The 270643-nt window shown below is 53.1% G+C and overlaps 21 protein-coding genes across 32 annotated transcripts; 11 read left to right on the top strand and 10 right to left on the bottom strand.

Moving 5' to 3' along the window:
- Positions 1–5911: 5911 nt before the first annotated feature.
- Positions 5912–19924, bottom strand: LOC132497868 (butyrophilin subfamily 1 member A1-like). Its single transcript, XM_060111407.1, has 10 exons — positions 19784–19924; positions 19435–19645; positions 16735–17253; positions 12905–13186; positions 12589–12789; positions 12300–12320; positions 11976–12103; positions 10796–10957; positions 6887–7013; positions 5912–6576 (listed from the first exon to the last, which is right to left on the bottom strand). Exons 1-10 carry the CDS (start codon positions 19922–19924, stop codon positions 5912–5914), a joined length of 2457 nt encoding a protein of 818 aa, XP_059967390.1.
- A 17574-nt stretch (positions 19925–37498) lies between these two features.
- Positions 37499–59955, top strand: NOTCH4 (notch receptor 4). The gene is made up of 30 exons (XM_060109750.1): positions 37499–37574; positions 38376–38457; positions 38644–38936; positions 40524–40871; positions 40971–41093; positions 41204–41440; positions 41565–41720; positions 42178–42372; positions 43835–43948; positions 45027–45140; positions 45227–45349; positions 46373–46532; positions 47187–47332; positions 47743–47895; positions 48118–48235; positions 48466–48553; positions 48913–49066; positions 50751–50935; positions 52676–52928; positions 53178–53290; positions 54245–54768; positions 55344–55727; positions 55837–56012; positions 56557–56776; positions 56956–57037; positions 57132–57270; positions 57785–58080; positions 58321–58468; positions 59000–59097; positions 59265–59955. The coding sequence occupies exons 1-30, from the start codon at positions 37499–37501 to the stop codon at positions 59952–59954; spliced, it is 5988 nt and encodes a 1995-aa protein (XP_059965733.1). The 3' UTR covers position 59955.
- Positions 59956–61934: 1979 nt separating this feature from the next.
- GPSM3 (G protein signaling modulator 3) lies at positions 61935–63793 on the top strand. Its single transcript, XM_060110630.1, has 4 exons — positions 61935–62053; positions 62261–62369; positions 62574–62773; positions 63023–63793. Exons 1-4 carry the CDS (start codon positions 62012–62014, stop codon positions 63158–63160), a joined length of 489 nt encoding a protein of 162 aa, XP_059966613.1. The 5' UTR covers positions 61935–62011; the 3' UTR covers positions 63161–63793.
- Positions 63794–64706: 913 nt separating this feature from the next.
- Positions 64707–68815, top strand: PBX2 (PBX homeobox 2). 2 transcript variants are annotated; one of them, XM_060111306.1, is made up of 9 exons: positions 64707–64945; positions 65933–66006; positions 66245–66492; positions 66592–66782; positions 66966–67101; positions 67221–67377; positions 67762–67850; positions 67973–68059; positions 68182–68815. In XM_060111306.1, exons 1-9 carry the CDS (start codon positions 64725–64727, stop codon positions 68272–68274), a joined length of 1296 nt encoding a protein of 431 aa, XP_059967289.1. In that variant the 5' UTR covers positions 64707–64724; the 3' UTR covers positions 68275–68815. The 2 variants fall into 2 exon arrangements, with proteins under 2 accessions (XP_059967289.1, XP_059967290.1); XM_060111307.1 differs by lacking the exon at positions 67762–67850 and having other exon boundaries at positions 68182–68271.
- Positions 68816–68903: 88 nt separating this feature from the next.
- Positions 68904–73520, top strand: AGER (advanced glycosylation end-product specific receptor). Its single transcript, XM_060111305.1, is given in 11 exon segments — positions 68904–70572; positions 70575–70753; positions 70895–71087; positions 71264–71328; positions 71444–71531; positions 71627–71809; positions 71953–72083; positions 72492–72633; positions 72909–72935; positions 73052–73178; positions 73301–73520. Coding segments are annotated over 11 exon segments (1389 nt in total). The 5' UTR covers positions 68904–70418; the 3' UTR covers positions 73401–73520.
- Positions 73521–73736: 216 nt separating this feature from the next.
- Positions 73737–76119, bottom strand: RNF5 (ring finger protein 5). 4 transcript variants are annotated; one of them, XM_060111309.1, is made up of 6 exons: positions 75938–76111; positions 74976–74994; positions 74767–74879; positions 74603–74632; positions 74409–74526; positions 73737–74302 (listed from the first exon to the last, which is right to left on the bottom strand). In XM_060111309.1, the coding sequence occupies exons 1-6, from the start codon at positions 76075–76077 to the stop codon at positions 74090–74092; spliced, it is 633 nt and encodes a 210-aa protein (XP_059967292.1). In that variant the 5' UTR covers positions 76078–76111; the 3' UTR covers positions 73737–74089. The 4 variants fall into 4 exon arrangements, with proteins under 4 accessions (XP_059967292.1, XP_059967295.1, XP_059967293.1 ...); XM_060111310.1 differs by having other exon boundaries at positions 74120–74302; positions 74603–74657; positions 75938–76110; XM_060111312.1 differs by lacking the exon at positions 74976–74994 and having other exon boundaries at positions 75938–76001.
- A 2516-nt stretch (positions 76120–78635) lies between these two features.
- Positions 78636–85983, top strand: AGPAT1 (1-acylglycerol-3-phosphate O-acyltransferase 1). Its single transcript, XM_060109004.1, has 7 exons — positions 78636–78904; positions 82761–82957; positions 83186–83319; positions 83615–83790; positions 83946–84041; positions 84159–84231; positions 84755–85983. The coding sequence occupies exons 2-7, from the start codon at positions 82770–82772 to the stop codon at positions 84937–84939; spliced, it is 852 nt and encodes a 283-aa protein (XP_059964987.1). The 5' UTR covers positions 78636–78904; positions 82761–82769; the 3' UTR covers positions 84940–85983.
- On the bottom strand, positions 85915–89584 carry EGFL8 (EGF like domain multiple 8). The gene is made up of 9 exons (XM_060109003.1): positions 88668–89584; positions 88020–88148; positions 87684–87806; positions 87464–87576; positions 87268–87363; positions 86991–87161; positions 86821–86900; positions 86590–86743; positions 85915–86290 (listed from the first exon to the last, which is right to left on the bottom strand). Exons 2-9 carry the CDS (start codon positions 88118–88120, stop codon positions 86241–86243), a joined length of 888 nt encoding a protein of 295 aa, XP_059964986.1. The 5' UTR covers positions 88121–88148; positions 88668–89584; the 3' UTR covers positions 85915–86240.
- Positions 89585–89673: 89 nt separating this feature from the next.
- Positions 89674–97739, bottom strand: PPT2 (palmitoyl-protein thioesterase 2). Of its 4 annotated transcripts, XM_060108998.1 has the most exons (10): positions 97525–97739; positions 97116–97253; positions 96414–96629; positions 96015–96168; positions 95454–95549; positions 95256–95363; positions 94374–94457; positions 94170–94254; positions 90653–90707; positions 89674–90472 (listed from the first exon to the last, which is right to left on the bottom strand). In XM_060108998.1, exons 2-10 carry the CDS (start codon positions 97248–97250, stop codon positions 90329–90331), a joined length of 1077 nt encoding a protein of 358 aa, XP_059964981.1. In that variant the 5' UTR covers positions 97251–97253; positions 97525–97739; the 3' UTR covers positions 89674–90328. The 4 variants fall into 4 exon arrangements, with proteins under 4 accessions (XP_059964981.1, XP_059964982.1, XP_059964983.1 ...); XM_060108999.1 differs by lacking the exon at positions 97525–97739 and having other exon boundaries at positions 96942–97204; XM_060109000.1 differs by lacking the exon at positions 97525–97739 and having other exon boundaries at positions 96414–96607; positions 96942–97204.
- Positions 97740–99486: 1747 nt separating this feature from the next.
- On the top strand, positions 99487–101849 carry PRRT1 (proline rich transmembrane protein 1). The gene is made up of 4 exons (XM_060110872.1): positions 99487–99505; positions 100420–100955; positions 101309–101494; positions 101673–101849. Exons 1-4 carry the CDS (start codon positions 99487–99489, stop codon positions 101847–101849), a joined length of 918 nt encoding a protein of 305 aa, XP_059966855.1.
- A 12741-nt stretch (positions 101850–114590) lies between these two features.
- Positions 114591–116009, top strand: FKBPL (FKBP prolyl isomerase like). Of its 2 annotated transcripts, XM_060110588.1 has the most exons (3): positions 114591–114725; positions 114899–115332; positions 115540–116009. In XM_060110588.1, the coding sequence occupies exons 2-3, from the start codon at positions 114973–114975 to the stop codon at positions 116005–116007; spliced, it is 828 nt and encodes a 275-aa protein (XP_059966571.1). In that variant the 5' UTR covers positions 114591–114725; positions 114899–114972; the 3' UTR covers positions 116008–116009. The 2 variants fall into 2 exon arrangements, with proteins under 2 accessions (XP_059966571.1, XP_059966570.1); XM_060110587.1 differs by having other exon boundaries at positions 114899–116009.
- Positions 116010–116574: 565 nt separating this feature from the next.
- On the top strand, positions 116575–126096 carry ATF6B (activating transcription factor 6 beta). The gene is given in 19 exon segments (XM_060109486.1): positions 116575–116668; positions 117042–117121; positions 117261–117339; positions 117587–117678; positions 118201–118336; positions 120989–121074; positions 121211–121346; positions 121437–121568; positions 121730–121863; positions 122521–122706; positions 122799–122890; positions 123343–123522; positions 123681–123788; positions 123974–124055; positions 124259–124329; positions 124550–124661; positions 124803–124887; positions 125405–125611; positions 125614–126096. Coding segments are annotated over 19 exon segments (2100 nt in total). The 5' UTR covers positions 116575–116586; the 3' UTR covers positions 125634–126096.
- A 5962-nt stretch (positions 126097–132058) lies between these two features.
- TNXB (tenascin XB) lies at positions 132059–192372 on the top strand. Its single transcript, XM_060109182.1, has 41 exons — positions 132059–132250; positions 139077–139487; positions 139866–141605; positions 142077–142192; positions 147010–147166; positions 147350–147613; positions 150295–150663; positions 151653–151946; positions 153809–154099; positions 154453–154758; positions 156389–156721; positions 157113–157460; positions 160463–160768; positions 169019–169318; positions 170614–170901; positions 171180–171473; positions 172235–172558; positions 172684–173007; positions 173398–173745; positions 175480–175776; positions 177488–177820; positions 178212–178559; positions 180366–180698; positions 182843–183166; positions 183557–183904; positions 184779–185066; positions 185429–185707; positions 186996–187283; positions 188300–188623; positions 188942–189277; positions 189562–189684; positions 189801–189944; positions 190137–190256; positions 190361–190504; positions 190595–190725; positions 190849–190981; positions 191077–191228; positions 191319–191415; positions 191507–191668; positions 191757–191920; positions 192271–192372. The coding sequence occupies exons 2-41, from the start codon at positions 139085–139087 to the stop codon at positions 192370–192372; spliced, it is 11775 nt and encodes a 3924-aa protein (XP_059965165.1). The 5' UTR covers positions 132059–132250; positions 139077–139084.
- A 217-nt stretch (positions 192373–192589) lies between these two features.
- On the bottom strand, positions 192590–195216 carry LOC132497155 (steroid 21-hydroxylase). Its single transcript, XM_060110132.1, has 10 exons — positions 195009–195216; positions 194833–194922; positions 194562–194716; positions 194381–194476; positions 194173–194274; positions 193984–194070; positions 193616–193816; positions 193132–193310; positions 192947–193050; positions 192590–192855 (listed from the first exon to the last, which is right to left on the bottom strand). Exons 1-10 carry the CDS (start codon positions 195214–195216, stop codon positions 192590–192592), a joined length of 1488 nt encoding a protein of 495 aa, XP_059966115.1.
- Positions 195217–198126: 2910 nt separating this feature from the next.
- LOC132498016 (complement C4-like) lies at positions 198127–213185 on the bottom strand. Of its 2 annotated transcripts, XM_060111599.1 has the most exons (41): positions 213121–213185; positions 212778–212979; positions 212384–212576; positions 212115–212185; positions 211942–212030; positions 211652–211734; positions 211372–211468; positions 211096–211201; positions 210851–210983; positions 209371–209486; positions 209083–209259; positions 208783–208965; positions 208467–208652; positions 208137–208295; positions 207756–207882; positions 207506–207580; positions 207028–207225; positions 206826–206937; positions 206663–206733; positions 206257–206396; positions 205939–206148; positions 205642–205693; positions 205451–205540; positions 205092–205301; positions 204837–204912; positions 204512–204668; positions 204298–204411; positions 204031–204202; positions 203580–203812; positions 203337–203504; positions 202902–202961; positions 201981–202074; positions 201717–201903; positions 201509–201599; positions 201301–201375; positions 199577–199679; positions 199363–199452; positions 199182–199280; positions 198929–199012; positions 198512–198644; positions 198127–198366 (listed from the first exon to the last, which is right to left on the bottom strand). In XM_060111599.1, exons 1-41 carry the CDS (start codon positions 213183–213185, stop codon positions 198225–198227), a joined length of 5223 nt encoding a protein of 1740 aa, XP_059967582.1. In that variant the 3' UTR covers positions 198127–198224. The 2 variants fall into 2 exon arrangements, with proteins under 2 accessions (XP_059967582.1, XP_059967584.1); XM_060111601.1 differs by lacking the exon at positions 201509–201599 and having other exon boundaries at positions 201764–201903.
- A 918-nt stretch (positions 213186–214103) lies between these two features.
- On the bottom strand, positions 214104–220508 carry STK19 (serine/threonine kinase 19). 2 transcript variants are annotated; one of them, XM_060109593.1, is made up of 7 exons: positions 220323–220507; positions 220029–220165; positions 216379–216474; positions 215948–216087; positions 214999–215096; positions 214740–214887; positions 214104–214536 (listed from the first exon to the last, which is right to left on the bottom strand). In XM_060109593.1, the coding sequence occupies exons 1-7, from the start codon at positions 220420–220422 to the stop codon at positions 214491–214493; spliced, it is 765 nt and encodes a 254-aa protein (XP_059965576.1). In that variant the 5' UTR covers positions 220423–220507; the 3' UTR covers positions 214104–214490. The 2 variants fall into 2 exon arrangements, with proteins under 2 accessions (XP_059965576.1, XP_059965577.1); XM_060109594.1 differs by lacking the exon at positions 216379–216474 and having other exon boundaries at positions 220323–220508.
- Positions 220509–220708: 200 nt separating this feature from the next.
- Positions 220709–223046, top strand: DXO (decapping exoribonuclease). Its single transcript, XM_060109194.1, has 7 exons — positions 220709–220931; positions 221140–221541; positions 221705–221940; positions 222029–222248; positions 222372–222507; positions 222656–222750; positions 222836–223046. Exons 2-7 carry the CDS (start codon positions 221186–221188, stop codon positions 222984–222986), a joined length of 1194 nt encoding a protein of 397 aa, XP_059965177.1. The 5' UTR covers positions 220709–220931; positions 221140–221185; the 3' UTR covers positions 222987–223046.
- Positions 223047–223092: 46 nt separating this feature from the next.
- Positions 223093–233014, bottom strand: SKIC2 (SKI2 subunit of superkiller complex). The gene is made up of 28 exons (XM_060109193.1): positions 232950–233014; positions 232769–232872; positions 231816–231925; positions 231599–231716; positions 231393–231507; positions 231214–231288; positions 230864–230917; positions 230571–230761; positions 230274–230402; positions 229910–230055; positions 229437–229583; positions 229221–229305; positions 228934–229040; positions 228452–228598; positions 228281–228377; positions 227883–228095; positions 227690–227800; positions 226372–226602; positions 225880–226017; positions 225592–225729; positions 225347–225451; positions 224866–225013; positions 224644–224770; positions 224326–224536; positions 224065–224175; positions 223770–223988; positions 223440–223580; positions 223093–223344 (listed from the first exon to the last, which is right to left on the bottom strand). The coding sequence occupies exons 1-28, from the start codon at positions 232969–232971 to the stop codon at positions 223144–223146; spliced, it is 3741 nt and encodes a 1246-aa protein (XP_059965176.1). The 5' UTR covers positions 232972–233014; the 3' UTR covers positions 223093–223143.
- Positions 233015–233143: 129 nt separating this feature from the next.
- Positions 233144–239397, top strand: NELFE (negative elongation factor complex member E). 2 transcript variants are annotated; one of them, XM_060109622.1, is made up of 11 exons: positions 233148–233250; positions 233687–233769; positions 235145–235214; positions 235315–235460; positions 235925–235999; positions 236123–236160; positions 236346–236677; positions 236800–236944; positions 237104–237158; positions 237407–237509; positions 239085–239397. In XM_060109622.1, the coding sequence occupies exons 2-11, from the start codon at positions 233695–233697 to the stop codon at positions 239180–239182; spliced, it is 1137 nt and encodes a 378-aa protein (XP_059965605.1). In that variant the 5' UTR covers positions 233148–233250; positions 233687–233694; the 3' UTR covers positions 239183–239397. The 2 variants fall into 2 exon arrangements, with proteins under 2 accessions (XP_059965604.1, XP_059965605.1); XM_060109621.1 differs by lacking the exon at positions 237104–237158 and having other exon boundaries at positions 233144–233250.
- Positions 239398–239453: 56 nt separating this feature from the next.
- CFB (complement factor B) lies at positions 239454–245404 on the bottom strand. Its single transcript, XM_060109179.1, has 18 exons — positions 245341–245404; positions 245011–245244; positions 244389–244574; positions 244079–244252; positions 243757–243858; positions 243509–243645; positions 243066–243204; positions 242595–242726; positions 242213–242314; positions 241985–242122; positions 241375–241472; positions 241120–241237; positions 240745–240898; positions 240563–240639; positions 240260–240372; positions 240027–240159; positions 239897–239946; positions 239454–239600 (listed from the first exon to the last, which is right to left on the bottom strand). Exons 1-18 carry the CDS (start codon positions 245402–245404, stop codon positions 239454–239456), a joined length of 2298 nt encoding a protein of 765 aa, XP_059965162.1.
- Positions 245405–246139: 735 nt separating this feature from the next.
- Positions 246140–256933, bottom strand: C2 (complement C2). Its single transcript, XM_060109181.1, has 18 exons — positions 256885–256933; positions 256514–256723; positions 255070–255255; positions 252754–252927; positions 252575–252673; positions 252262–252395; positions 251016–251154; positions 250260–250400; positions 249346–249435; positions 248226–248366; positions 248007–248101; positions 247799–247910; positions 247516–247681; positions 247329–247405; positions 247096–247187; positions 246770–246896; positions 246547–246596; positions 246140–246390 (listed from the first exon to the last, which is right to left on the bottom strand). The coding sequence occupies exons 1-18, from the start codon at positions 256928–256930 to the stop codon at positions 246214–246216; spliced, it is 2256 nt and encodes a 751-aa protein (XP_059965164.1). The 5' UTR covers positions 256931–256933; the 3' UTR covers positions 246140–246213.
- Between the last annotated feature and the right edge of the window lie 13710 nt (positions 256934–270643).

The following is a 270643-nucleotide window of genomic DNA, read 5'->3' as shown; positions in this document are numbered from 1 at the left end:
CTCCTAGATAAATGGAAATAAAAACAAAAAGAAAAATATGGGACCTAGTGAAACTTAAAAGCTTTTGCACAGCCAAGGAATCTATAAATAAGACGAAAAGACAACCCTCAGAATGGGAGAAAATATTTGCAAACGAATCAATGGACAATTAATCTCCAAAACATATAAACAGCTCATGCAGCTCAATATTAAAAAAACAAGCAATGCAATCAAAAAATGGGCAGAAAACCTAACTAGACATTTCTCCAAAGAAGACATACAGGTGGCCAACAGGCACATGAAAAGCTGCTCAACATCACTAATTATTAGAGAAATGCAAATCAAAACCACAATGAGGTATCACCTCACACCGGTTAGAATGGGCATCATCAGAAAAACCTACAAACAACAAATGCTGGAGAGGGTGTGGAGAAAAGGGAACCCTCTTGCACTGTTGGTGGGAATGTAAGTTGATACAGCCACTATGGAGAACAGTATGGAAGTTCCTTAAAAAACTAAAACTAAAATTACAATATGCCCCAGCAATCCCACTACTGGGCATATCCCCAGAGAAAACCATAATTCAAAAAGACACATGCACTCCAATGTTCATTGCAGCACTATTTACAATAGCCAGGTCATGGAAGCAACCTAAATGCCCATCGACAGTAGAATGGATAAAGAAGATGTGGTACATTTATACAATGGAATATTACTCAGCCATAAAATGGAACGAAATTGGATCATTTGTTGAGACATGGATGGATCTAGAGACTGTCATATGGAGTGAAGTAAGTCAGAAAGAGAAAAATATCATATATTAACGTATATATGTGGAATCTAGAAAAATGGTACAGATGAACCAGTTTGCAAGGCAGAAATAGAGACACAGATGTAGAGCACAAACGTATGGACACCAAGGGGGAAAGCGGTTGGGGGGGATGAATTGGGAGATTGAGATTGACATATATACATCAATATGTATAAAATAGATTAATAAGAACCTGCTGTATTAAAAAAATAAAATAAAATTCAAAAATAAATAAACAAATAAAACGTAATTTGGAAATTATTTGCCAATCAATTTACCTCCTCTTTTAATGAAAAACAAAAGCAATATCTTGGGCCATATGACACCTCAGGTGACTAGAAGTTAAATAGAAATGCGGTTCTGTAGTTCAAGAAAGAGATTGAACAGGAGATGTAGATATGGAGGTCATGAATATGCGGGTGAGAGCTGATTTCTAAGGCATAGATGGGAAATAATATTTAGGAGGAAAAGAGAAGAGAATCTAGGACTGAATCCTAGGAAACAAACATTTTAAAAGCCAGTATAAGGAGCGTCTGCAAGGAAAAAGAAATGATTGAGACAGTTGAGTGGAAGGGTTTGACATTGCAAAAGCCAAAAAGGAGAAAGTGACAAGGAGAACGCTGTGATCAGGAAAGTCCCATTCCTCAGCTAGATGAGTTATTTCATTCGTATTTGTTTGGTTGTATGTTTACATATTTATTTATATGCTACTTTATTCTAAACAACAATTTTGAACAGCTCTTTAAAAATTCTTTCAAAACAACAATACAATACTAAAGAAATGAAATTAAGAAAAATGAAAAACAAGAATTAAAATGTAAAATAAAATCAAGAGAGTCTATATCCAAAATGCACAATTATTAGAAATATATAAGCCACAAATGGACCTGAACTTCTAGCAGTGAATGCAAGGAGGGAAACATGATCAATTATATTCATTCAACAAATACAGCCATGATATAAAAGGCATTGAAACCCTAGGCTTTGGGGATGCATATACCTTATGGGACTTATACTCTAGAAGAGACTTGGGCATCAATCAATTAAGTAGGATTAACTAGAAATTGAAATAACTGCTCCAAAATTAAGGAAAGGGATTCTGTGAGACCGAATAATGAATGCATCCCATTTAGACTGGAGAGAGAGCCTGAGGATTAACTTAATAAGTAGCAATGAACCAGAGAAGGAATTCAGAGGAGACAGTAAGATTAAAAAATAAATTTGTTTCTCCATAGAAATGCCAGTAGTATGTAGCCCCATCTTACACAAAGAGTTTGGTTCTCCGGAAGGTAAAACTTATGCATGGTCAAAACAACCCTTGAAAATCCTTTATATTACTCATCAAGTACAGCTCCATGGCTAGGTTTGGACTACCGTATGCATAAAGTAAACAGGTGAATGTATAATTTCACAATAATGAACATAATATTATAAACAGGGTTGCAGTAAGTGAAAAAATGCATTTTAAACATTGAAATCACACTCAGTGCTTGAACAGGCTCAAATGGTGAGATACCCTGGGGAACAGAGGTCTCATTAGCAAACAAGAGTTAACATCTCCCTTTTCACACTCAAACGAAGGTTGACATGTCCTGAGTCAAGTGAAATAGTTTTCCATTTACATTGCTGCCTTGTTCTGCTTGGTTCTTTTTTCTTTTCTTTTGCAGAAAATTCATAGTTGAACTTCTTTGCATTCCTATGATATTCAGCCATTGCTTCCAAACTCTGAGGCCAGAGAAACCCTAGGGGTTCCTCAGAAAGAGGACATACCAGTTAATAGGTTGAGAAAGGTACCTTTAAAAATCCCTACACTAAGCCCAGCCATAAGTCCAGTCAGGTCATCCTTTATGACATTCCCTGGTGTGGACCAGGGCAAATGCCAAAAGCCAGGTCACAGGAACAATCTCCAGACAGAATGAGAGGAAGTGGACCAGGGACCTACCTTTCTACTAACCTGGCTTGATCAGACCTAAGTGTATAGAGGACCAGATAGGTGTGTGCCCTTCATCACAGCACTCCTCTCAGAGGAGCTTTTGTAAAGTACTGAGTGGCAGTATTCCCAGTCATTCCCAGATGTGGGATTCATATCTCTGGTGGTACCTGAGAGGATGATTTTACCTGACACATGGGTGATAATCTTGATCAACACAGGATTATTACAGCATCCCTCCACCTCCATGGGAAAAGCCATGTGGTATGGAAAATTAGAGGAAGAAAAAGAGAGAAAGAAAAGAGGAAAGAAGGTGGGACTCCATGGAATTGAAAGATAAGCCAGGGAACTCCCCCAGTGCGGAGGAAGAGATATCCAGTCTGAGCCGAACCTGAGAGGGAGAGTTTTTCCCCACAGAGCTTTGTGTGGTGGGAGGACACACAGGGGGTCTCAATAAGGGGAAGCAGAAGTCATTTGGGGATGTGGCCTCATGAGGAAACACCCTGACCTTCCTTCTGGGGACTCCTCTCCCTCTGACTAAAGAACTCCACACTCCATCACATACAGTCTTCACTGAGACCACACAGTGTCAGACAGGTGAGTGTAGATGGTGATAGGCAAGAATCAAATCAAATAGAGAGAATGAGGCAATGGAAATGCCAGCCAAGAACTCTTTGATTAAATGGATGCTGGACAGTACTCAGCTGTGTGGATGAGCAAGCTAATAAAATGGGGAAGGGGGAACTTCCCTAGTGAGGCAGTGGTTAAGAATCCGCCTGCCAATGCAGGGGACACAGGTTCGAGCCCTGGTCCGGGAAGATCCCACATGCCACAGAGCAACTAAGCCCATGCACCAAAACTACTGAGCCTGCGCTCTAGAGCCCGTGAGCCACAACTACTGAGCCTGTGTGCCACAACTACGGAAGCCCACGTGGCCTAGAGCCCATGCTCCACAACAAGAGAAGCCACCGCAATGAGAAGCCTGTGCATCACAACAAAAAGTAGCCCTCATTAGCCTCAACTAGAGAAAGCCCACATGCAGCAACGAAGACCCAACGCTGCCAAAAACAAATAAATAAATGTATTTAAAAAAAAAATTAGCCACGAAAAAACACCCTTTCTGTTTAATTAAATGTTATCCTAAACAACATAATAAAAGGCACAGAAAAGCACTTTGCAACTTTGACAAATATAACTTCAAAAAAACTGACAACAAAATTAAACATCTACATAACATTTACATCAGTCAATTCTGACAAAGCTCTACCATACTGATGACCTTAATCATTCTTTCTGGAAATACTTAGGCAGCTGGTCCCCTTGTTTAAAAAGATTACTCCTCTGTTGTGTGGATAATTCGTATCACATGAACATCTTCTTTTTCTCTCTATTTCAAAGGAAATATGCCCATAGCTCATCCAAAAGTAATATAGTGTCATAAAGGTATAAGATACATGGAAGTGGGGATAAATATAACAGAAAATATATTAACATACAGAATACTTAAAATCCACATGAGGACCCCAAAGAGTCCATTTGTGTGACTTCAGTGCTGGGGAAACCATTCTAATGAATCTGTCAATGCCTCACCTACTCTTTCCCACGAACTGGGGGCAGGGCAGGGCCCTCCTCTAAGCCACACTGCAGTTGAGATGTTTATATCAGAGTCCAGTCAGGAGACAAAAACCACATCAGTCATTTGAAAGGGGAAAATTGAGATGAAGAACTATTAACTACCAAAAGGTAGTTAGCTTATAAAGAAGGGCAAGAAAGCTCTAAGGAATACAGAAATAGCAGATACGGGGAAACACACTACCTCTAGGGCTGAGGCAGACCCTGCGCCTTTGGCCACTCAGCTGCCACACACACCATTTTATACACAATTGAACTTCCACCTAACGGCACCACAGCTCTGCCTTCGTACCCATCAAGACAAAGCTGGCCTTGCAAGGGAAGACGTTCTCACCCTTTCCCCCAAACGAGGAGACAGACAGTCCCAGACATTGGATCCACACTGCTCCTCAAATGCAATCACAATACCTTTGACTCTTCTGTTACCTGAAGACTGTATTACAAACATAACCTCCAACAATTTGAATAAAAGCACAAGGGTAAGAAGAAGAAAGAGGAAGAAAATGGATAATAAATAGAAATCAACGCACACACGCACACATACACATGACAAGAAAGAGAAAATATGCAAAGCTATTAAAGTCCTCTTTCTGTGATTGATCACAGGGTAGATCAATATCCATGACTGCCTTCTTCCACTTCCTACTCTCTATCTTCTCACCCAGAACCACAGGTCAGATTCTCTACTGGGTTGAGTGACCACAACTTCATTCCCAAAGGTCTGGGTCCTTAATAGTCCTGCTTCCTTTCGTTTGCTGTGGTTTTCCATTAACCTTTACCATTGGACTTGGAAGTACTGAGAGGCAATACATTGATAACCGGCTCCATGCTCATGGTCAAAGCTTTCTACAATTCACCCTGCCCGTGAAAATCCTCTTCTTCATTTACATCTTAATTTGGATAGCAATTCTTTTATTTCCATCTGCTGTTGACAGAAATGAAAAACCCAGATCCTTCTCCTTAATTCCTTAAATGAACACAACACAAGTTTTTCACAGGTAGCAGAAATTTACTGAGGGTTGGAAAAATGGGTGTGTTTTATCCATCTCAGAATATGAAACACATAAAATAAAATACTAGACTTCTTAGAAGTCCATCAGCCACCCATTTCCCTGGAAATTTTCGGATGACCACCTCTTCTGGCTTAATAGTACAGATACCCCAAAACAGATCTGGGGACCAACCATCAGCCTCTGGGTTCTTCTGCACAAACTCAAATTGGATAAAGTAAACACCACTTTATTCTGCAGAGTAATTCAATCTATCACATCCAAACAGTATAAAAACCTCATGAAATATTTTTCATTACCGAAAGAAAAACAACTTCCCATAGTAAAATTCAGGCTACCCCAAAACGCGCTCAGAGTCAGCTTTTATAATCTGCTCCCTGAGCACAAGGTAGGAGCTGATGATTCTTATAACCACACACCCAGGAGTCAGCCTCCACAGCAACAGGGCAAGACTCCCAGCCATCCAGGACTCACCACAGCAGCCTCTGTAACATGGAGTCTGCAGCTCCATGAAGACCCACAGCGAGGGGTCCAGGACAGTGACGGGCCCTATGGGGACACAGCCTCCGGTTTGCAGGGGAGTAATGGAGACTCAGCCACTGGCGGAGCATTAGCACCAGAGCCTGAGCTGAACCCCTCCCCTGGGAGGCTCACAGGCTCCTCCAGAAAAAAACTGTTATGGGGCACACGGTGCCCCTCAGACCATCCCTCCTTGGAACAGACGGTCAGGGACACATCTCCTGACTTGATCATGAAGTATGGAAAGATGGTCCCAAAGAAGGAAGCCTGGGGGAAGGAGAAAATGTGGGAGCCATCAGTCATGTTGTAGAAGGAGACATCCCCTTCCTTGTGGTCCAGGAACACCCCTACCCTGTGGAGAACCTGTCGGAGGGATAGCTGAGTCATAGGTGTAGTACGGGCACAATATCCAATTTCAAACCGCCCCACAACCCAGAACCCCTTGTCTGGGGATTCTACATACCATTCGTTCCTGTTCACACCTTCCCTACAGACCCCCAGAGCCCACTCAGAGCTTCGGTCTCCATCCCTGATCTCCACCTCCCAGTAACAGCACCCTGATGTGATGCTCTCAAAGCCCAATACGCTCGAGGTGTCTTCTACGTTCACATTGGTGTCCTTCAAGGCCACAGTCGTGTTTTCATGAGAGAAGACAAGGTTTGAATGGGCAGATCCTGGATCCAGAGTGACAGGCCCTGCAGAGAAAGTTGCCTATCATGCAAGGCCCTCCCCTGCCCCATAATAAGAGCACACAACCACCCCCCAACCTGGACTCTCAGCTGCATGGGGAGCAGGCTAAGCCCCCGTAGATTAGAAACTTGTGACTCAAGTTCACAGCCTTCCAAGCAGGAAAAGGATCCACAAGACTAATTTCAGAGTTACATATGTCACAGGGCCCTGAGGACCAGCCTGGACTTCAAAGACTGAAAAATATCTATTTAGCATCCAATATCAGTCACACCCACCAGCCCCACCTATGTGACTATCAGCACCACAACGCCCCACCACCATTGATGGTGCCAGCATCTGCATCACCACTAAGAACTGAAGGAGAGGCCACAGGGCCAGCAGTAGGAACATCCAGAAAGAACACGAAGTCACTCACAGGCCTGGAACTTCTCCTTCCGCCAATCTACAAGAGAACCACACGTTTCATATCAGGGGTTTGCAGAGATTGTACATATCAGGGTCAGTGCTTAGTCTTCTGAAGCATACTGATGTGAGAGTTATAAAGGAAAATGTTTTGGAAACTTTCAACTGATGCATGTATTTCTTTTCTCTCTCTCTCTCTCTCTCTCTCTCTCTCTCTCTCTCTCTCTCTCTCTCACACAGAGAGAGAGAACCATCATGCTTCAGCCTCCCTTGAAGGCCAAGCCATAGACCTTAATACTGAGGGATTGAGAGGCTTGATATCAATTTGAACGTAAAGGTCAATGCCCAGATTTCACTATAAAATAAAGCTTTCTGAAGTCCCTAGCCACTCATCCATCCTGAAAACTAGGTTTTCTGGAGAAAGAGTTGGGGATATCAAAATTTCCAAGGCTTTCATGTAATTATCAAGAATTAATTGAGGGGCTTCCCTGGTGGCACAGTGGTTAAGGACCCACCTGCCAATGCAGGGGACACAGGTTTGAGCTCTGGTCCAGGAAGATCCCACATGCCGCGGAGCAACTAAGCCCGTGCACCACAACTACTGAGCCTGTGTTCTAGAACCCGCGAGTCACAAATACTGAGCCCGCGAGCCACGACTACTGAGCCCATGTGCCACAACTAACAAAGCCCGTGCACCTAGAGCCTGTGCTCGGCAATAAGAGAAGGCACCGCAATGAGAAGCCCGCACACTGAAAGGAAGAGTAGCACCTGCTCGCTGCAACTAAAGCCTGCACACAGAGACCAAGAACCAACACAGCCAAACATAAATTAATTTTAAAAAAAGAGTTAATTGAGCCACAGTAGAAACTAACATACATTGTAAAACAACTATACCCCAATAAAAATAAAAAATAAAAAACAGAGCTTATGACAAGGAATGTCAAGTTTCCCTCTAGAATGTTGTACTTAATTATTTCCTTTCGTCAGTTATAAAACTACCTTTTCATCCCATCTTTTGATAGGTAGTGAAGATATATGTTTGTTCATGTGTTTATTGATTTGGAATTTCTTCTTTTATGAATTGCATGTTTGTGCCAGTTCCAGTGTGGGGGGGTAATTTTATACTGACTTACACCAGGTCTTTCTCTATTTAGCATTTTAAGCCTTTGTATATCACATCCAGGGCAAGTATTCTTCCTTTTTGCCATTTTTGGCTTTTTGTATTTTGTTGTAGTATTATGGTGTTTTGATGAGGGAAGTATTTTTATTTTTATGAAGTAAAATATGGCATAATTTTTAAAAAAAAGAATTAATTGAGCTGAATGTGCAGGTTATCTCTAAGCCAGCGGTAGAGAGAATACAACTTGGCTTAACTGAACTCAAAGGATGACTATAAACCATTAGTGCAGCGAATTCGGGATACAGCATCAGAGAAATCTTGCCCAGTTAGGAGGCAACGGAAAGGTTCCAAGGAAGGGAGACAGATGTTCAAAGTGAGAAAGTCACACATTCTGTAAGAGGAAAGACACTAATAAATTCTCTTCCCCCTTTTCACAGGGTTAGTGAAGCAAAAACATCCCTATATGTGAGGGAGAACCCAAAATACTGGATCTAGTCATCTGCTTCCCCCTATAGTTGCCCAGAGAGGTTGTAAGCTTCTAGGAGAACCTCAGTGAGAGGCCCCCAAAGATGTCCATGTTCTAAACCCCAAAATGTGTAAATATGTTGTGGTAAAGGGAACTTTATGGATGTATTAAAAACCTTGGGATGGGGTCAAGGGTAGGCGGGAAACAACAGCACCTAACTAGCTAGACAGGACCTGCCACTCCTCAGCTGACCCCAGACCAAGGATCTTAAGGACCAGGTCAGGCTAGTCCCTCCAGGGTGATGGCCTGATATGACTAAGGGAGAGCAGAGGGACCCCTTTCTCCACTGACCCAAGGCCACACAATCTCTTCCAACCTCCATACTCCCTTTTGGGAAGAAGAAAGGAAGCTTGCCGCCAACCAAAGCAGAGCCTATATGAGTCATGGGACCCTGAAATGTCTGCACTGGGAGAGCTGTTGCCTCCAACAGGGTGAAGACTCGGGAACAACATTAGAACATTTGTAGAAGTAAGTAAAGGACATTTCCGTGCACATTTGGGGTGCAAATTTGTGACCACCATCCCCACGTAATACAGGTTCATGCAGAAATTGGCACTTCCGTCTCTGTTGATTTGGTTGATGGAAATAAGATCACAAAAACTGGCCTGACCCATGTGACCCTTTGAGAAAAAAATTGAACTTTAATTTACTTGTTCTTCACCAAGACACTAGTTGACACCCAGCTATAAATTTCTGTATCACAAGTGATAGAGATTAACAAGAAGAAGGGGGAGGAGGAGAAAAGAGAGTTGGCATTTAATTGTGAGACTCCACAATGTATCGAGTGTGATGCTATTCTTCACTTAATTTCCACAGCAAATCATGAAATTACAAATTGTTTTTCCAATTCTATGAATAAAAAGAGATCAAACATTTGTCCACCTCACACTATGAACCTGTCAATATGAAAATGTTGATTCTAGTGTAATGGGATTTGTCCTTACAAAATAGAAGGGTGTACAAGATATACATTAAAACACATGCTCTTTAATCTAGCAGGTAAGGGGGAGATGGTAAAACAGGACTCTCTGATCTTCATGTTTAACATATAAATCCCAGGGAGAATCAGTAAGAATCCCTAAGATGAGATCCTCAGTCCTCATGCTTTCTTCACCCCTTGGTTTACCCCTCTCTGTCTCTCACGATCTATATTCCTGACTATAAACAAAAACATTCCAAGCAGGGAAAGGGCGTGTTACACAGGCTTTGAGGGTATAGATCTTTAACTCACCCCAAAGCTAAAGGGTCCTTGGGACAACCTTACATTGCACTAGGATGCCCCATACCACACTCCTGCCCTGACCACTACGGGAAGATTGAGATGGTCTCATTATCAGAGGCAAACTCAATTAGAGGGTTACCTCAACATGGCTTAAAAATAAATGTGTCTTGACTGAAATTTCTCAAAGCGGTATCAAGGAGTTGATTACCCTTCATGCACCCAAATAACTTGCACACCCTCTGTGTGCTCCCCAACTCAAACCACCATGGTTGTGCCTTGTGGTCTCTCTTCCACCACTACAAGCAACCCCAATCTCTATAAGACAAATCTCAGACACACTACTTCCTCCTCATCTCCTCCTCTCTTCCTCCTTCTGGTCTTGTCTTCCTTGATTTGCTCCACACCCTTTCTCTGGGAAACAACTGTGACTCCTCTATGTTTCTTCACACATTGCCCCTAATACACCTAACCAGGAATGAGCCTATCAGCGAACACAGAGTTCTCCGAAAAGGAGACATAATGGTTGTTACATTTTTGTTCCTATTACACAAACATATACACAGGATTTTTCATATAATTTCAGACCTTTCACAGACCCTCACCCCAGGAGTCCATCAACATCCCAGAAGTTCTGGACCCCAGATCCAGAACACCTGCTCTAGAGCAACTAATTCCTCAGCAACCAAGGAGGCTTGGAGGAAGAAACTGAGTTTGGACAGGGAGTCAGAGCATGAAGAAGCAGAGAGAAGACCAATATCCCAGAGGACCAGGAAGAAGCAGGAAAACCAAAACTAGAGCCAAAAGGGGTAGGAATTTTGGAGCAAGAGGGATCAAGAACCGAGGGGCCCCTTGGGAAGACCTGAGTCCTAAGCAGGCAAGCATGATGTCTGAAATCTTCCAGAGATGAGCGATTCCTGATCCACACAGTCGTTCCCTGCTGCTGTCCCTCCTCACACCTGACCTCTCCAAGGTCACTGCACCAGTGAGCAGTTCCAGTTGGGCCAGGGGTTTGGGGAGGGCGTTGCTAACCCTGACAGTGCCCCGCAGCAGAGGACAGGCCAGAATGGAGGCAGATCTGTGTTCCAAGGAGGAGTCCCTGCGGTCTCTGGATGGAGGCTACAAAAGTGACAAGGAGACCAGGGACATCAACCGCACCCTCATGTGTCCCCTGATGGAGAAGAGGGAAGAGTCCAGGTTGGGGAGGGGACGCTACAGGAACTCAGAACCACTTACCTGCATACAGCTGGGCCTTCTTCCAGGCTGAAAGGGAACACACGCTGGTGAGACCTCAGCCAGAACAAGCCTGCTCACTGTGAATCCACTGGCCCGTGCCTCCCGTCTGCTCTGCAGGTGAGACTAACTACGGTCGTGGAGAGGCTGAGGCGAGGTGACCCCCTGCTATGTGCAGACAGCAGGTGTTGTGGGAATTTCCCTGGACCACAGGTCAGGAGCCCTGCATTACAGGCTGACTTACACCACTGTCCCGCTGCTGCTGTGTGATGTTTGGCAAGTCACTTAGCTGTTCTGTGCCTCAAAAACCTCAAAAATTCTTATTCTACTTACATTGACTTTTGCCGCGAAGGATCAAAATGTTTTCTACTATGTGTGAAAACATTTTAGGGAATACAATATAAATTATTCTATAATTTTAAGAAAGCATCATCATATTCAGCTTTTTCTGGCAAAGATATATTTGGGAAATAACTTGAAATGGGAACTATTTAAGGACAGGAATGTGAGATGAGTTCTGGGGTAAAAGTGGCTAATATTTCTCAGATGAAATATTTCTAGAGATAAACATCACTATTCTGGGGCATTGACAGCCCTTCCCATCATATTCCCATACATGGTCAGCCCAGCTATGCCCCCATAACTTTTTGATCATCACCCAAAGAAACTAGAGGGAACAGACCCTCTTTGGATGCTGTTTTGGGGTGGAGACAGGAGGTCACACTCCTAAACTGAATCACCCCGCTGATTTGGATAGCTCCTTTAATGCAATCTCAGAGCACATGACTTTTGCTTCCAGGTACTGTCTGAAAACCAGGGGCATTCAAGGCTAGAAAACTATCAATATGGTGGGTCAGTCAAGGCTGGAATAAGACCCAGGGTGCATGATGGACCCTGGGGTCACCGTCACACCCAGGTTCCCAAGCACTGGGTGGGAATCAGCGGCCGAGATCTGGGAGAGCCCTTGCAGCTGGGTTCTGCCTCCCAGCAGCCTCCACTTCCGCCCCAGGGAGGGGGTCCACACGGTTGTGTCTGGACAGAAGCAAGGAGAGGGATGCCTTGTCACAGGAGGACAGGAAACCCAAGGACATCAGGAGAGTCACTCACCAGCCAGGTAAGCGGATTTCCTCCAGTCTGAAAGGCAACACACAGGAAGCAGATGAACTAAGAAGCAGAATGTCTCCTCTGACGGGGATGCAGAGAGCTCAGGGGGAAAAGCTGAACTTACCGAGTTCTGTCTGGAGTTCAGCTGAAAAAGAGTGCAGAAGAAGCGTGAGCTCCCACCCCTAAGAAAAAGAGCCCACAAAATACCACCTCTCTGTGTGTAACCTGGAGAAGGTTCCAACCCCAGACCCATCGGGGCCTCCCTGGCTCCAGCCATCCACCCTGGGTCTCCCCAGCCACCTGCCCTGAGCCCGGATTTCCCTGGAGCCCTGGACTCAGGCAGGCCCTGTGGTCGGTCATCCATCTCGGCGCGGCTGCCATGCTCTCCAGCCCTGGCCACTGTCCTGCCTTACCTGTGTCCTTCAGCACCTCTTGCTTTGTCCACCGGTCCTGCTCCTTCACCATGCGCAGATTCTCCTTTTCTCGCATCACCAGCAACTTCCTGGAATGTTCTCTCGTGGTGTAATATCCAGCCCCAAGGAGCAGGGCCATCAGCACAGTCAGGCTCACTGAGAAAGCCAGCTTCCAGGGAGAGGCCTGGGGGAAGAAGGGCTCTGCGGCCCGGCCAGAGGCCCCCTCAGGGCCACCACCCAGGACACCCAAGCCCAGCACACTCAGGAACGCCCAGCCTCTCCCCCAGCCCTGCGGGAAGCAGGGAGCAGCGCTGACCGGGGATGAAAATGGCCATGGCCTTCTCCTGGCCCAGGACAGTGTTGAGGACGGAGCAGGTCACGTTCCCTGCAGAGCTGTCTCTCACCACCAGAGCCACTTCCACGCTGAACAGCCCTTCAGCGTCCTGGGTGTGGGCCTCGGAGAACGCCAGGAACTTCTCTCCGCTGAGGCCTCTCCACTGCACCTGGGGCTTCGGGAACCACCCTGAGGCCGTGCACACCACACGGACGCCATCCTTCTCGGGCCCTGTGATGCGCACCTGAGGGGCAGAGCCCACACCTGCGGGAGGCAAGATGTAGAGCCCAGGGGGGCCGCCTGGGTCCTGGGGACCCCAGCAGTGCCTATGTGTGCACAACTCCAGTGGGAGCCCTTCGCCTTGCATTCTGGGGCTCTGGGGCAGGCTGTTCCCTGCAGGGAGAAAGGCAGCCGCCCTGCCACGGGGAACACAAGGAAGGGGTGTGGGGACCTCCGGGGGCTCAGAGGGCTGAGGATCTTCTCCCCAGTCATGCAGGTGCAAGGGCTGACGCCGAGCGGAAACAGGAGGAATGTGGTCCCAGGTCCCATCCTTATCCTCGACTCTCCTCACCTCACACACTCTCCCAGGGCATTGGCTTCCACACCCACTGCCTCTCTTTGAAAATCACCACCAAAATTAGGTCAGGTGACAACCCTGTCCCCTGAACTCCCCTTCTGTACATCCACATCCAATGGGTTATTTCCACCAGGATTCCTCACATACTCTTCAAACTTAAAATTCCAGAACTGAATACATGATTTTGCCCCATCTGTGATAGATTGATTGTAAAAAGATTCCCAAATCTTCACTCCGTCTTTATATCCAGCTGGCCCTCGGCCACACACTTTTTGAGGCCTTCACACTCTACCTCTGGGCCGGGTCAGGTGACTCAACTAGCCAGTGAGAGACTAGGCCATGTGACTCAAGCAGAGGTTGTAACATCCTCGTGCCATTGGGCTACGCTCTGCCACAGGGAGGACATGTTTGGTCTGGTGCAGCCTTTCCAGCTGAAGCTTTCCTAGATCAACCAATACCCAGTTGAACAAACCCAGCATAGGTCCTCATGGTGACCTCCTCAGCTGACTGTAAGGACAAATAAGAATTAAAATTAAGAGGCATCATTCTCCGCATTGAAAATAAAGGAAGAGATTCCCCTCCCATCCTTTTTCTTAGAACACTTGCTTTAGAAAACCTGTAATTGTAGGTATTTTCTCCCCACTTCCTTTTTTTTTCGATTTTTAATTTTTTGGCTGCATGCCACGCGGCATGTGGGATCCTAGTTCACCAACCCAGGATCAAACCCGCAGCCCCTCCATTTGAAGGGCGGAGTCCTAACCTCTGGACCGCCAGGGAAATCACCCCCTCCACTTTGAAATGTATATAAATCCTTTTTGAAAACTAGATAGGCCTCTTGCCAGCTTTGGGAACCAAGAATGCCTTTCTCTAGGACCTGGGAGCCATCTCTTTGAAATACAAATGTTAAGGGAGATAGCACCCAACTTTCGCCTTCCCTGTGGAAGGGTAGGAGCCAGACATCAGTGGACACTGAACTCCAAGCTGTAAAACCACCTTCTGTCATAAAGCCATAGAATTTGTTTTTCCTCTGGATAAAGCCAATTAGCTAACATAGATAGTCACCTCAATTACCAGGAAAATTGAGGGTGAACTATGTGATAGATGGTGCTATCAAGTCCTCTGACCTGAGGATTAGTTACTGTTTACCTTGAAAACATGTATGTAATGGGTTGTATCTGCTTGACTTTATAAAAGGGGGAGCTTTCTCTCTGTCTTTGTGATCTCTTAGTAGATTGCCTGTGATGTGTATCCCACTCTGGTTTAATGCCCATTCAGTAATAAAACTGTATTCTTTCTCTACTAACTTTGTGAAGACAATTTCTGGTTTGGGATATTTTGTTTTTAATTGTATTTCCCCAACATCACCAAAGATGTATAAAAAATCCCAGGTAAGATTAGTCAAATACAGTCCAGATTCGCTGTACTCCCTTCACGCCTGAATTAAATAAATGGTTATTATTATATGCTACTGTGATTTTTGTGGCTGTTTGTTACACAGCATTATCATGGCAACAGATAACATGTGTAAAACAAAGAATGTTGCCCACCACACAATTCTACAAGGATCAAGTCATTAGCACTGTAGCCAATCACTGACCGTACACCCCAAAAGGAATTCAGGACAAAAAAAATAGGCTAAGGCACTCTGTGCTTTGGAAAAACAGGCCCCTTAGATAGTTAGAGATATCTCAGGGGAAAAAAATTTAATGAACCCAGGTTCTTGCATCTTCCCATACATAGAAAAGCACTAAAATCATTAACTGAGGTGTCTGATCCTCGTGATTAGCAGTAAACTTTCACCGATATGTATGCTTGTCTGCACACGTTTCATAGCCAAAATCCTGTATAAGCTGGCTTCTCCTCCTACCTCTTTGGAGCAGTTTCTCAGAGCTACTGAGAGACTGTTTCCCAGATTATATAGCCCTCAGTAAGACCCTGAATCAAACTCAGCTCACAGCTCTTAGGTTGTGTGTGTTTCTTCAGTCGACATACAAAATTTTCAATATTCCTACCACTAAACAGCAAACAGCCAAGGCAAAACCCTGGGAGCTTCTGCAGTCCCCTTCCCCTCTTCCCCTCCAAACTGTGTCCCCAAATCCACTCACTCAATTGGGTCGGCTTTCTAAACCTCACTCATGTCTGATCCCCCCATCACTCTATGTGATCCCATTGCCTCTATGTGAGGTCATCCTCTTGACCTCATCACTGCATCCATGCCTGCAGCCTGGCTCACCTTTCATCCATCCTCCTCACAGCTGACAAGGGGAACGTTCCAGGCACTGCTCTGTTTAAACTTTCCTCAGCAATCCATCAACACCCCATAGCACAGCATGCAAACTCTTCTATGATCTCGAATTTGCCTTCACCCCACAAACTCCTCTCCTCTTCCCCCCAATTCCCACTACCTATGCCCCTCAGGGACCACACACTCCAGCCCCAAGGACCCTTTGATTAACTGCTAGTAACTGCCATCACCATGCTCTCTGTGGCCCCTGCCTTCTCATGGTCCAGCCCATCAGCATCAAGGGCTTTTTGGAGCCTGGTCTGGTGAATGCAAGTGCCTGCCCCAGTGTGTATTACCTGTGAACTCCACCTGATTGCCCCAGAGAGCATTAACCAACCCCTTCTCTGTGCACCCTCAGCCAGGAACATCTCTTCGTTCCATTATCGTCACCTCTTACCCCCCTCCCATTCACTCATCTTATCAAACACGAGTGCTGGCTTGTGTGCTCAGAACACACCAGCCACACTCCTACTCAGGGTTTCACGCCGGGTGTTTCCTCTGCTGGGAACTCTTGGTCCCACGGATATCCACATGGCTAAATTCCTTCTTCCTTTGAGCTTCTGCTCAAATTGTCAAAAAAGCCCAACCTGAGGCCCCATGCAACACTGAAGCCCTCCTCACCCCTGGTCCCCTTCCACTTCTTTCCTGGCCTCTTATCCTAAATACTTACCACTTCCTAACATCCTCTATAACCTAGTTATCTAGTATTTATGGATTGCCTCTAGAATATAAATGCCACAGAGCAGGGAACATTGTTTGGTTCACTGATGTATCCCAGGTGCCCAAAATAGGATGTGGCACAGAGTAGGCTTTCGATATATTTGTTCTGAATAATGGAATGAGTGGATGAGCCTCCTGTTCATCTGGAAAATGAGGGGCTGATTTACATGGTCCCTGAAGTTCCTCCCAGCTCCAATATTCCAGGTCAAAAACATAACTCAAGTCACCAACCTGCCACCTTCAGCTCCAAACTCGCCTCTTCGTAGAAGTCTCCCTTTCTGAAGAAGCAGGTGTACAGCCCATTGTCTGAAACCTGGACCTTCTGGATGCGTACGGCAGCCTCCCCCCGGGCAAGGAAGTCGCTCACCAGCGAGGTCCGCCCTACGTAACGAGCCATCTGCCCCTCATTCTGCTCGACTCGGTTTTGATAGATGAACACGGCTTCTGAAAACTTGGAGCGGAACCACCTCAGCTCCATGTCTTCTGCACTTGTGGGTGGCAACACACGACAGGGCAGCACGGTGTCTCCGCCCAGCACTGCCACAATGGGATCCGAGGGGCCAGTCACGAAGAACCCCTCTGTGGACACAGACATGGGAGTGAGAAAGGAAGAGAGGCACAGAGTGAGGGCAGGAAACACACACAGTCTGGTGGGAAGGCCCGGGCAGGCTGGGGACAGGTGTTGGATAACATGAGCCATCATGGCCTGAGGGATTGAGCTGTGATAATTCTGAATCTCCACAAGACATTCTGATCACAATTTTATGACCCAGAAGTGATGTCACAGAGAATCCTTCATCCATCTGTACTGCTGTTTTCACACTCTTTCATGGAAAACTCTAAGTCAGTGGTTGGCCACCTTCAGCGTGCAGCAAAATCAGCAAGAGGGCTTGTAAAACACACGGTGCTACCCCCTCACCCCTGCCCTGAGCTTCTGATTCAGTAGGTCTGGGGTGGGCCCAAGGATCTGCATTTCTAAAGAATTTCCCGAGGGCTTCCCTAGTGGTGCAGTGGTTGAGAGTCCGCCTGCCGATGCAGGGAACACGGGTTCGTGCCCCGGTCCGGGAAGATCCCACGTGCTGCGGAGCAGCTGGGCCCTTGAGCCATGGCCGCTGAGCCTGCGCGTCCGTAGCCTGTGCTCCACAACGGGAGAGGCCACAACAGTGAGAGGCCCGTGCACCACAAAAAGAAGAATTCCCCGAGATGCTGATAGTGATGTTCCAGGGACCTTACTTTGAGAACCATAGCTCTATCCTGGCCCCTCTTGGACAGGACTGAACCCTGACCAAAGAGAACACCTGTGGCCTAGGACAGAACTCCTTGATCACTCAGCCACACCCAGAAACATCCCCACTGACACCCCTAACTTAATTATTTGTGCTCATGACTTTCTCCTCAGCTGAACTACAAGTGCACTAAAAACTAGACGCAAATGTTATTTTCATTAAAAACCTGCCTTTACTCTCGTCACCCACAGGAGCCCATATTCACCCCACCGATATCTTCTCAGAACCATTGGCCTTCTGAGGCCTCGTGGATGGGCCACGACATGACCCTCCTGCAGCACAGCCCTGCCGGATCTCCAAAGAACGACTTCTCACTCCTGAGCTGCTCAGACTTGGTCTGACTCACCATCGTCTCTCACCTGGAGGATGACAGTAGACTCCCTCCCTGTGTCTTCCTCTCCCCAGTCCCATGTCTGCAGCTCTTCAACCTGGAAACCAGGTCCTTACTCTGCTCAAACCCTTGCCATGGCTTCTCATCCCCCCAGTGGACCACAGGCCCTGTGGGGATGACCCCCAGGGTCTCTCTGACCCCAACTGCTGCATCTCTCCCTCTCGCTCACACTGTTCCAGCCAACACTCCCTCCACAGTCCCTTGAACATCCCAGGCACACGGGCAGCTTTGCTGTTCTCTCCTGCAGAAACCATCCTTCCAAGGGACCCCTCACAGGCTCACACCCTCCTCCAGGTCTTTGCTCTCATCTCCTTGTCTTCACTGACCACCTCACTGAACATGCTGCTGCCCGCTTCCCACCTCCACACCCCTGACTCCCCCCGACCCCCGCACATGGCTTCACTACCCCCGTCTTCTCAACTCTTTTTTTTTTTTTTTTTGGTTTATTTTTGGCTGTGTCGGGTCTTTGTTGCTGAGCACAGGCTTTCTCTAGTTGCGGCGAGCAGGGGCTACCCTTCATTGATGTGCGCGGGCTTCTCATTGCGGTGGCTTCTCTTGTTGCGGAGCACGGGTTCTAGGCACGGGGGCTTCAGTAGTTGTGACTCGCGGGCTCCAGAGCACAGGCTCAGTAGCTGTGGTGGACAGGCCGAGTTGCTCCGCGGCATGTGGGATCTTTTCGGACCAGGGATTAAACCCGTGTCCCCTGCATTGGCAGGCACGTTCTTAACCACTGCGCCACCATGGAAGTCCTCTTCTCATCTCTTTTAACAAACTGACTAATATAGCTATTTCTTGCATTTATTATTCATGGCCTCCTGCTAGAGTGTAAGCTCTAAAAAGACAGGGATTCTCTCTGTTTTATTCAAGTATAGCACCTAACACGTAGTCGACACCTTATAAATATATATAGAATGAAATGAAGTAATGGATGAATAAGAACTTCAATACCAATAAAGCTGGGAAACAAAAGTTAAGTGGAAAAGTATGGTCATATTTTTGACAGTTGACGTTTTAAAACATCATACGTTCATAACTGAACAACTGTCAAGGTCCCTTAACCTTATTTTATGGTTTAGAGACTCTTGTTAAATATTTAATAACAATTACTGGTTGGGGAAAAGCATCATGATTTTTCTAGAGGAGGGACTCCTCAAATAGCAACTAACTCCTGACGGTTGGTGGAGTTGAACCAGCCCAGCTCCCGGGGATCCACTCACCCACGAGGACACAGGACGAGGGGTGGGGCACACTCACCTGCTGACCCCCCAGTGGGCAGCTGGATGAGGAGGAGCAGGGAGGTGAGGCGGCAGAGCGCACAGCAGCTGGAGAGATCCTCCATGTCCTCAGCTGGGGAGACGGGGCAGGAGGACGGGCCAGCCCGGAGCGCTGGGGCCCCAGAGGGGAGGCAGGGCTCAGGGCCAGCAACAGCGCCCCCAGGAGCAGAGCCACCTGCTGGGTCACTATGCTGGTGAGGGCGTGACCTCCCACAACCCTGACACCGAGAAAGCCCTGGGTCTGGGGCTTCCCACCCCTGGAGCAAGCCTCTGTGGGGCTAGACGACCACTAGGTTTGCTTGGGAAAAACACAGTCCTTCCCTTCCCACCCCAATGGCACCTGCAGTACAACCCACTCTGCCCAGAAAACCAGGTGCTTCCTTTGTCAGCACCAGGGGCCCCGTGGTGGAAACGTCCTCCATCTCCCCATGATTCATGACCACCGGTGAGGCCCCGGGACAGAGACCCATACTCAGGCCCCTCACCACGGAGGACAGGCCAGCTTTCACTTGTTGTCCTTCTGTGGCCCCCAGAGTGACCAGGAATCACTGAGAAGCCTCAGAGACAAACTACGTCCTCCTCAAGGACACTGTGGGTCCATCACAGGTACCCTGTGCTGCCTCTGTTGCTTGTTCAGTTGACCTGAACTTCAATCCCACCCAGCCCTGTCCTGAGAGGGACCAAGACATGGTCCTGCACCCAGGTGCCCAGTCCAGCCCCACTGACAGGTTAATCCTCATCCTCACTATCTTTGAAGAAGATTTCTGCATTGGGGTAGAAGATCCCAGTGGAAACTCAGCAGCCAAGGAGATAAATGAGTCCTGGTCAGAGAAATGACGCAGTGTTCAGGGTGGGGGATGAGGCAGCTTAGGGTCCTGGGAAGGACAGATTCTTGGGGCTGGCTGCTGAGTCCCTGAAAGCTGGGGCACTGTCTGTGTGAAGACCGTATCCAAGTTCCTCAACCTTCTCTGCCTGTTTCCTCATCTACAAAATGTGCATGTTAACAGCATCTAGATGCCAAAGTTTTCATGAGAATCACATGAATTTATATTTCTAGAGTCACTACATGTAATTAGAACGGGGCCTATTACTAGTAAGTGCCAGAGATACAACATTAAAATGAAGGAAGGAAGGTACACCCCTCACCGCAGTTGTCCTGGGTCTTCCTAGAACCACACCGTCATCCAGCGCCACCCACCCCTGCCCCCAGCCCCACCTCCTGCCCATCCTCCTCACAGCCAGCTGCTCCCTGCTTTCTCTTCTTGGCCCACAGGTGTCTTCAAAACCAACCTACCTGCTTGGAAAGGCTGGGGCTTCTGAAGCGTCTCTCAACTCAGCAGTGGGAGAAGGTTCAGGGATCCCAGCAGACCCCAAATCTGCCCTCAAAATTTGCACCTGAAGTCGGTCACTCTGAGCTCCAAACCCTAATTCCAGATCCAAATCTGAGTTCCTCACGTCTGAGGGGCAGGCGGCTCCCAGGAGACTGGAGAAGCAGCAGAGCCCGGCACAGGGGTGTCTGCAGAGACCAGACCATGGGGACCCCGCTGAAACGATCCCAGACAGCTGAGTCTACCTTTCTCTGGTTCCTTCCACTATTTGAAAGTGAAACTTGGAAAAAGCAATCCCAGCAGACTCTGCCCTGTCCTCTGGACAGTCACCCAGTGATCAAGAAGGAAACAGCATGATCAGAGCAACAAAAGAGAGTAGAAACAAGTAAGCTGAAACCACCCTGAGGGGGACAGATAGACTCACAGACTCGATAACCATAATTTGGACAAGTGCTGCACTCCTGGGTGGCTCCTAACCTCGGGAGTGGGTACTATGTGTGTGGCACAGCCAAGAGTACTCGCTGGCCCCCTGCCTGGTCTGTGTGCACCAGGGGCTCGCTGCTGAGATGATCAATGTCAGCTGGTAAACTGCACCGGAACACAGCCCCCAGTGTGGCTGTTTTCTCTCCTTCCCCAACAGATGACCCAGGAGCTCCCCACAACCTGGCAGCCCAGGGGTTAACCCCAGGCCTCAGGAGCTTCCACGGCCAGCTCCAGGACCCTGGCCCTGCCCATGCTGAATGGGCAGGTCTCCAAAGAAAAACCAGGGAGACTGGTTCATCCTCTCCTGCCCCTCCCTTACCTGCAGTTTCCTTACTGAGTAAAGGACACCTGTGTTCACCCAGTTTTCTCTGCCAGAAACTTGAGAGGCATTCTTCATACCCCACTCTCCCACCCAGTCTACTTCCAAAAACTTCAAGATTTTTCACAAACTCACGTCAACGGCCAGCACCAACTTCCAAGCCACCCTCATTTCTCAGCTGGCTCAAGCAGTGGTCTCCTCATGGGTCTCCCCACCCCACCTCCAGCCTCACCTCCTCTAGGTCAGTTGCCTGCCAAGGTCATGATCCTCTCACATCGTCTCTTGTCAACTCTCTGGCTCACCCCTCAAGGGACCTCCCTGCTTAACCTCTCCTCTGTGGCTCCCAGGCCTCCAACATCTTCTCTGACCTCATCCCATGGTTCTCCCAGGTGCTGCCTTACTGGCCTCAAGTGAGATCCTCCAGTTTTCCGAGTCTTCCCAGCCGAGGACCTCCTCACCAGCCACTGAATGCTCCTGCCCTCCCCCTCCTCCCCCAAACTCCTCACTGTCCAGCTCTCACCTAAAATGACCTTGCTCGGGGGACCCTTTGCTGACTTCCTGATCCCCATTGTGGGCCCCATACACATGCTTCTGGGGTTTGGGTGGCACCCTGTCTCCTCCACAGCCCTGACCTGTGCTCAGGTGAGGAATGTCTGGGGCATCCAGGAGAGGAGCCACTGTGTGTCCTGTTCACCTGTCCAGCACGTAGTAAACACTCAATAAACATTACTTGAGCTCATTTTCAGGAGTCTCTTCAGCAGCACATGGGCTACTCAGCCTCGTCCATTTTCAGAAAACATTTTAGTCCACAGAAACACAAAGACTGTTAACCCTGAAAGTCAGCCCCTGGACAGATGCAAGAGCCACACCATCTGCTCCTCTTTTTTCTTATCGACTCCAGAAATAAACGCATCACTGAGTACAGTCCTGGCCAGAAACATCAGCTTCAACCACTTCTGATGCTTCCTCAAGCCTGCCCCGTGTCAGGGGTTCACAGTAAAGTGACTTTCCTCGTGTCTCTCACACCTCACTTCTGCCTGCTGGTTGTCATTATTATCCTCATTCTACAGTCGAGGAAATCAAATCTCAAACTGACAACCACACACCCAGCAAATCTCTCTCAACCTGTGTTCACTCTGGGTCGTTCTGAACGGCCTGTTATATTTGTCTTCATGAAACGAGGACTGACCGACCCGCTGATGCCTGGGATGCGTGGTTTCTGCCCGAAGTCTGGCGTGAGCTATTACCCAGAACTTCTGGATATACCCGAATACAGCCCACTCTGTCATCCCCCAAAATCCCATTTTTGCTAATATCTACTTACACTCGGGAATATTTGGAAAATCCACATTAACACAAAAGTACCTAATTAGATGAGAACAAATATTAGCCTCCGGGTCTGCCTAACCTTCACCCCCCACTACCTCCACCAATCCCTTCCCCACAAGGAGATTTGTCAAGGCCTGAGAAACATTAGAGGAATTTTATGAAAACCAAATTTTACTGAATACCTACTAAGTGCCAGGAACTGAGCCACACAAATCGAATTTATGCCACATCATTTTCACACATGCACACAGACATGAAGTAAGACAAGGGCCCTGTCACTGAGGACACTTAGTCCAGGCCCCTCACAGAGGAGGGGGGGATAGAGATGCAGGGAGGCTGCCCCGCCCACCACCTGCAGCCCTCAAACCCAGCCCAGCCCAGCCCCCAGCTCCACGCACAACTCCACAGGAAGCAGGAGCAAAAAGGGACCTTGGACTCGTAATGCCACAAGATGATCTGGCCAGACAGCTTATCTCACCCTGAATGCCAGCCCTTTGATTCCATACTGGGAGGGGAAGAGCAGTAGGGATGACAAAGTACAGGGAAGATTTTCTGGAAGCACACTGGAAAGACACTGGAACACACTGGCAAGATGGATATCAAGCAACATACTTCACTGCCCTCTCCCAGACATCAGGGTCATGGTCCAGCTGCTTCAACAAGAAAGACTGCTCACTAGCCACAAATGATTTTTCTTTCTCAAAGTATAAATTATCCTAATGCTAATGGGGTTAATATTTTACTTTCTTCTTTAACAGCCATGTAGTACCTCTTATCTTTTATTTGCTTCAAGTGCTTTCAAAAGACTTTCAGATAAACACCTACCTAAGCCATAAAACAATGGTGATGCAAAATGAACTGTGATTCTTAAAATGTTACAGTGCATAAATCACAGCAAGATCTTTTTCAACCCACTGCCTAGAGTAATGAAAATAAAAACAAAAATAAACAAGTGGGACCTAATGAAACTTAAAAGCTTTTGCACAGCAAAGGAAACCATAAACAAGATGAAAAGACAACCCTCAGAATGGGAGAAAATATTTGCAAATGAAGCAACTGACAAGGGATTAATCTCCAAAATATACAAACAGGGCTTCCCTGGTGGCGCAGTGGTTGAGAGGCCGCCTGCCGATGCAGGGGACACGGGTTCGTGCCCTGGTCCGGGAAGATCTAACATGCCGTGGAGCGGCTGGGCCCGTGAGCCATGGCCGCTGAGCCTGCGCGTCCGGAGCCTGTGCTCCACAACGGGAGAGGCCACAGCAGTGAGAGACCCGTGTACCACAAAAACAAACAAACAAACAAACAAAAAACAAAAAAAAAACTACAATGAGGTATCACCTCACACTGCTCAGAATGGCCATCATCAAAAAATCTACAAACAATAAATGCTGGAGAGGGTGTGGAGAAAAGGCAACCCTCTTACACTGTTGCTGGGAATGTAAATTGGTACAGCCACTATGGAGAACAGTATGGAGGTTCCTTAAAAAACTAAAAATAGAATTACTGTATGATCCAGCAATCCCACTCCTAGGCACATATCCGGAGAAAAACATAATCCAAAAGGATACACGTACCCCAATGTTCATTGCAGCACTATTTACAATAGCCAAGACATGGAAGCAACCTAAATGTCCATCAATAGATGAATGGATAAAGAAGATGTGGTACATGTATACAATGGAATATTACTCAGCCATAAAAAGGAATGAAATGGTTTCATTTGCAGAGACGTGGATGCACCTAGAGATTGTCATACAGAGTGACATAAGTCAGAAAGAGAAAAACAAATATCGTGTAATATAGCTTATATGTAGAATCTAGAAAAATGGTAGAGATGAACTTATTTGCAAAGCAGATATAGAGTCACAGATGTAGAGAACAAGTTTATGCTTACCAAGAAGGGAAGTCGGGGTGAGATGAACTGGGAGATAGGGACTGACGTATATACACTACTATGTTCAAAATAGATAACTAATGAGAACCTACTGTATAGCACAGGGAACTCCACTCATTACTCTGTGGTGACCTAAATGGGAAGGAAGTCTAAAAAAGAGTGGATATATGTATACATATGACTGATTCACTTTGCTGTACAGCAAGAAACTAACACAACATTGTAAAGTAAATATACTTCAATAAAAATTAATTTTAAAAATGTCACAGTGGATGGAAAGAATTAATCCCCTTTTTTCTTAGACATGAAATCTGGTAACGCTTATTTTACTTGACACTGTTAAGTTGAAGTGTTCACTGGATTAATTTACACTGTAGGAAAAGTTTAAACAACTCCTTTGATACTTATTTTTTTGAAAACTAGAAACACACACACAGACACACACACACACACAGACACACACACACACACAGGAGGCAATGATTTTATTTCAACGTTAAAGTGTTTCCCTCCTTCTCTAACCACAATGACCCTGGCTAGTGGGCTAAGCTCTGCCCTGGAAGCCTGCTGAGCAGAGCCCCAAGGGCACAGCTGGGGCCATGACCTTCCTCTGAACCTGCACTTCTGCCCCTCTGCTGAGGAAGGACGGCCCCTCCCAGAATAGGCTGTCATCTCCAAAACTGAAATATCCAACCAAAGGTGGCTCACAGACTTCCTTAGGCCCCTTACTCATTCCCAAGAGTGGGTGCTGCCCGGGCCCACCCAGAGGTTGGCTGCAGAGCCCACCTGGACCATAGCACCTACCCCACCACCCTCTGAGTAGACAATCCACTCTGCTTCCGAAGCCTGAGATTCCTGGGGACATGAAGAGGCATCACTCCCGCCCAAGCCCTGAAATGTATAAAGGTAAAGGAGGGAGACTGGGGAGAAAGACATTCTTATGGAAAATGTAATAAATTTTATTACATTAATGAATAAACAAAAGATAATAAGAGGGGCTTCCCTGGTGGCGCAGTGGTTGCGAGTCCGCCTGCCGATGCAGGGGACACGGGTTCGTGCCCCGGTCCAGGAAGATCCCACATGCCACGGAGTGGCTGGGACCGTGAGCCACGGCCGCTGAGCCTGCGCGTCTGGAGCCTGTGCTCCGCAATGGGAGAGGTCACAACAGTGAGAGGCCCGCGTACCGAAAAAAAAAAAAAAAAAAAAAAAACACTCAACTGAGCTCTAAACAGGGGCCACCAGGTAGGGGTGAACCAGCCCCAGGGGTGCTCCAGGGATCTGGGGGCAGGAGGGGAGGCAGAAGAAATATTCGAAGTTCTGTTATAAATGCTTTACTTTTATCTCTTTTCATGTGTTACTTGTGTTTCTTTTTATAATCTGTACAACATTTGTGTGTATTTGATAGCTGCATGTTCAAAATACATTACCAGAAGGAGTGGGTGATCCAAAGAGGCTGGAGACCCAAGCTCCAAACTTCCAGTCCAGAAATCCTCTCTAAAGCAGCAGGTGTCAGAGAGGGAAGCAGCAGGACCATCTGCAGCAGCTGCCTGGGAGGCAGCCCAGAAAGAGGATGCTACCTGGGTGGGAGGAGGAGCCCAGGGGCCAAGAGAAGGGCTGCCCCGCTGGGTCAGCCCAGATTCCACCGGGTTCTGCTGCCCCCTTGTGGCCAGCGGGGTGGACTGGCAGAGCGCTTCCCGGGTGGAGACACTGCGGGAAGGAATGCAGAAGCAGACAAGGAATCTTAGAAAAGTGGACCGGGACACAGGAAACCAGACACAAAAGACTGCACGCTACAGGATCCCTGATATACGAAGTTAAAGCACAGGCAAATGCGTCTGTGGTGGCAGAAGTCAGATGGGTTCCCTGCCTCGCTAAAGGGTAGTTAGGACAGGAAGGGACACCAGGGAGTGTCCTGGGGTGGGGGGATTTAATTCAAATATTTACTGACTTACTGAAGAGTTAGCTCTTATTCATTTTATCTATTATTTTTATCTTATTTATTTATTTTTAATAAAATAGTGTTCGTTTTAAGAACAAAGCTGAGTTCTCACAGGGCAGTGCTGGGAAAATGTCAGCATTTCCGTCCAACCCAGTCCCCACTCACTCGTCTATCCCACGATGCTCCCCAATCGCATTGCTCCCTGAAGACTGAGAAGGTGAGGATCTCCCCCTTCATGGACCCCTCCCCACTAACACACACACACACACACACACACATCCTGACTTTGCAAAAGGCCCAGCCTTGGCTCTGCCATTTCCCCCAAATCAAAAGCTTTCCTCCTCCACCTGCCCCCGCCCCTTTCACCTCTCCTGGCATCCATACTCAAAGGTTATAGGACACACTCCCTACACTCACTGGTTCAGTGGGCATTTATTGACAGCATCTCGGGAAGAAAAAGAAAGTCTCTTGCTTCAGGCAGCCTCACAGCCTGGCCACCTGACAGGACAGAAGAAGTGGAGAAAATCACAAAACAAGAGACCCCTCAGGTACACCAAAGATAAAACACAGCTAAGGGAGGCCCTGGGCAGAGTTGCCAGAGAAGTGCCCTCAGTTTCAGCTTTGGCTCCCCTGGGGAAATTCTGAATTCCTGGAACGAAGCTGAAAATGGTTGGTCGGAGGCTGACCTCTCTGAGGAGACGTCTTCCTTGCTGAGAAGGCATTGACTCAGAGAGCTGGAACCAGGGTTTCAAAGGTAGAGGGAGGAGTTGAAGGCTGAATCCCAGGAGGCTGGAAGATGAGGATGAAGCTGAAGACTCTACCCTCCAGCTTGGGCTGAGGAAGAGCACAGTCCTGAGCGAGGGGGCAGGGCCTCCCCACCCCACCCTCACCCAGCGCCCCCAGCCCATGAGAAACTCAGCTCTCGTCCAGCCCCTGTGAGGACAGGGAGGAGAAGAGAAGGATGAGGGATGGAGGGTCCCAGCGGGAAGCAGAATTCCACTGAGAGGGTTCCAGGACAGAGCTGTGAAGAGGGGGCTATTTATATGGGTGAGGACTGGGTGAAGGGAACAGCAGGGGATTCTGAGGCACTGGGGAGCCTTTACCCCATACACAAACACACACACACACACACACACACACACACGCACCAGACTTGAGGGGACAAGGCGAGGACCCCAACACTGACAGGGAAGGAATGTGAGAGAAGCATCCCATCCTCTCTCCTTCCACAGCAGGTCTCCCCCTCGTGCCTCCCACTAGCCAAACCCAATGAGACGCCGCCAGCAAGTCCCCCCTCCCTCATCCCCCTCCCAGTGATCAATCCAAGGAGGTCAGTCTCCCAGGTTACAAAGCAGGGCAGGGAAAAGTGAGAAAGGATTGGGGGGGTGGGGGTGCAGACGGAGAGTAACACAACAAAGGGCAAAGGGGCCTGGGGGAGGGGGTAACATGAGAATTCCCACCCTGATGTCTCTACCACAAGCACCTTCCCAGGTGACCCACCTATTGCTTCTGCCAGAAGACAACCCTCCCCCCGCAAAGATATGGACATACTCCTTTCCCCAAACAGCTGACTCCAGTGAACTCCCAAGCTCTTCCCCATTTCTCTCTGCAGGTGTCCCTCTGTCACCTGCCCCACCTGCCTGCTCAGGGAAGCCCAGTGCCTCAGCCCCCTGCTATCAGGTATCAGATAGGAGACCCAAAGGGGTACTAGAAAATTCTAGTTCACATCCAGAGGTTCAAGTTGTCCACTGCCCCTGGTCACCATTTCCCACTCTATCCCTGCCCTCCTTGGAAGGGATACCTTCTCCTTGGCTAAAAATGCAGGAGAGCAGGCTGCCTCGCCCCAAGGTGACCCGGCCTTCCCCGGCCTTGGTCTTTCCCGTTTGCTTTCTTCACTGCAGGGTGAGGGTCCCGTGTCTCCCTGGAGCTGCACCCAGCACAGGTATGCAGCTCCTCTCCCAGGGGTCAGGCTCCGCCACTGCTTCTGAAGAGCCACACTTCCACCTCCTGGCAGGAAGGGGTCAGCCTGCTCCTCCCTTCCCACAACCAAGACTTGGACAAACGGGGCTTCCCTGGTGGTGCAGTGGTTGAGAGTCCGCCTGCTGATGCAGAGGACACGGGCTCGTGCCCCGGTCCGGGAGGATCCCAAATGCTGCGGAGCGGCTGGGCCCGTGAGCCATGGCCGCTGAGCCTGTGCGTCCGGACCCTGTGCTCCGCAACGGGAGAGGCCACAATAGTGAGAGGCCCGCGTACCGCAAAAAAAAAAAAGAGGCCTTTCCCCCAGGGAGTGGGTGCCAGGTCACATTCACCAAAGGATAGGGTGGGAGTGAGGGTGAGAAGTTTTCTAGAACCTTCCTAGGGGTTCCCCAATCTTCCAAGTCACAGAAGGGGAGGGTCCTCGGGCTTCAAATGCATCCAAGGAGCTCCTGCACCCAGAGGAGCAAGATTCAGAAAACCTCTGCCCACGTCCAGCCTAGAGCACTCCTTTGGGGAGAAGGGGTCTCTCCACTACTCCCACCTCCTCTGTGGAGGGCTCAATGCCCCAGAGATAGGTGGTCTCCATAGGTGAGACTTAGTCATCCAAAACGGAGAAATGGAAAAAAGAGGTGGGGGCCAGAGCCAAGGGGAGACCAGCAAGGAAACATCTGTCTGTGGGAAAGACTTATAAAAAAATAATAAATTAAAGAAGTCAAATTAAAAGATGGGTGGAGTGAACCTAGAGTTGTTTTTAAAAAATCTAAGGTCCCCAGACGTATGAACCCCCATCCCACTCCCCTTGAAACCAGAACACAAGATGTAGAGGGTACTAATAATGGGATCCAGTAGACAAGCACAAGAATGCAGAGAGGAGCAGCCCTGGGCATGGAATCAGGAGACTCAGGTTCAAACCCTGGCCTTCAGCTCATTGCTCTAGGACCCGGTGTGAGAGCCATCACCCTGAGGTGTCTCATTAGCACTCTATAAACCTTCATGGGGATGAAGGCGCTCTTCTTTTTCCCAGCATGTTTGGCCGTGGGGATCCCCAACCCACCACAGCTCTGTGCACACACAGCCTCCTTCTCTGAAGAGAGCACAAGCCAGTCAGCCCCACTGGTCCCACCATCCACACTGACAAAGGTGAGAGCAGAGGGTTCGGGGCCATGACCTTAGTCTCTCTCCCGGGATCTGTGGACCCCAGACCTGCGCTTCCTTCACCAGCTTGTCCTTCAAGACCACCTCTGTCAGCTTCCTCAGGCCTGACTTTTGGACCCTCCAGCTCTGCATCAGCAACCAAATCACCTGGAGAGTTTTTGAAAAAACGGGTTGCTGGACTCCAACCCCAGAGGTTCTGATTCAGCAGGTCTGGGGCAGAGCCCAAGAATGTGCATTTCTAACAAGTTTCAAGGTGATGCTGATACTGCTGGGCTGAGGACCACACTTTGGGGACCACTGCTGAAGCTTCCACCCACAGAGATTCAGACTTAACTGGTCTGGGTGTGCCCCGGGCACAAAGATGAGGGCTTTCTACACCTCATGGCCTGAAGTTTTTGTCCTCAGAGAGATGGAGAGCCTTTTGAAGTTTTTAAATCAGATTTATATCATTGTATTGGATTGCTTTATTTTACCTTTGTTATAAAATGTTTTAAACATGTAAAAAGTAGACAGAATAGTATAAAGATGACAGTGTAATAAATAGCCACTTACCCATCTCCCAGCTTCAACCATATTTACTCTCACCCACTTCTCCCTCCTACTGGATTTTTTTTAATAATGTATTTCTTTTTTTTAATTTATTTATTTTATTTATTTATGACTGCGTTGGGTCTTTGTTGCAGCACGCGGGATCTTCGTTGAGGCATGCAGGATCATTTGTTGCACCACGCAGGCTCTTCCTTGTGGTGCGCAGGCTTCTCTCTAGCTGTGGTGAGCGGGGTTTTCTCTTCTCTAGTTGTGGTGCGCAGGCTCCAGAGCATGTGGAATCTGTAGTTTGCGGCCCATGGGCTCTCTAGTTGAGGCGCACAAGCTCAGTAGTTCTGGCACGCGGACTTAGCTGCCCGGCAGCATGTGGAAAACTAGTTCCCCGACCAGGGATCGAGCCCGCATCCCCTGCATTGGAAGGCAGATTCTTTACCATTGGACCACCAGGGAAGTCCTGCTATAAACATTCTTATACAGGTTTTTGTGTGAGTGTAAGTAAGTCTCCATTTCTCTGGAATAAATGCCCAGGAGTGCAATTTCTGGGTCGTAATTACATGTTTAATTTTATTTAAAAAAAAAACCTGCCAAACTATTTTCACAATTTTTAGTGTAAGTAAAATATTGCATAGAACATACATACTCATACTAAAAATTATTTATTGTTTATCTGAAATTCAAATTTTACTCAGCATCCTGTATTGTTATTTGCTAAGTCTGATATTCCTGCTCCCAGGTGATGCCAATGCTGCTAGTTTGAAAACTACCTTTTCGGTATCTGGGTTCTTTCTAATCTGGTTCCTTTTTATAATTATGAAAATTTTTCTAACATAAAAATAGATTAAAACAATATAATCAACTCTTCATACCCAGATTCTAGAATTTTCAACTTTGTCACTTTTGCTTTATCCATCCCTCTTTTTTCCCTGAAGTATTTTAAAGCAAATCCTGGTCATTTTGTCATTTTACCCCCACAAACTTCAGTATACTATTCTAAAAAATAGTAAATTTTCTGACATAATCACAATGTCCAGATCACAGCATTAACAGTAACTCCTGTGTCATCTTATTCCCAGTTCATTGAAGAAACTGCCTTTTCCCCATTGTATGTTCTTGCCTCCTTTGTCATAGGTTAATTTTTTTTTACATCTTTATTGGAGTATAATTGCTTTACAATGGTGTGTTAATTTCTGCTTTATAACAAAGTGAATCAGTTATACATATACATATGTTCCCATATCTCTTCCCTCATGCATCTCCCTCCATCCCACCCTCCCTATTCCACCCCTCTGTCATAGGTTAATTGATCACATAAGCATAGGTTTATTTCTGGTGTCTCTATGCTGTTCCATTGATCTATGTGTCTGTTTTTGTGCCAGTACCATTATGTTTTGTTTGGTTTGGTTTTTTTTTTTTTGCGGTACGCGGGCCTCTCTTTGTTGTGGCCTCTCCCGTTGCGGAGCACAGGCTCCGGACGCGCAGGCTCAGCGGCCATGGCTCACAGGCCCAGCCGCTCCACGGCATGTGGGATCTTCCCAGACCAGGGCACGAACCCGTGTCCCCTGCATCAGCAGGCGGACTCTCAACCACTGCACCACCAGGGAAGCCCCATTATGTTTTGATTACTGTAACTTTGTCTTATAGTCTGAAATCAAGGATTATGATACCTCCAGCTTGTTCTTCCTTCTCAAGATTGTTTTGAATATTCAGGATCTTTTGTGTCTCTCTACAACTTTTAGAATTATTTTTTCTAGTTCTGTGAAAAATGCCATTGGTATTCTGATAGAGATTGCAATCTGTAGGTTGCCTTGGGAGTATGGTCATTTTAACAACATTAATTCTTCCAATCCATGAGAACAGTATATCTTTCCATTTATTTGTGTCATCTTCAATTTCTTGTCATCAGTGTCTTATAGTTTTCTGTGTACAGGTCTTTTACCCCCTTAGGTAGGTTTATTCCCTGTTGGTGAGCTGGAATTTTACCTGGGACTTTCAGCTCTCCATCACAATGTCACTGGAAAGCAAATGGAAGCAGTAATAATGTGTTTCACACTCTCCCAGCAAATGTGTGTTAGAAGAGGCCTAGCAGGGAGCCTGAACTCCCAACCCTATCCAACACTAACAAGATGTCAACAGAAGCCAAGTGAGGAAACTGGGCTTCTACCTCCACCTGACAACAATGAGGCGGCACCCTCTTTCCCCCACTGGCACAGCATCAGAGGATATCTGTTAAAATAGATTTAGATAAAATCCAGAGTCTCCTCACGTAATACCCAAAATGTCTAGGATACAATAGAAAAGCACTTATACCAAGAACCAGGAAAATCTCAAACTGAATAAGAAAAGACACTCAGCAGACACCAACACTCAAGATGACCTAAATGTTGGAATATATGACACATATTTACAACAGACAAGTATTTTAAAGTAAGTATTAAGAATGCTGCAACAAGCAAGGACAACCTCTCTCTTTTTTAAAAATATTTATTTACTTATTTATATATTTACTTGGCTACATTGGGTCTTAGTTGCGGCATGCAGCATCTTCGTTGTGGCATGCGGGATCTTTAGTTGTGGCATGTGGAATCTTTTTAGTTGCAGCATGCAGGATCTTTAGTTGAGGCATGCAAACTCTTAGTTGCAGCATGTAGGATCTAGTTCCCTGACCAGGGATCGAAACCGGCCCCCTGTATTGGGAGCGTGGAGTCTTAGCCACTGGACCACCAGGGAAGTCCCTAGGAAAAATTTTCTTGAAACAGATGAAAAAATTAATAGTCTTGGCAAAGAAATAGAAGTTATAAAGAAGAACCAAACAGAAACTTTAGAACTTAAAAATACAATAATCAAAATTTAAAACTCAATGGATTGACTTAACAGGAAAGTGGAGAAGACAGAGGAAAGATTCAGTGAGGTATGAGGTAGATGAACAGAAATTACTCAATCTTGGCAACTGAGAGAAAATAGACTAAAAAATGAGCAGAGGTTCAGAGATTTATGGGACTGTAACCCATTTTTAAATTGTCACTATTGAGTTATAAGAGTTCTTTTTTTAATTTAATTTTTATTTATTTATTTTTGGCTGCATTGGGTTTTCGTTGCTGCATGCGGGCTTTCTATAGTTGCGGAGAGTGGGACCTACTCTTCGCTGAGGTGCACGGGCCTCTCATTGCTGTGGTTTCTCTTGTTGCAGAGCATGGACTCTAGGTGCGTGGGCTTCAGTAGTTGTGGCACACAGTCTCAGTAGTTGTGGTTCACGGGCTGGAGAGCATAGGCTCAGCAGTTGTGGTGCACAGGCTTAGTTGCTCCGCGGTATGTGGGATCTTCCCGGACCAGGGCTCGAACCTGTGTCCCCTGCATTGGCAGGCAGACTCCTAACCACTGTGCCACCAGGGAAGTCCCAAGTTATGACTCCTTTATATATTCTGGATACTAGTCCTTTATCTGATATATGATTTTCAAATATTTGCTCTCATTTTGTTGCTTGTCTTTTCACCTTCTTGAGGTGCCATTTGGAGAGCAAATGTTTTTAACTTTGATGAAGTCCAATTTATTTTGTTGCTTGTGCATTTGGTGTTATGTGTAAGAAGTCATTGTCTGACCCAAGATCTTCGGCAGAGATAAGGCACAAAGTGGGTTCTGCACCTTCCTGACATTGTCCTTAAACTCAGTTTCTGCCCACCACTCTCTGGATTCCCCTGCTACCTAACCACTCCTTCTCTGTCTCCGTTACCATTTCCTCTTCTTTCTCTCAAGTCCCAGCCTAGTGCCCCAGCCTACTTTTCCACAAAAAGTGTGAGGTCAGGAAGATGGCAACCCTGATTCTCAGGGTTGGTGAGAGTAAGGGCATGTGCAGACACTACGACCAAGAATATAAAGTCCTGCACTGCTTTCTGGAGAATGACACTTAGGTACCAAAAGCTTTAAAGTCTATCCTCACTTGGAGCCTCCTTCTGCAGGGAAGAGAATCAGTCTGGAATTTACTAACATTGTTTTGCTTTCACTGAAGTTTTTTGATGCCTACTCTCTATTTACAATCAGACAGAAAAAGATTCCCTTTAAAATCTAAGTTTAAAAATGGGTGGAATTCCCTGGTGGTCCAGTTGTTAGGACTCGGCGCTTTCACTGCCGAGGGCCCGGGTTCGATCCCTGGTCAGGGAATTAAGATCCCAGAAGCTGCGCAGCAAAGCCAAAAAAAAAAAAAAAAAAAACAGGGAGTAGACTGTTTAAATATATAAAACAAATTATAGTACTTGTGGTGTGCAGGTATGGTGTGGGTGGTCACAAATGACTGTAGTTTTAGAAAGATGTAACTAGTGCTAGACACTGTGTATTTAACTACAGTGAATGTTTAAAATATGTCATATTGAAAAATGGAGGAGACTTACAAGTAGATATATGTCCTAATTCTTCTCAAAGCCAAAAAATTTTTAAGTCTATCCTTTGACCCTTTGGCTCAGTATTCTCTTCTAGGAATTTAGCCTAAGGAAATAACTAGACAACCACTCAAGTATGTAAGTTCAAGAATATTTATTGCAGCATAGTTTCTCATATTTTTAAAGATTGAGAGCCACCTAAGTGCCGCCCTACGATAGGAAACTGGTTTCAGTGAACTAGAGTTCACCAAACAGTGGAATACTAGGCAACCATTAAGAATGAAGCTAGCTCCGACTTCCCTGGTGGTGCAGTGGTTAAGAGTTTGCCTGCCAATGCAGGGGACACTGGTTCGAGCCCTGCTCCGGGAAGATCTCACATGCCGTAGAGCAACTAAGCCCGTGGGTCACAATTACTGAGCCTGTGCTCTAGAGCCCACGAGCCACAACTACTGAAGCCCGCACACCTAGAGCCCATGCTCCGCAACAAGAGAAGCCACCACAATGAGAAGCCCACGCACCACAACAAAGAGTAACCCCCGCTTAGCCCATACGTAGCAACAAAGACCCAATGCAGCCAAAAATAAAATAATTAATTAATTTTTTAAAAAAAAAGAATGATATTGGCTCACGTGTCTCCTGGTGTGTTGTACAGAGGACACAACATCACTTCTGTGGTATTCCTGGTCAGAAATGCATAAACTGAAGAAATAGCAGACATACCTAAATTTAGGAACAGTCTGCAAAGTAACTGAACTGTATCCTTCAAAACTATCAGTATAATGAAAGACAAAATCTAAGGAACTGTATCCTTTTATCTTGTTAAAATAAAGGAGACTGAAAAGACATGACAAATAAATGCAATGCATAATCCTAGATTAGATTCAGGACCAAGAAAAAAAGCTTTATAAAGGACATTATGAGGCAATTGGCAAATTTTGAGCATGGACTGTAGATTAGCTAATAGTATTGTATCACTCTAAGTTTCCTGATTTTGATAGCTGTACTGTGGTTATGTAAAAGAAGGTTCTTGGGGCTTCCCTGGTGCTGCAGAGGTTAAGAATTCACCTGCCAACGCAGGGGACACGAGTTTGAGCCCTGGTCCAGGAAGATCCCACTTGCCGCGGAGCAACTAAGCCCGTGCGCCACAACTACTGAGCCTGCGCTCTAGAGCTCATGCTCTGCAACAAGAGAAGTCACCACAATGAGAAGCCCGCGCACTGCAAGGAAGAGAAAGACCCGCTTGCCGCAACTAGAGGAAGCTCGTGTGCAGCAACGAAGACCCAACGCAGGCAAAAAAATTAATTAATTAATTAATTAATAAACCTTTAGAAAAAATAAAAATAACATCTCTAAAAAAAAAAAAGAAGGTTCCTGTTCTTAAGAAATTCACACCGATGTATTTATGAGGAAAGGGATATATTGTGTGCAACTTACTCTCAAATGGTTCAGAAAAAAATACTAATGTGTATTTAGAAAAATAATGATAAAGCAAATGTGGTCAAATGATATCAATTGGTGAATCTGAGTGAAGAATATCCTGGAATAATTTTTAGTATTCTTGCCTCTTTTCTGTGAGTTTTAAATTATTTCAAAATAAAAAGTTAGTAATTTAAAAAAATTGTGCTGGCAAAGTATACTTATTGGCGTGGAAAGGTACTCAGGGTGCACCAGGCTGGGCCGTGAGTGCCTCAATGCTGGGGCTGTGCACAGCTGCTGATGACACCTCTAACCACCCTGGACTCTCAGTTCTCTGAGCTGCTAGAGGAACTGGGTATGTGGCTGACCCCAAAGCTGTCCTGGGTTGACTCAAGAAGGTTGAATGAGTCAGGGCCCTGCATTCTCTTTTGTGATTTTATTTACTCCAATTTTTAATTCAATGACTGGCATTCCTTGCATCCCAGGGACCTCTGCGGTGGAGGGAGGGGGACATGGGAGGAGAGGAACCCACACAAATGCAGTGTTTGCTATGGATAATCCAGACTGCAAAATTTAGTGGAGACAATGCTCGTTTATCACTGATGACGATCTTACACGTTCCCCTCCAAAAGAAGGCCTAGATTTCCCCCCAAACCAGCCCAGCATCTTCCCCATTTCCCAGAAGGAGAAAACTAACAGCCCAGCAAGGGCCAAGGGTAGACCCAGAAGTCCCCTGTGTTCCTTCTGCCAAGATGAGTGGGTGGAAGCGTGCAGATTCTCTGAGAAGCATCTGTACTGACCTCGCCAAACAAGCATCCTCTCCATGCAAGAGGAATAGGAGATCTCTCATCACCCCACACCTCTGTTTCTAGGTCCTGACCCCACCCCGCCCCCAGGGCATAGGGCAGCCACCTTGAGGTTCCCACCTCTAGAAAGGAGAGACCACAACAACAGGACTGGGACTGCTCCCAGGGGCCCCGTTCCCCCTTCTATCACTTGCACTCCAGCCACACTGTCCTTCTTCCTCGCCACCTCCCCAGGGGTTGTCAGGGACAGAAGGCCCCTCCCTCATCCCCCTCAATGTTCTTCCACTCCGCCCCCCCCCATCACTAGGGTGTCCAGGACATTGTGTGACTCAGGAAACAGCTCAGACGTGAGGTTCGCAGCAGGCCGAAGAGGAGGAAGAAGGGGCCGTGGGAGCAGAGTGGGTGGTTATTGCCTCAGTGAGGGCTCTGAGGGTCCCACTGGAAGGGGCGGGGGGGATCTGGGCTTGGGCAGGGGCTCTGGAATGCAGCCCCCTTCACTGCTGCTGCCGCTGCTGCTGCTGCTGCTGCTGCTGTGTCGGTCAGTCGTCCGGACCAGAGGTGAGGCGTGGGGTGGGAGAAGTGAGGGGACCCACCTTCCTTAGGAGGATGTCCAGTGGGCTGGGGACAGAGGGTCAAGCCCCATGCTTTGAGGCGACACTGGATGGAGAAGATTCTCAGCCCCCAAATGGGACTGCCGGCAGGGAGAGACAACTCTGCCCCTGCAGCTACACAGACCCAGGCTATGGGCCCCGTGCCAGGGGTGGTGACGGTAGGGGGGGATGGGCGAGAAGGTGCTCACCCCCAGGGAGAACCAAGTTGGCCCCGGAACTGGGGGACAGCGTGCTCTTACAGTCACGTTTAGGAGGAAGAGAGGGAAAAGAGGGACCACCTGCTAGGGGAAGAGATGACAGGGAACAGGAGATGGAGACGCGGGAAGGTCAAGGGCCCACCAAGTCCCTTTCTAGGTCCAGCTGTCCCCACCCCCCCGATGGCTCAATGCTGGGCCCTTCCGGGAGGAAATCCCTTCAATGCTTCAGCCATTCACCTCCCAGGAGTCCCCTCAGCTCCCCCCTCCTTATCCCTGTTGTCTTGCTTCCGAGGGATGGAGCCTGAAGCTGGACTTGGGAGGCCAGAGAATAAACAGGAAAGGAGGGGTGGGGATTAGTAACTGAGAGGCCTGGGATCTAGGGGGCTGGGGAGTGAGCACCACGTGGGGACTAGGAACAGGAGTATCAAGGCAATGGTGGTTCAGAGCACCTGTGTGGGGCTGCTGCAGGCAGGTCCCTCCGGAGCATCCAGGGGAGGAAAAGTGGAGCGTAATGCTCCCTGCTCCCATCTCATCCTCATCTCCATCTCTAGGGCTGCAGTGCGGGAGTTTCCCAGAACCCTGTGCCAACGGAGGCACCTGCCTGAGCCTATCTCAGGGGCAAGGCACCTGCCAGTGAGTGTACCTTGTGGGAGTGGCAGACTGGGAAGGGGAGTAGGGGAGGGGACGGGGAGAAATGGGAAGAAAGGAGAAACGGAGGAGGTGAAGCAGATGAAGGGAAACAAATGAAGGCAAAGGAGGGACGGAGGAGAGAAAGCAGAGGGCCAGGAAGTAAGCTCTCCTGTCTCCTCCCCTGCCCAGGTGTGCCCCTGGCTTCCTGGGTGAGACATGCCAGTTTCCGGACCCCTGCCAGGATGCCCAGCTCTGCCAGAATGGAGGCAGCTGTCAAGCCCTGCTTCCCACCCTTCCCAGCTCCCCCAGCCCTCCCTCTCCCTTGGCCCCCAGCTTCTTCTGCACCTGCCCCTCTGGCTTCACTGGTGAGAGGTGCCAGGCCCAGCTCAGGGACCCCTGTTCTTCCTTCTGTTCCAAAATGGGCCGCTGCCACATCCAGGCCTCGGGCCGCCCCCAGTGCTCCTGCATGCCGGGATGGACAGGTGAGCCCTGTTGGGGGCGGCGAGGAAGGGAGACAGGCAGGAGCAACGGGCTGGGCTGTGGGGTAGGAATGATGGAACTAGAGCCCGAGAGACTGCGAGCCCTTTGAGGAGAGAGGCCGAGGGAATCAACAAGCCAATTCTTGGTGAACCATTTACCCAAGATTGACATTCACCGACAGGATAGTACTGATTGCTAAGATGTTGAGGTATTTCCAAGCCAGCTGGTAAATAGCTACTGCCACAGCCCCCTTCGCACACCACCCTGACCGCTTTCCCAGCCCCTCAACCTCCCCTCGGTCCACTAGATAGAGGGTTAATGCCTAGCACAACAGGGGACTTCCAAGACTCTGCATTCTGAGCACCTGAATGGCTTCTATTCTGAGTGGTGGAAACCCACACTGTCACCTGGGAAGACTGCAGTTTGTGGGCAGTGTGACGGGGAGCGGGTGCAGCCCTGGAGCGACAGAGCAGGACACGTGACGGGCAGGGTGTGCTACCATGAGGAAGTGGTCGGGGTGCCTGGACAGAGCTGCGAGGCCCTGGAGAGAAAGGTTCCATAACACCTCACCAGGATGGGGAGGGCTGGACCAGGCAGCAAAAGCCATGAGGTCAGAAAGTGCTTGGGATGTGGGTGCATCCAGGAGGGGATGCACTAGAGACAAAGATTCTCAAACTTGGGGAGGCACAGCAGTCACCTGGGAAGCCTTAAAAATACCAATGCCCTGTCCCACAGAGCGTGCCCTAGTGCATCTGGGGTGGGCCCAGGACATGGAGATTTTTTAACTGGTGAAATTCTGAGGAAACTGGGCCTGAGACTGGGTGTGAGAGACCAGCGTATGTGACAACAAGAAGGATGGTCAGTGGCAACTTGCCATGCCTTGTGCTTCAGAGCAGGGGCTCTGGGCGGCCCCCTCCTCGGGTCCATTGCCAGCTCTGCCACCGACTAGACATGTGACCTTGCATAAGATATTTAAGCTGTCTGGGTGCTCGGTTGTCAGCCGATGTCCGCACTTCATAAGGTTGTTGTGGGGAAGAAAGGGGGCGATGCTCAGGGAGTGCTTACTTAGCTCAGTACCAGCACCACTGCCGCCACGCCACCATTCCCACTGGTGCACACGGCTGTGAAGTGAGTCTCTTTACCGTTATCCGGACCATTACACCCACTGAAGATCAGGAAATCAGGATAAGAGAGGCAAGACGACTGCCCGAGGGCACACAGCTGGCCGGGGCAAGGCAAGGGGTTAAGTCTCCTGTTTGCAGAGGCTGCATGCTTTCTCATTCACCACCAAGGTCACCACTAAAGGAACCCTAGGTCCCAGATTTTCCCAAGCAGGGCTGATTCACAGTACTCCCACCAACAGCTACATGTTCAGCTTTCAGCTTGAAAAACGTGGTCACTCCAGATACAACCCTCCCAGAGAATGATAAAAGTGAGGGTGACGGAATAGGGCAGAGAGGGTATGGGAGGGAAGGGAAGAAAATATGGAAGTTCGACACGGAGATAATCCAGAGTGAGAGCTGGGTCATCTCAGAGGAGCTGGAATTTGTGCAGTGCTAGGAAAATGCACCCCCTGTCCTCTGCCTCAGGTGAGCACTGCCAGCTCCGGGACTTCTGCTCAGCCAACCCCTGCGTCAACGGAGGGGTGTGTCTGGCCACATACCCCCAGATCCAGTGCCGCTGCCCACCTGGCTTTGAGGGCCATACCTGCGAACGCGATGTCAACGAGTGTTTCCTGGACCCAGGACCCTGTCCCAAGGGCACCTCCTGCCATAACACCCTGGGGTCCTTCCAGTGCCTCTGCCCCGCTGGGTGGGGGGGTCCACGCTGTGAGCTCTGGCCAGGACCCTGCCCCCCCAGGGGCTGTCCCAATGGGGGCACCTGTCAAGTGGTTCCAGGGAGAGACTCCACCTTCCACCTCTGCCTGTGTCCCCCAGGTATGTCCTCACAGGGGTCTTCCTGCAGCCCCTCTCTCTGGGCACGGAGGTTGTCTCCCATGGGTCCCCTTCCCTCAGCTGATTGCATGACCCTGTCAGGTTTCACAGGCCCAAGCTGTGAAGTGAATCCAGATGACTGTGTCGGGCACCAGTGTGAGAACGGGGGCACCTGTCAGGATGGGCTGGGCACCTACACCTGCCTCTGCCCAGAGGCCTGGGCAGGTGAGTCGTTGCAGCCAAGTTGATGGCGCCAGTGGCCCAGATGGTCAGCCCCTGTTCTCCACCCCTCACAGGGCCCCCAGCTCCAGCACCTGTCCCCTTCCCCTTGGCAGGCTGGGATTGCTCTGAAGATGTGGACGAATGTGAGGTTCAGGGTCCCCCTCGCTGCAGAAACGGGGGTACCTGCCAGAACTCAGCTGGCAGCTTCCATTGTGTGTGTGCGAGCGGCTGGGGGGGCACGAGCTGCGAGGAGAACCTGGATGACTGTGTTGCCGCTACCTGTGCCCCAGGATCCACCTGCATCGACCGTGTGGGCTCCTTCTCCTGCCTCTGCCCACCTGGCCGCACAGGTGTGACACGGGGTACAGGGAGGCGGGAGGTGGGAGGTGGAGATGGTACGTGACAGAAGTACCAGGAGGGCAGCTGGGAGCTTCAAGCGGCCTCTGAGAGCCTCGCCTCCACCCTGCCCTCCAGGCCTCCTGTGCCACATGGAGGACATGTGTCTGAGCCAGCCGTGCCACCGGGAAGCCCAGTGCAACACCAACCCCCTGAGGGGCTCCACATTCTGCGTGTGTCAGCCTGGCTACACAGGGCCCACTTGCCACCAGGACCTGGACGAGTGTCAGATGGGTGAGGCACCTCCACATGAGACCCTCTCTGAGCCCCCAGACAGCCTCTACACTGAAGAGGGAAACAGGCAAATTGTTTTCCAAATTAAAAATATAAACATCTTGGGGATTCCCTGGCGGTCCAGTGGTTAAGACTCCGCACTTTCACTGCCAAGGGCCTGGGTTCGATCCCTGGTTGGGAAACAGATCCCGCAAGCCACACGGTGGCCACGTAAATAAATAATCATCTTTTTTTCCTGAATTTGTCCATTTTTGGCATCTCTGCCTTACACGGTCTTCTCACCAATCCTCAGCCCTCGAGGCCCCATTTAGTCCTCCTCCATTTTAAAGCCACAATCCCTTTCCCCACTTTGATCTCTTCAGCCACAAACAGGGTCCCCACGCCTCCCCTGCCACTCTGGCCTCCTCACCCTTCCACCACTGACCCCTGTGGACTCCCAGATCTTCTGTCCTCCTAGCCCAGCAAGGCCCCAGTCCCTGTGAACACGGCGGCTCCTGCCTCAACACGCCCGGCTCCTTTGACTGCCTCTGTCCCCCTGGCTACACGGGATCCCGCTGCGAGGCCGATCACAATGAGTGCCTGTCACAGCCCTGCCACCCTGGCAGCACCTGCCTGGACTTGCTCGCCACCTTCCAGTGCCTCTGCCCACCAGGTACCAGCTGAGTGGGCCCACAGGTAGAGGAGACGGGAGACTAATCCCGAATCCATTGGACGTGACCCCTCTAGAGCACAGATAGCCTCAGGCCGGTTGGGGTCAGATAGCAAAGAACGCTTCTCCTCCTCTCCTCACCGCCCAGATGAAAACTCTGGGAAACCGACGGCCCCTGGGAGAAGGACTGCCACAGACGGTAGTGAGGCTGTGCACTGCTCAACTCTGCATTCATTTCATAGACACCGCAGGGTACACAAACGGGTCCGCTGTACACAGAGGCCCATCAAGGGAGAGCAGATCAGCAGTTAATAAGCTTTTCATGCTGCAGCCTCTGCTTATGCCAACCCACAATGTTCCTCCTAATTACAGAATCTCTCCCCTGTAGAGACTGAGAGTAAACCTTTAAAATCCCAAAGGGTCTGTGTGCTTGAATTTGGTACAACGGGAAAGGAATGCTGCAAGGCTGCACCTACCTACAAGTTAGTGTTAAGGGGGGTAAACATCTCCCCAGGGAGACAGTGATAGAGCCAATATCAGGGAGCTGAATAAAACCAGAAAAATAACAGCTTACTTTGTGCCTGAGCGTCTTACATGCATTGTCTAACCTTTACAATAACCCTATGAAGTCAGCATAACTATGCCCATTTTATAAATGAAGACACTGAGGCACAGAGAGGTTAAGTGACTTGTTGAAGGTTGCCCAGCTAGTAAGTGGCAGAGCCAGGATTCAACCCCAAAGCTTTGATAGTTTTACCCACTATACTACACAGCCTTCCTAAGCTGAGAAGCATCCAAAGAAAAATGCTGAGAAAACTATCCACTAATCCAAGGGACAAGGGTGTAGATCTCAAGGAGCTTCAGAGGCAGGTTCCCCAGGCAAGAAGAGGGAGGCAGCCGAGGTCCAGAGTCTGATCCAGCTTCAGTTCAGGGTGAGACAGTGGAGACCAGGAGGAGGTCAAAGAAGCAGGACAAGTATGCGAGTGACACAGGTCCCCAGACACCCTACAAATCCCCACCTTGGGGATCCCTGGTCTCCCTGGCACAGAGGTCTGCCCAGGTAGAACAAGAGGAGTGAATCACCTCCAAGCAGATGTGCATTTGTCACATTGGTACCTCGAGGACCTCCAGGCTGATCAGCCCTCCCGGGTGAGCCCTGCCTTCTGTGCACAGAGGAATGGCCCCAAAAGGCACTTCCCCGGAGCCCTCCCACATGTCCTGGCAGGTGCCCTGCTCCCTGAGCTTTCACACCTGAGGGGGGCGAAGCCAAACACAGCAGAGCAGCAGAGCCTCAGGTTCATCTCTCCAACCCACACGCAGACGGCCCCCTGGGAGGGGCTGCCTGCTGGGACACAGGGCAGGTCAGGGACAGGGCTGGTTCTAGAACCCTGGCCTCCTGGACAGAAGGGGTGAGCAGCTAAGGCAAGGCTGGCCTGGCTGAGCCTCGCCCTTGACCCCTCCTCAGGCTTAGAAGGGCAGCTCTGTGAAGTAGAGACAGACGAGTGCGCCTCTGCCCCTTGCCTGAACCAGGCTGATTGCCACGACCTGCTCAATGGCTTCCAGTGCATCTGCCGGCCCGGTGAGTGCAGATTCCACTCCATGGTTCCAGCCAGGCAATCGCCCGTGGCCTCTTGAAGCTGTCTCGGGCCAGACCGAGGAGTGCCCCATTTCTCCAACTCCTTCTCTGTTCTCCAAACTCTCTTCTGTTACGTCCTCCAAATCTTCCCCTGCTTACTCGCCCACCCTCATCTCTGTCCTGCCAAGTCACCCAAATATCCCTCCTCTCCAGCCCTCCTGCAGAGTCCCCTGTATTCTCCCCCTGCATGCCGGGGATCCCCGGCTGCTCTTGGCACTGTTCACCATGGATGCAGGGAAAGTCGCCCCAGGCCTTCCTTCTCCAGCTTCACGGGACATCCCTCTATTCCCTGTTATGATAATAACTGATGTTTATTGAATATTTACTCTAAGCCAGGCACCTGGCTATGTACTTTTCAGGCATTATCTCATTTAATTCTCTCAGTGGTACCATGAGTAGTTTATATTATCATTTCCCTTTTACAGGGGAATAAAATGGAGCCTAGAGAGGTTGGGTAGCTTGCCCAAAGTCACACGGCTGGCAGGTGGCTGTTTCACCTTCATGCATCACCCTCCTGTCATCTCCACCTGTCCCAGGTGTCTTCTCTGGAAATCCTCCAGGTTCACCTTTCCTAACAAGGGAAAGGGCCAGGACCTGTATTTATTCTTTTGATAAAATGTATTTTCAGCATTAGTACACATATCCAGTTATGCCTTATTTATATAAAGACTAAAGTTACCAGGTTATGCTCTATTTTGTCCTGAAATCCAAATCACTATTGGAGAAGCTCCCATATTGGTGCCTTCATTATATAATGACACATTTAGACAAAACCCCAAACCAAACCATTTGAAACAAGATTCTCTCCCTTGCAATTTGTAGCAATGTTATTTCTGTATTTGTAAAGAGAAGGCTAAATACCAGTGTTAACTCTTAATTTCTTGTTTGAATCCATGAAATCATGCCTGTAAAGCTCAAACATTTGTAACAAACTCCCTCATAAATCTAGAGAAAGTCAAGAAAAGAAAAAAAAAAAAAAAGACCTTGGTCATCTCTCCACTCTCACTCCCAACCCCACCAGGATTCACGGGCCCCCAGTGTGAGGAGGACATCAACGAGTGCAGAAGCTCTCCCTGTGCCAATGGTGGGCAGTGCCTGGACCAGCCTGGATCATTCCATTGCAAGTGTCTCCCAGGTAAACTGGGGCTCAAACACTGGAGACGAGAGTGAGGGCAAGGGCAGACTTCCGTGCAGGTCCCTGACCCTCCTGCTGTGCCATAGGCTTTGAAGGCCCACGCTGTCAGGCGGAGGTGGACGAGTGTCTGAGCGGCCCATGCCCCACTGGAGCCAGCTGCCTTGACCTCCCAGGAGCTTTCCTTTGCCTCTGCCCATCTGGCTTCACAGGTCAGCAGGGGAGGCATTGGAAAGAACTGGAGGGGTATTTGAGTCCATTTGGGGGTACAGTAGAGGTCACTGATGGGCATTTGAGGATTGGGATGTGAGAACAGAATGAGAATGGAATTCCTTAAATTTATGCAGTGCAAAACCTGCACAACCGTACAGGAGCTGAGGGTGAGTGTTATTGTAGGACCCACATCAGGCCCAACATGAGTGGTATGACTGGGGAACAGGAGCAGAGGGTGAGGTTCAAAGGCAAGCCATTCGTTTGCTTATTTAGCAAACATTTATTAAGTGTCTACTATGCCAGACACAGACACAAAGTTGAGTAAGAGTTGCTATCCTCAAGTGGATTTAAATCTACTGTAGAGGGCTTCCCTGGTGGCGCAGTGGTTGAGAGTCCGCCTGCCGATGCAGGGGACACGGGTTCGTGCCCCGGTCCGGGAGGATCCCACATGCCGCGGAGCGGCTGGGCCCGTGAGCCGTGGCCGCTGAGCCTGCGCATCCAGAGCCTGTGCTCCGCAACGGGAGAGGAAAAATCTACTGTAGAGAGACCAACAAGTTGATTATGGCCCAGAGATGTGCTCTGAGAGAGGAATGCACAGGATCCTGTAGGAACACAAAGGACTGGCCAACCCAGACTAGAGATGAGAAAGGATGGCTGAACAGAGTCTTAAAGACTGAGTAGGAGTTTGTCAAGACAGAATGCTAGGCAGCGTGTTTTAACTGCAGATAACTGCATGTGCAAAGGCACGGAGGGAAGAAAAGCACACCCCGCTTAAGGGAGTATAGGACATCCAGAGCTTAGGCTACAATGGGGCAAAGGTCAGAAACATAGCAATTGTAGGAAGGCCATGACATGCAGGACCCCATGTGTCATTCTGAAGAAGTTGGTATCCTGAGGCATAAGGGAGCCACTGAAGGACAGGTTCATGGGGAGGGAGCAAGTCATGCATAAGAAGCGGCCTTTGGCCCCATCAAGGACAGGGAGGGACTCTGTTTTCTCTCTGACCAACCTCCCCACCCCAGGTCATCTCTGTGAAATTCCCCTGTGTGCCCCCAACCTGTGCCAGCCCAAGCAAAGATGCCAGGATCCGGAGGAAGAGGCCCACTGCCTCTGCCCCAGTGGAAGCCCTGGCTGTGCCCCAGCTGAAGACAACTGCACCTGCCACCATGGGCACTGCCAGAGGTAACATCTTCCAGGCCCTCTCCATTTATAGTCTCCTCTGGGTCCTCCTCAGCTAGGGCAGGAGAAAAGAGCCAGTGAAGGGTGAGTCTGTAGGAAATGACCAATGAGGAATAGGAAGAAGATGGCAAAGTTCTGAGATCACAGCCAATGGGAGGGTTTGGTGAGTGTTATCCAATGAAGGGAGCGTTCATAAATAAAGAGGGAAAACAGAGGACTAGGGAGGTCAAAGCAGAAAGAAGAGTATTAAATCCCAGGACCAATTCATCTCATCATTCATTAGACAAATATTTATTGAGCATCTACTATGTGTGGATACATTTCCAGGCATTGGGGGAGCAACACAGAACAAAAGAGACAAGGTATCTACTCTCATGGAGCTTTGGTTCTAATGAGGAAAGATAGACAATAAACAAGTTATAGAAGGGATGGATGGATAGATAGATAGATAGATAGATAGATAGATAGATAGATAGATAGATAGACAGATAGATCTAGTTGGAGAAAATGAGTGGGGCAGGTAGGGCAGAAGGGGGACAATGCTGAGAGCAAAGATGCTGAGAAAGGGGCCAGAGTCTCAGGGCCAAAAAAGAAGTCATAGGGGTCTGACCAATGGGGAGGGGAGAAGAGAAAACCCCCCTTTCTTTTTATGACCAGATCCTCGTGTGTGTGTGATGTGGGTTGGACAGGACCAGAGTGTGACACAGAGCTGGGGGGTTGCATCTCCACACCCTGTGCCCACGGAGGGACCTGCCACCCCCAGCCCTTTGGCTTCAACTGCACCTGCCCCACAGGTTACACAGGTGAGGTGCTCCCTAAACCGTATATACCCTGGGCTGACCACCATCTAGATCAAGGGCAAGGCCAGTGGAGACATGTGTCCAAAGGGGTCTGGGTCTCAGTCACCACCAAGAAGAACTGGGCACAGGCTGGGACTTCCCTGGTGGCCCAGTGGTTAAGACTCCACACTTCCACTGCAGGGGGTGCAGGTTCCATCCCTGGTCAGGGAACTCAGATCCCACATGCCCCATGGTGCGGAAAAAAAAAAAAAAAAAAGACTGGGCACGGGCTACAGAGGGCACGGGTGACGTAAGAGGTGGTGAGAAAAGAAAAGAGGTTGGGGGATGGGGGTGAGGAAGGGGAGGAAAGGGAAGAGGAGGAAAAGAAGAGAAAAGGAGGTTTCCCTTTCTCAGAACCCACCCGCTTCCCTCAGGGCCCACTTGCAGCGAGGAGGTGACAGCTTGTCACTCAGGGCCCTGTCTCAACGGTGGTTCCTGTAGCCCCAGCCCTGGGGGCTACTCCTGCACCTGCCCTCTGAGCCACACCGGGCTCCGCTGCCAGACCAGCATTGACCACTGTGCCTCTGGTGAGTGCCCACCATGTCCTGGGGCTGGGCCACAGGAGGATGGAGAAACTGGTCAGGGTATGTTTGTACCACATTTAAAAAAAAATTAACTGGACGCAGTGAGCCATTGTTTGGGTGGGGAAGTTGCAGGGGGCGGGGGGGATGCCCCATGTGTGGGGTGACCGAGGCCACAGGCCAGGTTACAGGCAAGGAACCCAACCCCTCACAGCCTCCTCTCTCCAGCACCGTGCCTCAATGGGGGCACCTGTGTGAACAGGCCCAGCACCTTCTCCTGCCTCTGCACCACGGGCTTCCAGGGCCCACGCTGCGAGGGAAGGATCCGTCCCAGCTGTGCCGACAGGTGAGCAGGGCACAAAGACCCCTGGAGGGAGGGAGGGAGCCCTCCCCACCCTTCCTCTCCATCTCCTCGGGGGCGCCATGCTGCCTCTCATCCCACATCCCACATCCTTTCACTCTGCCTTCCCTCCTACTTTCCCATCTCCCCAGTGGCTGCCTGCCACCACATCACACACTCCCTCCCCTTGTGGCCCTGGCCTTCCTCCTACTGTGCCCTCTCTCTTTCTTATCCAGCCCCTGTAGGAACAGGGCAACCTGCCAAGATGGCCCTCAGGGTCCCCGCTGCCTCTGTCCCCCTGGCTACACAGGAGGCAGCTGCCAGGTGAGGGGCACTGAGCCAGGTGTGCTGAGGAGGGAGGGGCAGGAGAGCTCTAGTGAGAGGGCCTCGGTATTAAAAGGTGGCAGCAAGGAAGCTTAGGAGAGGTATCCACGTGAAAGGAGGCTTGGAAGTCTAGGAGTTGAGGTCTAGCTTGAGATTTGTATGGTTCACTGAAAGGATTTCTGATCCCAGCAACTGTTCTGGGATGTGGGTATGCAAGGAATCCAGGGAGGGTGACCTAGTCCCAGACCATTCAGGAGAGAGTTTTCAGGGTAAGGGATCTTGAGACACTGGCAGGGGACCATCTCTAGGCCTGGGAACCTGATGCTGTTTCCTGCCTCACGCTCCCTCCTAACCCTCAGACGCTGATGGACTCATGCGCTCAGAAGCCCTGTCCACACAATTCCCACTGCCTCCAGACTGGGCGCTCTTTCCAGTGTCTGTGCCTCCAGGGATGGACTGGACCTCTCTGCAACCTACCTCTGTCCTCCTGCCAGAAGGCTGCTCTGAGCCAAGGTACTGACCCAAGGACTATGGAGCAGATGAAGAGCAAAAGAGTGTCCTCCTCTACCCCACCCCTAAGGACATCCACACACAACATTTGGACAAACAGTGGACCAAGAGTCAAAGCAACACAGACAACCAGTTATTGATGCTGCAGCTCAACACCCAGGACAGCCTAACACAACTCAACTCCTAGCACCACGTTCAACACAACACAAGCACCACCACCCAGCCCAGTCCACCAGACTCCAGTTTAACACAACCACCAGGGACACAACCCAGTGATCCAGTGTGGAACAACTCAGCACTGTCTTTACCACCATAACTCAACTAGAGTGAACCACGCTTAACCAACTACACTCAACACACTTCGCCATGCCCCACTCACTTGGATGTTATACCAACCCCTGGGTAAAAGAATACCCTCCTTGTTCAAATAAGTTTTGTTATGAGAAGAACTTAGGAAAGAGACCATTGTGAGGTTAGGGGATGGCTGATGGGAATCACTGTGAGAGAACATCAGAGGATGCAAAACCCAGGGGATGGACTTAGACCATTAGTTAAGCCACTTCAGGTGTCCCCACCTGAAGTTTCTCTTGAGTTCTTTCTTGCTTGAGACATTTAAAGCCAAGAATATAGTTGCTTATAATGCCCTGATAAGCCAAAGAAGAGGTATTTCTCTCCATTCTGACAAAACAGGCAGGAGGAGGAACTTGATTTTTTTTTTTTTTTAGTTGAGGTATAGTTGATTGACAATGTTGTGTTAGTTTCAGGTGTACAGCAAAGTGAATCAGTTACACATATACATATATCCACTCTTTTTTAGATTCTTTTCCCATATAGGCCATTACAGAGTATTGAGTAGAGCTCCCTGTGCTATACAATAGGTCCTTATTAGTTATCGATTTTTAAAAATTAATTTATTTATTTATTATTTATTTTTGGTTGCATTGAGTCTTTGTTGCTGCGCGCAGGCTTTCTCTAGTTGCGGCGAGCAGGGGCTGCTCTTCGTTGCGATGAGCGGGCTTCTCATTGCGGTGGCTTCTCTTGTTGTGGAGCACGGGCTCTAGGCGTGTGGGCTTCAGTAGTTGTGGCACATGGGCTTCAGTAGTTGTGGCTCGTGGGCTCTAGAGCGCAGGCTCCGCAATTGCGGCCCACAGGCTTAGTTGCTCCATGGCATGTGGGATCTTCCCAGATCAGGGCTCAAACCCATGTCTCCTGCACTGGCAGGCAGATTCTTAACCACTGAGCCACCAGGGAAGCCCTAGTTATCTATTTTATATAGAGTAGTGTGTATATGTCAGTCCCAGTCTCCCAGTTTATCCCTCCCCCACTTACCCCCTCGTAACCATAAGTTTGTCTTCTACATCTGTAAATCTATTTCCGTTTTGTAGATAAGTTCATTTGCACCCTTTTCTTTACATTCCACATATAAGCAATATCATACGATATTTGTCTTTCTCTGTCTGACTTACTTCACTCAGTATGACAATCTGTAGGTCCATCCATGTCGGGAATTTGATGTTTTAATCTCTTCAGGGTCAAGAGTTACTGACTCCTCAGGCTCCGAGTGGCCTCCACCCACCCCAGGAATGTTAGTGGCCCCTCCATGGACCTCTCTGCTCATTGTCTGGAGCCCCTGAGCATCCTTCCACCCCACCTAGCTTTATCAATCCCTGTGTGTCTCTCTTCCCAGGCACAGAAATCTCTTCCCTGTGCCAGAATGGAGGCATCTGCGTCGACAGCGGCCCCTCCCATTTCTGCCACTGTCCCCCTGGATTCCAAGGCAGTATATGCCAGGAGAGGGTGAACCCCTGTGAGTCCAGGCCCTGCCAGCACGGGGCCACCTGCACGGCCCAACCTAATGGTTATCTCTGCCAGGTGAGAGGGTCTAGAGGATGTGGGGAAAGACAAGGTTGGGCTGGATGTGGGAAACAGCAGTCATGGGGCAGAAAGGGGAGGGGGAGAGGGCATTTCCTTTTCATTTACCCCACACATCCAACCAACCACCAAGTCAAGTTATTTTACCTCCTAAATATTTCTCAACTCTGTCCTTGCCCCTTCACCCTCATCCCACGGCCTTAGTCCAGGGCTTCGTTGCATTCTGCCCAGACACCTGCATCAGCCTCCTAACTATCACCCCTGCCTCCACGCTTGTCCTCCTAAAGCTTCAGCCTCTACTCCACCACTAGGGTGCTCTGTTGAAAATATTAAGCTGGCCTGTCCCTCTCCTGCTTAAAACCCTTCAGTGGCTGCCCACCTCTTTCTCAATGAAGTCCCAAGCCCGGCGCGACCCAGCCCTGCCTGCCTCTCAGGCCTCATCTCTCCCCGCCAACCCCTAACCCTGCTCCAGCAACACAAAACTGCAGCTGACTTCCCTACACCCCAGACTGGCTCTCTGGGGGCTTTCCTCACCCCTCTTCCACTGGATGGTGCCCAGGAGGCGTCTGCCTCAGGGGAATGTCCCTAACTTCTCTCCAGACTGGGTCAGGGCCTTACCTTGGTGGTTCAGGTCACTGAGCAGGACAGGAAGGCAAAGCTGGGATTCAAGTCCAAGCAGCCTGATCCCTGTACTCACAAACACGAGTTTGGATAGAAGGCGTGATCCTTTAACCACCCTCTTTAACTTTTAAATTTTATTTTTTAACTTTTTGTTATGAGCGTTTTCAAACATACACAAAAGCAGCGTACTGATTAGTAGTGAACCCCCGTGTACCCATTACTCAGCTCTATTTCCTCTTTCATGAAACTCCTTCCTCCAGAAGTTTCCAAACATGCCCCTCGTCTGCTTCTTCCAGCCCTCTGGCCATTCCTCGGATGCTTTGTGAATCCCTTTTCCTCCATTTTTCTGAAGACTTCCTGGTACTCCATTCTTGCCCACTCTCCTTCCTCCTGCGAGAACTTGGCACATGATACAGACCTCATCAATGACTCTTCTCTCACTAGCAAAATGATATGAAATAATTAGAAAATGGTTAAGGTCATCAGTTATGGAGCCATAGACTTGCATCGAATCCCGGCTCTGCCACCTACCAGCTGTGTGGCTTGGGCAAGTCACTCATCTTTCAAGGAATCAGTTTCCTTTTCTGCAAAGTGAGACTCAAATGAGATGATCCATATAGAGGGTTGTTAGGAGGGTTTTATGAGGTTATGTATATAAATCATGCAATCAATGCCAGCTGTCTCTCCTCTGGTTGACTGAGAATTTCATGAAAGCAGGGATGAGTTCTAATTTTCTCTGTATTCCTAGAGCCTGAAAAGGTGCCTGGCACAAAGCAGGTGTTCAATAAATGATTATAAATTAATTAAGCGTGAGAGAACCCAGTGGGTGTGTGGCTGGGGGAAGAAGGATTTTTCAAAAACAGAGCTATATCTAGTGGCAATGAATCAAAGAGATTGTTTGGGACTGGGAAGTGGTTAAGTTGCATATTATCAAATAATTGTGTATCATGTGGAGTTGAGGTAAAAGGGTTAAGCTACACGTGGCTGTGATGGATGGTGAGCTGAGTGATGCTTTGAGTTGGAAGGTGGGGTGCTGGCAGACTACCTGGAGCTGGGTCCCCTAGAGTGCCAGGATGGGCTCATTTACTGGTTCCCTGTCTGACCCTCTTTGCCTACAAGTGTACACCAGGCTACAGTGGACAGAACTGCTCAAAGGAAACTGATGCTTGTCAATCCCAGCCCTGTCACAACCATGGAACGTGCATCCCCAAACCTGGAGGCTTCCACTGTGCCTGCCCTCCAGGCTTTGTGGGGCTGCGCTGTGAGGGGGATGTGGATGAGTGTCTGGACCAGCCCTGTCACCCCACAGGCACTGCAGCCTGCCACTCTCTGGCCAATGCCTTCTACTGCCAGTGTCTGCCTGGACACACAGGTAAGGTCTGAGAGAGGGAGTATGGGCATTTCTGGGCACAGCTGAATTGACCATGGAAACCCAGACAATCCCCACCCATGAGGCAGCCTAGTCATCTGGTCCATCCCCCTGCCTCTACGCCCCACGCCAGAGAACATGCCCACCACCCCTTTGCCTGTGCGGCTAGTGCTGGGCCATCTCCCAGAAATGAGCTAGGAAGGAGGCAGCGACTGAAACAGAGTGTTATGTTTAACCCCACCCCTGCCACAGGCCAGTGGTGTGAAGTGGAGCTAGACCCGTGCCAGAGCCAGCCCTGCTCCCACGGAGGGTCTTGTGAGGCCACAGCAGGACCACCCCCAGGATTCACCTGCCACTGCCCCCAGGTGAGTGACCACAAAGCTGCTTTCTCTGTTGCCCCCAACGCTGACGTAAGGTGAGAATGCCTGAGCCGGGAACCTGGGGGAGCACTGGAGTGGGAATTATTGGAGAAAGCCATCTCATGTCCACAGTGGTAAGTGGCTCTCAGCAGCAGTCGTGGGGAAAGGCAGGATCAGGTGGGAGCATGAATGGAACTTTCAGAAATCATGGGCATTGCCTAAGGGAAGGTCCCCAAGGCCAGCTGGGTGAGCTTGGATAAGTTCTTTTAACTCCATGTGTGTATTTGTTTATAGACCTCAGATGCATAAAAGTGGGTTAATCTTAAGCCTTGGTTCATGATACACTAACGTACAAACTAACATTAGTTTATGTACTGCCTTCTTTTAATTATCCTTACAAGTTAACACCCATGAACCTAAAACAAGAATTACAATATTAATAATAACTTTCATGTACTTATGTCCTCCTGTATCCTGTTCCCCTTCCAGAAGAAGAGAAAGTACATAATCCTATCTCCAAGGATCAAGATAATATAGTATTAGTTCAATTACTATTACTCTATTAACAGTTTCATCTTCCAGGACTCACATCATGATGACAGTTCACACATGTTTTGTTTTGTTTTGTTTTAAATTGGTGTATAGCTGATTTACAATGCTGTGTTCAGGTATACAGCAAAGTGATTCAGTTATACATGTACATATATTCATTCTTTCACCCACGTTCTTGCGAACAGCTGTGGTTCATCCATTCTCCCCACTATGCAATACGTCACTGTGTGAAAAGGGGGGGACATGGTTTCAACTACTGTAAAATGATGAATTTGATGTTCTCTGAGGTCCCTTCCAGATATGAGAATCTAGGACCCTCTGAGTTATCTTAATGCAGGGGTTATCTTAAGGGAAGGTGGGGAGAATAATACAAGGTCCTTCCCACAATCTCTCTCCTCCTCTCCGCAGGGTTTTGAAGGCCCCACCTGCAGCCACAGAGCCCCCTCCTGCGGTCTCCATCACTGCCACCACGGTGGCCTATGTCTGCCCTCCCGCAAGCCTGGATTCCCACCCCACTGTGCCTGCCTCAATGGCTATGGGGGCCCTGACTGCCTGACCCCACCCGTTCCTCCAGGCTGTGGCCCTCCTTCTCCATGCCTACACAATGGCAGCTGCTCAGAGACCCCTGGGCTGGGGGGCCCAGGCTTTCGATGCTCCTGCCCTCCCAGCTCTCCAGGGCCCCGGTGCCAGAGGCCTGGAGCAAAGGGATGCGAGGGCAGAAGTGGAGATGGGGCCTGCGACGCTGGCTGCAGCGGCCCAGGAGGAAATTGGGATGGTGGGGACTGCTCCCTGGGGGTCCCAGACCCCTGGAAGGGCTGCCCCTCCCAGTCTCGGTGCTGGCTTCTCTTCCGGGATGGGCAGTGCCATCCGCAGTGTGACTCTGAAGAGTGTTTGTTTGATGGCTATGACTGTGAGACTCCTCCAGCCTGCACGTGAGTCTGAAACCCTGGCGGTCTGGGCGGGGGCAGGGTGAGGGCAGAAGGAAGGACACAGATGTCTCTCGAGTTACAGCATGACCACAGCCTCAAGCTTCAGGGAGTTTCCACCCTAATAACCATTGCTAATTAGGGGTATAAGACGCTAGACTCTAACCCAGAGGAATGGGGCAGCATGAATATTTAATGTGGGGACCAAGAAAGAGGGCACTGCCTCTTTCAGAGCTACCCTCTGAGAGCTGTGCGATCTCTGGCCTCAAGCTTCTCTCTCTAAGCCCTGTTGCCATGGAGTATCTCCCCTAGCAACCAGCATCCCTGAGGAAAAAGGGCTTCCCTTCAGGGAGACAGGAGTTTGGGAGGGTGGAGAGTGGGGACAGTGTTAGGAAACAAAGGTGTCAGTAGACGTTAGGGTGTCTGGACTACCTACCGCCCAGGGTCTAAGCCCATTACTCCAGAGCTGCCCCCACTTAGCAACCAGAGCCCCAGAGGCTGTGGAATATCAGAAATTCTCTCTGGGATGAGGAAGTCAGGTTTCTTTTGGGGTCCTGAGTCCCCGTCTCCTCAACCCACAGTCCAGCCTATGACCAGTACTGCCGTGATCACTTCCACAATGGACACTGTGAGAAGGGCTGCAACACTGCAGAATGTGGCTGGGATGGGGGCGACTGCAGGCCTGAAGATGGGGATTCGGAGTGGGGGCCCTCCCTGGCCCTGTTGGTGGTGCTGAGCCCCTCAACCCTGGACCAGCAGCTGCTTGCCCTGGCCCGGGTGCTGTCCCTGACTCTGAGGGTAGGGCTCTGGGTAAGGAAGGATAGTGATGGCAGGAACATGGTGTACCCCTATCCTGGAGCCCAGGCCGAAGAGGAGCTAGGAGGAGCCCCAGATCCCTCTCACCATGAGAGAGCAGCCCCTCAAACACAGCCTACAGGCAAGGAGACGGACTCCCTCAGCACTGGGTAAGAAGGCTGGGAGGCGGGGGAGAGGGGGCAGACATTAGTTTTTTAACCAGCAGAGGGAAGGGAACCAGGGACCAACTGAGGGGTCTCTGAGGTGCCTTCCCCGCAGGTTTGTGGTGGTGATGGATGTGGACTTGTCCCGCTGTGGCCCCGACCATCCTGCATCCCGCTGTCCCTGGGACCCTGGGCTCCTGCTCCGCTTTCTTGCTGCGATGGCCGCAGTGGGGGCCCTGGAGCCCCTACTGCCAGGACCCCTGCTGGCTGCCCACCCTCGTGCAGGCACCGGTAGGTGGCCCCGTCATTTCCCCTGACTTTGCTCCCAGGCCAGCTTTCATGCCAGCAACCAGCAATGAAGTCAAATGAAACAGAAGCGCTGGAACCCCAAATGTTCTTTGTGGAGACTTACCTTTGTTAACGTTCATCTCCAGCTAGATCTCCTCATGGCCCATTTGCTCTGCAATCTCCTTTACTTCCCTCAGTACTTTATTCTAACCTCTATCACAGACCACTCACAAACCTTGGGTTCTGGTCTATTCTACTAAGCCGAGAGTATCCAACCATCCCCGTATCAAACAATTCATAGCACATGAAAGAATAATAGCTCTTATATACCACTTACTATGTGCCAGGCCTTGCTCTAAGCATTTTACCGTATTAACTTATTTAATCCTCCCAACGACCCCTATGAGGCAAAGTACTGTTATTATTCCCATTTTACAGTTGAGGAAACTGAGGCAAAAAGAGGTTACTGCACTTGTCCAAAGGTCTCACCAGAGTACCCAGCCTCACCAGGAATGGCCTCTTTTTCTGACTGTGTCTCTTCCACCAGAGCCCCCCGCCAACCAGCTTCCCTGGCCTGTACTGTGCTCGCCCGTGGCCGGGGTGCTTCTCCTGGCCCTCGGGGCTCTTCTCGTCCTCCAGCTCATCCGCCGGAAGCGCCGAGAGCATGGGGCCCTCTGGCTGCCCCCTGGGTTCACTCGAAGGTCTCAGACTCAGCCAGTTCCCCGCCGACGCCGGCCCCCCCTGGGCGAGGACAGCATCGGCCTCAAGTGAGAGTGAGAAAGAACTGGGGCTCAGGGAGGGGACTCTTTCCTGTGGAGATATTTATGACCAGAAGCAATAAGAGATGCTATGCAGAAGTTGAAGACATGGGAAGGGGAGAGGGGTGGGAAGACTGCTGGAAATCTTAGGGACCTTGAAGGTCTTCTACCCACCCACCCCCTTCCAGGGCACTGAAACCAGAGGCAGAAGTTGATGAGGATGGAGTTGTGATGTGCTCAGGCCCCAAGGAAGGAGAAGAGGCAGACCAGGTGAAAGCACTGGGGCAGGAATGGTCCTAAAGTGATGGAGGGGTTGAAGGGACAAGTCAACCATCCTTCACTGATCCTTCTTCTGATCCCCAAGGCTGAAGAAATGGCCTCACCCTCCAAGTGCCAGCTCTGGCCTCTGAGTAGTGACTGCCAGGAACTCCCCCAGGCAGCCATGCTGACTCCTCCCCAGGATTCTGAGATGGATGTCCCTGAGGTGGACACCCGTGGACCTGGTACGTGAGCCAACCCAGACCAAGAAAATGAAAACTCCCTTTGACCCTTTTAGAATCAGAAAGTCCTTTGATATCAGAACTGGAGAAACTAATATTAGAGTGAGTGCTTCAAACAGCCATTCTCAAAGTGTGGTCCCAGGACAGAAGAATCAGCATCACCAGGGAAATTGTTAGAAATATAAATTCTCAGGTTCCACTCCAGAGCTACTGATTCAGAAATTCAAAATATTGGGGAATCTGTGTTTTAACAAGCCCTGCAGGTGAGTCTGATCCAGGACTCAAGTGTGAGAATCACTGCCCTAGAACGTTAGAGTATTAAGGCCTGATGCTTCCTTTTACAGACGAGGAAACCAAAGCCCAGAGAAAAATAAAGTAGAAAGTCACTTGACTAAAGCCACACAAAATCAAGAACCCAAGCTGGGCTTCCTGACACCTCAAGCTGTGATTCTCCCTGAGCCTCCATGTTCTCCCCTTTCCCCAGTTGTCTCCCATTCTTCATGTCTCTCACCCACAGATGGGGTGACACCCCTGATGTCAGCAGTCTGCTGTGGGGGAGTGGAGTCCAGGACCTATCAGGAGACATGGCTGGGAAGCCCTGAGCCCTGGGAACCTCTGCTGGGTGGAGGGGCCTGTCCCCAGGTTCACACCGTCGGCACTGGGGAGACCCCCCTGCACCTGGCTGCTCGATTCTCCCGGCCAACCGCTGCCCGCCGCCTCCTTGAGGCAGGAGCCAACCCCAACCAGCCAGACCGGGCAGGGCGCACCCCCCTTCACACCGCTGTGGCTGCTGATGCTCGGGAGGTTTGCCAGGTCAGTGCACACTGGGGTTGCTAAAGGAAACGAGGCAAACTTACAAGTGAGGCTGGGCAATAGCATCCTCTGGGTTTGGCAGAGAGGAAGGTGATGTGAGACTGGGGACTGAAAGAGAAACAAGAACAGATGATGAATATGGATTCGGAGGTGGTTAACAGTGTGAGGGACCTTAGCTAGAAGTCCAGATATACCAGGGGTCACTGGCCCTCTCTGCCGCCCCACCCCACCCCGCCCCAGCTCTTACTCCGCAGCAGACAGACTGCAGTAGATGCGCGGACAGAGGATGGGACCACAGCCCTGATGCTGGCCGCCAGGCTAGCTGTTGAGGACCTGGTTGAAGAACTGATTGCAGCCCAAGCAGATGTGGGGGCCAGAGATAAATGGGGTATGGATCTGGGGAAGTTGATGTTGCGCTATCCAAGAAGTTGAGCGAATGGGGTGTGAGATAAGATGCAAAAAAGGGGGGTCAGCAGAGGGACCAACTGGAAGCTGGGGCATTCCCTCCCACCCTGCTGTCAAGGCGGTAAATCTGCAGTGCGGTAGCAGTAGGCAGCAAGTGAGTCTTCCCTCATCATCCTCAAACACACACACACACACACACACACACACACACTACCCTAGTCCACTGGGAACTAGGATGGGGGAAGAGTGTGAGAAGGGAGGGGGTCTCGTGGGAGGGACGTGGTCTGCCGGTCCCACCGACCCCAGAACAATGCCCCATTGTCCCTCCCGCGCGCCGGTGACGTCACTGGGGCAACGCTTCCTGCAAGCCGGCGGTCACCCGGGCAACGCTTCCGCCTTTGAGGGACCCGGCGGGCTGAAGAGCCCTTCCCCCAAGTCCAGAATCCGTGGGAAACAGGAACCCAGGCGTCGGGCCCCCAGCCTCGGGGTAACAACCTCTCACGTGGTGCCCTAGGAAAAACCGCGCTGCACTGGGCCGCCGCCGTGAACAACGCCCGGGCCGCCCGCTCCCTTCTCCAGGCCGGAGCCGATAAAGACGCACTGGACGGCAGGGTTAGACCGGGTAGCGGGCCCCCCACAATTAAGCTGACGCGGGAGAGGTGCAAAGCGCCGGAACTCCGAAAAACCTGAAGGGGGAGGGACCACCGGTCAAGTAGGAGGGCCAGTCCTGTGGGCGTGGCCTTCCCTGACCGCCCCCGCGTCTGTTTCCTCCCGGGCAGGAGCAGACGCCGCTGTTCCTGGCGGCCCGAGAAGGAGCCATGGAGGTAGCCCAGCTGCTGCTGGGGCTGGGAGCCGCCCGAGGGCTGCGGGACCAAGCCGGGCTAGCGCCCGGGGACATCGCCCGCCAGCGCAACCACTGGGATCTGCTGACGCTGCTGGAAGGGGCGGGACCACCGGAGGCTCGTCACAAAGCCACGCCGGGCCGCGGCGCCGGCGCCTTGCAGCGCGCGCGGACTGCATCAGGAAGCGTGCCCCCGCGTGGGGGCGGGGCTCAGCCGCGCTGCCGGACGCTGTCAGCCGGAGCCTATCCTCAAGCCCGGACTTTGTCCGTAGACTTGGCCGCCCATGGGGGCGGGGCCTATTCGCACTGCCGAAGCCTATCGAAAGGAGCAGGAGAAGGCCCGCCCCTCCGCGGCCGTAGGTTTTCTGCAGGCATGCGCGGGCCTCCGTCCAACCCTGCAATAGTGCGAGGAAGATCCGGGGTCGCGGCTGGGAGCGGGGGTGTGGCCTCAGCTGTAGACTGGCCCTGCGATTGGGTGGCTCTAGGAGCCTGCGGCCCCGCCTCCAACACTCCAATCCCGCCTCCTTGCCTTACTCCGTCCCCTGAGCGGGGATCCCCTCAAGTTGCATGGGGTCCCCCAGCCCACCAAGTAATACCCTTAAATGCGGGAGGCGAGGGTCAGAAATAAAAGGCTGCATGTCAGGGAGGGATTCTAAAAGTGAGTACTCATTAAATGACAAACAGTATGGAAGGCCTCCAGATTTTAAGATCCTTGAGCCTCAAAAGTGAGGGGTCATGAGTGTAGTGTCTCTCCCAAGATGGTGTATGCCATATCGTCTTCCACGTGGAGAAACTGCAGCCCTGGAAAGAGGGTTCGGGGTGCTGGGATGAAGCAGGCCCAGCCTCTCTCACAGAAAATAAGGATGAGGTGTTACAGGAGGATGGGGTAGGATGGGAGAAGTACCCCTGAACCAAGAACTGCAGACAGAATGTAAGATGCTCTTTCCTGTATATTGTTCCCAAAGGGAGCCTCTATCGCCTGTAACCCCCAGTACCCACAAACGGCTGACAGATATTTATTGAGCACCTCCTGTGTGCCAGGCACTGTGTAGGCACAGAAGGCAGGGCCAAGGGTCACTCCAGCTGATGACTCCTTGCATTCTCCCCACCTCACCCCACCCCCAAACAAACCACTGCAGGGATGAAGTGCCACTCTTCTAGCCACCACTATATCTAAGAACTCCAAATCTGTCACCCCATAATAAGGCTGATTTGAAGTGTTACCATCTTTTGGAGGGGTTGGGGAATGGAAAAAACACGAGGTTGACTGCAGAGTGTTTTCAGAATTTTGTGCCCTAGGTTCAACATTTGGATGGAAGCTTTGAGTATACTTTTAAGAGCAGGAATAAGTAGATTTGGGGTCCTATGTTAACTTAGGGTATCATCTAAGGGCAAGAGTCTCTAGTAGCCCAATGAGAAACCACACACACACTAAACCATGCATACCCTTTGTCCCTCTTCCAAGGGCATTTTTTTTTATAGCCACTTGGGAGATTCCTGAGGCCTCATGTAGAGGGAGGTGGAGAGAGCACCTCAAACTTTAACCACCATTCAGCAATATGGTTATACCTCTTTCATGGCGATAGACCTGAGACACGGAGACATGAAGCATATTGAAAACTATTAATAATTACCATTTATGAGCATTCACTATGGGCCAAATGCTTTATCATATTTGATCCTCATATCAACGCTATTTTTTTAAAAAAACCTCCATTTTACTCTTTCAGAAACTGAGGCATAGAGATTGTATTTGCCCAAGATTGCAAAGCATTAAGTGGCAGAACCTGACCTCTTCATCATATTTCATGCTCAAAGTCACTCAGCTAACATGACAGGCTGCCATTTAGAGGTCCCAAATGTCTCTGTCCTGTTCCCACCTTGGTGCCAGCCAGCCTGACCGGCATTGATCAAAGACCAAGCCAGGTTTTGGTCCTCTCCCTTTTCCATTTCATGACGAGAGGAAATCTTCCCCTGCGTCTCTTACATTTGGTGCATATTTTGTGCCCTAAATAGACTCTAAGCACGTATAGGGCAATGATAACTATTCAGCACGTATTTGTTAGACACAGCACTACGGGTATATGTACGTTTGAGGGCCTGACATCCTTGGATCTGAGTTCTCTGCTTCCCACTGGAAACATGCCCCTCCCCGACCCAATAAGTCTGAGGGAAGCTGGGAAGCAGGGGGCAGGTCCTTCTTAGGGAAGGTACCTGGGGTAAGGAGTTGGGGGGTGGGGGGATTCTGAGGAGTGAAACCACTTCCTCTGTAGCTAGTTCCTGTGTTGACAGAACTGAAGGGGAGGAGGGGGGTGGAGGGAACAGAGCAGGAGGTTAGGGGGCTCCTGAGGCTCTGGAGATGAGAAAGCCAAAAGTCCTTCCCCCTCTGAACCCCCATCCCTACTGCAGCTGGAGGAGTTTTTCCAGTCTCTGTGCTCCCCTGGAGCGAGAGAGGTCAAGCAAGCCGTTGGGTGGGAAAAGAGAACTGGAGGAAGTTGACAGGGATGGGCGGGGCCCGGGGGGGGGGTGCTGACCAGGAACCCAGCTTCCTGCTCAGTACCCAGGCATCCAGCCCCCGGCTCACCCCCACCCCTTTCAGCCCCTACTCCCCTCAGGAACTCAGGGTTCCGGCCCTCCTCCCAAATCCCAGCTACCCCTCCCCCATCGGTTTCTCCCCTCCAGGGGATGGAGGCTGAGAGACCCCAGGAAGAAGAGGATGGTGAGCAGGTGAGCTCGGCACTGGGCTGGGGAGGCTGGCATTGGGAGAGAGGGAGGTGAGAGGACCTGAGGCAGAGACTGAGTAATGGTGGACTCAAGGGACTTGGACAGGCTTGGGCACAGAGGCAGGAACAGAGATGCAGAGAGAGGAAATGGGCTGCTGGCCTAGCCCTCTGCCCACCCCACCCCCACTTGACTGGAACGGATGTCTCTCAGGATCAGGGCCCCCATCAGGATGAGCATGGCTGGCCCCCTGTGAACACCAGCAATCGGCCTTGGCGATCTGCTCCTCCGTCCCCTCCTCCTCCAGGGTCCCGCCACACAGGTACCCCCACCCACCCAAGGAGCCCCCTGACCCTGGTGCCCACATCCTTCCTGATCCCATGACCAAGGCCCAATCCATCATGGGCTCTCTCCCCACCTCCTCCGGACTCCCCATCACACCCCCTTACCCACACACACACACCCACACACCACTGCTGTCTGCCAAATTCTCTGGGTCTCTGAGCCCTCCCCCTCCTCTCCCCAGCCCTGGGGCCCCGCTCGGCCTCCCTGCTCTCCCTGCAGACTGAGCTCCTTCTGGACCTGGTGGCTGAGGCCCAGTCCCGCCGCCTAGAAGAGCAGAGGGCCACCTTCCATCCCCCCCAGAACCGTCCAAGCCTAGGCCAAGCCCCGCCCCGGCCTCTTGAGGACAGAGAACAGCTCTACAGCACCATCCTCAGTCACCAGGTGAGACACCCATCCCCTTCCCACCAGGAGGCAAGACCCAGGCTTCCTGATCTCTTGGCCCCTGTTCTCTTTGGGGGTCCTACCCCTCCTTCTCCTCAGGCACCTGCCCCCCCCCCCGCCCCACCAGGTCCTACTCCCCCTACCCCCATCACAGGTGTCCTATATGCCCCTCACACCAGCCCTGGCTCCTTTCAAGCCCTGCTCCTCTTAGAACCTCACCAACAACCTCCCCTCCCTCCCCTCCTCCAGAGCCAGCGGATGGAAGCCCAGCGGTCAGAGCCTCCCTTACCCCCAGGGGGACAGGAGCTCCTGGAGTTGCTGCTGAGAGTTCAGGGTGGGGGTCGAATGGAGGAGCAAAGGTCCCAGCCCCCCCCACACACCTGCTGAGACTTGAGCCCCACCAGCCCCTCTGCACTCCTGGGGCTCAGAGGCTGGGCAGCCCACTGCATGCCCTCAACCCTGCCAGGCAGGGGCACCAGAGACTGGAAGACCCAGCAGAAATCTCAATATTCATCGCCCTCATCCACCTTTCCTGGGAACTGGAGCGGGTGAAATCCTCAAACCCTGGGAATAGTCAAGGTAGGATGGACATTTAACTCCCTCCGTGACCGAGTATGTAGGAGCTTGAGGCCATGAGAGGATCCCAGCCACAGTGGGACACCTCACCCTCTCCTCTGATCTCAGGGAGTGGCTGGGAGTCTTGGTCCTGAACTGTGGGGACACCCCCAGTAGTCAAGCCACCAGGCAGGCTCAATGGGCTCATTTCCCAGAGGAAAGGCAAATCTCCCAAGGTTTTCACCTGAGAGACAGTTCCACCCTCCTTCTCAGTAAGAAGAAAGGAAGAGAGGGCACAGCAAAGACATAAAGACTGTTCTCCCACCATCACCGGCACACCCAGCCCCTGGACTGAGGGGCCTACAGGCTGTGAATGGACATTTAGCCCTGCCCACCCTCCCTTCCCACTGCTGTTCTGAGCTGTCTGATGTTTGGTTATATGAATAAATGTAATTCCCCTCTGGACTGAAGACTGGTGTTTCGGGTGGCGGGGTGGAGGGTTAGGAGGGTGAGGCCGGAGGCCACCACTCTCCCCAGTCTGGCCAGAGGCCAGCTTCCCTCCCTGGCTGGTTAATTGCTGGCTCATTAAGCAGCGGCTGGAGACCTCCCTAATTATCCCCCCAGCACCCCCTCTCCTGGTTTTAATTAAGTAGAACAGGGAGGGGAGTCATTAGGATAAGAAATATGAACTAAGCTGTGAACCCAGGCATTCCAGCGGCCAGAGTCCTCATCAGCTAGATCCCGGATTCAGAACCCAGAGGCAAGGCCCCCCAGCCTCCAACACACCCCCGCTTCGAGGCCACAGAAGTCCAGCCCCTGGGACCTTCCCTTATTTTCCCCATGGGCTAGTCTCCTCCCCTCGTCCCCTCTCCCCTCCTCCCGTCGTCTCCGTTCCTCCGTTTCTGTGTGTCTCTCTCCGCCCCCAGCTCCTCCCTGCTCCTCCTCCCTTCTCCCCTCCTCTTCCTCCCCAGCTCCCCTCCCCCAGCCTCCCTCCCTCGCTCCCCCCCTCTTCTCTCCTCTCTTCTCCCTCCTCCCTCTCTCTCACACACACCCCCGCTTGGGCCTCCTCTCTCTCTCTCTCTCTCTCTCTCTCTCTCTCTCTCTCTCTCTCTCTCTCTCTCTCTCCCTCCCTCCCTCGCGCTCTCTCTCTCTCTCTCTCTCCCTCTCCGGCTCCATTTTCTCCGCCGCCGGGGGCCGGGGTCTCCCGTGGGGGGCCCAGACGGTACCCCAGGTCTCCCTTCAGGGCCGGGGTGAACCCCCGGGAGAGCCGGGAGTGGGGGAGACGGGCGGGGGTTGGGGCGGAGGGAGCAGCGGCCCCAGCGAGTTTGGGGGGGGAGTAACCAGGCGCGGGGGGGAGGGGCGGAGCAGGGAGGGGGCCTCAGGGCCCCCCCCAACTATGGACGAGCGGCTGCTGGGGCCGCCCCCTCCAGGCGGGGGCCGGGGGGGCCTTGGATTGGTGGGTGGGGAGCCTGGGGGCCCTGGCGAACCTCCCGGTGGTGGAGACCCCGGTGGGAGTAGCGGGGGGGTCCCGGGAGGCCGAGGGAAGCAAGACATCGGGGACATTCTGCAGCAGATAATGACCATCACCGACCAGAGCCTGGACGAGGCCCAGGCCAAGTGAGTGCCCCCAACCCGGTCCCCACACAGACCCAGCAGAAGCCCCATTCACAAGCTCTGAATCTTCTGGGAGCCCCCCAACTCCAGGACCCTCCCCAGGATACTACAGCTCTTCTCTCCTCCCCTTACTCCCAGGAGCCCCAAGATAAGTGATCCCTCTCAAACCTTCTTTCACCCCCAGTCCCTGAAACCTTCAAAAAGGGGAACACTAGGTGGTCTCACTCCCCCCCCACCCCGGTCTCTCACTGACACCCCCACACACACACACACACACACTCTCCCCTGAAACATCTTTCCACCTCCAGAGCCCTCTTCTGGCTCCCAGACTAAGAAACAGCTATGCTGTCTTCTCCCCTAACTCTCCAGCCCACCGTCATCCTAGGGGCCTCCACACCACACCCCTTCCCAGGGCTGCGACCCTTTCTCTCCATGCATGGCCCAGCCTCCAAGGGTCCTCACTCACCCTTTGACCCTGCTCAGCTGACACTAGGAGCATCAGAGCCTCCCAGCCTGCTCAGTCCCAGGACCCTTCACACACCTCTATACTGAACCCCCACTTCAGCTCAGCACCCCTAGCCCCCTCTATCACCTCAGACTCTGACTCTTCTCCCTAGCCTCCTTCTGTCTTCCGCTGAAATTTACCTAGTCACTCTCATTTCTGCAGCCATTCCCCAAATCCCCTCTGTACCCTTCTAGACCATCTCCCACAACCTCCACCCAGCCATGGTGCCTTTAGCCTGCTGCACCCGTCCAGCCAAAGCCAAGCAGCTTCCCCACGTCTCCACACTCTGGGAGCTGAGCTCTTCCCAAGAACCCCCCAACTCCATTCGGCCTCCAATCCTGCTTTCTCCCGCCACAGATTTACCCACCACCTCCCTTATTCCCAGGCTCCCCTCTCTTACCCTCATGGGTGTGTTGTTTTGTGGTTGTCTTTCCCACTCCCCCATTTCTGTAGCCTCTCAACTTTTCTCTCCCATTCCTCCCAAGGAAACACGCCCTAAACTGCCACCGAATGAAGCCTGCTCTCTTTAGCGTCCTGTGTGAAATCAAGGAGAAAACTGGTACGTGGGTCCCCCCTTCTGGTTCCTCAACTCTGGGGACAGAACCCTGTTCACTATAGAACTGGAGCTACAAGTTTGACAACTTGGGGCCCTGAGGAAAGTGTGAGTCAGAAAGATTGCTAAGGGGGGCCTGGGAGGGAACCCAGGCCTGGAGACTTGGGTCTCCAGGAGGCACCAGGAGGGCTGAGAGCTGGGTGTGGGGTCCCTGAGTCCCTAAGTCCACTCGCCTGCACGCTAGGCCTCAGCATTCGAAGCTCCCAAGAGGAGGAGCCTGTGGACCCACAGCTGATGCGCTTGGACAACATGCTTCTGGCAGAGGGTGTGGCTGGGCCTGAGAAAGGGGGTGGCTCAGCGGCAGCAGCTGCGGCCGCCGCAGCCTCTGGAGGCGGCGTGTCCCCTGACAACTCCATCGAACACTCGGACTATCGCAGCAAACTTGCCCAGATCCGCCACATTTACCACTCAGAGCTGGAGAAGTATGAGCAGGTGAGGAGAGGAAGCTGGAGTGGGTGGAGGGAGAGGCCCTTAGGGGGAATCCCAGGGCCGAGGGGCTCCTCCTCACCAGGCCACGGGCCTCCACTGCAGGCGTGTAACGAGTTCACAACCCACGTCATGAACCTGCTGAGGGAACAGAGCCGCACGCGGCCGGTGGCGCCCAAGGAGATGGAGCGTATGGTGAGCATCATCCACCGGAAGTTCAGCGCCATCCAGATGCAGCTCAAGCAGAGCACCTGCGAGGCCGTCATGATCCTGCGTTCCCGCTTCCTGGATGCCAGGTGGGGCCCAGGGCCTCAGGCCAGCCCCCAGCCCCTTCACGTTCTTCTCCAAGCCTCTGGGCCACCAGGTTGCACAGCACAGCACTATATACTCCGTGACAGTGGTGCTCTCTGGAGTTCATCAACGTGGTGGCCCTGCCAGGACACCAGCATCCTCCTCACCACCCCTTCTCTCCTCTGTAGACGAAAACGCCGTAACTTCAGCAAACAGGCCACTGAGGTCCTGAATGAGTATTTCTACTCCCACCTGAGTAACCCATACCCTAGTGAGGAGGCTAAGGAGGAGCTCGCCAAGAAGTGCGGGATCACTGTCTCTCAGGTCCTGGGGAGGCGTGGGGAGGGGCTTTGGGGGCACAGCGCTCTCCAATCCTGTTGACTAAGGTGCTTACAGAGGGACAGGATCCCACCTGACCCTCCTTTCTGCCCCACACCCCACAGGTCTCCAACTGGTTTGGCAACAAGCGGATTCGCTATAAGAAAAATATTGGAAAGTTCCAAGAGGAGGCAAACATCTATGCCGTCAAGACCGCTGTGTCAGTCACCCAAGGAGGAGGCCACAGCCGCACCAGCTCCCCGACGCCCCCTTCCTCTGCAGGTGGATCCCGCTGCCACCCTGGCTGGCTGTTCTGCACGCTTCCTGCTTTTGTTCCAACTTCCTATCTAGGCAGGATCATAGCAGAGAGGGGGCCTTCTGGGGTGAGAGGGACCAAGCTGAGATGGGGTGGGGATATCGGGGACAGAGGCCACTCTAGTGAAGCTACTTCTGCCTTTCTTCCAGCAAGTGGCCAGGGGAGGCTCAGGAACGGCCTGCTCCTTCCGAGTGTTGCAGTGTTGTGTGGTGGAGAATTTGCGTATGGTGGCCCACCCCCAGAGAGCTAGTTCAGGGGGCTTTTTGAAAACTGAGAGCTGTGATGAGTCTCCCGTCTGCCATCACAGGCTCTGTTCCACTCCTCCCTAATTCCCCCTCTGCTCCCCCAAGGCTCTGGCGGCTCTTTCAGTCTCTCAGGATCCGGTGACATGTTTCTGGGGATGCCCGGGCTCAACGGAGATTCCTACTCTGCCTCCCAGGTCAGGTGGTCCATCTCGCCTTGAGTAGGGCTTTCCCAAACTCAGTTTCCCTACTTGAGGATATGAGACTTTTTGTCTTTTGAGGCTTCTCACTGTGTCCTGTCCTCCTTTGTTGCCTGCAGGTGGAATCACTCCGACACTCGATGGGTCCAGGGGGCTACGGGGATAACCTCGGGGGAGGCCAGATGTATAGCCCTCGGGAAATGAGGGTGAGTACCTGAAGCCCCTCTCTCCACCTCTCACCAGGATGGGAGGGCCTTTTCCCTGGCAGCACTGTCCCCTGTGCTGGGTTTCCTAAAGCCTTACCCCAACTGTCTGCCTCTTTTTCCAGGCAAACGGTGGCTGGCAGGAGGCTGTGACCCCGTCCTCAGTGACATCCCCAACAGAGGGACCAGGGAGCGTTCATTCTGACACTTCCAACTGATCTCGCCCCTCAGGGCCACAGGGGTAGGGGCTCACAGGGCACCTCTTGAAGAGGACGCAGGCATCCAGAGGACAAAACCCAGACAAAGGAGAAGCACAAGATAGAGAAGGGCAAACGGGGGTCATCCCCTCCCTGGCCAGACTCTCTCAGTGCTGGGGGTGCTGACTACTTGGCAGGGAAGATGGGGCCCCTTAAGGGGAGAGTGGGGTCTGTCTCCCCCTTTTTTCCCTTTTTCCTTCTTTTTTTCTCCCCCTTTTGCTCTCACATAGAAACACACGCACCCAGAATCCTATTTTTCAGATTTTTCCTCTCCTCCTCTCTCATACACACACGTACAGCTATTCTGTTTCTCTCTCTCTCTCTCTCTCTGGGCTCCCGCACTCTCCTTCCCTCACCCCACTTATCTGCTCTGGGATCTGTGGAGATGCCAGCCCTGCCCAGCCAGAGATGCCAAAAATGGGGACATGACTTCTGGACAGAGGACATGGGCCACACCCCCTGTGCCTCCCCACCCCCTGCCCCTCCAGACGGCTTTATTACCTCATACGCAGCTCATCTTAAACCAATAGAATCGCTCGGTGGACGGGAGTGTCTGACTCAGATATCTACCTCGGAGGGAGTTTCTGCTACTTTAGGGAATTGTTGACTGGGCTTTGGGGTTGAACTTTTTTTTTAAGGAAAGAAAAAACCCTGGGATCCATCTGTATTTTTTTTAATTTTTATTTCGGGGATTTTTGGTGGTGGTGGTGGTTCTTAATTTTTAATTTAGTTTGGGGAAGTAGATGTTTTGATAAATATGTTGATTTTTTTTTTTTCATTTCTTGCTTTCCCACATTAGGGGTGATAGCCAAAGGGGTCATGATAAGAGAAAGGGGAACAAATAGAACTGGTGAAGAGGCCTGCCTGCCTCCACTCCTGTTCATCAGGAAGTACATTTAGCAGAGCACCAAGCCTGCCCCCCTGAAATCACTTAGGTGTCCTCCTTTGCTTCCAAGGTCACTGAGGTGTTCTTTGCTCGTGCAGGCAGCTTTCTGCTGCGTTTGGTGTGGAAGCAGTCAGGGCTTGCTCTGCCAGCCTGTTCCCCACCACCCTTGGGCAGGGCCAGACTCGGTAATTTTGAGCAAATGTCACCTTCCCCTGTGAGTGACACATCTAAAATCTTTCTTCTAAACCACTATTTGCAGATTGGAGGGGGAAGAATGGGGAGGGGGGTTATTGCCAAATATGTTAAATATGGGTTGGGGTGTTTGTGTATGTATCTCCCTCAGTTCCCCCAGAAACGAGGTATCTTTTTTTTTTTTTGTTCTCAGTCCAAAATCGAGAGGGTGGGGAGAGAGAGGAGGGAGGCTGCAAAAAGCCAGGTATGAGGGAAGGTAAAATCACCACTGTCCCACCCTCGGCCCTGAACCCTACTATCTGAACCCCTCAAATATCCTCAGGATTTCACAAGACTGTCAGTAGGGAACCCCTCCCGTCAAAGATCCAGGCAGGACTGGGGGGGGCAGGTTGGGAGTGTGATGGGTGGGGGCGGGAGGCATGGGCCGGGGGCAGTTCTCTCCTCACTTGTAAACTTGTAGTTTCACAGAAAAAAACAAAAAACAAAAAACGCAGTTTTAAATAAAGAAATTTCTTTTTTCCCTGGGTTTAGTTGAGAATTCTTTTCAAAAACATGAGAACTTTTTTTCTCTCATAAAGCCCCAAACGGGTTCCCCCCACCCACCGCCGAGTTCCCCGGCCTTGCCCTCACCACCCAGGCCCCAGGTTTCACCCCTGCCTCCTCTCCATGGGAAACAGCCAGACCTGAACCCTGTTGCCTGGCAACCTCGCTTAGTCGTCCAGTAGCCCTGGGTGGTCTGGTGCCATAGGTTGGGGGTCCTGAGGGGATGAGAGACCCTAGGAGATGCACTCCCCACCCCCATGGATGTGGCTGTACCCAGAGGCTGGCAGTGCCCAGGGGTGGGGTGACAGCTGTTGCTCCCAGTACCTGAAGGACTCTTGTCCGAGAGAGGCATGAATTCCTAGCATTCCCTGTGACGGGACAAGACGGGGGAGATGGGGGCAGGGGAGAGGGTACAAGCCCCACCTAGGGTGGTGGCCACAGCAGCAAGGGGCAGACAGAGCCAGGAGCCTGGGAAGGAAGCAGGATGGCAGCAGGGGCAGCAGCTGGAGCCTGGGTGCTGGTCCTCAGTCTGTGGGGTGAGCCCTGCCCCCCCCACACCAATCCTCCCCGCAGAAAGCACTCTGCCCTGTCCCCGAAACTCCCCCCAACTTTCCAGGAGCCTGGGTACTCCTTTTCAATCCCCTCATCCGCCCTGCTCTAGGTTTCTTAGCTCCCATCTCCCTTCCTGCCCCTCCATTGTGCTGTCCCCCAGGGGCAGCAGTAGGGGATCAAAACATCACAGCCAGGATCGGGAAGCCACTGGTGCTGAACTGTAAGGGGGCCCCCAAGAAACCACCCCAGCAGCTGGAATGGAAACTGGTAAGTGGGGCTCCTGTCTCCCCACTTCCGGAGAGACCAATGACGCTTCGCATCCCCTCCTCCTCACCTCCCTTCCTCCCTACCTCATCAGCCCTTTCCCAAACGGCTTGCACTGTTGAGGCCCCTCTCCTCTGTCCCCAGAACACAGGCCGGACAGAAGCTTGGAAGGTCCTATCTCCCGAGGGAGGCCCCTGGGATAGCGTGGCTCGTGTCCTCCCCAACGGCTCCCTCCTCCTGCCGGCTGTTGGGATCCAGGATGAGGGGACTTTCCGGTGCCGGGCAATGAGCCGTAATGGAAAGGAGACCAAGTCCAACTACCGAGTCCGAGTCTATCGTAAGGGTTCCAGGGCCTTGTTCACAGCCCACCTCTCATCTAAGGAAAAGCCTTCTACCCCAGCCCTTGACTCCTGGGCCCTGGCATGTGAGAACTTGACTTCAGCTGCCCCCGTTCCCACAGCCGGGGTGTATCTTCAAAGCTGCAGCCTCTGATTGGAATTTTCCCTCCTTCAGAGATTCCTGGGAAGCCAGAAATTGTTGATCCTGCCTCTGAACTCATGGCTGGTGTCCCCGATAAGGTAGAAGAAAAGGCGACATGTGGAAAGGGGTCCTGAGAATGGGAGGGGAGCGTAGCTGTGTGTATGTGTATGGATTCTCTTATTTTCAAAGATGATGAGGTCACTTTTTCCCTAGGTGGGAACATGTGTGTCCAAGGGGGGCTACCCTGCAGGGACTCTTAGCTGGCACTTGGATGGGAAAACCCTGATACCTGATGGCAAAGGTGAGTCCCAGCGTCTTCCCTCCTAGCTGCCTTCTTTCTGATCGCTCTCCCATACCCACCCTGGAATGTCTTGCTTTGTCCTCCCCCCACCATAGGAGTGTCTGTGAAGGAAGAGACCAAGAGACACCCTGAGACAGGGCTTTTCACACTCCGTTCGGAGCTGATGGTGACCCCAGCCCGGGGAGGAGCTCCCCACCCCACCTTCTCCTGTAGCTTCAGCCCTGGTCTTCCCCGGCGCCGAGCCCTGCACACGGCCCCCATCCAGCTCAGGGTCTGGGGTGAGTGCAGAACTGGGGAGGGCCCCAACTTGGGTGAGCACCTGTCGGAAGGTATGACCCTCAGGAAGGAGAGGGTTAAGCCCGTGGCCACTGGGACCATAGACAGGTGTAACTCTCAACCTCATGCCCCTCCCCACCCCCAGAGCCCGTGCCACTGGAGGAAGTCCTGCTGGTGGTGGAGCCAGAAGGTGGAGCAGTAGCTCCTGGTGGTACCGTGACCTTGACCTGTGAAGCCCCTGCCCAGCCCCCTCCTCAAATCCACTGGATCAAGGATGTGAGTGACCTGGAGAGGGGGCTGGCAGGTAGCGAGATACGTCATTGGCAACTAGGAGGGCAGGGGGTTCGTGGAGAGTGAGGCAGGCGAGGCGGTACAAGGGTATCTGATGATGTGGAGGCAAAGACAGCAGCATGGGATGTGTTGGCAGGGGTTTAGTCGTCTCCTGTTGGGGCTTCCCTGGTGGCGCAGTGGTTGAGAGTCCGCCTGCCGATGCAGGGGACACGGGTTCGTGCCCCGGTCCGGGAGGATCCCACATGCCGCGGAGAGGCTGGGCCCGTGAGCCACGGCCGTTGAGCCTGCGCGTCCGGAGCCTGTGCTCCGCAACGGGAGAGGCCACAGTGGTGAGAGGCCCGCGTACGGCAAAAAAAAAAAAAAAATAGTCTCCTGTCCCCTTTTCCCCACCAGGGCATGCCCCTGCCCCTTCCCCCCAGCTCCGTGCTGCTCCTCCCTGACGTAGGGCCTGAGGACCAGGGAACCTACAGTTGTGTGGCCACCCATCCCAGCCATGGGCCCCAGGAGAGCCATGCTGTCAGCGTCAGCATCATCGGTGAGGAGACCTCTCTCCAAATCCCAGGGACCCTGGGGGCGGCTGAGGGACAGTGCAGGCTCCAATTCCCTACCCTATGCTAACACTGTCCCCGAGAGCCACCCCACGCTTCCCTCAGTGCAGCCACACCCAGGCCTTCTCTGCCCCACACAACCCAAGAGAGCAGCCCAGCCTGTCCCCTCTCCCCTCTAAACTGAAGAAAGGGAAAGGCTCCGCCGGGGCTCCCACTAGCCTTCTCCCAAACTGAAGCCTTCCCTTCTGACTTTGTTTTCCAGAAACAGGCGAGGAGGGGCCAACTGCAGGTGAGGGGTTGGATAAACTCAGAGAGAAGCAGGCAGACCTCAGCATGACTGAGGGGATGGTCAACAAGAAAGGAACTGTGAGGGCTGTGCCCTCAATTCTCCCTGTCTCCCTACAGGCTCTGTGGAAGGGCCAGAGCTGGGAACTCTAGCCCTGGTCCTGGGGATCCTGGGAGGCCTGGGGACAGCCGTCCTGCTCATTGGGGTCATCATGTGGCAAAGGCGGCAACGCAGAGGAGAGGAGAGGTGAGTGGAGGAAGCCAGACACCTCAGACTAAGGGCTTCCAGGCAGCAAAGAGGGGTGTGGGGGGAGAAATGACGGAGTGCTGGGAACCATGTGCAGAATTCTCCCCAATCCTCCTCCCCAGGAAGGCCTCAGAAAACCAGGAGGAGGAAGAGGAGGAGCGCACAGAGCTGAATCAGCCCGAAGGGCCCGAGGCGGCAGAAAGCAGTGCTGGACGGCCTTGAGAAGCCCACAGCCGGACCCCATCCGTCAGCTCCCTTTTTTTCCCCCACCCTCTTTTCTGGCCCCAGACCAGTTCTCCACTGTATAATCTCTACCCCACCTCCCCAAACTTTCTTCCACAACCAGAGCCTCTCACAAACAGTGATGAGTAAACACCTGACACAGTTGCTCTTGTGTATGTGTGATGCCCTCAGCCCCTGCACCCTTGAGAGCCCTGAAGGAGAGGGTCTCACCCCCATGCTTCGCCACACCACACCGACATCTACTGAAGTTGGAGAGAAATGCTCCTGTCTTGGAAGGAAGGAGGGATGGACAAAGGTGGGCAGAGTTCCCATGAATACATCTCACCTTGTTTATTGAATTTGTAATAAAGGAGGTAGTGAGGGGAAGGAAGCACTTAAGAGTCAGGACACACATTAGACAGCGGGGAGAGAAAAATTAAATTAAATCAACAAGGGGAATATGGGGGAGAGTCAGAGGGGCCTTGCCCACCTTTCAACATCAAATCAAGAAATGTGGGGGAAAGCAAAGGATCAGGAGAGAGGGGAGACAGACCTTGTCTTCAGTCCGTCCTCCTCTCCCAGAGTTACGATGCCACTGAGCGAGCAGTTCAGAGCAAAGGTTCTCCCGTTCCACGCACAGGTGTCACTCCTCCTCCCCACACCCTCCTGGAAAGTGGCCAGGGTTGCCCTTAGCCAACAAAAATGGAGGGCTTACAGGGGAGGGTCCGGGAGTAAGGAAGGGTCAGCAGGGACCCCCAATACTGATTTTCCTCTGGCTGGAGGTGGGCAGGAAGGAGACACAGCTCAAATACTGAGCAGCCAGAAAAAGAAGAAGACGGCGAGAAACAGGAAGAGGGAGTCCTGCCAGCTAGAGGCCGGGTGACCCTGTCCCAGATCCACACCTGTGGAAGAGAAGAAAGCTGTGGAAGAAGTATCCACTCGTAGGCTGGAAGCGGGGCTGAGGGGATTCAGAGGGCTCGCTGGTAGTAGCTGAGGGAAGGCTCTTACCTGTACCCCGACGGAATGGCTCGTGGGTATTGAAGACGGTGGTGAAAAAGCCAAAGGGAAAAGCGCCAACACCAAATGAGAAGTGAAAGCCCCCAGTATCGCCAAATGGCTGGAATCCCTAGGGAGACGAAGAAAGTCAGTGGGGAACGGGGCAAGTCTTTGGCAAGGAAGGAGTACAATCAGACAAGACTCACCCCTCTGCTCTCTGGAGCGGGTCGCTGGCCCTGGGGGCGGGGTGGGGTTTTCAATCTGAGGAAGAGGAGAGGGACTATCGGCAGGAAATAGCCGCTCATCTTCCAGACCCCACTCCCCAAGCAGAACCTTCCACCTTCCCTCAGCATCACCTCCCCTCTCTCACCTGGGATCCCGGGGCTTCTGGCTCCCTCGCCCGTAAAGGGGGACAACCTTTTCTCTGCTGATCCCAGCTTTACACACTGGGCACTCTTGGCGCTCTGGCCGTGCCTCCAGCCACTGGGGGAAAAAAATGTAGTGGTTTCCAGTACACAGAAGGGTCTTCCAGCTCCTCAGACCTCCCCATCTCCCTCTTCATCTCCTCTGCGTACGCACCTGATGGAGACAGGGCCAACTGGAAGGGGAACGAGAAAGGTCAAACCAGTTACACAAAAGAGAGACACAGACCCAACCTCAGAGTCCCATCTTTCCCCCTCTTACCAGGTGTTACCTGCTGTTTCTTTTCATATTTTCCACAACCCCTACCATACTAGCCAACTTGGCCTTGCTGCTTCTCTGATCTTCCAACACCTAAAGCTACATCCATCCTCACATGCTCAACCCTCTCCTCTCTCCTCTCCCCCAGCAAACACACACACACAAATCCTCACCCCTCCCTTCTCTGCCTTTCAACTTAATTTCCAGTTCTGTTCAACCACCCATTTCCAGGTCTCCTCTTTCAGCCCCAGCACTATCCTTGCCCCATCACTCCCAGACCAAACCCCCTTTACCAGCACCTTCTCCCGCTACTCCTTTTCCTCTTTCCTATGCCCAACAAAGTCCCTATTTCCACAACTCCTTAACCTTTGGGGGCTGCCCCTCCACAGTGCCCTTGTCCCCAAGTTTCTCATACCACCCCTTGCCATATCTCACCTGCATGTGATCCCACCTTCCCTAGATCTCCCCCTACTCAACTGATGCGTGCCTCCCCTAACCTTTGAGTCTAATCCGATCCCACCTGTACAGCTAAGACCCCTCCCTTCCCTGGGGTAAGGTGGCTCGCGTCTCGCCTGCACAGATGTGCAGTGCCCACCCCCTGCCCCCCACTTCCTCTTTACGCACCTCTTAACACAACTAGGTTGGCTCCTAGTTGCTGACTTTCCTTTCCACAGTTCTCCTCTGTACAGACGTGACCCTCTCGCCCACACATACCCCAAAACACGTAAGAACCCCCCTCACGCCTCACCTATGAGAATGTGCCCTCTGATTATTTGTATGACTGTATGGTCCCCCCGCCCCCAGCCTCCCCAGTATAAATCAGAGCCCCACTCCTTTTCGCACCCCTCTCAGATTCTCACCAGTACAGGTGGCCACACACACTGACCACAGCTTCCCGAGCAGTCTCCAGACATATATTACATTCGAAGGTCGCGCCCGCCCCGCCCCGCTCGCGATTTGGCCCTTCGGGGCCCCCGTCCTCCTCCTCCGCTGCTGCCATGGCCGGTACTTTGCCCCCCGCGTGCCCCTTAATCCCCCGAAACACACATACAGACGCCGCAACAAACGAGAAACCGCCTCCTGCCCACGATCTTTTGGCAGGCTTCAAGGTTTTCTAATCACTATTGGTCTCAGTGCCTGCCAATCATACAGAATCGAAAGAAAGGACTGGCCCAAAGGGCGGGGGAGGAAAGAGGTTTACGCGGTCCCGCCCTTGCATAATGACTATTGGCTAATACAGTCATAGTCAGTTTGCAGTGCCATGGGATTGGTAGATATTCCATACGTCCTGTCGCCCCGGCCAGGGAGGGCTTTATTCGTCTGAGTAGTTGCCAGTCATAACCAAAGGCCAGAAGCAATTGGCTCAAGACTATTTAGACCTCGCCCACTACAAGCCCCAGCCTTTCCTTTACTTCCTCTTTCAGAGAACGTCCGGATTCCTTTGGACTTTGGAGCGTATAGCTCCTAAGCAACTAATTGGCTAGAACTCGACGGAAAATGGAGGCCAGGTGAAGCGCGCGTGCGCAGTAGGCGGAGGGCAGGGGTGGGCCAATCCTATGAGAGTTGCGCTTTCTCTGGTCCCACCCCTTCACCGCTATATTGTCGCCATGGTGACTGCTCTACAATTGGCGGGATTTGGTGTTCAAAAGCCTTGTCTCGGCCTCATCCGGGTCCTCCGACTGCGGTGTCTCTCGACTGATTGGGCCGTTTTTTTCGCCCCTGATTGGCCGAGGTCGGAAAAGACGGCGAAGAGCTCGGAAAAGAGGACAAATGCTAGGGTCGCAGGGTTCAAAATGGCTCCGGCCTCCTTCGGTGACGTAAAGAGCAGAACTTGGGTCCGCTCCTCCCTCTTAGTGAAGAAGGGAGCAGAACTGGGATTAGCCCGACGTTTGGATGGTGCGAACATCGATCTGCGGCGCTGGTGTTAACCCATCTCCCTCGGCTGGACGACTCAGCCCGCCCCTCTTTGGGTGATTTACAAAGCAGAAATGAAGTAAAGGCCCATCCCCTTTTTAATGTGACACAGAGTAGAAGAGAGTTGCCCTAGACACCGTTTTAAAGCTTAAGAGCAGAAAAGGTCTAGCTCCACCCCTTTGTGAGTGGGTGAAGAGGCAAGACCCACCCCCTTCTAGGCGACCCGCGGCGGAAAGGGGTTAGGCCCGCCCCTTCCTTCTTGTACTGTGCCCCGCAGAACGGGGGTCTTCCTCCTGGGCTGGACCCCTGGGACTTGGGCAAGCTGCTTCAGAGTTTGGGCCTTTCGTACGAGTTTGGGCCTTTTCTACAGTCAGTGGCCCTCACTGTGGCTCAAGGAGCAGAACTAGGTAACAGTCCTCCCATTACCAGTGTTCTTTACATCTTGTTCCTCAGGGCGTGTAAACTCTTTCTGGACAAAGGTGTCCAGTGGGGCTGGTGGCCAGACACAAGCTGAGGGTTCTTCAACAACATCCCGATAAAAGGTCCCACGTGACTCAGGGAGGAACGGTGAGAAGTTAGGAGCTGCCTACGGCAGGGGAGGTTAGTGTTCGGGAAGCGTATAGAGGTTTAGGGGGAAACCCTATTGAGAGGCAGAAGTGGAGACCAAGAAGGGAGGAGTGATGGAATGATCCTGATAAGGGGATGATGGGAGTATGGGGGAGAGGGCAGCAGGGGCTGGAGGGAGAGCTAGGTACATACTACAGAATTAAGGAGGCATGCTTATCCCAGAGGAATCAGCATTCTTCCTCACTTATTTTTTTCAAGAAAGCAACCCTAATGCCCAGTTTCCACTGGAAGAAGAGTACATTTTTTCTATGTTGAGGAGAGGGGTAGTCTCAGCTTGGGTGAGTAAGGAGACTGATAAGAAGGAAGAAACTAGAAAAGAAAAGGTACTGAGGTTAAAGTACATCACAGAAGGAAACGGGCAGGGAGAGGGCCTGAGAGTGTCCCGTCTCTCCAAAGACCAGGAAGGGGTGGGGGGTGGGAGGAGGTCAGTGGAGGAGGGAGCTGGACTGCTGGGAGATAGTGGCAGGGACAAAGGGCAGAAACCAGACAAGAGGGCTGGAGGGTGAGGTGGGGTGAGATGGAGTCCTGGCGAGAAGAAGAAGAGAGGTGAAGAACTCAGAGCTTGGCATATAGTAGGTGCTTGATACATATTTGGACTTGAATGGGGGAACAGGAAGAGGGAGATGGAAAAGGGTTGGAGTTGGAGGGAATAAGCAGCAGATGTGGGAGTTAAGAAGAAAAGAAACAAGTTGACAATAAGAGGAGAGCTGATGGAGAATGAGAAGGAACGGGCCAAGGAAGGAATACAGCACCAAGGGACACGCAAGCCATGTGTGCTGAAAGGAAGTTGGAGAAAAGAAGATGCAGCTGGAGCCAGAAAAGGCCAGAGACACCGAGACGGAGTCCAGCTGAGCTCTCGTGGGGTGGAGCTAGCAAGAGGAGACTGAAAGATGTGGGGAGGAGATGCCTGGGTCCCCGGGAGGCGATTGGCAAAACAGGGCGCCCATCACCGCCCCCTACTTCCTGGCCAGCCCCGGAAACCAGCGGGCGTGGGGAGGGGTGGCGGGGGATAGCGGCAGCAGCAGCCCCAGCCCTCAGAGAGACAGCAGAAAGAGAGGGAGGGAGGGAGGGAGCTGGGGGGACAACCCCCCACCATTCCTACCGCTATGGGCCCAGCCTCCCACTCTCACCTCCCCTCCATCGGCCGGGGCTAGGACACCCCCAAATCCTGTCGCCCCCTTGGCACCGACACCCCGACTGAGGCAGAGACACAGCCACCCGCCACCACCGCTGCCGCAGCCTGGCTGGGGAGGGGGCCAGCCCCCCAGGCCCCCCACCCCACTGAGGTGGGGGCAGGAAAGGGATGGGAGGAGGAGGGAGGAGGGGGCTAAAAGGGATGTGGAGGAGGGGAGGGGGAAAGATTGGGTCTGGGAGGGTGGGCTGTGGAGAGGCTTGGTGGGAAAAGGATACGGGCCGACTTGGGAGAGGGTTGCTGGGGAAGGGAGAGGGGGCCTGAGAGGGAGGAAGGATGGAAGAGACGTGAGGGAGGAGAGATGGAGAGAGACCCTGTGAACTTGAGATGGGGGTGTGGACAGGGAATCTTGGAGAGGAAAGCCCCAACACCTTCCCCAGTTCCTTTTCTTGCCCTTTGGCCCCACGTGACCCTTGGGGGGGTAGTGGCAGGCAGAAGGCAGTTTAGTGCCCTCCTTTCCCCAGCAGAGTTTGCTTCCTAGGGATGCCCTGAGACACCTGTTTCTCTCAAGGCACAGGACCTCTTGTTTCTCAGTGGCCTTCCATGCTGTGTTCGACCCTTACTGACATACAGATGCCTTGTGGGGGGCCATGTTTTCTACATTGAGTGGGTGTGCCTTTGATGTGTTTAATGGCTCGTGTGCGGCCAGTTTGTCCTGTGCTCTCCATGGGTTGTGGAGAAATGATGTGTTATCTTCCATCAGAATTGCCTGTTCTCATATCTTATGTCCGTGTCTCATGTCCAGTCTTGATGTGTTCACATGTGTGTGTTCTCATCTGTTGCATCTGTTACGTGGTTTCATGTTTCTTGCACATCTTATGTTTACTTTGCATGTTTACTTTAGCATGTAGAGGTCATACCTTATTTTGTTTGGGCTCACAGGTTACGTGCATAGTCCCACCATATGCAGTCATCTTCGTGTGTGGGATCTCGTGGCTTAGCGACTAGCGCACACTCATGTTGTGATCGGATTGGCCTGTTTATTGCATGTGTTTTCCCAATCCCAGTTCACACCGCACACATGTGTGCCCCTTCGCATGATGTGCTGATGTGACACGTCCACAGCTTGTGTGCTTCTGGTTACATATACTGTTTATTTTATAATTTTATTGCCAATATATTTTGTGAGCTGTATGCTCATTAACTCACTTGGCACTCCATTATGGTTATAAATCCTCGGACATCCCTGCTCTGGAGAGAGTCACTTAATGTCACAGATTAGAGAAAAAGGTAACTGGGCCTCCATGTCCCTAAAGAACCATCCCCATATGCCTTACCTTGCTGACCCCGCTGGCCTGTGTCTCTTCATACACGTTACACCCGGTGCCTGTGAACAGTCTGTGTCCATGGAGCTCAATGCATAGCACGGTGTCAGCTCTGCCATGTACATTATCTGTCCCCCGCTCTTTGCACTGTTGGCATGTATTTGATGACAGCGGCATCCTTCCCCTGTGGCATGTTAATCCCCTTTCTGTATGTTTCTCGTGTGTGCAAGATTGTATGTGCCATCTTGTCTAGATTGATGTCACTCTGCCTTCACCGTGACCCTGTATTGTGTATGTATATCCAGAGTAGGTTACTGTTAGGCCTGGTGTGTTCATTGCTTTCTTGGTGGCTTTTGTTTTCACAGTTAATAGTCCTCGAGAGGGTAGCTATCTGATTGGTGTTCAGAACTGTTGTCTTGTTAATTATGGCTATGTGGGTATGTACACAGCCTTATAATCTGTTCAGCAAATGTTTATTGAGCATCTTCTCTGCTTCCTTCTGTCCTGGGCATTGGGAATAAGACAATCTCTGTCCTCAAGCTGCTTACACGTTAGGGAGGGGAACAAAGATAACCTCAAGTGGTTACACCCTGTCTAGTGTCAAGATGGGTGGTTCTCAAACTTATGTGCACATCAGACTCACCTGGATGGCTTGTTTAAAATAGTATACAGGTTCATGGGCCCAACGGCCTAAAGTTCTGATTCAATAATCTGGGGTGAGGTCCAAGAATTTATTTTTCTGCACTTGGAGAATCAGTGATCAAGGTAAAAGTGTAATGAAAACACAGGCCTGGAGGGGTTCCAGAAGACCTCCAAAAAGTGACACTGAGCTGTATAAGGCAAGTGAAGAACATTGCAGCCAAAGAGAACAGCATGTTCATGGCACAGAAGCGTGAAAGATAATGGTGTGTCTGAGGAACTGAAGTAAATCAGTTTGACTAGAGCGAAAAGGCGTTTGCAGGGATGTGGCCAAAGGCGTAGGCAGAAGTTAACTGGTCAAGAAGGGCCTTTGGGCAAGAGGGATGCTCAAGTTTGTGTCACAGAAACATCTGTGGTTGCCATGTGGAAGATGGATTGAAGGGGAAGAGTTAGGAGCCTGTTGCAGATAGTCCAGGGGAGACGCGCTTGTTCCACCTCGCGGGGGCAGTAGGATGAAGCAACTCAAAAAGCCTATTGTCCTAGAGCTGGCAGAGTCCCATTTCCTCTACCACCTGTTACATTCACCCTTGGCAATGGACTTACCTTGGACCACAGCCCTTCTGTCATTGGAAGGGCGTGCCTTTGGCCTTGATACAAGTGACAGATATTTGCCTGAAAACCATTTGTGTGAACTGTGACCGGGCCCCAAACCGTGGGGCAGAGTGGAGGAAGGAGGAAGAGCCTGAAGAGCAGATTCCGCATGCCTGTGCCTCTTCCTCCTGAGCTCTTTCCTCTCCCAGGGCAGGTGGTGTAATGACCCTTTTACTCTCTGCCCTCCTTTTTTCGCTTGGTGACGCCTTACACACTGCATGTCTGACCACATTGCCTGCAGTGTTGCTGGGAGGGAGGGAAGTGGGTGGTGGGATTTGTTTGCCTGTTTGTGGAGGCAGGATTAATAGATAGAGGTATGTGCATGGGTTTATCTGGGAACAGGGAGCCTGCCTGGGTGGAGAGGGGTTTTACTGGGTATGAATTTACCATCCTTTATCGGTCATGGGTGTGATTGTAAATTTGCGTATGTGTGTGAACAGGTCAGTCTTTGTATGACTGTGTGTGTCTGAGTTTGCGTTAGTGACACAGCCTTTATTCTTGCCAGTCAGCCCCTGGAGAATGTCTGTGTTTTGTCATTTCCACTGTATCTGCTGCGTGCTGTGTGTGCACTTGTGTGTATATGTACAGGCAGCAGCATAACCAAGTGGTTAGGAGCACAAGCTGCTTAGCTTTAAGCTAGGAAGTGCCTCTTAGGAGTCATATCACCTCAAGTAAGTTTTGTTAACCTTTCTGGGTCTGTCTCCTTTAAAACGTAAATCGTGTGTTTCGTATTTAAGGACTTAACGTAGTATATAGACCAGCCCTGTTCAACAGAACTGTAATGCAAGCCACATATGTAATTTTTAACTTTCTGGTAGCTACATAAAAAAGGTAAAAGTAGCAGGGTGAAATTAATTTTAGTGTATTGAACCCAGTATGTCCAAAAGGTTATAATTTCACAATGTAATCAATATAAAAGATTATTAATGGGATACTTTACATTCTGTTTTTCATTCAAAGTCTTTGAAATCTGATGTGTATTTTATATCTCTGAGCACCCCTCAATGCAGACTAGGCCACATTTCAAGTGCTCAGTTGCCATATGTGGCTGGTGGCTACCATATTGGACAGCAGAGGGATAGACCATTATAAGATCCTTACCAGCTACAAGCGTTAGCTATTATTAATGTCCTGTTGTTGTCATGTGTCTGTGAGTTGTGGATGTCCGTACCTTGTGTCTCATGTCTGAATGTTATCTGGATCCTTTAGGGAGAGGGGTGGGAGAGCAGTCCTGAGCTCCCGTCCCCACCGCCCCCATCCGAGAGAGGCTTTCTGGACAGGTTTTAATGGGAGCCCTGGCCCCCAGAGCCCCCCCAAACCCTCCCTTCTGCACCTTGCCCTCCCCGCCCCCAGTCCAGGAACCAGGCCCACTGTCCTTCGCCCCGTCCCCTGCAGGTGACCAGGATGGAGCTGTGGCCAGGGGTATGGACTCTACTGCTGCTGCTCTCCCTCCTGCTGCCCACTCTGTGGTTCTGCAGCCCCAGTGCCAAGTACTTCTTCAAGATGGCCTTCTACAATGGCTGGATCCTCTTCCTGGCTGTGCTCGCCATCCCTGTGTGTGCCGTGCGAGGACGCAACGTCGAGAACATGAAGTGAGGGGCAAGGGGTTTTGGGTGATGAGGGAACCTTAGGGTCAGAAGCAGGCAGTGGCTGGGGAGGGCACTGAGTGTGTAGGAGACACTGAGCGAGCCCAGGGACAAGGAAGCGGAGAAGACTGCAAAGATGCCCAGGAAGACAGGGGCCGGGGGAGGGGGGCTGAGGCCTGTAGGTGGACATCAGCAGGTCCCACAGGAACCCCTTGCCATGTGGAACCTCCACAGGATCTTGCGTCTGATGCTGCTCCACATCAAATACCTGTACGGGATCCGAGTGGAGGTACGAGGGGCGCACCACTTCCCTCCTTCACAGCCCTACGTTGTCGTCTCCAACCACCAGAGCTCCCTCGACCTGCTTGGTGAGCAGCCTCCCCTAGCCACGCCCATCCTCCTGCAGTCCCCCCCTGGGATCTCCTCCCCCTAGAGGTCCTCAACCCTCCCTCATCTGGGGCGTTGCCCCCTTGCTCCCTCTGCAGGCCTCTTTGCCTGGGGTAGAGCTGCCCTCATAAGCAAGATCATATACCCTTAGTCACCTTTTCTTACTTTCTGGGGCTCCCCTACCCCTCGCCCCCAGGTCTGCCTCTTCCTTTAGCTCTAGTCCCTGGGTGATGACCTGGGTGAGGTATCCTCACCCCACCCCCACCTCTGCCCTAGGGATGATGGAGGTGCTGCCAGGCCGCTGTGTGCCCATTGCCAAGCGCGAGCTGCTGTGGGCCGGCTCTGCCGGGCTGGCCTGCTGGCTGGCGGGCGTCATCTTCATTGACCGGAAGCGCACTGGGGATGCCATCAGCGTCATGTCTGAGGTCGCCCAGACCCTGCTCACACAGGATGTGAGTCACCGGGGGGGAACGGGGGTTATGGAGTAGAACAGTTGTAAACAAACTGACGTGCAGGGCCACCAGGCCTCACAAGTCCCATTGGAGCGTCACAGCCATTTTCTGATCCCGCTGTATGTGCGTCTTCCTTGACTCTCTTTCCTTCCCAGGTGCGGGTCTGGGTTTTTCCCGAGGGCACGAGAAACCACAATGGCTCCATGCTGCCCTTCAAACGTGGCGCCTTCCACCTCGCAGTGCAGGCCCAGGTGATTACTCCTTCCCGTCTACTGCTGACCCTCAAGCCCCACCCCCCACCCCTTCCTCTCCTGGCAGAGGCTGGTCCCCGGGGCCTCAGAAGGCTGATCGCTTTTCCTCTCCCTCAGGTTCCCATCGTTCCCATAGTCATGTCCTCCTATCAAGACTTCTACTGCAAGAAGGAGCGCCGCTTCACTTCAGGTGAGGGCTCCGTGCAGATCTGGGGTTGGGGGGCGGCCAGAAGGGCTGTGGGAGAGGCTAGCGGGACATCCCCGTGGGGCAGGAGCTTCAGTCAGCGTCAGCACTGAGATGTCCACAGGATCATCTAATGGGACCCCACATCAGCCAATAAGTATTTATTATTTATTAAGCACCCCCTATACCCTGCTAGATGGGTAACACTTGGTCCCTCCAAGAGAGGCCATTACTGTCTAGCCGGAAAGATAAAGCCTGTGTGTGCAGTTAGAGCATTCGGCGGTGAACAGTAAACCCAGACAGTGGGGCTGGCAGGGTGCTGAGGTGTCTGGACTGGGGCTGGGGAAGGCTTTGTGTGGGAGGGCCTCAGAGAACAGGTGGCAGCTGGTAAGCTTGAGGGGGAGCTGTCCACGGCAGAGAACTGAAAGGTTGAGGAGGGGAGTAAGTATCCGGAGAGCTCGGAAACCAGGCTCCACCTGTGGGCAGAGTCCCGGTACCCAGGCCGTGATGGTGCTCACCCCCCTCCCAGGGCGATGTCAGGTACGGGTGCTGCCCCCAGTGCCCACAGAAGGGCTGACACCAGATGACGTCCCAGCTCTGGCCGACACAGTCCGACACTCCATGCTCACCGTTTTCCGGGAAATCTCCACTGATGGCAGGGGTGGTGGTGACTATCTGAAGAAGCCTGGAGGGGTGGGCGAGGCCCAGCTCTGAGCTCCCTTCCCACCTACCCGCCACCGTCTCCACACCTACCAGCCCAGTGGGCCTGAAGCTGGGCCAAGCCCTCTTCCTCATTTCCCCTCTCCCCACTTGTTCTCTTCTTTGGAATCTTCAACTTCTGAAGTGAATGTGGTTACAGCACCGCTCCCCGCCCCCTTCCCAGCACCGCTCCCCAACGGTCTCTTGCCTAGGTGCGGGCTCCACTCTGAACCCCACCTTCTGTGCCATCCTGTCTGTGGGACAGTTGCCTCCCCCTCATCTTCAGCGGTTCAGCCTACACAAGGGTAGGAACACTCCATTCTGTCCCCAGTGGACCCTCTTCCTTTGTGGTCTTCTCTACCTCTCCACCCCACATTGGCCAGTGGATTCATCCATTCTGTGGAACAATTTCTCACTCCCATGTCCACGGATTCAGTGGACTCATCCATTTGTGAGGACGACTCCTCACGCTGTGGCTGGAAGCTGATGCCTGGAACACTTCTCCCAGGCTCATCCTGGAAACATTCCTCAGCACCTTCTCCCTCCTTCCCGTGGAGCCTCCTGTCAGTGGGGGCTGGACTCTGTCACTCAGAGGTCTCATCCCTGCCCTTGTCCAAGTGCCCAGGGTTGAGCACACTCTTGGATGCCACATTTCTGCTTCCCCTCATCCCCTGGGTATAGTTGTTCAGTGGTCCTGGCCCCACCAAGCCCCCTACAGCCCTGCTGTACCATTCTAACCAGACACAAGGGGAAGAGGCAGACATCAGGTGCTGCACTCACTTCACCCTGGGGAGTTGGGGAAAGGAACTGAACCCTGGCTGGAGGGGATGGGAGGGCTTTTAATTTATTTCTCTTTCTTTTGAGGCTTCCCCTCTCTGAGCCAGTTTTCATTTCCTCCCTGTGGCATTAGCCACTCCCTGCCTCCCACCCCAGACCTGTGCTCACAACCACGGAGGTGGGCTGGGAGCAAAAGGAGAGGGTGGGACCCAGTTTTGCGTGGTTGATTTTTATTAATTATCTGGATAACAGCAAGAAACCGAGAATAAAGATTGAGAGAGATCTGGGCACTTTTCTGGCTGCGTTTGTTAAGGAGTTAAAAAAGCAGTTCTCATCCAGGCCGCTGCCCCAGCCGGAAGACCCAGGGGCAGGCAAGACAACCCGCCTTCCTCCTTTCTTCAGCTTTCCAAAGTTTCCATTGTGCATTGCTCCTTAGTGGCAGAGAGCCTTATCTGCAGCTCCCCAGCCGGCCAATCCCAGAGGATTAGTGGGTCCAGTTTCTGTATAAATTAGTGGGGCAGGGGCTCTGCAGAGGCTCCTTAGCTCCGCCGATTGAGGCCTGGGCCCAGGCTGTTGTCCTCACAGGAGCCTGGTTAATGACAAGGAGACAGGCAGACACATTGACTGTGGACTTCTCGGATGCCTGGAGCGGGCCCTGGACACTGAAGGACTGACAGTCCCACTCACCAGTGAGTGGAACCACCAAGTTGGAGACAGACCGGGAGAAGGGGTGGTAAAGTGTGCAAATCTGGGGAAGGTATGGGGTGAGTGAGTGGAGGAGAAGAGATTTTGGACAAGAGAAAACTGAGTTGGGAAAAGGTGTCTGCAAGAGCTGAGGGCAGCTGTTGGGAGATGGGGGTCCCCACAGCGAGGGGCATGGGTACTCACAGGCACCCAGCCTCTCCTCCAGCAGCAGAACCTGGTCACTGAGAGACTCAATCCTGTCGCCTCGGCCCCACAGCTCTGCCACCTGTTCGGGCTGCAGCTCTTCTGGGGGCATGGGCAGCACTGCTCGGACCCAGGCCCCAGCCTGACTGGCCCACTACAAAGGAAGAGACACCTCAGGGTGTTGGGGGTGGGGTCTGCCACCCAGACTGGGCCCCAGGCATCTCCACTCACCTGCTCCAGCCGCTCCAGGCGCCCTCGCAGCTCGCGAATCTCCCGCCTCAGGGCACGCTCACCGTGTCCAGCCTCCCGAACTGGGACAAAGGACCAAGCCGAGCGTGACCACTGCCCGGGCCCCGCCTCTGGTCCGGCCCTCCGCATGCCCCACGCACCCACCCACTCACCGGCCACGCTGAGGATGCTGGCACTGGTTGGGGGCTCTGGGGCCCCTTCTGCGCAAGTGCGCCCGTCCGGGCCCAGCACCAGGCCCTGTGGGCAGCCACAGGTGAAGCTGCCGGCTGTGTTGAGGCATCCGTGCGAACAGAGAGTGACGCCAGCCCTGCATTCATCCACGTCTAGTTACCGGAAAGAGGAGGGGGCTGAGGGGGGCGGGGCGGAGGGGGGTGCCACAGCGGGTAGGGAGGTCCTGGCGCCACCCCGAGGGAGGGCGAGGCAACTCACCCACGTGACAGTGCTTCCCACCCCAGCCCGGGGCGCACTCGCACTGGTCTGGCCGAACGCAGACGCCTCCGTTCTGGCAGGGCTTGGCGCAGATGGCTGCGGGCGCAGGAAGCGGGGTTCAGAACCGAGCGGAAGGCCTGGCTCTCCAGCCCGGCGGGGCGCACCTCCCCCGAGGCCTGGGAAGACCCAGCCTCACCTTCATCACAGGTGAGCGCCCCGGGATGCCGCTTTTTCCAGCCCTGGCAGCACACGGCGTGGGTCTGCTGCACCTCCCTCCTCACCTCCCGCCAAGCCACATGGTACGTGGTCCTGGAACACAGCGCCGGGCTCTGGACATTGGCATATGGGTCCTGGTCCCGGTTTGGGGGGTTCGTTCCTCTTGGGAGACCCCAGAGCCCAGGCTCCCCACCCCTCACCTGTAGGTGCTGCAGACACGCCTTCCAGAGCACAGAGTCAAGTAGGGCTTATATACGGGTTGGCTGTAGGACTCGTTGTAACGGAGTGGGACCACCAGCGTCTGCTTGGAGCAGACCCCCTGACTGCACCCATGAGGGGGAAAGTGAGAGGCATTGAGTGGGCCAGGCCCTGGGGAGCCAGGAGCCCCACTTCCCTTCACGCTCCACTGAGGCCCCACCCTCCCTAAAAATGACAGCCTCCCCCCCATTCTAAACTTTGTTTTGCCACCTGTGAAGCCCCAGCCCCAGCAGGTTTCATGAAGACCTCACCCCTGGCCCTGCCCCCTCTGTTATCACCTCTCTTTGAGGGATCCACCCTTGGCCCCCTCGCCTGTCATCAGTAGCAGGAGGAATGAGAGTCCGCCTAAGACAGTGCACAGCTCAGCCCTGGACCCCATGTTTCTCCTTGACTTCAGACTCTGCCAGCTGCAGGCAAGAAGAGGTTAGTGGAGGCCCTTCCCCTCTCCTGTTAACTTCTCCAGTTCCAACCCTTCCAAGAGCAGTCTGCTGGTGCCCTTTAAGTGGGGCAGGACATTCATTTGCACGCTTGCACTAGCCACCAGGATTGTCTACACCTGCAGGTACATTTAACTAACACCCCCCTTCCTTTAGCACATCATGGTCCATGCAGCACCCTACGAGCTCACAGCCCGACACACTCCCTCCACCTCCCCTCATGACCCTCCTGGCTCTGACGTGCCCTCTTCCATCCTAATCCTCCTACCTTCAAAATATCAGATGTGCACCATTACGCCCCTTTACACTTTGTACACACCCACACACCTGGAAACCCCACCTTCAACACATTCCTGCTACCCTCACGCACCCACACCACCACATACACCCTGGACCCACTCCCCTCACTCAGACAACACACCCAACTCACACTCAACTCTAAGACTCTGAGTGACCCCCAGTCTTTCCCCATTGACGTTCTCTCCCCACCTGTCTTTCCCCCTCTCCTGGAGACTTCAGGCCACCAGCCTCAGAAGCAGCAGCTCAGACTGGGGGGCGGGCTGCGCGGGCTGCGCGGGCTGCAAAGGAGAGGAGGGGCGGGCCAGACAGAGCCCTCCCATTCCTGCCCCCTCCCACAAGCCTCCTCCACAGCTGGAGCTTGGTCAGTTCAGTGGGGTCCAGATCCCACTACCTTCACCCCCGCAGCCAAGCAAAGGGCCCCTTAGAAGTCTCTTCTCAACCCTAGGAGGCCCCCTATTTTTGGAACTCCCCCAAATCAGCAGAGACTCCTAGCTTTAAACACCAGCAGCACCCCTGGCCCTTGCCCTCCACCCTTCAACCCAACACAGACTGGGGAAGAACTGAGGGGCAGGAAAAGGCAGAGCTGGCAGAGAACAAAATGGGGTCAAGTCATGGGAGAAAAGGCAAGATCAGATGAGGAAAGAAAGAAGGGTGTGGTGGGGACTGCCCAGGGCAGTAAAGGGAAAATTGCCCCCATTTCTTGATGACATTTGTTAGGGCCTGGTGGGGGGTATGCAAAGTTGAGTCAGCCACCGCCCCCCATGCCAGAGCAGACAGGGCCTTATTGTCTCCACCAAGATTCCTTCTTTCAAGGAAGAGGAGGCCCATTGTCCAGCCCCTCACCCAGCTCTGGCCTACAAAGGTCAAAAAGGGGCACAGCAAATGCCTACCCTGACCCTTAGCCCCCTCGTCTAGCCTGGGGGTGGCTGGCGCGTTCCACCCATGAGGCTGGGGCCCAAACCACTAGAGCCCTGGCCTCAGCCCCCAATCACAGGCTGGGACAGGAAGAGAATTGTCCTCAGCAGGAAAGAACCCGCAGAGAATCAGGAACCCACACAGAATGGGCATTGAGAGAGCGGAAACACCAAGGGGGTCCCACCCCAGACCAGGCATCCGGGCACCCGGGCCTCAGGCTGTCCATCCCCACCCTCCTTGGGGAGCCAGGTCTCCCTCACCTGGAAATAAGTCAAGCCAAACTGAGTAAATGGATCTTTATTTCCATAAATACAGGGGTAACACCCATTCAAGGGTAGCTAAAAGAGGGGCTGGAGCCTCAAAGAAACTGAGCTCCCCAAGGGCACCCCAATACTGAACATAGGGACTGGGGGATCCCCACACCTGAGATGGGCCTCATGGGCCACAGATATTCCCCAACACTGACACTTCAAGAACGGAAATGTCCCCATAGGGGAGCCTCAGAACCCCACTCTATGGGTGGTCCTTCCTGGGGTTTGGGAGGGCTCACAACAGGGGAGTTCAGACGAACAGGGAACATGGGGAAAACAGAAGCTAAAAATGTCCTGAGTGGCCTGGAAGGAGACCCCTGTGGTGGGCAGGGGCTGGGTTCTGCGTCTCCAGCCAGAGTCGAGGAGCAGCCACGAGTAAACCTGGCTTCTCACTTCCCAAGCTTGGCCTTAAGAGGATGGGGGAGCTCGCAGCGAGCCCCAAACGAGAGGACACGAGATGGCGGAAACCAGGATTTGCCTTTCACAGAGGAGCGGAGGGAGGGGCCCTGGGAGCCCTGGTTGGTGGGGGCAGTGGGGGAGCGATGAGGTGGTCACGGGCACACCAGGGCCTGACAGCCAAGGCTACCACCTGGTCTCTGGGCTGGGGAGTTCCTGAGGGATCCCTCAGGAGAGCCAAGGTTCAATGCAGGTCTCATAAAGGGTACGGTTGGAGTGCCAGGCCGTGTGGGAGATCCCAGCCATTGGACACCTCACTATGGCCCCCCGCGCCAGGAGAGTCTTCAACCCAAAAGAATCCCGCAGATAAACCTTCAAGGTGGGCAAAGGGGCATGGTAGAAAGACATAGGGAGGACAAAGTAAGTTCCTGCTGGTGTCCCAGACCCCCTCCCCACAGGGTGAACCTTTCAACTCCCGTGTCAGTGGCAGAGAGAGCCACGGACAGCTGGGACAGTGCGCGCAGAGAGGGCAAGTAATTCCAACGAACTCACCAGTTGCTCCTCCATCTCCAAGACCGTCTCATTTGCATCATAGAATCCAAAGAAGCTACAAAAAGATTGGGGGGTAAGGGGGAGGTTATCAGGAGAGCTGGAGAAAATCAAGGTGGGCTAGGGTCCTTCAGGAACTCATGGCCTGTTGAGGACACGAGCAGCAGGGAGGACACTCAAAATACCAATATTTAACTGGGTATCATGTACCTCATGAGGTGATGCACTGAGGGTACAGCATCACTTCTGCAGAATTCCCATCAAAAATGCATAATCTGAATCTAATCATGAGGAAATAGCCAACAAAGCCAAACTGAGGGACATTCTGTAAAACAGCTGGCTCATACGCTTCAAAAATATCAACGTCGTGTACAAAGACCAAGGAAGTATTCCAGATTAAAAGAGACTAAAGAGGGCTCCCCTGGTGGCGCAGCGGTTGAGAGTCCGCCTGCCGATGCAGGGGACACGGGTTCGTGCCCGGTCTGGCAAGATCCCACACGCCGCAGAGCGGCTGGGCCCGTGAGCCACGGCCGCTGAGCCTGCGCGTCTGGAGCCTGTGCTCCGCAACGGGAGAGGCCACAACAGTGAGAGCCCCGCGTACCGCAAAAAAAAAAAGAGAGACTAAAGAGACATGACAACTAAATGCAACACGGGATCCTGGGTTGGATCTTGCACTGGATTTTTTTCTATAAGGACAACTGGGAAAATTTGAATGAGGTCTACAGAGTACTGTATCAATGTTAATTTCCTGATTTTGATCACTGTATTGTGGATATGTAAAAGAATGTCCTGTACATAGAAAATAGACACTGACATACTGAAGTTTTCAAGGGTGAAGAGATATCATGCAACCTGCTCTCAAATGGTTCACACACATACTCTGTACATATATATGTGTGTGTGTGTGTATATATATATATGGAGAGAGAGAGAGACGGGGGGGGGAGAGGATGCTAAGGTAAGCTCGGTAAGATGTTAACATTTGGGAAATCTAGGTGAAGAGTATACAAGATTGCTTTGTACTACTTTGGTAATTTCTTGAGTATGAAATTATTTCAAAATAAAAAGTTCTTGGGCTTCCCTGGTGGCGCAGTGGTTGAGAGTCTGCCTGCCGATGCAGGGGACACGGGTTCGTGCCCCGGTCCAGGAAGATCCCACGTGCCACGGAGCGGCTGGGCCCGTGAGCCATGGCCGCTGAGCCTGCGTGTCCGGAGCCTGTGCTCCGCAATGGGAGAGGCCGCAGCAGTGAGAGGCCCGCGTACCGCAAAAACAAAACCAAAAAAAGCTCTTAAATTTTTTAAAATTAAGAATATTTAACTGGCATGGGCACTGAGTGGACACAGGCCATAAATAACTGAACAAATGTCAATATGGGCTATGGGAGCAAAGAGGAGAGGCTACTACCCTAGTTTTAGAGCATCAACAAAGGCTTCCCAGCGATTACCCTGGACTAAGGAAAGCTGTCCCAGGCAAATGGAACAGCAAGAGCAGCACAGAGGTAAGGCACAGCTGGGTGCGGGGGGGTGCTGAGTTGGAGGCCTGGAGGCCTTGTTGAAGGGCTGGATTTCACAGGGTAGGAAAGCAGTAGGGGTACAAAGACCTGGATTTAAACTTCAGCTCTGCCACACACTCCCCACTGTGTGTGGTTGATGATGTTGCTTATCTTCTTTGCCCTGTATAAGAATACCTCCTTTGTAGAGAGGAAGCAAAACATTGTGGTTAAGTCAGACAGCCTGACTTCACCACTTACTAACTCTATGAATGTAGGCAGGTTATTTAATCTCTTTGTACTTAAGTTTCCTTATATGTCAAAAGAGGATAATAGTAATTACCCTATAGGGTTGTTGTGAGAATTAAATGAGCTTTATTTGAAAAGTACTTAGAATAATGCTTTGGGACATCAAAGGTGCTATATAACCTTGAGCCATTATTATCTTCATAGGATTGTTTGACATGAGATAAAAATAAATCCAACCTCTAACTATTATAAGGCATGTTACTCATTCACTTAAAACCTTCCAATGTGTTCCCCTCTCTCTCAGAATTTTCAAAAATCAAGGGCCATGGTTGCCAGGGGCCAGGGAGCGGCAGGGATGAGGGAGTTACCATTCTGTAAAGGGTTTGGGGTTTCAGTTTGGGAAGGAAAAAAAGGTTCTGGAGATAAATAGTGGTGATGGTTACACAAGAATGTGAATGGACTTGATGCCACCGAACTATACACTCAAAAATGGTAAGGGCTTTCCTGGTGGTGCAGTGGTTGAGAGTCCGCCTGCCGATGCAGGGGACACGGGTTCGTGCCCCGGTCTGGGAAGATCCCACATGCCGCAGAGCGGCTGGGCCCGTGAGCCATGGCCGCTGAGCCTGCGCGTCCGGAGCCTGTGCTCCGCAACGGGAGAGGCCACAGCAGTGAGAGGCCCGCGTACCGCAAAAAAAAAAAAAAAAGTAAAATTTTATATTGTGTCTATTTCAGGAAAAAAAGCGTGGTGCTTACTTTGCCCCACAAAGGCTCTCCGTAACTGGCCCCCTGCTACCTCTTTCACCTCCTCTCCCACCCTCTCCATAGCTCCCTGCACTCTAGCTACATGGGCTTCCTTATTCCTCAGACCTGCCCCAGGGCCTTTGCAGGTGCTACTCCTCTCCGCTGGGTTGTTCTTCCCCCAGTTTGATGCACAACTCTTTCCCTCACTTCCTTCAGTCTCTGCTCAAATGGCAACTCTTCCAGAAGGACTTCTCTGGCCACCAGCTAATATAGGCCCTGGCCATCCTGTAATCCCTTCCCCTGCCTTATTTTATCACCACCTGGCATACAGATCGACATTTATTATCTGTCTCCCCCACAAGAATGTAAGCTATATAACACCACGGACTTCTCTTTCATTTACTACTGCATCCCCAGGACCCAGAACAGTGCCTAGGCACACAGAGTATTTGTTGAGTGACTAAAGTAGATCAGGTGACATTTCAGACCACTTATGATGATCAAAGGCAGGCACATAGTGCCATGAAGCCATGGATTTTCCTGAGGAATAGGATAGAGGGGACGAGGCTGGAGGCTATTACAGAAGTCCAGGCAAGTAAAAGAGGTGGTAGGAAATGTGATGACATGGCACATGGAACTATACAGGCGTACCGATGTCATATTCCTGGTTTTGATATTGTGCTATAGGATACAACCATTGAGGGGAACTGGGTGAAGGATACACAGGACCTCTCTAAACTATCTTGGCAGCTTCCTACAAATCTGTAAATATTTCAAAGTTAAAAGTTTTTACAAAGGGGGGTTGGTAGGGAGGGAGAGCAAGCAGACTCTACCTAGTAGAGTCAGCAGGGCTTAGTGACTGGCTACATATAAGAGGCTAGGAGATGACTCCCAGGTTTTGGTCTTGGGTGACAAGATGAGTGGAGGGTAGGGGTATTAACTGAACAGTGGAAGGAGCAGGCCAGTTTTAGAAATGAGATAAAGATTGGTGGGGGCTGGGGTGTCCTTAGCCAATCTTCAGGCCACACAGTCCCTTATTACCTGGACTGCCAGGGGGTAATGACACCATCATCAGGGCCCCCAATCAGCACCAGGCGGCCCACACGAAGAAAGTTCTTCCGCCAAGCTGCAGGGTGGGAAGAAGAGAGCCTGAGTCAGTCACAGGGGTCAGGCCAGGTTGGAGAGGGGAACACGGTGGGTCAGAGAAGCAGAAAATGGGACCAGGGTAGGAGCCTGGGGTCTTACCAGTGGCATTGGGATGGTCTCTTTCCCCATTGATCAGGGCCAGGAAGCTGCTGGCATTGAGGTACAAGTCATCATGGTGGGGGTCTGGGTACAAACAGCAGTTAGAAAGGTTGTCAGAGAAGCAGGGAGAAGAGGCAAGACCAGAGGCTGGAAGACCAATCAGGAGGCTAAAGTAATAGACAAGGTGAATAGTAATATAATAGTAGCCATGATAATTGTAAACATAATAGCAAACACCTTCTTCTAACACTATGAGCCAGATACTGTTCAAAGTACCTTACATTCATTAATTTATTTAATCCTCATAACCACCCTATAAGGTATGTACTATATCATTATACAGATGAGGAAAACTGAGTCACAGGAAGGTTGAGTAACTTGCCCAAAGTCATGCCGCAGGGCCAGGCTTCAAACCCAAGCAGTCTGGACCCAGCAGCATCCATGGTCTTAAAAACTATACCAGGCGTTTGCAAACTATGACTCATTAGCCAAATCCAGTTCACTGCTTGTTTCTGTAAATAAATTTTATTGCCAACACAGACACACTCATTCATTTACATACGATATATGGCTGCTTTCACATGACTGTGGCAGAACTGAGTGGTTGTGACAGAGACTGTACGGCCTGCAAAACTCAAAATATTTACTATCTGGCCCTTTAAGGATACAGTCGGCCAACCCCTTCAGCAGGCTATACTCTCTAAGGCAAATAAGGTGATCCACATAAAGCATTTTGAACAGTGCCTGTTCACATAGTAAGTGCTCAATAACTGTTAAGTTATCATTATCATTGCTGTTGGTTATGGTAGAGGTGGGAGCAGCAGGCCCTATCCTCCAGGATGCCCTTTCCATGGAGGCCCCAGTTTGGCATGTCCTACTCACCATGCCAGTAGTTGCAGATGGAGAATTCCTGGCCCCAGGGGCTATAGCAGATGCGGTAGAGGTTAGACCTCATGGAGGTGGGGAACAGCCACTTCAAATAGTCCGTGTCTGGCAAGAGAACAGCAGTGCCAGGTGGCTCCAAGCTTGTGCCCTCAAGACTCAGGGTCCCCCCCTATGGAGCCCACAGTGCCCACTCACCTCCATACTGTCCCATCTGTGGAGAGGAGAGAGAGATGAAAGAATCCACATTGTGTTCATCCATCACAGACAGCAGTGCCCGGCATACCAGGCCCCCTGCAGGCAGAACACCACATTGGGCAGGGACTTAGGGACAGCCGGGCCAACACTGCCCCCCGTCCGCACCCCCCCACACACAGTGTACCTAAAGGAAACTGAAGCCCAGAGAAGGCACACACCCTGTGTCAAAACATCCATGTCATGTAAGTGACAGAGCCAGAATTCGATACTGGGTGTCCCGACTAACTGTGGGGTGCTTTTTACTGTCCCACTACCTTTTCTGTCCAAGAACCATGGGTAATGGGCAAAGAAAGGGGCAGCAGTGCAGGGAGCCTCCCTCCCACTCAGGACACACACAGAGATAAGACCCAGGTACTGAGGAAAGTCAGAAAAGGAGGGCTCAAGTATCAGGGCTCTGGCTGAAGCAATGTGGCTCAAAAAATGGAACACTAGGCAGTGTCCCTCAGATAAGGATCAAGCCTCAGATAGGGCTTAGGAGCTGGGGTGGGGGAAGTTGCCTACCCTGCGAGTAGCAGATGAGGTGCACCCCTTGAGGGGCCTTTGCCATGATGGGGGCCACAGCCTCTCGGAACCCTTGCACCTGTTCCCACAGGGGCCGCAAACTCTCTCTCCCATCGAAGAGATCGAGCACTGTCACCACAGTCCCAGGGTGTGTCTGTGGGAAGGGGGCAATGCCCCAACCGGGGATGGACGATGAAGCCCCTCCACACCGCCCCCTGGCTAGCGCCCACATGCCTATTGTGCCCTGCTAGAACCAAGGATCTCTCGTCCCCAGACTTTCCCCACACCAGCACCAGCTCCCCGAGGAAGTTGGCAGGCCCAGCATTCAGTTCCCCATTCTCCTTCCCCGGCCTCTGCAGACGCCACCAACGCCCCACAACCGGCGGTCCCCCGCCAGACCTCGTTGATGTATTCCAGCAGGTGGCGGAAGCTGTACGAGCTGTCAAAGAGCCCATGCACCACGATGACCGGCTTGTAGGAAGCCCGATGGGGCGCGGGGGTTGCGGGAAGCAGCAGCAGCAGCAGTAATGGCAACAGGAGCAGGAACCCCGCCGGGGGGAGCCGCAGCCCCAGGAGCCCCAGCATGCTCCCGCCTGAGAAGGGGGCGATGAGGACCTGTGAGAGAGATGACAACACCCCCTGCCTTCCGAACACATCGCCGGCAATCAAGCCTCCCATGCCCGTTCCCACACCAGGTCCTTGTCACAAAATATTTTACTTTTACTCTAGTCCTCTCCCCACAAACACACCCCCCAACCACATTGTAGACGCACTGACGCTCACCCAAGCCCCGCCCCCAACTCAGCGGAGACTCTGTCCCCAGGCCAGCATCTTCCTAATGCATCATCCCAGCCATGCAAGACAGGGGTTTTGCAAGAAAGACCCCTGAGCAGCAGCGCAGGACCCCGGGAGAGTGCAAAGTCCCACCTGGCCTGGGTCCGTGAGCCTCGCTCTGCTCGCTGTTTACTTCCCTGCAGCTTGGAACCCACGTGGGGGAGGGGAAGGGTGTAAGGAGAACGCGCGCAGGGGAATGACGGATGGAAGAGGGGAGGCTGCTCAGGGTCGCACTCAGCCGTCACGTCCGGGGCTTTCCCTACCAACCGTGCCAGTGTCCCCCGCAACGCAGGCCCGAGACTGGAGGGGTAATGGAACAATCCATTGCGCCCAAAGAGCGGGGGAGGAAATAGGTGGAGCGATCCACTTAGACCGGCGGGGAGAGGCAGAAGCAGCAAACATGTCCTGGGAATTGAGAGAATGCCTCTTCAGTCCCTGCGGCAGCAGCGACCCAAGGGTCCCATTTTCCGGCCTTGATTCGCCCTACTTCCCTATTCAGGCGTTCGGCTCCGCAACGGAACACGGAGTTCTCTTTCCCCAGGGAGGCGATGGGAGAACAGACTGGGGAAAGGCAGTCCTTCGCATTTCGTCGTCCGTCTGATGAGGGCTGAAGGTAGCCCAGGCGGACCCTACTCCCAACCCATTCCCTCCCGCCCGCGCCGGATCTGCGTCTTACAACTCTTCATCCTGAAGTGCTTGTAGTGCCCTTGTTTCCAGAGACACGGAGAGCCCTCGAGGCCCCTCGAGGTAAAAGTGCAGCTTGGCCCAGTTTCTTCTGCCCTACTTTACTCCGGGGCCCATCTGTGACACACCCCCGCCCCCCAGGGGCGGAGGGCCCCTAGGGCAGCGCTGACTCAGGCTCTTTTGCTTTCGGATGAGTCTTTCCACCAGAGTGACTCCACAACCCCGTCCTGAACTTGGAGCTCCTTGTGGGCGGCTCCTTACTCAGACCTTCCCACCCGGTCTGGACTTCTGAACTCCATGGGTCCCGCACCTCTCTACCTGTGACCCCTACTGATACCCAGGTGCCTGGGTTAGGGCTTTTACTTAGCATTTAAAGACGTTTCCCTTGATTTAAAAAAAAAAAAATCACAGCTTCTCTGAATTCCTCTCTCTGTTCACAAGGTCTTTGCCAGTCTAAGTCTCTCCCAATAAAACCAACTTGCGCCCCGAGCTGTGTAGAGGATGGGGTGGCGGTAGGGGGTTAGGGGCTCACGCGAACGCGAACGCCTTAGAAGCCAAGTGAGCGGTATGGGGCTGTGATCTAAATCTCTGGGGCCTGGGAATCGCCCTGGCAAGCGCCTCTCTTACAGCTCTGTAGTTTCTGCCTGGAGTCGGAGGGGAAGGACAGAGCTCCGGAGAGCGACTGCCTCAGACGGGGGCCGAGAAGTACTAGTCTAAAGGGGGAGGGTGGGATGGGTAATAATGACTCCCAGTTACGTTTTTGCAAAAAGCCCAACTCTGGTCAATCTTGGCTGACTGCTGATCTTCACCCCCCATCCCCACGTACAAGCTCCCAAGATACAATAAGCAAAATAAAAAGACTGCAGTTACCGCTGTGCCCCCAGGTCGACTCAGGCAATGGCGCTGCGTCTTGGCGGGGGTGGTGGGTGGGTGAGATTTCAGGAATGGATCTGAGCACTGAGGGCCCTGGAAACTCTAAGAAGCCCAATAAGTAAAGGGGGGAAGGAGGACCAAGCACGTATTCCCAAACCGAGCTGCCAGCAATGAGTAGTTGATCCATCCCCTCCTCCCAGCGGGCTTCAGCTCCTTCATCCTGGAGAGGAAATGTATCTGTATATCCCCCAAGCTTCCTCTTCGCCCTACACTGCACCCCCCAGCCCCCAACACACCACAGGCCTCCTACCTCTGAACTGCTATAGACCAGAGCCTCTCACTTTACCTCCCGATTCATCCCAGGCCAGGGTGGCAGGTCAAGGTCATAACCCTGAGAACTTTTCAGGCCATGGCCGGCCTCAACTCTGCACACAGTTTTTTCTCTCTATTTTGTTTTGTTTTGTTGTTTGTTTGTTTTTGGTTCTGTTTTTACGGTTCTCTCTCATACAGTCATCTCTCCTACAGAGGGGAAAACGAAGAGCAAAGGATTTGGGAGAAGATCCTGAGATCTTACAGGGGCTCTGAGGGAAGCTGAGGAGGGGAGGCCTGACTGGGGTGAAAAAGATCCAGAGGGAACTGGGGTATTCAATCTGCTCACTGCCTCCCACAATATAATCACTACGGCCAGTCTTGGAGGGGAAGACTCTAGAGAGTTCTTTCTCCCTCCTTCCTTCCCTTAGTACCACCCGCCTTGCCTGGTCTTGCTTGCCTCCCAGTTTCCATGACAACTCCAAAGGAGCCCAAACTGGGGGCTTGAATGCCGGGGTGAGAGGAGGCGAGACGTAGTCCAAAAGCGGAGACCGAGTGGGGATGCGTCTGGAGGATTCCCCCTCCCTCGCCTCGGTCCCTTTAAGCTCCCCCCCTCCCTGCTTTCCCTCCGCCCCCCGCCGCCACAGTCTTCATCTCTCCATCTCTGCGCTGCTGCCGGCTGCGCAATCTGCGCACCCAGACTCCGGTGCTAGCCAGGGACCCTGACTCCAGACTCCGGTTGCACGGATCCTGTCCCAGCGAGACAGCAGGCATGTCATCCGAAAAGTCAGGTAGAAAACAACAACAAAACCTCCAGCCCTCTCCAGTGTCTCCTGACTCTTCCCCCCCACCCCCTCCCTTACCCCTCCCTAGCGGTTGGTTCTGTTTCATTCCCCTTGTATCCAGCTCTCCACACACCGACCCCCAAACCCCCTCCTCTTTTTATATCCCTCCCTTCTCTTCCTTTCCTCCTGCCAGTCTCAGCCTCAGTCCCTTGTCAACAACATGGGTTAGGGGGGCAGGTTGAGAGGGTGAGGGAAGTACAAGAGTGACTTAGCATCAGCCAGGTACTGCATGGATAGCATCATTGCAAGTGACAGATGGACAGATGACACTGGCTCGCATGGAGACATCCAATGGGGAAATATGGAGAGATGATCAGATGGGGGTTGCCAGGGGAGTAAAATCCAGAGGACCCTTCTTTAATCTGTCCTAAAAGTGGTACTGAGACTCCCAAAGAGACTAGGGCACCCCCTCCCCACTGAAGGAATGGCAGAGAGGAACATGTTATCCTACATGTGTTTATACAACTGTTGAACTGAGCACATGTTAACAGAGTGTTGCATGTCTACACACGTGCACACACAGGAGTAGCTCGCATAGGCTAGCCCAAAGGCAGCCATAAGCCAAGGAGCATATGAGTTTGGATCTGCAGGTTAAAGCTGTGTGCCCATTGCTGAAGAAGGGAGAGGAGCGGAAGAGAGTTATGACCTCAAAACTAGATTGAAAAGCGGGGCCGGGGTGGGGGGAGCTGATGGCCTAGATACAACCTCTCTGCTGCCCCAAGAATGAGAGATGGCTTCTCACCCATCTCCTCTCTGTCTCTCCCGTTACCTTCCTCCATCCCTGACCCTCTGTGTCTCCCCCTGCCCCTCCTTATCTCATCTGTCTTATCTCTCCCCACACCTCTGCTCACCGCCCCCAGGCCTCCCCGACTCAGTCCCTCACACCTCTCCACCACCCTACAATGCCCCCCAGCCCCCGGCCGAACCTCCCGCCCCGCCCCCACAGACAGCCCCTTCCTCGCACCATCACCACCACCACCACTACCACCAGTCTGGCACTGCCACCCTCCCGCGCTTAGGGGCTGGGGGCCTGGCTTCCGGGGCCGCCGCTCAGCGCGGTCCCTCATCCTCCGCCACCTTGCCGAGGCCTCCGCATCACGTCCCGCCCGGCCCGGCCGCTGGGGTACCCCCACCCGGCTGCGCTACCTTGCCCCGCATGCCACCCGACCCTTACCTGCAGGAGACTCGCTTCGAGGGCCCACTACCCCCGCCGCCGCCCGCCGCCGCCGCCCCGCCCCCGCCGCCGCCCGCTCACACTGCCCAGGCCCCGGGCTTCGTGGTGCCCACGCACACTGGAGCGGTAGGCACGCTGCCACTGGGGGGCTACGTAGCCCCCGGTTACCCCTTACAGCTGCAGCCTTGCACTGCCTACGTGCCAGTCTACCCGGTGGGCGCGGTGAGTACGGGGCGGACAGGGGCCTGGGGGGAGGGGGGGATGGAACAGGACCTGGAATTGGGGATACACTGGGGGCTGGTGGGATAGAGAAACAGGGCCAGGGGACCAGGCGGCGTTCTGGGGCCAAGGGAGAGGAGAGACTAAGGAAAAGCCTGGGGATGGGGCGGGGCGGGGAGGGAGTGGTCTGGTGGTCAGCTGCAGTCAAAGATCAAGGCCTGGCAGGGGAAACAGCCTAAAAGTCCAGAGGAGGTTTGAAAGAAGGAAACAACCCTCTTTCTCTGCCAGACGTGGAAAGCTGGTGGGCTCAAGGAGGGTAAGAGTGCCGTCCTCTCCCCACAACCTTCCTTCCACAGCCCTATGCCGGCGGGACCCCGGGGGGAACGGGAGTAACCTCCACGCTTCCCCCGCCGCCCCAAGGCCCAGGGCTGGCCCTGCTGGAGCCGAGGCGCCCGCCCCATGACTACATGCCCATCGCGGTGCTGACCACCATCTGCTGCTTCTGGCCTACGGGCATCATTGCCATCTTCAAGGCAGTGCAGGTGCGTGGAGGCGGGGGAGGGGGGAGGGAATGGAGGCGGAGTATGGAGAGTAGGGCTCGCGAGGTCTTCCTTAGTCCCAGGGAGTGCTGGACGTTTTGGGGAGCACCTTAGAGGGAGGCTGAGGCGTGCGGCCGAGGTAGCAGCTCTCTGACCTGCTCTCCCCCACCCTCCCCCGCAGGTGCGCACGGCCTTGGCCCGCGGAGACATGGTGTCAGCCGAGATCGCTTCACGCGAGGCCCGGAACTTCTCCTTCATCTCCCTGGCCGTGGGCATAGCAGCCATGGTGCTCTGTACCATCCTCACCGTAGTCATCATCATTGCTGCACAGCACCACGAGAACTATTGGGATCCGTAAGGACGCCTACGGCCCGGCCCCACTCTGCGCCCCTCGACCTCCCAAGCGCGTTTTGCCGTCAAGCCGCGGATCCAGCGGGCCCCCTGCACACCCGCTTCTGGGGCCACCGGACTTGGTTACATCCTAAACTAGGCCTCTACGGAAACTCTCGCCTTGCGGCCACGCTCCGAATCCAGTTCCTCAGGAACCCCGCCAAAACCCACACTAACAGGGACGCCGCTTCCTGGGATTCCGGCCAGATGCCGGGCCCCTCAGTCGCTCCAGGCCCCCACCCCCTCTAAATACAGCGCCCCTGGCCGAGCTCCCTCGGTCACTGCTCCCCAGCCTGGAAACTTGTCCCTAAAGCCCCGCCTCCTGTATAGGCTCCGCCCCGGCTCTGATAAAGCCCCGCCTCCAGGTCGGCAGGCTCCGCCTTCTTTTCTTCCCCGCGGGGTGATTCAGTCCGGTGATTGGGTTTGTGGCGCCAGGCCTCGCCCCCTTACTGACAGACTCCTCCCCTTTGCCCGGCGCGAGAGCCGAGCCCCAGGGTAGCCACGCCCCCACGCTCACTCCCATTTTTGCGAGTACAGTTCCGTTTCTCCTCCACTTCATCCCCGCCTCCTTTCTTGCTAATCCCGGAACCTCTGTCTACTTTTGATTTTTTTGGAATGAGATTTGGGAGGTTACCGGTTTCAGAACCTTCACCCTGGGATGAAGATTACGTCCCCGTTCTCTGTAAATACTCCCTTCCTCCTATCCCAACTCCTGGGCGGTCGGGCAGAAGGGAACCTAGGGTACAAACCTTCCGGTGTCCGGAGGGAGCCGGTCCCTCCCTGTCCCCTCGGTAGTCCTCACCTTGTTCTGATCTGTGTGTGAGTGTGTGTGTGAATTTCTGAAAGACAATATTAAATAGATTAAGTGGATTTATCACATGCAACTCCGAAGACTGCAGCCTTGCAAAGACCCTGCTTTTTTGGTTTCCCCTTTCACCTCCCCTCATCTCCCCTTCTGGGGGCGTGGGGAAAGTGGGAGAAGAAAACTGACAGACAAAAGTGAGAGGAGACAGATTCCCAGGACACCAGAGAGACAAACACAAATATGGGGTAAGGGGCCTCCCTGGGAATCCTACTGGGGAAGACCTTGAGATCCATCCTTGGTAGGGATTTCTTTACCCAGCATACCTTTTCCACTCCCTACCAGACTGGGCTTAAGACTTTGGAGAGGAGGGAAGATTTACAAGCAGACCCAGGGATCTATCCCCAGAACTCCAGGAAGTCAGGAGGAAAGAAGGCAGACCATTCTGAAGAAGTTGGCCAGGGATAGGGTGGCATGGGGCAGGGAAAAGATGCCAGCTGCCCACAGCTGTTCCTGCTTGCAGGCTGAAGGGTGGCAGACAACTTGGATTAGCCCTACTTGGTGTGTTGTACCAGTGTAGGGAAGGCAAAGGGAGCAAAGAGCTGTGGGAGTCGGGCTGCTATAACAAAAATACCATCACTGGATGGCTTATAAAGAACAGAAGTTTACTGCAAGTCTGAGATCAGGGTGCCAGCACAATCAGGCGCAGGCCCTCTTCCAGGTTGTAGACCTCTCACTGTATCCTCACTTGGCCGAAAGGGCTAGGGAGCTCTGTGGGGTCTCTTTTATAAGAGCACTAATCCCACTCATGAGGGCTCTACTCTCATGACCTAAGTACCTCCCAAAGGCCTCACCTCCTAATACCATTGTATTGCACATTAGAATTTCAATATATGTACTGGGGGAGAGGGGAGGGCACACAAACATTCTGACCAAAGCTGAGTGCCAGGGAGGAAGTCCATAGCCTCTCAAGTCTTCCTGGAGCTAGTTGCTCTCTCCTATCCTGAGGTCAACCAGGAGACCTCTTGGGGAGGGGGAGGAGGCACAAGCGGTGGACTTGGCATCTTCAGTTGTACACCTGCAGGACAGGGTCCTATCCTGCATTCCATGCAGGATACTGCTGAGACATCGTCCGAGACAGCAGGTGTGAACACTGAAGCTCATGAAGTTTATAATCAAGAAGGAAAGCCATGCACTGTGATAGGAGACATGGGATGAGGATGGGATGGAGTATGGAAATCATGGGTTCTCCTTTGGATGTTTCAGGTTTCATGTGCCTTCCTTACCCAATTTCGTGAAAAAAGAACTGACATCTGCAGCTTGCACTTCCTCACTACCTACTCACTTTTCCCCTGTTGAATAGGGTGTATTGTTGTCAGAAATATCTTTCTTTCATACCCACTGCTTCTTAACCCTTTGAAATACGCTTCCATTCCCAACTCTACTGAAATTGTTCTTTCAAACGGTACACAATGACCAAAAGTTACCAGGAGCCAAAACCAATGGCATTTTCACAGTACACTGCCTCTCTGAACCCTCCCATGTTTGTCCCTTGACTCTGGATTCCCCACTTTCCCAGGTTCAGGGACATGTTATCTCCTCCCCCTCTACCTATACGCACACCTCAAGTCATCCCTCCTCCTCTCTCCTGGCCTGTTTTTTCACCTCCTGTGCCCTAAGTATCTATATCTGTATTTCTTTTTGCTTCTCTGAGAATTTCCCTTGAAAAAATCTCATCCACTCCAAACTCAGACGTCATTTGTAACCAGATGCTTCTTTGCTACAGACTGAATGTTTGTGTTTTCCCAAAATTCATCTGTTGAAGCCTAATCCCCAATGTGATGATGGGGCATTTGGGAGATGATTAGGTCTTGAAGGTAGGCCCTCATGGATGGTATTAGCACCCTTATAAAAGAGACTCCAGAGAGCTCTCTTGCTCCTTCCACCACGTGAGGACATAGCTAGAAGAAGGTTGTCTATGAACCAGAAGGAGCTCTCACCAGACACTGAATCTGCCAGCACCTTAATCTTGGAATTCCCAGCCTCCAGGACTGTGAGAAATCGATTTCTGTTGTTTATAAGACAGCCAGTTTATGGTATTCTGTTACAGCAGCCCAAGTTGACTAAGACATTCTCCAACCTATGTATTTATAGGCAGACATTCTTCTGGTGCCTGTGGAACACGGATGGTTGGACAATGCTGCTGGTTCTCTAAACTCAGCAGGTTCCAAACCAAACAGATGAAATGCCACTGAAAACCTGCTTCCCTACCTTTGTAGACAGCACCATTTCCTGGGCACCCTTATCTGAAAACGTGACGCCCCTTCCACCTCCTTCCTGCCTTTACTTTTGCTGAGCGGTCAAGCCCAGTCAATTCTGCCATCACAATGTCTTTTGAATCTGTAACTTTTTCCCAACTCTTGCTGGAAAAATGACCTCATCTAGGATTATTGCAACAGCTCCCCTAACAGGTCGCCCTCTTTCCTACCTCTCCCGACCCCAAGTCTCCCTTGACACTGCTGTCAGGTTGTCCTCCCTAAACACACTTCCCACAACCCCTTAACACACCTCTCAAAAGCCCTTCAAGACTCCCTATTGTTTACTCACCTGTTTACAAAATTTTAATCTGGCCTTCAACCTCTTCCATAATTTGAAATCATCCAGCTTTCTCTGGAACCAAACTGTATTATTCACCATTCCCACTTCAGGTCTTTATCCAGCTGTTCTTCAAATCTAAGACCTCTTACTCCAATCTCTGCCTGTTACAAACCAAATTGTTTGCTGCTTGTCATGTGTTTCAGACCACATCTAAGCTTTTGCTCATGATATTCTCCTTCCCTTCACATCTGCTTCTTCACTTGGCTAAAATGTACCTATCCTTCAAGGCTCAGATCAATTGACCCCTTCACTCCAGCAAGAAGGAATCTCTCTCTATTATGGGTTGGACTAAAGCAGTGGGTTTCTAAACATAGCTCCAGGCATTCCTTGGAGCCATGATTTTTACCTCTGGCTGTACATTATAGTCATCTGGGGAGCATTTTAAAAATCCCAAACCCCAGGTCGCATCCTAAACCAATTAAATCACAATCTCTTGGGACTCAGGCGTCAATATTTTTAAAGACATCCCCAGGTGATTCCAAAGGTCAGGATCCCAGCCAAGGTTGGGAATCACAAGCTTAGAGGCACTTTGGGGACCACCGCAGAGAGGAGAGGCCGAAAGGTGGGGCTTCAACCAGAGCAAATTTCTTTAGGAGAAAGTATCTGGGTCTAAAACATATCCATTGTTCACTTTATCTGGATTTTTTCCCATCTCTTCCCACTGAGATCTTGATGTCCTCACCTTACCTTGTCAGCTACTTGAAGGCAGGAGCCAAATCTGGCTTATCTCTGGTGTTCAGACCCTCACAGATAAAACCTCTTCTACCAATCTTTGAACTCAATTGAATGGAAAGGAATTAAGCAGAGAAAGAAGTGAATGAAAATGACTTCTCCAAGATCTCATCACCTCACTCAGATCCTCCCTCGGGAGGCGTATCCCAATTCATTTCTCCTCCTACCTTACCTCAACTCCCTCCAAGAGCAAGGATGCCCGTGGCTCTTGTCCTCCTATCAACAGAGATTCTACCCTCCAGGAGGAGAGTCTTTGGACCCTCTAACAGCTGTTGGGAGCTCTGATTTCCCCATGATTCGATTCTGGATCATCACTCTCCTGTTGAATCCTCATTGAAGATTCAGTATCTAGCTTACTGCCATTCTCTCTGCCATCTACTCTCTACCATCTACCTCTGCCATTTCATTATTTTTGGTGGTTTCAATATCCATGTAGATAACCATACAGCACCCTCGTCAGTTCCTTCTCTTCCTCGCCTCCAATGATGTTTCCCCCCTCCCCAGCCACTGTCTCCCTGTGTCACATCTTTGACTTGGTTACCACAAATAATTGCCTCCCTTCCAAAATTTCTTCAGTCTTTTCATGTCACCCCTCCTCCTTCACTCAGTACCCCTGTTCCAAAAATTCTTCAACCCCACCTGGACCTCCCATTCATTGACTCTCTCACTCTTCTTTGGGGCTAGATACCCTCATTTTTTACTTACCTCAATACCTACTGCAGATCCCAAGGTTCAACACTGTAATTGCCTCTCAGGCCTTGCACTGTATTCTTGGTCCCTCTCCCTTCAACACATTTTATCCCTGGTTAAATCCAACTCTGCCTGTACCACACCTGAACCCAAGAGCTGAATGTATCTGGGGAAAAAACACACAGTCATACTGACTGGTCTCGCTTCCTTTCAGCCTGCAGTGTGGCCTGCAAGCCTGCATTTTCCCACATTCCCCAAATCTGAGACCACAATTTCATAAGATGACAACCTTTCTTCTTATCTCAGTTAGAAAATAGAAACTCTCAGAAAAGAACTTCCTCATGGTCCCACCCCCAAATCTACCAGGCCACCTGCATCTCTATTGAATTCAATGCCTTCCCCTTGTTACTGCAGAGAAGCTGACCTGTTCACTGTCCCCACCCCATCTGTGTGCTGGGATCCTATCCCTTCTCACCTGCACAGAGATGGGACTCTTGAAATTATCCCCTATCTCTCCCACATAATCAGATTTCCCCTCATTACTGAAACATTCCCATCACCATATAAACATGCTGCAATAATACAGCTCATCTTTGAGAAGAAGGGAAAAAAACTCTTTAAAAAAAAAATATATATATATATATGTATTTGGCTGTGACGGGTCTTAGTTGCCACGTGCGAGATCTTCTTTGAGGCATGCAGGACCTAGTTCCCTGACCAGGGACTGAACCCAGGGCCCCTGCATTGGGAGCGCGGAGTCTTAGCCACTGGACCACCAGGGAAGTCCCAAAAACTCTTTTGCTACTCACCTATGTAGCAAAAGCACAATGTTCACAATAGTGGTTACCTCATGACAGGAGGAGAATTCTTTTGTTTTTCAATTTTTTAATTGAAATATAGTTGATTTTGTGTTAATTTCTGCTGTACAGCAAAATGATTCAGTTATACATATATATATATACATTCTTTTAAAAATATTCTTATCCATTATGGTTTATCATAGAATATTGAATATAGTTCCCTGTGCTATACAGTAGGATCTTGTTGTTTATCCATTCTATATATAATAGTTTGCATCTGCTAACCCCAAATTCTAATCCATCCCTCTCCCACCCGCCCCTCCCCCAGGAGAATTCTGAGTGGAGAGGGATACACAGGGAGCGCGTCAACAATAGCAGAAGGATTTTATTTCTTAAGCTGCCAGATATTCATTTAATTACTTTGGAATATATACGTGCCGGGGTTGAGAAACTCTGGTCTAGAACCATTAGCAACATTTGACACAGTTGATCACTCCCTCCTCCTTGAAATGCTTTCTTCACTTCTAACTCTTTCTGGATCCAGCTTAAGAAAGTATTCCCTAGTTCCTTATTTGCTGCTACTTCTCAGTTTTCATTGACTCTTTCAGGCTCCTAAATATTAGAGGGCCTCAGGACTCTGCCCTTGGCCCTCTCCTCTACCCTAATCCAAGCTCCTGTGCTACCATTGTCCCTTGGCTAGCCCCTTAATTGGATTTTCTGATTAATTGGGTTTTTGCCTTATACAGTCCTTCCTTCATGAAGAAACCAGAGTAATCTCTTAACTTACCAGATGGTATCACTCACCTTGCTCAAACCCTCTGATGGCTCCCGATCACACTTAGAACAAAACCCTCACCTTGGCTCGTGAGGCCTCCCTGCCCTTGCTTCTCCCCACCTCTCTGACTTCATCCCCTCCTACTCTTTCCCTTGCTTACTCTGATTCACCCACTCTGGCCCCCTTGCTGTTCTTCTAGCTGCTATTATTTAGCATAAAAATCTGATTCCTTCCTGCCTCAGGGCCTCTGCACTTGTGTTTTTCTCACCCTGGACACTCTTCCTTCAGATATCTGCATACCTGCTCCCTTACATCATTTATGTCTTTGCACAAATATCACCTCCACAAGGAGACTTTCCCTTGTCATATGATTAAAAACAGCACCATGCCCACCTGGGGGTGTTTTCTGTCCATTCCCTTACCCTGCTTCATTGTGTTCATAGCACTTGTTACTTTACTTTTTCCTTTCTGGTGTACTTATTTATCTAATACCACCTTGTACAAAATTGACATTATATATATATATATATATATTTTTTTTTTTTTGCGGTACGCGGGCCTTTCACTGTTGTGGCCTCTCCCATTGCGGAGCACAGGCTCCGGACGCGCAGGCTCAGCAACCATGGCTCACGGGCCCAGCTGCTCCACGGCATGTGGGATCTTCCTGGACCGAGGCACGAACCCGTGTCCCCTGCATCGGCAGGCAGACTCTCAAGCACTGCGCCACCAGGGAAGCCCGACATTATATTTTATTGGTTGGTTTTTATTACCTGTTATCTGCACTAGAATATAAGCTGCAGGAGATCCAGGGCTTTTTTCCACTGCCTTATTCCCAGAAACTAGCACAGTGCTTGGCACAGAGGAGGCCCTCAGTAAAGATTTGCTGAATGACTGAATAAGTAGCTCATGGAGTTGTGTGAAGAGAAATGAGGTAATATACATAAGACACTTAAAGAAATGTCTGGTATTGTGGTCATAATGCGTGGTCAGGGGTTGGTAAAGATCAGCTCTTATAATTAAACATTTCACTGTGGAAAAGGCTGCCTTTCACTACCTCATCCTGCGTGAAAACCCTGCCTATAAGGGAAGCACAAGCAAAATGGTTTGCGAACAGAGAGGGGAGAGGAACTATTTTGACAGAAATCCCAGCAGAACTAAAAACCACAGAAACCACCAAAGCTAAACAGAAGGGGAAATTTATTTAGCCTTTGGAAAGCTAGAATTTTTATCTCTTATGCTGATGATAAATGGCAGAAAATAAGTGCAGCATATGGTTCCATGTGGTGAGTATGGAATTCAGGGGAATGTGAGGGTGTAAAAACTTCCAACCAGCTTGATGCCTGGTGACAGGGCAGCAGGAATGGGTATAGGAGAAGCTGAAATTGACAAGCCAGAGATGAATAACATGGGTGTAAAGTGGCTTTCCTTTCCTTATATCTCCTGCTTTGTGCTGCTTCCTCCACCTGCAATAAATCCCTTCAGTCTCTACATGTCAAAATTATGGCCATCCTCCAAGGCTCAACCCTTTGGAGTCCTTTTCAGATCACCTCCAGTTGGAAATAGCTTCCCTTCCACTTATCACTTTTGCCCTTGCATCTGGAGTTTCGTTAACTATAACTCTTTCCTTTGTTAGCCTACTGATGGGGAGTTCTGTATTTATTTCCATGTCTCACTGACTAATCCTGAGTACTCAGTAAGGGTTACTGAATAGATAAGAAAAGAATTATTACCCCCAAATTGGGTTCACCTCTTGGTGTGTTGAGCCAAAAGACACAACCAAGCCAAGGATTGGTAGAAGGAAGGATTTATTACTTACAGCAAGTAAGGAGAACACCAGGGATCTTTCCCAAAGCAGTGTCTTCTCAAACAGCAAAACTGTGGAAGTTTTCAGCTAAGGGTGCATACTCATGAAGGGGCTTGGGCATAGTATGCATATTCTTGAAGGGGCTTGAGCAGAAGAGCACAGAACTGGGGCAAAGACTGACAGAGTCCAAGCTTTAGTTTGAAGTCATTAGGGTCAGAAACATCAGCATCCTTCAGGTTCTAGTTGATCCGGTGGTTGAGGGCTTATGAGGGGTGTTAAATTCTGCAAAACGGCTCAAGAAAGTGCTTCTGGATAATTCTTATCATTGAAACAGAACTGGGAGTCTTTACAACTGATTTATTAGCTTTGCTATTGTTACTTCTTTTTTTCATTCATTCATTCATTCATTCATTCATTCATTTATGGCTGCGTTGGGTCTTTGTTGCTGCGCTCAGGCTTTCTGTAGTTGCGGCGAACAGGGGCTACTCTTCATTGCGGTGCATGGGCTTCTCCTTGTGGTGACTTCTCTTGTTGCAGAGCACGGGCTCTAGGCACGCGGGCTTCAGTAGTTGTGGCTCGCAGGCTCCAGAGCGCAGGCTCAGTAGTTGTGGTGCACGGACCTCGTTGCTCCGCGGCATGTGGGATCTTCCCGGACCAGGGCTGGAACCCGGGTCCCCTGCATTGCAGGTGGATTCTTAACCACTGTGCCACTAGGGAAGTCCAAGTACTGTTACTTCTTAAGATCACTAATACTGAGACCTGTTCAAGGGCAAGCATTGTGGCAAGGCTTAGATCACAAAACGGCTTAGGCCTAAAATGGCTTCTCTTACATTAAAAAGCTATTATCGGGGACTTCCCTGGTGGTGCAGTGGTTGAGAGTCTGCCTGCCAATGCAGGGGACACGGGTTTGATCCCTGGTCCGGGAGGATCCCACATGCGGTGGAGCAGCTGGGCCCGTGTGCCACAACTACTGAGCCTGCGCTCTAGAGCCTGCAAGCCACAACTGCTGAGCCCATGCGCCACAGCTGCTGAAGCCCGCGTGCCTAGAGCCTGTGCTCCGCAGCAGGAGAAGTCACCACAATGGGAAAATCTCGCGCACCACTATGAAGAGTGGCCCCCGCTCGCCACAACTGGAGGAAGCCCTTGCGCAGCAACGAAGATGAGATGCAGCCAGAAATAAATAAATTTTTTTAAAAAGCTATTATCTGGTTATTTTCTTCTGGGGATCCCCTCCCACTCTATCTGCTTACAGAATGTTACTTCACCCATTTAGAGGGCAAGTGTCATATGCTGTGTGTGTGCTGAGACAACATGGAACAACCACCAGCTCACAAATTACCTTGCACCAGCTCCTGAACCTCTCCTTGGGCTCTGCCATCAGATTAGATCTTCCTTCCTTCCTTCCCTTCTTCCTTTCTTTCTTTCGGCTGCACCGGCATGCATGTGGGATCTTAGTTCCCTGAACAGGGATCGAACCTGTGCCCCCTGCATTGGGAGCATGGAGTCTTAACCCCTGGACTGCCAGGGAAGTCCCCAGATTAGATCTTTTTTTTTCCCCCCCAGATTAGATCTTTAATGAAGGCAAAACAATGCCTTTATGGGGTAGGGCAAGGAGAGCAGCAGAATGTGGCCAGATCCTCTGAGATCCCATGTTCTCTAGACAGGCCTGGGGATATAATCCTCCAGGCTTATTTCCCTTCTCTTTTTTTTTTTTTTTTTTTTTTTTGATTCCTTGGTGACTATCTCCAGAGAACTGAGCTGTAGAATACTAGGACTCAGGGGCAGGGAACTGGGAGAGAGCAAGCAGTGTGAGCCAGTCAACATTCATGCAGTTAACACCTTGGGAGTACAGCCTATGCTATTTCCCATTCCTGAATTTTCACACCTTGGCCCCTTCCTAGACCTGTGTTTCTCAAGCTGAGACCCGGGGGAATCTACAGATCCATGAATGTCATCTCTGGGGACTTATCAGTCCTCTTATAAAACTTAACTTTTGTGTTTTCGTTTTAATGGGTCATCTTTTTATTGTTTGTTTGTTTTGTTTTATTTATTTATGTATTTATTTATTTGGCCGTGCCGGGTCTTAGTTGTGGCACTCAGGATCTTTGTTGCAACGTGTGGGATCTTTTAGTTGCGGCATGTGGAGTCTTTAGTTGCGGCATGTGGAGTCTTTAGTTGCGGCATGTGGGATCTACTTCCCTGACCAAAGATCAAACCCGGGCCCCCTGCATTGGGAGCGTGGAGTCTTAGTAGCCACTGGACCACAAGGGAAGTCCCTGGGTCATCTTTTTAAAAATAAAAATATTTCCATTCTAGATGATTTGGATTACGGTCTTCCCCCCGCCCTTTCCCCCCACACCTAATGGCATGCTTAGCACCACACAGTGATGTGGGATCTTAGTTCCTCAGCTAGGGATCAAACCCGCACCCCCTGCATTGAAAGCATGGGGTCTTAATCACCAGGGAAGTCCCTGGATTACTGTTTTTAGGGGGTTGGTGCCTATGTTTTTATATATAGTCACAAATGGTGACAAGGGGTTACCTAAGGAGACAAAGTTGACCATTTAATTCAGCGTTTCTCAGTATGGGGTTTATTGGTGTGTTCTCAGAGGTTCAGTTCTAACTCATTCTTTAGATGGCAGCAAAAATGTCTCATCCTCAAAGGATATTCCCTCATCCTTCATTCACTCTCATAGCATCTCACGCTTCTTCATACCACTGCAATTACTTATTCTCCATGGCCAAACTATCAGTTCCATGAGAGCAGGGACTGTCTCTGTCTCATTCATCTATGTATCCCCAGTTCCTAACATCCTGCCTGGAACATAGCAGGTGCTCAATAAATATTTGTTGAATGAATGAATGAAGAAGGAGATAAAACACAAAAGAAATAGAGGCAAGGTCCTTGCCTCTTCAGTTCAGTTGGAACTGAAACATACACACACAAAAGAGTAAGAGACATTACAAAGCAATACATTGTAGCACAGTACAGTTTCTTTTAATTGAGAGAAGCTAATCTTTGAAGGGTCATTGGAGTGGACCTCTCAGTTAAGGCACACATAATACAAATTAGCAATCTTTGTCCAGGGATTAGGATGTAATCAAATCTTTTGCGACTCATTCTAGACTATCTGCCTTTCCCAGAAATCCCTGAAATGCAACAGGGAAAAGGGAGGGAGAAAAGGTGGATTAATTTTCAATAGGAATATAAGGGTTCCAAGAATCAGTATTTAGCCTTAGTTGCAGTGGACTAAGGTTACTAGAGTACAGAACCTAGAAATAAACCTTGAGTAAAAAAAGTCTAAGTTAGTGATCTGAGACGCAACACAAAACGGAGAGGACTGTTTTGACACAAGTCTGTGGCTAATGATGAAATTACCTCCCCTCCTGGCTGTCCTGGCATGGTCCTTGTAGTCTGGGGCACAATGGCCGGGTGTTAGAGAGCAAACTGAAGAGGGAGCCAAAGTGAGGACGGAGAGTGGGATTCTCCTTCCCTGAAGAGCTGTGGTAGCCCAGCCTGTGCAGGGAGCTGGATGAGCAAGCCTGAATCACAACGGGGACCTACATCTTTTATTAGGAAGAGGAAGACAAGTTTTCCACGGGTACACCCAGTGGAGCAGGTTATACCAGTTATATGTACAAAATATATGACAAACTAAAGGGGCACAGACCAAAGGGTGAAGAGAATGGGATGAGGTTATTCTAGAATCATACTATGCAAACTGTGGTCCATGGACCAGCAGCAGCAGCAGCCAAGAGCTTGTTAGAAATGCAGAATTGCAGGGCCCACCTTAGACCCCCTAATTCAGAACCTGCAATTTAACAAGTTCCCCAGATAGTGTGTAGGCACATCAACGTTTGAAAAGCACTGTCTAAGATTTCTTGAGGAAGAAGAGCTCGAAAGGCATTAATGAATATGAGGTGAAAGGTAAGGCAAGACTCAGGTGGTCCCCTAAGGGAATAGGGCCGGTTGAGGAGAAAGGTTTTATTTTGAAGCACCCTGGATTGAATGGGTGAAGAAGCAGGCGGGTTGACTCTGGCTGGGAGCCCCAAATGTAGGAATAAGGAGAATAGCACAGGTGGGCCTGAGGTCGCCAGATATAAGGACTGGTCGCTGCCGTGTGACACCAGCTCCACCATTCCCCGCTATATTCTCATTCGCCCCAATCTCCCATTCCAAGCCTTCTCTAGATTTTCACTCTCAGTAGCCTGGCCAGCCGTACCTCGCCTAGTTAGGTTTGATTTGGCCTAGCTCGGTTGCTAAGGCCTGGAGCTTCCCGGTTACGGGGGTGTGGCGGGAGAGCGTGTGGGGGAAATGACGTCACGCACAAAAGGCGGGCTAACCAGACTTCTCCCTCCTCCCGATTGGCTGCCAGGATTTTAACTAGATTCGCTGTCTCGCGGGCTCCAGGATTAGCCGTCAGTGTCTCTGTCCAGCTGTCCCCTGCCCACCCCCTCCCGACCGTCCTCTCCGCCTGGGGCAAGACTCCGAGGACAGTACCTCAGTAGCACTTAGCTTCGGAAAGAGAGGTGATTCGAAGGGTCCGGCTATTGCCGCCAGGCGAGGCTCTTCGACCGCCCAGGTACTTTTTGACTCGATCGGTGTCCGTAGTTGGGACGGCTACCCAAGCCGCAGGGAATTGTGGAACTTATAGTTCTGGGTTAGTTCGGGGTTGGAACGGAGGCTCGAGCCGGGAAAGGAATCTAAATAACATTCCTGCCAATGACATTATTTTTATTTATTTTTTTTAATCAGGTGCGGACCTGAACCTGGTCCATCCCTTTCTGACCAAAACTGTTTACCCACATTGGAAAGGACCAGGCGCCTAAATGGAGACGCCACCAGTCAATCCAGTGGGAGAGGACACCTCTCAACCGCAGCAACAATGGGAAAAGAACCTTGATTTAACTACTCAGATTAGGCAGCAGCCCCGTGACCCTCCTACTGAAATCCTTGAGCTCAGAGTGAGCCCAGATCCAGACAGCCAAATTCTAGAGGATCCTCAAGAAACTGAAAAACTGGCCACTGGACTTGAAGGAGACTCTGATAAGTCTCATGGATCAGCCAGTGAGGTGCCAGAGCCCCTTCAAACCTCTGATCTCTGGTACTGTCCGGATGGGAGCTTTGTCAAGAAGATCATAATCCGTGGCCATGGCTTGGACAAACCCAAGCTGGGCTCCCGCTGCCGGGTACAGGCTTTTGGATTTACTTTGGGGTCAGGGCTGCCAGAGGGCTGGACAGAGCTAACTATGGGGTTAGGCCCATGGAGGGAAGAAACCTGGGGGGAGCTCATAGAGAAATGCTTGGAGTCCATGTGTCAAGGCGAGCAGGCAGAGCTTCAGCTCCCTGGGTGCTCTGGACCTCCTGTCAGGCTCACACTGGCCTCCTTCACACAGGGCCGGGACTCCTGGGAACTGGAGGCCACTGAGAAGGAGGCCCTGGCCAGGGAAGAACGTGCAAGAGGCACAGAATTATTCCGAGCTGGGAATCCTGAATCGGCTGCCCGATGCTATGGACGGGCTCTTCGGCTGTTGCTGACTTTACCCCCACCTGGCTCTCCGGAACAAACTGTCCTTCATGCCAACCTGGCTGCCTGTCAGTTGCTGCTAGGGCAGCCCCATTTGGCAGCCCAGAGCTGTGACCGGGTTCTGGAACGGGAGCCTGGCCATTTAAAGGCCTTGTACCGAAGGGGGGTTGCCCAGGCTGCTCTTGGGAACCTGGAAAAAGCAACTGCTGACCTCAAGAAGGTGCTGGCGGTAGACCCAAAAAACCGGGCAGCCCAGGAGGAGCTGGGAAAGGTGATCATTCAGGGAAAGAAACAGGATGCAGGGCTGGCTCAGGGACTGCGCAAGATGTTTAGCTGATTAAAAGTTAAACCTTAAAAGAAACAGGAACCTGTGAAGTGTGGTCTATGCTGTGAGATTTGGGGGGTGGGGGGGGCCCAGAGGGAGGGTTTCACCCATATCCCACTCCCAGCTTTTGCCTTCCTAGGGGAGGTAGCAGTGGTCTCAGTGTCCTCCTTTACCCTTTTACCATTAAAAAGCCATATGGTCACGTGTGCTATGTTTTGGGGGGCTTATCCATCTCCGAAGATGAATAGAAGCCGTCTACACTTCTAAATTTAGGACACGCTGCGGGAGACAGCGTGACTTCCAAACCTGGGAGCTACATTTCTTAGGCGCTTTCTAGCTGGGTCCTGTTTGGCGCATGCGCAAATTTCACTGCCCGATGCTACGGAGGTGCTAGCCTCCTGCCGCACTCCCATTGGCCCGGCCTGTACAGCCTCCTCTTCTATTGACTCATGTGCTCAGTGCCCAGGTCTCTTACTGGTCGGTAGAGCTTCCGGGCCGCCCCCTTTTTTTTTAAGAGCCAACTTATTAGTTGATGATGGGGAGAGGCGGGCCTTGGGAGCCGTCTCATGGTTGGGGGGGCGGGGGGGAAAGATGGCGGAGCTGATGCTCCTCAGCGAGATTGCGGACCCGACGCGCTTTTTCACCGACAATTTGCTGAGCCCGGAGGACTGGGGTGCGCGGAGTGAGGCCTCGGGGAGGGGAGAGGGCTGTGGCGTACTGTGACCCTGAGGCACGCAGGAGGTAGCGGAGGCCCAAAGAGGAAGGCTGGGCAAATACGAAACGCACCATCTGAAGGAGGGCGGAACGGGAGCCTAGTTGTGCTTTTGGGGGATGCGGGAGTTGGGGAAGACCTCCGCTTCTGCGGAAATATGGAGTTGTTCCGGGGTCGGGGAGGGAGGGGCTGAAGTTCTTTGGCTATATCACTTTTCAAGTGGGCGGGCGGTGGGTCTGGCCGAGCCGAGCCAATGAGGGATGGGTCGAGGGCTTTGTGTGGATCCGAAGGCTGCGCTACCGGAAGACCCCCCGACCCTCCGCACCTCTTGCAGACAGCACCTTATACGCCGGCCTGGATGAAGTGGCCGAGGAGCAGACGCAGCTCTTCCTTTGCCCGGAGCAGGATGTCCCGGTATCGCTCCCCAGCCTGGTCTTTTACGCTTGGTGGGTGAGGGTGGTCGCAGAACCAGGACTCAAACCCAGGCCTGAGGTCATCTGGAGCCACCCCTTCATCCCCACACTCCTGCCATCTAATATCCTCCCTTATTCAGTTTGGCAGCAGTTCCCTGGACTTGGGGATGGATGTCAGCCCTCCTGAACCCCCCTGGGACTCTCTGCCTATCTTCCCAGGTAAGCTACCCTGTGTGATTCCCTCATCCAGAAACCCTGATCTTCCGTTGTTTCCCAGAAACTGCAATTCCTCTTATCCTCACGCTTCCTCCACCTGATTGCCTGTGTACTCGTCTCCCTCTTTGATTCTTTATATGTGTTCGTTCCCCCTTGCCCCAGTGAGGGGTCCTTACCCCATAATCTTGGGCACTTTTTGGACTCTTGTCAGCTCTGCTTCCAGGTTATTTTCTAACCCCTTTCTCTCCAGATCTTCAGGTGAAGTCTGAGCCATCCTCCCCCTCCTCTTCCTCCTCCCTCAGCTCTGAATCGTCGCGCCTTTCTACAGAGCCCTCCAGCCAGGTGAGAGTCATCTCCCTCCTACTGTCTGTGGCAGGGACTCAGCTCCCTTGACTTCACCTATAGATGCTGAGGGAATGATTTGTGTGCTGTGAGTCATGGGGTGTTGGTGAGGGGCTTCTTTTCTGCCTTTGCCATTTCTTTTATATCCTCATTTTTCACATTTCCATTCTTCGGTTGTCTAGAATTGAAGGTGGAGTTTTTTAATATACAGAGAAATGTGGCAGCCATGGGAGGCCTGGGAAGAAGAGAGTTGTTAACTGCTGAGAATTCTGGAACTGTTCTTGCCCAAGTTGTCCACTCTAAGGCAATATTTGAAATCATGAGACTTCATCACCCCTCCCAGGAATAAAATAGAAAGAGAGAACAAGGGGCCAGACACAGCCTAGGGAGATGCTGAGTATGAACGTCAAGTAATTGGTGGTTTGTAAGCTCGAAAGCTTTTGTTCTTGCTCTTACTCTCAACACGTCCTTTTTTTCTTTCCTTGTTTCTGTCCCCCCTGCTTTACCCCCACTCTTACCCAGGCCTCTGGTGTAGGGGAGGTGCTGGTTGTGAAGTCAGAGTCCTTGACACCCTCACTCTGCCTCCTGGGAGATGATCCAACATCCCCATTTGAAACCATCCAGATCAATGTGGGCCCCACCTCTGATGATGCCTCAGGTAATAACAGCCTGCACCATCCTCAGGCTTTACCAAGGTAGAGTGTATGTATGCGTGTACACACGTGCATGCGCATGTGTGTATGGGAAGCGGGAGTGCAGTCAGCAGGACGGGGAGGAAAAGGTGGGGAGGAGAAAAGGCAGGTAACCAGGAGAGAGGCCAGGAGCAGGAGGGAGGATTTCAGGAAATCACAGCCAGGGAAGCACGGAAGAAATGGGGATGATTTTTCTTTCTTTTCTTGTTCCTAGTCACCTGTTGTGTGATTTAACTTCCTATTGCTTTGCATAAACTTGCAGACAGTTTAGGGCATTTTTATCTATGTGACTTTCCCCCTGAAGGTTTTATTATAAAAATTTTCAAGCATACAGAAAAGTTGGAATACCATATACCCAACTCCTGGATTCTACAAATAACATTGTTTGTGCTGTTTTGAAAAGCGTTATTGAGTTTAGTTACTCGTATATGTTTATTGAGCAGCTACTCCATGCCAGATACTGGACACGGTACTGGAGTTGCAAAGGTGAAGAACACGTTACCACCACACTGACTTGAGGCCCCTGTAGTGTGGTGGGGGGAAGAAAGCCAAGCAAAGTGTGCTAATTCTAGGGTAGAGACTGTTACAGGTGCCCTGAAAGCTCACAAGAGGGGGCCTCTCACCCGATTGGGGCTGGCTCAAGGGTGCACTCTTGGCGGAGGGGTTTCCTGAGCCGAGTTTCAAAGGACACATAGGAATTAGCCAGAAGAAGAACACGGGGACTGGTTGTGTTTGTAAGGAACCTGCATCTCTTTAGAGAGGACGTGAGGAGGGGGAGTACAGACGGGCCAGGAGATGCAGAGGCTGTAGGGCCAGGTAGGAACCCTGCTAAGGGACTCTTAGATTTTTTCCTGTGGGCAGTTGGGAGCCTTTGAAGAGTCAAGCAGAAGGGCAATATGATTAGGAAGAGGACTCTGGTGGCAGAGTAGAGAGTGGGTTGCAGAGACACTGAACTGGAGGCAGAAGGAGGACCAAGAAAGAGGTTCATGCAGTTACTCAAGTAAGATACTCAGCTGCTGAGAAGAAGGCAGATTTGAGGAAGCATGAATTAGAATGCATGAGTGCAGTGACCCCCCTGGGCGTTGAAGAGAGACAGGGGTGAAAGAGTGTGCCTGGGTTTCTGGCTAGGGCAGCCACCCGGTGGGTGAGGGTACCGATCACTGGACAGAGCCTGCAGGAGCAGGAACCCGCTGGTCAGGGAGCACGTGGTGAATTCAGTGTGGGACGCGTTGAGTGTTGATTTCAAAGCGACTTCAGGGTTTCCTAGCACCGCCTCCTTTTGGTTGAACTTTAACCAGAAGCTAGATGGCAAGAGAGCCCCAGGGTGCACTCCATTCATGTTTTCCCGCGGGCCTTAGAGTAGGGCAGGGAAAGATGGAGAGTGGGTTTGCAGGGACAAACAGCTCATATCCAGCATACGATTAAATGTTACAAAGAGGACAAAGAAAATAGGGATTGAAAAGTCTATAACAGCAAAAAGATTATTGATGATTTTGCAAAGGATAGTGTTTTTGGAGTCAGAGTCTCCCCTGGTATTTAGGTATTTTTTTGAGGCCCTGTACTTTACCCATCACTTTGATAGACATGAAGCATAAGACATAGTCCTTGCTTTTGGAGAGTTTCATGAGGGTTATAACACATGGTTAATAGCTCAAACAGTGGTCACCTCTGAGGAGGGGATCTGGGTGTCTGGTTGACAAGGAAGGGAATGAAATTCCCTTTTCACTGAATTCCCCTTCCTTCCTTTGGGATTCTGTATCATATGACTGTATTACCTATCAAAATATATAAGTAGATATGACATTTTGAAATAGCAGTAGTGGCAATCATATAATTAAGTATCCAAATGCGTGCTGTGGACCAGAGGTAGTAGCGGACCATTGACCTTGGGGCTAAATCTGGCCCTCAGATGGGTTCACCTCCATGGGGCAATCAACAAGTCTTACAGATAGGTTTTTTTCTTTTTTTTTATAGATAGGTTTAACAGAAGCCATGAAGGCTCAGAGGTGACTGAGCTTTGAAGGCTGACAGTAGGAAGAGAATCTGTATGAAGGGACAAGCAGTGAGCCCTGTTTAAGGCCAGTTGAATTTGGGTGAACGGCGAGGCATGAGAATGGAAGTGACCAACAGGCAGCTTGGGAGTGAGGATCAGGGTGCAGGGGGGCAGTCAAGGGTAGAGATGCAGACTGGGCAGTTGTCAGTGTGGCGACGCGTGATCGCGTTGAGCCAGGATGAGGTGGAAATCCAGCCAGACAGGAATCTGGGCCCATACGAATGCTGCCGAATCCCCCTGCTTGGGTCTCCTCCATGTGATGTGTGAGGAAGAAAGAGGGAGAGCAGAAGCACAAGGACAGCCTTGGGGGAAACTGAGCAGTGGGGGAAACAACTGATAGGGGCCACGGAAGGAGAAAGGGAGTCCTGGGTAAAGAGGTAGGAGGAGAGGCAACAGATTACCAGCTCCATGGTGCCCCTCGTCTGGATTGCCCTCCTGGGCCAGAAGAGTTTTCCTTGCAGGTACAAGGAGAAATGACCATGTGTCCCATTTCCCCATCTTAGCCCTCTTCTCCTTCAGTGTTTGTCTGATATCCAGCTTTTTGTCTCATCCCACTGTCCCGCAGATGTCCAGATTAAGATAGAGCCTGTCTCTCCATCTTCCTCCATCAACTCAGAGGCTTCCCTGCTCTCTGCGGAGTCCCCCAGCCAGGTGAGCGTCCACTTCCTTCCTCCAGCACGCCGGTGCGTTCCTTCTGACTCTCAGAGGTGTGAGAGCTTTCTCTTCTTCAGCTCCGTCTCCTCAGCACTCCTCCTGACTCACATATCTTCTGGAATGCCCCACGTAGGCTTTTATAGGAGAGGAGGTACTGGAAGTGAAGACAGAGTCCCCATCCCCTCAAGGGTGTCTCTTGCGGGATGTCTCAGGCCCCCCACTTGGAGCTGTCCAGATCAGCATGGGCCTGTCCTCTGATGGCTCCTCAGGTAACGAGGCCTCCTGACACCTGGAGTCCCTCGCAAGAGGCCTATAGTCCTGACATTTCTTCTTCCTTCCTTCCTTTCACCTTCCTTCAGGCAAACCCCTGCCTGCCCGGAAGCCACCACTGCAGCCCAAACCTGTGGTGATAACCACTGTCCCGATGCCACCGAGAGCTGTGCCTCCCAGCACCACTGTCCTTTTGCAGCCCCTTGTCCAGCCACCCCCAGGTACTAAAGAAGGAGAGAAGGAGGTGGCCTGGATTGACCTTCTCGGGAGGCTCACAGCCATTGAGCCTCCCGACGCTTGGGTGCTCAGGTGTGGGTGTGGACACAAGGAACCCACCTGGCTTCCAGCTCTCTGACCTCCTTCTCCTGTCCACTTGCCCCAGTGTCCCCAGTTGTCCTCATCCAAGGTGCTATTCGAGTCCAGCCTGAGGGACTGACCCCCCCTGCTCCACGGCCTGAGAGGAAGAGCATTGTTCCAGCTCCTATGCCTGGGAACTCCTGCCCTCCTGAGGTGGATGTAAGCATTTACTGGGGAGGAGAGGGGTAGGGCTAGTGATGGGAAGAGAGCTGTCGTGGGAGAGAACCGTGGAGCGAGAAGGGAGCCAAAAGTGAGGAAGCAGGCCTGTAAGACGGTTCTGAAGGTTAAAGTGGACCTCTTGTGTATATGAGTATCTACTCCGTGTAGTTTTAGGATCCTTGGGTTTGCTATCCCTGCAGATGGAGAAGTGGGCGTGGTCTTAGTAAATCAAAGGCGGGGGAGTCATACTGTGTTATAGAAGAGGGAGGCTGCTTCCTAGGGGAAAACCAGGTAAACTGTTCTCTAATTTTAGCAAGCTTCAACTTCGGGTCCTAAAAAGGAGAATTGAGAAGAAGGAAGACCACCCATCAAGGAAAGGAACTGAGGTTCCACCAAGAACCAGGATGGGGGAAGTTCCTCCTATAGTCTAACTTCTCTCAGCTCTGAGGAACAGGATTAGGGAGTGGTTGAGAGAAGGGCCCCTTCCCTGGAACGTTTTGGCAGAGAGGAAGAACCTCTCTCTGGCTCTGTAGGTAGAGGTTAGGAAGGCAGGAGAGTGGCCCGTGTGAGCTTTGGGTGATCGGTCCCTGGAGTTGGAGGGTGTGATGCCCCTCTCCCGCCCCTCTTGCCCTCTCTCTCTGACCCTTTTGTGCCTAGGCAAAGCTGCTGAAGCGGCAGCAGCGAATGATCAAGAACCGGGAGTCGGCCTGCCAGTCCCGGAGGAAGAAGAAAGAGTATCTGCAGGGGCTGGAAGCTCGGCTGCAGGCGGTGCTGGCCGACAACCAGCAGCTCCGGCGGGAGAATGCTGCCCTCCGCCGGCGGCTGGAGGCCCTGCTGGCCGAGGTAAGACCAAGGTGTCCTTGGGAGACCCGTGGGAGTACTGGCTCCTTGGGATGACTCCCCCTCTCTGGCTTCTCTCTTTCTCTGCATCTTAGAACAGCGAGCTCAAGTTAGGGTCTGGAAACAGGAAGGTGGTCTGCATCATGGTCTTCCTTCTCTTCGTTGCCTTCAACTTTGGGCCTGTCAGGTGAGACCCTCGTTGCCTCCCCAGAGCCTTCTGGGTGGAGCCCACACCTCGGCTGCCTGATTGCCTGCTCTGGCACAGTCACGTTCATTACTTGCACACAGACAGCTCTGGCGTCCTTGGCACTGATGGTGGGTGTATCCAGTCAGTCCCTTCTTGTTCCCTCATTGCTCTCATAAGTGTTATGTCCTGGAGGAGATGGTGGTGAGAACATTGATAAAAATAGTGACGATTAAGTGCTTAGTGAGCTCCGGGCCCTCGGATAAGCACTCTCCTTTTCTCATGTTTTCTGGCTCGATGAGTAGGGACTGTTCTCATTCCGTCCTCCAGATGAAGAGATTCAGTCTTGTAGAACAGATCGGAACCAGGTGGGCTATCTGTAGAGCCCTCCCTCTTAACTAGCCCCTCAGTAAAGCTGGAATTCTTCCTTGTGCTCTGTCCTTTCCTATCCACAGCATCAGTGAGCCTCCTCCAGCTCCCATCTCTCCTCGGATGAGCAGAGAGCAGCCTCGACCCCAGAGACACTTGCTGGAGTTCTCGGCGCTAGAGCCAGTTCATGGAGTCGAGCACCCCCAGCATCCCTCCCAGAGTCCCAAGGAGACCCAGCCCAGCTCCTTGGGCCAGCCACGTTTCAGGTGAGGAGAGGGCCCTCTCTCTTCTGAGTGTGTCTTCTCCCCCAGAGTTACGTTTCCTTTTGAGGGGAGCTGGAGTTGCCCTCTCGCCAGCATGACCTCCGTTGATGGGAGAGCACTGGGCAGCCTCAGGTCAATGCCTCGTCCCTCCCTCACTCCAGGAACCTGACAGCCTTCCCTGGGGGCACCAAGGAGCTGCTGCTGAGAGACCTGGACCAGCTCTTCCTCTCCTCCGATTGCCGGCACTTCAACCGAACCGAGTCCCTGAGGTGTGGGGCATTCACAACTGGGGCATCTTCCCTCTTGTCCCGAGGCCCCTCCGCAGACGGCCTGGCTCTCCTTGTGTGCTGAAGCACCAGCTCTCCGTGCCCTCCCTCTTCCCTCCTATGTGTGGGCGAGGAGAGTGGGAGTCTTGGCCTGGCACAGAGGTTTTACCCGTTCTCTGCTTCCCCAGGCTTGCTGATGAGCTGAGTGGCTGGGTCCAGCGCCACCAGAGAGGCCGGCGGAAGATGCCCCAGAGGCCCCAGGAGAGACAGGTAGGAGGGGGTGGGGCTGGTTCAAGGAAGGCCACTGGAAAACAAGGGTTGAATGTCCTTGGGATTTTAAGTGGGCATCTTGTTATGGGGCTTTGGGGGCAGTAGGAGGGTGGGTGTGTGGTGGCGTCAGCTCCCAGGGGCTGTCTGTTTCTTTTCCCTTTTCCCTCCACCCTCTTCAAATCCTCAGATACTTCTCCTTCCAGAAGTCTCAGCTATGGAAGAAGTTGCCTCCAGTTAAGGCAGTCCCCACCCAACCCCCTGGGCCCCCAGAAAGGTGAGTCTTGCGGGGGGCACTTATTTATTAAGTGAGGTTCCACTCTAAAGAGCTATACCCTCAGGAGCTGTCCTGTGCTCATCATCATTGCCACCAATGGCATGATGCTTCCCTTATCCCCTGGGGGTCTCCTGTCTTTCTCTCATCCTTTCCCCCTTTCGCACTGGGAACTGGGCACTGGGCTTAGTTCCTCGCCAATCCCGTTTCCCTGCCCGCCTAGGGATGCTGTGGGCCAGCTGCAGCTATATCGCCAACCAGACCGTTCGCAGCCAGAGTTCCTGGATGCAATTGACCGACGGGAAGACACATTTTATGTTGTCTCCTTCCGAAGGGTGAGTTTCTCCTCCTGGCCCCATCCCCATCACCCTGGGTTCCCCAGCAGTCTGCCTGCAGGTTGAGGCTGTAGAGTAGGGCCGGGGAGCCTGTCAACATCTTTTCCTCCACCCTCCCAGCCTGGCCCCTCTTTCTCCCAGGACCACTTGCTGCTCCCAGCCATCAGCCACAACAAGACCTCTCGGCCCAAGATGTCCCTGGTGATGCCCGCCATGGCCCCCAATGGTAATTCTTTCTCTGCCCAGTGTGGGGAGGGGTCCTGAAATTGAGGAATAAGGAAGTTCCAGTGGGGAGACCCAGCATGAGGAGTTGAGGGGGGAGGTGGGGACAGGAGCGGTAATTCTAGAGAGATGCTAGATGCATGGGTGAGAAGCCAGAAATGACTGGAGAGAAAAACAAAATGCAGGAGACTGCTGGGAGGATGATGAGGGTGCAGGTCCTCCCTAGGTGAAGCTGCTTAGGGTGTGCGGGGCAGAGGGATGTGGGCTGGGAATCTGCCAGACTCTTCTTTCTTTTCTCTTGCTGTCCTCTCCTCTGTGACCTCACACTCATCAATGTCATTTTTTCCCCTACTTCCTTCCTTCTCCCTGCGCCAACTCCCTCCCCCACCTCTCACTTAACCCCCACTGGGGCTCCGCCTCCTCATCACTGCCCTTCCCTCCCTGTCCACCTCTACCGCTGTGATCCCTCCTCTCCGTCTGCCTCCCCCTTCTCCTCTTCCCTAACTCCCCCCTTCTCACAGAGACCCTGTCAGGCCGGGGGCCCCCGGGGGACTATGAGGAGATGATGCAGATCGAGTGTGAGGTCATGGACACCAGGGTGATCCACATCAAGACCTCCACGGTGCCCCCCTCGCTCCGAAAACAGCCGTCCTCAAGCCCGGGCAATGCCACAGGTGGCCCCTTGCCAGCTTCTGCAGCCAGCCAGGCCCACCAGGCCGCCCGTCAGCCCTCTACCTCAATCATCCCTGACCTCTACGACTCACACTGACTTAGAACTGGGGGGCAGGGGGTGGGGGCGACCAAGTGGGACTGTTTCGAATTTTCCTGATCCCTGGGCCGGGGGCAATTGGTAAAGGAAAGACAGGGTATGGGGGTTAAGCACTTATTTGGAGGTGGGGGGAAGTTTTCCTCTCTTCTCACCCCTTTTTGGAATATAGGGCTCCTCTCATTTCTGTGGAACCCCGTGTCCCTGCTTCTTTCTTTGAGGGTGTTGAATGAGCTTAAGTTTTGGGGTAGGTGGGCTCCTGTACACTCTTTATTCTTTTGTTTCTTTTGTGGGGGTGGAGGTGGGAATTTAGTCCCCAGGCGGGACTAGGGAAGTTTTTACATTTTGGAGCTAGTTCCTGAGAGTCAAGGAGGAGAGGTGGAGGGAGGTCAGGTGTATGTATGTGCATATCTTCTTTTTTATTATTAAATAAACAACTTGAAGGGAGTTGAAGGAATGGTGCCTAACTGTCTCGTGACGGGGCATTTGGGGGAAAGTGACTTGCATAGGGCCAGTGTTCAGAGAATCAAGTACTGAAGACATGGCTGGCTCTGGGGTGGGGTGGGGTGGGTGTGCGAACGCAGAGCTCACGTCATCCCCTCATCCCCACCCCTGCAACGCGGGTATGTCTGCTGTCTAGCGGGGGAGGGGGGAGTGGGGGAGGGCTGTCCCATGGCGTGACAGGCTGGAGGATGCAGATCCCGGAATGTGAGTAAACAGGAAGGACAGGGGGCCCCACGCCCTTCAGGGTCAGCGTCCTCCCTGGGTCCTCTGCATTCTTGCAGGTTCTCCCCGACCTTGCTTTCCAGGATGAGCAGCTTGAACTAACAGTGGAGCTGGGGCCAGGGACTGTGAGCCCAGACAGGAGGAGCCACAGTGGAGAAGGGGGCAGTGTTTGGAGGGAGGGGGCACTTCGAGGAGCATCTCCTTAGCCCTAAACTGGAGGAAACTGAAACTTGAGAGTCCAGTTGAAAGAAAAGGAGGAGCACGGGGCCAGCAGGAAAGGCTGTGTTTTCTAATTAGGAGGAAGGGGAGCAGGGCGATGGGTGAGGGGCCGAGTCTCACTCAGCCTGGGGGGGGGGATCCCCATCAGCAGCTCCTGTCCAGCAGCACCACGGGCCTGGCCCTGCAGGAGTGTCCTGGGTCAGTGGGAGGGTGTGGGCTAGGCCTGGGCTCAATGCCCAGGTGGCTGGACAGGGGCTGCCCGGGCCACAAGCCGAGGGCTGAAAGCGGGAAGAACCTCACGTGTTCAGCCAGGCTCCCCCGCTTCCCCATTAATGTGTTTGGGGTGAAAACAGACCAAGTAACTATGGCAATCTGGAACCTAGGGCCCCCAGGAACTAGGCCTCTCCTCCCTCCAGAGGGCAGCCCTGGCTCCTCCGCCTCCTTCCTGTCCCAAGGTCCCTCGAGCCGTTTGCAGCCTTATCCAGGCAGTGAGTGAAGGAGAACAGGGATTTTGGAGGCAGAGCACCTGAGTTGGAGTCCCTGCTTTGCCTTTTGTTAGTGGGTGTCCCTGGTAGGTAACAAACCGCTGAGCCTTAGTTTCCTCATCTGTAAAATGGGGTACTCCTCCCTACTTCTCAGAGTTGATATGGGGAGGAAAGATGATGTGCAGGCTGCCTGGTCCTTAGTGGACACACCTTTCTTCCCCTGCTCCTTTCTCCCTCCATTTACATTGTCCTTTTCTCCTCAGTTCCGCTTTTCTCCCATCTGGGTCCATCACTGTTTCACTGTCCCCTCGCTTTTTCTCTTTCCTGACCCCAGCTCAGGAAAGTGCTTGAAGTGCTGGCATCTGAGACTGGGGGCTCTGGGGTGGGGCATACAGCTCCTCTGGCTTAGTGGCAAGGGACAGCTGGCACTGTGGTGTGAACCGGGAGTCAGACTCTCTTGGCCAAGGGCATGGGTGGTGGGAAGGACCAGGAGAGGTGTGGAGAGTGGGTGCGCTGTGGAGGGGGAAGGCAGGTCAGTCTGCCGCCCTCCAGGCCCACGTGGGTCTCCAGCTGCAGCCCCATCGAAGGCCACCGCAGCATGCTGGCCATTGTCACTCCTGCACCTCCTGTTGGCCCCCTTCTGGCTCAGACCCTCTTTATCTTTCAGTTCTGCTGCTTTCCTTCCTCAGAGTCATCAACCCGACCCACTGTCTCTCCCTCTTCTTTTTCTCTAGACTTCTTTCCGGCCTTTCTTTGCCTTCTACCCACCACGAGTCACCACCTTCTCTTTCAGACCCTTTATTCTTTGTTCACCTGTTTGTTTCTCCCGGTTTTTGTATTTTTCCCTTCCTCCTCCTCCGCTTCACTGTCTGCTCCCTTTCTTTTTTCTGGGTCTTCTCATCTCCTCCTGCTGTGAACCCTGTGTGCACCACCTCGTTTCCATGGCCCTTTCCACTCTTTTGTCCACATTCCCTGTCCCCTTCCATGACTTCCTCTCCTCCCCCCGCCTCAGCCCTCTCCTCCTCCTCCTGCCCCCCCCTTCTCCCGTCACCTCCCCACTCCGGTCCTCTGTCCTCTTCCCAGCTGTGGGGCCAGCACTGGAGAGCCTCACACGTTTGCCTCATCGTTCTGCTATGGCTTCTGGATATAGCACATCTGGATTCCGGGGCCCAGATGTGTGGTTGCTACAGCGACCTCCGTCCCTCTGGTAAATATGGGCGCCCACCCGCCCCAGAGCAGAGAACAAAATAATTGTGTGACTTTCTTTTGTCATGAGATAGAAATGTCCTCCCCCCTCCCTTTTCTCTACACCCATGTCTCCAGGCAAAGGAAGTTTTAAGGGTCCAAACCCTTCCTCCTCTGGCTCTCTTGCCCCCTTTTCAGCCCCAACCTCTTAGTTCTCTCCCATCTTTCATCTCAGGCTCAATCTTTTCTCTCCACATTCCCCTTCCTCACCACCTCCCTCCCCCTGGATCTCAATAATGGAGCGTTGCCCGCCCCTGACTTATACTTGGCAATTTCTTCTGAATCTACATAACAACTGGATGCAGAAGGAAGTTTCAAAAATCCACATCACCCACCCTTTCTTCTCAAACAAGTCCACCGGAAGCCCCTTCATTTATTTCTTCCCTAAGTCTTCAGTCTCTCTGGGGCTGTTCTCGTGGGAGGGGAGGAATACGGGCTTTGAAATCAGAAAACCTGGGCTGAGGCCCACCTTCACCACCACTAGTGAAGTCCCCAGGACAAGTCCCTTAATGTCTAAGAGACTCTGTTTCCTCAGCACAAAGTGGGATTAATAAAGTGCTGCGGTGTAGGAAGGGCTTTGTAAACGGAAGCGCAGTACAACTGTTTTCTATCTTCCCCTGTCTGGGACCGCTTCCTTGGATCGCAGCCCCTGGCCTCTCTTTGCTCCCTCTCCCTATCCTTCAGGCCCTTGCCCTCAGTTGCCCTTACTCTTCTGTGTCTTCCTTGGCTCCTCCTTGGCTTTCCCTTTCCTTCCTTGCTGTACCTTTTATCCCTTATCCTCCTGAGGGTAGGACAGGAACTTGGAGCTTCATTCAAGGATGGAGGCCCAGAGCTGAAGACACCTGGACTGAGGATTCAGAGAATAGCCAGAGCATGCAGACAGCTCTTGATAAGACCCCAGCCTTTCTTTCTGCCCATCGCCTGGGACACCTCAGTGAAGGCAAGCCGGCTCTGACCACTGGACTTCCCTGCCTTTGCCCTGGGGCTCCCTGCCAGACACTCTTGCCACACCCTCCTCTCCCAGTCATTTCACAGCTCAGTATTGACAGGCATTTATTTCTTTGTTTTAGTTATAAAATTTTTGGCTGTGTTGGGCCTTCGTTGCTGCGCGTGGGCTTTCTCTAGTTGTGGAGAGCGGGGGCTACTCTTTGTTGCGGTGGGTGAGCTTCTCACTGCGGTGGCTTCTCTTGTGGTGGAGCATGGGCTCTAGGCATGCGGGCTTCAGTAGTTGTGGCGCACGGGCTTAGTCGCTCCGCAGCATGTGGGATCTTCCCGGACTAGGGCTCGAACCTGTGTCCCCTGCAATGGCAGGCAGATTCTTAACCACTGTACTGCCAGGGAAGCCCTTGACAGGCGTTTATGAAGCACCTGCTCTGTGCGAGGCCCAGTGCTTTTCTGATAAAATGCAAACATATATAAGACATAAGCTCCTCCAAGAGCCTGAAATCCAGGGTGTGGATGACATTTTAGATAATGATTATCTCAGAACCTGGAATTATGTCTGTCAGGCCTCCCGTGGCTTCTTCTAATGCCCTGTGAGCTTGTGAATGTCTGGAATCCCACAGCCTTCTCTGACTCTGGCATCCCGTCTCTCCCCAGAAGTGGACTTCCTAAACACCCCAGAGCCATCGTTTCAGCTCTTGCTTCTTTCTCTCCAGGGTCTTCTGGCCACTGTCTGGGCCAAGTATACCTATGGTGACCATACTTCCTAAATAATAAAACCAAGGGACTTCTCTGGCGGTCCAGTGGTTAAGACTCCATGCTCCCACTGCAGGGGGCGTGGGTTCGATCCCTGGTTGGGGAACTAGAATCCCACATGCCGTGTGGTGTGGCCAAAAATAAATAAATAAAAATTTAAATAAAAATAAACAAAAAATAAATAAAACAAAGACAGGGTATAGGACCAAAAAGAAAAAAAAAAAGGATATGACCATTAGAATTACTAGAATCTGAGGGTATCAGAGAATATCTGTTCTCTGCAGTCTGCTGTCTCCACATAATGCTGTTTCAGACCCTCCTTCATCCTTTCATCTCCTTTCCCCCAACCCCTGCCTGGAGATCTGAGGGAAGCTGTTACCTATTCCAGGCTCTGTGGGCTTCGGGCCAAGGCAGAGGAAGGAAGCTGAGCCCAGCTGTATCCAAGAAGATGACTTCATCCTCCCCATCAAAGCCAGTAAAAAAAAAAAAAAAAAACAGCCACACACACACACAGACACACGGACACATGGGGACACCCACGCGAGGGAACATGCAAGCCTTCGCCCTCAGCCACTGGGAGTTCACGGGGCATAGGGCACAGCCAGGTGCTGGACCAGCGTGCCCTGACCCAGGATCACCACACCCACGACCCTGGGGACCTGACCAGGGTACGGACACGTGTGCCCCAACACAAGTGGCAGAATCGGGCACACACAGCCTCCCGCACGTCCCTTTCACCCATGACCTGTGACTTGACCAAGCTACTCCTCAATGGTGAGGATTGCAGCTGGGTGGCAAGAACTTTATCCTCAGTGTGAAGCCTGGGATGGGGTCTCCCTCAGCCTGGATATTTCTCATCCGGCCAAAGTCTCCTTTGCAGCCCCTTGTCAGGGTGGCAAAGCACATGGGGAAATGAGACCAGAGAAGCAGCCCAGCACCCTGCCCTCTGGTCAGTCTTCCTGTCTCTGCCTGATATGAAAGAGACCTCTTTCTGCAGCCCATGCCTCTGTCCCTACCCCTGCTCCCCTGCGGCACCCAGACACTAGCCCTCTTCTCCTTTCCAGAATGTCACCTCACCATCTGTGCCCCCACCCCCATACCTGCGCCTGCCTTTCGCTCTTTCTCCATCCCTAAACCTCCTAACTTTCAGGCTTCCCTTCCCTGTCTCCCCTGAACCCCACCTTCTTTCCCAAGTCTCCTATGTCCTGGTTTTCAGCCAAGCCCTTGTCCAGCCAGTGCCCAAGCCTCATCCCTCATTTCTCTAGGAATTTGCTGAGGTGAGAGAATGAAAAGGGGTCATTGATCCCGAGCTGAGAACCAGAGATTGACTGAACAGTACAGGTGGGGAGAGGCAGCACGGGGACAAGGCAAGAAAGGGGGAGAGTGCAGGTGGCAGCAATGGGGCCGGGCAGGGGCAGAGGCGGGGACAAGGAGAAGGCCCCTGTTGGAGAGAGATGTAGCCTTGGGAGGGAGGCTTCCTCCTGCCACCCATCCCCTATGCTCCCTGCCCTGCCGGGAGATAATTGGTTGGGGGATGAAGGAGTGGGTGCTGGGCAACAGACAGATGGGGCAAGATCCAAGCTGGAGCAATGTGGCAGCTGGGAAGAGGTGGGGAGGTGCAGGGGAGGGAGGAGGGAGAGGGCCTGGACATGGGAAAGGTGTTGCTAGAGAGGAGAGAACAGGGGCAACAGGTGGAGAAATGGTGGAGGAAAAGGAGAAATGGCATGAGGATGGGGCTGTCAAGTTGGACAGAAATTAGGGTGAGGAAGAAGGGTAAAAATGGGATAAGGAAAGGATGTGGGAGGTTGGACGAGGGCTGGAGGGGGTGAGATGAGGGTACTGTGGGACCAGTGATCCCAGATGGAGGGGGTCGGGGGGGTCGGGATGCAGGCGGGAGGAGAGGAGGGGTGGTGTGTGATGACGTTGGGAGGGCCTGGCAGGCCCGGGAGGGTGGGAGGACCTGCCCTATCTCCGCTCCCCTCCCTGACCTCATGCTGATCCTCCCCTTCTCCTCCCCCTGCTCGCTGCAGACTCCCTCCTTCTCACTGTCGCAGCCCAGATCCACGGTCGGGTGGCGGCTCAGTGAGCCCCTGCTGCAGGGAAGAAGCAAAGGGACATCCAGGAGCCCAGGGCTGCCAAGGGGCTCCCACCCACCCTGCCCCGAGAACCCCCTTCCCAAGGTTGGGGACAGAGCAGGTGCAGAGACACCGCAGCCGCTTGTTACTCAGGTAAGGAACAGCACTGGGAGAAGGAAGGAAGAGCCGGGAGAGGCGGGGACTTATATCCCCACACCCCAGGTGAAGGTTGGCAGGAGAGCCTCCCAGGAGAGCCTCCCAGAGCGGGGACTTTCCGCTGGGGCAGAAGGAATAGGACCATGCGCTGGGGACTGGACTCCCTGTGGAGGGTGTGTCTGGGAGGACAAGTCAGTGTGGGTGTTGGTGAGGGGTGGGCGTGGATGCTGGGGTTTGGACAGGACCAGGCGTGGCACCAAGGTGGAGGTGGTTATCGGTGAGCCGGGGCTCTGGGCCCTGGAGTTGCTGGGGCTGGAGAAGCCAGGGCCCACGCGGAGCTGGTGGCCAGCTGAACCTCAGGAGGAAAGTGCTGCTGGAACCCCAAGTGCCCTGGCTGGAGCCGCTGAGCCAGAGCTCCAGGAAGGTGCCCGAGGGAGCTTCTTTGAGCACCCAGATGGGGACTCCCCAGGTGGCAGCACGTGGATTGCAAGGCCCGGGAGGGAGTTCTGGGGGTCTGGAGCCTTTAGGAAGTGCTGAAATGAAGCAGAGTCAGGACTCTCAGGTCTGGGAAGGGCACGGAGTCTGCAGAGAGAATCCTAAAACTTGTTCTTGGCAGAGAGTTTTGCACCCATGACTCACGGTTCAGCGGGGCTGTGATGACTGAGAGATGCCTCCAGGGGCACAGGGGCTCTGTCTTCGCTCCATCCCCCTTCCAGGCTCTCCTGCTTCTGTTTGTCTGAACCTCCCCCCTACACGTGACACACCCTGGGTGGGACAGGCGGGACCCTTATCTCGCCTGGAAAGAATTTAATGGCTTGGAAACAACTGGAAATGGAACTGAGAGGAACTACTGGGAAGCAACTCGGAAACACGGAAACACCGCAGCTGCTGTCTGTCCGCTTCCAATCCCCGCCCACTTCCCAGACCCTCGGCCCCTCCCCTCTTTCCCTGGCCCTGCCTCCAAACCCCTGGGGACCCAGCACCTCAATTCCTCAACCTTCCTTTCCCTTCAGCCCTGGTCTCTCAGTGCAGGACCAGAACCCACCTTCTATCTCTCACTGCCCCCAAAACTCTTTCCCACTGCGGGTCCAGAAGTCCTTTCTTTTAATTTTCCCATTTCTCTAGCCCATTACTCCCCAGAATAAGGGGCATCTGGATCCTCCAACTCCCTCCTCTCCCGGTATCTCCTTGCCACCTGGTTCCAACCCAGTATCTGGAGCCCGCCCTCATCTCCCTCCTTCATCTCGCAGTCCTGGAATCCTTCTACCTTCACTCCTCTTGTGCCATGAGGAGCAGAGAAAAGCATGGCGATGGGGCCAAAATCCCCCACTTTTGGAACATCCCTCACGGAAGCCAGCCCCTCTCCCCACTTCTTGGGACCTACAGTCCCTGATGAGCGAAGTGTCAAAGTTGGCCACAACATGAATAGCCTGCACGCTGAGTCATAGCTTGGGAAGATGCCCCCCATCCCTGCCAGCCCTCCAGCTCTGGGGAGGATGCCGAGAAGATGAGGCCACGTGCTCCCTCCTTCCCCACAGCACACAGGCACCCCAGATGCAGCGGTAGGGGAGGGTGATGAGGGGGAAACACAAGGGACACCCAAGTTTTCTGCTTTCCTAGTGCTGAGAGAAGAGCAGGATTCCTCCAAGACTCGGGAACGGGGAACTGGGGGCGGGTGGAGACCCGGCCAGAGAGGGGTACTGGGAAGGAGGCTCTGGGGGTGTGGCCTGTGGGGGCCACTCCTCTCCTCTCAGACCAGCTTCACTTCTTTCCTGCTGCTTTCCTTCCTGCTGCAGAGACCCTCCCCCTACCCCCCACCATGTGGGGAGAGATGCAGGATTTGATTGTCGGGGTAGGGAGACTGGACAGCTCCCAAGGGCCTCCAGGGGTGTGGGGCACCCCGTATCCTCTGCTCCCCACTGGAGAAGGGCCTCCTGTGTGGTTCCCCTCACTCCAACTAAGTTCTTTGACTCACATAGCTGCCCTCTGAGCCAATGAGAAATCAGCTTTTTTTAGGCATCACCCAATGACTAGGTGTGGAGGAAATGTGAAGAGAAGATTATGTGTGTGTGCCCATGCACATGCTCAAATGTGTGTGCCTGCAAAGACGCAAGCTTCTTTGGATAAATATGAGTATACGTATACAAGAAGTGTGTTCATATTTGTATTTGTGGAGGACCGCACATGAGTACATTTGTCTGTGTACGTGTATTTGTGTGCGCACGCACCCGGTGATGTGCATGGCCTTAGACACAGGGCAACAGGATTTGAAGGTAGGTCCGGGCCCACCTCCTGCCCAAGGCTACACTCCAAGCTGGGAGAAGGGCTGAGGGGCCGAGGGAAGGGCGGCTCTCTGCCTGCCAGGTCTCTCTGCCCAGGCTTTGTCGGGCAGGGTGCCTCTCCGTGTGGAAACGCTCTGTCCCTTAGTCCAGCTCCCTTCCATCTCTCGTGGGGTGGTGGCGGGGTATGATGGCTGGTAGCCCCGAAAACTCCTTTTTCTCAGACTCAGAGGAGAATTTTAAGTGTAGGAAGCCAGGAAATATGTGCGTGTTGCAAGGAGGTGCCGGTCACAGTCCCTTCCCTCCTCACCAGTCAGCATTCCCACCACTCACCCTGCCCTCCTTCCCACTCCAGCCTCTCTGGTCTGGAAGAACTGGGCACCTGCTAACACCTCTCCTTAACCCTTCGCCTGAACCTGCCCCCTGCACACTCCTCTGTTACCATAGCCCCCTCTCCTGGTTCACCCCGAGTGCCCCACTACCTTTCCTCTCTAACCCTTGTCTCCTTGTCCCCCAATTCTTGCCTCAGTGGATTCCACAAACAAACACAACTTGGTAACCAGCACTGAGGTCAAGAAACAGGATGTTCTTAGCACCGCACAATTTCCCCACCATGCCCCCTCTGGTCACTACCAAGAGCGCCACACTTCTGACTTGTAACACTACCAGTCGACGATGAACGTTGTCTAGACTCAAACCTCACATAAACAGAATGTTTCAGCACATTCTCTTTTGTGTCCGACTTCTCTGCTCCACCCCATGTTAGTGAGACCCATCCACGTTATTGCATATAGTTGTGGTTTGTTCTCGTTGCTTTATTTTATTCCACTGTGTGAACAAACCACACTTTATATAATCCATTCTACCGATGTGAGACATTTGGGTAGTTCCCAGTTTAAGGCTATTATGAGTAGTACTGCTGTGGTGGGTATATTCCTCGGAATGGAAGTGCCAGGTCATAGGGTTGGCATATAGCTCTAGTAGAGTTGGTAGACTGTGCCAAATGGTTTTCCAAAGTGCTTGTACCATGCAGCCCTGCCAGGATCCACGCCTGGCCTGCTCCCTGGTCAGCATCTGCCCCAGCTGCTCTTTCTAACCAACTTTCAGCCCCAGACACTGTCCGTGGTCCTAGCCCTGACCTTGGTCCTGTCCTTGGTTCCAGCCCTGATGCTAGTCCTGGGCTTAAGTTGAGCTATGTAAATTGACTAAATATTTATATAGTCAATAAATATTTATCGAGCACTTACTATGTGCCAGATGCAATGATATAGCAGCCAAGAAAAGAAGCAGTTGCTATGCCTGTCCCTATGGGCCTTACAGTCTAGCAGGCAAGATTGAGTGTGGGCCAGAAAGTAATAAAATAATCCCGCAAATAAATATGTGATTATAAATTGTCATAAATACTACAAATGGGAGTTACACAATGCTGTGATGTCACGTGATAGGGGGAACCTGACCTGGGCAGGAAAGGTTTCCTGAGGAAGTGATGTGGCGTTGAGACCTGAAGGATGAGGAAGCCAAGAAAAAAGGGAAGAGCATTCCACGTACAGGAAACCATAGATACAAAGGTCTGGGACGGGCTTCCCTGGTGGCGCAGTGGTTGAGAGTCCGCCTGCCGATGCAGGGGACACGGGCTCATGCCCCGGTCCGGGAGGATCCCACATGCCACAGAGCGGCTGGGCCCGTGAGCCATGGCCGCTGGGCCTGCGCGTCCGGAGCCTGTGCTCCACAATGGGAGAGGCCACAACAGTGAGAGGCCCGCGTACCGCAAAAAAAAAAAATACTAAAGAAAATTCAGTCACTCTAGCCACATTTCAAGTGTTCGAGAGTCAGTGATCTCTCCTGTCTACCTTATTGACAGCACAGATACAGAATGCTCTAAAATGGAGGATGTGGTCAACGGTATCCAGTGATTTTGAGAGAGATCAAGTAAGGTGAAGACAAACGTCTTTTAGATTTTGTGACACTGAGATCATTGGGAGACCTTTGGGACGGCTATTTGGTAACCTTTGGGTTGAAAGGAGATCGGGAAGTCAGGTGGGAACAAATTGAGGCATGGATGGGATATGGGGAAATAGAAATAGCAAGTACAGATAAATCTTTTGACAACTATGGCCAAGAAGTAGAGAAGAAAAATATGTGGTGGTTGGAGGGAGTGTGAAATTGGGGGAAAAAAATTTTAAGTATATTTTTGTATATTTTGTGTATTAAGTTTTTTTTTTTTTTTTCTTTGGTGAACGGGCCTCTCACTGTTGTGGCCTCTCCCATTGTGGAGCACAGGCTCCGGACGCTCAGGCTTAGCGGCCATGGCTCACGGGCCCAGCCGCTCTGCGGCATGTGGGATCCTCCCACACCAGGGCACGAACCCGTGTCCCCTGCATCGGCAGGCGGACTCTCAACCACTGCGCCACCAGGGAAGCCCCATAAGTATATTTTTGTGCATATAGTAAAATGCACATATCTTAAGTGTATAGCTCAATTAATTTTTGATTATGTATACGTATGTTTAACCACCACCCAGTTCCAGGTACAAAATATTTCTAGTAATTTTTATCCTATCTTGTATTAGCTCTGCCTGTTTTTGAACCTCATATAAATAGCATCATTCACAGCGTTCTTTTTTTGTGTATGGTTTCTTTTGCTTAGCGTTATGTGTGCGAAATTTGTCCATGTTGTTGCATGTAACAAGGGTGTTTTTTCATTTTGTTTGTTTGTTTATTTGTTTTGTTTTGGTTTTGGCCTTACCGTGCACCTTGCAGATCTTCCTCGACCAGGGACTGAACCTGGGGCCCAGCAGTGAAAGCGCTGAGTCCTAACCATTGTACCACCAGGGAAGTCCCAACAGGGTGTTTTTGTATAGTATTCCATTTTATGACTATGCCCCAATTTATTTATCCATTCTACTATTAATGGACATTTGAGGTGCTTCCAGTTTGGGCTAATACGAAAAAAATCCCATGAACATTCTTGTACATGTCTTTTGGAGGATGTACGCAGTCGTTTCTGTTGGATATTTACCAAGAAGTGGAATTGCTAAGTTATAGGCTGTATGCCTCAGTAGAAACTGCTTACCGGTTTTCCAAAGTGGTTGCACTAATTTCTTTCTCTTTTTTAAAAAAAATAATATTTATTTTTGGCTGTGTTGGGTCTTCATTGCTGTGCGCAGGCTTTCTCTAGTTGTGGCGAGTGGGGGCTACTCTTCGTTGTGATGCGTGGACTTCTCATTGTGGTGGCTTCTCGTTGCAGAGCATGGGCTCTAGGTGCACGGGCTTCAATAGTTGTGGTGTGTGGGCTCAGTAGTTGTGGCTCACGGTCTCTAGAGCGCAGGCTCAGTAGTTGTGGCGCACAGGCTTCGTTGCTCCGTGGCATGTGGGATCTTCCCGGACCAGGGCTCAGACTCATGTTCCCTGCATTGGCAGGCAGATTCTTAACCACTACACCACCAGGGAAGTCCCTATATATTCATTTTAAATTAATTTCTGTAAGTGGACATAAGGTAGAGATAGATTTTTTTCCCATGTGGATCTTCATTTGACCCAGGACCATTTATCACAAAGACAATTCATTCTCCTCTTAATTGCAGTGGTACCTTTTTCATTAATCAGGTGACCACATATGTGTAGGTCTGTTTCTGGATCCTATCCTGTTCTCTCTATCCTTGCACCTTTGTAATGTTTTGATATTTGATATTTGGTAATGTAAGTCCTGAGGAAGAGGGTTTTTTTGTTTTTTGTTTTAAACAGGAGCTTTTTGAGCTCATATGGGAAGCTGATGGGAAGGATCTAGTTGAGAGTAAGGGGCTGAATAAAAGAGACAGGATAATCTACACCTTAAGGTTTCTGAAAGACAATAGGAGCTGGGATCCAGGTGCCTGTGGAAGGATTAGTCTTTTATATTCATCCACTGATTTTTTTTTCAACAAAAATGTGTTGAATAGCCCCCGTGTGCCAGGCACAAGCATACAGCAGTGCCAGGACAGATGAGGTCCCTGTTCTTATGGAGTTCCCATCCTAGCAGTGGGAGAAAGATAACAAACAAGTAGCCACACAAACAGCTGATTCAGGCAGCAGTAAATGCCATGAAGAGCATAAGCAGGACCCTGTGCTGGAGAGTGATGAAAGACTGCTCCAACTGGGCATCAAGGAAGACCTCTGGGGGTCAATGACATGTGAGTTGAGATTTGAACAAGAAGGAGACAGCCTCCGAGAGCTCAGTGAAGAACATCCCAGACAGAGGAAACATATAGTGCAAAGGCCCTTTAGTCTAATGTAATCTTGTAGTGTCTGTGGAACAAACATAAAAGACCAGTGTGGGTGGAGGGGGTGGAGCAGGGTGACCAAATGATATCAGAAAGCAAGGTAGAGACAGATCTGCCCAAGGAGGGCATCCGTTAGGGTTGGGCTGAACGTGGATTTTCCAACATGTGAGTTGGGTAGATTAGTTGTGGGTGGTGGGACTATGGGTGTGTGTGTTGGGGAAGGAGGGCCTTCATCTTGTCTCCTTCTCTGCGAAGCTGCTCTCATATGTGCCCTCTCTCCCTGCAGCCTCCTGAATGATGCCAGCCCAAGGTTCCCTAACCTCCAGCCTGGCCCTCCTGGTGCTGCTGGGCACAGTCACAGCAGGCCCTTTCTCTCCACGGTCCAATGTGACACTCCCAGCCCCACGGCCTCCTCCCCAGCCAGGAGGCCGCACAGAACAGCCGGGAGGGGGAGGCCCTTCTTCTCAGCTTTATGAGCACACCGTGGAAGGAGGGGAGAAGCAGGTGGTGTTCACCCACCGCATTAACCTGCCCACTTCAGGTAGCTGTGGCTGTCCCCCAGGCACTGAGCCCCCCGTCCCTGCTTCAGAGGTACAGGCCCTGAGGGTCCGGCTAGAGATCCTGGAGGAGCTGGTGAAGGGGCTCAAGGAACAGTGCACTGGGGGATGTTGTCCTGCTGCTGCCCAGGCTGGCACAGGTGAGCGGATGATCCCAAGAAGGGGCACAGAAAAAGAGGAAGGTGGAGAAGTGGGTTAAGGTTGGGTGGGCATCACTAGTCCATAAAGGACCTCGGTATGAGTTAGAAAAAGGCATGCCTGCCTCCCCCTTGGGAGCGGTGAGTGCAGCCCAGGGCACAACTCTGAGAGAGGAGCCACGTGACTAGATGTCAGCCCTCTCCTCCCCAGCATATGTTAGGGCACTGGGAGGCCACATATACTGACAAGTTGCAGCTGGAAACTAAGATGGCCTTAGGAAATGAGGCTGGCTCTGCTGGAGAAGCTGACTCAGAGGAGCACTGTACAGGGTCAGCCGCTCCCGCAGAGAGACTGAGGCCCACCTCTTGCTCTTACTCCAGGCCAGACGGACGTGCGGAGCCTCTGCAGTCTCCATGGCGTGTTTGACCTGAGCCGCTGTGCCTGCTCCTGCGAGCCAGGCTGGGGTGGGCCCACCTGCTCAGACCCCGCAGATACCGCGGCGCCCCCCTCCTCTCCCCCCTCAGCTTCCCGGTCCTGCCCAGATGACTGCAATGATCAGGGTCGCTGCGTCCGGGGTCGCTGCGTGTGCTTCCCTGGCTACACCGGCCCCAGCTGTAGCTGGCCCTCCTGCCCGGGGGACTGCCACGGCCGCGGGCGCTGCGTGCAGGGCGTGTGCGTGTGCCGCGCGGGCTTCTCCGGGGCCGACTGCAGCCTGCGCTCCTGCCCTCGGGGCTGCAGCCAGAGGGGACGCTGCGAGAACGGGCGCTGCGTGTGCAACCCAGGCTACACTGGCGAGGACTGTGGGGTGAGGAGCTGCCCCCGAGGTTGCAGCCAGAAGGGGCGCTGCGAGGACGGGCGCTGCGTCTGTGACCCTGGCTACGCTGGCGAGGACTGCGGCTCTCGGAGCTGCCCGTGGGACTGTGGCGAGGGCGGGCGCTGTGTGGACGGCCGCTGCGTGTGCTGGCCCGGGTACGCGGGCGAGGACTGCAGCACGCGGACCTGCCCCCGCGACTGTCGGGGCCGGGGGCGCTGCGAGGAAGGCGAATGCATCTGCGACCCAGGCTACAGCGGGGACGATTGCGGAGTGCGCAGCTGCCCGGGCGACTGCAACCAAAGGGGCCGCTGCGAGGACGGCCGCTGCGTGTGCTGGCCTGGGTACTCGGGGCCCGACTGCGGCGCCCGCGCTTGCCCGCGCGATTGTCGGGGCCGCGGGCGCTGCGAGAACGGCGTGTGCGTGTGCAACGCGGGCTACAGCGGCGAGGACTGCGGCGTGCGCAGCTGTCCCGGGGACTGTCGCGGCCGGGGCCGTTGCGAGAGCGGCCGCTGCGTGTGTTGGCCCGGGTACACAGGCCGGGACTGCGGCACGCGCGCCTGCCCTGGCGACTGTCGCGGGCGCTGCGTGGACGGCCGCTGCGTGTGTAACCCGGGCTTCACAGGCGAGGACTGCGGGAGCCGACGGTGTCCCGGGGACTGCCGCGGTCGCGGCCGCTGCGAGGGTGGCGTGTGCTTGTGCGACGTGGGCTACGAGGGCGAAGACTGCGGCAGGCGCAGCTGCCCCAGGGGTTGCCAAGGTCGCGGCCAGTGTCTGGAGGGGCGATGCGTGTGCGACGACGGCTACGAGGGTGAAGACTGCGGCGTGAGACGGTGCACGCGCGACTGCAGCCAGCGCGGCGTGTGCCAGGATGGTGTGTGCGCCTGTTGGGAGGGCTACACGGGCGAGGACTGCAGCCTCCGTACCTGCCCCTCCAACTGTCACCGGCGCGGCCGCTGTGATGACGGGCGCTGCGTGTGCGACTCCGGCTACACCGGCCCCTACTGCGCCACCCGAACCTGCCCGGCGGACTGCCGGGGCCGTGGACGTTGTGTGCAGGGCGTGTGCGTGTGCCACGCGGGCTACAGCGGCGAGGACTGCGGGCAGGAAGAGCCTCCCTCCAGCGCCTGCCCCGGGGGCTGCGGGCCTCGGGAACTGTGCCGCGCAGGCCAGTGTGTATGCGTCGAGGGCTTCCGAGGCCCCGACTGCGCCATCCAGACGTGCCCCGGGGACTGCCGCGGTCGGGGAGAGTGTCGTGAGGGCAGCTGCGTCTGCCAAGATGGCTATGCAGGGGAGGACTGCGGGGAAGGTGAGCGGGCAGCCTTTCCCAGTGTGCTGGGTCAGGGACTGGAAAACTGGAGCCAGTGGGAAAGCCTGAGTCTGAGGCCTAGGAGCCCAGGGAATTGGAGGAAGAGTGAAGGGGGGGGTGTCATATATTGGGGTGGGGGCGGGGCAGTCAGAGGAGCCAGGGAGCCAGTGTCCACCAGGGGCTGCAGAACCGTGGGGGCACGCCTGCAGGCGGGACCTGCCTTGAGATCTCTGATGAGCAGATTGGGGGCCCCTTTAGTTGTTTTTAGGGAGATTTCGTGTTCCTGGAGATGGGGGGCAGTAAAGGAGACCCAAGGTCTGTTCAGGCCGCTGCCGGCTTTGCCCCATCCCCAGAGAGGAGTCAGAGCTTGGGTGGATCTCTCAGAGCGGCCCTGAGTAGGAGGGGCCTGTGATGGTGGAGGTCGGGGTGCCTTGGGCTAAGCAGCTTCTCATATCCTATTCTCCTGGGCAGAGGTGCCAGCCGTTGAGGGCCTGAGGATGCACCTCCTGGAGGAGACGATGGTTCGGACAGAGTGGACCCGGGCTCCTGGCAATGTGGATGCCTACGAAATTCAGTTCATCCCCACGGTGAGAGCCAAGCTCCAAGAGGGGGCTGAGTGGGCAGGACTGCGGAGAGGGGGGTCCCTCCTGCTCACCTCAAGCAGGAGTCCCAGGTAACCAGTGGTTGCGTCCAGCTGGCTGATTCCCGAAGCTGTTCTAGAGGCCTGTTCATTCTGTCCCACACCCGGTGCAGAAGCCTTTGCAGCATTGGCCCACTGCTGCTGGAACACCTCTGGTGACCTCGAGCTCAGACTTCCTGAGGCTGCCGACTCCGTTTTTGTTCATCACTGTAGTCAGTTCTTTTTGTTATTGCTGGATCCAAATCTGCCCCATTCTAACATCCATCCATTGGCCCTAGCTGGGCCTTCGCCAGCCGTCAGAACGTGTTTTTTGCTTTCCCTGTGTCTTACACCATAGGCTTTCAAGTATTTGGAGACATCAGCCATTATGTCACCCTTCATTCCCTCCAGGCCAAATCCACTGGTTTCTTCTCCCCTTTTCCTTAATGCTTTGTTCTCTGAGTCCTTCACTTTTTGGTTTTCCTCCTCTAATGCCTCCTGCTTTTTGCATGTGCCCCCCACCCCATCAAAATGGGGGAGCAAAGAGGAGCCCAGTGGTTCCCCTGGCTAACTCTGGCTACCCTGGCACTTATCTCAGAGTTGACATATATGAACTTGTGGTCAGTTCATAACTGACAAACTGTCAGTTATTTTGATCACATTTGATTTTTTAAAGTAACTTTTTTTTTTTTTTTTAAATTTTTTTTTTTTATTTTTTATTTTTTTTCCGGTATGCGGGCCTCTCACTGTTGTGGCCTCTCCCGTTGCGGAGCACAGGCTCCGGATGCGCAGGCCCAGCGGCCATGGCTCACGGGCCCAGCCGCTCCGCGGCATATGGGATCCTCCCAGACCGGGGCACGAACCCGTATCCCCTGCATCGGCAGGCGGACTCTTAACCACTGCGCCACCAGGGAGGCCCTAAAGTAACTTTTAATGATAAAAGTCATATAGGCTCAGTGTAGAAACTTTAGAAAATATAAACAAGGAAAAAAGAAAGAAGGAAGAAAAAAAGGAAGGAATAAAGAAGACATTCAACTACATACTCTCTTTTTAAGCCTAAATATAAGCCTTTGCATTTTGCTCTCTTCAGTGTTATCATTTTTGCTTTGGTCCAACCTGTCCAGGCTGTTGCAATAGTTTGAGTCCGTGAGCTGGTTCCCCTACCTCCGTGTCATCGGTGCATTGCAAAGCCTCCTTTCTCTGTCTCCTTCCAACTCACTCTTAAAATATTGGGGGGCACCCTAAGGACAAAGACTGTGGCCTCTCATTAGAGATTTCCCTTTATGCAGATTGGACTTTTATGTTGTGTTTGGTCTCCTAGTTTCAAATCATCTGACATTTCTACTGTCCAAATGTTTTCCTGCATCATCCCACAAATGCCATTGGTGGGTAGGCCATGTCATTCTCATCTCTACCCAGTCAGGACTCTGGAAAAATAAATAAGTCCCAGGGCCTAAACCTAGGAAGCCTCTAGGACAGAAGGGACAGCTCAGAGGTGCTGGCTGTCACCCCCACCCCAACTGGCCTAGTCATTCTAAATCTTCTTATTATCCCCTCAAGCCCAGACCCCTGCCATGTTCTGTCTCTCCTTACCCGCTGGTAGGAGCAGAGGCAGAAATCCCTACTTTGCTGCACAACCAAGAGAGCTGGGATTTTTCTTCTGTTTAAAAAAAAATTTTTTTTTCAGTTATAAAAATAATGTAATCACAAGACAAGAATTTGGCAACTAGAGAAAAAAACAATCGTTGGCTGTTTCACACTAAAACAAGCACTGTTAACATTGTAAAGTGTTTCTCCCACTCTCTTCTGTGTGTATATTATTTGCATAGTTTTAATCTTGAGAGGGTAGGACTTTTAAACAGAGCTTTCCTAAGGAGCTTCAGGGAAAGAAGAAGTAAAATAAACACTTGAGATAGAAGGAGCTTACAGGGTAGCATCATCTCCCACTCTTAGTAAATATGAACTTGTCCTTGGTGTTCTCAGGGGGTGCAGCCTCCCTGCTGCAGCCCTAGGCTTTCTCCCTCTCCATGGGGCCAGGCTGGTGTTGAGCCGGCCTGGGTCCAGCTTGGCCATGCTCTTAGCTCATCTGCTTTGCTCTGGGTATGGACCTCTGTCACATTCTGGGTTCTCTCTGAGCCTGGGTGTGGAAAATGCTCCTGTAAGATTGGTCCCCAGACTCCTCCCTTGGACTCCACATCAGCCTGTGCTACTGACCCTCTGACTATGCTTTCTGTGCTTTTTGTGGCTGGCCTCTAGTATTGTGCCTCTTGCCTTGGCCAGCACTCTCTATCCATTTCTGTTGGCACAGAGTACATTCAGTAGCTGGCTGTCCTCTGGCCACTGCCATCTTCCTAGAAGCCTCTCTCTACCTTTTCCCCTCCCCTTTTCTAGAACCACTTCTCTCTCAAAGCCCAAACTCTACTATCCCTGGCAAAGGGACACACCTAGTTATTGGAATGATTTTCAGAACACAGAAGAGGAACATTCCTCCTTTCCCTGCATACGTGGCGTTGTTCCTCTGACTCAGTGGTTCTCAAAATGTGTTCCCTGGACCTACAGCATTAACATCACCTGGAGCACTAGACATGCTAACTGTCAGACTCCACCCCCAGATCTACTGAGTCAGAAGCTCTAGGGGGCAGAGCCCAGTAACCTGTGTTGTAACAAGCCCTCCAGGTGATTCTGATGCACCCCAAGCCCAAGGACCACTAACTTAAGAAATGTTGCTATTTTGCAAAAGGCAAGGTCTTTTATGAATGTGAGAGAAAGCATGAAGAAACTGAGGGAGGTGAACCCCCGAACAGAAAGACGTTCAAGTATTCCCTGAATGGGTGTATTCTGCAGCCTGGACACTGGGGCTATGCCACGTTTTCATTGGGACACAGGCCCTTGCAGCCTGAGAAAAGTTTGTTTGGTCTGGTCTGAAAAGCAGGGTGAGGATGAGGTAAGCTCCAGGGACCAGCCAAAGTGGAGTCGCCCACCTGGGGCCATGAGGTTGATATCGAGAATAGAGTTAGAATCTTGCCAAGGACATCAGTGAAGCAGCCAAAACTCTCACCAAGGGGCAGAACCAGCTGCTAGCATCTGGCTAGAGAGCCTGCCTCAGACCAGACAGATGATGCTGAGAGATGTGGGTTAGACTGACAGTGGGACTTTTCAGGGGACTGTTCCCAAATGGACCTCAGGAAGGACTACAAAGCGTTTAAAAGGTTCATGTAGATGGTCTGAAGGGAGAAGGAGAACTCGGGGGTGGGCTTCTCTCGCTGAAAGGACCAGACATCATTGGGGAACACTCAAAGCATGCGTGTGTGTGTGTGTATTCGTGTGTGTGTGTGTGTGTGTTGGGGGAATAAGGGGACAGAGAATAAGTTCTGGGAAGGAGGAGGGGCACACAGGTCTTGAGTTGAGACCAGTCTGAGGCCTCCCAGGATGGGGTATCCTAGGGCAGAGTGAATAGGAGAGGGATGGGGATCCTGTGTGCCCAGGAAAACTTTTCAGCTGAGAAAACTCTGACAAAGCTTTACTTCATCCTCAACCCAGAAGTCTCTACGTGGACTCTCATCTGGTTTTATACTTTGGTATTTACTATGCTGATTTCCCCACAATTCTCTTGGTTTAGGAGAGTACCTTTTGAAATTTCCAATCCTACTTGGCTGAATGGAGGTGTCCCCATAACTGCCAACATAGCTAAACAGAACAGAACGTCTTTATTAGCTGTCCTAGATAGACAGCCCAGCGAAATGCTGGGCTGTTAGATTGCTCACAAATGTGCATTCCTCCTGTTTCCCCAGTGGCTGGCACTCCAGGAGACCCTGCCTGGAGCAGGGGCTGGCAGATTTTCTATGGGGTCACCACAAATAATCATAATACTTTACATGTATACTTGAAGGAGGATGGTTTTCTTACAGGCATGTGCTACACATAGAGATTTGGGTTAGGGATCTAATAAAACTTAAGACGTGGCCACACATTTAGCTGCTAGGGCATGAGCTATCTGAGGACAGGGATCATATCTTTTATTTTTATGTCTCCAGTGCCCAAATGATGCCAGGCACAAAATCAGGGAACATATTTGTGGAACTTTGAGCAGGTGGGCCTTGTTTTTGAGGGGCCTACAACCCTGCTGAGGATACAAGAAAAGTACCTGAAAGGAAATATCATGACGTGGGTCACAGGGGCAGGTGTCTGTGGGGAGGCTCAGGCTGGGGCAGCTGCTTAAAGGAGGAAGTGAGACTTGAAGTGACATCCCTCATCTACTTCATCTGTTATGACAGGAATGGGCTTAGGAGAAGCCTCCTCGTGCCCAGGGAGTCAGGGTTGCGGGGGGGAAGCCAGAAGAAGAGTCCTGGCATGTGTCAGAATTCTGGCAGACAGCTGATGAACAGGCTAAAAAGGTAGTGGCCAGGAGAGGGGACTCTGAGGTCACCCTGCCTGGGTTTAAATCCCTGACACTTTCTTGGTGTTGGTGACTTGGGCAAGCCACTTAATCCTTGTGTACCTCAGTTTCCTCATCTGTCCATTGGGAATAATACGACCTACCTCATCAGATTCTTAAGCAGATTAAGTGAGTTCACATATATACATTGCCTTGAACAGTACGTGGCATGGAGTAGGTGTTCTAGATGTGTTTGCTGATACCACCCACGCTCCCCAGCTGTATAAGGCCAAGTTCTACACAGTCCCATGTTGACCCTGCCTGGAACTGGAGAAAGAAGGGATAAGGGGGCTTGAGCGGCAGGGGTGAGAGTGGCAGCCCTGATCCACCTGCTGCTTTCTCTCCTGCAGACAGAGGGGCCGAGCCCCCCATTCACAGCACGGGTGCCCAGCTCCGCCTCAGCCTATGACCAGAGAGGACTGGCCCCCGGTCAGGAGTACGAGGTCACTGTCCGTGCCCTTCGAGGGACTAGCTGGGGCCCTCCTGCCTCCAAGACCATCACCACCAGTGAGAGCTGGGGCTGTGGGGTGGGGTCCTGGGTGGAGATCTGGATTTGAGGGGGATGGCTGGGAATATGCCCTCCAAGAGGGCAGAGGGGAGGGATTGGCTGGGGGCAAGGCTCGCAGAAGGAAAGCTGGTGACTGCAGATCCAGACTCCCACCTGATCCCTGCTCTCTCTGACCGGGCTAGTGATCGATGGCCCCCAGGACCTCCGAGTCGTGGCTGTGACACCAACCACGCTGGAGCTCAACTGGCTGCGCCCCCAGGCCGAGGTGGACCAGTTCGTGGTGTCCTACGTCAGTGCCGGCAACCAGAGGGTGCGGCTGGAAGTGCCCTCTGAGGCAGACGGGACGCTGCTGACCGGCCTGATGCCAGGCGTGGAATACGTGGTGACCGTCACTGCAGAGCGGGGCCGGGCAGTAAGCTACCCGGCTTCTGTCAGGGCCAACACAGGTATGGCTGGCCAAGGGTTAGGGAAGTTTCTGAGCATAGGAGCCACTTCCTAGGGAGTCCACATGTCCGGCTCACAGGCTGCTCTGAACGCACTTGACAGGGTGTGTGGCAGTCCCAAAGCACCTGCTGGGGGGCCTTGCTGTGCACCAAGGGCTCTGCGGAGATGGAGTCTCAGGTGCTTGGAGTACTGTAGGAAGGCTGTGGGCTGGAGTTTGGGAGGAGGTGCCTCATGGAGAGAAGCAGTAAATAGGAGATGCTGTCCGACCCACCCAGATGGGGGAGGTTCTGATCCAAACTTGGACACAGGGACAGCCCTTGAGCTCAGTCAGTGGCCAGATCTTGGAGAGATTGGAATTAGGCAGATTAGAGGTCAGCACTCCTGTTGACTTTAGGATTGGGGATTGGGGGACTTAGGTCTCAGCAGTAATTTTCCACTAACCCTCACGGTCTCTTAACAGATGCCTGGATCTTTCTTTTCTTTTCCTGTGACAGAGGGACGCCCACCTCGCTGTAGCTCGCAGTCTCTCCTCCCACGCCCCTTTCTCTCCTTCAGACACAGGGCCCCACCCGCTGGTTTCTTCTCTCTAGGGCACCAACAGTGGCGGGCTTGGAGGGCAAGGGGTGAGGGAATCCTGGGACACTAACTCCTTTCTCTCGATTCTCTTTCCAGGTGGGGCTGGGGCACAGGAAGAGGCCTCTGGCTCCGGTGGGAGGGACGGTGGGAGGAACTGCCACGGGGAGGATTGGTGGGGGGCTGCCACTGACCGGCCCTCCCCCTCCCCCTTTTTCCGCCCCGGCAGCACCAGGCCACTACAGTCACCCGGAGGCGCACGCCCCAGCCCCGTCCCCCAAGCCCCGGCCCCGGCCGGTCCCGGCCCCGCGGCCCCCGCGCCCACCAGTCCCCCCTCGGCCCTCACGGCCGGCGGAGGAGGGGGAGGCGGAGTCTCGGCCCGGGCCGAGCCTACCCCAGCCCCCTCGGCGGGCGTGGGGCAACCTGACGGCCGAGCTGGGCCGCTTCCGCGGCACCGCGCAGGACCTGGAGCACCACCTGCGGGCTCACGGCTACCCACTGCGGGCCAACCAGACCTACACGTCGGTGGCGCGCCACATCCACGAATACTTGCAGCGGCGTCGCCTGGCGGCGGCCGTCCCCACCAGCTCCCCCGCACCCCCGGCCCGTCGCCCCCACTCCACCTCCAGCCCCGACTCGGGCACCTGGAAGCGGGACTCCAACCAGGGCACCTACGGCCTCTCGCCCGAAGGAGTCGACCGGGTGGCTGCGCCCCGCCACCCCAAGCCCGAGGTGCTGGGCAGTTCCGCCGACGGTGCACTCCTCGTGTCCCTCGACGGGCTCCGCGGCCACTTCGAGCGCGTGGTGCTGCGCTGGCGGCCCCAGCCGCCCGCAGAGGGCCCCGGCGGGGAGCTGACCGTGCCGGGCACCACGCGCACCGTCAGCCTGCCAGATCTCAAACCCGGCACCACCTACCACGTGGAGGTCCACGGGGTGCGGGCAGGGCAGACCTCCAAGTCCTACGCCTTCATCACAACCACAGGTAGTGTGGGTGGGGCCGCGGGACCACCCGTCTCCTGCCCAGTCTCCCCTGCCCCTGGAGTCGGCATCCATGAGTTCCCGCTGCCTCACTGCTCGGGCTGCCACCCCACCGCACACTCTGTCTTCAAGCCCTACCTGGTCCAGTCTCCGAGAGAACCCCCCAACAAAGCGCACCTTCTCGTGTCCCTAGACGCCACCTCCACCCTCAGGGTCCCGGTGGATACCCAAGGTCAAGGAGACCTGTTCTTTGGGACTGTCTGATTTTCACTTGGCTTCCTAGGACACTTCTGCCAGGAATCCTGTTCTAGGCAACAGAAGGGGCATTTGGTGGGAGGGGCAGTGTCTGGAGCAGTCTGGGTCGGGTAGGGAGAGAAACCAGTGGTTCCCCACTCTGACCCACTGTGGTGAGAGTGGCTGAAGACTGTGGTCATGGTTACTGTTTTCCACAATCTGGCCCCAACCTCAAAGGGACACATCGGAACCGCTTGGAGGTGGCCTTGAAGCCATCGGGCAGCATGTGTGTGTGAGGGGTGAAACCACTGCTTCTTGAGCTGCCTTTCCCGACCTCCTGGCTCACTTCACACTTGTCTCCCACAGGAACGATGTCCCGGCTCGGGGAAGGGGCGCTCTGTGGCTGTCATGGGGAGGGTTCTGGACCTCTTCTTCCACCATAGGGCCCAGATGCCACCTGAGCTGGATGTCCACCCCCATCCCCTCTTCCCTCTCTTCTCACTACCCACCCTCTCTGTACCCTCCTCCCCTAATGCCACCGTCTCCTCCTTTCTTCCAGGCTTGTCACTGCAGCACTATTGGAAGTCACCACCACCACCCAGTGGGGAAGGGGTTCCTGTGGGGAGGGACATGGTGGTCTGTCGGGGCTGGAGGTCACAGGAGCCTTGTGGGACGAGGGATGGCAGACTTTATTTCTTTTATTTATTACCTGCGGGCCTGTCTGTGCAGGACTGTGGTGCACCTTTGGGATGATGGGGTGACCCAGGGGGTGATCCAGGAGCAGAAAAGGGAGGGTCTGTAGGCTCTTAGAGGCTAAAGGACAGACCCTGGGGGCCAGGGTTTCCTTTCTGACTCTCATACTCCACTCTCCTGTTTTTCTCCTCCTGCTTCGTCCCAGGGTCCTCCCCCTCAGACCTCCTGGGGACCACTGATGAGCCTCCTCCCTCAGGCCCTTCAACGACTCAAGGGGCTCAGGCCCCTGTCCTGCAGCAGCGACCCCAGAAGCTGGCAGAGTTGAGGATGCTGGGCAGAGACAAGACAGGGCACCTCCGCGTGGCCTGGACCGCCCAGCCTGACACCTTTGCCCACTTCCAGCTGCGCCTGCGGGTGCCCGAAGGGCCTGGGGCACATGAGGAGCTACTGCCAGGGGATGTCCGTCAGGCTCTGGTGCCCTCACCCCCTCCTGGATCCCCCTATGAGCTGTCACTTCGTGGGGTCCCCCCCAGGGGCGAACCCTCTGCCCCTCTCATCTACCAAGGCATTATGGGTACATCCTGGATTCTCCTCAAGACCAATGTCCTGAGGTTGGGGGAGGGGCTGGGCCGTTAGGATTTCAGAGGTGGGGTGGAGATTGAAGGGTAGGGCTGGTGTTTGGGTCAGCGTGGTAGGAGAAACAAGGAGAGAAAAGGAGTTGAGGGTTCAGAGGCAAGAGGGATGGAGGGGGTCTTAGCACAATGGTAGGGTGGGCCGGAGAGAGGAGTACTCCAGGCAAAGTAGATGAGAGGACAAAAGTCAAAGGATGGGACAAGGACTCAAGGAGAGAGGCCGTTGGCCCCCTGGCTCTCCGCTTACAGCTTTCTTTGTGCAGAATCGCCCTGCCCCACTTCCTGGTTACTCCTCTGCCGCAGCCCGCCCACTACGTCTCTCAGGGTGGGTGTGGGAAGGCCTCTGGCCCTGAGGATCCTGACCCTCAGCCCTCTCCTCCCTTTCCCTTCTCCCAAGCCCCTGCCATCCGCTCACTGGACAGGCTAGGACAGCGGTGCTGCCCCTCACCCTGCGAGCCCAGCCTGCAGTGGACAGCACCCCATGGTCCCCTTAGCCAGCTCTCCCTGCAACTCCAGATCAAGCTCACCACTGGGGAGAGGGCGGTAAGGGAGAGAGGAGTTCAGGTGCACCGAGGCGTCTTCAGACTGCTCTGAAACAGCAATGGCAAGGTTCTGAACTCTCAGGGGAAACCACAGGGGACCTGAAACTCCCCCAGAGACTCCCCCAGGTGTGAAGAGGGACTGGGACCTTTGTGAGTGGGGAGGAAGTTATCGCAAGGGAAGAGCCAAAGCTCTCACTCCAGAGCAGAGATTGGGGAGAAATGCCCACCTTCTTAGAAAGGCTGGTCCCAGAGAACAGAGGGCGGGGAATGGAGGCTTCCAGGGAGGGAGCTGTCCAGGATGGAGTGAGCCAGTGGGCAGAGGAGAGGGAAGGAGACTGGGGACAAGGCAGTGCTTGAGCCCACGTGCTTTGCTTTGCCCCACACCCCAGACAGGGATGGGGAGAAGCCTGGGCAGCCCTTGGCCCCACCACGCCTGGGCAAGCTGACAGTGACGGACATGACTTCCAACTCCCTGCTTCTGCACTGGACGGTCCCTGAGGGCGAGTTTGACTCCTTCGTGATCCAATACAAAGACAGAGACAGGCCCCAGGTGGTGCCTGTAGAGGGACCCCAGCGCTCAGCCCTCATCTCCAACCTGGATGTCGGCCGCAAGTACAAATTCGTCCTGTACGGGCTCGTGGGCAAGAAGAGGCATGGCCCCCTGGTGGCTGAAGCCAAGATCTGTAAGTGAGAGGGGTCACACACACCCCTGCCTCTGCCCTCTGCACAGTCCTGAAGGGGGTCTGCCCAGTGCTTCGGCAAGTCCAGGAAGGCTCCCTGGAGAAGGTGGTGCCGGAGATGAATCCCGAGGGGAAAATTGTGGTGGTCAGGCAGGGAGGTTGAGGAGGGTAGAGCAAACAGAGGGAGAGCGCAGCAGGAGAGAGTGTGGCCCTGTAAGAGAATCAAAGCCTCTTTCCTCTGGGCGAGGGGCAGGGCACCTGGGAGCTGAGGGCACTGATCTCACTGATCTCATGTGTCCGACTGAGTCACTTAGAACTCATCTGAGGACCTTAGGGGGCTGCCAAAGGGCTTTACGTGAGAGAGTGACCTAATTCAATATTTATCTTACAAATAACACTGAGGCTGCTGCAGAGGATAGCTGGAGAAGGCAGTCCTATTCCCCGAGGCAAGGGGCAACGGATGTGAGGAGCAGTACAGCGGGGGACACTTGGTTAAACATCTTTCGAGCATTCGTTAAGTGTCAAATGTGTTCAAGATGTTCTAAGTGTATCATCGCACTTAATCCTCGTAAGCAGCCCTGTGAGGCATGCTCATTTCACAGATGAGGAGAACCGAGGCACAGAGAGGGCAAGGTCACTCAAGCAGAAAGTGATGGGGCCATAGGGTCATCCTGCTGCCCTCATGGGCCTGGAGAGCAGAGGAAAGGCCTGAAGAGGGGGTGTGGGTGTCCCAACAGGCAGAAGCCAGGGTGGGGGGCAGGGAGAAGAGACATGGCCACTGGAACCCTGGAGATGGCTAACACTCAGGGCAAGAGCAGAGGAAGGGGTGCCTGCAGGGTGAATTGGGGAGAGGGATGCCAAAATGAAGGGCGCGGTCAGACATGTCAGATTCCGTAAGAGTGATTCAAGGCTACAGCGTGTCCACAGAACTTAGCAATGGCGAGGTCACCACTCACCCTGGTGAGAGCGGCTGGTGGAGGGTGGAGCTGGGTTGGGAGGGTGATGTAGGTGAGGACATGACTACAAGCAGTGTAGACATCTCCTTCTGGAATTTGGGCTGGGACTAGAGAGCAAAGAGGGAGGGTGGAGGCTGGAGGGCGTTGCAGCTGAGTGGAGGAGCTTGTGTAAATGCTCATGGCATAGCCGAGGGAGTGAGGGTAGGAAAGGAGGAAGTGGGGCCCAGAGCGCAGGTGTGGGGGGCTCTCCCACGTAAAAACGCACCAAGGACCAAGCTTCCCTCTCTTGGAGAAGAAACCAGCTAGTTCTTAGGCCTGGAAACAGTAGAGGCTGTCCTGGAAGACTTCCCTGGCCATGGAGATGTGGAAGGGGCTGGCTGGGCTCCCTTCTCTCTGAAGCCCTTTCCAGGCTGCAGAATGAGTCAGGGCCACACTAGTCCATACGGTGCTTTTGTGCCCCATCAAAGAAAGCACCCCTTCTTCCAGTTGGGCATAGCCTTTTGCCAGGGTACACAGCTTGGCAAGCAGAGTGCTGGCTGGATTTCAGCCCCTCAGTGCTCCCTCCACCATGCACTTTTTTTTTTTTTTTTTTTTCCGGTACACGGGCCTCTCACTGTTGTGGCCTCTCCCGTTGCGGAGCACAGGCTCCGGACGCGCAAGCTCAGCAGCCATGGCTCACGGGCCCAGCTGCTCCGCAGCATGTGGGATCTTCCCGGACCAGGGCACGAACCCGTATGCCCTGCATCGGCAGGCGGACTCTCAACCACTGCGCCACCAGGGAAGCCCCACCATGCACATTTTGTGTAGTGAACAGCCTGCACAACCTCACACGGCATCCCCAGGTGGGAGATGGGTTCCTTCTTATCCTTTGACCTGTGTCCCTCCCTTCTCTCTACCTGCTCTTTCTAGTGCCTCAGACGGATTCCAGCTCAGTGACTCCACCCCGCCTGGGAAAGCTGTGGGTGACAGATCCCACCCCAGATTCGCTGCACCTCTCCTGGACTGTCCCTGAGGGCCAGTTTGACTCCTTCGTGGTCCAATACAGGGACAGGGATGGACGGCCCCAGGTGGTGCCCGTGGAAGCTCCCGAGCGCTCGGTCATTGTCTCCCCGCTGGACCCTGACCACAAGTACAGATTCACTCTGTTTGGGATTGCCGACAAGAAGCGGCACGGCCCCCTCACGGCCGATGGCACCACTGGTGAGTAGCGGCCACCTAAGCCCCCATGTGACCCCTCCCAGTCTTCCGCATGCTTGCCCCCAGCCAGGAGCAAGCTGGGGCCTCCCAGCGAGATGGCTGACTCCGAATCCTGGCCCTGCTTTTGGGCTCAGGGCCAGCCAGCCTCCCCTGCACTGCTGGGACCCTTTCATCCTGTTCAGCTGCTCCCCAAGGCCCAGAAGGTGTGTCATACCCTGGTTGTGCCAGATTTCTCAGAGTTCATCACTCGTGCTAATTGCATAGAGACTCCCACAGGTGTGACAACCTGTCCAAACCCCAGGCCCCAATCCTGGGGTTCTGCCAATTCAGCCCTGCCTGGATCCTCTTATTTACAGCCCCAGAGAAGAGAGAGGAGCCCCGCCACCCAGAGTCCCCTGAGCAGCCCCTGCTGGGGGAGCTGACAGTGACTGGCACCACCCCAGACTCCCTGCGCCTGTCCTGGACGGTGGCCCAGGGCTCTTTTGACTCCTTCATGGTCCAGTACAAGGATGCGCAGGGGCGGGCCCAGGCAGTGCCCATCAGGGGGCATGAGAATGAGGTCACCATCCCCGGCCTGGAGTCCGACCGGAAGTATAAGATGAACCTCTACGGGCTTCATGGCAGGCAGCGCGTGGGGCCTGTGTCCGTGGTGGCCACCACAGGTGAGTCAAGGCTGTACGGGGCTCCCTCCCTGGCCAACCCCCAGCCCTGTGAGCAGGACCTGACCCGGGATCCTTCACACTTCCCTCCACCTTCTCTTTCTTGGCTCCAGTTCTGCCAAACCTCCACAGTCTACTTCCCGACATCCCAGGACTTTGCATCCAGCTGCCAGCCCCTGACCAAACTTTCTTGGCCCTGCTTCTACATCTCCAAGATCAGACCCCACTTCCCACATTCTGAGCACTGGGAATCACTCCTTCGTCCCGGGCTTTCCTCCCCGTGGATGTCCTCAGCCACTGTGTTCTTTCCCTGCGGTCTTTGCTGGCCGCCTTCCCCTGGCTCAGGCTGTGGTCATTTCTGAGCTTCTGTTGCCTGCAGCCCACACCCTCCTGCCATAGCTGCTCTGTTCAGAGCTGGCAAATCCAAGGGACATGAGCTCCACGTTTCCCCAGCCTCCTCCCAGCCCCCTGACTCCCTGACTCCCAGCCAGCTTGGAGCAGGGCAAAGGGCTCACTTTCAGCCCCCCTGCCCTGCATTCCTCCATGGGCCCAGCCTCCCCCATCCAGCACCATTTCCATGGCTGTGTAGCATCGCGGTTGGGAGCATGGGCTCTAGAGCCAACTGCCTGGATTTTAATCCTAGCTCTGGGATCTTGTGCAAGTTACTGAACCTCTCTGGGCCTCAGCTTTCTCATCTGTCAAGTGGGGATGACAATGGTAACAGCTTCACAGAGTTGTTAGAATTAAATGAGTTAATATACATATGGCACCTAGAACAGTGCCTGGCCCATCAAAACTGCTACTGAAGAGTGAGCTGCTCTTTCTCCCGGACCCTCTTGCTTCCCAGTACTCTCTTTCTCTCCTCACCTCCCCGCCCTCCCCACCCTTGCCCGGGTTATCATTCTTGTCTGCTGCCTTCTCAGTCTCCTGTCTCCTTAGCGGTCCCCCTTGGACCGTGGAGTGGGTCACAGAAGGGCTGGCTTCCCTGTGCCAGTCTCCCCGCCCCATGGAGCCTCAGCAAAGACCTAGCTGCTGCAGACGGTGGGCAGATGCCTCGGGGCTGTGACTCTAGCCCAGGCCGGGCAAGAGCACAGCCCTCCACAGCCCCCAGCGCCATCCGCAACATCTCCCCCGGCCATGCCCCCACTCCCAGCTCTTGTCTGAAGTGGAGGGAGGGGCAGGGTTGCCCTGGGAAGCCTTAGCGGAGCACATCCCATTTCCTGTCCTGGTCAGTGGGGTGGGGGAAGCTGGAAAGCCCTGGGGAGGGGCAGGAGCCGAAAGGGAGGAGCACAGTGGGAAGAAGCCTCACTGCCCCCTCGCTCTCCTGTGGTCAGCTCTGTCCATGAACACAGCAGAGAAGCATCCCTCAGAGTTCCCTCTCTTCCCATCTCGTCTCCTTTCTCAGACGTGAGAAGCGGCCCCCTGTCCCCACAGTGCAGTCGTCCAGCACTGACAAGGCTTAGGGGGCTGTCTCAGCCCTGTCTCCTTTGATGTGTTACTGAATGGCTAATACAAAGGCTACAGGAACCCCTAAGCTGACAGCTTGAAGAGTATATTTGCCAAATGTACTTTATTGTCACGATTAACATCACCACAAAGCACATCACCTGTAAAGTCTAATCTCTTCTCTCAGCCCCGCAGGAAGGCATGGACGAGACCCCCAGCCCCACAGAGCCCAGCACAGAGGCACCAGAGCCCCCTGAGGAGCCCCTCCTGGGGGAGCTGACAGTGACAGGATCCTCCCCGGACTCGCTGAGCCTCTTCTGGACCGTCCCCCAGGGCCACTTCGACTCTTTCACCGTCCAGTACAGAGACAGGGATGGGCAGCCCAAGGTGATGCGGGTGCCAGGGCACCAGGACGGGGTCACCATCTCGGGCCTGGAGCCAGACCACAAGTACAAGATGAACCTGTACGGCTTCCATGACAGCCGGCGCGTGGGCCCCGTCTCTGTCATCGGGGTGACAAGTGAGTGGATGGTGGAAGCCCCAGGGTGGGACCTCGTGGGAGGATCACCCTCTCTCAGGTGATGGGTGAGTGGGGTGCAGGAGGCCCCGCTACTCGAGGCTGAGCCATGGTGCCCTTTGTGCCTCCTCCAGGCTCCCTGAGGACCAGTGTGTCCCCCTGGGCAGAGAAGGGCCTCTGTGAGCCATGCTGGTGGCTGCCCTGGTCCCCCACAGCTGACCCCGGAGGCTCCAGGCATGTTTATGAGATGTCAGCTGAGCAGGACCACCCAGCCCCAAGGACGGGCTCCTCTGAACTGACTTCAGGGCCCGGAGCTGGGGCCAAGGCTTGGGAGGAGACCCAAGGACATCTACCTGGGACCCTACCTCACCCTCTCTGTGTCTCTCCTTCTCAGCTGCAGAGGAAGACACCCCCAGCCCCACAAAGATGGAGGAGACCCCCAGCCCCACAGAACCCAACACAGAGGCCTCAGAGGCCCCCGAGGAGCCCCTCCTGGGGGAGCTGACGGTGACAGGATCCTCCCCGGACTCGCTGAGCCTCTCCTGGACCGTCCCCCAGGGCCACTTCGACTCCTTCACCATCCAGTACAAGGGCAGGGACGGGCCCCAGGTGGTGCGTGTCGGTGGCGAGGAGAGTGAGGTGACCGCTGGGGGCCTGGAGCCCGGGCGCAAGTACAAGATGCACCTGTACGGCCTGCACGGGGGGCGGCGTGTGGGCCCCGTGTCCACCGTGGGCGTGACAGGTGAGTGAGGGCGGGGGCCTTGTTTGTTTTCCTCCCACCAGTGGCCCCCAGTCTCCCTGTGGCATTGCCCTCCCTTGCCTTCCCCACCTGCCTGGGGAAGACCTAGAAAGAACAGTTTACGGGAGACTGGGCTACAACCAGCTGCACGACTTTGATCAGGTCTTAAACTTTCTGTGCCTGTTTCCTCAGCTGTAAAATGGGGATAGTAACACCTACCTCACAGAACTGTTGTGAGATTAAATGAGTTAACAGACCTAAGAATGGGTCTGGCACCAAGTAAACATGCTGGCACTGTTTGCTGCTATGGTTACTACATTTGTCCTTACCCTGGGGTCTGCTCTGTCCCCTTTGGCTGGTTCAGCTTAGATATTCAGAACGTGCATGAGACATTGCCCTCTTCACCAGTGCAGCTGGAAACTTTCTTTACTGCTCATCCAGTGAGTGGTTATAGCAAGGAAGAATGTCCCTTCCACCCGGGTACAGGGCCACTCAGCCACCACAGAGGACCAGCCTGGGCACCTACTCTCCAGAGCCCCAGCATGAGGGGCCAGATCAGAGACAGGTCTCTGGGACCCTCCTGCTAATCTGCCCAGCTTGGCCCCAGCAAGGGGCATCTCTTTTCCCCTTTGTTCACTGAAACAAAGACACAGCTTTTTCAAAAGCAACTTTTAATATAAAGAGAAAGATATTCAAAAGCAGAGAAACAGGTTTCCTGAGCATGATTTCTGTACTTCTCAAAGGGACTTCGTTGGCTTAGTTTCCAGAAGCTTCCACTCCCGATTTCTTGTCTTTCTTTAGTCAGCACAGAGAGTAGGGAGAGGGGAAATCCTCCCTGAGTTACTGTCCTGCAGGCCTGAAGTACCAGGATGGAGGCTCGTGCCAGGCCCAGAAAATGTGGCCGAGGTTTCTCCTGGAGTCACCCTCAGTCCGTCCATCTGTCCGGGGCAGCCATGCTGGTCCCTGGGTAAGGATGGACAGTGCTGGGCACTGACTGAGGCGGTGCGGTAGAGGAAAACTGAATCTGGGAATCGGAGAAACTGAGTTCCATTCCTGGCTTCTCCGTTCTTAGCTGTGCGATGGCACCCATCATCCGAGCGGGAAGGTGACAGGCAGCTGGAGCCCGCTGAGCTGACCCAGGGCCGGTCCCTGGCACAGCGCGTGGTGAACCGTTGCTAGGAGAAGAACTGACATGCGGCTTTAGAAACATGGCTAACTTGGAAAAGGATTATGCCAAATGCAGCATAGGGCCTGTGGTACTCATGGGTAGTTATCATTCCACCTTTCCCAGTTAAGCCAAACCACCAATGATAAGGCTTGATGGTGAGGGACAGTTTCTTTCTCTCATGGAAAGAAGTACAGAGACGCAGGAAACGGATGCTAAAGGAACCAGCAGAGCTAGAAGGCAAATGAAATGAAACACAACGTGTGGCCTGGCACCTGTACCTGGGAGAAGCTCAGTACGTGATGGTTGTTCTGGCCCGCCTTCAGCTGCCTGCATCCCTGCCCTCCCCACTCAGACTTATTTCTATCCTCCTGAGGCCTCATCTCCAGCCTGGCCACACCACACGGCGGGTAGGATCTTAGTTCCCCAACCAGGGATTGAACCCGTGCCCCCTACAGTGGAAGCGTGGAGCCCTAACCACTGGACCACCAGGGAAGTCCCATGCCAGCCTGTTTTTAAAGCAGGTTTTATCAGTACAGAGCCTAGTCTTGTCCTCCCACAGGAGCCAGAGAAACAAGCTCTTGGGAACCCCACTCACCCAGCTACTCCTCGGCCAGTTGCCTCTTGGGACCACCTTCCAGGCTGGTCACTAATAAGCAGGGCTTCCCAGACTCAGGTCATTCTGGGGCAATGGGGACCAGCAGGTCCTGAGCTTGGCCTTTTCCAGACGTGCAGACCATTCATTCATTTAACAAACATTTTTGGAGCACCCACTGGGTGCCAGTGCTGGGGACACAGCAGCGAACAAGACAAAGCTCCTGCTGAGAGCTCACATTCTGTCAGAGGGAGACAGGCACCAAATTGCACAAATATGTCAGTGGGACCGTATGTGACAGTGACAAGAGCTGGGGAGAAAAGCAAAGCCCAGTAGGTGAGATGGTGAGTGGGCAGGAAGCAGGCAGGAAAGGGCCTCCCTGAGAAAAGGACATGCAGGAGGGAGAGGACAAGCCACACAGGCCTCTGGGGAAGAGCATCCGGAGCAGAGGGAAGGTGCCTGAATGTCTATGGACCAGTGAGGAATGTTTTGGAATGGGGAGGGTGATGTGAGAGAGAAACAGCTGGGGCCTCGGAGGTCATTGTAAGGAGCTGGATTTTTCTCTGAGTGAGATGGAAGCCATTGCGGGAACAGACTCTGACTAATGTGTTAACAGTGGGGAACAGAGCAAAGGGGATGAGGGTGGAGGAGGGAGGGGATTTAGGAGACTGTGCTATAGTCCAGTAAGAGCACGTGTGCTTAGGGGTGGTGGCGGTGGAGTTGGGGAGGGGGAAGGGGGTCAGCTTCTGAAGGTAGTGTGGACAGGATTTCCTCGCAGGCCGGCCGAGGGGTGGAAGAGAGGACTCAGGGATGACTCAGAGAACGAAGCTGTGGTTTTGCTGAGGTGGGAAAGCTGGGGAGGAAGCAGGTGTGGCAGCAGGCCCTGAGCTCGGTTTTGGACTTGTTGAGTTTGCGACATCAATTAGGCACCCAGGGAAGATGCTGAGCAGACACAAGTCTGGGGGTCAGCAGGGAGGTCCGGATGGGAGGTCTTTGGAGCCAGAGATGCACAGATGGAACTTCGGCCACTTTCCCAGGGTCTCAGTGGTGGCTGACACCCCTCCCCGCAAGCACAGCCCCGGATTCTGGCAGGGATTTAGTGAAGGGTTGTTGGCCAGACAGATGTCACCAATCAGTGTAGTCTTACCTCAGAACCACCCAGTGGGCACCACAAAAACAACGCACATAATTACTACAAGGGGAAGAGGGGCTTTTCCTAACAGCCTCCCACCATTTCTATCTCAGCTCCACAACCAGAAGAGACTCCTCCAGCCACCGAGCGCCCCCTGGAGCCACGCCTCGGGGAGCTGACAGTGACAGATGTGACCCCCAGCTCCGTGGGCCTTGCATGGACAGTCCCTGAGGGCCAGTTTGACTCCTTCGTGGTCCAGTACAAGGACGGGGACGGGCAGCCCCAGGCGGTACCTGTGGCTGCAGACCAGCGAGAGGCCACTGTCCCCGGCCTGGAGCCTGCACGCAAATACAAGATGAACTTCTACGGGCTACATGGTGGGCAGCGCGTGGGCCCCCTTTCTGTGGTAGCCATTACCGGTGAGTGAGCGTGGGTAAAGGTAGTTCCCATCCCTGGGTACCCGGGGCCACCCCCTCCCCTAGCCTCTCTCTCAGGTCCTGCCTCAGTGGCCCCCGCAGGTCCTCCCCAGTCTGTTACCTGAGCCCTTGGCTCCTCTCCTGAGCTGGAACCTTCCCTACCCTCCAGTCTCCACCTCCACTCTGTCTCCTCCCCCAGGCAGGATTGTCTTCCTCCCATCTGACCTCCCATCTGAGTCTAGCCAAACGCTGTCTCTCTGACTGTCCACAGCTGTTTCCTTCCCTCTCTTTACAACCCTGCTGTGACTTGGACCCAGCTACCACCTCCCCCTGCTGCCCTTTTTCATTGGGGTTAAAGAACACACATCCCTTGAATCTCTTCTCAGGGGACCTCAGCCCCCTGGCCTGAACTGTGTTCCCTTCTGGCCAAGCCAGAATCTTGCTCCCTCAGGGAAGTGGCCCTTGCTCGTGGCTCCCAGCCTCTCCCACCCCTCATGCTTCCTGGGCACAGGTTGCCACCAGTTTCATGCTATGGTGTCTGGTGAGACCAGTGAACCCCTTTCAGAGCAATGTCTTAAAATCCATAAAGTAAAACGCATAGGATTACAAAGGTAACCAATTCTATTGATTAACCAGTTATCAAAAATATTTTAAAACTCGAATTTATGATTCCGTAATACAGAAACTTCATAATTAGTTCATTAAATAGCAAGACTAAGTGGCATGTTTAATAACCTACCTACATTTAGAAGCAGTGATGAGTGTAAAGAGGTTTTTTTTTTAATTTTTGAATTTTATTTTATTTATCTTTTTATACAGCAGGTTCTTATTAGTTATCCATTTTATACACATTAGTGTATACATGTCAATCTCAGTCTCCCAATTCATCACACCACTACCCCCACCCCCACCCCCCCCATGGCTTTCCCCCCTTGGTGTGCATACGTTTGTTCTCTACATCTGTGTCTCTATTTCTGCCCTGCAAACCGGTTCATCTGCACCATTTTTTTAGGTTCCACATATATGCGTTAATATACAATATTTGTTTTTCTCTTTCTGACTTACTTCACTCTGTATGACAGACTCTAGGTCCATCCACGTCTCCACAAATCACCCAATTTCGTTCTTTCTTATGGCTGAGTAATATTCCATTGTATACATGTACCACATCTTCTTTATCCATTCGTCTGTTGATGGGCCTTTAGGTTGCTTCCATGACCTGGTTATTGTAAATAGTGCTGCAATGAATATTGGGGTGCATGTGTCTTTCTGAATTATGGTTTTCTCTGGGTATATGACCAGTAGTGGGATTTCTGGGTCATATGGTAATTCTATTTTTAGTTTTTTAAGGAACCTCCATACTGTTCTCCATAGTGGCTGTATCAATTTACATTCCCACCAACAGTGCAAGAGGGTTCCCTTTTCTCCACACCCTTTCCAGCATTTGTTGTTTATAGATTTTCTGATGATGCCCATTCTAACTGGTGTGAGGTGATACCTCATTGTGGTTTTGATTGGCATTTCTCTAATAATTAGTGATGTTGAGCAGCCTTTCATGTGCTTCTTGGCTATCTGTATGTCTTCTTTGGAGAAATGTCTATTTAGGTCTTCTGCCCATTTTTGGACTGGGTTGTTTGTTTTTTTAATATTGAGCTGCATGAGCTGTTTATATATTTTGGAGATTAATCCTTTGTCCATTAATTCATTTGCAAATATTTTCTCCCATTCTGAGGGTTGTCTTTTCATCTTGTTTGTAGTTTTCTTTTCTTTTCAAAAGCTTTGAAGTTTCATTAGGTCCCATTTGTTTATTTTTGTTTTTATTTCCATTACTCTAGGAGGTGGATCAAAAAAGATCTTGCTGTGATTTATGTCAAAGAGTGTTTTCCTCTAAGAGTTTGATAGTGTCCAGTCTTACATTTAGGTCTCTAATCCATTTTGAGTTTATTTTTGTGTATGGTGTTAGGAAGTGTTCTAGTTTCATTCTTTTACATGTAGCTGTCCAGTTTTCCCAGCACCACTTATTGAAGAGACTGTCTTTTCTCCATTTTATATCCTTGCCTCCTTTGTCATAGATTAGTTGACCATACGTGTGTGAGTTTACCTCTGGGCTTTCTATCCTGTTCCATTGATCTATGTTTCTGTTTTTGTGCCAGTACCATACTGTGTTGATTACTGTAGCTTTGTAGTATAGTCTGAAGTCAGGGAGTCTGATTCCTCCAGTTATGTTTTTTTCCCTCAAGACTGCTTTGGCTATTCGGGGTCTTTTGTGTCTCCATACAAATTTTAAGATTTTTTGTTCTAGTTCTGTAAAAAATGCCATTGGTAATTTGATAGGGATTGCACTGAATCTGTAGATTGCTTTGGTAGTATAGTCATTTTCACAATATTTATTCTTCCAGTCCAATAACATGGTATATCTCTCCATCTGTTTGTATCATCTTTAATTTCTTTCATCAGTTTCTTATAGTTTTCTGCATACAGTTCTTTTGTCTCCCTAGGTAGGTTTATTCCTAGGTGTTTTATTCTTTTTGTTGCAGTGGTAAATGGGAGTGTTTCCTTAATTTCTCTTTCAGATTTTTCATCATTAGTGCGTAGGAATGCAAGAGATTTCTGTGCATTAATTTTGTATCCTGCATCTTTACCAAATTCATTGATTAGCTCTAGTAGTTTTCTGGTGGCATCTTTAGGATTCTCTATGTATAGTATCATGTCATCTGCAAACAGTGACAGTTTTACTTCTTCTTTTCCAATGTGTATTCCTTTTATTTCTTTTTCTTCTCTGATTGCCATGGCTAGGACTTGGAAAACTATGTTGAATAATAGTGGTGATAGTGGACATCCTTGTCTTGTTCCTGATCTTAGAGGAAATGCTTTCAGTTTTTCACCATTGAGAATGATGTTTGCTGTGGGTTTGTCATATATGGCTTTTATTATGTTGAGGTAGGTTCCCTCTATGCCCACTTTCTGGAGAGTTTTTATCATAAATGGGTGTTGAATTTTGTCAAAAGCTTTTTCTTCATCTATTGAGATAACCATATGGTTTTTATTCTTCAGTTTGTTAATACGGTGTGTCACATTGATTGATTTGTGTATATTGAAGAATCCTTGCAGTCCTGGGATAAATCCCACTTGATCATGGTATATGATCCTTTTAATGTGTTGTTGGATTCTGTTTGCTAGTATTTTGTTGAGGATTTTTTGCATCTATATTCATCAGTGATATTGGTCTGTAATTTTCTTTTTGTAGCATCTTTGTCTGGTTTTGGTATCAGGGTGATGGTGGCCTCATAAAATGAGTTTGGGAGTGTTCCTTCCTCTGCAATTTTTTGGAAGAGTTTGAGAAGGATGGGTGTTAGCTCTTCTCTAAATGTTTGATGGAATTCACATGTGAAGCCATCTGGTCCTGGACTTTTGTTTGTTGGAAGATTTTTATTCACAGTTTCAGTTTCATTACTTATGATTGGTCAGTTCATATTTTCTGTTTCTTCCTGGTTCAGTCTTGGAAGGTTATACCTTTCTAAGAATTTGTCCATTTCTTCCAGGTTGTCCATTTTATTGGCATAGAGTTGCTTGTCGTAGTCTCTTAGGATGCTTTGTATTTCTGTGGTGTCTATTGTAACTTCTCCTTTTTCATTTCTAATTTTATTTATTTGAGTCCTCTCCCTCTTTTTCTTTTTCTTTTTTTTTTTTTTTTTTTTTTTTTGCGGTACGCGGGCCTCTCACTGTTGTGGCCTCTCCCCGTTGCGGAGCACAGGCTCCGGACGCGCAGGCTCAATGGCCATGGCTCACGGGCCCAGCCGCTCCGCGGCATGTGGGATTCTCCCAGACCGGGGCATGAACCCGTGTCCCCTGCATCGGCAGGCGGACTCTCAACCACTGCGCCACCAGGGAAGCCCCTTTTTCTTTTTAATATTTAATTTTATTTATTTTTGGCTGAGTTGGGTTTTTGTTGCTGCGCGCGGGCTTTCTGCAGTTGCCACAAGCGGGGGCTACTCTTGTTGCAGTGCGTGGGCTTCTCACTGTGGTGGATTCTCTTGTTGAGGAGCATGGGCTCTAGGCATGCGGGCTTCAGTAGTTGTGGCACGCGGGCTCTAGAGTGCAGGCTCAGTAGTTGTGGTGCATGGGCTTAGTTGCTCCATGGCATGTGGGATCTTCCTGGACCAGGGATCAAACCCGTGTCCCCTGCATTGGCAGGCAGATTCTCAACCACTGTGCCACCAGGGAAGTCCCACCAGTCTATTCTGTATGTCCCTGATTCTGTTTCTGTTTCATAGATAAGTTCATTTGTGTCATATTTTATTTTTTTAACATCTTTATTGGAGTATAATTGCTTTACAATGGTATGTTAGTTTCTGCTTTATAACAAACTGAATCAGTTATACATATACATATGTTCCCATATCTCTTTCCTCCTGCATCTCCCCGCACCAAGCCCTCCCTATCCCACCCCTCTAGGTGGTCACAAACCACCGAGCTGATCTCCCTGTGCTATGCGGCTGCTTCCCACTAGCTATCTATTTTACGTTTGGTAGTGTATATATGTCCATGCCACTCTCTCACTTTGTCACAGCTTACCCTTCCCCCTCCCCATATCCTCAAGTCCATTCTCTAGTAGGTTCCCTCTTTTTCTTGATGAGTCTGGCTAATGGTTTATCAATTTTGTTTATCTTCTCAAAGAACCAGCTTTTAGTTTTATTGATCTTTGCTATTGTTTTCTTTGTTTCTATTTCATTTATTTCTGCTCTGATCTTTATGATTTCTTTCCTTCTACTAACTTTGGGTTTTGTTTGTTCTTTCTCTAGTTCCTTCAGGTGTAAGGTTAGATTTTTTATTTGAGATTTTTCTTGTTTCTTGAGGTAGGCTTTTATTGATATAAACTTCCCTCTTGGAACTGCTTTTGCTGCATCCCATGCGTTTTGGATAGTCATGTTTTCGTTGTAATTTGTCTCTAGGTATTTTTTGATTTCTTCTTTGATTTCTTCAGTGGTCTCTTGGTTATTTAGTAACATATTGTTTAGCCTCCATGTGTTTGTGTTTTTTACATTTTTTTTCCCTGTAATTGATTTCTAATCTCATAGTGTTGTGGTCAGAAAAAATGCTTGATATGATTTCAATTTTCTTAAATTTACTGAGGCTTGATTTGTGACCCAAGATGTGATCTATCCTGGAGAAGTTTCCGTGTGCACTTGAGAAGGAAGTGTAATCTGCTGTTTTTGGATGGAATGTCCTATAAATATCAATTAAATCTATCTGGTCTATTGTGCCATTTAAAGCTTGTGTTTCCTTATTAATTTTCTGTTTGGATGATCTGTCCATTGGTGTACGTGAGGTGTTAAAGTCCCCCACTATTATTGTGTTACTGTCGATTTCCTCTTTTAGAGCTGTTAGCAGTTGCCTTATGTATTGAGGTGCTCCTATGTTGGGTGCATATATATTTATAATTGTTATATCTTCTTCTTGGATTGATCCCTTGATCATTATGTAGTGTCCTTCCTTGTCTCATGTAACATTCTTTATTTTAAAGTCTATTTTATCTGATATGAGTATTGCTACTCCAGCTTTCTTTTGATTTCCATTTGCATGGAATATCTTTTTCCATCCCCTCACTTTCAGTCTGAATGTGTCCCTAGGTCTGAAGTGGGTCTCTTGTAGACAGCATATATATGGGTCTTGTTTTTGTATCCATTCAGCAAGCCTGTGTCTTTTGGTTGGAGCATTTAATCCATTCACATGTAAGGTAATTATCGATATGTATGTTCCTATGACCATTTTCTTAATTGTTTTGGGTTTGTTTTTGTAGGTCCTTTTCGTCTCTTGTGTTTCCCATTAGAGAAGTTCCTTTAGCATTTGTTGTAGAGCTGGTTTGGTGGTGCTGAATTCTCTTAGCTTTTGTGTGTCTGTAAAGCTTTTGATTTCTCCATCGAATCTGAATGAGATCCTTGCCAGGTAGAGTAATCTTTGTTGTAGGTTCTTCCATTTCATCACTTTAAATATGTCATACCATCCCCTTCTGGCTTGTAGAGTTTCTGCTGAGAAATAGCTGTTAGCCTTATGGGAGTTCCCTTGTATGTTATTTGTCATTTTTCCCTTTCTGCTTTCAATAATTTTTCTTTGTCTTTTTTTTTAATATGTAAGAGCATTTATGTTTAAACTTCTTTGGTGTTCTTTTTTTTATTAATTAATTAATTTATTTTTGCTGTGTTGGGTCTTCATTTCTGTGCGAGGGCTTTCTCTAGTTGTGGCAAGCGGGGGCCGCTCTTCATTGCAGTGCGCGGGCCTCTCACTATCGCGGCCTCTCTTGTTGCGGAGCACAGGCTCCAGATGCACAGGCTCAGTAGTTGTGGCTCACGGGCCTAGTTGCTCCACAGCATATGGGATCCTCCCAGACCAGGGCTCGAACCCATGTCCCCTGCATTAGCAGGCAGATTCTCAACCACTGTGCCACCAGGGAAGCCCTTTCTTTGTCTTTAATTTTTGCCAATTTGATTACTATGTGTCTTGGAATGTTTCTCCTTGGGTTTATCCTGTATGGGACTCTCTGCACTTCTTGGACTTGGGTGGCTCTTTCCTTTCCCATGTTAGGGAAGTTTTCAACTATAATCTCTTCAAATATTTTCTCAGGTTCTTTCTTTCTTCTCCTTCTGGGACTCCTATGATGCAAATGTTGTTGAGTTTAATGTTGTCCCAGAGGTCCCTTAAGCTGTCTTCATTTCTTTTCATTCTTTTTTCTTTATTCTGTTCTGCAGCAGTAAATTCCACCATTTTGTCTTCCAGGTCACTTATCCGTTCTTCTGCCTCAGTTATTCTGCTATTGATTCCTTCTAGCATACCTTTCATTTCAGTTATTGTATTGTTCATCTCTGTTTGTTCTTTAATTCTTCTAGGTCTTTTCTAAACATTTCTTGCATCTTCTTGATTTTTGCCTCCATTCTTTTCCTGAGGTCCTGGATCATCTTCACTATCATTATTCTGAATTCTTTTTCTGGAAGGTTGCCTATCTCCTCTTCATTTAGTTGTTTTTCTGGGGTTTTATCTTGTCCCTTCATCTGGTACATAGCCCTCTGCCTTTTCATCTCGTCTATCTTTCTGTGAATGTGGTTTTTGTTCCACAGGCTGCAGGATTGTAGTTCTTCTTGCTTCTGCTGTCTGCCCTCTGGCAGACGAGGCTAAGAGGCTTGTGCAAGTTTCCTGATGGGAGGGAGTGGTGGTGGGTAGAGCTGGGTGTTGCTCTGGTGGGCAGAGCTCAGTAAAACTTTAATCCACTTGTCTGCTGATGGGTGGGGCTGGGTTCCTTCCCTGTTGGTTGTTTGGCCTGAGGCAGCCCAGCACTGGAGCCTACCTGGCTCTTTGGTGGGTCTAATGGAGAACTCTGGGAGGGCTCATGCCAAGGAGTCCTTCCCAGAACTTCTGCTGCCAGTGTTCTCGTCCTCATGGTGAGCCACAGCCACCCCCCGCCTCTGCAGGAGACCCTCCAACACTAGCAGGTAGCTCTGCTTCAGTCTCCTAGGGGGTCACTGCTCCTTCCCCTGGGTCCCAATGCGCACACTACTTTGTGCGTGCCCTCCAAGAGTGGGGTCTCTATTTCCCCCAGTCCTGCAATCAAATCCCACTAGCCTTCAAAGTCTGATTCTCTGGGAATTCCTTCTCCCATTGCCCGACCCCCATTTTGGGATGCCTGACGTTGGGCTCAGAACCTTCACTCCAGTGGGTGGACTTCTGTGGTATAAGTGTTCTCCAGTTTGTGAGTCACCCACCCAGCAGTTATGGGATTTGATTTTATTGTAATTGCGCCCCTCCTACCATCTCAATGTGGCTTCTTCTTTGTCTTTGGATGTGGGGTATCTTTTTTGGTGAGTTCCAGTGTCTTCCTATCGATGATTGTTCAGCAGTTAGTTGTGATTCCGGTGCTCTTGCACGAGGGAGTGAGCGCACATCCTTCTGCTCCGCCATCTTGAACCAATCTCTGTAAAGAGTATTGTGAAGTTTCTGCAGTAATTCTAAGGTGATGTGACAATCTCTGTGATTCCTATTGGTGACAGGGTTACAAGCACTGCTAGTACCACCGTGGTTGGTTTCCTATATTCATCATTGAAAGAAATGCTACATTTCACTTAGAGATCAGTGCAAAAGAGATGTAACTGTTTCCCATCTCAGTTCAAAGCTCTCTAAGGCCCTCGGAGCCCAGGAGCCCTGTGAGGGGGGATTTCTCCCGCCAGAGGTCTCAGCCATGTTGTTTGTCCTCCTGGATCCTAGCTCCCCTCTCTCCAGCCCCAGGCACAGAGCCCCCCCTTGAGCCACGTCTGGGGGAGCTGACAGTGACGGACGTGACCCCGGACTCCGTGGGCCTCTCCTGGACAGTCCCCGAGGGTGAATTCGACTCCTTCGTCGTCCAATACAAGGACAGGGACAGGCAGCCCCAGGCGGTGCCTGTGGCTGCAGACCAGCGTGAGGTCACCATCCCCGGCCTGGAGCCCAATAGGAAATACAAGTTCCTGCTCTTTGGGATCCAGGACAGGAAACGCCACAGCCCAGTCTCTGTGGAGGCAAAGACAGGTGAGAAGGACCCCCACGAAGCTGAGCCTGAGGCCCCCGCCCTGCTGCCCTTCCTCGCGCTGCCCTATCACCTCGCCCTTCCGCCAGGTCTCCGCTTCACCCACCTCTTCTGTTTTATTTGAAAAGCCACACTGCCTGCCCCGATCCCAGGCAGATGAGAACCAGGAAAATGGGGCCAGTTCCTGGATCAGTTTCCTCTGCTGACTTTTCCCCTCTTCTCATAATTCCTACTTCTGTTGAATGGGGGAGCCTCCTTCAGACCCCTTCCTGGAAGGTGGAACAGGAGAAACAGCAGGGCTAGATACGGGGGAGGGAGCCAGGATCTGTTCCACCTCCCTTGGCCTGTGAGTCCTCAGCCCTGTGTAGCCATCACCTCCTGAGGAGTCTTCCCTCTGACTCTCACACAGTTTCCCACCTACTGGCCCAGACACACTGGGGCCCATATCTGCCTCCCCAGAGGGACCCCTTTCCTCCTCTGCCCTCTTCCTAAAGCTTCAGAAACTGGGGACCAGAGGAGCCCAAGACTGGCTGCCCAGTCAGATCCAGTCAGGCCCAGCCCAGCTGTGCCCCTTTTCTGGGTTTTGGCCCAGACGCTCCCCTGCCCCTGGGGGCTCCCTGTTGCCAGAAAACTCTCACAATAACAATGCCGTCAGCATCCTTGCTGTCCAAGAAGGCAGAAGGTCAGCTCCTTCTCAGGCCTCGGGATGGCTTCTTGGGCAGATACCAGATCCTTCTCCCGTCTGAGCCCCGCTTCTTCTCCCCATACCCCCCTCACACATAGGCAGCCCCCACTCCTCCACTGGGTCCTATGAGGGTCACCTCCATTATAATATCCAACCTCCCCACCAGCTGTCTGCCCCCATCAGGGATCCTGTGCCCCCTCTGACATCCCCAGGACCCTTGGATTTCCCCAGGGACCAGCCAGATCACAAAGAGTGGGTTCCTTGGTCAAAGAACATAAGCAGACCGAGTCTGTGATAAGCTGCACCCTGCTAAGGAGATAGTCTCTACTAGGTGGTTAGAGCCTGGACAGCAAGAGAAATAAGATAAATAGGTAGCTAGGGAATCTCTTCTCCCAGAGATGTCTCAGGACAGAAGACCCCTCCCTGCGCTGGATAAGTGGACAGAGGCATGGCCAGTTGGGGATGCTGGCAGGCATGGGAGGGTGATGGAAATATTTGGGGGAAGCACTGATCATTTGGGCAGCTCTGGGTTTTTCCATTCTCCAGTGGGAGGTGGTCAAGGAGTCGTTTTGGAAAAAAAAAATAAACACAAGAACCTTTCCTCTCTGTCAGTTGCTCGAGGTGACACCAGCCCAGGAACCCCACCCCGCCTTGGGGAGCTGTGGGTGACAGACCCCACCCCAGACTCACTGCGCCTCTCCTGGACAGTCCCCGAGGGCCACTTTGACTCCTTTGTGGTCCAGTTCAAGGACAGGGACGGGCCCCGGGTGGTGCCTGCAGAGGGCCACGAACGCTCAGTCACCATCGGCCCTTTGGACGCCAGCCGCAAGTACAGATTCCTCCTCTACGGCCTCCTGGACAAGAGGCGCCATGGCCCCCTCACCGCCGAGGGCACCACAGGTGAGGGCAGCCCCTGCAGGGGGGCATCTCTGATCTGGAGGCCCCCCCAGGGAAGGTCCTTGTGGTCAGTTATGGTGGCTGCCATCACGGTTGTAGTTTGGCTCCAGCTGTTCTGGCTGGGATCCAGCGCCCCCTCTCCTTGCACAATCCGAAAGATCCAGCCCTGCAGGACGCAGCCACGGCACAGCCCTGTCTTTAGATCTCTCAGTCCTTCCCTTCAGCGTCACCCAGCCTTCAAGAAACAACGCAACCATTTCCTCTCTGTGTTTCCATCTCAGAGGCCCGGAGAGCTGTGGACGAGGCTGGAACAAAACCACGTCTGGGGGAGGAGCTGCAGGTGACCAGCGTGACATCAGACTCCGTGGGCCTCTCGTGGACGGTCCCTGAGGGCCAGTTTGACTCCTTTGTGGTCCAGTACAAGGACAGAGATGGGCAACCCCAGGTGGTGCCCGTGGAGGGCAGCCTCAGGGAGGTCAGTGTCTCAGGCCTGGACCCTGCCCGCAGGTACAAGCTGCTGCTCTACGGGCTATACGAGGGCAAGCGTGTGGGTCCCATCTCCACCATCACCATGACCGGTGAGTGCAGCTGGGGGGAACACACTGTCCCTCCTGCCCGCCTGGCTCTCCTGGTCTGGTGGAGCCACATGAATTCAGAACTTCCTACACTCCTTCTTTTGGGGGAAGGGATCAGCTTCATAGAGGCATAATTTACATACAATAAAATTCACCCATTTTGGGCTTCCCTGGTGGTGTAGTGGTTGAGAGTCCACCTGCCAATGCTGGGGACACGGGTTCGTGCCCCGGTCCGGGAAGATCCCACATGCCGCGGTGTGGCTGGGCCTGTGAGCCATGGCCGCTGAGCCTGCGCATCCAGAGCCTGTGCTCCGCAACGGGAGAAGCCACAACAGTGAGAGGCCTGCGTACCGCAAAAAAAAAAAAAAAAAATTCACCCATTTTAAGCTCATAATTCAATGAGTTTGGGCAGATGTATAAGCCATGAAACCATTACCACAACAAACTTATAAAACATTGACTCCAGAAGTTTCCCTATGCTCATTTGCAGTCAGTTTCCCCACCCCCAGCTTCTGACAATCACTAATTGCTTTCTTTCATTATAGTTTTTCCTTTTTAAGCTTTTCATTTAACAGAATCATACAATACACAGTTTTTGTGTTTTTCTTGCACTTAACATAATGCTTTTGTAATTCATCACTGTGTATCAGTAGTTGGTCCTTTTTATTACTGACCTCTTGTCTTCACCTCCCCCCCTCCTTCCATCCTCTTGGAGAGTCTTGGTGCAGTGACAAACCAGTCACCCATCTCTACCTGTCTCTCTGAACCAGCTCCCAGGGAAGAAGTTGAAGCTGAGACTGAGGGCACCAGCCCTCCAGCATCTGAGCCCCGTCTGGGGGAGGTGACTGTGGAAGAGGGCACACCACACACCCTGCATCTCTCCTGGACCGTGACTGAGGGAGAATTTGACTCCTTCGAGGTCCAGTATACAGACGAGGATGGGCAACTCCAAGTAGTCCATTTAGGGGGCAACCAGAATGACATCACCCTCTCTGGCCTGGAATCTGACCACAGATACCTGGTGAGCCTGTACGGTCTCCACAATGGGCAGCGTGTGGGTCCTGCGCACATCGAGGCCCTGACAGGTGAGCAAAAGAACCCTGCCCACTCGGCTTCCTTCCAGGTGGCTGTGAGGGCCCAGAGGAAGGCAGAGTCCCTGTGGACACCATGCCCCTCTCTCAGGTCCTTCTCTCTCCGTGTCTGTGTTCAGCCCCAAATGAGGAAGAGAATGAACCTTCAGAATCTCCCTCTACCACCCCTGAGCCTCACGTCACACCTCGCCTGGGGGAGCTGGCAGTGACAGACGCCACCCCCGAATCCCTGAGCCTCTCCTGGACCATCCCTGAGGGCCAGTTTGACCACTTCCTGATCCAGTACAAGAACGGGGACGGGCAGCCCAAGGCTGTGAGGGTGCCGGGGTATGAGGACGGGGTCACCATCTCGGGCCTGGAGCCAGACCACAAGTACAAGATGAACCTGTACGGCTTCCATGACAGCCGGCGCGTGGGCCCCGTCTCTGTCATCGGGGTGACAAGTGAGTGGATGGTGGAAGCCCCAGGGTGGGACCTCGTGGGAGGATCACCCTCTCTCAGGTGATGGGTGAGTGGGGTGCAGGAGGCCCCTCTACTCGAGGCTGAGCCATGGTGCCCTTTGTGCCTCCTCCAGGCTCCCTGAGGACCAGTGTGTCCCCCTGGGCAGAGAAGGGCCTCTGTGAGCCATGCTGGTGGCTGCCCTGGTCCCCCACAGCTGACGCCGGAGGCTCCAGGCATGTTTATGAGATGTCAGCTGAGCAGGACCACCCAGCCCCAAGGACAGGCTTCTCTGAACTGACTTCAGGGCCCGGAGCTGGGGCCAAGGCTTGGGAGGAGACCCGAGGACATCACCTAGGACCCTGCCTCACCCTCTCTGTGTCTCTCCTTCTCAGCTGCAGAGGAAGACACCCCCAGCCCCACAGAGATGGAGGAGACCCCCAGCCCCACAGAACCCAACACAGAGGCCTCGGAGGCCCCCGAGGAGCCCCTCCTGGGGGAGCTGACGGTGACAGGATCCTCCCCGGACTCGCTGAGCCTCTCCTGGACCATCCCCCAGGGCCACTTTGACTCCTTCACCGTCCAGTACAAGGGCAGGGACGGGCCCCAGGTGGTGCGTGTCGGGGGCGAGGAGAGTGAGGTGACTGCTGGGGGCCTGGAGCCCGGGCGCAAGTACAAGATGCACCTGTACGGCCTGCACGGGGGGCGGCGTGTGGGCCCCGTGTCCACCGTAGGCATGACTGGTGAGTGAGGGCCCCCTGGATGAGGTCTCAGAAAAGGTCTGAGAGTAGAGCCTCTTGAGTGTCTTCCACTGAAGACCCAGGACCCTAAAACTCCTGAACCTCTAACCCATCCATTGTCCATTTAACACCTCAGGACAGGTGTGATCTGGGGGCAGGAAGAACGAGTTCCAGGGAAGTGCTTTGCCCATTTGAGGGAGGCCATTGGGGACTGCGGCCTCCAAGTCAGTCATACACTGACCTCTTTGTGGCTCTCTGCTTTGCCTGGGAACTCTGAAAAGAGCTCTTTTTGGGTGTTGAGACAAATGCCATGAAATGCTAATTCTCAACAAGTATTTATTACATAAAATTTCAAACATATACCCAAAGAGAAAGAATAGCGTAATGAGCTCCCATGTGTCAATCACCCTGCTTCAACCAAAAATCAACACCTGGCCAGTCTAGCTCATCCAGACCCCACTCACTTCCCACCCTCCCCGACTAGAATGTTTTCTTTATTAACAGCTTTATTGAGGTATAATTTACATACCATAAAATTCACCTGTTTTAAGTATACAACTTACCAATTTTAGTGTATTTACAGAGTTGTACAACCAGCATCACTTAATAATTTTAGAACTTTTCCATCACCTCAAGAAGAAACCTGGTGTCCAGACCCATTCCCATGCCCAGTTACGGTCCCCACTAATCTACTTTTTGTCTCTGTAGATTTGCCTTTTCTGGACACATCATATAACTAGAATCATACAATACGTGTTCTTTTGTGTCTGGCTTCTTTTACCAAGCACGTTTTTGAGGTTGATCCATGTTGTAGCATGTAGCAGTACTTCATTCCTTTATAGCCAAATAATATTCCATTGTATGGATATACTGCTGCAATATTTTTAAACTTACTCCATACACTCTTTACTTCATCATTACTTTTTTTTTTTTTTTTGGCTGAGTTGGGTCTTCGCTGCTGCACGTGGGCTTTCTCTAGTTGCAGTGAGCGGGCTTCGTTGTGCTGCACGGGCTTCTCATTGCAGTGGCTTCTCTTGTTGCAGAGCAGGGACTCTAGGCGCGTGGGCTTCAGTAGTTGTGGCACGCGGGCTCAGTAGTTGTGGCACAGGGGCTTAGTTGCTCCGCGGCATATGGGATCTTCCCGGACCAGGGATCGAACCCGTGTCCCCTGCATTGGCAGGTGGATTCTTAACCACTGCGCCACCAGGGAAGTTCCCATTATTACATATGTAAGTGTACTGCTCTTTTCAAAAAGACTATTTAGAAATAACCATGATACAATGATTGTACCTTTAAAAATCAGATATCCAGATAGTGCTACAGTTTCCTGATTGTGTCATAATTGTTGTTTTGCAATTTGTTGTTGGAATCAGGTCCAAGTAAGAAAGATAGGATGAAATTGGGAGAATTGGGATTTTAAATGGGGTGGTCAGGGAAGACCCTAAAGGGATGGTGACATTTAAATGAAAGGAAGTGTGAACATGAGCCATGCAGACATCTGGGGAAAGAACATTCAGGAAGAGGGAACAGTCAGTGCAAAGACCTTGAGGCAAGAAGCTGCCTGGCACATTTGATGGACCATAAGGAGGCCACAAAGAGATTTTGATGCTCATAAGCAGAAATGCATCTTAAGTTAGGCCCACAGAGCTGGCCCACCTTCTGGCCTGAATCCAGGAGAGCAGGGCCTCAACAGCTCCTTCCAGCAACAGGAACGATTCTGTTTGCATCTCTTCCCAGCCCCTAAAGAGGAGCCCCCTGCCAACCCCCCTTTGAAGCCACAGCTGGGAGAACTGACTGTGACGGACGCCACCCCCGACTCCCTGAACCTCTTCTGGAACGTCCCCGAGGGCCAGTTTGACCACTTCCTGATCCAGTACAAGAACGGAGACGGGCAGCCCAAGGCGGTGAGGGTGCCAGGGCACCAGGACGGGGTCACCATCTCGGGCCTGGAGCCAGACCACAAGTACAAGATGAACCTGTACGGCTTCCACAGCGGCCGGCGCGTGGGCCCTGTCTCCACTGTCGGTTTAACCGGTGAGTGTACAATAGGACCCTGGCCCTGCCCTGAGCTGGACTCAGTTTCCCTTTTATTGCCAGTACTCAGGTGTTTTTCTCCCACTGTTTTTGAGACTGAGCCTCCCAGGCCTCTGGGAGCGGTTCTGTGCCTGTCTGCACTCCAAACCTTCGGTGTCACCTTAGCTGTCTGACCCTTTACACGTGGGCTTTTTGAGTCCTTGAAGAGGCAGGGTGCCAGAGAAATAGCACAGACTCAGGCAGACCTGGGGCTGGCCCTAGCCTCAGCCCATTAGAGCTGTGTGACCTCGAGGGAGTCACTCAACCTCTCTGTGCCTCCCTTTCCTTATCCATACAGAAGGAATAACCACACCTGTCTGGCAGGGTGGGCATGAATGTGGCTTGTCTCACACACAATGTTTGGTAATTACAGGCTCCCCCTTCTGAGGAAGAAGGTTAGTTCTTGAAAACCCTTGGGGTGAATTCTTATAATTATCATTGATTTCAGTGGGTACAATTGTATTTGTTCCCCAGCCCCCAAACTGATACCTATGTATGCTGTATCAACATGGAATCCTGCTAACATGGATACTATGACTTCAATAGTTAATATTAGTCATATGTGCAACTTAACAAGGCATTTTCCCTTCATTGATTACTCCCTAACATGGCTGTTGGTTGCTTTTGTTAAGCTCTTTTGTAGCTGTTACCCCCTACATACTTAAAACCTGGTTCCTAAACACAATGGAGTTATGAAACACGATGATTTTGTAATTCAACTATTAAGGCAGAATAAAACCCTATGCAGAACAGAAAAGACAAAAAAAATCTGCGGGCGTGATGGGTCATCCCTGCAGTAAGATGGCAGGAGAATTAATACAAGGTCCAAAAGCAACCCAACTACAAAGATGATCTCATGTGGTCTCATCTCTTTGCCCTCAACTGTGAAATCTAAATTAGTTTCTCAAATGCTCAGAAAAGCCTTCTAAACCAGAGGAGGTATTAAAGGAAAATAGGAACCTGAGCACGTGTACCTCCTGGTGCGACGTGTTGGTTAGGTGTGGTGCTATTACAAAGCATTAGTCCTGTCCCACTAAATGGATTTACTCAGCAGCTCCTACAGGTTCCATGCTGCACACGTTGAACTCATGGGGGTCCCACCCCACCATCTTGACGTCTCCACAAGTGTGTGCTCTGTCCCCTAGAAACGGAACATTCAAACCAGGGAAATGATGTCTTTTTTTTTTTAATAAATAAATGTATGTATTTATTTATTTGGCTGCGTTGGGTCTTCGTTGCTGTGCGCAGGCTTTCTCTAGTGGCGGCGAGCGGGGGCTACTCTTTGTTGTGGTGTGCGGGCTTCTCATTGCGGTGGCTTCTCTTGTTGAGGAGCACGGGCTCTAGGCACGCAGGCTTCAGTAGTTGTGGCACGCAGGCTCAGTAGTTGTGGCTCGTGGTCTGTAGAGCACAGACTCAGTAGTTGTGGCACAGGGGCTTAGTTGCTCCGTGGCATATGGGATCTTCCCGGACCAGGGCTCAAACCCGTGTCCCCTGCACTGGCAGGCGGATTCTTAACCACTGCACCACCAGGGAAGTCCTGGAAATGATGTCTTAATCCTGGAGCACTGGCTTCCAGGCTGCAGGGTCCCTGGTGTGTCTGGGAGAAATCCATCCCCTGTTAGGAGGGAACCCACAAAGCATGTCCACCCATTCTCTTTGTCTCTTGATCCAGCCTCAGAAAAAGACCAAGAAATGACCCCAGCCCCAACAGACCTGCCCACCACAGCCCCCGAGCCTCCCGTCAAGCCACACCTGGGGGAGCTGGCAGTGACAGACGCCACCCCCGAATCCCTGAGCCTCTCCTGGACCATCCCCAAGGGCCAGTTTGACCACTTCCTGATCCAGTACAAGAACGGGGACGGGCAGCCCAAGGCTGTGAGGGTGCCGGGGCACCAGGACGGGGTCACCATCTCGGGCCTGGAGCCAGACCACAAGTACAAGATGAACCTGTACGGCTTCCGTGACAGCCGGCGCGTGGGCCCCGTCTCTGTCATCGGGGTGACAAGTGAGTGGATGGTGGAAGCCCCAGGGTGGGACCTCGTGGGAGGATCACCCTCTCTCAGGTGATGGGTGAGTGGGGTGCAGGAGGCCCCTCTACTCGAGGCTGAGCCATGGTGCCCTTTGTGCCTCCTCCAGGCTCCCTGAGGACCAGTGTGTCCCCCTGGGCAGAGAAGGGCCTCTGTGAGCCATGCTGGTGGCTGCCCTGGTCCCCCACAGCTGACCCCGGAGGCTCCAGGCATGTTTATGAGATGTCAGCTGAGCAGGACCACCCAGCCCCAAGGACGGGCTCCTCTGAACTGACTTCAGGGCCCGGAGCTGGGGCCAAGGCTTGGGAGGAGACCCAAGGACATCTACCTGGGACCCTACCTCACCCTCTCTGTGTCTCTCCTTCTCAGCTGCAGAGGAAGACACCCCCAGCCCCACAAAGATGGAGGAGACCCCCAGCCCCACAGAACCCAGCACAGAGGCCTCGGAGGCCCCCGAGGAGCCCCTCCTGGGGGAGCTGACGGTGACAGGATCCTCCCCGGACTCGCTGAGCCTCTCCTGGACCGTCCCCCAGGGCCACTTTGACTCCTTCACCGTCCAGTACAAGGGCAGGGACGGGCCCCAGGTGGTGCGTGTCGGGGGTAAGGAGAGTGAGGTGACCGCTGGGGGCCTGGAGCCCGGGCGCAAGTACAAGATGCACCTGTACGGCCTGCACAGGGGGCGGCGTGTGGGCCCCGTGTCTACCATAGGCGTGACCGGTGAGTGAGGGCGGGGATCAGGCGGTCTCGGGGGAGAGCTACCTTTTCCTCATGGGTGAGCTGGTTGACTGTTCTGCTCTTTTACCAGCCTTTGGTCCCCTCTTATGCCCTCCCTCCATGGCCCGGGCCCATGACCCATGTGTAGTGCCCTGGCCTTTGCCAACCTACAGCGTCATTGTTCACAGTAACGTGGCCTCCTCTGATGATCAGTCACTGGCTCCCTCCAAGGGTGAAATGTGTCAGGCACAGGCCAAGCGTGACGTTACTAGAGTTTTCTTTTCTTTCCATCTTAATCACAAATCACAGCATTCTTTGTTATAACCGAAAAAAAGGAAGAAAAAACAACCCAACATCGAACCACACTGAGATGATTAAGTAATTAGACAACATCTCTAAAATGACCTATTATGGCATCATTGAAATGTTTCAACATAAGACAATTACTTTTTATTATTACAATAAAGGAAGAGTTTAAAATTTTTGTAAGGAGACTAATCACAACCACTTGAAAATAACTTGCATGGTAAGACAACTGGAAGGAAACGCCCGTGGGATGCATGGTTTGTGAGACAGGATAGAATGTTCCAGTACTTTTTTTTTCTGTTTTATTCCATTATGTGTCGTTTTCTTAAATGACAAGCGTTTCTTTTATAATCAGGAAAAAAAATTTTCAAAATGTCTTCTCCTCTCTTGTATTCCTTCTGTCTTTCCCCCTCATCATTCTTGCAACTTATTTCTGATTATGAAAAAGTTACAATTTCTAGTCTCTAAGAAATTAGGAGAAAAAAATCACAAGATGAATTAAATTCCAAAATTGCAGTCAGGCTGGCTTCTCTAGGTCGCTGTCAGCCAGATTCTTATGCCTTGTGACAGTATTTCATCAGAGTTCCTCTGCATGTTGGAAGAACACAGCCCCTCTGTGAGTCAGTCTTTTGCGGGGGGGAGTCGCTGCCTCTGTGAGGGTCACTCTCCTCTCCTGAAGATACTCCAGACAGAGGAACCCGCTATCATGCAAATCACAAGCACATGCGAAGTACAGAGGGACCCATGTCCCCATCCACATCCTCCACCAGCTTACTAATTTTTATAACTCAGGATTTCTTTTTAAGTCTGTATTTTTCTGTGAAAAGAATATAGCAACATGATGGAAAGTTTGGAAGGTAGGGAAAAAAATCTCTTATTGGACCACCTTCTGACCCAAGAACCACCATTCATAACAAAGTACGTAACACATCCTCTCTCTCTCTGCATTTTCCATGCAGCACATGTTTTAAGGTTGCAGAGTATTCATATAATTCTTGGCTCTTACTTTTTTTGTACGCAAGTTACACTGGGAGCATTTATCCTGTGGCTACACAACCTGCATTAATCATCATTTTAATGGTTCTTGGATGCTTCATGGTGAAAGTGCCATAATAAAATTAATCTTCTTCTGTGGTTCCTTTGGAGCCCTGACACATTTTGCTGTCATGAATAATCCCAAAGTGAACTCCTGTGATACAACTTTTCCTGCTTTTTAATAATTTTCTTAGGATAGCTGCCCAGAAATGAGATTATTGGGTCGAAGGAAATGAGCAGTATTTTGGCTCCTGACATGTAGGTCTGAATTGCCTTCTGAAGGTTCATGGTGCCTGCCAGCCAGTATGTGATGGGGTCAAGCCCGTCTCAGTATCTCTAGCATGGAGTCACCAAATGGCGCACCCAGAGGCTGAGCAAGACTCCAGTCCTGCAGCCTGAGGAGTATCCTGCTGGGTGCAAGCAGGGCAAGTCACCATCTAAGCCTCTACCCCCAATCTCTCTTCTCAGCCCTCCAGGAGGTTGTGGAGGAGACCCCCAGCCCCACAGAACCCAGCACAGAGGCCCCGGAGCCCCCCACAGAGCCTCTCCTGGGGGAACTGACGGTGACAGGATCCTCCCCAGACTCGCTGAGCCTCTCCTGGACTGTCCCCCAGGACCACTTCAACTCCTTCACCGTCCAGTACAAGGATAAGGATGGGCGGCCCCAGGTGGTGCGTGTCAGGGGTGAAGAGAGTGAGGTGACCATTGGGGGCCTGGAGCCCGGGAGCAAGTACAAGATGCACCTGTATGGACTGCACGGGGGACAGCGTGTGGGTCCCGTGTCCACCGTGGGCGTGACTGGTAAGTGAATTTGGGGAAGTGGGATGCAGGGTGGGGAAGACAGGTCCTGGAAGAGTCTCCCTTTATTACCATCTTTGTGAAAACATAAATATTCTAGACAGCACATCTTCTTTAGGACATCAGATGGCCTGGGGATCTTGTTAAAGGGCAGATTCAGATTCAGATTTGGGCTGGGGCCAGAGATTCTGCATTTCTAAAATCTTCCATGAGGGACTTCCCTGGTGGTCCAGTGGTTAAGAATGTGCCTTCCAACGCAGGGCACGCAGGTTCAATCCCTGGTCAGGGAACTAAGATCCCACATGCCACAGGGCAACTAAGCCCGCGCGCTGCAACTACCGAGCACACGAGCCACAGCTAGAGAGCCCGAGTGCCACAACTACTGAGGCCGTGCACCACAACTAGAGAGAGAAGCCCGTGTGCCACAATGAAAGATGCCACATGCCGCCACAAGATCCCACGTGCCAGAGCTAAGACCCGATGCAGCCAAAAAAAAAGCAAATAAAATCCTCCATGATGCTGATGCTGCTGGTCCAAGGACCACACTTTGCTAAAGCTTCTCACAACAAAGGAATTGGACACTTTCTTAGAATCTATTGAACAGAATCATACTTGCATCCCTGAGTCCTCTCAGAGGCTCAGCCTCTGTGTAGTTGACTGGAGGCTGTGGAGGAAGACAGAGCATGCTCAGAATGCAGTGTCTTGACTGAAACGCCCCCTAGCCTCATCGTTTGGGTATTAACAGACTTATGACGCCTATGGTTCAACAAAGATGTGGGTGGCCTGAGCCAAGTCCTGAGGAAGTTCACTGAGAGAAACCTTGGATACGGCAGAGAAACCAGTTCTTATCCTTTAGGGCTCACAGACAGGCTGTGAACCAGCAAATGGAGCAAAGGGGGATGTGTATATGACAGGAAGCCCCGCGGCCAGACCAAGACTGGGCAGCGATGCCTACGCCCACCTGCCTGCCCACGGGTTCCCACGGGACAGCTGAGACCTGAGGTCGGGCAGGCGTTGCTTGGTGACACCTAGAGATAAGATGAAGGGTGCATCAGGTCAACATCACAGCTGGTACAAAGCCTGGAAACTAGGAACGTCACGGCACATGAGAGGACTTTGTATGAAATCCTCTGAGTGGGGGAGATAGTCTTGAGGTCGGGGTGGAGAGGTAGGAAGAGATAGGGGTGGAGAGCTCAGGAAGCCAGGGATTTCTCCAGGGGATAAAGAGGGTTGCTGCACAGTTTTAAGCTGAGACTGACACCATCAGATGTGCCTCTAAAGGCTCATTCTGGCTTCCTGTGAAGAACAGATGGACAAGGGAGGCAGAGAGACCCATGGGGAGGTGATAACCCAGGTGACAGGTAAGGGCGGCCCAGTCAGGGATGGTGGGGCTGCAGGTGTGGGGAGTGAGGAGACACAGGAGGAACTTGGGAGAGAGAATTGGACGCTCGGAGTCTGATGGCAGCTGGGGACAGGAACAGATCCAGGAAGACTCCAGGTTTCTTTTTTTTTTATTATTAATTTATTTATTTATGGCTGTGTTGGGTCTTCGCTTCTGTGCGAGGGCTTTCTCTAGTTGTGGCAAGCAGGGGCCACTCTTCATCGCGGTGCGCGGGCCTCTCACTATCGCGGCCTCTCTTGTTGCGGAGCACAGGCTCCAGATGCGCAGGCTCAGTAATTGTGGCTCACGGGCCCAGTTGCTCCACAGCATGTGGGATCTTCCCAGACCAGGGCTCGAACCCGTGTCCCCTGCATTGGCAGGCAGATTCTCAACCACTGCGCCACCAGGGAAGCCCAAGACTCCAGGTTTCTGATTGGAGAAGTGGGGCAGGGGTTCTAAGCTGATTGGGAGGCAAGACATTAGCCAAAGGGAGTATATGCCAACGAGACCCCAGTGGAGGGAGGCCCAGAGCACAGTGGCCATGTGAGCCTGTGTCCTAGGAGGGGTGCTGGTAGGTAGGGGACGAGGGCAGGGCGGATGAGGGTGAGGTGACAGGAAGGCCGACATTATAGGGACCAGAAAGAATAAGAGTTAGAGCTACTGTGGACACATCCTGTTCCTTATTATTTTATTTTTGTAATACACCACTTTATATGCTGAGCTGAGGACTGAGGAGACCACACCTGTCCTGTATGTCTCTGTCCAGATCCAGACTACAAAGCCATGACCACCCAAGCCCCATCCACTGCGGCCCCCGAGCCTCCTGTCAAGCCGCACCTGGGGGAGCTGGCAGTGACAGACGCCACCCCCGAATCCCTGAGCCTCTCCTGGACCATCCCTGAGGGCCAGTTTGACCACTTCCTGATCCAGTACAAGAACGGGGACGGGCAGCCCAAGGCTGTGAGGGTGCCGGGGCACCAGGACGGGGTCACCATCTCGGGCCTGGAGCCAGACCACAAGTACAAGATGAACCTGTACGGCTTCCGTGACAGCCGGCGCGTGGGCCCCGTCTCTGTCATCGGGGTGACAAGTGAGTGGATGGTGGAAGCCCCAGGGTGGGACCTCGTGGGAGGATCACCCTCTCTCAGGTGATGGGTGAGTGGGGTGCAGGAGGCCCCTCTACTCGAGGCTGAGCCATGGTGCCCTTTGTGCCTCCTCCAGGCTCCCTGAGGACCAGTGTGTCCCCCTGGGCAGAGAAGGGCCTCTGTGAGCCATGCTGGTGGCTGCCCTGGTCCCCCACAGCTGACGCCGGAGGCTCCAGGCATGTTTATGAGATGTCAGCTGAGCAGGACCACCCAGCCCCAAGGACAGGCTTCTCTGAACTGACTTCAGGGCCCGGAGCTGGGGCCAAGGCTTGGGAGGAGACCCGAGGACATTACCTAGGACCCTGCCTCACCCTCTCTGTGTCTCTCCTTCTCAGCTGCAGAGGAAGACACCCCCAGCCCCACAGAGATGGAGGAGACCCCCAGCCCCACAGAACCCAACACAGAGGCCTCGGAGGCCCCTGAGGAGCCCCTCCTGGGGGAGCTGACGGTGACAGGATCCTCCCCGGACTCGCTGAGCCTCTCCTGGACCGTCCCCCAGGGCCACTTTGATTCCTTCACCGTCCAGTACAAGGGCAGGGACGGGCCCCAGGTGGTGCGTGTCGGGGGTGAGGAAAGTGAGGTGACCGCTGGGGGCCTGGAGCCCGGGCGCAAGTACAAGATGCACCTGTACGGCCTGCACGGGGCGCGGCGTGTGGGTCCCGTGTCCACCGTGGGCGTGACCGGTGAGTGAGGGGGCAGGCACTGACTCCCAGGTTTCCCTCTGTTGCTCTCTTGTTTCCCCCTTTGGATCTCAGCACTCCTCACAAATGGGCCTCTGGGTCCCTTTCTTTTCTCACGTGGTGCTGACAATCCCGCCTCATCCTTGAATTGAGCGAGGGCTGGTGGACAGTGTGTTCAGGGTCAGCTGGGCACGTAGCCTGTGCCTCGTACGTTTCAGCTTTCTTCCTGTCTTCTTTTTTTTTTTTTTTTTTTTTTTTTTTTTTCTGCGGTATGCGGGCCTCTCACTGTTGTGGCCTCCCCCGTTGCGGAGCACAGGCTCCGGACGCGCAGGCTCCGGACGCGCGGGCTCAGCGGCCATGGCTCACGGGCCCAGCCGCTCCTCGGCATATGGGATCCTCCCAGACCGGGGCACGAACCCGTATCCCCTGCATCGGCAGGCGGACTCTCAACCACTTGCGCCACCAGGGAGGCCCTCTTCCTGTCTTCTTGATCTGGCAGCTCAAACTTGCTCAGTTGTTCATGTGTGGCTTCCTCAGTCTCCCTAACCAAGCATTTTAGTGGCTCGGAACGTGGCTACAGAATCAGGTTCTCTAGGTTTGAATCCTGCTCTGAAGGCGCTGTGTGATTTTCTAATGTTTCTTAACCTCTCTGTGCCGCAGATGCCCATCAAATGAGGGTGATAAGGATAAAAGCATCTACTTCATCTGTTGTGTGAGGATTAAGTGTACTGTTTGTGAACTGCTTACAGCAATGCCTGGGACATGTTAAGCAGTTAGAAGAGTTTGCTACCGATGTTCATTTCATAGCCGGGGGACAGCCTTCCCTCTCTGGCCCAGGGTCCTGCCATTGACCACAGCCTCCTCTGCTCTGTTCCAGCCTCCCTGAATACAGAGCCCCCCGGGGCACCCCGCCTGGGGGAGCTGGTTGTGGCAGCCGTGACCTCAGACACAGTGCACCTCTCCTGGACACTGGACCAGGGCCCCTTCAGCTCCTTCCTGGTCCGATACAAGGATGCACAGGGGCAGCCCCAGGCAGTGCCCGTGGGTGGACACCTCCGAGAGGTCTCGGTTTCGGGTCTGGCCCCGGGCCACAAGTACAAGTTCCTACTCTTCGGACTCCAGGATGAGAAACAACACGGTCCAGTCTCTGCAGACGCAAAGACCCGTGAGTGAGGGCTGGAGGCCGCCTTTAACCCTGGAGGCCCCTGACCATCCCCCACTCCCTTGTGGAATTTCACGTTTCTGTGCTCCACACTCCAGATCCATTTATTTACTGGGTCCAGCGAAATCCAGGTCCTGAGTACCCCCGTTACCCCTCATTCCCACCCTACTCCTCTTACATCCTGAGGGACACTTGCTTTCTTGCCTGGCTCCTCTTTTATCCCTACTCCTCTGCCTTCCCTCTTCCTGACATGTGACCCGGTCACCCCCTCCCACACCCAGAACCAGCGCCCAGAGCCCTAGCGCCCCGAGGAGGCTCTGTCGGCTTCATTTCTGTCACGTTCCACGCACCTCTCTCTTTTCCAGTCCCGGACACTAAACCTTCTCTCCGCCTGGGGGAGCTGACAGTGACGGACGTGACCCCGGACTCCGTGGGCCTCTCCTGGACAGTCCCCGAGGGCGAATTTGACTCCTTCGTGGTTCAGTACAAGGACAGGGACGGGAAGCCCCACGTGGTGCCTGTGGCCTCAGACCAGCGCTTGATCACCATCCCCGGCCTGGAGCCCAATAGCAAATACAAGTTTCTGCTCTATGGGCTGGCAGGCAGGAAACGACTGGGCCCCATCTCTGCTGAAGGCAGCACGGGTGAGCCCTGGCCCTGCCTCCATCCCACTCCCCACCCACCCCACCCCCCACCCCCCGCCTTTTTCCTGAGCTTCCTTTCATCTGAGCCCCCAGAGTTGGCCCCGGGGCCTTCCCACAAAGTTTATTCTCCACTCTTCAGCCTTGGCATGACAAGCCTAACGCCAAAAGCAAAGATTTATTGAGTCCCTACTGAATGTCAGGCACTGTTCCAAGCATTTATTTCCTTCATTCACTGATTGGCAGTATAATAAAAATAACTCAGACTTTGGAGCCAAGCAGACCTGTGTTCAAATTCTGATTGCCAGCTGTGTGGCCTTCAACAGGCCACTTCTTTTCTTTGAACCTCAGTGTCCACACCTGCATGACGGTTATGACTAAAATCTACTGGGGCTCAATAAATGTTCACATCCTCCTCCCTTCATTCCAGCCCTATGGCAAGAAGTGGAAAATATGGGAGGGTTTGGCTGCAAAAAGACTATGGAAAAATCTGGTGTCTTGTGCCCAATACTCAGCCCCCGAGGAAGGGATGGAGGTGGGTCACTGACCCTAACCCCACCTCCAGAACCATGAGTCACCCTGGCCAGACAAGGATGGGGCGCACGGCCAGTTGGGGCCTGGGGCTCTCAGACTCTGTAATTCTCTTCCCCAGACCTTCATTGTGGGGACTGGGTACAGGCTGTGCCCACACCCAGCTGGACACGTCTCTTTTGTGTTCTGCTCTACCCTTTGTCTGCTCAGCTCTGCCCCTGGCTTCTCCCCCTGCCTGACCCAGCTACCCTGGTCTAGTGGTGTTAGTGCAGGGCTGGGGAAGCAGGTGGAAAGGCGGGCCCAGGCTGATGGTGAGTGAGGGCGAGTTTATGGCTGGGCAATGGGAGCCCGTGAGCTTGGCTGGCTGTCCCGCCCAGCTCTGACTATTTGGGGGCATCTCCCTGACAACCCAGACACCCTCTGGGAGCCTTTCCCAGCTCTGGCCACACTCCTGCTCTGGGGGGCTGGGGGTCAGAGGGAAACTGAGGCCCTTCCTGCAATCCCAGCCGCAACTCTCTCACGAGGTGCTCTTTTATGCATTTACTGCACGCTGATCTCAGAGTGGGGGAGTGGGGGCAGAAAGGAGTTTGGACAGCAGCCTCCCGAGGAAAAAACTGGGCTCCTTCGTTCAAGGCAGGGCTGGAGCAGCCTGCCTGTCTCCCCAGGTGGCTGACCCTCCCTCCTCCCAGAAGTTGCCAGGGCTGAGGTGAAGGCAGCTCTTAACTAAGGTTTTCTCCCTGCGCCCCCGCTCTCCCGACAGCTCCCCTGAAGAAGGAGCGGCAGCGCCCACCCCGCCTGGGGGAGCTGACAGTGACAGATGAGACCTCACATTCTCTGCGCCTCTTGTGGACAGTGGCCCAGGGCCCCTTTGACTCCTTTGTGGTCCAGTACAGGGACACAGATGGGCAGCCCTCAGTGGTGCCTGTGGCCGCAGACCAGAGGGAGGTCACCATAGAGGGCCTGGAGCCTGGCAGGAAATACAAGTTTCTGCTCTATGGGCTCCTCAGAGGACAGCACCTGGGCCCCGTCTCTGTCCTGGGAATGACAGGTGAGCAGGAGGCTGTCCTGCTTGGTCCTAGCCAACCGGCCTGAGTGGGTGTCCTCACACCTCTGTGCTGAAGGCCTGGCACGAGTGGGCGAGGTAGAGCGGCAAGGGGGCCCTGCACAGGGCTCAGGGGAGGGAGATCCTCGGAACCAGCGTGATCGAGGGGTCGGTCCGAAGCAGGAGCCAGGACAGGTGGCAAGGCAAAGCCCTGGCAGCGGTCCCCGATCTGCGACCCCCGCCCAGCCCCAGTGCTGCCGGCTGCTCCCCATTACTCTACCGGGGCAGCTCTTACCTCCTGGCACTCTGGCCTTGCCCAGATGAGGGCAAACCCCCTCCCGTGGATGAGTCAGGAGCATTTTCTCAAATGGAAAATTACTGGAAAACAAAGCAGGCCAAGGGCATAGAAACCACCAGGAGTGGCTGCACTGATGGAGTTCCCCTTCCAGATTTCCTAACACCCACCTCAAATCAGCCTGGTGGTGGCGGGGCCGACCTGGCTGGCAGGATGCGCCCTTCGAGTTCACCAGCCAGTTCCATCCTCAGCTCTTCTCAGCAGGGAGGACCACGTGCCCTGAGCTCAGGGAGGGACTGAGTTAGTCCTGCCTCAAGCCATGGCACCAGGCGCCCTGGCAGGTTGGGGAGGGAACAGGGCCCGTGCAGACCTCTAGAGTGGGGCACGCTGAGACATAGGGGTGAAGAAGGAGAAAGCAAGCACCAGATTCCGACAGCAAAGGAGCCCCACAGAGAGGTCATGGGGCCACTGGGCTGGCACTCAGAGAGGCCGAGAGGTGGCAGGAGTCAGTGCCCAAGCAGGGATGTGGCAGATTCAGGAGAAGGAAGATGTTAGGAGAGCCTCAGTCCCTGTCTTCTCTCCACGCTGCCGTGGCCGGGACCATGAGGTCCCCTGCCTCGGCCAGCCCCAATCCCCTCTCTGGAGGGTGAGATGAAGTGGGAGGGCCCCGCCCCCCCGCCCCCCCCCCCAACCCCGCTCAGCTTCTCTCTGGGCTTCTCCCACACAGCCCCGGAAGAGGACATGCCAGCACCCTGGCACCTGGCCACGGAGGCCCCCGAGCCCCCTGAAGGGCCCCGCCTAGGGGCACTGGCAGTGAAGGACGTGTCCCCGGACTCCCTGCGCCTCTCATGGAGCGTGGCCCAAGGCCCCTTTGACTCCTTCGTGGTCCAGTATCAGAGCACAGGTGGGGAGCCCCAGGCCTTGCTCGTGGGTGGCGACCAGAACAAGGTCCTCGTGTCAGGCCTGGAGCCCAGCACCTCCTACAAGTTCTTCCTCTACGGCTTGCGTGAAGGGAAGCGCCTGGGGCCCGTCTCAGCCGAGGGCACCACAGGTACCGTCAGGGTAGGGCCTGGCCTTGCCTGCCTCTAGTCTGGGACTGAAGAGGCGAAAGGGGGTGCCCAGAAGCGGTGACCATAGGGAAAGAACACCACGAGGGCGCCATGGAGGGAGGAAGGGGCGCGTACACAGCCTTCGGCTCGACACATACATGTTGTCATCATGTCCGACCCGTGGGTGCCAGCCCCTCGTTAGCTCCATTTTGCAGATGAGGAAATGAGGGCCAGGGTGGGGTGGTGGAAGGGATCTAGCCCCAGGTCGCCTAGCTGGTGTGCTTCAGTCTCCAAAGCCTTCCTTCCCACCCACTCTGCAGGGCCAGCTCCTGCTGGGCAGACCCCCGGAGAGCCAGGGCCCCGCCTGTCCCACCTGTCGGTGACCGATGTGACCACCAATTCGCTGCGGCTCAACTGGGAGGCCCCACCCAAGGCCTTTGACTCCTTCCTGCTCCGCTTTGGGGTCCCGTCACTGAGCACTCTGGAGCTGCATCCACGTGCCCCGCTGCAGCGGGAGCTGACGGTGCCAGGAACACGGCGCTCGGCCGTGCTCTGGGACCTGAGTCCAGGGACCCTGTACACCCTTACGTTGTATGGGCTGCGTGGGCCTCACAAGGCCGATGGCGTCCAGAGCACAGCCCGGACCCTCAGCCCAGGTAAGGCCCCATGCTGGGCACATACACATGCTGCCCCAAAGTGGGGGGTCTCTGTACTCCCTAGGGTGGCACCTAGTGCCTCAGCCAGAGGGGAAGTTGGTGAGTGGTGGCGAGCTTGGAGTCTGCGGGGCGGCTTCCATCTCTAGGCCTAGAGGAAAGGCGGGGTGGTGAGCACGTCCGGAGGCCGAGGGGCCCAGGGAGAAGAAGGAGGGTGGGAAGCCCGGGGCAGGAGCCTCCCTGCCCTCTGCCCTCACCATGATTCCTTGGCACCTCTGTCCCGTCAGCTCTGGAGCGCCCCCGTGACCTCCAGTTCAGCGAGATCGGGGAGACGTCAGCCAAGGTCAGCTGGACGCCCCCACCGTCCCGAGTGGACAGCTTCAAAGTTTCCTACCAGCTGGCAGATGGAGGTGATACCCTCTTGCCCGTGTGTCCCTTGCCCCATTCCTCCTGCGCCCTGCACTCTGCCCACCCTGCAGCTCCTCCTTGCTTCCCTGGCCGCCTCCCCAGCCCAGTGTGTTTTCAGGGGAGCCACAGAGTCTTCAGGTGGATGGCCGAGCCCGGACCCAGAAACTCGAGGGGCTCGCCCCAGGCGCTCACTACGACGTGACCGTGGTCTCCGTCCGTGGCTTTGAGGAGAGTGAGCCTCTCACAGGCTTCCTTACCACAGGTGAGACAGTCTGGGACCCGGGCAGGAAGTAGGGGGAGAAAATGCGGGCACGGGTGGGAGTTGAGAGTGAACGGGGAAAGGGAAAGGGGGTGTAGGAGGCGCCAGTGGCAGATGAGAGGTCCAGCAGAGCCTGGGAAGGCGAGGAGGGGGAGAGCAGCAGGGAACAGCTCTGGGCCCCCTCCCTTCTCCCAGTTCCTGACGGCCCCACCCAGCTGCGTGCGCTGAACTTGACGGAAGGATCCGCCCTGCTGCTTTGGCAGCCCCCCCAGGCCCCGGTGGATACCTATGACCTCAAGGTCACAGCCCCAGGAGGTGAGCGGGGCTGAGGCCTCTGGAGGGGACTGGTCAGGGTGGGAGAGCAGAGGGCAGGCTGGGCTCCGGCAGGGCAGCTGCTGATGCCCCACTCCCTCTCCCAGCCCCCTCGCTACAGGGCTCAGCCCCTGGCAGCGCCGTGGACTACCCCCTGCAAGGCCTCGTGCTCCACACCAACTACACGGCGACCCTGCATGGTCTTCGGGGCCCCAACCTCACCTCCCCAGCCAGCATCACCTTCACCACAGGTACGGTCTGTGAAGTGCACTGGGGGGCGGGGAAGGAGCAAGAAAGCCAGGATGGGCCTCATCTCCATCTTCTCTTCCTCCCCCTCCCAGGGTTGGAGGCCCCCCAGGACTTGGAGGCCAAGGAGGTGACCCCCCGCACAGCCCTGCTCACTTGGACCGCGCCCCAAGTCCCCCCAACTGGCTACCTGCTCAGCTTCAACACCCCTGGTGGACAGACCCAGGTGCCCTCACCCCTGCCACTCCGGCCAGCTCCCTCCCTGGGCTCCCGTCCGGGAAGTGCTGCGTCTGCCTCCCGGGTGGGGCCCGCCTCTCTCTCCCCTGACCTGCCCTTGTCTGCTCCACAGGAGATCCTGCTCCCAGGAGGGATCACCTCTCACCAGCTTCACGGCCTCTTTCCCTCCACCCCCTATAGCGTGTGGCTCCGGGCCATGTGGGACCACAGCTTCACTCCACCCGTGTCCACTTCCTTCACCACTGGTACTCAGGCGCTGGGACCTGAGGTTGGGGGCTGAGTGTGTAGTGGGCGTCTAGAATCTGGAAGAAGGACTGGACCCTCACTCTCCTCTCCCCAGGTGGACTTCGGGTCCCCTTCCCCCGGGACTGTGGGGAGGAGACGCAGAACGGGGTCAGCACCTCAAGGACCACCACCATCTTCCTCAACGGCAACCGCGAGCGGCCCCTGAACGTCTTTTGTGACATGGAGACTGATGGGGGTGGCTGGCTGGTGGGTGGCAGTCAGAAGCCCAGGGGTCTGCACAGGGCAGGGTTGCTGTGCCCGGGGCCATAGGCTGATGGTGCCCCCACCTGCTTCCAGGTGTTCCAGCGCCGCATGGATGGAAAAACTGACTTCTGGAGGGACTGGGAGGACTATGCCCATGGTTTTGGGAACATCTCCAAGGAGTTCTGGCTGGGTTAGTGCCTCACAGGGATTGCGGGACCAGGGGAGGGATGGGGGCCCTGTGGACACAAGGACCCCGATGAGCACACATTCCCCACCCCCAGGCAACGAGGCCCTGCACAGCCTGACCAAAGCCGGCGACTACTCCTTGCGTGTGGACCTGCGGGATGGGGACGAGGCCGTGTTTGCCCAGTACGACTCCTTCCAAGTAGACTCGGCCGATGAGTACTACCGTCTCCACCTGGAAGGCTACCATGGCACTGCAGGTGAGGGCTGGGCCGGGGGGCGGGGGGCAGGGACGGGGTGGGAATGGGGAGGGAGAGGCCCTCACGGCTCCTTCCACGCCCTGCCCAGGGGACTCCATGAGCTACCACAGCGGCAGTGTCTTCTCTGCCCGTGACCGAGACCCCAACAACTTGCTCATCTCCTGCGCCGTCTCTTACCGAGGGGCCTGGTGGTATAAGAACTGCCACTATGCCAACCTCAACGGGCTCTACGGGAGCACAGTGGACCACCAGGTGAGAGGCCCAGGAGACAGCGCGGAGCTGGGGCTCAGGCTGCCTGGGTGTTTGTGACGCACAGTGTGACAAGACAAGTTACTGAGCCACTCAGCGCCCCAGGGCCCTTGTCTGTGAAATGGAACAGTAAATACCAATCTCTGCAAGTCTTCTCGAGGAGAAGATGATTTATTGGATGTAAAGGGACAGCTCAGGATTCAGCCTCAGTCCTTTGTAGTTGAGGATTAAGAAGGATAAAGGGAGGGAGGATCCTTGATCGATCTGCGGGAACCGTCTCGCCGGAGGGGAGCGGAGGTCGGAGCAGATGGGATGTCAGGCTCTGACTCTCTCTCTCAACAACCCCTTCCCAGGGAGTGAGCTGGTACTACTGGAAGGGCTTTGACTTCTCCGTGCCCTTCACGGAGATGAAGCTGAGACCAAGAAGCTACCGGCCCCCGGGCAGGGGAGGCTGAGCCGCTGCTCACCCCTCCAGCGCCCCACTATGACTGCCGAGCACTGAGGGGTTGCGCTCAGAGAAGGGCCGGGGGCCACCTTCACCTTCCAGCCACCGGAGGAAGCCTTCTCCACCCGCGATCTCACAGCACCATGTTTACAGGGGGGAGGGAAGGGGTTTGTACGGGAGCAATAAAAGGAGAAACCGAGGCCAGCGAGTCCTGGCCCCGTCACTGGTCACTGGCGCTCGCCCACGCCCCGGCCTCCGCCGCCCCGGGGCTGCAGCCGCACCTGGAAAGGCTGAATCTTGAGGTTGACGCCGCAGTAGGGATGGGGCTGCAGCGAGGGCAGGGCGCCCGCGGGCGACAGCAGCGTGAAGGCCTGCAGCAGTTGCCCCAGCACCACGAAGAGCTCGAGGCGCGCCAGCGGCTCGCCCAGGCACACGCGCGCCCCGCAGCCAAAGGCCAGCGCGCTGGGGTTCGCGCCCGGGTCCAGGAAGCGGTCTGCGGGCGGAAGGACGGAGCCGGGTTTCAGCGGCCGCCGGCGCTCGGCCTCCGTCGCCCCCGCGCCGCGGGCACCCGCCCCGCCACGCACCGGGCCAGAACTCGTGCGGCCGCTCCCACACCGTCTCGTCCAGGTGGGCACCTTGGAGGTTGGGGATGACAACCATGCCCTCAGGGATGTCGTAGCCGAAGATGCTGAGGAGTAGGGTTAAGTTAGAGGCCCGCCAGGACCCCGCGGGGGCCTTTGCCACTCGGCCCTCCCCACTCGGGAGTCACCTGCTAGCCCGCGTGGCGCGGTGCGGCAGGGCCAGGGGCACGACGGGCCGCAGGCGCAGCACCTCCGCGATGGTGGCGTTGAGCAAGGGCAGCCGAGCGCGGTCCTTGTATGGGACTCGGGAGCCCGAGGCTCCGGGACCCAGCTCGCGATCCAACTCCTCCTGCAGTCGCCGCTGAATCTGGGAAAGGGGGGCAAGCCCGAGGTCCGGGGCCCGAGCCCTGCCGCTGGCCGACCCACGGCTGCCCAGCCTCCCACCACTCCCTGGAGCAGCTCACCGGAGACTCTGGGCCAAGTAGGAGAACCCCCCTCCCAGCCCGCCCCGGACTCACTCCCCCCAACCCCCTCCCAGCACAGCCCGCCCCGGACTCACTCCCCTCCCCCCGCCCCCTCCCAACACAGCCCGCGGCGGGTTCAGCGAGCTGGGTTCCCGCTGCCCTGGCCAGGCTGCCAGAAAGGAGCCTTTCGCCTGCCTCCAGGGCATACCTCAGGGTGGTGAAGCAGGAACGCCACAGCCCAGGAAAGGGTGTTTGCCGTGGTCTCAGTGCCACCGATGAAAAGGTCCACCATGGACATATGCACGTGCCCTTCAAGGAGCTGCCCGGGGCCCTCTTCCACTCCTTGCTTCCCCACCCCCTGGAGCATGTAGTCCATCATGTCCCTCCACTGGCCGGCCACCATGCTCTCCTGGAGAGGGGAGGAGGAGCCAGCCTGAGTGCCTGGCTTGGGGAGGGGCTTCAGCGGCGGGCAGAGAGGTCCGGGACTGGTGGGGTGCCAAAGAAGCTGCCTAGCTCTGGGGCGGTAGCATCGCTGCTGTGAGCTGCGGAGGAGCCCGGTACACGCACGGTTCCCACCTTGTGCTGCCTCAGCTGCTTCTCTACAATGTGGTCCCTGTTCTCCACGGCCTGCTTCAGCCTCCAGAGCCCGGGGTTGGGGAAGAACTGGGGCAGACAGCAAGAGAGTGTAGCTGCTGGGAAGGGAGCCTCTTCCCCACCTCCGCCCTGTCTCCCAGCACCAGGTGTGTCGGGGCTCCACCTCCTCACCCTGAGAAAGGGAACCATGTCCAAAATTTGGATGGACCAGTGGTCCCAGGTTTTCATCAAGTCCTGGACACAGTCGTGAAAGGCATGTACTAAGGTGTCCTCCTGCCGGAAAAGGAGGGAATCCTTTCGGTTCAGGACCAGGAGAGGGTCAGGGAGGGGCTGGCGGGGGGGGCGGCCCAAGCCTATGTGAGGGCAAGAGAGCCTTGACCTTGTCTCCAAAGGTGAGGTAACAGATGATGCTGCAGGTGAGGAGAGAGAATTCCTTCTGGATGGTCACGGGGGCACCAGCCTGGGCTTTCATGCGCTGAGGAGAAGCAGCATGAACTAAATAGGGGGGCTGCCGGGAGGGGTGAAGCTGACCTGGGCCAACTGTGGGAGCCGAGCCTCACCTCACAGAACTCCTGGGTCAGCTGCTCCACCCGGGGCTCCATGGAGCTGCGGACGCCCAGCAGCAGGGCTGAGCGCGTGAGTTTCTTGTGGGCCTTCCAGAGCAGGGAGTAGTCCCCTAGTGAGATGTCCTGGCAGTGCTGAGACACCAGCTGGTCTGTGAGTAGGGGTTGGGGGCAGGGGGTCGAACTGACCAAGGAAGCCACGGGCCTGACCTTCCCTGCCTCCCATAGCCCCTGCTTCTTCCATCAAGAAATGCCCCCCACCCCTTACAGGATGGTATCTGGGGTCTGCCGGCAAAGTCCACCCACTTCCTGATCAGGGCCTCCTCAATGGTCCTCTTGGAGTTCAGCACCACCACATCTGGGGGAGAGGAAAAGCAGGGTGTCGGCAGGGAGAGGACCCCACCTCCACACCGCTGTGGGGCGAGGGAGGGAGCAGACGCTCACCTTGCAGCCCAAGGCGGAGCCTGTAGATGGGCCCGAGTTTCTGAGTCAGGCCAAGCAGATAGATGGGGAGGTTGGGCTGCAGCAGGTGCAGGAAGCCGGGGACGAGAGGTGGGAGGTGGAGGCTCCTGAGCTTCCACTGGCCCCACAGCAAGCGAGTGCCCACTAGCAAGGGCAGCAGCAGCAGCAGTAGCAGCCCTACGAGTACCATGGCTGGAGACGCAGGCAGGGGCCCAAGCCTGGCCACTTGGAGCTCTTGAGACCTCCAGCCATCTGGCTCCTTGGGCTGTTCTGAGGCCTCCCTTGACTCCTTCCCTCAGGTCCTTGCCCACTGTCCCGCCCACAAAATAGTATATTCCTGGAATGGCACCAGCCCTCTTGGCCTTCGAAAATCCACATATCAAAGAGCAGGCCCTTTTCCGTTCATCTATCAAGAAGAAAGGAAGGGAAACACAGCCCTGACCTTCTTCAGCAGCCAGAATCAGCTTTCTGCCTCCACATCAACCATGCAAGAAAGAAAACATGTCCACTCTTGGGACTGAGCCCTCTCCCGATCCCCACCGCACCCCCCAACCCTGCCACCTGGGACCAGCTTACTGCCACGGACTTTGTCTCAGAGAGAAAAATGACAACCCCTGCCTAAGACTTTGTCTCAGAGAGAAAAATGACAACCCCTGCCTAATACGCCCTCCCAGATTGCCTGAAGAACAAAAGGAGATGAAAGTGATCTGTGTGTTTTTCTTTTCACTTACAGATAGGGGAACCAGATGTCCTGGTTTGCCTGCGTTATCCCAGTTTATACCTGTAGTCCCAGTGTAATCACTAACAGCGCCTCATTTCACTCTCAAAAGTTGAAGATGAAGAAGTAAATGGTCCCTTAATTTGGAGCTCTTACCATGTACCTAATGCTCTTTGGTTGCAAGCAAAAGAGACCCACTTGAGCTGGCTTGAGCCAAAATTAAGAATTGTTATACAAATACGGGGTATCTCACGGGACCCAAGAGCAGGAAAGTAGAAGGGACCTCGCTGGCCTTGGAAGGCCAGGGATAGGGAACAAAGAAGCCCTAGAGACGGGGCTGCTTCCTCGCTCTTCCTCCGTCCTCTTAGTCTGCTGACTCCTCCCACTCTGCAGTCAAGCTGATTGTGCTCCCAGGTGCAGGCAGAACAGGACTGCCTTCCCGGTTAGAGTCTACAGATTACAGGTTTAGCACCAGGGCAAGTGGGGTTTCCCGGCATGAATGAACATGCTCCCCATAGATTCCAAAGTCCGCAGGAAGGAACTTGGTAGCCACAGCTGGGATCAGGGGTCCAGCCCTATTCTGGGAGCCGTTGCCACAAGGGGTGGGGTCCTAGTGGACCAAGTAGGGCTATCAGGGGCCACTTTTATGGGTGAGGAGGCAGTTGAGGGGCTTAGGAGAGGTCATGCTAAAGAGGGGGGGCAGGGCTCCGTGAGAGGTTGGGGCACCTAGGGGATGGGGTGAGGGCTGGCAGATGACCTGCGGTCCACGCATCCCCCAATTCCCCATCCCTGGCTCTGTGAACCGACCTCAGAGCTTCAACCAGAGCAAGGCTGTGCTACCAGAGAGCCTGAGTCGAGATTCCAGCTGTGCTACCCACTAGCTTGAAGAGTTAACTTCTGGGGGTCCTGATGGAAGAGGCTCAGGCTCAGCCTGGATCCATGCCCAGGACTGGGAAGGAGAAAACATGGGACTTCTGGGATTGGGCGGCAACAGCTGGCACCTTCCTCATAGTTGACAACTATAGCTGACTCTTTGGCTCTCATAGGTGGGTTTATGCCACCACCATGCTGACCAGCTTTTGGGAGAGATCTGATGGGCAATGACCAGGCCATGTAGACAATAGCCCTCGGAAGCCTCGGAAATACTGGGGAAGGTCAGAACTTCTCAAAGTTGCATGGAATAGGAGGGGATCCATTCAAAAGGAGAGTGACCTGGGATGCTGGCATGCCTGTGAATGTCCCTTCATAAACTGACACCATTTACCTTGCCAGCCCCATCTTTTCCACACCACCTCCAAATCCAAATTCCAGACATGATGAATGACACGCAGTGCCCCTGAATGTGCTCTGTCCTGCCCCCAGCCTCTGGGTCTTTTATATGCTTTCTTCTACCTCAAATACCCTCATCTAACCCCTACTGTCTTTGCTTGACTCCTCAGCCTTCAGAATCCCACTTAGATGTCACCTCCTCCAGGAAGCCTCCCCTGCCCACTTCTCACATTCCCCCAGACTGGGTCAGATGTCCAACCTGCGTGCCCCATAGGACCATGTAGCTCCCCGACATCACACCTTTCACAGAGGATGGGGGCCTGGCACAGGGCATGGCACGGAGTGAGAGTTCCTGTTGAATTTTGTTGAATGATTTCTGTTGAATGATTGAATGGCAGGCTGCTGAGCTGTCTCAGTTTTCATCAAAACTGACTTCAGCAAATTTCTCTAGATGAATTTCTAGGTCAGCCCTGCAGACCCAAGGGGTGCTGCCAAAGGGGGAGAGCTAGGCAGGCGGGTGGGGAGGGTTGACCCCAGCAGAACAGCAGCTGGCCTTTTGATGAAGACATCATCAGATGTGAGCATTGCACAATTCTGGGAAAGTTACCTAATACCACTGATAAAGGGATCAAGTGTCAAACGGGCTTTCAACAGAGCAGGTCTCAGCTAAAAGCAAGACCCCAGAACTGCCAACTGCATGAGGACAGAGTGGGAGACATGTAGCTGGGTAAGCTGCTCACGAAGCAGAAGAGCTGAGGTGCTGGCTGAGCACCAGCCCTGCCTGAGGCCACAGTGATGGGCTGCATGGGCGCGGGGAGTGCCCTGCAGGCACAGTGAAAGGGAGGCTCTGGTGTGGACACTGGATCCTCGGAGTGCAGGGTGATCTGCCTGGGGTGCTCACTATGAGGGACTGAGCTCCCAGGGGGTCATCTGGAGTGGGGGGATTCAGGCAGAGCTGGACACTGCAAGGGTCACCCGGGCTCTGAGAGCCTAAGATATGCAAACCCTGGCCTGGGCCCCGCAGACCCTGGAAGGGGCAGTGGGGACGCTGGTCTCAGTCCTGGAGCTACACACTGACACTTTGCTGCCAAAGGCCTTTATTGAGTCCCTGGGGCTGCCTGGGGCTGCGTGTGGGGACCCGGGCACGGCAGTGATCCAGGCGTGATCTTTCCCTGGCTCTGGCTCCTCCGGGGAAGATGGGAGAGCAGCCCTTACACCTGGCAGCCCTGCGTGCCGTACTCCTGGAAGAAGCTTCTGAGCTGGGCGCAGGCTGCCCGCTGGCGGGTGCTCTGGCACAGGCGCTCCGAGGGCATCTCCTCGATCCAGCTGTTCGAGTCCAGCAGGTACTGGGGGCTGCAGGGGCGAAGGGGCAGGCAGCAGGGGTCAGGAGGATGGTCAGGCGGAAGAGCCCGAGGCACCTGGCTTCTGAGGGGACACAGGATCAGTTCCCTCGTGAGGCGTGAGGAGAGCAAGAGACCGAGGGGCCCAGAGAACTCACTCTCCCTTGAGGTCATGCGTGGTCCCGTCCAGACCCATGATCAGATATTTTTTCCCAGGTTCCAAGTGAAGGCGGCAAGAGGCTCGAACCAGGAAGTTTCTGGTCTGACCGGCAGTGGCCTTGGCATCCTTGGCTGAGGGGAGAGCGTCCACAAGAGTTGTCAGAGGGGAAGAGAAGGGGTTGGACAGCGCTGGGGCCAGGGGCTTTGTGCCGAGCCTCTCATTTGACCCTCACCCCTCCCGATGGGGAGGTGCGGCTGCTTTCCTGTTTATGGACGAGCCCAGAACTTCTAAGAGGCTGAGGGGATTTGAGCTCAGAATGGCTGAATTCTCACTATTCCAGGCACGAAGGCCCCACGAAGGGATACAGCTCTTCTGTATCCCTCCAGCCCCGCCCACTTATCTGTCTCCTTCTCACTGAAGTGCAGGACTTGGGTGATACTCGTCTCAAAGAGGCGGAAAGCAGCTCTGCTGTCTTCTCGGAGAACCTTAACCTGGAAGCCTGTGGGGGTTTAGGAGAAGGGAGGGAAGTTAGTCAGCCCGAGGCTGAGAGGGCTGTAAGTCAGTGCAGAGCCACAAGGCTGCCCATGGGCCTGAGAGGAGCAGGCACAACCACAGAGACCCTGAGGATGGGTCGGGGTCAGGGCCGGGGCCCAGGCGGGAAGACTGACCGTAATCCACTCGGGGAAAGTAGCAGGCGAACTTCATCCTGTAACCTTCCATATCCTGCCGCCCCTGCTCCAGGGCCCGGCGCTGTCGAGGGCACTTCCCTGAAGTCAGGGGCCCAGATGAGCGAGTGCAGGCCCCAGCCATACCGTCTTCCCACCCCTGCCCCTGGGCCCTGGGTCTCACCCTCAGCACACTGGCAGACGTCACCAGAGCACAAAGTGGACAAGAGTTTGCTCTTAGTTGGTGCCCCGTAAAACACAGAACATTTGTGCTCTGGAGAAAAAGCAGACCGGGGCGTTAGGGCGCAGGCCTCCCCTCTCTGCTCTCCAGTCCCATGGAGCCGCAGGACTTCCCTGCCACCTATCCCAAACCTCCCGAGTGTCCCCGGTGTGCTCACCCGGGTTGTAGTAGTCATACAGGACGGCGCTGGCTGGCTGCACCAGCCCCACGGCCACGTCCTGCACAGCTCCGAAGCCCACGCACTCCTGGGACATGGGGACCTGGCGTGGGCGGGGGGAGGGCGGAGAGGTCAGGCACCCACCTCTGGGCCCTGCGGGCTGCTCTGATGCATTTCCTTGGCCTGTTCAGTTCCGGTTGATCTTATCGTCAGTGTCCTTCACAGTTTGTTACCTTCCAGCCTCCGGATTTCTAAAAACTGCTCCCCAAGGTCTCTGGTGACTTCACTGCCCACATGGTGACCTCATCCCAGTCTCCAGAGCCCTGGGCCCCTCTGCAGAGTCTCATATCGTGGACACATTCTCCATGAGACGCTCCCTAAGCTCGGGCTTAGCTTCTGGACCAGCCCTGATTCTGACCTGGTCACTTCTGACATCCCTCTCCCTCCCTCCCAGAAGCGCAGTCCCCAGCCCTGGCCCTCCCCCTCCTCTGCGCTCCCCTCTGGAGGTCGCACCGCTCCCTGGCTCTCCCCAAACCCTTCAGACTGGCGATTCCCGAACCAAACTTTCAGCCTTACTCTTGCATTGGGATTATTGCAGGATGTATTAAATTCGCCACATTCCCTCTGCCTGCTCACCCTCTTGACAGCCTCCCTTCACTGATACAACTGAGGTCTGCCTTATCTGCCATAACCTGACAGCAGGTGCTCCCACTCGGCCCGTCCTCCACGGCCCAGCCGTTCATGTCCAGGCCCAGCCCCCTCTCTTCATGCCCACACTGGTCCAGTCCAGCCTGGTATCCCGCGGGTTTCCCTCCTAAGCTGCATGGTCACCTCCCGGACTTGAAACCCTCCCGGTTCCTCATTTTCCATTGTGTTCAACCAGACTCTTCTGCCTGGCTTCTCAAGCTAATAGGGTCTGTCCCCTCTGCACACACAGGGCAGGGAGGGTCTCCCCTGACCCACAAACACTTGGCTAATGGTATCACAGCATTAACCCGCCTTTTTCACATTTTCTCCAAGACGTTACAGTAAATGTTTAAAAAAACTTTTGATGGGGGCTTCCCTGGTGGCGCAGTGGTTGAGAGTCCGCCTGCCAATGCAGGGGACACGGGTTCGTGCCCCGGTCCGGGAAGATCCCACATGCCGCGGAGCGGCTGGGCCCGTGAGCCACGGCCGTTGAGCCTGCGCGTCCGGAGCCTGTGCTCCGCAACGGGAGAGGCCACAGCAGTGAGAGGCCCGCATATAGCAAAAAAAAAAAAAAAAAAAAAAAACTTTTGAGGGCCGTCAGAGGGTTGATAACTTTGTGTTAGCCAAATAAGGCTGTGGAAAAACAAAAACAACTCGTCTAGGACCAGCATCATTTTAAAAAACAGAATACACTTTAATATCAAAAACAAAACAAACACAAAAACCGGGAAGGGAGACAACAACAAAAAAACAAAAGCAGCCCCTCGAGTTGAGTAAGTTCAGCTTCACAAAAGGCTCACCCCAAGCACTGGCACTGGCCCCCAAGCCACAAGGGGCTCAGCCCCTGCCCGCCGACAGGCAGCAGGGAGCCTCCCCGGCCTCTGCTCCGGCCACTCCTGTCCTGTCTCCCTGCTCACATCACAAGTTCTCTCTAAGCGCACTAGACGCTGATACAGCTGCCTCCTGGGAAACCTCTTAACACGAGCTCAGAAAACCCGGTGCCGTATGTGCCCCCCTCTGTCCCCCTCCTTGCTCACCGAGTCGAAGTACAGCAGGACGTGGGGCCCCTCGGTCTCAAAGTGACTCACGTAACGGTCAGAGAGGGAGGTCAACTGTGGGGAAGGAGAGCTGGTCACAGGGAGGTAGCCCTGGGCCCCCCTGCACTGACGGGCTCAGCAGCTGGGGTGCTGAGGGGACGGCGCAGGGCTCCCGAGGGCACAGGCGCCTCTGGGTGTCTGGCCACACCTTCTCCAGGTCCGCCCGCAGGGCATGGAATCCACTCAGGAGGGTGATGTCTGCGATGGCCATGCCTGACAGCCCCACCTTGCCATTCTGCCTGTGGAGACACATGCCCTGTCGTCTGGGTCGCCCTGTGTCAGGCTGTAGACACCCAGCCCCAGCCTTGGGCCAGCCCACAGCACCCCACTCACCCAGTGCAGCCCCCAGAGCTCACCAGATGCACACGGTGTACTGCACCCTGGATTCCTGCTCTTCAGCCACCTTGGGGGCCTCCCTCCTGCGGCGGCTCCTCCGTCCGTCAAACAGCTGCAGGGGTGTCACGGGCTGGGAATGGGCCCCCGGGTCATCCCTGGCCGGAAGGTCCTCATACTCATAGTCCTCGTAGTCCTCATTGGCTTCCACTGCGCGGGGACAGCACCGTGGCTCAGGCCTGGCACCAGCCCCTCAGGGACCCACGGCCTCTGACCCCAACACTCACTTGTGTACTGGACGTGGCCCACGACCGTCACTTCAATCTGAAGATCCTGGCAGGTCGTGTTCCTCACGTCCATGACATTGTAGGCATGAAGGACCTGGCTCAGCAAGGGGTGGGGGGAGGACACGGGACAGTTGGGGCCACAGGCCTCTCTCCAGAGCCACACCGAAGGGCACCTCCCTGGGCCAAGGGATTTGAGGCCTCCAGCCCCTTCTCGTCCCCATCGCGGACCAGTCCAGAAATACGAGCGGGCCCAGGTGTCGGGTTAGACGGTGAGACAGAGTGGGGAGCGGGGACCTGGCCTGGGGGTGAGCACTGTACGTGGTGCACAGAGGACGCTGGAATGGAAAGTTCAGGAAAGGCTTCCGACAGGCTTGAAGGAGGAGAATGAGTTTGTCACGTGGGACAAGAAGCAGGGGAAGCACATTCAAGGGCAGGAGACCTGTGTAGACGGGTGGATCTGGCTGGCTGGGGAGGTGGGCAGGGCTGGGGTGAAAGCAGAGGAGGAGGTCCTGGGGTCATAAGGAGGGGCTCGGGATGGGGAGGGCACTAAGATGGCCCCCAGAGTGGCAGCTGGGCTCCTGCAGGGAAGGGACTCCATCAGCCAGATAAGGGGACCCAGGAAGAAGAAGGAGTTTGGGGCACAACCATGTCTGAGGTGCTGTGGGACACAGGGGCCCAGAGCTCAGGGGAGAGGCTCGGGCTGAGGCATCAGGTGTTCAAGCATCAGCACTGAGGGGCTGAAGGGGACGACACGCACCCAGAGAGGGTGGAGACCAGAGTGAGGGGGACGCGCCCAGGACGGAGCACAGGGAACGCCAACCCAGGTGTCTCTTCCTCCTTCCCCAGCCGTGAGGTCTGCCGGTAGGTCTCCCACTGAACAGCCCGGCTTCACCCTGCCGGGCCCGGGCGGCCAGCTCTCACCTTCAAGGTTCCTTTGCTGTTTCCTCCCACCTTCACATTAATCTTGCTGCCCAAGGAAAACTTTTGGAAACAGAAAAGGGAAAGAGATGTCAGAATGGCACCCTGTCGTTCCGACTTATCTCCTCCCTAAAAACAACCCCAACTCCTCTCCCCAGCTCGCTTTTCCACAACGTTTCACCTTCACCTGCATTATCTCACTGCCATCTCCTAAAAACCCCTGTTGGGTAGACTCTGCATGTTTCATTTTCAGATCAGAAAAATGAAGCGCAGCGGCTAGGTGACTTTCTACAGGTAGCAGAGCCAGTAAGTCTTCCCACAAAGATATCAGAAAGAGGTGCCGTGGGGATTCTGCAGGGCTGGGGGACAGCGGGTGGCTTCTGGTCTGGCCGAGGTAGGCGCAGGTGTCCTGGCAACCCAGGTGAGGGAATGGTTCACCTGCAGCTCCTCCTCCAGCCCCTGAACTTGGTGGTTGGTCAGCTGCAGCACGTGGGACTTGAGTCCACTGCGGCCCATGGAGCTGAGGGTCACGTTGAGCCCCTTCTCCTCAGTGGTGTGGGACGCGATCCAGTACGCAGACAGGGCATCCAGGGCCATCACCGTGTCCTGGGGACGATGGGCCAGGACTCAGGCACTTGGTCTCAGGACCACCCACCCCCAGAGCCCCAGGGCAGCCCCTACCTGGGTGCTGCGGAATCCACCTTGGAAGCTGCCCTGGCGGGTGAGCCAGGATGCAGCCTGGTCGACCAGCTCGCCCTTGCCCTCTCGAAGCAGCAGGTGCAGCAAGCCGTAGGCTGTGGTTTCAATCCACAGGGCCGGGGCCTGGGGCACGGGGTCTGCCGGGCTGTGAGGAGCCAGGGTGGGCGACAGGACGTTGCCCTGAGAACTGGTGACTGAGCCCCAGTACAGGTTATCTGCGAGTGAAAGGAGACCCGCAGTGAACAGGGGGAGGATCTTAGCTGCCTGGCCCTTTGGCACTCCCCCCATCAGGCTCGCCTGATTCTACCCCAACCATCCCTGCTTATGCTCTGATTCCCTCCGGGTGTCTTCACTCATTCAGTTTCTCCCTTTGGACACACTCAGGGGTCTCAAGGTTCTCCGAGCCCCAGGCTCACCGCCAAGGCCCCCTCACCGCCAGTCTCCTGGGCCATGGCCATGAGGTTGTTGTGGGCAACATCCTGCAGGTCCTCAGGGGCCTCAGTCAGCGACAGGGCGTAGGCTGTGATGGCGGCTGCGTGGGACCCCAGGAGCCCAGAACCTACTTTTTCCCCCAAGAAGGTGTTTGCGCTTGAGATGGAGTTTTCCTAGAAGAAAGTGGGGAGGAAGGTCTGCGGGCCGGACACCTGGATTCCTGAGGAGAAGGGGGATCGGCAAAGGGCACACACGTTGGGTGCCTTACCACTCTCTTCAGCTGCTCTGAATTCCCGTCCGGGAAGACGGCCAGCCCATGATGAAGGGCGATGACCACAAAAGCTGTGAGTGCTACAGTCTCATCATTTCCCACTAAGCCCCCCTGGGTGAAGGCGGGAGAAAAGGAGACGTCAACCAGGAGGGGGAGGGGCAGGGAGCGCCTTCCCTCCTGTGCTCCGTGGCCCGGCCCCCCAGCCCTGTACCTGCATGCCCCTGTGAATAACTGGATGGGGGTCGTGGAATGACCCATCAGCCAGCTGCTGCAATAGCAGCCACTTGGCCGTCTCCTGCAGCTTTTCAGGCGAGCCGCCCACCTGTTCCTGGGCCAAACTCAGGGTCTTCAGCACAAAGGCCGTGAGCCTATAGAGGGGAGGAAGGGAGGCCTAGGAGTAGGGACTGGTCCCTGTAGGGGACGTGGCCCCGCTCCCCCAGGCACCTGGTTATTGACTTACCCCCCCATCGCACCGACCTCTGCCCCCACCAGCCCTAGCCCCTCTCCGAAACCCAGAACCTCTCTCCCAAGCTCACCAGGTGCTGCTGTCCCGCTCTAACCAAGCCCCATAGGAACCATCTGGTTTTCGAAACTCCTGGATCCGCGTGTAGCCTTGGAGAGGAGAGGCAGACGCTGAGGTGACACTGACTCTCCCGCTACTTGTGCTGAGGCCACGCCCCCCGTTTCCACTGGGTACCCCCTCCCGTCCCCACTCTAGCCACCTAGGCTGCCCATCTTCCAGTAACTGCCCTCTCCTGGCCCCCACTCCTGCTTGCCGCTGCACCCAGAACCTTTCTGGATCAGATCCACAGCGTGGTCCTTCATCTCAGGGGGCAGCATGCTCCACTGCTCTGTCTTGTCCAGGTAGCGGGAAGCAGCCAGCGTTGGAGCCAAGAGGACCATGGTTTGTTCCCCGCAGCCCTGGGGAAGCCTCAGGAGGGAGGCCATGCCTCCCGGTGACAAGGCCCCCTCAGAGCCCAAAGTGTCCAATGGATCTGAGGCTATAAGGGAGGGAGAGGGTTAAGGATCAGAGAGCAGGTCTGGGGGCCCAGGGTCAGAGGGTCATGGAGTCATGCAATCAAACAGGGGTCTGCAGGTTTCACATGAATCCAAGGGTGGCCACTGGGAAGGGACTGGAGGACACTCCCACCTGTGACTCTAACAAAGCTCCTGAAATCTCCATCAGGGATAATATTGGGATCAGAGATGCCAGGAATTTCCAAGGTCCGGCCTCGGGGGTCTGGGGAGATGAGAGAAGTTGGCAGTCTGTCCTGCTGTCCATATCCCCTGCCCCCTACAACCCCCTTAGGACACTGATGGCTGGGCGTGGGTGTCACTCACTCAGGGGGTTGAGTTCATAGACAAACTCCTCCCTGTGAATGGCCCCTTCATTCTGTCTCGGAGGAAACATAGCTGTGAGAGATCACACAGGCTACAGCCTGCCCCTCCCAGCGCAGACTCCTCAGGACTTAGAGTTTGAACTTCAGGGACAGAGTTGGATCACAATTGTAGAAGGTGCAAACAGACCAAAGCACTGAGTTTGGGTGTTGAGGCTCTGGCCTGGCCAGCAGGGAGGGTGCCAGAATGGGGGGTAAATCTGGGAGCCCAGGGACCTAGATTCAGGGGTGTACCATTCACCTCAATTTGTAGAACCTTAGATACTGCGTCCCCCACAGGGAAATCCAAGGATCCTCGAGCCACCACTTTCAGGGACACAGCAGCGGCCGCTATGGGCACCACAGAGAAGCCAATGGGCCGGGCAGAGCCCGCAGGGACCAGCACCTGCTGGGCGAGCCCTCCGCCCCCAGCCAGGCACAGCCCCTCCACTGGGGACACGTGGACGCTCACCTGGGGGCAGGAAAACAGGAAGGGCCAGCCCAGTTAGGCTCCCCACCCTTCACCTGCCCCAGGCCCACCTCCACCAACACCGTGTGCTCAGCCCCCGAGGGGCCTCACGGTCATATCTGTATCCAGGTAGTTGTAGAGGACAGGCCGCAGCTCGAGCTGCTCAAAGCGGCGGACGGAGATGGGCAGGCGGAGGTGCATGTGGAATTCACGGAACACTCGGAGCCGGGCCGGGGTGGCCACACACAAGCCTGATGGAGAGAGGGGGCACATATGAGAGGCCTGGGGGCATCCCAGCCGCGGGGTCCCAGGAGTGAGGGCCAGGAGCTGCCCCAGCTCCCCCCGCCCCCGTCACCCCACCCCCGCCCGCCCCTGCTCTCTGGCCTCGCAGCCCCGGCGCATGGGGTGCAGACTTCTCCAGGTCTCTGCTCCTACTAAGAGCAAAGGACTAAGCAGGGAGCCCGGGTCAAGGGGGCATGGAAGAGGGAGGCCATAGGCCCAGGCAGGGTGACCGCACCTGTGCTTTTGGACAGGCTCACGCCATGGATTTCCCACGTGGTCAGAGAGTCCGGGAGCAGCTGTCTCAATCTGCGTGGTGGGAAAGGTGAGAAGCCCGGTCACACGCTGAGCTGCCCCAGACACAGCCCAGAGACAAGGCCGGGCCCACCACACGCCCTCACTGGGAGAAGTGGTCCACTGCTTCCACTTTCCAAAGCCAGTTCTCAGGGAAGAAGCTGCGCACAGGGATGTCATCCTCGTCGATCAGGTCCTCCTCCTGCAGGAGCTCCTTGGCTAGGGACCACAGTGGAGGGCAATGAGGAGGGGGCCCTTCTGCCCCTCCAGGTGCCCCTGCCAGTCTCCCGGCCCCACTCAGCCCCTCACCTCGAGCAAGGCCCACCTGGCCCCTCACCCGGGCCTTCTTGCGCAGGCCCTCAGCAAACTGGCAGCAGGACAGGAAGGGCTCCCGGCAGGCCAGCTGCTGCACACGGGCCGCCCGCTGCTGACAGGTGCGTGCCATGGGCAGCCGCGTCAGCCCGTCCTGGCAGCAGCGCTTGGCTATGGGGGAAGCGTACTGGCCCACTGCAGGGCCAGATGAGGGTGGGCACAAGGAAACAAAAACGAGACACACCTCTTTGCCCAGCCTGACCTCTACATACACAAGGACTCACTCTGAGAGACTGGGAACTCAAGAGAGGCCAAAGGAGAGAGCCTCCGGCCCACCCACCTTCGACCCCAGAGCTTGGACCTCTGGCCCCGACACCATATCTTGGCTCTCTCAGGAGCACAGGAGCCAAAAGGCAGACCCGCACCTGACCCTTGGGCCCAAGTGTGGAGAGCTTCACAGGCACCCACAACTCACACTTCTCATGAACCGCCTTTTGGAAGCTCACGTTTCTCTTTTTCCGGACCTTTGTCTCCTTGGGGCATCTTAGACCTGGTAGAGAGCAGGACTGCAGCCAGCTGTGGGGTGCAGGGCCTCCCACCTCCCCTCCTTGCTCCCCTCGCCCGGCCCAGCCCTGCCCACCCCTCCTCTTCCTGTCTTACCCCCTCAGGCCCCTCCTTCTTCTTCATCTTCCCACCACCCGCTCCCCTTCCTCCTCTGTTCTCACCCTTTCTGCCTGGGGTCAGTTGGTCTCCATCTGAAAAGGCCAGACCAGCTGCCTCGAACGCCTGAAGGGCACTGTCCCCACCCCCAGGACCACAGCCAAGGTCATAGCTGTTCATAGCTTCGAAGACCTGGCGAGGAAAGGCAGAGATGTTGCAGAGACAAGAGTGGCTGTAGGCACGATTGGCCACTCAGCTGCAGGTGAGAGGGCAGGGTACGGACAAGTACGAGAGACACAGAGGCCACGGGGGCCAAGGCTTCAGGGAGGACTGGGATGAGTCCGTGAGTGAGATCGACCTGCTGGCCCAGGGCCCAGGGCTCAGGGCAGCAGGAGGGTGAGCCATGGTGGGGGGGAGGGAGGATTAGGGAGAGGGGCTTGACAAACCTTGACCATGTCGAGGGGTTTGTGGGACTTGCCGCCCACAGCATACAGAGCCGTGTCCACAGCTCCCAGGGCCACCAGGGCTGGAGAATCTGTTCGCAGGTTGAGCTTTACAGTGTCCCCAGGACGATACTCCTTGCTACCATCCACGTTCAGCTCCAGCTGGCAGAGGCAGGAGGTGGGGGGCAATCAGAGTGGGGAGAACTTCCTTCGGTCTTGTGCAACTTCAGTGTACCCCAAACTAAATCCATGCCCTGTTTGCAATCACCCTGTCTTCCTCCTCTCTTAACCCCCCTAGCATATACACACATCATCTCTCCCGATGCCAGTTACCTTGCCCTCACAGCCCCCAGCCTGGACGTCCACTCGCAGGGAGTTGGCCACCGGGACGCCCCCATGATAGTAGAAGGCCACAAGGTAGAAGGAGGGCGCCAGGTGATGGTCCACAAACACGGAGACAGAGGTCAGGTCCCTCCTGGGCTCTCGATGTACAGACACGATCTGGCCCCGGGACACGATCTGGGGCGAGAGCAGTGTCTTCTTCACTGCACGTCCTCAGCCCTGAAACCGCTACCCCACCCCAAGGGTTCTTTCCTGCCTGAGACCCTCCTGCACCCCTGTCCTCCTCTGCAACCCAGCTCATGCACACCATGTAGTAGAAGTGAGAGAAGCTCTCACTGATGCCCACGGCTCGCAGGTTTAGGTTAAGAGTGTCCCTGACTTTAGGGGGTCGAGGATCCAGCCTCTCAATGGACAGAAACCCGGATCTTCTGGACAGGGGGGCTTTCACGGTGAGCCTGCTTATGGCAGAGTAGGGGGAGCCTGCAGACACCTGGAGAGAGGGGCAGGGGTGGCAGGGTCAGTGGCAAGGACCCAGGCACCCAGCTTCTCCCCCCAGCCCGGGAACCCCCTCTCCTAGCCCACCCTCTCCCTTGAGGGGGAATTCTACCGAGAGCTGCACTTCTGAGGTGGCCTGAGGGACAATAATGGGAACAACGACTTGGCCGCTTTCGTCTGTGTTCTGTTGAAAGTCCTGGTTTTTAGAAGTAGATCCAGAAGACAACTTGGCAGAAACTTTGACGGGAATGCCAGAGGCTGGTGAGCCTGACATGTCACGGACCAGGGCCTAGGTAGGTGGGAGGGGCAGAGGGAAGAGCACAGTCAGTGAGACGCTGTGCCCTCCTGACCACCACCGCCCCTTCCCCCCACTGCTCCTCCTCCCCCTTCCAGAAGAAACCTGCAGCAGGAAGGGGGCCCCAGGCACAAGGTGTCGCTTGGTTTTGCTTAGATCCAAGGAGAAGGGAGATGACACGAAACGCCAGGATGTGAGCTCCGCCTCCTCCAACTCCCCTCCTGCAAGACACAGGGCGGACAGAGGTGGAGACAGAGACCTGGGGAGAGAGGAAAAGTAGAGCTCGGGGTGGGGGGTGGCGTTCAAGTGTTTCCCGCCCACAAGGCTGAACTCTTCAGGGCACAAGATGCCTCCTATCCAGCTCTATGTTTACTGAGGCCAACACAGGACACAGCACACAGATGGTGCATAACATGCGTCTGATGGATGGATGATGGATGGGTGGGTGGATGGATGGGTGGATGATGGATGGATGGACAGATGGGTGGATGGATGATGGATGGATGGACGGATGGGTGGATGATAGATAGATAGATGGATGGATGGATGGATGGATGGGTGGATGATGGATGGATAGGTGGATGATGGATGGATGGATGGATGGTTGGATGATGGATGGATGGACAGATGGGTGGATGGATGGGTGGATGATGGATGGATGGATGGATGGATGGATGGATGGATGGATGGGTGGATGATGGATGGATGGATGGATGGGTGGATGATTGATGGATGGATGGATGGATGGATGGATGGGTGGATGATGGATGGATGGATGGATGGATGGATGGATGGACGGATGGGTGGATGATGGATGGATGGACGGATGGGTGGATGATTGATGGATGGATGGATGGATGGATGGATGGGTGGATGATGGATGGATGGATGGATGGATGGATGGGTGGATGATGGATGGATGGATGGATGGATGGATGGGTGGATGATGGATGGATGGGTGGATGATGGACGGATGGTTGGATGATGGATGGATGGACGGATGGGTGGATGGATGGGTGGATGATGGATGGATGGATGGATGGATGGATGGATGGATGGATGGACGGATGGGTGGATGATGGATGGATGGATGGATGGATGGGTGGATGATGGATGGATGGATGGATGGATGGATGGATGGGTGGATGATGGATGGATGGATGGATGGATGGATGGGTGGATGATGGATGGATGGATGGATGGATGGATGGGTGGATGATGGATGGATGGATGGATGGATGGATGGATGGATGGATGGGTGGATGATGGATGGATGGGTGGATGATGGACGGATGGTTGGATGATGGATGGATGGACGGATGGGTGGATGGATGGGTGGATGATGGATGGATGGATGGATGGATGGATAGATAGATGGGTGAAAAAAAATACATTGAGATGGGGAAAGCTCCCCCTTCCCCAGAAGCCACCCAGAAATCAGTTGTAGAGAGATTGTCTCCTGGGTTTTTCCTGGCTTTGGGTCTCAGATGAAGGGAAGAAGGGTGGTGTTGGTGCTGGAGAACAGAGGGTCAGCTCAGAGGTCAGACGCGAGGGTCTGGGGTTATAATCAGGGGAAGCCACTCACCTGGAGACTCAATGATCGCTGCTGCAACATAGAGGTGCAGCCCTGGGAGGTCGTTAATATTAATATTAAGCTTCTCCAGCACACCCTGAAACTCAGCCTTTGGGAGGGAAATTCGGCACTGGCCATCTACCAGCTGGGGCAAAGAAGAAGACAGGACAGGGAATGAGACTTGAGTCTCCCACCTCACCTCCTCACCCTCCCTCACTCTCCTCACCTACCCATGCACCCCCCAGCCTCCTTCCTACCTTGGTCTGACTCTCCAGCCCGCGAAGGAAAGTCTTTTTACCGTCCTCACCCAGGAGCCCAAAGCGCACATATGCCATCCCCTGCACTGGCTTCCCGTAGATGTACCTGCCACCACAGAGAGATTCGGAGGAGGCTGGGCTGAGGGCTGGAGGAAATAATGGAATAGAGGGAGGAGGCCTGGGGCAAGGGAGGGAAGTGGGGCTCCATAGCACGTTCATACTGAATGGGGAGCCCTGGGAGCAGGGCCCAGCGTGAGGGACCGGAGGGGGAGTTACCTGGCCTGGATGACTACTTGGATTTCACTAAGAAAGTCAGGCGTTGTCAGGATGTAGGGCTTTTCCGGAATGATCTTCACCTCAAAGTTGGGAAGGACTGACCCAGGGCGAATGGAGGGCAGGTCAGACTCTCGTGAAAGGACCCTTGAAAACTCCCCTCCCCTTTGGGCTGTGGCAGCCGCATCGCCCTGCCCCTGCCCTGCAACACCCCCTCCTCTCCTCCCACCCTTTACTCCTTGCAGGAAAGGGGCTGCTTATCCCTCGTGTCTCCAGTTCTCACCATATTTCTTCACCTCAAACTGGGTGCTGCTGTTGGAATCCAGGCTATCTGAGAATCGGGCTGAGATCTTCCAAGTCCCTGGCCTGAGGACAGACAAGGGAGGGACTCAGCCCACTTGTGCAGGAGGCTCACTGAGAGTCAGTGACCCAGGTCCCTAGGAAGAGGACTGTGGGGGTGAACCAGAGGCTCAGGGAGCTCAGGATTGGACCGTGTGTTGGAGGCAGACAGCTGGGGGAAGTGGGAGCTGGGGAGGTGTAGGTGGGGGCGATCTGCAGGAGTGGGGAGCTCACTCTGAGATGTCTGGGATCACAAAGTCATCCTGGAAGATGGAGGAGGGAACATACACCTCCTTCTTCCGCACGCGGAAGCCACGAGAGTTCTGCGATCGGAGTAGAAGGGGTCACGGTCGGAGGTCAGATCAGCAGCCCTCGCCAATCAGGAAGGTCAGAGGTCAGGGACTCACCTCCACCGTGACCGTGAGGGTATCAGTGGACGGACGCATCTTCTGATCCAGAGCAAAGATTCGGTATCGAACTGGAAATGGAGGGCGAGGAGGTGAGCAGGAGGCCATGGGCCAAGGGAGGGTGGGCCCTGGGCCCCTCATCCCTCCCAGGAAGCGATGGGGAAGAGAACAAATATTTGCAAAGCAGCCTTCCTGTGGGGCACTTCGGGTTTTCTCACTCAAGGGGCTGGGAAGAAGTGAAAGGCGAGGGCCCTGGGGCTGAGACTCACCCCGCTGGCCAGGGTTATAAACGGGCTGGTCAGTCTGCAGAAAGAGGTGCCCCCGGCGAGAGGAGAAGAACAGGTTGACACCCTGACTGTTTGTCTGTCTGTTTGTTAGCCATGGCGACTGGGCCACCAGCTGGACCTTGGGGGCTCTGTGGAGGAGATGGAGGCGACAGTCCTCCGCACCTTTCATGGAGGTCTGTCAGGAGAGGGAACAGGAGTGGGTCAGAGACAGAGCGGAAGGAGAAAGACAGAGACTGAGATAGAAACAGGGACGACAACTCGGGTGGGAGGGGGGAAGGGAGGGGGCCAGTGAAAAGACAAAGATGTTTACAAGAAGACAGAGAAGAACAGAGTGGGAGGCGCTGGGCAGCGGCAGGAGGGAGAGGCGGCCAGTTACCGGGAGGCTGAGGAGGATGAAGTCTTTGTCTGAGCTGAGGCTGAAATCCACCTTTGGGGAGCAGAACTCATGAGCTGTTGTGGATGGGTTTCTCAGGAACACGGATCCACTCACTACCTGTCCCGAAGGAGCATCCTGGAGCTGCACCCCGACTGACAGGGGGACCCCTAGGTGAACCACAGAAGGGGAAAACAGGAGCAACCTGGGAAGAAGAGGTGAGGGTCAGCGGCCGGCCTCCCCTCAGGCCCCTCCACCACCACCCCTGAATCAGGTCCCTCTGCGCCTGCTCTCCCCTCGCCAGCCCTGGCCCAGCTCGAGCTCTCCAGCATCCTGTGTCCAGGACCTGGGCTTCTGCAGAGACAAGGCGAAGAAGCCAGATGCCCAGATCAGCCCCCAGAGGAGCCTCATGGCTGGAGGACCCAAGAGGAATCAGACCCGTTTGTCCGCCTGCTCCTTTCTGGTAAACTTAGGGCTTGGAGCAGAGTTGACTCTGGACCTTGCTCCTCCCCCGGCCCAGCTAAACCAGGAAACCACGTGACAACCAAGAACTGCAACTGGCCCCAGGCCCAGTATTGTGAGGGGGGCACCCTGGACACCTGGGTCTCTGAGGGAATCTGAAGAAATCATGGCCCAGAGAGAGACTCAGTCCTTCCCTGTTAACCCCTCTCATCCCAATGCCCTGGGCACCTCCACCTACTGCATGTATCTGGGCGTGTGTATGCATATAGCATATACACACGTACATAGGTGCAGGAGGGCCCCGCGTGGCTCAGCAAGCGGCTGGAGACACACCGCTCCTTTGTTGGTCCCACCAAACAAGGTACTAAGAGACTCGTGTCTTACTATAACCCCCATAAAAATTGAGCTATGCTAGGGCTTCCCTGGTGGCGCAGTGGTTGAGAGTCCGCCTGCTGATGCAGGGGACGCGGGTGCGTGCCCCGGTCCGGGAAGATCCCACACGCCATGGAGCGGCTGGGCCCGTGAGCCATGGCCGCTGAGCCTGCGCGTCTGGAGCCTGTGCTCCGCAACGGGAGAGGCCACAAAAGTGAGAGACCCACGTACAGAAAAAAAAAAAAAAAAAAAAAAAAAAAAATTGAATTATGCTAGGTTTTTGCTTTTTGAAAGCCTCTAACAGAAATTCTGTGGTTTCGGAGATCAGGCACATCCTCAGCATGCCAGAGGGGGAACTGACCTCAGCGTCCCTTTTTAATCTCTGGACAATGAGGCAAAGCTCAGGCCCAACTTTGGCTTTACCTCTACCCCCAAAACCAGGCGCCCGAACACACGTGTCACATTAAACAAAAGACATCCAGAAAATATCACAGGCAGAAGTACTTTATTTGGCAGTTCCAACCCAACACGTAGGGAGAAGAACCCTGTCCTCCTCCGGCAGCCTCACCGGAAACCCCTCCTTCCCACCCCAAGACAGAATAGTGGCAGCACCTCGCTGCACGAGAGGCAGCAGCCGTGGCCTTGGCTCCGTTTCTGGCTCCACTCGCAGGAAAGGGCAGAGGAGCACTGCCCAAACCCCACCCTGGGTCAGAGCCCAGGTAAACAGCAGCAGTCACGTCTGACCCTCTGCAGAGACGCGAGCCCAACACCCATCCTGGCTCCCAAGCCTTCCCAAGGTGACCCTGTCTCAGCCAGGGCAGCCAGCACTCCCGGGCCCCTTGCTCCCCACTCTGGGGAGCTGTGCAACGACGAGCAGAATCCTCATGTCTCTGGCAGGCGGAGGAGGGTTCCAGAAGTGGTGGAGACACTGTGCAAGAGAAAGACGAGGCTGGAGCCAGATACCTAGGCCTAAGGTCTGAGGAGGACTCAGAATCTGGCCGAGGATGTTCCCGGGTTCCAGAGAACGAGAGAGGAGCTGGGCTTTGCTAGTGAATGAAGCACGAGCGGGGAGAAAATCCAACCTCGGGTCATTACGCTGTCATCTGCCAGAGGCTGGGGGGCAAGACTCACCAGTCCACCAGCTGGGCCCCAATGAGGTCATGCACATGGTAAGCGAGGCCGAGTCGCGCCGCAGCAGGTGCCCGCCGGCCCAGGAGCTCTGAAAGGAGTAGCTCCCGGTACTTGGCCTTCCGGACCATGCCGAGTACAGCCTGGCGCCCTGGAGGAGAGGTGGCACGGGAGAGGGGAAAGGTGAGTAAGGCCTGGAGGCCTGAGGAGTCAGCAAAAAGTGTTCTTGAGGGGCTGCGGGCCTGAGCTACAGACAGGATACCTTTAACAAAATATTTGATGAATCTCCCAGCTCCAGGCACGGCTAGCCACCAACTTCCAGCATCTCGGACAGTGAGGACCCCGGCATTCACCAGCTGCCTAAGAAGGGGGAGAGGAGGCGTTGGCTCTGGGAACCCTCTCTCCTCCCGCCCACTGATGTTTGGACACTAAGTCTCCAGAAGCCTGGGCACCCAGGCAAAGGGACTGGACGATAGAAGCCCAGCCTGGAGCAGTTCTCTGCTCACACCACGCTGCTCAGTGCCCCGAGCCCTTGCTTGCTCCGTTCTCCTACCTGACTGCCCCCACCCCCAACTCCTTCTTCTCCTGTTATTATTACATGTTCACTAAAACAGCTCCTCCTCTCCGAAGCCCTCCTTGACCACATGCCCTGACACACTCTCAGTCCCACCACCAGGGGAGAAACAGAGGCCTTTCTCCCGAGCTCCTGCCAGTACCTACGCACACCTCACCATAGCTCTTCCCACATCTTACCGAAGAAAAGTTTATAAAATGCTTTCATGTATACCATGGGTTACAAAGTAGGGAGCTGGAGCCAGACCCAGCCTCCTGAAACGACATTTTTATTTAGCACTTGCCCGGTTGTTGTTCTTTTGAATGTGAATGCTTTTGGGGCATCACAGCTGCTACCATTCCCTATTCCCTTGGTCTCAGCATGATTCCCATCAGGCATTTATGGCTCCTGCCAGGCCTCTCTCTCTATTTGATTAGCCACCCAGATCTCTTAAATTTTAGTCCAGGGCTCTTTCCAAGGCCCCAGATGGGAGAGGCCTCTTCTCTTGGGGGCGGAGCACAAATTTAGGTCATTTTATTAAAAAGAAGAGTCAGTGTTTTTAACAGGTTCACCAAAAGAAAGAGGACAAGGCTGGATGGGACTGGAGGGAGGTAGGGAGGGGCCAGATGCCTGATTCTGTTGGTCCCGCAGGTCTCACGTGATTTCTGGGTCCCTGAAGCCAAAGGTCTGTGTCATTTGGTCCTGCTGGAAGCTAAGGTCACTACAGGCTGGAAGTACTGAAGCCAGAAACTTCTGCACTGCGCCAGCGTATGGGCGGCCATCACAAGCCTTGAGGACCTGCAACCAGAAATGAGACACAAGGTCTGGTCCCACCTTCACCCCCCACTGACCTCTATCCCCAAGACAACATTTCTCTTCCTATGTTTTTCCTTCTAATCAGGTCCTTCTACCTCTCATGCCTTTCCTCTTCCTCTTCTTCCTCTCCCTCATACCAATACTTACCAGAGACCTGTGCCCTCTCTGTGAGATGTGAGGTGGGGGACTTGTCTCTCTTCTTTTTATTTCCATTCCGTAATTTCCCTGCACCCCCTCCCCTGGCCCCCATGACACACACACAGTCACACGCACTCTGGTCCTATAGTCCTCAGTGAAGATGATTCCTTGGGCGTCCAAGTCGAAGCCTAGTTGGATGATTCTGATCTCCCCCTGCTCTTGAAGCGCCTTCTGTCTCCACAGAGATGACAATGAAAAGAAGGGTGTCAGGGTAAGATGCTCTGCTATACTCTGGACACTTCTGTGCAGGGAGATTTTGTTTGCAAGTATTGGGGAGTTTTTTCTCTAAAAAACTAAGGAAAAATTATGGGGAGAGAATCAAGTGGATCACCAAATAGTCTCTTACAATTAGTCTTTCACCCACCCACCTTATCAGTTATCTGTTAAACAATCAATGCATATTTTCTAAGACCAATCATAGGCAGACACTAAGATAAAATAGTGATTAAGACATGGGCCCTGCCCTCAAGGATTAACAGTCTAGATTTTGGGTGGAGAAGGTGGAGAGGAATATGGGATAAAATGTTTAAAACAAATAAAAATAAACCAGGACTTGTGTTTCTAGGAATATACCAAGACTAACTCACCCACTGAAAGTTAAGTAAAATGCTGCATAAAATATTTACAAATTGTTTAAGCATTAAAGAGTTCACAAGGTAATAAGGAATTACCAGACTAATATCATATCTAAGTGAAAACAAGAACTCATAGAAGTAATTGGGGGACTTCCCTGGTGGCACGGTGGTTAAGAATCTGCCTGCCAATGCAGGGGACACGGGTTCGAGCCCTGGTCCGGGAAGATCCCACATGCCGCGGAGCAACTAAGCCCGTACACCACAGCTACCGAGCCTGCACTCTAGAGCCCTCGAGCCACAACTACTGAAGCCTGCGTGCCTAGAGCCCGTGCTCCACAACAAGGGAAGCCACCGCAACGAGAAGTCCACAATGAAGAGTAGCCCCCTCTCGCAGCAAGTAGAGAAAGCCCGCACGCAGCAAGGAAGACCCAACGCAGCCAAAAATAAGTAAATAAACAAAATTAAAAAAAAAAAAAAGAAAAGAGATAATAAGGTATGGGAAATATTTGAAGAGCCAATAACAAAACCACAATAACAAAAGTACATTAATCCAACTCGTATAAACTCATAGAATAGACAAAATAGTAATCAGTGAGGAAATGAAAGATTTCAATAATTTTAGTTACTTAGAAATTAGGAACTGAATAATGCACATTCTTTTCAAATACATAGAATATTTAGCAAAACTGACCGTATAGCACAAAGCATGTCTCAATAAGCTTCAAATGACTGCAATCATACTGTGTATGTTCTCTGGCCATAATATCATTTATGCCAGAAATCATTAACAACAAGGTAATTAGAAAATGTTTAGGAAGTAAGACATACATTTCTAATCAACCCAGTAAGTCAAAGAAAAAAGTCACAAAGGAAATTAGAAGATATTTTGAAATGAATGATAATGAAAACGTATACCAAAACTTGACAGATGATATAGATATATTTCAGTACTTAGGGGGAAACTACAGCCTGACATGCATCTATTAGAAAAGAATAGAGGATAAAAATTAATGGGGAAAAAAAGTAAAGTAAACCCAACAGTAGAAGGGGAACATAAATGAGATGGAAAACATGCATGCAAGAGAAAGCAACAAAGCTAAACGATAATTCTTTGAAAGACTATTAAAACTGATAAACCCTGGTGAGACTGACCAAGAAAAAAGGGGGAAAGGGGAATCTAGAAAAAGCAGATAACCAGTATAAAAAATGAAAAAAGGATCATCACTCAAGATTCTACAGACAATAAAATGAGATTACAAACTTTATGCCAATAAATTTGAAAATTTAGATGAAACTGACAAATTCTTAAAAAATACAATTTCTTCCATAAAATGGGATATATTCATAAAATGGAAATCTATGAAAATGAATTAACTATAACTACATGTAACAACTTGGATGAATCTCAAAAATATTCATCTAATGAAACAAGATGTAAATAAATATATATGGTATGATTTTGTTTATATCAAGTTCAAAAGTAGGTAACTAAGCTATATTGTTTATGGATAAACATATAGATGGTATAAGGAAAACCAAGGGAATGATTATCATACCAGTCAAGTATGTCACCTCCCGGGGACTTAAGACATTTTGATCAGAGAACGATATATGTGGGTTGCTGGTTGTGTTGTACAGTCTGACTTGGGTGATGGTTAAGTGGGTATTTGCTTTATAAACATTATTTAAATTGTGTGTGTTTATATTTTCTTTTGTGCAATTTTAAAGCTTTTCTAAAATTTAAGCTAACACCAATAGGTTAAAAACAACAAATACTCTATAAGGAGTGGTTCTGACTTGCTTCCTTTAGAGACTGGAGCTAGTCTCCATCTTCCTTTTCTTCTCTTCTTTCTTCCTGACAGGTTGCCAAGTGCTAAATCCAACTGGATATTATTTTACTTGACCTCATCACAGACCACCGCCTTGAATCACAGGTTCTAACACTGCCACTGAACCTCAAATTTTAAGGCACATTAAGAATCACTTGGGGCAGTAGCTTTAAAATGTAGATTCCAAGGTCCTACCTCAAGAGATCTTAATTCATTCGCACTGAGAGAGTCCCAGGAACCTGTAGTTTTGAATAAGCAGTCCAGGTAATTTGGTACATGTGGAACTCAGGACATACTTTGAGAAACACTGCCTTAAATGCTGGTATCTCCCAGCATTGGGAATTTGGCTCTATTATCTGTCACTGCAAACCTGGGGTCCTTAACCTTTGGCCTCAGAGGATCTGTGAAACAATCCCCTGCCCCCCAAATTGTACATATGCCATATATATATATGTATATGGCATATATGCATTTTTCTGGAGAGAGAGCCATAGCTTTCATTATCTTCTGAAGTTTGTGAAAAGGTTAAAAACTGCTCCTCTCCTCCCTCTTCCTACCAATCTCACCCACATCCACAGACTGAACAACTACTCACATCTCGATGATTTCCAGTTCTGTATCAGTGGCCCAGAATTCTCCAAACCCTCACCCAACTGTCTACTGCACAGTTGCCTTTGGATTCCCCACAAGCACCTCCAACTCAACTTGGGCAAAATCAAACACATCATCTGCCCCCAACAATTCAATGTTCTCCTACTCTATTCACTCCACCAACTACTCAGTCATCCAGAAAATCCGAAAGTTATTCTGGATTCCTCCCTCTTCCCACTCTCCGCATTCCTCACCCATCCTCTCCCTCCCTATACACTGCCTTAATTTAGGCCTTCACCTGTTCTCAGCTGCAATATCTTCCTAAATGATCTCCCTACCTCATCTCACTGCTTCCAATCCATGCAAAACACCGTCCTCTCTCCTGTTAAACATTCTCTACCAGCTCACCGCCTTCAATGGAAGATGGAAATACTGATGTACAAGGCCTGGCCTAATCTGACGTCTGCCTGCATTCCTAGCGCTGTAGGCTCGAACCACGCCCGGTGACTCAGTATCCCCAAAAGCTTCGCTCTTCCACCTTCATGATTTGGCATGCTCTCTGTAGCATTCTCCTTGGCACCGCAGTGCCTGGCACAATGCCTGGTCCAGAAAGACCCAACGTTTGCTGAATGGCAGAAGAGCTGGTGGACCGAGTGAGTGATGGGGAGAACCTCGTAAGTGCCCGCAAGGCACGGAAGCGCTTTCGGTCAGTCGCTCTGACGCCCCTCACCAGCTGCCGGTCAGCCACCGTCCGGTCGGGCACTAGGCTGTACACTTGGCTCCTCAGCGCGATGGGCGGTAGCGCATCCTCAAACAGGACTCGCGGGAACAGCCGCACTAGCTCTGCAACTGCCGCGCGCGCAGACCCTGGGAGGAGAGACCGGGTCCCTGAGACGTGAGCGGGGGCGGGAAGAAGCGGGGGTACGACTCTCGGGGTGCTGTTGTCCCAACATACAGCGTTACCAGAGGCGAGGCCGCTCCCAGCTGGGGGTCTTTAGCCTCGCCCCGGGGTTGCCATAGTTACCTGACTCTCCCCGCAAAGGATCTGCCTCTGCATCCCCTCCTTCCCGCCGCCTCTTCTGTCCGAAGGCCTCCGGGACCAGGCGATGCCTCTTCCGGCTCATATCCCGGGATCCTGTGGATGCGGGGAAGAGGTAGATAGATACTGAAGGAAGAGAACACGAAAATAGGCATCCGGCGCAGAGCAGTGACGCACGGGCTCCCTGGGCGTCCCTCCTTAGAGACCAGTCAGCCCGGTCTTAGTAGGCCGACGTGGTGACGAAAGGGGCGTCAACTTGTCATCCCTTTGGCCCTTGCTGGGAGGGGCGGTGCCAATGCATATACAAGCGCCACCCTCATTGGCTGAGGCCCCACGTCCGCTGCTGATTGGCTTCCTCTGAGAGCCTCACGTTCGGGGAGGCCTGGGAGGTGCGGAGGGTTCCCTGTGGCCTCGCTGTGATCTCCCTCCTGGTGTAAAGCGCACAGGCCCACTGTCGCTGAGTGATTGCGTCATCGAGAGCGGGTGGTGGGGGGTCGGGATCGGACTACCTTTGCGTCCCTCTTCGACATGTGACGTACCTGCCATGACGTCATAGCTCTGTGAAGGTGGAAGTCGAGGTTGGCGGGATTTGAGGTAACCAGATCCTTGATCTGAGCCCAAACATCCTTCCTAACCTCACTGCGTTTGGAGGAACTGGGGGTGGGGGTATAGGTCAAGGGAAAAGGTGTGATGTGCACCTGGCCATGGTTCCGTTTGAGGACATGGGGCCTGCATGTTTCAAAGCCAGAGCCTGGCCATCAGGAGGCTCGCTTAGTCCTGACTAGAAGTCTCTCTTCTCCAGCCCTTCTCTTTAAAAAGGGAACTTCCCCGTCGTCTCTCAGGACCTCATGGAGTCCAGAGGGACCAAGAGAGGAGCCGGAAAGATAGAGGTAGCTGAGCCTTGGAACAAGCTCCTCCTCCCAGCACGCTCACTGCCCACAGACCCTTCCCTCTATGCTGGACCATTTCCTTTCTACCGGCGCCCTTCTGAAATGGGCTGCTTTTCCCTGGATGCACGACGCCAGTACCATGGAGATGCTCGAGCCTTGCGCTACTACTGCCCACCTCCCACTAATGGTCAAAGCCCCAACTTTGACCTCAGAGACGGATACCCTGATCGATACCGGCCCCGGGATGAAGAGGTCCAAGAGAGGCTGGACCACCTGCTATGCTGGGTCCTGGAGCACCGAGGCCGGCTAGAGGGGTGAGCAAAGCATAGCACACAAGTAGCTCTAGAGACCTACACCTGCCCTCTAAAATTGGGAGAGCCAGAGCGGGAGTGGGGTCAGCCCTTATGCTATTCTTTGGGGGAGCCGTGTGCGCCAATGCTTGTGTCAGATCTTCAGCCCGTAACTCCTCCCTCTCAGGGGTCCAGGCTGGCTGGCAGGGGCCATAGTGACGTGGCGGGGGCACCTGACAAAGTTGCTGACGACACCATATGAGCGGCAGGAAGGCTGGCAGCTGGCAGCCTCCCGGTTCCAGGGGACACTGTACTTGAGTGAGGTAGAGACGCCGGCTGCTCGGGTTCAGAGGCTTACCCGGCCACCCCTCCTCCAGGAGCTTATGTACATGGGGTACAAGTTCGAGCAGTACATGTGTGCAGGTGAGAATTGCCCCCCAGCTCTGTGGCCCACTCCCCCTTCCCCAGAGACTGAGACTCCAGCCCTGCTGCTGTTTCTCCCCTTGTGCAGACAAACCTGGAGGCTCCACAGATCCTTCTGGGGAGGTCAACACCAACGTGGCCTTCTGCTCTGTGCTACGCAGCCGCCTGGGAAACCATCCTCTGCTCTTCTCCGGGGAGGTAGACTGCATAGACCCCCAGGCCCCAACCACACAGCCCCCCACCTGCTATGTGGAGCTCAAGACCTCCAAGGAGATGCACAGCCCTGGCCAATGGAAGAGCTTCTACAGGTTCAGGATGGGGGTGGGCAGGTTGAGAGCCTAGGATTGACAGCTGGGAAAGGGACTTGGGGGAAGAGGAGGAGGCTGGAGGGTGGTGGAGGGGTCCCACTGACCCCTTGCCTTTCCTGACAGACGGAAGCTCCTGAAATGGTGGGCTCAGTCGTTCCTCCCAGGGGTCCCAAATGTTGTTGCTGGCTTCCGTAACCCAGAGGGTTTTGTCTGCTCCCTCAAGACCTTCCGTACCATGGAGATGTTTGAATACGTCAGGGTAAGGCAATGCTGTCACACCTCCCACCTGTATCCCGCCTCTGTGCCAAGACCACAGGTCCAGTGTCCAGGGACCTGTAGTCCACCTTCCCCTTCTCCCACCCTCGCCCTCACTGCCAGTCTTCTGCCTCCTCCTGGGCTTTCTCCAGAATGACCGTGACGGCTGGAATCCCTCCGTGTGCATGAACTTCTGTGCAGCCTTCCTTAGCTTTGCCCAGAACACAGTTGTCCAGGATGACCCCAGGTGAGGCATTCAGCTCTGCCCCTCCCCCCTGGGTCCCAGAAGCTCGGCCTCCGGCCCTCAACTCGGGACTCCATCTGCCCCGCAGGCTCGTCTACCTCTTCTCTTGGGAGCCTGGCAGCCCAGTCACAGTGTCTGAACATCGAGATGCACCCCATGCCTTCCTGCCTACGTGGTACGTGGAAGCCATGACCCAGGACCTCCTGTCACCCCCCAAGACACCCTCCCCCAAGGACTGATGCTTCGCAGGGGCCGGTCCTGTTTCCGTGTGCACAGATAAAGGCCTATTTCTAGGTGGTTCTCCCTGCTGTCTTTTGAGCTGTCATCCCCGCCCAACACCTCAGGTTCACACAGGTGGTTTGCTGTTTTATTGTTACGTTATTACACAGGGGTCATTCACTGGGTGTAGAGGCTGGCTGCAAAGACGATGTCCCTCCGTAGCAGGGTGGCTGCCGTCTCCATCTTGGCACCTAGCACAGGCTCGCCCACCAGGCGGGCCGCCCCCCGAAGCGAGCGACACATCTCGGCCAGGCGTTGGATGCAGCGGACCACCAGGCCCTCGGGGGTCCCTGAGAGCCCCGCCAACTCAGAGAAGGGCTGTGGGGGAAGTAGGGTGGGGACTGAATACGGTAGGGCCTGGGCAGCCTCTCCCCAGTCAGCTGTCCACAAAGCCCCAAACCCCAGCTACTCACCATGCCCCGGGCCCACTCGTACACAACCTCGACCAGGCCAAAGTTCAGCTCTCCCACAAATTCCTCCACTGTCTGGTTCAAGCCACAGGCCATCTGCACCTCACCGATCCGCTTGGCCACAGCCCGGACACGTTCCACCCCCTGTAGATGGGGAGGAGAGGTTAAGTAAGCCCTGCCTTCCTACTCCAGGAAGGAGACCCAGATCAAGGAAGAAACAGTTCCAGCTCTTAGGGGCACTTACAGGGCTGGATGGGGCACGTGGGGGAATACATGGGGGCGGGGACTGGGAGTGCCACGGCCGAGGGTGGGACGGCGGTGGGCGTCCCCTACCTGTTTGAGGGTGCTTGGGAGCTGATCGCTAGGGTCCCCGGGGCTCTGGCAGACCAGGCCGGAGAGCAGGGCCGCGATCTCCTCGGGCCGAAGGGCGCTCAGCGCGTTGTCAAACATGAGTTCAGTGAGGAGCAGCTCGTGGCTGCTCAGGGCACAAGCCACCCGCCCTGCCAGCTTCACGGTGCCCCCTTCGTCTACGTACCCCAGGGTTCGGAGCACCTGGAAGGAGGGTGGGCGTTGGGAGCCTGCAGACCTCCTCCTCACTAGCCCCCCAGCCCCATCTCTGCCCTCCCACCTCGACTCGCTGGTGGTACTCAGGGAGCAGCAGCAGCGACTGATCCGACAGCAGGAAACGCAGCCGCTCCATCTCCTTCTGTATCTGCATCCGCTCCCGCAGCTTCAGGTACTACGGGGAACCACCGGCAGGAGCATGTTAGCCTCCTCGCCCTCGGCAGGGGTGCAGTGAGGACAAGGGCTGCGATGGGGGTGGCCCGTCTACAGGGGACGAGAGGAAGAGTCCCCCTCCCAGCTTGGAAGCTAGCATCCAGGGACCTACCTGGGCAGGGAAACGGGGACTGTGTACACACTGAGCCCCCCGGATCAGCTCCTCCAGCTTCCGGAGCCGGAGCCCCGCCTCTACCACCGACACATCCTTGAGCTGCAGGTCATTGACAGGGTCAAGGGTAGGGGGTCCTGCTGGGTGGGCCTGAGCCAGACGTAGTAGCTCCTGGACAGCAGTTGTCGCGGCCGCAGAGGGAGGCTCCTTCCTGAGAAGGGAGCAGCTCTTGGGACCTGGGGCAGAGGCTTCTCTTCCTCAGGCTGCGGGAGCCTCCCCACCCCCCATCACATGGTCCCCCCCCCCAGCATCTCTGACTTGAATTTTGGTTGCTGCCTCTTGCTGAAGTCCTCCAAGATCTTCTCCCCATTCAGCCGGAGCACCTTGGTGGTGATGGCAGCCACATCTCCTGGCTGCAGCTTGGCCACAGTGTGGTCACAGGGCCCTGTGAAAAGGGGAGAGCAGGGCCAGACCTTGCCGTGGGCCCAGGCATCCCAACTGTGCTGCTGTCAGGAGCTCGGCCGTCTGTCCCACTCTCACCTTCAGGCAGGAACAGCTTGAATCCCACGAGGTCATCTGGGTAGGGCACATCGGGGGAGGCTGGCCCCCTCTCCTGCGGGTCCTCAGACGTGGGCTTATCACACAAGACCAGAGTCGTGAATACTCTGCTGGTGGAGCTCGAGGAGACCTAGGGGAGGCCAGGCCAGGGCAGTGTGAGGAGTGGACATCAAAGGTAGAGACCAGATCACCAACCTCAGGCAGGGACTGTGGTGCAGCCAGGCAGAGCCCACCGGTATGGACTGGTAACCAAGTCAAGTGATCGGAGCAGACTCTGGGGGCAGAGCTTGGGGGAAGGACAAGGAGGTGAGCGTGAAGTGGTGGGGATGGGATGGAAAGGAGGGCTCCAGGGAAAAATGAGAGCACTGGTGAGTACAACGGGCCCCTCGCCAAGCGGGGAAGATGGAGCTAGGGCTCGCCCCGCCCTCCCTGCCTCTGGGCTTCAAATTCCCATTGCCCTCACCTGAAGGATCACACCCAGTGCGTTGTGATGCTTCTGATTCTTCACGATCACCACCCTTCCCGCTGAGAGAGATTTCAGCCCATTCACAGACTCTGTGATGCGTTGCTGAAGGGCAGGGACGTGAAGAGAGGGGAAAGGGAGGAAGCGTCACAGAGACACTAGGACTCAGTTCAGGGGCACCCAGACTGGCACAGCCTCTTCCTCCCTGTCTGCCACCCCTGCCCCCAACACTCACACGCACTTACCTGGATCAGGCTCCGGGTCTCTGTCAGTTCCTCCCCGCAGCTATAATACTCAGGCAGGTCAACGAGTTGGCCAGTTACATCAGGCTCCTCCAAGGCCCCCAGCCGCTTGGTCAGTTCAGCCAGAGTCTGTTCATGGGCCTGGGAGAAGCCAGTGTGGGTGTGCAGCAAGGCTCTCCAGGCCCAGAACCCTCCACTTTCACCCACCGGCCTCTGGATGCCCATCTCGTCCAGGCCTGGCTTCCCTCGTCCACATCCTTCACAGCAGCCTGGTCACGCCCACCTCCTCACCTTACTGTCCTTGCGGGATGGAAACTCAGAGAAGCTCCTCTTCATCATGTCCTCCACCCTGAGGGCATCCACCCGCAGCAGGTTGAGGATCATGGTGTACGTGAGGCGGAACTGGGACTGCAGCTGGGACGGCTTCCCCTGGGCCGGGCCAAAGAAGCCAGTGAGGCGAGGGGAGACCCGCTGCTCGGCTGCTGTACTCCCAGCAGCTCTAGTCCCAGCTCCGCAACCACGGGGCCCTAGACAAACTGCTCGCTCACCTCTGCAAAACAAGGGAGTGAGACTAAATAAATAGACCCTCCAAGGTCCCACCTAGCTCCATATTCACAGTGGAAAAACACTATAGAGGAGAGAAGATCCAATCTCATCCTTGGATTTGCTCGCTCCTACCCTGGCTTCTCCCAGGCAGAAGGAAAGTAGAAAGAGGGGAGAAGGGAAGAGGGTTGGCAGAATCTAGCAGGTGCCCAGAGCTGGCCTCGCGCCGCCCCGGCTCACCATCATCATGCGGTGCAGGTCCGCCATCTCGGGCACACGGCCCTTGCAGAGCAGGATGACAGTGCCTGTGGGGTCCAGGCCCCTCCGGCCCGCCCGGCCGGCCATCTGCACATACTCCCCAGGGAGCAGGTCCCGGAAGGTGGAGCCATCGTGCTTACGCGTGGAGTCAAACACCACTGTCCGGGCTGGCATATTTACACCCATGGCGAAGGTCTCCGTGGCAAACAAGACCTGGGACGGGGGAGAGGATCAGCAAAGGGGCTACACGCAGCTGTGGCCCAGCCCTGGCCAAGCCTACCTCACTTTGTAGCCAAGGCTTAAAAGGCACCAGGCACAGTCCCAGACGGTTAACTCACAGGACCTCATTTAACTCTCAAGGCAAATCTACAGTATGTACTATCGTTTTCTTTGTTGTATTTATTTAGCTACCTATTCCTTTCCTTTTACCCCTATACCCCACTCCCATCCCCCCACTATCAAACATCCCGCCGTATATAACGCGTACCTTTTTGTGTGAATGTGTTTTATAAAATGTGTCTTGTTTTGTGTATAATTTACAATTTGCCGTAAAGGCGATTACATGTCTCCTTCTGTTTTCTTCTTTTCTTCCATGTAGTGTTTTCAACATCCATCCCTGTTCCTGTGGTTATATCTAATCCACTGCTTCAACTGCTGCAGAACACGTTGTGGGGTGCATGCTGTACATCCACCTACCGGCTCTCCCGGTGAAGGGGTACCACCAACACCCTGCCACAAGACTACAGCCAACAAAGGAAGAGCAGGCGTGCTCCCTCAATGACCAGGGTGAGAATTTCATTGTGATTTACACTCAGGAGTGGAATTTAGGGACAAAGAGTATGTATATACTTATTCCTGCCTCCAGAGTGCCAGGATGCACTTCAGACTGGCCACACCTGTACAAGGGTTCCTGTAATCCTGCAGTCTCCTACGTCTTGGGCAACACTTGGCATTAGCCACTTTCCTATATTTTACCAGTCTAATAACTGTAAAGTCCTATCTTGCGAGTATTTCAATTTGCATTCTTCTGATGACTAATGACTTTCATAAGTTTGCTAGCTTTTTGGGTTTCTCTTCTGAGTACTGCGTGTTCATACCTCATACACCTCCATCTTAAAATGTGAAATCTACAGTTCAGGGAGGTTTAAGTAATTTGCCCAGGGTCACACAGTGAGGAAGTGGTGGCGCTGGGATTCACACCCAAGTTCTTAACCACTGCACTGTCCTGCCTAAAAGCTTTCCCCTCCCCTAAGCGGGCAACGAATGCCTCGGGGAGTCCCTCTCCCACCAGCATGTGCACCTTGACCAGGCCACGGCTGAAAAGCATCTCCACGATCTCCTTGAGAATGGGCAGGATGCCGCTGTGGTGCACACCCAGGCCGCGGTGCAGGAGTTCCGACATGTGCAGAACCTGTTGGGGGCCGAGGCCCAAGATCAGGGATGGGGTCATGGAACACCCAATCCCCACCAGTCTCTGGGTCCCCCCTCCATACCTGGGGCAGCTGGCGGTCAGAGCCTCGGAGGCGAGCGAGGCAGCGCTGCAGGAAGAGGTGAATCTCACTCTTCTCTGAGCTCGTGGTGAGGTCAAGGGAGGTGAGGCCCGAGGCCTGCTCATCACAGCGGCCACGGGAGAAGGTGAACACCACCACAGGCAGCTGCGCACGGGTGCGGAGGGAGGCCAGGAGGGACAGGTACACACCACGGTCCTGGGGAAGTGGGGAGAAGGGAGTGGAGACTGAGTCCCTGAACCAGTGGGGGCCGAAGTGGCAGAAACTGAAGCCGAGTCAAATCGGGCAGTGCTCAAAGCTCAACTCCAAACACCTGGGGGATGAGGGAAGCAAGGACACAGGAGAAACAGGTGGTGGCGGGTACAAAGCCTGCCAGTTCTCACCTGTGCAGGCCCCCCCTGATGCGTGGGCTGCTTGGCCCCAAAGGTCTGGGCGTGTTTGCTCATCCGCTCCTTCTTGGCCTCCACAGCCGCGTAGTACCTGGGGCAGGGGCGGGGCAGCGATCAGTCACGCCCAGCTGGGCCCAGCCCTCACTCTTCCCGACTCAGGCTTACCCCTTGGTGTGGAAGGTGCCTCGGGAGTCCAGCAACAGGAAGAGCTCCCCCTGGGTCTTGGGGCTGTTCCCCGTGAAGAGATAATGCTCCAGGGGGACTGGGCGAGTAACAGTGCTGACCACATAGATCTGGCGACGCTTCAGCCGCCTGAGTGAGGAGGAGAAGACAGAAGATCAGGGCTGCGAGCGCAGGGAGGAACCTACATCCCCACCATCTTCCCCCACTCTGGCTTCACCCAGTCTTTTCTGGGAGCCGGACTGGAAGGCTGTCCCCGTCATCCTGTCTCTCAACTTGCGAAGGGATCTGGACCCAGGTGGGATCCCTCAGCCTCCCAAGCTGGACATGTTCCCCGGCCGCACCCCTTTCTCATCCCCACCCCCAAGGCCTGACCACTCTCCCTGCTGTGATAGTCTATGCCCCCCGCCCCGACTGAGGAACGCTACAGCCCCCTTCACCCAAGCACCCCAGGACACACGTCTCACCCAATCCAGTCAGCAAACTCAAGGGCGTTGGGGACAGTAGCACTCAGGAGGATGATGGAGACGTGGTCAGGGAGCATGATGAGCACCTCCTCCCACACGACCCCGCGCTGCGCACAGGGAGGGAAGACAGCTCAGGGGGGGCTGCCCTTCTGCCCCTAGGAAGTGGCACAGGGTTCCGTGTCGGGGCAGAGGAGGCAGTGCGGTTCGCGGGCTGTGTGGAATAGGGGAGCTGCTGAAGCAGCCCCACAGGCCAGGACTGCCAGGATCTGGGGGCCCCGTCCCCCTACCTCAGCATCGTTGATGTAGTGAACCTCGTCAAAGATGACCCACTCCAGGTCTCGGATGACATCTGAGCCACTGTATAGCATGGAGCTGGAAGAAAGAGACCCAAGGCTGACTTCCCAGTGGCTCCTGTCTCTACCCTCAACTCAGCCAACGTGCTCTCCAGAGCAGCCTCACCTTCCTGACCCAAAATCCACCCGTGTTGAGTGCCCATCTCTCACCGAAGGATCTCTGTTGTCATAATGAGGCAAGAGGCCTCTGGGTGCAGCTGCACGTCCCCGGTGAGAAGTCCCACGTCCCCAAATGTGTTTCGGAAGTCCCGGAACTTCTGGTTGCTCAGAGCCTTGATGGGCGAAGTATAGATGGTGCTGGGAGAAGAGCATGGAGTCAGCCGGTCCCTCCACACTGACTCGTGGTCCCAGAAGCCTGCCACAGAGCTCAGGCACCCCCTTCACCCTAACTTCCCTCATGTTCCCCTTCATGGAGTTACCCAGGAAAAATTCTGTCCCCCGAGCCCTTCCGAAACTAACTAAACTCCCCACACTTTCTCATTTCCCCCTGGACCCCTGCCTCAGTTTCTCCCCCAAAACTCTCATCTAAAGGATGAAGTAGGGAGGTGGAGAAGAGATGAGACTTAGAAAGGTTGCAGGAGAGAACGGGGCTGGTAAAGGGGAAGCTGGGGACGGGACTGTACCGCGTCATGTGTTTCTGGGCAAGGGCAATGGCGTATTCAGCCACAACCGTCTTGCCCGCGGACGTGTGAGCCGCGACAAAGACCGAGTCATGCCGTTCCAAGTGTAGGATGGCCTGTTTCTGAAACACATCTGGCTCAAACGCCCACTGTGGGAGAGAGAAATAGATGGGGGCTGGAGAAGGGAGAGGGGTCTTCCTGCCTCCAGCTCATGGGACATTCAGGGCAGCAGGGAGAAGGCCAGAGTGAGGCAAGTCTGGGACTGAGGTCCAAGCTGGCCTGAAGGCATCTGGCCTCTGGTGGAGAGAGGAGACAGGGAGTGCGCTGGGAGGAGGTGGGGGAGCATGTGAGGACTGGGCCACATTACCCGGAAGGCTGGCTGGGGAATGAGTCGGTAGAAATCATCGACAGGGGAGGTGACATCCACGGGAACGGCCCACTGCTCCTGAGGGGGGGGCTTGGGAGGCTCTGGGGGAGCTACAGCTGTGGACGCTTCCTGGAAGGGGAAAGGGGTGTAGGGTCAATAAAGATAACAGTCAGAAAGCTCTCTGTTACCACTCCTCCCAAAAGATGCTCCAGTCTTCCCCTTGGACCCAACCAGGCCAGCCCACCCTGTCTGTGACAAGACCCTTCTTTCCTGCCCCAACCGCCCAGAACCACCAACCTGCAACACTAGGTTCTCCAAGCTGCTTGCTCGGGCCAGGGGAGCACTGCAGGGAGAGGCCGAAACAGTGTCCCGTCTGGGACCGCCTGGTTGTCCCACTGCCTCACTCTCATCCTCATCGCCCCCACCCAAATCCAGGGGCTCCAGCAGACGGCTGAGGCTGAGCAAGCCGGGAGCTGGAGCTGGGTGATCTGAGGAGCAAGGCGAAAACGGAGGCCTGGTCGTGTGCACCTCTGCTCTGAAGAAGAAGGGCACCACTTCCCCTATGCCCCCATCTCAAAACTAAAACTCACCCTCTGGTGCGAAGTCCACGCCTTTCTTGAAGCCAGGTGCAACAGTAAGAAGATCTGGAGGACAGGGACAGAGAGAGAGAATCTGGGCTCCTGCACACCGCTGTGTAAGTCACATGGTACATTGACCTAAAGGATGTCCTTCACAGCATAGACGTTGCAGTTGCGAATATTTATCGTGACAGTTTTCCAACAGATGACAGTAAAGGTTGTTATGGAAGGGGTACCTTTTCCTAATTTGCTCAGAGAAATGCAAGAGCTAGCAAGGACCCAGTGACAGGCCCGGGCCCCTCTTCCTCAGGGCCCAGGCTCAGAGCCCTACCTCCCAAGGGTCCATCCTGGCACCACCTCACCTTTCTCAAAGTCTATCTCCTCCTCAGCCTCCTCCCGAGTGCTCAGATCTGTTATGGTGGGCTCATCCATTCCACCTGGGGAGAGGTTGAACAAACAGGGATTCATGGGGTGGGAGTGACACAGGAGGGGTGGAGACTAAGGGCTTCCTTCCCTACCATCCCATTTCCACAAGCGTCACCTGGCCAGAAAGGGTACTGTGTTGGATTCCCCCACAGGGACTGGGAGATGGGCCCGGGTGGCCGGCGAAGAGACAAGGAGGTCGTGGCCGACAGGTTTGTATTCTCTAGCAGGACCTGACGCAAGAGATCAGAGCACCAGTGAGGCTGAGTTTGCCTCTGACTCCCCTTTTCCCAACCCTGCTTCCTGTGGCCCGTGACCTCTTACCTCCTTGTAGCCTAGTATCTGGCCTGTGGTTGGGTGTCTTTGGGCCTGTAGATCGGAGGGAACTGGGGCCCCCAGTGTGGCCAGGAGAGACCAAGGATCCATCTTCCTCTGCCATTTTCTGGACAGAAGGAAAGTAATATTCAGGTCTTCTTTCTCCTCTCTCCCAGCTTTCTTCAGGGACCCATCTCCCTAGTCCAGGCCCCTCTAGACCCCTCACCGGGCTGAGTGCTCCACACCGTGCAGAGGCAGCCAGGCTGGAGATGACAGAAACAACTGCTCTGCTTCTTGCTGCAGATCTGGGGCACAGGGAGGGAGGCCGTGGGGAAGCTGGAACAAGGGCAAGATGAGACACATAAGGTAAGAGAAGAGAGTAAGACACAGAGCAAAGAGAAGGTGATAGGATTCATACTTCGATCAGAAATGGGAGATGTCCCAGAGAGACTAGGACAGTCAGGCTGAAGGACTATTTTCCAAAGGTGGTTCTGCTTTACAGGACAAACGGCCTGCAACTGAATTACCTGGGGTGCTGGTTAATAATACAGACTTTGGATTTCAGAACCTATGGACCTAAGAATTTGTATTTTAAAAAAGCTCCCCCACTCAGCTCGGTGCTCTGTGATGACCTAGATGAGCGTAATGGGGGAGGGATGGGAGAGAGGTCCAAGAGGGAGGGGTTATATGTATACATATAGCTGATTCACTTCGTGGTACAGCAGAAACTAACCCAACATTGTAAAGCAATTATATTCCAATAAAAAAATAAAAAATGAAAAAGGTCCCCGACTAATCATGAGGCACACTGATATTTCAGAATCACTAGTTTTAGGAAAAGGGGTCCCAGACCTAAGGATGAAGAGCCAGGTGCTCAAAGGCTAGCATCTCAGCCACCAACAAGTGCCCTGGAGAGAGAACAAGACTCCAAGGAGAAAAGACACATTTGAAAGAGCAGTTCTCAGAGTTAAGGTATCCTCAGGGCTTCCAGCTCTGTCCTCCCATGGGCTCTGACCCACAGCAGGTCCACTGGGTTGGGAGTCTGTCCAGCACCAGTCTAGGCCCGGATGACAGGCGTCCAGAGACAGGAGAGCCGGGTCAAGTTAGATCCTACTGTGAGGAGGGTGAAGGAGGTTTTAAGTTCAGTGAGGATCAAGGTTGGGGGCAAAAGTCACTCACGGTACTCTCTGGAGCCCCAGGCACATTCAGCAGCTCCCAACGCCCTGTGCATCCCAGCTCCACTGCCCGAAGGGGCAGGTCCAGAGGATCTGGGGGAGGTAGCACTACGGGGGAAAGGTCACAGGTCAGGGGTCAAGGGTCATTCCCTGTCTACTCCTCCTTTCCACCCCCTGCCCCTCACCGATTCGCTCCGTCTCCATCATCCTGGAGCCTCGGCAGCTACCCGGCAGCCCGGAAGTGTAGGGAGGAGCCGAAACGGCGGAAGTAGAAACGACTTCCGGCACAACCCCTCCGGGGGCGGGGATGAGCGCTACCGAGGGGCGGGCCCAAACTGGTGGGATGCCGGGCGGAAGTGTGTGCGCCGCGGGCCGCCTTGGTTACCGCGTTCTCCGCCCTTCGCTACGTCATCGCTCCGAGCCCGCGATCCGCTGCCCGCTTGGGCGCCGCCCGAGACCGTGGGGCTTCGGTTGCCGCCCCCTCAGGTAAGGCCTTCTCCTCAGCCTTCGTCCCTTTTTTCCGAGCTCCTTCTGTCTTCTTGCCCTTTTGGTTGCTCTGAAAGCGCTGCGCGGGTTCCACTGCCTCCTCTGCTTTTCGGACCCCGCAATTGCCATACTAACCCCAGCGAGGTAGGGGGGTCTGGTGCCATCGTCTTGGCGACGGAGGGGGTGTTTCTCCCTTCCTGGGCCACGTGGTGCCCCGAGGCGCTGGTATCCGTGATTCCTGAAGAGAGAAGGGAATGCTGGTTGATCCCGACGAGCGGGAGTTTGGACGGCAGCCTGGTTTAAGCAAGGGGTAGGGAGAGGCAGAAAACAGGAGTAGGCAGGCCTGGAGGGGTGGGGCTGGGGTCAGTGTGCACGGCGTGTGAACCCTGGGCGGTGACAGTGGAGAAAGATGTCTTGGGCCCTGCCCCTGAACCAGGAGCCACCATGTTGGTGATACCCCCCGGACTGAGCGAGGAGGAGGAGGCTCTGCAGAAGAAATTCAACAAACTCAAGAAAAAGGTGAGGGAGTGTGTGCGGGTATGACCCAAACTTTCAAAGAGTCTACACTGAGAACACCTGGGGTGAGTGTGAGGGGATGGGGGGGTGGGGATTCAGCTAGCTCATACCTGGAGACATACCACCTCTCAGTGTAGCTTCAGGAATGGACTTTCTCAAGTGTGTACTTTCTTTTCTCTCTTTTCCGTGCAGTCTGCCGTGGAGTTTTCTTCCTTTTCCATGGCTTTTAGTACCACCTAAGAGCTGGCGATCCCAAGCTTGGTTTTTCCAGTTCCATCTAGTGTTTTACTGATAACTTTCACGTATCCAAAATTGAAGCTATCATCTTGTCTGTTCTAAACTTGGTCTTCCAAATAGGGCTGACTACATTTACTTCTCCCATGTGTTTGGAATGAAAATCTTATCATCTCTGTCTTCTGCTCAATTTGCACAGCCAAACATTTGCCAAGTCGACTTGATTCTTCCCTTGAAGTAATTTCTTCCGTTTACTTTTTCCTGTGTATTCCCTAGATCAGGTCTTTGCTGATGCTCACCTAGCCTGTCGTAATGGTCTCTCAACAAGTTTCTTTTTTTGGACAGACTTCTTCACTCCTATTAAAATGGTACATTGAAAACACAAAACACTGTCCTTCTTTTTCTCAAAACCCAGTGGTTTCACATTGTCTATAAAACAAAGCCTTAATCAGGCATCCCTTTCTATAGAACTATTCCTTGATCCCAAAACATGCATTCCCAAAGTTTTCTTATCTCTGCATCTTTGCCACCCTGTTTTCTTTGTCTAAAATGCCCTTTCCTCTCAGTCTGTGTTATGCAGATTGTATCCAGGACCCAGCTTAATAACCATTTGGCATCAGAAAAATCTTACTTGCTCTCAGCTACAATCTGCACTTATGTTCAGTCTTGAAAATTCAACCTAGTCGTCTAATTTCTCAGACTGTAAGCTTCTTGAGGAGAGGATCTATGTCTCATACTTTTGCATATCCCTGTTTCAAAGCAATTGTGTGTTCTTATTAAACATATAGGGGTGGATGGATGAAGTCCCTAAGGAGGCACGGAGGCTTACACTTAATTGCAGCTTATATCCGGGGGCTCTGGTCTATGATTGAATGCCTTGTTTTCAACTTGAAAAACATGAGACTGTGGAAAGCCTCTAGAGGCCATGGTTTGAATAGATTAGGTATGGCTGGCTTTGTAGATGATGGGGGCGGGGGGGACTATATAAGAGGCAGGGCAGCCTCAGGGTACCACTCCAGGGGCACCATTTGCATTGTTTTCTCTCAGAAAGGTGTCCCCGGAGTGATGCGCCCCGGGGCCTTGGGAGAGGACCTGGCCAGGGATTGGCCCTCACCAACTCCTCTCTTCTCACTCTTGTTCCCAGAAAAAGGCATTGCTGGCTCTGAAGAAGCAAAGCAGCAGCAGCACAGCCAGCCAAGGCGGTGTCAAACGCTGTGAGTGACAGGGGAAGGGGGATAGACTGGAAGCGAGCAGCACGGGCTGGCCTGTGTCACAGCCTGGCCAACATGATGCCTCTTTCCCTCGCCACTCCAGCACTGTCGGAGCAGCCTGTGGTGGACACAGCCACGGCAACAGAGCAGGCAAAGCAGCTGGTGAAGTCAGGAGCCATCAGCGCCATCAAGGCTGAGACCAAGAACTCAGGCTTCAAACGCTCCCGGACCCTAGAGGGGAAGTTAAAGGTGAGCACAGGCAGGAAGATTGTTCAGGGACTCCTTGACTTCAGAGGGCATCCTTCCAAGTTGGAGTGGAGGTAAGTTTAGGGGGAAAGTAACGCCAGTTTAATCATGGGCAAGTTGCTATACCATTCTGAGCTTCAGGTTTCTTATCTGTAAAATGAAGAAACTGGATGACTCCTAGATTCTCCTCCGTTTTACGCATTCTATGACTCTAATCCATCATGTAGTAGAGCTCCTGGATTGTGTTGCTCTGAAGAGTTGGACAGGCTGAGAATGTCATCAGGTTTAAGACATTTTTAAGTAAACTAACTGCTTCAAGTGTGTATTAAATCTTTTATGTAAAAGGAAATTTAAAAAAAGATAGGCCAGGGGAGCCGAGAAGAGGGTGAGGGAAGAGGAACTCCTTCTGCCCCGTGGCTCGGCAGCCTCCTGCTCCCCACTGAGGTGGGTCTCTACCGTCTTCCCAGGACCCTGAGAAGGGGCCAGTCCCCACTTTCCAGCCGTTCCAGAGGAGCATATCTGCCGATGATGATCTGCAGGAGGTAATGGTTTCCAGTTGTCTGTCTCTGAGGGGCTGGGGATTGAGAAAAATGAGAAACCCACATATTTGGGACCACATGCCAGCAGCTAGGACTCATCTTAACCGTCCTTGGTTTCCTTTTCAGTCGTCTAGACGTCCACAGAGGAAATCTCTGTATGAGAGGTTAGAGAAAGATAGGACTGGGTCCCGTTGGCGGGCGGCGGGGGCGGGGGGATTGCCTGGGTCCTTAGGAGGATTGGGACTGGAGTGGGTGGAGCTGGGGCTACAGAGGGATTGCTGAGTCTCGCCAGGCTCTGGGAAGACGAGGTAGAGGCCCCCTTTGATCCTCACTGTCTCCCTCTCCCCAGCTTTGTGTCTTCCAGTGATCGGCTTCGGGAACTGGGGCCAGATGGGGAAGAGGCAGAGGTCCCGGGGGCTGGTGACGCCCCCCCGCGAAGCTTCGACTGGGGCTATGAGGACCGTGGTGGTGCCCGCTCCTCGGCCTCCCCTCCCCGAAGCCGCAGCCGGGACCGCAGCCGGGAGCGGAACCGGGACCGAGACCGGGAACGGGACCGAGACCGGGAGCGGGACCGGGAGCGGGACAGAGACCGCGATCGAGACCGGGACCGAGACCGGGATCGAGACCGGGACAGGGACCGAGACCGGGACAGGGACCGGGACCGAGAGGGCCCTTTCCGCAGTGAGTGATCTTGGCTGGTGGGAAAGTGACTTCAGATAAGCTTTAGGTGGGTCCTACTAAAGCGGACTCTTAAAGTGGAGGGTGAGCTAGACTATGTCTTGTTACTGATTTCTATCCTGTAGGGTCGGACTCGTTCCCTGAACGCCGGGCCCCTCGGAAGGGGAACACTCTCTATGTGTATGGAGAAGACATGACGCCCACCCTCCTCCGTGGGGCCTTCTCTCCCTTTGGAAACATCATTGACCTCTCTATGGACCCACCCAGAAAGTAAGGATGACAGTGGGGCAGGATAATAGTCCTTGGAGGACCTGGGGTAGGAGACCTGAGGGAGGAAGCTAGCCTGTCTCCACAGCCTATAACACTGGGTTTGACTGGGTCCCGAGGAGCCCATAGGCCCTCTACTGACCCTGTGTTTTCTCATCCCAGCTGTGCCTTCGTCACCTATGAAAAGATGGAGTCAGCAGATCAGGCCGTTGCTGAGGTTGGGACTTCCCAGATCTGTTCTTCCCATCCCTCCTGCCATCCTTATATTTTCTTTCTCAAATACTGGGAGCCAGGAGGAAGTCATTTCCTCTTGACAGAGACGGTCTCTCCCTATTTACGCAGGAAACCTTGCATTCTCAAGTCCCTACTTAGTCTGTTCCTAGGATGGCAACTCCTGGAAATTCTCCTTTCGTTTGTCTATAACGTTTCCCCCCATCCTCTGCCCTCTCCCCTCTTCTGCCCCAGCTCAACGGGACCCAAGTGGAGTCCGTACAGCTCAAAGTCAGCATTGCCCGAAAACAGCCCATGCTGGACGCTGCCACTGGCAAGTCTGTCTGGGGCTCCCTGGGTAAGAATGGGCTTCTTCCTCTCATTCTGTCCCCTACAGCGCCCCCCTTTTTGTTCCCCTGCATGTCCCTGGGTTCTGTAGAGGTGATAGAGGTCTGGATTTGTGTGGCAGCTGTGGGGATTGGAAGGAGAATCGTCAGGCCTTCTGTCAGTTAGAAGTAGGAGAAGGAGAGAAAGTGTTGAAAACAATTTCCAAGGCACTGACTGGAACGGGGAAAAAGTGGAAGTGACTGAGGTTGGTGAAGAAGGTGAGCATCTCATGCGGCCTTATTCATTTTGAGTTGCAGTATAGTTGGTTTTACAAAATAAGCCTTTGAAATTAGGGATATGGAACTCAGGTGTGAGGTAAGGCATGAAAATGTAGACTAGAGTCATCTGTATCACGGGGTAGCTGCAAATAGTGTTGGCAGGGGAGACTGAATTTCAAGAGAAAATGAACCGGGACTGGGCTTGAGGAATAGTCAGAGGATATGGTGGGAAGCTGGGCTGTGTTCCTCATGCCCCACACGTCCCCAGCTATCCTGACTTGTTAGGCTGAAGTTAAGGATGCTGCAAAGGAGACAGAAGGAGAGGTCATGGGGCCGGGAGCAGCACCCGAGGGGCCTGGGTCATTGCAGCCAAAGGACACAAGCTTTGAGAAAGAGGAAGTGATCAGCGGAGTCAAGATACAAAGCTCTAAGAGAATGGGGGCTTGTATGGGGGTTCACTCTGGCCCCAGAGTGGCAGGGATGGAATCCTTGGAGGTGGGGTGAAGAGAGGGACACATCGGGGGTAGAGAGGAAAGAGGAAGGGGAAGGGACGGCTCGAGGGAGAATGCTGAGGGCCAAAGCTACACCCAGAATGAGTTCTCCTGATGGAGTGAATAACCCGTTTTACCTGAAATAGATTTTCATGTAAAGGAGGGGGCACAGGGGAGTTCAGAGCAAGAGTGGCCCTCTGTACAAGAAGGAACCAAGGGCTTCCCTGGTGGCGCAGTGGTTGAGAGTCCGCCTGCCGATGCAGGGGATACGGGTTCGTGCCCCGGTCTAGGAAGATCCCACATGCCGCGGAGCGGCTGGGCCCGTGAGCCACGGCCGCCGAGCCTGCGCATCCGGAGCCTGTGCTCCGCAACGGGAGAGGCCACAACAGTGAGAGGCCCGCGTACCGCCAAAAGAACAAAAAAAAAAAAAAAAAAAAATAGAAGGAACCAAAAAGGACCAGCACGTTAACAAAGGACTATAGAGATTTTCTAATTTTTTAATTTTTGGGGTGCTGACTGAAAGTTGTGGGTTAACATTATTCACACGTCTCAACAATAACATTCGGAGTTTTTCTAAGAACAAAACACTCATTAACGGTATTAGCATGTGCCATGATAACAGTGTACACTCTTTTTTGCTGGGGCCATGGGTTGGTAGCCGCTGGCCTAAGAGTTAGGCTAAAGGTACTAATAGAAAGGCCATCCTGGCCACCAGAGGGCAGCATGGAAACTGGGCATCCAAGGGCCAGAGGCTAGTGTTGAGGTGGTCAAACTCTGGCCTCAGGTCTCATCAGTGCCCTCCTTCAGACCTTAATGAATACTCTCCTCCCTCCCTAGCTGTCCAGAATAGCCCTAAGGGTTGCCACCGGGACAAGAGGACCCAGATTGTCTACAGTGATGACGTCTATAAGGAAAACCTTGTGGACGGCTTCTAGGGAGTGGAGCTGGATTCCGTGTGCCTCATCTGCCCCAACGCTGGTCTCAGTAAAACACTGAGGTGGAAGCTCACACATCTCCCTCAGCCTCTGGTTTTTCAGCACTTGGGATTGGGGTTGAGCCTTTAAAAACGGCTGTTAGATTTGATCTCAGTTGTAACAACATGGTCAGTGCACGCTCCCCACTCCTTTACCCCAAAAGGATCTTGAACACAGGTGTTGTCGTAGTTGTTTTAATTTGATGTCATGCCCGTTTCCAAGAGGAAACCCCTTACAGAAAACCCAGGTCCTCATCTTGGAGTTTTTCCTTGAGCCAGGGCAGCACTTGGTAGAGGTTGATGTGAAAGTCTCGGGCGTAAGCAGGTACCTGTTGCTGCCGCTTGCAGACGTCCACAACGCCCCAGCTGATCACACCAACCTGAAGAGGGCGAGGGCGTCCCAGGAACCGTTTGGTAGAATTCCTTCCTAATCCCGGGGAGCTACTCCCAGCTGCATCTGAGCTGACCTGGGAGGGTTAGACTAGGGGCCGAGCTCAGTCCTATCCCCTGGCACACAGATGAGACACACAGCCCTAAGTTGGCCAGTTCAAGGAAAAGTCCAAAGGTGAGGCAGGCTCCACCCTCCCCTTTCCAGCCACGTGCACTGAGCTTTCCTGCTTTGGGGGCCGTGCTGACCACTTGGCGTCTCCCCACAGAGAGGAAAGGGGAAACTCACTTGAATGAAGCGACTCTTCTTGTGAATAATCAGGGGACCACCAGAATCACCTACAGGGAGGGAGAAGCTGTAGGGGAAAAGACTCTTGGGCCTCAGGAACTTAGATCACGACCAAAGAGCCTTCTCTCACCTTTGCAAGTGTTGGGGTCGGCGTAGGGAGCCACCCCTCCGGTGCAAAGGAACCTGGGGGTGACCACCTCAGAGACGTCCTTGACTTTGTCATAGCCTATGGCATGTAGAGCATCCCTCTCACAGCCAGTTTTCTGTAAGTGAGGTGGGGATGCGCGTGGGAGAGGAGTGATGAACAAAGCTTGCTTAGGAAGCATTGGGGCTTCAAGGACCTCAGGATCCCACATTCCTCACCTTTTCCCCATTCTTGATGTAGACCTCCTTCCGAACCAGTGTCTTCTTACGATCCTTAGACAACTCGGACACAAACAGAGCTTTGATATCCTTTGCCGGGAGCAGCTCTTGCACTGGACCGATAGACAGACTGGGTCATTGCAGCACTCTCCCTTCCCCCACTGTCCTTGTCCCTCAACAAATGTCCCTCCACCCCTTCCTGTGAGCTAGAGACTGGGCGGGGCATCGCCTGCTCTTCCTGCAGCTCCCTCTCGCCTCCCTTGTCAGAACCTCGCCCTTCTACTCTCCCTGATTATGTCTTACTCTGTTGCCGGCACGTGGTTGACTGTGGAAGCCTCAAAGCTTGATTTGATCCCTCAGTGCAGGGGAGACAAATGGGCCTATTGAGAGATGGGGAAATTCAGGGATGGTGAACCCTGGACCTACCCCAGTCTTCCAGCCCTACCTTTCCCAGCCTTTTCTCTTTGGGAATCCAGCTGGCTCACCTGGTGGTCTCACCATACGTGAGCTTCTTCTTGAGCTTGATCAGGGCCACATCATAGTCATAAAATTCAGGAATACCTTTTGCTTTTTTTGCATTGAGGTTGTAGTTTGGGTGAAATAGGACTTCTTCTATCTCCCACTCCTGCTTCTTCCCTCCTGAAGTAGGAGAGTGGGTACCTCTAGACCACCCACTTCGCTGTAGGCAGTCTCCTGCCCCCGTGTCATCCCTAACTCAAGTCTTCCTCATCCCTAACTGGTCCAGCGTGCAAGGGAAGGGGCTGCGTTGAGGTCAGGTGGAGCGTGGGCTCTTGAAGAGAGTGGGAGGTACTGCCCAGAGGGCATGGCTGAAGCTCAGGATTGATTGGTTGCATCCTTACCTATGCTGACCTTGATTGAGTGTTGCTCGTCATCCACAGTGAAACAGTGTGCCGCTGTCAGCACAAAGTACTCAGACACCACGGCACCCATACAGCTCTCATGTCCCTTCAAAGGACGCTGGGAAAAGAGCGGCAGGGGGAAAGCTCGGCTTTCACGAACAACACCATCTCTGAACACTTTGCCCTTCCCCCCGACCGTCGTTTCACCCTGACCTCCCCTCCCGTAAGTCCCCGCCACCAGGACGCTGCACTCACGGTGACTGAGATCTTGGCCTGCCATGGCTGCTTGTGATAGTCAGTACCTTTCTTGTGCTCCCAAACCATGCCACAAAGACCCAGAGTCCGGCTTTCATCTGGCAAGAAAGGAGATTGTACTGAAAGCTGGGACACTTCATTTCCAAATGGCAGCAGCCTTTTGGGGAGGGACACCTACGTGTCTGTGGGGACCAGATGCCCATAGGAGGAAAGGGAAGGCAGGGGCACTTGTTTCCTTACATTGAGGACAGGGAACCACTGTGGTATCGTGAAAAGAACGGGGGACAGAGATCAGAGAGCTGGATGTTTTCAGGCCCAACTCTTGCTAACTTGCCATCCCTTGACCTCTCTTGGCCCCAGTTTCCACATCTGTAAAACAAGGGACTTAAGAAAGATCTCTGCATCATTCAGAGCTCTGTGACTCTAAGATCAGGGAGTGGGCAGTACCAGGAAGCAAGAATAGTGACACGGAGGTAGAGAAGGAGGAATGAGAAAGGACTTCCAGACTGCCAGGGGCTTCAGGAGGGGTGGAAGGATGAGTGACCTTGAGGGGTCTGGGGAGAGCTGAGCTTCCTGACCATCTCCTTATGCCCTTGTGATATCTTCCTACCAAGCATCTGTATGAAAACATCCTCCAGGTTGTCTACGTCCTTGAGTTTGAACACGTGTTGTTCTCTATCCTTCTTGGAAGCCAAAGCATTGATGTTGTCTTGGTCCACCAGAGGCCCAACCCCGAACACATAGATGTCTGAGAGAGAAAAAGGGAGGGTGAGGGTCCAGGCCCTGGGGGGCAGGAGCTAAGAAAGTGGGGTGCTGAGTCCTAGGCAATAAAACTCACCCAGGTAATCCTCCCTGGGGTTTTTGCGATTTCTACCAATGTCCAGCAAGTCCCGGATATGGTGAATGACAGAGACTGGATCCCCACCCATGTTGTGCAAGCCTGCAGGAGAGACCAGGACCATGAAGGTGGGAGACAAGGAAGGAAGAGGGTCAAGGAGGATAAACTGGCTAGAAGGAGTGACATATACGGCTGAGTGAGCAGGTTGGGGAGGAGATGGACGTGAGAGACGGTGGAGAGAAGGGTCCCTCCTCTTAAAGGCTCACAGGAAAGAGCAGCGCTCAGGCCCCCAGCCATGAGTCCAGTGTTACACGTGGACTGCAGGGCCACACGCTGGTTTGAGAGGGTGGGGAGTCAGAGGCAGGAGAAAGGTCCCTCTGACCATCAGTCATGAGGATGATGACATGGCGGGTGCGGTTCCAGGCATCAGGGAGGTCGTCCACTTCCCTGCTCATCATGTTGTATACTTCCAGGAGAGCCTTCTTGGTGTTAGTCCCTGCCTTCAACTTGTGGTCTGTGGAAAGGGAAGAAATCATCACCTCCACCTGGACTTCCAAGCCATCCTTGACCCCAGAGGCCTAGCAGCAACTGAGATCCACATCTGTCAACTTTTTGAGTTAATTGTCACCCCAGTGACTTCCCTTTGACAACAAAGTGACCGTCTCAGTTCCAAAGGGTTCCCACAACCCCCCATTTTCCAATGACCCTGCTGCCCATCCATGGATTAAAAAGGAGTCCTTGTCTCACTGCCCTCCCCACAACACTCCTGAAACTTCGGACCTCTCTGACCCCAAAGTGAACCTCCCACCATTCCCTTCCCTGACTCCCACCATTCCCTTCCCTGACTTCTGACCTTCGTAGTTGATTCGGTTGAGCTGCTCTGTGACCCAGTCTGCATCGCTGCTCTTTGGCTCAGACACTCTGATCAAAACTTTGGGGTCTGTGGCATATGTCACTAGACCATATTTTGGCCTCACCCCATAACTTGCCACCTGTGGGTGAGGGAAGCCAGGGGTCATGGCATTGAAAGTAGAATATATGGCTGGGAGGATTCAGCAGCTTTGCAGAGACAGACAGGGAAGGACATAGTAAGAGACTCATCACCCTGGGGTTCATGGAGGAGTCTGGGTTAAAGATCAAGAAACTGCTTCAAGTAAAAGGAAAGGAAGACAGGATAGGACCTGGAGGTTTTCTGGGACCCGGTGGCTCAGAGGGGCTGGGAGCATCAGGGAGCTAGTCCTGGCAGGGCAGTGAGGTCCATTCAGGGTCCCCACATTCAGGGAGAGGGGGCCCCACCTTCTCAATGAAGTTGCTGAGGCAATTCTTAGCCCCTGTGAAGTTGCGGGACCCAATGCTGTCTGATCCATCCAGCACCAGGTAGATGTTCATGGAGCCCGAGGGGTCCAGGATAATCTTCCTCTTCTGTTGTTCGCCTGGGGGCCACCAGAGAGACTCAGGCTCCAGGATGCATGGTTCTCCTGCCCCTTCTCCATCCTCCCCCCACCCCCAATTCCCTCCCCTGCCTCCCCTCTCTATCTTCAAACCTGGGCTGTGCCCATCCTCAGCATCAACTCCTTCTATGGTCTCTGTCAGGGAAGACAGGAAGGCTTCGGCCACCTCTGCAGGAGTATCGTACATAAAGGAGTCTGGGAGAAGTCAGAAAGCAGGTCAAATGTCTGGGAGGGCCAGGGACACAGTGACGAGAGATGGTGGGTTTCCAGGGTGGGAAGGGCTCAGAAGTTCTTCGGGGAGCTTTAGAAGTGAGGAAGGAGCTGGGTTGCAGTAGGGGGAGAAGGCGGTGCTCTGGTGTGGGAATGGGAGGATGGGAGAGCAGGATCTGACATGAGGGTACAGATCAAGGGTCACCTTGGCAAGAAGGCTCCGTTCCACTCCAAGAGCCTCCTTCCTGACATGTTCGCCGCTGGGAGCCACGGAGAGTGAGCCCCCGGCTGCAGTAGTAGGTGACACTGTCTTCAAGGCGGTACTGGCTGCCCACCTTCCTTGTGCCAATGGGGATGCCCGGGTTCAGGCAGTACCCCGCTGCAGAAGCACGAGACATGGAGGTAAGGGCCAAAGCCTGAGGGCAAGGTAGAGCGCAAGAGCTATGGTGCCAGTTCCTCAGGCTGAGGGTGGTCAGGAAGAAGGTACTGTCGTGGGAAAGGGGGATGCTTCTCACCTCCATCATCGCAGATGGCCGTTTCCCCATCCCACCGACCCGTCACTTGGCAGGTGCGATTGGCAGAGCCCCGGAGGTTGTAACCATCATAGCAGCGGAAAGAGATCTCGTCACTCAAATTGTAGTAGGGGGCCCGGGGCCAGTACTCCCCGTTCTCAAAATCCTGTGGTCTGGGACAGCGAATTGCTTTGGGGGAGGAGAACAAGTAGACGTTACTGAGACGGAAGGGCTGCCCTCTAGGATATCCCTCCTGGTCTCAGGGACCCCGTCACTGAGAAACAGCGCCTTCTCGGTCCTACAGGATCAGCTACTACCCTTGACCCCTGGAGGGTACCTCAACCCATGAGGAATCCTGCCACTCCCCCCTCCCCAGTTCTGAGTGTTCTTTGAACTGCCAGGGCTGCCTGACACAGGGTAAACGCTTAGTAAAGGTTAGCTCCCCTAGCTCCCTTCATTCTCCCTCCGTCCCACCTCCAGCCCTTGCTCAGCTCCCACCCTTGCTCAGCCCAACTTGTCAGCCTGCCTGGTCTCCACACAAGTCTAATCTTATCCAAGTCTGGACCTTGGCCACCACCTGCTCCGTCCCTCTGCTGGCCCATGCCCATCCTCACTGCCCTCCAACCTTTGCATTCGGCCCTCTTGACAATCTTTTTGTCTTGGGTCTGCAGGGTGCTCCAGGATCCCGTGGATCTGCAGGTACGAATCTGCACAGGGTATGGGTAGAAGCCAGAAGGACACAAGTACTCCAGTGACTGGCCCGCCTTGAGAAGCCGGAAGGAGCCACCTTTGATCTCTACTCCCTCCAGAGAGCAGGGGCTTTGGGGCCCGGCCTCAGGCAATGGCGTCATGCTCACACCTAAAGAGAAAGGCTGGTGAAGCCCAGCCTCACAAGGCCAAGGACGGATCCTGGGGGCAGCAGGGGTGGGGGGAGGGGGGCTGTGACCTCACTTACCTCCAGACAAGAGGCCCAGGATCAAGGGTACCAGGCAGAGTTGGGGGCTGCAATTGCTCCCCATGGTGACGGAAGACAGGAGAGAAACGGGGGCTGGTGGCAGGATGGCCTCTCCTGGCTTCTGCTGCGGTGTCTGCTTGGCTCGATGTCCAAGCAGAAACTCCGAACTGAGCCTGGTCACACTCCCTTCCCCTGCCCCTCACAGCCTCCAGCCTTTTATGCAATCTGTGTTCTGGCACCTGCTGCCCGCCCCACCCACCCTACCCATGTCACTTTCCGGAATGTCCGAGCGGGAGGGCCCCACTGAGCTGCCAATCAAGGAAACAGAAACTGCAAAACCCCACCTTTTGCTGCCCGAGGTCCAGGACTCTGTCAGCACCTCCTCTCAGCTCCAGTTCCTCCCCAACAAGCCCAGACCTCCCCCTTGGGGACTAGATATAAGGCCCTCACTGGCTCCCCTGTTGACTCTGTTATGGAGCAGAGTCCAGCCGTTGTTTGTCCAGCAGGGTCTCTGACCTGCCTTCTTGCCGTTCCTGGAATCATTCTGGCCTCTCTCTCCCCGCAGGCCAGCCCCCAGGCAGAGGCACAGACAGATGTGGAAATCATTGATTTTTATTAATTTCATAGCCAGGTAATTCCCTGTGAAAGTAGAAGGAGAGTGAGGCAAGTAAAGCAGAGGGTGGGGCCCGCACTGGCAGGAGGACCAGGGGTTCCCCAGCGTGGATGCGCCGCTGCTCCAGGATCCTGGAAGCAGGCACGCGCTCAGAGCAAGGCGTGCGGATGGGTCATGGAGGCTGAGGGTGGACGTTCGGGGGTAGGAGACGGGAGAGATGGTGGGTCCTAGCAGGACAGCAAAGGGCTCAGTGGCCACGATCAGAGGGGCAAAAAGTTCAGGACGCCCTCCAGGTGCTGCCTCAGCCAGGGCTGCAGGTGGAAGAGACTGATGTGGAAATCTCGTGGTGGTGGGACCCTGCCACGGGGCGCGCTTTTGCGGGAGTTCTTATCAGAGCTGCCACAGGGGTTGTAGAGACCCCAGCTCACCAGGCCCACCTGGAAGAAGGAGAGGTTGGGTGGGGTGGGGACGCTGCCCCGGTCCCAGCCCCAAGCCCCAACCTCCTTAGTTCCTTCAAAGGCCTGCCTGGTGCCTCCACAAGGCCAAGATCCTGTAACTCCAGTCCTGCGAGCTTCCCCCCCTTCTCTCCTCACCTGAAAAAACCTGAATCTCCGCTCAAGGAAAACTGCTCCCCCAGATTCTCCTGCCAGAAAGGAGGGACAAGAGACTGTCATCCTGACTCTCATCACTGCATCAGGGCAGTGCACCGGTGTCCTGGCATGCAAGTTGACCAGAGGGACACAGGTGGCCTTCCCCTCAGGAGTCCAGACTCCAGGGTGGGGACTGGGGGTGAGAAGTGGAGGTGGGGGGGCTCACCCTTGCAGGGATTGTCATCCCCCTGCATCCCACTGCATAGGAACTGGTCTGTCACCACCTCTCTGACATCTGTCAAGTTGGGGAACGTGGTTTTGTCTTGGGAGACGACCTTGACACAGTTTGTCCACTGCAGTAGGGGTGGAATAAGACAGGAGGATGGAGTGAGCAGGCCCAGGGGACACCTGGCCGTGTAGCTAGGCCTGGACGAGGGGTGACTTGGAGTCAGATGGAGAAAGCACTCAGAGCTAGGGGATGAAGAGAGACGTTCCGGGAGTTGCCACGGGGGATCCCATCCCCCCACAGCATACTGGACCCGAGACCCTCACCTCCAACCCTGTCTTGAGGTTAACGTTCAGCTTGTCCCCATTCAAAGCCACGAAATGAGCAGGAATGCTCAACTTGTTCAGAAGTTCACTCTCTACCGTCAAGGAAAAGGATGTTAGTACTGGTCCCTTTACCCAGCATCCAGATTCCCGACTTGGGAACTGCAGCACAGTCCACGTCATCAGCCCCCAAGCCCTGATCCCAGTTCTTCATGCACCCTAAGCCCAGCACTCACCGTGGTCTCTGCAGGTGCTGCCTGGAAGTCTCCGCAAAGCCAGATTGGCCTCCACCGTGCAGGGAAGGCAGATAGGCCTGAGGAGAAGGACAAGGGTCACAGAGACCCATCCTTGGTGTCCCCTCCTCCAGTGCTCCCCAGAGCACTTCTCACCCAGAGGGCACCCTCCCATCCCAGACTCCGGCACCTGGCGTGGGTGGACATCTTCACTTTCTGGGCCAGCTTTAGCAGAGCGATGTCATCGCCATAGAACTCGGGGATTCCCTGATTCTTCTTGGCAAAGACATTGAACCCCGAGGAGATCACCGCCTTCTCAATTTGGAATTCTTTGCCCCACTGGGAGCTGGGATCCCCTGGAAACAATGTGGCAGATTAGGCTGGACCAGGGCTGCTGAAGGGGCCAGAGGCTAGGGACAAGGGGTGGGAGCTCTGCCCACGGGGTCGGGAAGCGGGTGCAGGCCCTTCCTTACCCACGCTGACCCTCCACAGGGAGTGGTCCTCGGCGTTGCGGAGGCAGTGAGCGGCTGTCAGGACCCACTGGTCCGAGATCAGGGCCCCTCGGCAGGTCTCCTGGCTCTTGGGCTGCAGGGGAACAGGTGATCTTCAGGGACTGCTGTGTCTCTGGCTCATGGCCGCTGCCACCTCTGGGATCCAAGCCCCATCCCTCCTTCCTGGTACCTTAATAGTGACATGCCAGGGTGTCCTCTCCTGGGCAGAGGCATTGGCAGACATGTTCCCTACCCCACAGATGGTGTCCGTGAGCTGGGAGACATCTGTGGTCGTGAGGAGCAGATGGTGAAGGAGGCTGGTGAGGGGCACTGTGAGCAGGTGCCAGCACGGACCCTTGGCCGGCTCCACACTGGCCACACCACTCTGGAGAGGGCGAAGCACACTCACCCAGCATGTGCTCAAAGACCTGGCTCAGAGCCTTCACATCCTTCAGAATGAAGGCATGCCTCTCGCCATCCTTCTTGGACCCCAGCTCATTCAGTTCTCTCCAGTCCACATCCAGGTTGCCCACGCCGATGGCATAGATGTCTGATGGGGAGGAAATCACCAGAATCTTGTGGCTGAGGGGCTACCCCTCTGAGCCAGCGTGGGTGCCAGTCAGAACTGCCCTGGGGTGGACCATAGCTTCCGGTCTTCTCCCACCCTTTGTACCCCTCATGGGCCTTTTTTGCAGTTATGATGGGAACTGGACAGTTATCACGCCCCACGTGTTTTCTCTATTTCCCTGCAGTTCCTGCCTCTTTTTCATGAGGTGTGTTCAAGCATTTAACTCTGGCCCAGTGATGCTAAGGAGTTAGGGAGTGGAGTTTGTGTTTTGCCTTCCTTAGGCCAGGGTTTTCAAGAGGAATATGCTTACCTCCAAGGGGCAGGTGAAGTGGGTGGCATGAACAGAAATGAGAGGACCCGGGGGAAAGTAAAACTTGGGGCCTCAAAACCAGCTGCCCTTTCTTATCCAGAGCGTTTCTCTTTGAAGTTCTTTTCTGGTCAAAGGTCAGTGCAATTTTTGTTTAGTCTGAATTAGAGGAGCTGTTCTTTCAGAGACTGCAACTGCCAGAGCCTTAGTTATCTACACTGCTAAGGGAAGAAAGGCCAGGAACAGTCCCTATAAGGAATCCGGGCCTTTTCTTCCTGGAGAGGTTTGTGGAAGGCTGAGGCTGATGGTGAATGAAAACGACGACAATGACGATGGTGGTGGCCGCCACCGCACACTGTGTTTGTCTGTGCCAGGCAATGTTTGAGCATTTACCCTTATCGGCCAGTGAGGTAGGTCCTTGTACTATATCCTTACAAGTAAAGAAACAACCCATGGCCACAGCCAATCAAAGATGAACCCAAGTTTGAAACCACGGGCAGTTTGATCACTCTTCAGTGTGACCCTCGGCTGCCTTCATACAGAACAACACAGCCTGGGGTCTCGATAGAAATAGAGCCAAGATGCTAGAACCCCTGGCTGTGGGCCCTGGGCCCCCGGCAGGGCAGTACAGATGGGGCGGGGGCGGAGGCTCACCCAGATAGTCTTTCCTCTTCTGGTTGATGTTCAAGACCTCCTTGATATTGTCAACAGCCACCTTGGGAGAGCCACCCATGTTGGACTTTCCTAGAACAAGGAAGGAAAAGAATTGTCCATCTGGGTGATGTATCACGATTCCCCCCAGCCCTGGAAGAGAGGGGAAGCATTCATCCTGGGGACCTCAACACCTACACTCCCTACTCGAGTTTCAAGATACATTACTTACTGAAGTTCTTTAGCACTGGGCCAGGGGCACCCTACACTTTATCTCCTTTGATTCTCATGAAGCCCCAGTAAGTGTGGGTCTACTCATTTTATAGACAAGAAATCTGATTTCTAGAGGAGCCATGTCATTTGGACAAAATCAAGAGATAAATGGCAGAGCCCAGATCCACTAGCCAGTCTGCCCTTCCATTGGTGGACTTCGACATCACTGGTCCAGAGCCACGCCTGCCCATCCAGCTCCCTCTATGTGACCTCCCAGGTAATAACAATAACTAACACTTATAATCATAAAGCACTTTTACACAAAGTACTTAAATTGCTCTTCATAAAAACTGTGTAAGGGGACTTCCCTGGCAGACCAGTGGTTAAGACTCCACGCTTCCACTGCAGGGGGCGAGGGTTCAATCCCTGGTCAGGGAACTAAGATCCCACATGCCGTGCGGCATGGCCAAAAAAATTTTTAAAAATAAACAACAACAACAAAACTGTGTACAGAAAGGAAGGCAGTTTCCATTATCCATAATTGTTGTGGTTGTCATTTCCGTCATCATCGACACTATTTCTACCTTATAAATAAGAAACCAAGGCCCTAAGTGGCAGGGGGAGAACCAGAATGCAGGTCTCTGACCCCACATTGCTGCTCCTTCCACTATGCCAGACTCACTCACAGAGACGGCGATACCCACCATCTGTCAGAAGGATTATGGCATGTCGGATTTCCTGCCAGGCCGCCGTGTTCATACTGAGCCGTTGCATTTGGTTATTCATCATGATATAGACACAATTTAGGGCCTCGTAGATGTTGGTCCCGGTTCCATTTTCATGGTCTGGAATATGTGAAGACGAAAAACTCTCTTAGAAACTTCCCACCTACCACCTGGGAGAAGGGAATCACTCTATTTTCCCCAAACACTGGAAATGCATTTATCAATAGATTTGATAAACACAGACTTTTGATATCCAGTTAGAGATTTGGCATCATTGCCCGTTCAGACATTAAAAGACTTTCCCTTTAGAAATGCTCATTGCATAACCCCACTAAAGGCCATCCTAAAGTCCCAAGACTCAAAGATGGGGTTTCCAAAGAAAGTGCGTTGTTTCAGCCAACTGCCACCTACCACCCAGGTAGTTTCCTAATGACAGGAGGAGACTATGAAAACCAGACCATGTGGTTCTGGCATCAGAGAGGAGCCAAAGACCTGCATGGTGCATTTGGACATGTAGCACGTGCGAGGAAGCCCAGAGTTGGTAGGAGCTGGGACTCCCTGACCATGAACCTGACTTGGAAGCCACACCACCTAAGGAACCTTAGTCCCAGAGCCCTGGGACTTGAGTGCCACCAAGAAGCCTCACTCTCTCTCAAACTTGTCCAGTATCTCTGCAGGCACAGAGAGCTCATCCCCTGCCCCCACTCCCATCACCTTCATTTGATGACATCATACCTTTATAGTGGGCGTTCTCCAGACTGTGGGCCACTTCAGTCACATCCTCAGATTTGTTGTCCAGGACAGACATGATGACTTTGGGCTTTGATGCAAAAGTGATGATGGCGACACTAACCTTGATCTCAAAGCTGAAGATCTGTGAAGGGCAAGTGAGAGGTAGTGTGAAAGGCTCCCAAACCAAAGGGGAGTTGGTAAGGGAGCCAGCAAAAGGCCCTGGAGGAGGCAGAGAGCCCGGACAGAGACTGACAGTTGCAAGGCCCTTGGAGAGTCCCTTCCTGGGAAACGGTTGCCTGAAGAAGCCAGGAAAGTGACATTTGTTGGTCCTCTCCTCTCTTTGACTGGCTCACTCTTCATTTAATCCTCACCTCAATGCTGTGAAGGGTCGTGATGATCCCTATTATACAGATGAGGAAGCTGAGGCTTGTTTACCTTGCCCCAGATCACACCACTGGTAAGAGGTGGAGGTAGAATTCAAATATATCGGCACTTTGTCGAGTTTTGCAGCCTCATGGCTTAATGAGTTACTTAACTTTACGTCTTAAGAGAGACACTAAGGAGCACAAAAGCTGCCTTCTTTCAAATGTAGCTGAGAGGGAAAACATATATCTACACAAACTATTGTGAAAAGCATAACTAACAAGCAAAGTCCTGGCAAGGAATCTGAACCAAGTGGTTCCAAACTCTTCTGTTCATGCACCTCGTCAGTCGAGACATTCTGAGCACGTACCTCAATATAGGTATATGTATTTATAAAGTATACTCATACTTATAAAGTGTATCACTATTTAAATATATTATACACATTTTAAAACATATAGAAAATATTGAAATTTTAAGAGGAAATTATTAAATATTAAGTTCTTAATTTAAGTTAAATTACAATCATTCACCATGGATACCAGTATTTTCCTGCCACGCGCCAGAGGATTATTTTGGATACCCCTCTGTGAAGACCACTGTTCTAGATGATGAATTCCTGGAAAGTGGGGTCTCAGCCTTGTTCATCTTTGAGGTCCCCCCACACCCAGAACAGTGCCTGACATAGAGTAGCTACCCCAACAGTGTTTGTGGAATGAAAAATAGGATCCTCTAAATTAAATCCGTGATTCCTGCATGGCATGTGTGTAATCTGGGAAGACTTCTTGGAGGAGGTGGGCTGTGAGTGGGATTCTGAGGAAGGGAAGGAGACAGAGACCGTGAGTGCAGGAAGGCTGCTGGTATGTGCGAGCTCCTATTTCCTGACCCTGTCCACCAGGTGGGAGGCGCTCTTCTTGAAGATTTCAAAGTCCTCTTCCTCCACGCTCTGAGATGCGTCCAGGAGCACATAGAGGTTCAGGTGACCCGAGCGCTGGATTTGTATTTTGCGGCCCACGTTTTCTGGAAGAAATGTGGAAGGGGAAGATTGAGACTCCACCTCCTACCCACTCTCTTGCCAAGGCAATCAGGCCCCTCTACCTCAGCCCCGCTGAGCCCACCGGAGGCTCCTGGCCCCTCGGAAGCTTGCCCCTCCCCTGCTCCCTCCCAGCACCCTGCCACCCCCCCCTTCAAGCACTCACCCTTCTTCTTCTGGGTGGGATTGGTGGTTCCAAGGAGGTGGGACAAGGAGGTGCCCAGGGCAGGGGCCACATCCTCGGGAAAGTCGTAAGAGTAGGGCTCTGTGGGGAGAGCCACCGGGGTCAGCTGCGGCCAGGGGTGGGGGCCCAGGAGTCTCAGGAGGGTCAGAGCAGCTACTCACGGCGGCAGATGGGCTCCATCCCACTCCAGACCCCATCATCCTGGCACTCTCGCTCCACAGACCCCGTCAGCACCAGATTCGAGGAGCAGCGGTAGCTGACCTTGTCCCCAAGGCCGAAGCGAGACCCTGTCCGCACTGCACCCACGGCAATGCCCGGGTTGGGGCAGTGGCTGGCTGTGAGGAGCAAAGGAAGGTGGAGGTGAGCAGGGACCCGCCTCCTCAGCCTCTGGGCGCTGCTCACACACCCTCTCCCGCCAGGCTCTTCTTCCTCTACAGACCCTCAGAGCCTCTGCGGGTCCCTTGGCCTCTCCCTTGAGAGACACCACAGCTGTGCCTCCCAGGTGTGTGGATAGAAAACCTGAAGTAGGGAAAAAGATTTAGAACTCAGTGGCCCAGTTGCCAGCTAAAGCATACCAATCCCAACCCAGGGACTCTGCCTGTATCCATCCCAGAGCCTCAGGGAAGATGCTGGCTTCCTCAGGGAAGGAGCCCTACCTCTCCACAGAGAATATCTGCAAACAATGAGACATCACTACACACCCACCAGAATGGCTAAAACTAAAAAGATGGGTAATTCCAAGTGTCAGAGATGATGTGGGACAACCAGAACTGTTACATTGCTAGAGTGTCAAATCAGGAAGCCGTTTGCAGCCTCTTCTGAAAGAAAACATATGCCAACGTGTGACCCAGTAATTCCGCTCCTAGGTAATATGCTCAAGAGAAATGTGTCTAGTGCACCCAATCACACATAAGGATGTTCATAGAGTTTTACTTATAATAACCAAAAACTGGAAAAAACCCAAATACCCATCAACAGGAGAATGCATAGATAAACTGTAATATGTAATGGAACTACAAAGCAATAAAAAATAACAAACTGCTGATACACAGGAAAACATGGATACCTCTCATAGGCAGAATGCTGAATAAAGGAAGACAGATGCAAAAGAGCACATTCTGTATGATTCCACTTCTATGAGGTGTAAGAATAAGCTAAACGGGGCTTCCCTGGTGGCGCAGTGGTTGAGAATCTGCCTGCCAATGCAGGGGATGCGGGTTCGAGCCCTGTCTGGGCAGATCCCACAAGCCACGGAGCAACTGGAACCGTGAGCCACAACTACTGAGCCTGCGTGTCTGGAGCCTGTGCTCCGCAACAAGAGAGGCCGCGATAGTGAGAGGCCCGCGCACCGCGATGAAGAGTGGCCCCTGCTCACCACAACTAGAGAAAGCCCTCTCACAGAAATGAAGACCCAACACAGCCAAAATAAATAAGTAAATTAATAAATTTAAAAAACAAAAGAATAAGCTAAACGAATCTGTGGAGACCAGAAGTCCGAAGAGTGGTTACTTTGTGGGAGGGAACAGGAGGGAACCTCCTGATATAATGGGCCCTCGCTCTTGGGTGGTGATTACGTGGGTGGATACACGTAAAAGGATACTTGTGGGTATAAAAAGTTCATCAAGCTGAATACTTAAGATCTGTACGCTTTAGGTAGTTTAAACCTCAATTTTCAAATGAATTATATTTATGTTTGAATAAATGGCTATTGTCAAAGAATCAAGGACATAAATAGGGAGCCAACAGCTGGGCACCAGGTGAGGGTATGGTCCTGCCAGCTCATGGACTCTAAACCTTCTGTATTATGTATTTAGAACTGTGATCCAGGAAGCTTCCAAAGCCCACAGGCAAATGTGGCTCCAGGGAATCCCAGGAACCCCACTTCTGTCAAGCAGAGACCCCCAATCTTTCACAGGGGCAGTAATGACCACGACAAAAGTGTATGTGGTGTTTAGCACATTCTAGGGGCTGTTCCAGATGCAACTCACTTGATACACAATGGCAACCCCATGCAGTCAGTACTCTTACCATCCCCATTTTACAGATATGAAAACTGAGGCACAGAGAGGTTAAATAACCTGCCCAAAGGCTGTCAAAATCAGAACCAGGCTTGGAACCCAAACTTGCTCCCGAGGCAAGGCACCTAAGCGCAACACTTGATTCCCTTCATCATATCTTCCCTACAATAGCCCAGGGCGCCCAAATACCAATCTGGCTTTGAGGCATTTGGAAAAGCTGGACAGAGTATTTGGAGCCTTTATGTTGGATCTGAAGCTTAGCACCAACTTCCTTGAGCCAGGATCCCCACAGGCCAGAGATGTGTGATTATAGACCTCAACTGACCAAAATCTAGGAATATGATTTTGGCACCAAAAACACCAGGCCCCTGTCCCCACAGAGGCTCCCTGCACACATATCTGGTTCCAGGGCTCCTGGGAGACCCCTGCCCCCATGCAGCCATCTGTCAGGGCACTCACCGCCGTTGTCACACACAGCTGTCTCCCCATCCCACATGCCATTGGGGCGACAGTGCCGCACGGGCGAGCCCCGCAGTATGAAGCCATCCTCACACTCGAAGCTCAGGTTGCCGCCCACAGGGTGGGACCCCAGCCGTGGGGTGTATACGCCGTTCTCAAAGGTAACAGGGGCTGGACAGCGAACAGCTGGAGGGAGAGAAGGGCATGAGAATATAAGGATGGAGGGATAACACCTGGGCTGGACACCAACTGGGTGAAGTTCAGCTTGGATGCATGGGTAGAGCCAGCTGGTTGTCAAAATATTAGGTTGATGCCCGTGAAATTGCTACTTTTGGCAGTTGGTTGAATATTGGCAGTTTCACACAGTTCAACCTAATAGATTGAGAAACAGCCACTTCTCTCAGCCCCCTGAGGGCCATGTCCACCCCAGCCCCTCCCCTGGGGTCCTCAGACGTCCCATGAGTGGATAACTAGAGGGGTGACTCCTGGTACAACAGGGGATGCCAGGACAATTCAGCATCCATCCCGAACGGTCAGTACTGTGCAGTTAATTGTTCAGTATTCTAACAATCATCCCTGGGCTTCCCTGGTGGCGCAGCGGTTGAGAATCCGCCTGCCAATGCAGGGGACATGGGTTCAAGCCCTGGTCCGGGAAAATCCCACATACCACGGATCAACTAAGCCCATGCGTCACAACTACTGAGCCTGTGCTCTGGAGCCCGCAAGCCGCAACTACTGAAGCCCGTGTGCCTACAGGCTGTGCTCTGCCACAAGAGAAGCCACTGCAATGAGAAGCCCAAGCACCACAAAGAAGAGTAGCCCCCACTCACTGCAACTAGAGAAAAGCCCCCGTGCAGCAACTAAGATCCAATGCAGCCAAAAATAAATAAATAAATAAATTATTTAATTAATTAATTTTTTAAAAAAAGAATCCACCTGCCAGTGCAGGGGACACGTGTTCCATCCCTGGTCTGGGAAGATCCCACATGCCGCAGAGCAACTAAGCCCGTGCACCACAACTACTGAGCCTGTGCTCTAGAGCCCGCGAGCTACAACTACTGAGCCCACGTGCCACAACTACTGAAGCCCGTGCACCTAGACCCCGTGCTCCGCAACAAGCCACCGCAGTGAGAAACCCGCACACCGCAACGAAGAGCAGCCCCCGCTCGCCGCGACTAGAGAAAGCCTGCTCGCAGCAACTAAGACACAACTCAGTCAAAAATAAATAAATAAACTTATAAAAAAAAATCATCCCTGGCTTTGGTACCCCACAATCTACATCAGAGCCTGCCTCCGATGCCTTGCTATTGGGCAGTTGACATTTTCCCACTATTTTGAAAAACCCTGTGGAAAAGAAGCTTTGCCACCCCATCTAGTCATATTAAGCCCCACCCTGAGTAGACCAAACAGAAGTCCTGGGGTGGCCGCTGGCGGGGAGCCTCACGTTTGCACACCGCCTTTGTCCGCTGGGTGGATCTCGGGAAATGCCACCGTCCGTTGCTCTTGCACAGGCTTGTCGCCACCGGGTATGGGTAAAGGCCCAGGGGGCAGGAGTAGGTGAGGATACTTCCAGGGGCCCAGCCATTGCTGAGGGTGAAAGTGCCCCCAGAGATATTCACGTTCTGAGGGCAGGAGGGAGTGGTCGTAGCCAAGCCTGTGGGCATGGGGACACGACACAGAAATGGAGAAAAGAAGGAAGGCATGGATAAGAAAAGGAAAGCAGAAGAGACTGTCCGCTTCACACGTGGAGACTCAATCTGGGTAGCACTGGCCTTGCCCCACAGGACCCCAGCATCCCCCCTCGCCTGCTCCTACCTGGGTACAGGGGCAGCAGGCAAAGGACAACCGTCAGTGGCTCCATGGTGTCTACCTTACGGGCACGGAGAGGCAGAGAGCCGGGAGAGGGAAAAGGTCATCTGACTTCCCGAAAACCAGAGTTGGCTCAGCAGCTGCTTCATCTGCTGCCAGAGAAAGAAAACTAGGGAGTGGCAGAAGGTAGGGGGGATGTTCTCTCGTTAGGAGAAAAAATAATCAGGGATTGGGGACTGAGCTGAGGGGGTGAAACTTCCAGTCTGTCTCCCTAATCCTGACACATCCATAGAGTCAGTTGATCTGCACCACAGCTCTGCACACCGCTCCCCATTTCCACCGTCTCACAGGCACAAGTGCACGCATGCTTTTACAGGAAGAGTCTAAAGCACACAGACGCACAAACCAAACAAGATATTGCAAAACGTTTTATTTAAGTAAAGTTTCAGTTTTCCTTTGGGTTTTCCCAAGTGGATTTTCCTTCCTCAGAGTCTAGAGTAGTACTGTCTTCTTGAACATAAACCCCCAAGGGATTAAACTAGAAATTCTTGATACTTAGGAGGATTCACCATCTTTTTCTTCCCTGCAGTCCTTCTGCAGAGAGAATCTAGGGAGAAAAATGAAATCAACACTTAGTTTTAGAGACTGGAAAAATGTTGAGAATGTTTTTACGGGAAGTCCAGTAGATAAAATCCCCAACTTAGAAAATAAATAAATCTGGGGTTGGTTATTCAAAGGAATGAAAGTATTTTTGGATTTGGGATGTGCCTTTAAATTACAACTTGCCTTTTGTATGAAATGCAGAAAGCAAAGAAACTCTAAGCTAGTGTGTTAGCCTCCCCATCCCACAGAAGTCTCTTTAATATTTGTCAAACAATGTGAGGTGTAAGTAAATAAGATCAATCAAAGATGAAGATGAAACGTCTCTGAAGTGATCAGCTAAGTTTATGAAAACTCTTTTGATTTACAAATAACTTCTCAGAAATGCACATACACAAAGTGAACATACACAAAGTCAGTTCCTTGGACAGAATCGACTGAATGCAGGAAGACCATGACACCCCTGGTGTTGGGGGTCCCAAAGCTGCTGCTGAGACTGAGCTGCTGGTGCCTTCCCTGCACCCAGTATCTGTTCTCCCTCCTTCTACAGGAAGAGACGTTTAGCAGAAAACACAGTCACCCAGCTAAAGACTACATGTTCCAGCTTCCCTTGCAGCTAATGGCCAGGTGACAAGACTCTGGTCAATAGAATGTGAGTAGAACTGCTGTGTGTAACTTACAAGTAAAGTAAGTAAAGTAACTTCCCCCCACACACACTCCCATGGGCTGGAATATAAATCTGATGGTGACTCAAGACAATATCCTGGGGACGATAGTGCAAAGAGACAGAGGAGCCTGGGTCCCTGACACTGTGTTGATGTCATACCAGCCCTGCCCACCTGCTCGGATTTTTACAAGAGAGAAATAAACTACCTTCAGAGTGGTGAGTATTAGAGACATTCTGGCTTCATCTCCTTTCAATCACATAGTAGGTTTGAACTTCCCCCATCCACTTGCTTTGGCCAATGAAATGTAACTGTAAGTCACATGGACTACTTCTAGATGGAAGCTTTATGAGCCAATGCAGTCTTCCTCGTGCTCTCTTTCCCTCTTTATGGCACGTTTGAGATGGTGGCTGCTCTATCAGCCCTGGGTGACACCAAAAGCAGAACCTTTGCTGACCCTCAGCAGATATGCAACGTGAGCAAAAAATAAACCTTTGTTGTTTTAATCCACTGCATTACCACTGCTGTAGGAAAAAAAAATACCACCCCAAATTTAGGGGCTTAAAAAATGATTTATTCTTTCTCATGATTCTTTGGGTTGGCCAGGCAGTTCTGGGCTGTGCTCACCCATGCAGCTACAGTCAGCTGAGGGCTGAGTTCAGTGGGAACAGGAGGACCCATGGTCTATCACCCATAGCCCCTCACAGCATGGCAGTCTCAGGACAGCATTCTAAGAAATCCAAAGCATAAGCTGCAAAGTCTCTTGAGGCCTGTCCTCAGAAGTCACATGACATCACTTCCACCATGTCCTATTGGTCACAGCCCAGATTTAAGGTTAGGGGAAACTACCTCTTGATGGGACGAGTGGCAAAGTCACATTGCAAAGAGGCATGCACACCAGAATAGGAGAGATTTATGGCCATATTTTGCAAGGCACTATGGCAACCAAGACTGGGGGGTTGTCATCAGGACATAATGAATCCTCACCTGACTGAATACTTAAACTGCTGAATTTTGGGTGCCTCTTAAAGCTGCTGCTATGGACTGAATTGTATCCCCCCAAGATCTGTATGTTGAACACCTAACCCCCAACGTGACTATATTTGGAGATAGCGCAGCCTGTAAAGGGGTAATTAACCTTAAGTGAGGTCATAAGGGTGGGGTCCTGATCTAACAGGCTAAGTGTCCTTTAAGAGATACCAGAGAGAGTTCTCTCCCTCCCTCTTTCTTCCTCTCTCCCTTCCCTCTCTCTCTCTCTCTCCACACATATAACATCCCGCCTGCCCCCATGCAGAGGATTGCCTACAAGCCAGGAAGAGAGCTCTTACCAGAAACTGACCACAATGGCACCTTGATCTCCTCCTTCCAGTCTCCAGAACTATGAGAAGATAAATTTCTGTTTAAGCCACCCAGTCTGTGGTGTGTTTTTTAAATTTATTTATTTATTTATTTATTTATTTATTTATTTTTGGCTGCACTGGGTCTTCGTTGCTGCGCACAGGTTTTCTCTAGTTGTTGTGGCAAGCGGTGGCTACTCTTCGTTGCTGTGTGTGGGCTTCTCATTTCAGTGGCTTCTCTTGTTGTGGAGCATGGGCTCTAGGCGCACGGGCTTCAGTAGTTGTGGCACACAGGCTCGGTAGTTGTGGCTCACAGGCTCTAGAGGGCAGGCTCAGTAGTCGTGGCACACGAGCTTAGTTGCTCCGCGGCATGTGGGATCTTCCTGGACCAGGGCTTGAACCCGTGTCCCCTGCATTGGCAGGCAGATTCTTAACCACTGAACCACCAGGGAAGTCCCTTTTTTTTTTTTTAATGGCAGTCCAAGCAGAATAATATGTCCGCCCAGCTCATATCTAATAGCTGCCTTGAAAAGAAAGGGCCTTTCTTTCATGATTTCTCCCAATATTGGATGAGTTAAATAAACTCTGCAGAGCATGTCAGAATCCACTCTCCCTTCTTTTTTTTTTTTAAGGATTTTTTTGATGTGGACCATCTCTAAAGTCTTTATTGAATTTGCCACAATATAGCTTCTGTTTTATGTCTTGGTTTTTTGGGCACGAGGTATGTGGGATCCCAACTTCCCGACCAGGGATCGAACCCACACCCCCTACATTGGAAGGCGAAGTCCTAACCACTGGACTGCCAGGGAAGTCCCTCCCTTCTTTCTTAAGTAGTAAAACTCTCAAGTTTTTTGCTGGACCCATGGAGTATGCTCTTGAGAAAGGGGTGTGCTTCTCAATTTTTCTTCTCCCCTTCCCACTGGCTGGCTGGAATACAGACAGACTGGTGGAAGCTGGAACAGCCACCCCAGACCACAAGGTGGAATTCATGTTGATAATGACAAACAATAAAGTTCCAGAAGCCCTGCTCCCCAGTCCTCTAGAGCTCTCATAAATGCCCCGGAATTCTTATGCTCAGACCATTTAAGCCATTGTTATTCTAGCCTTTGTTTTAGCAGCCAAACCTTTACCTAACTAATATTCTTAGCCAGAAATCAACATGGGAGCGAAAGGCAACACCCAGGGACATGTGTTTATCAGGGTATAATCTAAACTGCTGCAGGAGGGACTTCCCTGGTGATCCAGTGGGTAAGACTCCACGCTCCCAATGCAGGGGGCCTGGGTTCTATACCTGGTCCAGGAACTAGATCCCGCATGCATACCACAACTAAGAGTCTGCATGCTGCAACCAAAGACCCCGCATGCTGCAACTAAGACCTGGTACAGCCTAAATAAATAAATATTTTTTTAAAAAAATAAACTGCTGCAGTAAAGAGAACTCAAAATATAGTGACTTAAATAAGACAGGGGACTTCCCTGGCGATCCAGTGGTTAAGACTTCACCTTCCAATGCAGGGGGTGTGGCTTCTATCCCTGGTTGGGGAGCTAAGATCCCACATGCCTCGCAGCCAAAAAACCAAAACATAAAACAGAAGCAATATTGTAACAAATCCAATAAAGACTATAAAACTGGTCCACATAAAAAAAAACTTGGGGCTTCCCTGGTCGCGCAGTGGTTGAGAGTCCACCTGCCGATGCAGGGGACACAGGTTCATGCCCCAGTCTGGGAAGATCCCACATGCCGCGGAGCGGCTAGGCCCGTGAGTCATGGCCACTGAGTCTGCGCGTCCGGAGCCTGTGCTCCACAATGGGAGAGGCCACAACAGTGAGAGGCCCGCGTACCGCAAAAAAAAAAAAAAACCTGGCACATGCAACCTGTATTTTCACTCCAGATGAAAGGAAGAAGGTAAGTAATGCCTAAAATAACAGACCTTCCATTCCTGCCAGCTTCTTCCCTCTTGTCCAAATTTCTTCTTATCAGTTCAAGGCTTCTAATATTTACTTCCAGGAGACCAATTCCAAAGAGAAGAAAGCAACATCCACATTCTGCAACTCATCTGCTATTCACAGGTTAGAAGAAGGAAATGATGGCATGATAGCCTCTCAGGATGCCTTACTGCTCCCATGGGGAGCTCAGCGCCTCGAAGCTGAAAATTTCATAGGAAAAGTGGTTGGTCATTAAGACAGGCAGAGCTACTGTAGTATAGTCTCTGCTTGGTCACAGTCTACTCCTTGTCCAGTCTGGACAGTTAGACATGGACTTGACCTCCCAGGATCTGCCACCCTCAACCTTCCATGGCAACTGCAGGGCTGAGTCCCATTTCCAGATCAACTCCCAGTTTGGGAAACTAGGCTGACCTGGCCTGGTTCAAAGCCTGCTGCTGAGGATTCAGTGTTACTCGACAAACCTCTCTGTGTTTGTAGTGGATCCATCCTTGCCCCACTCACATCCCTAGGGCCTCACCATTGGGTTGTGCCTTTGCCTTCCGATAGCAGCATCTCTATCTCTTTGCCTGAGGGTTTCTCCGGTGTCCTGTCCCACCTGTGCACAGAAAGCTGGAAATGCCAAAGAATTAAGGCTCCCTGAAAGCAGCCCTCAGGCTGTGACTGCATGGAATGGGTATATAAATATCCCAGCCTGCTCACTCCCACCACAGGATAACTCTGATATTTTGCACGACTCCAGGGTTCCTGAGTGGGACTAATCTCCACTCCCCCGCAGTGCTAAGTTCCCCTGATAACACACACTTTATTGGCTGCCTTCCTTCCCTATCTCACTTTCCCACTCCCCTACCCATGTTTCCTGGGAGCGCTTCCCAAATGCACTACGTGTGCTTGAATCGTTGTCCTGGGGCTGCTTCTGGGGGAGGAAGATGTCATATTAACAGGAACGACTGTGCGCCAGACACTATTCTAAATCCTTTATATGTAGGAGCTCACTTAATCTTCAAATAAGCCTAAGACACAGGTTTTATCATTACCCCCACTTTACAGATGAGGAAACTGAGGCATAGAAATGTTAAATGCCCCCCCCACCCGATTCACACAGGTACTAAGTGGTAGAGTTGGATTCAAACCAAGACAGCGTGGCTCCTGGGTCTACACTCACGGCTCCTGTGCTTTAGTGCCTCTTCCTAACATCTTCTCTGCAATGGCTCTTCTGAGATCCCCAAACTTCCCTCAAGTCCCGGTTCCACCCCCGCTCCCTTGCACTGTGCCTTCCCCAGCCCTCTCTCCCCTAAGCGCTTGCCTCTTGCTGCCCCTTCTGCTGAAACACCTTCTCCATCCTTCTCAAAGCCCTCATCCTCCGAGGAGCTCTCTCAGGCCTCCAGATTCCTACGGCCCTGTCTACAGGCCGTACTGACTTCTAGTTATGTGTGTGCTTATCTCAACCTCTCCAGAGGAAGGATCCCAGGGGTTGTTGATACGATGAGCTCCATGGATAAGGTCAAGGCTGATGGTTATACCCTAGACTCCAGATTATGCCCAGCAAAACCTCCTCCCCAGCTCTATCCTCACTCCAAGTTCCTTTAGATCAGCAACAAAAGTGTCTTTTGTTCCTATTCCTTCCATTTCTTTTTGAATAAAAATATTTACTTTGGGTCAGACCCCACCCTCTTCTTCTAACACACCCTACTGTTAGAGCACTAGGTACACAGCCACCCCCATCCTACCATGCATCGACCTAGTTACTTTGAACCAATTGCCCAAATGTGACCTTGAGAAACCTTTTACATAAATCATCCTTAGAGCTTCAGAAAAGGGTTACGCCCAGCCCCTGACCCCTCCCCCATCCCCAGGGTCCTCCAGGCCTCTTGGGCCCAGAGGACACCCTACAAGGTCAGACTCTAGGTCGGGACACTAAACCTCCTCTCCTCACCCATCCATTGCACAAACAATGCCTGACAATTAAGCAAGCGGGGAGAGGGGACCTCCCAAGAAACAGAAAACCTGTCCCAGACCTCTATAAGGGGCCACATCTCCTTCAGATGAAACTTAGCCCCTGGGAACAGCAAGGCCTGGGCTCTGCCAGTGTGCCTGTCTGCCCACAATACAGCCCCTGCCTCACCCATGTCCATCCCACCCCTCTGGGGTCTTCCAGTCCTGGGGGGCCAGTGGTGCCTGTCATCCCCCCTCCCCCACTTCGTGCCGCCTACGGGAAGGCTGCCCTGTGTAGCCCAGGTGAGAGGGTGATCATGGCCCATGCAGTCAAGGGTCAGCTGGAAAAGGGCAAGGGGAGGGATGGCCCCTGGCTGTAACGTCCCTGGCTCCTCTCTTATCAACACCACAATCCTCCCCCCTTGTCTGGACTAAGCTTTGGTGGCAGGGGAGACCTAACTGCAGTTCCTCTGTCTTTTCATTCAAAATGCCTCTCTAATGCTTTCCTCTGTATCCTGGAGTGTGGGGAGGATGATCCGTCTCCTTCCCTCCTCTGGATACCAGGTCCCTTCCACCAAAAGGGCAGTCCTGGGGTTGGAAGGTGGGCAGCCTCCTGCCCCCACCCCCCAGTGCTGCCCAGGGACAGGGAGAGAACTTTGCAGTGTAACGGGACAGACATTCACGCCTTGCTTTCCTGCCAGACTCAGATGAAATGTCGCAGCCGGGCAGAACTCCTCCTCCTCCCACCTTTGGCCCCTCCCCCAGGGTGGCGGAAGGAAGTCAGGCTTTGACTGAAGACAGCCTGGAATCTCAGGTTCAGCTTGGAGAATTTATTAGCTGTTTCATAACCTTACTCACCCTATTTTGTCACCTATCACACACAGCAGAATACACTGCCATTAAGAGTACCTCTGAGAATTAAGTTAGGACTAACAAAATGAGAGGATCTTCTCTCCTACAGGTGTGGAAGGGTGAGGTACAAAGACAGCCACTGCAGTATTCACTGTGACCAAGAGGAAAAGTCTGAGACTAACTCATGTCCATACCAGAGGACTGACACACAGTATGCTGTGGTTTGGCAAATGGAAACTCTGCAGCCTCTGAAAGCTTAAGGCTTATCTGTACATACGAAGTGGAATGTCTCAGGATATTATATGTAATATAACATATACGTCTTAACTAAGTAGACATTCAAAAACGTGTGTATGGGATGCCACCTTGATTGCAAAAGGGGGGAAAAAGAGGATGTATGCTCTTTTTTTTTTTTTTTGCAGTACGCGGGCCTCTCACTGTTGTGGCGTCTCCCGCTGCGGAGCACAGGCTCTGGACGCGCAGGCCCAGCAGCCACGGCTCACGGGCCTAGCCGCTCTGCGGCATGTGGGATCCTCCCAGACCGGGGCGCGAACCAGCGTCCCCCGCATCGGCAGGCGGACTCCCAACCACTGCGCCACCAGGGAAGCCCCTATGCTCTTTATATGTGTGAAATTTCTCTGGAAGTTTCGACGGGAAAGTAGACAGGAAAGCTACCTCTGGGGAGAACTGGGGGCTGGAAAATGGGGCGTGGGGCAAGGAGAGAGTTTTTGTGTTTTTGTTTTTCTGGCTGCGTTGTGTCTTCGTTGATGTGCGCTGGCTTTCTCTAGTTGTGATGAGCGGGGGCTACTCTTCGTTGTGGTGCGAGGGCTTCTCATTGCGGTGGCTTCTCTTATTGCGGAGCATGGGCTCTAGATGCGCAGGCTTCAATAGTTGTGGCGCGTGGGCTCAGTAGTTGTGGCACACGGGCTCAGCAGTTGTGGTATGTGGGCTCAGTAGTTGTGGCGCAAGGGCTTAGTTGCTCCACGGCATTTGGGAATCTTCGCCAACCAGGGATCGAACCCGTGTCCTCTGCGTTGACAGGCGGACTCCCAACCACTGCGCCACCAGGGAAGTCCCCTGAGATGATTTCTTTTTTGGTCACACCGTGCGGCTCATGGGACCTTAGTTCCCCAACCAGGAATTGAACCCGGCAGTGACAGTGCCGAGCCTTAACCACTGGGAAACCAGGGAATTCCCAGAGATTTACTTTTCATTAAATCCCCTTTATTATTCTTTGAGCTTTCTGTTGGGTATGAATGATTCCTATTTAAATAGATGGAGGGAAACACAGGGAGGCCAGGAGAAAGCTCTGGAACCGGGCAGGAGGCTTCTGAGGGAGTTGGCACCTTCTGTGTTCTCAATCTGTGTCTCCAGTGGAAGCCCTGTAAAAGCCTTTTACAGGAAAAAGCGGCTTGAATATCTGCCTACATGTAACCAGGCAACAAAAGAAACACCCTGCTGGACTACTAACAGGAGAACCTGATGCAGTCTCTCTGCAGACTTTTCAAGTTTTATTTTGTAAAACTTCAAACATATGCAAAAGTAAAGAAAATAGTATAATGAACCTCCAGTGTGCCTATCACCCAGCTTCAACAATCATCAACCTACAGACAATCCTGGTTTATCTCTGAATACCCACCCAATCCTTCCGGGATTATTTTTAAACAAATCCAAGACATCATATTACAGTTTACCTGTAAATATACATCAGTATGTACCTCTATAAGATAAGGACAATTTTTTGAAAACACAATCATAATACAATTCTCACATTATTTAATATCAGCATTATGAAATCTATTTTTTTAATTTTTTTATTGTGGTAAAATACACATAACATAAAATTTACCATCTTAACCATTTTTAAGTGTGCAGCTCAGTGGTATTAAATACATTCATAATGTTGTGGCATCCACAGTCTAAAGGGGTGGGGGCAGAGTTGGAAAGGAGAAGAGGTTTTGTATGTTATTGAAGGTAAGCTGGTATAAATTCAAATCGGAGTGTTATAACTTTAGGATATTAAAAGTAAGCCCCATGGTAACCACAAAGAAGATAGCTATAGAATATACACAAAAGGAAATGAGAATTTAAACAGTTCACTATGAAAAATCAACTAAACACAAAAGAAGACAGTAATGCAGGAAATGAGGGACGAAAAGTCAGAAAGCCTATAGAAAAGAAATAGCAAAATGGTAGGAGTACCCCTTACAGTACAATGGTGACACTGTGGGCTTTTTTTTTAACTTAAATATAGTTGGCATAAAATATTATGTTAGTTTCATGTGTACCACATACAAATAAATATTTAACATTTGCATACATTATGAAATGATCGCCACGATAAGTCTAGTAACCATCTGTCCCCATGCAAAGCTATTACAGTATTATTGACCATATTCCTTATGCTGTATATTACATCTGCACGGTGATACTGTTTTAAAATTCTTTTGATGTTAGGTGTGCAAACAGCAGTATTTACAGATTAATTGTTACGATATCTGGCATTTGCTTTAAAATTCTCTAGTGGGGGGGGGGAGGCCAGATGAAGCAAGGTTGGCAAGCTGTTGAAAACTATTGAAGCTAGGTGACGATACATGAGAGTTCTGTATACTATTCTCCCTACTTTTGTTATGTTTGAAATTTTCCACAATAAAAAGTTAAAAATAAAATATTTTTAAACACTCTTTGGCCATTAAGTGACTAAGATTAAACACAGAACTAAAAAGACCAGACAAGACCCTGGCACACAATAGGCACTGCCGAAAATATCGAATGAATGGCTGATAAATGTAACTCAGGGAACATAAGTGTTGAATCATCTTGCAAGTTACATTTACCACTGAAACTAGTAAATGAGCCATTCACACGTTAGTCTTTCGTGAGTTTTACTAGCATGAGTCTGTTCCCTGGGGACCAGGCATTCTGCGGACATTTTAAAAATCCCATTTCTGAGTTCATAAAGCCCTTTGGAAAATGACCACAGAAAAGTAAAACCACCCTGTCAGGGTCACCTGTTGTTGTTCTCCAGATGACATGCTACTGTCTTTCTATAAATTACCACAAAACCTACCTCATAAGGCTGCTGTACTAAGTGAGGGTAAAATGTACTAAATTAGCACCTAGCACAGCAACTGACAGGAAGCCGTCATGCAACATCAAGCCTGTAGCAGCCACTTCCGGTACCCTGCATCTCCTCGCCCACCTCTGTTTTCCACACTGGCTGAGGTGTGCAGTTCTTTGCAGCTCAGTTTCACCTTGTGCTAATCATCCCAACCTGGGCTTTCTCCGGTGCATCGATGCCCAAAGGGCACACACGAGTGGGAAAAGCAGGGAAACTAAGCCCCAGAGTCAACCTGCAATGAGTCGAAGAATGGAAATGGGGGGATAGATGCTCCTGCTTCATTGTCCTTCAGGTGGACAATTTCTGGAGACATTCTGTTTCTCTCCTCAGAAAGTTCCAGTGGAATCGAATCGCTGTCACTGTCCTGAGCTGGCTTTTCCTCCTTCATGATCTCACACTCCCTCACTTATGCTTTCGGGAATCATCTAAATTGACTGCCTACACCTCTATCTCAGGCTCTGCTTTCAGGGAACTCAGACTAAGACAGTCCCTTTCCTATCCTCCTCTCCCATATCCCATTGCTCTTCCTTCATGGGCTCCCCCACCAACACCCCAGTCACCCCTGGACTGTAACATTAACACAGAGAATTAAGATCCATCGATCTACTGGTCTCTCCACATTGCTGCAGCACAAACTGCTCAAGGGCAGGGACCCTGAGACGTGCTTGGGATCCCTCTGTGTCCCCAAGGAGAGAGACATGTAAGCTAGTCAGCACTGCACTCGGCCATGGTAGTCATTGAAGCTGTTCACCGGTCTTGCCATTTTCTGCCTTCCAGGCACACAGTAGATGAATTTCTCAGTGCTCTTGCAGTTAGGCATAACCACAGAGCTTGCTTTCACCAACAAGGCGTGAACACAAGCCGAATGTGTTGTTTTCTACTGGCAGAAGTGGTCATTGCCAATGCAGTGTGACACTGCAGCGCCCTCTTCTGACAGAGCCTCCTTTAATCTGGACCCCGAGCGACTATGACCATCAGAGCCCCCCAGCACCACTCCACTGACCCAATAGGTAGCATTAGTGAGAAATAAGGACTTCCCTGGTGGTGCGGTTGGTAAGAATCCGCCTGTCAATGCAGGGGACACGGGTTCCATCCGTGTTCCGGGAAGATCCCACATGCCACGGAGCAACTAAGCAGGTACATCACAACTACTGAAGCCCGTGCACCTAGAGCCCGTGCTCCACGACAAGAGAAGCCACCGCAGTGAGAAGCCTGCGCACCGCAACGAAGAGTAGCCCCCACTCGCCGCAACTAGAGAAAGCCCGGGCACAGCAACGAAGACACAACGCAGCCAAAAATAAATAAATTAATAAATTTTTAAAAAACATAGTTATCAAATAGATAACCAAAAAAAAATAATTAATTAATTTAAAAAAATTAGGGACCTCCCTGGTGGCGCAGTGGTTGAGAATCCGCCTGCCAATGCAGGGGACACAGGTTCGAGCCCTGGTCCAGGAAGATCCCACATGCCGCGGAGCAACTAAGCCCCTGTGCTTCAGCTGCTGAGCCTGCATTCTGGAGCCCGTGAGCCACAACTACTGAAGCCTGTGCACCTAGAGCCCTGGAGCCCGTGCTCCTCAACAGGAGAGGCCACCACAATAAGAAGCCCATGAACAGCAACGAAGAGTAGCTCCACTCGCTGCAACTAGAGAAAGCCCACGCGCAGCAATGAAGACCCAATGCAGCCAAAACAAAAAAAATTAGGTTGTGTGAGTTTCACCTCAATAACATAAAGGGTAGAGAAAAATAACCAATCGGCTGACAATCGGTGAGGCTTCCTTCAATTTTGTTGAAAGTTAAGAAGAAGTATCTGACTTGCAAAATGATGTCACTAGGTCACTCACTTTCTCAGTGAGGTTTTGAAACTGTCCCTTTGGTGCCTGGCATTTTTACCCTCCTGGATTCCCCCTTGGGCCTTCTTTCTGTGGTAAGGAAGGGTTGGGCAAGGGGAGGAGAAAGGGATACTTACTCCTTCTCAGGGGCCCTCTCAGGCCCACCAGCGTCCCAACTCATATGGGAGTGTCAGATCTGAGAACGGTTCCCTTATATCAGGTCCACCTGACCCTTGGACAGTCCTCTCACATCAGAGATACACATGCCTAGTTTGAAGGCTGTAGCCCTGGAGGCAGTTACCCAGAGAAGAGTAAAAGAGGGCTCACAGCAGCATTGTGGTGATAACCACCAGTTTAAACAAAAAGAATGTCCATTGACAGGACAAGGGATTTATAAATTGCAGTGTAAGCATGCAACAGAAAGAAAGCGAATGAATTACAACAACACAGTCAACAAAATCATAATGTTGAGTAAAAAAGCCAGCCTCAGAAAAACACATGGAGTATGATTCCTATGATTCTATCCTTGTGAAGATCAAACAGACAAAACTGAACAGTATACTGTTTAGGAATACTTACAACATGCATAGCTAGTGGAACTATGAAGGTAAACAAAGGAAGTGAACCTAAGGAATTCAGAGTGGAGCTCACTCTCCCAGGAGGGAGAAGGATGCAGTCATGGAGCACATGGGACATCTGAGGTCCTGGGAATTTATTTCATTTTGTGTGTGTGTGTGTGAATTATGATTTTTGTTTAATTTTATATTGGAGTATAGTTGATTTACAATGTAGTGTTGGTTTCAGGTGTACAGCACAGTGATTCAGCTCTAAGGGAATTTATTTCTTAAGCTGCGATCAGGTACCCAGGGGTTCTGTTACATTCACCCTTAACTATACATGTTCATTCTATACATGCTTCTATGTGTATAATATGTTCACAATAAATATTTTTAGGAGAGAGGATGAGTGTGAAGAGAGAGTGAAGAGGCTGAGTGAGGAACTCAGAACGATGGCTGTGCTGGGAAGAGGGGAGGAAGCTGGAGAGGGTCCAGGATAAAGAAGCAAGAGCCTCAGTTAAGAGACAGGGCCGCTTGCCGAGCGGGATGCCTGCAGAGAAGGGGATCCGGAGTGGGGTGGGGGACTCAGGAGAGAGGACAGGGTTGGAAGGGAGCTGGGGGAGGGGGAGGGGCTCTTCCAGGTGCACAAAGTGGCACCCAGAGCCCAGCTGAAGCGATGCACTGTGAGTGGTACCTTGGCTGGACAGGGAAGGAAGGGAGGGAGGGAGAGAGGGAGGAGGGCCTGAAAGAAAAGGAAAGACCTGGTGACTGGAGGTTCCCCTGGGGAAGCGAAGCAGGTAAACTCGCTGCCCTCTAGGAGGGAGCAATCTGAGGACTACTCAGAGAATGGTATGCTGGCATTTTAAATTTCAGAGAGGATGTAATTCCAGGTGCTGATATTCGCCAGAGTATGATTCTTGGA

The sequence above is a fragment of the Mesoplodon densirostris genome, chromosome 10, assembly GCF_025265405.1.
Source record: "Mesoplodon densirostris isolate mMesDen1 chromosome 10, mMesDen1 primary haplotype, whole genome shotgun sequence".
Lineage (NCBI taxonomy): Eukaryota > Metazoa > Chordata > Mammalia > Artiodactyla > Ziphiidae > Mesoplodon > Mesoplodon densirostris.
The sequence above is the reverse complement of the archived record's forward strand: the minus strand, read 5'-3'. Positions and strand labels throughout refer to the sequence as shown.

Bases quoted from the DNA above. Each gene is read 5' to 3' on its own strand.
- TNXB (XM_060109182.1), top strand. From the start codon at position 139,085: ATGATGCCAGCCCAAGGTTCCCTAACCTCCAGCCTGGCCCTCCTGGTG. The intron at 142,193-147,009 runs GTGAGAGCCAAG...TCTCTCCTGCAG, and splicing joins AAATTCAGTTCATCCCCACG to ACAGAGGGGCCGAGCCCCCC. The intron at 150,664-151,652 runs GTACATCCTGGA...CCCACACCCCAG, and splicing joins CATCTACCAAGGCATTATGG to ACAGGGATGGGGAGAAGCCT.
- NELFE (XM_060109621.1), top strand. From the start codon at position 233,695: ATGTTGGTGATACCCCCCGGACTGAGCGAGGAGGAGGAGGCTCTGCAG. The intron at 235,215-235,314 runs GTGAGTGACAGG...TCGCCACTCCAG, and splicing joins CCAAGGCGGTGTCAAACGCT to CACTGTCGGAGCAGCCTGTG. The intron at 235,461-235,924 runs GTGAGCACAGGC...CCGTCTTCCCAG, and splicing joins CCCTAGAGGGGAAGTTAAAG to GACCCTGAGAAGGGGCCAGT.
- CFB (XM_060109179.1), bottom strand. From the start codon at position 245,404: ATGGGGAGCAATTGCAGCCCCCAACTCTGCCTGGTACCCTTGATCCTG. The intron at 244,253-244,388 runs GTGAGAAGCATC...GTGCTTCTGCAG, and splicing joins GGCCATCTGCGATGATGGAG to CGGGGTACTGCCTGAACCCG. The intron at 241,473-241,984 runs GTAGGAAGATAT...CTTTCTTGCCAG, and splicing joins TGTTTTCATACAGATGCTTG to ATGAAAGCCGGACTCTGGGT.
- LOC132498016 (XM_060111599.1), bottom strand. From the start codon at position 213,185: ATGAGGCTCCTCTGGGGGCTGATCTGGGCATCTGGCTTCTTCGCCTTG. The intron at 212,186-212,383 runs GTGAGTCTCAGC...CTCCATTTCCAG, and splicing joins TTATAACCCTGGCCAGCGGG to TTCGATACCGAATCTTTGCT. The intron at 202,075-202,901 runs GTGAGAGCTGGC...TTGCTGAGCCAG, and splicing joins ACAGCAAAGGAACCTTGAAG to GTCCTTCATGCCTACAATGT.
- FKBPL (XM_060110587.1), top strand. From the start codon at position 114,973: ATGGAGACGCCACCAGTCAATCCAGTGGGAGAGGACACCTCTCAACCG.
- STK19 (XM_060109593.1), bottom strand. From the start codon at position 220,422: ATGAGCCGGAAGAGGCATCGCCTGGTCCCGGAGGCCTTCGGACAGAAG. The intron at 216,475-220,028 runs GTGAGGGGCGTC...CTGTGGAGACAG, and splicing joins CGGTGGCTGACCGGCAGCTG to AAGGCGCTTCAAGAGCAGGG. The intron at 215,097-215,947 runs GTGAGACCTGCG...CCCCCTTCTTAG, and splicing joins TTCAGGGACCCAGAAATCAC to GCAGCTGGTGAATGCCGGGG.
- EGFL8 (XM_060109003.1), bottom strand. From the start codon at position 88,120: ATGGGGTCCAGGGCTGAGCTGTGCACTGTCTTAGGCGGACTCTCATTC. The intron at 87,162-87,267 runs GTGAGTTGCCTC...TCCGGTAACTAG, and splicing joins TGGGAAGCACTGTCACGTGG to ACGTGGATGAATGCAGGGCT. The intron at 86,744-86,820 runs GTGAGTGGAGAT...CTTCCTTTGTAG, and splicing joins GCCTGGAGCGGCTGGAGCAG to TGGGCCAGTCAGGCTGGGGC.
- PPT2 (XM_060108998.1), bottom strand. From the start codon at position 97,250: ATGTTTGCTGCTTCTGCCTCTCCCCGCCGGTCTAAGTGGATCGCTCCA. The intron at 95,364-95,453 runs GTGAGTGGGCAC...TTCTCTTGCCAG, and splicing joins ACAGATGGGACAGTATGGAG to ACACGGACTATTTGAAGTGG. The intron at 90,708-94,169 runs GTAATAAGGGAC...ATCTTTTTGTAG, and splicing joins ATTACCCCCTGGCAGTCCAG to CTTCTTTGGATTCTATGATG.
- DXO (XM_060109194.1), top strand. From the start codon at position 221,186: ATGGAGTCCAGAGGGACCAAGAGAGGAGCCGGAAAGATAGAGGTAGCT. The intron at 222,508-222,655 runs GTAAGGCAATGC...GGCTTTCTCCAG, and splicing joins AGATGTTTGAATACGTCAGG to AATGACCGTGACGGCTGGAA. The intron at 222,751-222,835 runs GTGAGGCATTCA...TCTGCCCCGCAG, and splicing joins GTTGTCCAGGATGACCCCAG to GCTCGTCTACCTCTTCTCTT.
- RNF5 (XM_060111309.1), bottom strand. From the start codon at position 76,077: ATGGCAGCAGCGGAGGAGGAGGACGGGGGCCCCGAAGGGCCAAATCGC. The intron at 74,633-74,766 runs GTGAGAGAGGGG...CCCCGCCCCCAG, and splicing joins CAGAAGCCCCGGGATCCCAG to GGCCAGCGACCCGCTCCAGA. The intron at 74,527-74,602 runs GTGAGTCTTGTC...TCGTCTCCCTAG, and splicing joins CCGCTCCAGAGAGCAGAGGG to GGATTCCAGCCATTTGGCGA.
- LOC132497868 (XM_060111407.1), bottom strand. From the start codon at position 19,924: ATGGGTCTCTGTCCCGGGGCCTCACCGGTGGTCATGAATCATGGGGAG. The intron at 17,254-19,434 runs GTGAGTGTGCCC...AATTGTGATCAG, and splicing joins GCCCACTGGGGGGTCAGCAG to AATGTCTTGTGGAGATTCAG. The intron at 6,577-6,886 runs GTGGGGCGTTGT...CTTTCTCTGCAG, and splicing joins TGCTGGCACCATCAATGGTG to GGCCTGTCACTCTGGATCCA.
- NOTCH4 (XM_060109750.1), top strand. From the start codon at position 37,499: ATGCAGCCCCCTTCACTGCTGCTGCCGCTGCTGCTGCTGCTGCTGCTG. The intron at 37,575-38,375 runs GTGAGGCGTGGG...CTCCATCTCTAG, and splicing joins GTCAGTCGTCCGGACCAGAG to GGCTGCAGTGCGGGAGTTTC. The intron at 41,441-41,564 runs GTGTGACACGGG...CCTGCCCTCCAG, and splicing joins CTGCCCACCTGGCCGCACAG to GCCTCCTGTGCCACATGGAG.
- LOC132497155 (XM_060110132.1), bottom strand. From the start codon at position 195,216: ATGGTACTCGTAGGGCTGCTACTGCTGCTGCTGCTGCCCTTGCTAGTG. The intron at 194,071-194,172 runs GTGAGGAGGTGG...TGTCTGCCCCAG, and splicing joins ACATGGTTCCCTTTCTCAGG to TTCTTCCCCAACCCCGGGCT. The intron at 193,051-193,131 runs GTGACTCCCGAG...CCTACTCCTCAG, and splicing joins CGCGCCACGCGGGCTAGCAG to CATCTTCGGCTACGACATCC.
- SKIC2 (XM_060109193.1), bottom strand. From the start codon at position 232,971: ATGATGGAGACGGAGCGAATCG. The intron at 231,926-232,768 runs GTGAGTGACTTT...CCCTTGTTCCAG, and splicing joins CTGGGGCTCCAGAGAGTACC to CTTCCCCACGGCCTCCCTCC. The intron at 229,584-229,909 runs GTACAGTCCCGT...CTCTTCTCCCAG, and splicing joins GCCCAGAAACACATGACGCG to CACCATCTATACTTCGCCCA.
- AGPAT1 (XM_060109004.1), top strand. From the start codon at position 82,770: ATGGAGCTGTGGCCAGGGGTATGGACTCTACTGCTGCTGCTCTCCCTC. The intron at 83,320-83,614 runs GTGAGCAGCCTC...CCTCTGCCCTAG, and splicing joins GAGCTCCCTCGACCTGCTTG to GGATGATGGAGGTGCTGCCA. The intron at 83,791-83,945 runs GTGAGTCACCGG...TTTCCTTCCCAG, and splicing joins AGACCCTGCTCACACAGGAT to GTGCGGGTCTGGGTTTTTCC.
- GPSM3 (XM_060110630.1), top strand. From the start codon at position 62,012: ATGGAGGCTGAGAGACCCCAGGAAGAAGAGGATGGTGAGCAG. The intron at 62,054-62,260 runs GTGAGCTCGGCA...GATGTCTCTCAG, and splicing joins AAGAAGAGGATGGTGAGCAG to GATCAGGGCCCCCATCAGGA. The intron at 62,370-62,573 runs GTACCCCCACCC...TCCTCTCCCCAG, and splicing joins TCCAGGGTCCCGCCACACAG to CCCTGGGGCCCCGCTCGGCC.
- C2 (XM_060109181.1), bottom strand. From the start codon at position 256,930: ATGGAGCCACTGACGGTTGTCCTTTGCCTGCTGCCCCTGTACCCAG. The intron at 248,367-249,345 runs GTGAGCCTCCGC...CCTCCCCATCAG, and splicing joins GAAGAGGAAAGACTATCTGG to ACATCTATGCCATCGGCGTG. The intron at 246,597-246,769 runs GTGAGCCCCCCC...CCTTTCTGGCAG, and splicing joins GGATGACAATCCCTGCAAGG to GAGAATCTGGGGGAGCAGTT.
- PRRT1 (XM_060110872.1), top strand. The intron at 100,956-101,308 runs GTGAGTACGGGG...TTCCTTCCACAG, and splicing joins CAGTCTACCCGGTGGGCGCG to CCCTATGCCGGCGGGACCCC. The intron at 101,495-101,672 runs GTGCGTGGAGGC...CCTCCCCCGCAG, and splicing joins CCATCTTCAAGGCAGTGCAG to GTGCGCACGGCCTTGGCCCG.
- PBX2 (XM_060111306.1), top strand. From the start codon at position 64,725: ATGGACGAGCGGCTGCTGGGGCCGCCCCCTCCAGGCGGGGGCCGGGGG. The intron at 66,007-66,244 runs GTACGTGGGTCC...CCTGCACGCTAG, and splicing joins TGAAATCAAGGAGAAAACTG to GCCTCAGCATTCGAAGCTCC. The intron at 68,060-68,181 runs GTGAGTACCTGA...CTCTTTTTCCAG, and splicing joins ATAGCCCTCGGGAAATGAGG to GCAAACGGTGGCTGGCAGGA.